This window comes from Thalassophryne amazonica, chromosome 10 (genome assembly GCF_902500255.1).
Source record: "Thalassophryne amazonica chromosome 10, fThaAma1.1, whole genome shotgun sequence".
Taxonomy (NCBI): domain Eukaryota; kingdom Metazoa; phylum Chordata; class Actinopteri; order Batrachoidiformes; family Batrachoididae; genus Thalassophryne; species Thalassophryne amazonica.
The window spans coordinates 73,360,798-73,649,155 of NC_047112.1; the positions used below are offsets into that span (position 1 = coordinate 73,360,798).

The 288,358-nt window shown below is 42.5% G+C and overlaps 3 protein-coding genes across 4 annotated transcripts; all 3 read right to left on the reverse strand.

The window, feature by feature from the left end:
* Nucleotides 1-7,529: 7,529 nt before the first annotated feature.
* On the reverse strand, nucleotides 7,530-169,547 carry hcn2b (hyperpolarization activated cyclic nucleotide-gated potassium channel 2b). The gene is made up of 8 exons (XM_034180268.1): nucleotides 168,784-169,547; nucleotides 149,659-150,082; nucleotides 126,132-126,293; nucleotides 65,248-65,466; nucleotides 32,141-32,287; nucleotides 30,872-31,112; nucleotides 18,071-18,235; nucleotides 7,530-8,575 (listed from the first exon to the last, which is right to left on the reverse strand). Exons 1-8 carry the CDS (start codon nucleotides 169,545-169,547, stop codon nucleotides 7,593-7,595), a joined length of 3,105 nt encoding a protein of 1,034 aa, XP_034036159.1. The 3' UTR covers nucleotides 7,530-7,592.
* A 14,820-nt stretch (nucleotides 169,548-184,367) lies between these two features.
* On the reverse strand, nucleotides 184,368-203,330 carry bsg (basigin; the record flags this gene model as incomplete). Its single annotated transcript, XM_034179193.1, is given in 9 exon segments — nucleotides 184,368-184,625; nucleotides 184,849-184,922; nucleotides 185,009-185,033; nucleotides 194,937-195,210; nucleotides 195,380-195,519; nucleotides 199,861-199,949; nucleotides 200,915-201,083; nucleotides 202,977-203,222; nucleotides 203,225-203,330. Coding segments are annotated over 8 exon segments (1,110 nt in total), but the record flags the coding sequence as incomplete, so codon positions are not given.
* Nucleotides 203,331-227,475: 24,145 nt separating this feature from the next.
* On the reverse strand, nucleotides 227,476-238,868 carry rnf126 (ring finger protein 126). Of its 2 annotated transcripts, none has more exons than XM_034180269.1 (9): nucleotides 238,735-238,868; nucleotides 236,792-236,850; nucleotides 234,375-234,435; nucleotides 232,737-232,972; nucleotides 232,520-232,588; nucleotides 232,356-232,425; nucleotides 232,116-232,209; nucleotides 228,698-228,813; nucleotides 227,476-228,580 (listed from the first exon to the last, which is right to left on the reverse strand). In XM_034180269.1, exons 1-9 carry the CDS (start codon nucleotides 238,807-238,809, stop codon nucleotides 228,404-228,406), a joined length of 957 nt encoding a protein of 318 aa, XP_034036160.1. In that variant the 5' UTR covers nucleotides 238,810-238,868; the 3' UTR covers nucleotides 227,476-228,403. The 2 variants fall into 2 exon arrangements, with proteins under 2 accessions (XP_034036160.1, XP_034036161.1); XM_034180270.1 differs by having other exon boundaries at nucleotides 234,375-234,430; nucleotides 238,735-238,805.
* Between the last annotated feature and the right edge of the window lie 49,490 nt (nucleotides 238,869-288,358).

Genomic DNA, 288,358 nt, shown 5'->3' on the forward strand with positions numbered 1-288,358 from the left:
CCAGGTCCCGAACTCCCAGGTGGCCACTGCCTACGCGTGTCGGACCTGGTACTGCTGGCGAGGAGCAAACACAGTTAGAAGTGGGTGCGTGTGCACCCAGCAACACGTATGGTAGGAAATCACCTCCACCTCTCGTCGAAAAAAGGAACAGAGTAAATGCTGTCCAAGTCACACAAGCAACAGTTATTCCAAAATACAGTCAGCTGAGAATTTACCTCTTCGTAGAGCGATATCTCGGCAATGAGGTGGAGATGCCGTCTTGCTGATATACCACTGAAGATCAGATGATTGATGACAGCTGTCGTCGGTGATAAGTGACAGCTGTCACCCCGGCTGCTCCTGTGAGGCGGCAGCGCCCTCTGGTGCCTGGAGCCCGCACTCCAGACAGGGCGCCCTCTGGTGGTGGTGGGCCAGCAGTACCTCCTCTTCAGCGGCCCACACAACAGGACCCCCCCCCTCAACGGGCGCCTCCTGGCTTGTCCGGGTGGCGGCGGTAGAAGTTGGCCAGGAGGGCCGGGTCCAGGATGAAGCCCTTCTTCACCCAGGAGCGTTCTTCGGGGCCGTACCCCTCCCAGTCCACCAAGTACTGGAAGCCCCGGCCCATCCGTTGGACATCCAAAAGCCGGCGCACTGTCCAAGCCGGCTCGCCATCGATGATCCGGGCAGGAGGTGGTGTCGGACCCGGAGTGCAGAGGGGTGAGGTGTGATGCGGTTTAATCCTTGACACGTGGAACGCGGGATGGATCCGCAGTGAGGCCGGGAGCTGAAGCCTCACTGCGGCGGGACTGATGACCTTGAGGATCTTGAATGGACCTATGTACCGTTCCTGTAATTTAGGGGAGGCCACTTGTAGTGGAATGTCCTTGGTTGACAACCACACTTCCTGCCCAGGACGATACGTAGGAGCCGGGGTCCGCCGCCGGTCTGCATGGGCCTTTGTCCTCATCCGGGCCCTCAGTAAAGCAGAACGGGCGGCACGCCACACCCGACGGCACTTCCGCAGGTGGGCCTGGACTGAGGGCACACCGACCTCTCCCTCAACCACCGGGAACAACGGGGGCTGATACCCCAGACACACCTCAAAAGGGGAGAGGCCGGTGGCGGACGACACTTGGCTGTTGTGGGCATACTCGATCCAGGCCACATGGGTACTCCAGGCCGCCGGGTGCGCGGCTGTCACGCAACGCAGGGTCTGCTCCATCTCTTGATTGGCCTGTTCTGCTTGCCCGTTGGTTTGGGGATGATACCCGGATGAGAGACTGACCGTGGCCCCCAGTTCCCGGCAGAAGCTCCTCCAGACGTGCGAGGAGAACTGGGGACCACGATCGGAGACAATGTCTTTTGGAATCCCATGCAGCCGGACGACGTGGTGGACCAGGAGGTCCGCTGTCTCCTGGGCTGTTGGGAGCTTCGGGAGGGCCACGAAGTGGGCCGCCTTGGAGAATCGGTCCACTATCGTGAGGATGGTGGTGTTGCCCTGGGACGGCGGGAGGCCCGTGACAAAATCCAGGCCGATGTGGGACCAGGGGCGATGAGGCACGGGCAGCGGCTGTAGCAATCACGAGGCCTTACGATGGTCGGCCTTGCCCCTGGCGCAGATGGTACAGGCCTGGATATAATCCCGGACGTCGGCCTCTAGGGACGCCCACCAGAAGAGCTGCCGGACAACTGCCACGGTTCTTCGCACCCCCGGATGACAGGAGAGCTTAGAACCGTGACAGAAGTCCAGGACTGCAGCCCTAGCTTCTGGTGGACGTAGAGTCTGTTCTTCGGCCCAGTTCCGGGGTCCGGGCTTCGTGCCAGGGCCTCCCGGACGGTTCTCTCTACGTCCCAGGTGAGGGTGGCCACGATAGTGGACTCCGGGATGATGGGTTCCGGTGGATCCGACAACTCCGTTTTGACTTCGTCTTCATGTACCCGGGACAAAGCATCCGATCTCTGGTTTTTGGTCCCGGGACGGTAGGTGATCCGGAAGTCAAAACGGCCGAAGAACAGTGACCAGCGGGCTTGCCTGGGATTCAGCCGCTTGGCGGTCCTGATATACTCCAGGTTCCGGTGGTCAGTGAAAACCGTAAATGGCACGGACGTTCCCTCCAACAGATGTCTCCACTCTTCAAGAGCCTCTTTCACCGCAAGGAGTTCTCGATTGCCGACGTCATAGTTCCGTTCGGCCGGGGTCAACCTGCGGGAAAAATAGGCACACGGGTGAAGGACCTTATCGGTCTTCCCGCTCTGGGACAGCACAGCTCCTATCCCTGAGTCCGAGGCGTCCACTTCAACCACTAACTGGCGGCTAGGATCGGGCTGCACCAGAACTGGTGCAGACGAGAAGCGCCGTTTCAACTCCTTGAATGCGGCATCGCAACGATCCGACCAGGTGAAGGGGACTTTTGGTGAGGTCAGGGCTGTCAGGGGGCTAACTACCTGACTGTAGCCCTTAATGAACCTCCTGTAGAAATTAGCAAAGCCGAGGAACTGTTGCAGCTTCCTACGGCTTGTGGGTTGGGGCCAGTCTCTCACCGCCGCAACCTTGGCCGGATCAGGAGCGACGGAGTTGGAGGAGATGATAAACCCCAGGAAGGACAAAGATGTGTGGTGGAACTCACACTTCTCGCCCTTCACAAACAGCCGGTTCTCCAACAACCGCTGCAGGACCTGACGTACATGCTTGACATGGGTCTAAGGATCCGGAGAAAAGATGAGTATATCGTCTAGATATATGAAGACGAATCAGTGCAGGAAATCCCACAAGACGTCATTAACCAAAGCTTGGAACATCGCAGGCGCGTTTGTAAGACCGAACGGCATGACCAGGTACTCAAAGTGGCCTAAAGGGGTGTTAAATGCCGTCTTCCACTCGTCTCCCTTCCGGATCTGAACCAGGTGATACGCATTTCTAAGATCGAGCTTGGTGAATATTCGGGCTCCATGCAGGGGCGTGAACACCGAATCCAACAGGGGCAACGGGTATCGATTACGAACTGTGATTTCGTTCAGTCCCCTGTAATCAATGCATGGACGAAGTCCGCCGTCTTTTTTACCCACAAAAAAGAAACCTGCACCCATCGGGGAGGTGGAATTCTGGATCAACCCGGCGGCTAAAGAGTCCCGGATGTAGGTCTCCATTGATTCGCGCTCAGGCCGTGAGAGGTTGTACAGCCTGCTGGATGGGAACTCACTGCCTGGAACCAAATCAATGGCACAATCGTATGGACGGTGGGGGGGAAGGGTGAGCGCCAGATCCTTGCTGAACACATCCACAAGGTCGTGATACTCCACCGGCACCGTCCCTAGATTGGGTGGGACTCTGACCTCCTCCTTAGCCTGGGAACCGGGAGGTACCGAGGAACCTAAACATACCCGATGGCAGGTCTCGCTCCACTGAACCACTACCCCGGACGGCCAGTCGATCCGGGGATTGTGTTTCAACATCCAGGGAAACCCCAAGATCACACGGGAGGTAGTTGGAGTCACAAAAAACTCGATCTCCTCCCGGTGATTTCCTGACACCACCAGAGTTACAGGGGGTGTCCTATGTGTGATTGGAGGGAGGAGGGAGCCATCTAATGCTCGTACCTGCACAGGCGAGGTAAGAGCCACCAGAGGGAGCCCTATCTCCCTGGCCCATCTGCTATCTAACAGATTCCCTTCAGAGCCCGTGTCCACCAGTGCTGGGGCCTTCAGGGTTAAATCCTCATACAGGATTGCAACTGGGAGTCGTGTCGCAATGTGGGTGTGTCCCACGTGAATGTCTCGGCCCACCCCTAGCCCAGTCTCTAGGGGCGGGCGTTGGTGTTTAACCGCTCGGGGCAGTCTCTCAATTGATGCTCTATCGAGCCACACACAAAACACGCCCCGCGGTCCGGCCTCCTCTGTCTACTTGGTGCTCTAAATGTGGCCCTGCTCGTGTCCATAGCTTCGTCAGCAGGGGGAGCTGTAACCACACGAGGCGCAGGGGCCGTGGAGCGTGGGGAGGGCGGAACGCGATCGGAACCGGAAGGGAGAGGGACGGCGCGTGCCCGGCCACGCCCTTCGTCTCGTTCCCGACGGCGTTCTTCCAACCGATTGTCTAATCGTATGACGAGATCGATAAGCCCATCTAAATCCCGCGGTTCATCCTTAGCCACCAGGTGCTCCTTTAGAACCAACAACAGTCCGTTTACAAAGGCGGCGCGGAGGGCAGTGCTATTCCAGCCTGACCTCGCAGCCGCGATGCGGAAGTCGACTGCATAGGCAGCTGCGCTCCGGCGCCCCTGTCTCATTGACAGTAGCACGGCCGAAGCGGTCTCTCCTCTATTTGGGTGATCGAACACTGTTCTGAACTCCCTCACAAACCCATCATATGTCTGAAGGAGCCGTGAATTTTGCTCCCAGAGCGCTGTAGCCCAAGCGCGTGCCTCACCACGAAGCAGATTTATCACATAAGCTACTTTGCTAGCATCAGTCGCGTACATAACGGGACGCTGTGCGAAGACGAGCGAACACTGCATAAGGAAATCCGCGCACGTCTCCACACAGCCTCTGTACGGCTCTGGGGGGCTTATGTATGCTTCCGGGGAAGGTGGGAGGGGTCGTTGAATGACCAGTGGAACGTCAGTGTTACGCACAGGGTCGACGAGAGGGAGAGCCGCAGCGGCGCCCGGGGGGCGCGCTTCCACCTGCGCGGCGAGAGCCTCCACCCTGCGGTTCAGGAGGACGTTCTGCTCGGTCATCAAATCCAACCGAGTCGTGAAAGCGGTGAGGATCCGCTGCAACTCACCGATCACCCCTCCTGCGGACGCCTGTGCGCCCTGTTCTTCCATTGGCCGTTCAACAGCCGGTTGACGCCCCTCGGGATCCATGACGATGGCCGAGATATCCTGTTGGGAAAGTGTAAGAGCACGGACCCACAACAGTGGGCGCAAATGAACGGACAATGGATAAAGCCAAATACAACACTTTACTGTTGTGAAATTGCACAACAACAACAGATTACAATATGTACTCCAATATACACAGTGTTATGTGGGCAGGCTCGAAGATAGGAGACGTCAGTCCAAGTCGAACCGGAACCACACGATTTCCACCGCCACCGAACCCCGGGAATACTGGAGCCGCCAAGTCCCGAACTCCCAGGTGGCCACTGCCTACGCGTGTCGGACCTGGTACTGCTGGCGAGGAGCAAACACAGTTAGAAGTGGGTGCGTGTGCACCCAGCAACACGTATGGTGGGAAATCACCTCTACCTCTCGTCAAAAAAAGGAACAGAGTAAATGCTGTCCAAGTCACACAAGCAACAGTTATTCCAAAATACAGTCAGCTGAGAATTTACCTCTTCGTAGAGCGATATCTCGGCAATGAGGTGGAGATGCCGTCTTGCTGATATACCACTGAAGATCAGATGATTGATGACAGCTGTCGTCGGTGATAAGTGACAGCTGTCACCCCGGCTGCTCCTGTGAGGCGGCAGCCCCCTCTGGTGCCTGGAGCCCGCACTCCAGACAGGGCGCCCTCTGGTGGTGGTGGGCCAGCAGTACCTCCTCTTCAGCGGCCCACACAACACTTTCTGGCTTTAAGAAACACTATAAGAAATCAAGAAAAAAAGATTGTGGCAGTCAGTAACGGTTACTTTTTTAGACCAAGCAGAGGAAAAAAATATGGAATCACTCAATTCTGAGGAAAAAATTATGGAATCACCCTGTAAATTTTCATCCCCAAAACTAACACCTGCATCATATCAGATCTGCTCGTTAGTCTGCATCTAAAAAGGAGTGATCACACCTTGGAGAGCTGTTGCACCAAGTGGACTGACATGAATCATGGCTCCAACACGAGAGATGTCAATTGAAACAAAGGAGAGGATTATCAAACTCTTAAAAGAGAGTAAATCATCACGCAATGTTGCAAAAGATGTTGGTTGTTCACACTCAGCTGTGTCTAAACTCTGGACCAAATACAAACAACATGGGAAGGTTGTTAAAGGCAAACATACTGGTAGACCAAGGAAGACATCAAAGCGTCAAGACAGAAAACTTAAAGCAATATGTCTCAAAAATCGAAAAAATGCACAACAAAACAAATGAGGAACGAATGGGAGGAAACTGGAGTCAACGTCTGTGACCGAACTGTAAGAAACCGCCTAAAGGAAATGGGATTTACATAAAGAAAAGCTAAACAAAAGCCATCATTAACACCTAAACAGAACAAAACAAGGTTACAATGGGCTAAGGAAAAGCAATCGTGGACTGTGGATGACTGGATGAAAGTCATATTCAGTGATGAATCTCGAATCTGCATTGGGCAAGGTGATGATGCTGGAACTTTTGTTTGGTGCCGTTCCAATGAGATTTATAAAGATGACTGCCTGAAGAGAACATGTAAATTTCCACAGTCATTGATGATATGGGGCTGCATGTCAGGTAAAGGCACTGGGGAGATGGCTGTCATTACATCATCAATAAATGCACAAGTTTACGTTGATATTTTGGACAATTGAAAGGATGTTCGGGGATGATGAAATCATTTTTCAAGATGATAATGCATCTTGCCATAGAGCAAAAACTGCAAAAACATTCCTTGCAAAAAGACACATAGGGTCAATGTCAACGAGCAGATCTGATTTGATGCAGGTGTTAGTTTGGGGGATGAAAATTTACAGGGTGATTCCATAATTTATTCCTCAGAATTAAGTGATTCCATATTTTTTTCCTCTGCTTGGTCTAAAAAAGTAACCGTTACTGACTGTCACAATCTTTTTTTCTTGATTTCTTACAGTGTTTCTTAAAGCCAGAAAGTTGCCATTTGAAATGACTTTAGTTTTGTGTCATGTCTGTGATCTGCTTTTTTTCTACAAAATTAAACAACTGAATGAACATCATCCGAGGCCAGTGATTCCATAATTTTTGCCAGGGGTTGTACTATTATTCTGAACACTACTGTATGTGGGATGTGCTGGACAAACAATTCTGATCCGTGGGGGCCCCACCTACCAATTTACAGGATTTAAAGGATCTGCTGATGATGGTGCCAGATTCCACAGCACACCTTCAGAGGCCAAGTGGAGTCCATGCCTCGGTGAGTTGAGACTGTTTTGGTGGCAAAAAGGGAACCTACACAATATTAGGCAGGTGGTCACAGTGTTATGTCTGATCTGTGTCATCCCAGTAACAAATTATTATATCTGATGTAAATCCCTGATTTAGTTTTCATCCCATTTACCTCATGTTTGCATTAATGATATGAATGAGAAGACCGTTATGCAAATGTGCCTGTGTGCTGATGACTATATAGTGAAGTACAGCAAGTAAAGGAGGCATAACTGGGGAGAAGCTACATCACTACTATAGTTCTGTGCATCTATTACATCTGGGAGTAGTAACGTCCCACTGCTGCAGATTTATGAGTGACCAAAAAGACGTCATTATAGTTGAATAGCCTCCACTCAAGTTCTCTCTACTGTCGTTCCATCAACAGTCATACATTCGCATGGTCAAACTGGAGTCTGTGGAGAGAATGGGAGGTGTAAGATGAAAGGAGAGAAACCCCCTCTATGTTCCTGCAGTCAAACAAATCCACCCTCTCTAACTCACTCACCTAGAAGGGTTTCATTAAGATCACAAGTTTGAGGATAGCCTGGATCTGACTCTGATGTGGTCTGTCTCAGGAAGGCTAACTATGGAGTCCTTCTTAGGTAGTCCTGCCTCCCCTAGAGCTGTTCCCACACCCCCTACCACCAGCCCTGCACCGGACACCTGTACGGAACTGGGCAGGGAAGCTGCAGGGAATGCTCCCACAGATATTTGGTGGGGCAGTACTACCCTGTGTTGTATAGCACTCCGGAGGCCTGCATGTCCAATTGAGGCATGAGGAGGTCCAATCGAAGTGGAGGACACTCGTGTAGACTGTGGAGGGCTTGGGGCTCCTGGTTGTGCTCCATCGTGAGGCAGTGAGGGCTGAGAGGCAGAGAGTGCCCTGGCATCTTGGGTTAAAGTTCCCATTTGTAAGGAATGGGTGCTTTTATGTGTGCTGGGCCGGTGTGTGGGGCTGACTATGTGCTGCTGGACTAGAGAAAGCTGGGAACCTGATGAAGTACCAGCCATGGCATTGGCTCCATATTGGAATGATCGTCCTCCGACAGCCAGAGGGCTCTGGACGGGTGGGCTGGACAGGACTGGAGCAAAGATACCAGAAGCAAGTAGCTGTGAGTGAATGGACTGTTGAGACTGCAGAGGAGTGGTCGAGACAGGGCTGGATACACTTTGCATCATCTGGAATCTCCTAACCGTCCTGGGAGACTGCAGGTTCCCTGTTCCCAGGGGATTCCCTGCTGCAGAGGAACAAAAATTCATAGCTACAGCCTGCTGAAGTGTGCCAACTGCAGAACTCTGAGGTTGTCCAGAAGAACCTGTCGGAGTGTAAACGCCACCATGCAGGGAAGGTGTCATGGACATGGCCCTCGGCCGTGGTGCTCCCACCTGTTGAACCATCTCCCGATCATATTTGACGATCTCCTGGATCATTTCATTCTCACGGTTGTTGAAAACACCTGAGTTGAGATCGTGCTGAACTTTGTGCATCAAGATTGAATTCTTCTTGCCTGCAATGACACAGAGAATGCAACAGTTGTTTAAATGTATGCTAATGGTGCGTAAACATTTTTAACGGAGCACTGTAGTTGAACAAATCTAGAAATCAAGTCCTGCATAAATAATTCTATGTCTAACCTATAATTCCCATCTTTCCAACCTATAATTCCCATCTTTCCACATCATTAAACAACAAGCAAACTTTTTGTCCGGTGTAACAGTACAGCTTCCCCCCTGGATAGCTCCCCTCCCACCCGTATAGCCCCCCTGGATAGCAAACCCCCACCCCCACCTCCCCACCACCCGGGGTATTAGGCAGGTGTATCTGAATCATTAAATGCACTCTGTGCTCAGTGGCCAGAGTGCAGCTTGTCCCCAGATTAAAGCAGTCTGCAAAGGCCCAGCCCATTTGAGCGGAGGATATTGAGGCACTGCATATCCACCCACTGATCCATTCCTGCTGCAGAGAAAGCCAAGGGAGGAACCAAACAGAAAAGGAGCCCAAGGAGAAAGGACAGACTGACTCTTCAACAAAAACACTGTAACTGCAGAAAGATGGAGACGTGACAGCAGTGAAGTCTGTGACAAGATCACCTGATAATTTCAGTTAAAGATCCAACTGCGTTAGATACCGGTGCAGTTAAATCATGTACATTGAATCTGCACGGTCCACATTTTTGATGCTGCCACAAAGAAGCATACATATACGAAGTAAAATATGACTGGAGTAAATTGCAGAAGAAAAGCAGAGACCCGCTGAACTCTCTGAGGTCACTGCTGCTGGAAAAGAGCTCCCGGGCCAGAGGCAAGATCTCAGCTGACTTAACTGCATCTGGATGACTCACCAACTTCAAGGCCAAAAAGGTGACCAGAAGAAAAAAAAAAAGACAAGTTCAGAAGTGTGTGTGCATGTACAACTTGAGACACGTTTCTCTGGCTGAAAGTGAAACCTTTGACACACAGAAAGAGATTGTCATCCTTGTCTGCACCTCCACAATATCACCAGCAGCAAATTTAGTTCTGATACAGCAGGAAACCAAAAATGAGCCAGACTGTGTGTCAGCACAGCAACCTCAGCAACATCCACAGCGGGGTCAAAGAGATCCCTTGTGGACTTTGTCCTTTCAAATATTAAACAGCACATCTCAGAACACAGCAAGAAAAAGTAGGCAGGAGACCTATTAACTGCAGCAACTGCCATTCCATCTTATGGTCAAGTTATATGTTCTGCATATGCACAGCCACGAGGCTACAACAGGGACTGCATGACAAAAATCTCTTCAGATGCGTCTGTAAGCATGAATCAGAACCAAGCATCACCCTCCGGTGTTAAAAAAATGAACCCAATGCAAAAATGCCAAAACTTGCAGTTCCTTGACTTGAGGCTTGAGGCTTGTCACAAAAGCCAATCACACTCCCATAGATGCCCATGTTAAAATGTAGAAGTTGAGAGCAGAAATAAACATGTTTACAGTCTGGTACATAAAAGGGTTTTGTTCTCTATAGCTAGTTTCCCTGTTCATGACAACTGTACAGGGGTGAATTTATATAACTCATCTACTTACACTCTTATAAGTAAAAAAAAAAATAAATAAAAAAAATTACCAGTAATTCAGTCCATAGTTGTTTTGAGTAGCAGGTAGTGTGCCAGCAGGTTCAGGAAGCCGACCCGTAGCTAAGGCAGCAAGCAGTAGCTGCTTGTTGCTGTGGACTTGACTGTGTTGGTCATTTTTGAGCATTTTATTACAAATATCTGAGATCATATACTGTGAGGTTAATTGTACTAATAGCCCATCTAAGAAGTCACTGCTCTGGTATTTTAACGTAATTTATTTTGTATGTTTGCACTCATTAGCATGTATAGCTTGGTGATGTTAGCTCCATGCCACTGTTGTAGATGTAATATATAGTTTTAAATAGTTGTATCCAATCCACCATCCAGTCTGCAAAAAACAGGCATTCATCAAACATCTGAGCCAAGATTTACCTGTTAGTCTTAGCGTGTTTGGTAACACTGAGATGGAGTAATGGGGGGAAGCTTCATTCTTTCCTCAAAAGTTTTGTCCACACTCCACCTTTTTACTCATTTATAAGTTGGCTGGCAGTTTTCTGCAGACACTGCCAAGATGGCAACATCTGGAACCACCCCATTGCAGCTACAAAGTGGTGTCACGGAGAGTTTGTCCACTATGTATATACAGTATATATATAGTCTGTAATTAGAACTGGTCCATGAATATGTTTACCTGTGCAGTCATTATAGACCAGGCACCAACACTCTCTGTGAAGCAGTTGGTGCCAATCTAGAATGTGTTTGCCCAAAGTGTACTGTGGACATGGATGCATGACATGCATGTCTCTAGATTAAAGCATGTTAGTGCAGGGATGTCCAAATCAATCACACTGAGGTCCATTTAGAGAACTGTCACCAGGTACGGTGGCAAAACTTCTCCTCTTCCTGAGGACATAAAACACAGATAGGGCACACATCCAATTCTGTGTAACAGAACTGATCAGAGTAGGAATCAGGCAACAAATAATTGTCACATTTATCATCCTTCTACACTTTTTGCTGCTGAGCCTTTGTGACAGGGTTCCTACAATTGCTATAAAAATGTTGTACTTGAATGCAACATCACCAAAATTTAATTGGCTGTCACTCTCTGGCATACTGCTTGTTATGAGAGTTTTACCAAGTTTGAGCATTACAGTTTAAAAATAGGCAAACATACTGATTTCTGCTGGGGTGCTATTATGTTCATGTGTTTGGATGGTGTTAGAAAATGATTATATTGCCCTACGAAAATAAGATTAAGTTGATATGCCAATGACATGGTACTGTATCCATTGAAACTGGAATTTTAAATCCAATTGGATGGTAGGTTCTGCAGGTCTTGTAGAACTCTGGATGCCTAGCATCTGGGTCTTTGAGCATTTCATCCTTTATAAACTTGCGGTGAAAAGCACTCTGACAGGGTTATCAGATTCTACAATAAACTGTTCAGTGGATGGTTTGAAATCAATGTTAACTCTGTTCTTTTTATTCACTTTGAAGAGAGTTTGAAGGTATCACCAAATCAACTCACTCAACATCCAGAGCTCTAAGTGAGAAGATAGGATTTCAACTAATTCAATGGGAATTCAATGACAATTACACTTTTTCATTTTTTTTTATATTCAATATAGTGCACATACACACTGTGTAATCTTTAAATATGACATTTAAAATTTGAAATTAATGCGCATTCTTGTTGCCAGTGGTCAGCAGGTGGCAGTACAGCAGGGCTGCCATGTTCTGAAACACGGGCGTTTCAAAGTATTTTAAATGTTTGACTGTATGACTGTGTAAATGTATGACTTTGCTGTGACTAATTTGCAGTACCAGTGAAAGGTTTGGTACATCCCCTTCAATCCATGTTTAAATATGTTTTTCTTTCTTGTTCTATGTGTGTTCCTGTATTGTCTAAGTTGTGTTTCTCCCTACAGTTGCTACCTTATCCTGTTAGCTCACATGAAGACAATGTTGCATCCAGCAGGTGGCAGACTCGTCTATGGGATATTACATAGGCTAAACAAACATACCGAGAGGTGGTGGTCTGGAGGTTAGATAGGCGGGCTGGTGACCAGAGCATTGTTGGTTCATTTACCCCCCTGAAATCAGAATTATGTCTTGAACATACCCTTTAGGGTAGCACAGTGGAATAGTGGTTTGCACTGATGTCTCATTGCAAGAAGGTCCCGGGTTGGATCTGGATTTTTCCTTCCGGTGTGGAGTTTGCATGTTATCCCTGTGTTTACATGGGTTGCCTCTGTGTACTTTGGCTTCCTCCCCACCTTCAAAGATAGGCAGGCTAGGTGAACTGGTGACTCTAAATTAACCGTAGGTGTGAATGTGTTTGTCTATATGTGCCGGCCCTGTGACAAACTGTCACTCTGTCCAAGGAAAACCCAAACTCTTGCCCAAAGGAGACTGAGATAGGCTCCAGGCCAAATAGGTCAACACTTATCACCACATTAGATTAGATTAGATAGAACTTTATTTGTTGTGTGTCGCCCTGGTTCCTGCTCCTCTGCGCTCTCTGTCTCTCTGTCTCTCTCTGTCTCTCTGTCTCTGTCTCTCTCTCTCTCTCTCTCTCTTCCAGGTTGGCATTCCTTGTGGAGCTGATGAGCACTCCTGTCTACAATCAACCTGCCTCCATAAAAACCCTAGTCCAACCCAGTCTAACCCAGGTGTTTGGGGATCAAATCCATAACAGAAGTTTCTGGCCAACATCATGGACTCCGCAGGGTCAGACAAACTACAACAGGCGCTTTCCACCCAGGGCGCCTTCCTGGGCCAGCAACAACAACAACTTGCTGCACTGTCGGATGATGTACAGGACCTCTCCCAACAGGTTACAAATACACACACCATATTGTCCTCTTTAACCTCTACCATTGAGAAGCTTACCTTGGTTCCACCTCCTGCTCCGGTTTCTGCTCCAGTTCAACTCATACAGGCCTCCGCATCCCCCAGTTTAGTCCCTGAACCATTTATTTGTCATCCAGAACAATATTCCGGTGATGTTGATACATGCTCTTCCTTCTTCATGCAGTGTTCCTTTGTTTTTTTTCCCAGCGTCCATCTCAGTATTCCACTGACTTCAGTAAGATCTATTACGTCATCAACTTGCTCCGGGGGGAGGCCCTCAAGTGGGCTACCACCCTCTGGAGCACAGAATCCCCTCTGCTGCACTCCTTTTCACTTTTTTCCAAGGAGTTTCGGTTAGTTTTCGATTACTCCCAACGTAGTCACTCTGTTTCCCACCAGTTATTTTCCCTGAGGCAGGAGCAGCAGAGCACTGTGGAATATGCAGTCGACTTCCGGGTTCTCGCTGTGGAGGCCAGCTGGGACTCCACGGCCCTGCAAAGCATATTCGTTAATGGTCTATCGGAGGCATTAAAGGACGAACTGGCGGTCCGTGATTCACCAGAATCACTGGACCAATTAATCTCATTAGCCATCCGTATTGATAACCGGCTGAGGGAGTGTCAGCGAGAGAAAAGCCGGAAGGCTGACCGGAGTGCTGCCGCTCAGATCCCTCAGCGGTCTGGACCGGGCCCTTCTTTCCTGAGATCCACTGTTGTGTCTATTCTCAGACCTCCAGCTCCCCCTGCTGACGAGCCTATGCAGCTCAGCAGGGCCAGATTATCACCACAGGAGCGTCAGCGGAGACTGGAGGCTGGGGAATGTTTATATTGTGCTGCCACTGACCACATCCGCAGTTCCTGTCCTGTGCGGCCAAAAACCAACGCTCATCCTTAGACTCCGGGCTAAGGATGAGCCAGATAACATTCACGGGTGTTCAATCCGGATGCACCCAAATCCCTGGCACGCTTTTGTTTAATGACGTTCTTTATCTATTCCTGCATTGATTGACACTGGGGCAGAAGGGAATTTTTTGGATCGCAAGGTTGTAATCAATTCTTGCAACCCTGGTGGTGGAATTGGACACGCCCCTTTCAGTGCATGCTTTAGACGGCACTCCCCTTCCTGCTATAACACATCAAACTGAACCGGTCACTCTAGTGGTATCTGGAACCACCGGGAGACAATCCAGTTCTTTGTGTTTTCTTCCATGTCCCCCCTGGTTTTAGGTCATCCTTGGGTTATCAAGCACAATCTCCAGATTGATTGGCCGACCGGGTCTGTCACACAATGGAGCGAGGCCTGCCACCATGAGTGTCTTTGATCATCCATTCTGCCCAGTGTTATGGTCAGGGAGGAGGTCACTTCACCTCCTGATCTATCTGTAGTCCCCATAGAGTATCACAATCTTGCTGAGGTGTTCAGCAAGGATCGTGCTCTGTCACTCCCCCCGCACCGTCCTTATTACTGCGCCATTGACTTACTTCCGGGCGCCAAGTAGCCAGTCAGTCGACTCTACAATCTGTCGCGCCCGGAACGTGAGGCAATGGAGACCTATATCTGGGACTCCTTGTCTGCTGGGCTGATATGTCACTCGTCGTCCCCTCTGGGGGCAGGCTTCTTCTTTGTCGGGAAGAAGGATGGTACTCTGCGCCCCTGCATTGACTTCCGGGGGCTGAATGCCATAACGGTCTGCAATTGGTACCCACTCCCCCTTTTAGATTCTGTGTTCAGTCCCCTGTAGGGGGCCTCAATTTTTTTCCAAACTAGACCTCAGAAATACCTATCACCTGGTCCGGGTCAGGGAGGGTGATGAGTGGAAGACAGTTGTTTGTGAAGGCCCAGAAATGTGAATTCCATCAGTCAACTATTTCCTTCCTTGGCTTCATTATTTCTCCCAACTCAGTTAAGCCAGATCCCAGTAAAGTCACAGCTGTAACTCAATGGCCAGTTCCGACATCCCGAAAACAGTTACAACAGTTTCTTGGTTTTGCTAATTTCTATCGCAGATTCATTCAAAACTCCAGTATTGTTGCCTCGCCTCTCCCAGCACTCACTTCTCCTAAGGTCCCATTTCAGTGGTCCACCTCAGCTGACAGAGCCTTCTGGGACCTTAAACACCAGTTCTCCACAGCACCTATCTTGCTCCAACCTGATCTGGACCGCCAGTTTGTTGTGGAGGTTGATGCCTCCGATTCCGGTATTGGTGCTGTCCTGTCTCAGCGGTCCGTCACAGACAACAAACTCCATCCTTGCGTGTTCTTCTCCCGCCGGCTGACCTCTGCATACAGGAACTATGATGTTGGGAACTGGGAACTTCTAGCGGTGAAGGAGGCTCTGGCAGAATGGAGACACTGGCTGGAGGGGGCCACAGTTCCATTCACTGTTTGGACAGACCACAAAACCTGGAATACATAAAAACAGCCAAACGTCTCAATTCCCGTCAGTCCAGGTGGTCCTTGTTTTTTGGACGCTTCAACTTCAACCTTACCTACCGACCCGCAACCAAGAATGGAAAACCAGATGCCTTATCCCGCCAGTTCGAACTCACAGATCCCCCCTCCACGTCGGACCCAATCCTGCCTCATTCCATGGTCGTGGGGGCCCTTACCTGGGATGTTGAGAGAGTCGTCCAGGAGGCTTTGGACAGACATCCGGATCCTGGAGGAGGACCTCCCGGGTGGCTTTTCGTTCCGCCAGAAGCTCGATCGGAAGTCCTCACCTTCTGCCATGTGTCTAAGCTCGCCTGCCATCCTGGGGTTTCTCGAACTGTAGACCTGGTACGTCATCACTTCTGGTGGCCCTCAGTCCAGGCAGACGTGCGTGCCTACGTTCAAGCTTGTACCATCTGCGCCAGGGGCAAGTATCTTCATCATCCACCTGCTGGGTTTCTTCAACCGCTTCCCACGCCAAGCCGCCCCTGGTCCCACGTCTGCCTGGACTATGTCACAGGACTACCTCCATCCCAGGGTAACACCGTGGTCCTCACGATCATGGATCGGTTTTCCAAGGCGGCACACTTTGTGGCTCTGCCGGTGATTCCAACGGCCCAGGAGACTGCTGACCTCCTAGTCCACCACATGGTGCAGTTGCATGGCATACCCTCGGATGTGGTGTCAGACCGAGGTCCCCAATTCACCTCTTAGGTCTGGAGGAGCTTCTGTGCGGCACTTGGGGCCTCTGTAAGCCTCTCCTCCGGTTACCATCCACAGAGCACTGGTCAGGCGGAACGGGCCAACCAGGACCTGGAATCCACCCTGAGGTGTGTCTCGTCCTCCCACCCGACTGAATGGAGCACCCACCTTCCTTGGATTGAATGCACTCACAATTCTCAGGTCTCCTTAGCTACTGAACTTATTCCTTTCAAAGTGTCACTTGGCTATCAACCTCCCCATTCCCTCTACAAGAAGCAGACATAGCGGTACCATCGGTTCAGGCCCACCTCCGGCGTTGCCGTCGGGTGTGGAGGACAGCCCGTTCCGCCCTTCTGCGGGCTAAGGAGGGGATGGAACGTCATGCCAACCGTACCGTCACCGCGCCCCGGCCCCCGTCTACCAGCCCGGGCAGGAGGTGTGGCTCTCTTCACGGGACATTCCTCTTCAGACAGAGTCCCCCAAGCTCACTCCTCGCTACATTGGTCCGTTTGTGGTTGATCGGGTGGTCAACCCTACCTCTGTACATCTCCATCTGCCTTGTTCCCTGCGGATCCACCCAGTCTTCCATGTGTCCCGACTCAAGCCTGTCTGCTCCAGTCCACTGTGTCCACCAGCTCCACCACCTCCTCCTGCCCGGACTGTCGACGGTCATCCGGCCTGGACGGTCAACAAGATCTTGGATGTTCATTGGCGCGGTCGGGGTTTCCAATATCTGGTGGACTGGGAGGGGTATAGGCCTGAAGAATGCTCCTGGGTCAAGCAGAGCCTCATCTTGGACCCTTCCCTCCTCCGGGACTTCTACCGAGAGCATCCTGATCGGCCTGGTAGGTCGCCTGGGGGCTCCCATTGGGGGGGGGGGGGGGGGGTACTGTTGTGTGTCGCCCTGGTTCCTGCTCCTCTGTTCTCTCTCTCTCTCTCTCTTCCAGGTGGCATTCCTTGTGGAGCTGATGAGCACACCTGTCTACAATCAACCTGCCTCCATAAAAACCCTGGTCCAACGGCTCATCGGCACCAGAAACTCAGTGTTCGCGACCTGGTACCTGGCCTATCTATTTCTGAATAGAATCAACTGTTTGAGTTCCGTCGCAGTTATTCCTGGACTCTCTGTTTGTCATCTACTGGTTTTTTGACACCTGTTCTATTTTGGTTCTGAGCAATTGTACACTGCCACCCTCATACAGTTTCTCCTTCTCTGTAGTGACACCGTCCTCCGTCAGCTCCACTGGGATCCACCTGGACCACGGACCACGCACAATTCCACACCTTGGAACTCCACCTGCACACTGCATCCACTTGGGCTGCGACCACCGGTTTCCACTGCAACGCGGGCCGGGCCTCCACTCTGCTAACCTCCAAAACTGTACTCACCATTCACACTGCACTTGTTCTTGTACAATCCTTGTACAATAAATCTGGTTTTCTTTATCCATTCAACCTCCCTGCATTGGAGTCTAACCCAGGTGTTTGGGGATCACATCCATAACATTATTGATCCCTTGAGAAGACTTCCACAGGGAAATTGAGGTTCCAGCAGCATTGTATAGCAGCACACAGGGTAAGAAGCACACAGAGCATCAAAAGTGAAAAGTGAAAATTAAAAAAAAAAACAGTTTGCAAATATCAATATAAATACACAAATATAAATACCAGACATACTGAATGCTACTGGTTTACTGGCTACTACTGTTCCTCTCCTTCCCGTCCTCTGTCTTCCTGTTACTCAAAAGTTACACGCAAATAACTTACTTCCTATTTTGGTTCATTGACGTATTTTCGCTCAATGACATTTTCACCACATTTAACCTAAATTGAGCCTTTTCCAGCCTGGTTATAGCTGGATGGCAGGTTCATCAATCATATTTAACTGTAAAATGTAAATTAAAAACACATTTTGCAAAATATGACCCCATTAAATAATCCTAATTCCTCGGTGGTGGCCTTACCTATTCTGTCCAATCGGTCAATGGCAACAGTCTCAAAGGCCCTCCTCATCATGGGGTACTCCTCCAGCACCTCATTGAAATTGTCCACAGACAGCGAATAGAGACGACAGTAGGTGTCTGCTCTCACGCTGGCTGTCCGTCTGCCGCGTGTCAACAGACAGATCTCTGGGGTGGATAAGAAACCAAAGGAGAGAGAGCCAAATTAACAAAACAACATCAGCACAGTGAGAGATTCTGGAGTGTCACACAGCAACAGAGAGAAGAAGACAAATACAGATTGGTTGCTCAGTCTGAAATTGTCGCCCACATATGACAGCAGTCAGTCAGTCATACGTCCTGACCACATTTGGATGCAGCCTGCTTTTCCGTGTCTGGGATGCACAAAACGGCACTTCATGAGCAACATATTGTGAGCAACAGTGCGAACAGAATGGAATTGGCTCCTGTGTGCGGTGGCTGTGTGTATTCAGTGACCCATTGCAGCAGCACGCAGTATTTCCCCAAGCAGTGGAACCGCACTGACAGCTCTGTGAAAGCAGCACACACTATATTTGGAGATGTGTAGCAAAGCTTAGGAACATTCACATCCCCCCCACCCTTCCCTTCCCTGCCTTCTTCGTAGCTTTCCTCTTTCTTCTCATATGGGCTAGGGCTGCTGTCTCGACAACCCTCCCCTTCCGTTCCCGAAAGGTCGACCTCCTCTGACTCTGAGGGAAGAGGAGCAAAAGTAACGAAAAGCTTGGAAACGGTGGAGAACATTCACAAAAACATTCCTGGGGTATGTGAATGGACTCATTCTACTTTTTTCCCCAGTCCACCATAAGGAAAGTCCAAGGTGCGCTCAGAGAGTGTGCACTGTTCACTAGCCCTGAGGAATCCCACAGTTTGATTATGATTCACAGTAACTAATAATACACTCAAAAAATGGCTCTTGGATGAACTCAATTCAATTACTGTATGTGCAGGATTTCCATCTAATAAATATATGTAGCCTCAACTCAAATAAAACACATCAATGCAAGATAATGTAATTTAATTTAGTTGGGACTACATATATTTTTTAGATGGAATCCAATCCGGTGAGTCAGTTTATTGAGTGTACCACTCAAACAAATAACTTACTGGATGAACTCAATTCAATTATGAGCAGGATTTCCATCTAATAAATATATGCAGCCCCAACTCAAATAAAGCACATCAATGCAAGATAATGTAATTTAATTTAGTTGGAACTATATATATTTATTACATGGAAATCCTGCCCATAATTGAATTGAGTTCATCCAATGCTTTTTGAGTGTAATTAATATTACAGGATGTCTTGCATATGGACTATGGAGGGTGAAGGTTATATGATGCCGGCTGTCTATCTATGGGTGTTACAGGTTGAGATGATATTTGCTGCTGATTCTGCACAGTACTACCATATTCATGGACAAAACTATATCAAGACATAAGTACACAGGAAAAAAATGACTGAGTAGTTTTTCCAGAGTTAAAAGTATTTTTCTCAAAAAGAGTTGTTTCTGCTCAACTTTGAGTTTGCAGAGTAATATTTTGAGTAAGAATGGGAGCAGATTTCCAGAGCATCCAATCCAGAGGGTGGGGCTTGGATAAAAGTTTAAAGAGGAACTATCTTAAAAATAATTCTTATTGTATTTGATGAAACATAGTGAGAACATACATTTCCCCCTCTTCTTATGAGTTTTTTTTTTAAATATATAATTAATAAATCAATAAAATAATTAAAAAAATATAAAGAACGCATCTGATTGGTCAGAAATTTTATGATTTATGCATGTGGTGACGAAACTCCTGCCTTAATGTATCCTTATTGAATTCTATGTGCAACAAAGGGAGAATGTCGATAAGTGACAAAAGTTTCACCAAGTTCAGGTGTGATCAGCCCGATTGCAGAGGTGGGACGAAGTCACCATCAAGTCACTCTCAAGTCATGAATCAGCAAGTCCCAAGTCAAGTCTCATGTCATAATGACCAGTTGTTTGCAAGCTGACTTGAGACTTGACTTGGGACTTGCAGATTGATGACTTGAGAATGACTTGACAGTGACTTTGTCCCACCTCTGCCCGATTGTCACAAACAGCCTGTTTGTGTGGGTACACTTAGACACTTGTCTAAAAATAAAGTCTGACTCACTCACTTATAGATGCAGACACTAATGTGATGGCGACTGACTTGCCCCACTTCTAGATTGGGTCATGTTTATAAAATAGGTACCTGACATTTTTCAAGTGTGGTAATACATTATATAAAGTTTCTATAATGATTTTAACTGAAAGTACAGGAAATTAAAATTAGAAAGTTTTGTGAATAATTGTATTTATTATTTGGCACATTTAGTTGATGTCATGTTTTACAACTGGTAAAGTTGAGATATTTCCATTGTTCAATCAATCAATCAATCAATCAATCAATCAATCAATCAATTTTTTTATATAGCGCCAAATCACAACAAACAGTTGCCCCAAGGCGCTTTATATTGTAAGGCAAGGCCATACAATAATTATGTAAAACCCCAACGGTCAAAACGACCCCCTGTGAGCAAGCACTTGGCTACAGTGGGAAGGAAAAACTCCCTTTTAACAGGAAGAAACCTCCAGCAGAACCAGGCTCAGGGAGGGGCAGTCTTCTGCTGGGACTGGTTGGGGCTGAGGGAGAGAACCAGGAAAAAGACATGCTGTGGAGGGGAGCAGAGATCGATCACTAATGATTAAATGCAGAGTGGTGCATACAGAGCAAAAAGAGAAAGAAACAGTGCATCATGGGAATCCCCCAGCAGTCTACGTCTATAGCAGCATAACTAAGGGATGGTTCAGGGTCACCTGATCCCGCCCTAACTATAAGCTTTAGCAAAAAGGAAAGTTTTAAGCCTAATCTTAAAAGTACAGAGGGTGTCTGTCTCCCTGATCTGAATTGGGAGCTGGTTCCACAGGAGAGGAGCCTGAAAGCTGAAGGCTCTGCCTCCCATTCTACTCTTACAAACCCTAGGAACTACAAGTAAGCCTGCAGTCTGAGAGCGAAGCGCTCTATTGGGGTGATATGGTACTACGAGGTCCCTAAGATAAGATGGGACCTGATTATTCAAAACCTTATAAGTAAGAAGAAGAATTTTAAATTCTATTCTAGAATTAACAGGAAGCCAATGAAGAGAGGCCAATATGGGTGAGATATGCTCTCTCCTTCTAGTCCTCGTCAGTACTCTAGCTGCAGCATTTTGAATTAACTGAAGGCTTTTTAGGGAACTTTTAGGACAACCTGATAATAATGAATTAGTTTTTCAGCATCACTCTGAGACAAGACCTTTCTGATTTTAGAGATATTGCGTAAATGCAAAAAAGCAGTCCTACATATTTGTTTAATATGCGCTTTGAATGACATATCCTGATCAAAAATGACTCCAAGATTTCTCACAGTATTACTAGAGGTCAGGGTAATGCCATCCAGAGTAAGGATCTGGTTAGACACCATGTTTCTAAGATTTGTGGGGCCAAGTACAATAACTTCAGTTTTATCTGAGTTTAAAAGTAGGAAATTAGAGGTCATCCATGTCTTTATGTCTGTAAGACAATCCTGCAGTTTAGCTAATTGGTGTGTGTCCTCTGGCTTCATGGATAGATAAAGCTGGGTATCATCTGCGTAACAATGAAAATTTAAGCAATACCGTCTAATAATACTGCCTAAGGGAAGCATGTATAAAGTGAATAAAATTGGTCCTAGCACAGAACCTTGTGGAACTCCATAATTAACTTTAGTCTGTGAAGAAGATTCCCCATTTACATGAACAAATTGTAATCTATTAGACAAATATGATTCAAACCACCGCAGCGCAGTGCCTTTAATACCTATGGCATGCTCTAATCTCTGTAATAAAATTTTATGGTTAACAGTATCAAAAGCAGCACTGAGGTCTAACAGAACAAGCACAGAGATGAGTCGACTGTCCGAGGCCATAAGAAGATCATTTGTAACCTTCACTAATGCTGTTTCTGTAATATGATGAATTCTAAAACCTGACTGAAACTCTTCAAATAGACCATTCCTCTGCAGATGATCAGTTAGCTGTTTTACAACTACCCTTTCAAGAATTTTTGAGAGAAAAGGAAGGTTGGAGATTGGCCTATAATTAGCTAAGATAGCTGGGTCAAGTGATGGCTTTTTAAGTAATGGTTTAATTACTGCCACCTTAAAAGCCTGTGGTACATAGCCAACTAACAAAGATAGATTGATCATATTTAAGATCGAAGCATTAAATAATGGTAGGGCTTCCTTGAGCAGCCTGGTAGGAATGGGGTCTAATAAACATGTTGATGGTTTGGATGAAGTAACTAATGAAAATAACTCAGACAGAACAATCGGAGAGAAAGAGTCTAACCAAATACCGGCATCACTGAAAGCAGCCAAAGATAACGATACGTCTTTGGGATGGTTATGAGTAATTTTTTCTCTAATAGTTAAAATTTTGTTAGCAAAGAAAGTCATGAAGTCATTACTAGTTAAAGTTAAAGGAATACTCAGCTCAATAGAGCTCTGACTCTTTGTCAGCCTGGCTACAGTGCTGAAAAGAAACCTGTTCAGAGCTTGTCTGGTTAACAGGGACTGATTAATGATAACATCAACATTTATATAACAGCTGAGTGGATCCTTGTCACTCGACTGGTGCTTTGTATGTCACGTGACATGGATTATTTGTCCCATTTAGCGTGCAAATTTGGTTACATACGTTTTGTACCATTGCACGCTGTGAACCTCGCCTATGCATACGTTGGGGGGGGGGTTAGCTCAACATGGCAGGGTTTGTTTTGCTGACGGACGACGATTTAAACAAGCTAATTGATGGTGCAAATTCTTCTAACACACACACACACACACACACACACACACACACACACACACACACACACACACACACACACACACACAAATTCATGATGCTGTAAGCAATCTGGAGGCATGAAGAGGATGAAGTTAGGATGAAAACTGGACAAATTTCTGCCGTGATTTTTCGCTGGACTGAGGAAGTACACGAAGTCAGTGCATGACATCATGGACTACATCGTCAGTATACCATAAAAATAAATAAATCGTCAGAATTATTTTCTGACGATTTATTTATTTTTATAGATTTATTTCTGGACTCCTATTTAAAGTTTGTGTTGGACTGTTGACGTCAAAGTACCAGTGGCACACACCAAAATATAAGTCCCTTTTCTGTTGTTTATAAATGAATAAAATATCAAATGACAAGGATCTATTTTAGCCATTATATAAAACAAATAATGAATGTTTTTACATTCTTTCAATGGAACGGATATTTAATTTAGTGATTGAATGTGGAACATTCCATCTTTCACCTCATGAAATATTTGTACCATTGAACTCATAAACAATCATTATTTGGATACCATTGTTCACTGTTGTTACCTAATATCCCTAATTTTTTCAAACCTATTAGCCCCATCAAATTTCTATTTTTGCGGCATTCATCCTTGACCCAAATTACATAAACATATCAAATGGCAAATATCTGTCAACTGTCCCCAGTTTCTCCGTGATCGACGCCATACACACACACACACACACACACACACACACACACACACACACACACACACACACACACACACACACACCACACACACCACCACACACACACCACACACACACACACACACACACACACAGGCCACTTCACTTTTAATATATAGATTCAGATTCAGACAACTTTATTGATCCCTAAAAGGGTAATTCATTTCACAGCCAATGACCTCAGACAAATATACAGCAATTAATTAGTTGAACATAATAATGGCCCACATGAGAATTAAAACAACTGCACATATACATTTGATTGTTTATGTATGCTAAATTTTGAAACAGTCCATCATCTGAATTGAGGCAATGTGAGTGTGGGGGGGCCGCAGCAACACATGGTCGCGCAGCCAGCTTGGGGGGAAACGGGGAGCTGCTGCAGCTAAAGCTGCGCTGCGTCCCTGAGGGGGAAGGGAGTCGCGTGAGCGGGGGCAGGGATGGAGTGGTGGGTGGGAGGACAGGAACACAAAGGAGGGGTAGGGAGTATCAGTCTCTGTCCATATGTGAGTGGCAGATGAGTTAAGTTTATGTCAGTTTCTGTCCATGTGTGCGTAAAGTCTGATGTTACTAGGCAACAGCAGGTTGGAAAGGGGGGTAAATAGATGATATTTAGTTTACTAAAATAGGCTGAAAAAAATTATTTTGTTAACTAAATTACTAAAACTAAATGACATTTTAGTCAAGACTGTGGCTAAAACTAAACAAAATGTGCTGTCTACTAAATTAACTCTACTGTCTGCTAGTTGCTAGTGCAGGCTACAAAGTTTGAGCACCCTCATTTTGGTGAAATGGGAGATCATACATATTGCTTATCTCAAGAAAAGGCAAGGGAGCATGAATCCCAGTCACCAAAGAAGTGAAAACATCAAGAGAAGCAAAATGCAATCTGCAATCTCACCACTAGATGACACTAAATCCTACACACTGTAGCTTTAACACACATACAGTTTGATGAAGTGAAACGTGCAGAATGGGAAAATGATGTATGTAAATGTGTGTCTGCAGCTGTAAGTGTAACAACAGTGTGCAAAGACTCGTGTGACTGCTGCTGTGGCTGTTTTCTGCAGATTATTGCATAAATCCTGGTGAAACACACTGTGCTGGAAGACATACTAAGTCCTTCAGACAGGACATAACATTGCTGAATATATATTTTTGTTGTCACTGTAAATCTGGTGCAGTCACATTAATGAAATGCTGTTTGACATTTAACGAGTGCTGAAGCCTCCGTTTTGTGACAGCTGCTCAAAATCTCTCATCAGGATCTGCAAAAACGCACCATCTGTTGTAAAACTCTTCTTAGTTTTACATACCATTTTTACATGCCATTTTGTTGTCACAGTAATTACCACCCTGTGCCGCGTGCTGTGAGAGGACGACAATCCTAATGAACCCAGTGGAGCCACATTAATAGAATAGAATAGAATTTATTCTTATCATTGTACATGACACCAGAAAAAAATACTGTGCATGACAATGAAATTAAAACGATGTTCAAACTGTTTGTGCTTTGTGGATAAGACTTATGTCACCTTTAATACGACAGAAAATACAGAGAAACAAAAAGTAAATTATTACTCAAACATACTTTTTCAGTGAGTGAACATTCCTGCAGCACTGTTGAGACCATTCATCATTTAGTCTGGGGCTGCAATGTTTATGTCTGATTCGTGGAAATTAGAATAAAACTGGTTTAGTGCAGTTCTATATAAATTTCCTCTTCTCATGACTCTCTTCTATATAGTGTAGAATTTTTCCAAATCACTTTATTTATAATAAAAGTCTTTGAAGCAACAGATCAATAACACTTTAAGAGTTTGATCACTGTGATGGTGCAACATAATCCAGATGTCATGACCCCTGGGCTTTCCTTGTTAATGTCTAGATCTCCCTTGCGGTCTTTTCCTCCCTCCTTTAGCGCACTGGCTGATTGGGAACACCTGTGGTGGCTGACACACCTGTTGCTCATCAGTCTGCAGTACATCAAGCCTGCCTTTCTCCTCCATCCTCACCAGATTATTCCTGTCAACAATTTGGGCCCAGAAACTATGGATTTTTGTTCTGTTGTGTTATTTTTGCTTTTCTTTTCCTCCTTCAGCAAACAGATCTTAGCCGCCATCCACTCTACTGCTGATCCCACCTGGCTTCCCGATAAACCTCCAGTGCTTCTCTTTCTGTGTCTCTGCTGCAATTCTGGCTTGGATTCTTCGGTTTTCACACCAGTATTTTTGCAAAAAAAAAAAAAAAAACCTGTTTAACTTTTGATGTGACAACCTTATGTGCTTGAATCCTCTCTTCTTGTTACAGATCCAGATTTTGTTGGTTCTATTTTTCCCCTTTCTTTTGTCCACATTCTGCTCCCGCTTTGTTTTATTGGTTTATTTTCTTCATGTGTTTATCCTAGGCTCTATTTTACTGTGCCACTTTGTTTCTTTGTCTCTTGTTTTACTTCAGCCATGGTTCAGTTCTGGTCTAGTTTGTTCTGCCAGTTTTAATTGGTTTTGCTCTGTCACCTTGTTTCTTTGTTACTGTATATTTTACCCATCTTTCTAGTTTTCTCCAGCCAGTTTGTGTTTGCATTATTGTTCAATAGTTTATCACTGGTTTATTTTCTCATTTGTATTATCACTTATGCGGTCATCTCGGATTTCGTTTTCTGTTATCATGTAGTCACTGTTTTTCTATTGTTTGTTTAACCACTTGTTTCCTAGTAAGTTCCGGTGTAGTTTTGCTTTAGTGTTTATTTCTCATTTATTCTGGTTAGTTCTCATGTCCATGCCTGATCCTAAGTTTCTGTTTTTAGTAGTATTATATTCTGTTTAGTTCAGTTCATAGTTTCTGTATTTCCTCACACCCATCTGATTATGTTTCTCACTTCACATCATTGCACCTGCCTCATGTCTTTGTCTCTCACCTTGTTCTGTCTGCTTTGTGTTTTGATTCACTCACCATCCCTGCATTAGTATCTTTGTTCCTTACATCACTCCCTTCCTCTATCATGCACTGTTTAATCTTTGTCCACTAGCCACGCCCCCTTTCTAGATTGCACCACACTTGCATCTTGTTAACACCACCTGTTCCTTGTTTCACACCCTGATTAGTCCACCAGCATTTAAACCCTCACAGTTCCCTGCCAGATTGTTGTCTTTTGACACTTTTTTCAGTCCTGATTTTTCCCTTGCCGTGTTCCGATTTCTGCTCTGTACTCCTTGACTATGCTCTTGCCTCTTCCCGGATGTCTGTGTTTGCTCGTGCCACTGAACCCTGCTTATCCATGGCTGCGTATCTGCCAGACCCTGTTTGTACTGCTGCTTTGCTGACTGATCACGTGTATCGTATCAAAGCCTGGAATAAAGGCTATGATTTCTCTCACATCTGCTTCGCGGGTCCAGCCCACCCTGATGCTGGGCCTCCGCCCAGCTGGACAGATTTCAAATAAACAGAATGGGAACTGGGAGAGTGCAACATCCATGTGACCAATAGAAAGTTGGTATATGCCTTCATCTTATTCTGTCATAATAACCACAGGAGGACCTGCAACCACTTATTCAAATTAGTCATTCTAAAAATTTTAATCTTTTAAAGTCACCCATGAACAAAGGTCATGCAACCAAGAGAAAGTCTGTATCTAACTTCATATGAGTGTTTAATACAACCTCGGATCAGAAAACGCTGGGACGATCTGGAAATGGTAATCATCAAAATGGTGATCCTTACATTTACTTTGACTTCTGTTTCATTGCAGACAATATTAACTCAAGATATTTCATGTTTTGTGGGGTCACCCTCATTTCATTTAATATACCCCCATTTTGGCTTTGAGGGCTTGCAAGGCTTAAGGATTGGAGGGAAAAAACATTTTGAGTGGGAAAAAAAATTATAATTTCCAAATGGAAAGTCTAAGTAAAAATTAAAAACAAGGGTTAAAGTCGTGTTTTTGTCCATCAGTGGCTACTTAGGCAGACTGAGGTGAGAAGTATCTCTTGTGGTGTGAGGGAGCATCTGCAATTAAGTTCTGTCCATGTAGAGTTTCTCTGTGCATGATCTAAGATGTAGGTGCCTTAGCACTGAGGAACCCAACTGCTGGAGAAAGTCAACAACATGCCCACATTTCACCTGGCTGCAGCAGATGAAGGGTTACCTCTGCGAGATGGGGATAGACTGGTTGTCAGATTGGGTAGCTGCTATCCAGGACCTAATGTTGTGTGTTGGGGGGGTTTGGCTGGACATTTTGGTGTTCTTTTCTTTTCTTTGCTCTCCAGGTGGTATGCAAACTGATTTATTGTCTGTGGAGAAGGTCCTTCACCCTCATCAACGTGATGTGCAGCACCTGTGGATGGTGCTCACATGCAACCTTAAAGACTTTCAGCTGAAGCAGATAATGAGATGGCGTTCTGCATTTAAGCCATGTGTGATTCAAGCAGAATTGCCGGGAACTCGACCTTGTGATGTTCGTTGTGAGACCGCTGAGGACCGCGCCTGGGTTTGACACATCGTGTCTGTGAAGGAGGACGGGTGAGGGACACATGCTGTCAGCACACATCAGAGGTGATTTGATTGTCTGAATAATTGTTAACAGTAACTTGGTATTTTGTTATGCAGTATATGTGAACATTGATGAGAATTGTGCAGCTCGCTTCTCACGGCCATGGCATGCGGACTGATGATCCTCCACCTGTTGTGAGAAGCTGCTCATTTATATAAAGCTTAAATTCAGACCTGAATGTGTTGCTGATAGTGTGTGCCTTTGAAGGATATTAGTTGTAGCTGCTGACTTACCTCACCTTTTCTATCCTTCGCAGAGTCGGTTTGTCGTGTCCACCTGGGGGGTGTTTGGCGGTGAACGTGGGTCCAGAAGCGCCGGGCTTCGATCCTTTTGGGCGCTGGAGAGCGCGCCATCCTTCACTCCGCCAGACTGACACAGTTTACGTTTGTACACTTTGTATTGCACAGAAGGGGGAAAAATAAAATTGTTTTGTTTTTGGAACCGCTTTCTGGTTGTTTTGGCGCTGGGTTCCGTCAGACGCAGGTCCGCTCCTCAACCCGCGTCGACACATAACACTCAAGATGGTTCAATGGTGTGGTGGATGCGGCAATGCGTGGCAAAATCAAATGGGATCTGATGTGACTTGACCTCTTGTGAGTAAATTGTTACCACATTTCTCTCTCCCTCTCAAAAATGGGGATTTATGCAAAAGTGTGTTAATTGCAGCTTGACGTGTGTTGCATTGTTCTGTCACACTGCAATTTTCACAGGTATAAACTGTATGAGCCAAAAGTTAAGCGTTATCCACATTCCTGATTAATTCAGAGGGTTTTTTTATTTTGTTTTTAATGGGTGATATGTACGCCCGCACGGTGTGAGCTGCGGCTCTCCAGCCAATATGGGCTCACTGCTGCTTTTCTGTCTGATGAGCAAACTCTGACTTCCTCCCCCGTGGCTTCAAACAGGCTGTGCCTGACATTACATATGGCTCTGTCATCGCTGCTCTCTGGCGCTAATTAACTGTTATTAATTGGATCTGTGGACGTGTGTGTCTGCACCCCAGGCAGCTGTCACAGCAGCAGCAGCGCTATCGCGGGACACAGGGACTTACAAACACATTCAGTACTCAGGAACATCCTCATGCAAACAGCTGAGAAAAAATAAAGTGGAGCTTAGTGTGCAGATACACTTGTCACTAGCCCTGCACGGGAATGCCCTCTGGGTTTTGTTTGGTGTCCTGTTTGTCTGTGTGAACAAAAATAACTCAGAGTTTTGATCGGATTTAGGCCAAACTTGGTGGGATTAATGAGGGTCAGTCAAAAACAAAGGAGTTTGATTTTGAGAGAAATCTGCTAAAAGGCAGCGTCACAGGCCAAGGTCAAACTCTGAGCCCAGGGCTAATGCATAGGAAATATTTAGAGTGGCAATTCAGAAGAATTGGTTAAAGATACACCCATGGTTAGAATGAAGCACAAATATGAAATAACATATCACCTTTCTATTGGCCACATGACCTTTGACCCTGAGTGACCCTAAAAGTCAAACTCAAGGTCATAACATTGAGTTTGAATGTACTATGGATGGTGGAAGGGTTGTATGTTAACCACACTTAAAGTGGTTCTATTAAGAAATTTACTGATCAAATGTTAAGGCCACACAGAAACATATATTGGTTTGATTGGAGTATACAGGCAGTTTCTGGAGGATAAAGGAATTGATACCACTGACTGGCCCCTAAGGTCGCCTGACCTAAATCCAACAGAACACCTCTGGGACATTATGTTTCAGTCCATCTGGCATTGCCACATTGCACCTCAGGCTGTCCAGCACCAAAGTGATGCCCTGATCCACATCTGGGACAAGAGCCACAGGACACCATCCATTCTCTCATGAGGAGCCCCAACATTGTCACACGTGGAAACAATCAAATGGGGGCCAAACAAACTACTGAGTAACATTTTGAGTTATTGCAATGAAATTTTGGCAAAATGGACAAGCCTGCCACATCATTTCTTTACGTTGATTTTCAGGGTGTCTTTGAATTCAATCCTCTGTAGGTTGATAGTTTTCATTTCCATCAAATGATGTGGCATTTTTTTGTTCCCTGGTCCATATCAGGAGAGAGATCCAGCATGTTTTGTTTGTTTGTTTTTTCCCATTGAGATCTGATGCATTTTCAAAGTGTTGCTTTAATTTTTTTGAGCAGCATATAATGGTTGAATATAAGTATATTTAATACATGTAAATATTTATTAAATAGATGTGCTTGTCCTTTTCACTTTTTCATGTGCAATACATGTAACAGCTAAATAAATAAATAAACAAATCTCTATTGCATTTTAATACCATTCTTAACTAAATTGTATGCTTAACGTGTGTTGATGCTGCTCTTGGTTCTACTGAGTAAAACGCATTTTGCTGAACAGAATAGAATGAGTTATAAAATGTGACACAACAGCAGATGATCACAAATGATGTGCAAGCACAAAAATATGCATGCACCAATTCACTGCACAGAAGTGGGTCTTTTTAACAGACCAGAGTTGAATACAAATACACTTGCTATTTAAACAATGTGAGTATTGGCTATGAAAATGGCAACTGCATTCATTGGAAGCTAGCATGGCATTGCAATGCGCTACAAGCTGCTTTGCACTGGTTAGGTTTTAAGTATGCTACCTCAAATTTCAAAAACAGCAACATACCCCCAAAGTAGGATCCATCCATCAGCTTCATGCTGATGTTTCCTTTGGTGAGGATGCTGACTACTCCGTGCTGGATGAAGTACATTTTCTTGCCGATGGTGCCCTCCCTGACGATGTAGTCTCCAGGTTGGAAGACTTCAAACCTCAGTTTGGTCAGCATAGCTGTCACAAAGTTGGGGTCAGCATTGGCAAACAGTGGCATTGAGGCCACCAGCTTTCGGCAGTTGAAGTTGACAATTTCCTAAAAAAAAATGACCAGGTTATAATTTGGCGCACACACTGATTAATGGCCATGCATATTTTCCAAAAGCTACAAGTAGTGGAAAAGGTGTTCATGTGTCACTAACCCCCCCCCCAACTCCCAGAAGCTGGTACATTAGACACAATAATTGACATTTCAGCTACTGAATGGGAAACATGTGAGATGAGCAAAGATCATTATAATTTCATTTTTAAATTAAAACTATGAATTCATGTTATTGCTTATTAAAATCTGACTTCAGAACAAACATTCTATAATTTAATCACTTACTCTTTAATTACTTTGAGGGACCCTGCACACTCACAGCAGCTCAAGGGCAAATTGCCTTACATTACCCTATATATCTGCTTTTATTTTCTTCAGTCTGACGTCAGGAAGTCCGATTATCTTTGGATGTACGGGGACACACAGCCTCTGTGAACAATGAGTTTAAATCCATTTGCATGTTTTTTTGTGAAAACTGGTAAACCCCAACAATTTTGCAATAAAATTACGATCCCCTTCAAAAGTAATAGAACAACAACTTAAAGATTGGGAATATTTAATGAGTTTCAGGAAAAATTATTCACTGGAAAAAACATGGGGTGATAGGGAGCCAAAATCTGTTTTGTAGCCTCAGTGTGGTTACTGAGGTCTGAGTTCCATTAGAGCCTATACAAACTTTGATCTTGCACGTAAAGAAACCCAAAATAAGTTTAAAATTGTCTGTCACATTCTTGAGGCCTCATTTTCTTTGACAAAAACTGTTTTACAGTCATTGTGCCCCAGAAAAATGAACAGTTCAAAGAAATCATTGAAAGCCCAATACTGCCATGACACTCGAACCCATGATGATTGAATGCCCACAACTGTCATTTCAGCCTGCAACAATACAGAAGCAAAGACTGGAAATTTCATTCATTTGCTGGATTCTATTTTTCTTTATTCATAAAACGAAAACAATAATGATTTTCATCCTGTCCCCTTCCTCGGTGTGGCGTGAGGGAGCTCATTCATTGTTCTCCTACCTCACGTAGTGGCTCATTAAGTTCTTCCAGGATGCTCTCCTCATCAAACATCTTGCCCTGGTATCTATGTTCGTAGTAGTCATGGATTTTCTGTCGGAAGTCAGCCGGTAGTTTGTGGAACGACATGTACTGCTCCACTTGTTTGTACTGGAAGAGAAATAGAGTGGAAACAGGGGGAGAGAAGAAACAGAAACATCAATCAGTGATGACAGAATTCAGCGTTCATCTGCTAACTGCAACAGAAAGAACTTTGAGAAGTTCGCTGAAGGTTTCATATATTAAGCTAAAAGTTTACACTGTCATTCCTGCAGTGTCATGGCAATCGAATGACAAAATCCACTCACACAGGGTGGAGAAAACGCTTGTGATGCCTTCAGTGTTAGCACACTTTAATTTTTTATGACAAATAAAAAAAAGAATTCAGGCTGCTTCATATTAACATTTCTACAATCATGTCCTACAAAGTCAAATCTCTACAACATGACATAAATTAAATAAAATTATCTGGAGAAATGCTGTCAGCAGTCCTCGCCATCATTGTGACTGTGCAAACTGAACCAGACAGAGAGATTCAGGGTATTTATGCTGCATGAATAGTGAGTTACTCAAACTCGAAATTAAATATTTTAATATTATGAGTGGACATTCGTGTGCTCCAGTTACTCTTTTGAGAGCTGGAAGTGTTTATTCAGTCATGTTGGAAAAGATAAAAATATAATTACAGAAGGAAAATCAATCTGAGGGAAATTATAAGGACTGCTTTCTTCCACCTGTGAAATAGTGAAGATTCATGTCATCCTGTCTATGACTGATGCAGAGACTCTGATTCATGCATTTGTCTCTTCTAGTCTGGACTACTGCCATGTCCTGTTCTCTGTCTTACCCCAGTCCACCATTAGGGGTCTCCAGTTGGTTCAGAATGCTGCTGACAGAGTTTTGACAAGAAGCAGAAAGTTTGACCACATTACACCAAATTTGGCCTCCCTTTACTGACTTCCTGTCTCTGTGAGGTCTGATGTTAAGGTTCTGTTATTAAATTATTCATGGATTAGCCCTCCGTACCAAGCTGTCCTAATTAAACCCTACGTACCGGCCTGTGCTCTGCATTCTCAGGGCGCAGGACTACTTTGTGTCCTTAAGGTTAAAAAAACGTCGACAGGCCACAGATCCTTCTGGTATTGTGCCCCTGGTTTGTGGAATGATCTCCCTGAAGAGATAAAACAGTCATTTTCCATACAGACGTTCAGGTCCAGACGAAAGACACTTCTGTTATCTCTCCTGTATGGCTAGCATACCAGTGTAGTATGGAATTATGGTTCATCTTCTTTTAATTCATATTATTGGCAATGGAACATGTCTGAGCCTAAATTCTGGGTCTGCTAGTGAAGCACAGAGCCGGTTGCCGGTCACCACCTCAGTAATCTCTTTGATTTGCACAGCTGTGATAGCTCTGGAAGCATAGTGGGAGGAGCCTTGTTGTCTCGCCAAGTTTGAAAAATTCTAAATTCAGGTGCGATGCTGGTGACACCCAATGAACGTCACTCGAAATCAAGCGATTTACCTCGCAACTGCCATTCGCAGGCTGTCGCAGTCCAGTGAGACTGGACCCTTACCACTGTCACCTGTGTGTTTACTCAGGGCAGGTGGGTTGGTAAGGTTAGACCCTACTTGTGTGAAGAGGCTTGAGGCAGCTTTGCTGTGATTTGACACTATATAAATAAAATACATTGAATTGAATTATGTAGCAGAAAAGACAAACACACACACATAATTGTGTGTGTGTGTGTGTGTGTGTGTGTGGGTGTAAAAAAAAAAACCCACAGATATTGATACATTTGTCCTGGAAACTTTGCAAGGGCCAAGTTGTAATACAATTTCCTAACCACATGGTGGCACTATATTAAATACACTGAGTTAATGTCATTCAATATTGAGATGAAGCCCTGAATTAACTCTCCAGGCTGAATATCAAGCCTTCTCAAGACTTATGACACAATTGTAATGTCCTGGTTCTGTCAAAAATTTGGATAAACAACCAACCCCTGAGTGTTACAACCACAGCCAGTGGCTCAGTGAAATACCAAGATTCTGCTTCAGCCATGTCATCTTTAACTCTGGTGCGATTGCAAATTGTCTAATGTAACGTGCCTTAAATCAACAAAAATCTTAATTTCTTTCCAGCACTAATTGGTGTTCTACTGTTGTGAACACTAACTGGTGTTCTAAGTCTACTGCTTGTGCACCTCTAATGTTACATTTTACACAGCATCTTCTGGAGCATCTCTGTTATCAGGCCTGTATTTCGTTAAACAGGTCATTCAGCTTCATTTTCTTTGTCACTTCTCAATTTGAAAATGTGAACAAAGTCAAATTAAAATTCACTGCAGTTGAAGCATAAGCAGGCTGAGCTTCCTGCCTGAAAGAGAGGAGACGTGGTGAAGCACAAATCAGACTCTCCTCAGAATCCTTTAGGGATAGAACTCATATCACCCCTGTAACATCTCATCAGGTTAAAAAATTCATAAGCGCCAGAATAAAATGAATGAATCATGTTTTCACAAGCACAAGAACCGGAGACAGTGATTCTGATACAGAGCAACAAATCCACATGATTTCACAGTTGGAGATGGTTGAAGGACTTGAACATGGTTTAGCACTGTCTCATATCTGTGTGTGTGTTTTATGGGTTTCACAATGCATGTATTTGTATTGAGCTATACGACACACACGGGATGGTTCTTGGAACAGAACTGCACGCAGAATACACAGTACAACTCTGCACAGTATGATTATACGTACGCATTTGTTTCCACAAGTCACCAACATTTCAGCAAACTGTGCTGCATATGTTCACAGACTGTGTCCTTCTACTCTCATGCGCAGTACAGGCGGCGTGGTCAGCCCCGTTAGTACTGGAGGCGTGGTCAGCCCTCTTAGTGCTGGAGGTGTGGTCAGCCCTCTTAGTACAGGCAGCATGGTCAGCCCTCTTAGTACTGGAGGTGTGGTCAGCCCCCTTAGTACAGGCAGAGTGGTCAGCCCCCTTAGTACACAGGCAGTGTGGTCAGCCCCCTTATTGCTGGAGGTGTGGTCAGCCCCCTTAGTACAGGCGGAGTGGTCAGCCCCCTTAGTACAGGCAGAGTGGTCAGCCCCCTTAGTACAGGCGGAGTGGTCAGCCCCCTTAGTACAGGCGGAGTGGTCAGCCCCCTTAGTACAGGCAGAGTGGTCAGCCCCCTTAGTACAGGCGGAGTGGTCAGCCCCCTTAGTACAGGCAGAGTGGTCAGCCCCCTTAGTACACAGGCAGTGTGGTCAGCCCCCTTATTGCTGGAGGTGTGGTCAGCCATCTTAGTACTGGAGGTGTGGTCAGCCCCCTTATTACTGGAGGTGTGGTCAGCCCCCTTATTACTGGAGGTGTGGTCAGCCCCCCTTAATACTGGAGGTGTGGTCAGCCTCTTAGTGCTGGAGGTGTGGTCAAACCCCTTAGTGCTGGAGGCGTGGTCAGCCCCCTTAGTATTGGAGGCGTGGTCAGCCCCCTTAGTGCTGGAGGTGTGGTCAGCCCCCTTATTACTGGAGGTGTGGTCAGCCCCCCTTATTACTGGAGGTGTGGTCAGCCCCCCTTATTACTGGAGGTGTGGTCAGCCCCCTTAGTACTGGAGGCGTGGTCAGCCCCCTTAGTATTGGAGGCATGGTCAGCCCCCTTAGTATTGGAGGCGTGGTCAGCCCCCTTAGTGCTGGAGGCGTGGTCAGCCCCCTTAGTGCTACCAGCAATAACTAAGTAGCATGTTGCCCGTTGGGATCCATGGGCTCTAGATTGGGTCGTGTTTATAAAATAGGTGGCTGACATTTTTCAAGGGTGGTAATAAATTATGCAAAGTTTCTATAATGAGTTGTCATGGCATGTGAGTCCAGAATGTTTTAAAACATTAGACCTCAACAGTCTTTAGAGGAAGAACTCAACCCTTTTATTTACTGTTAATTGTGTATTTTTTTATGTTAATTTACTGTCTTAATGTATTTATAAATTGTTTAGCTTATATCATATACACAGTATTATTATTATTATTATTATTACTACTTCTATTTTGTCATTTGATTTTTTAAATGGACCACAGTGGAATTAAGTGTTTTCAGTTTCTTGTGTCATCCATGTATTTTTAATGTATTATTTATATATTATATAGTTACATTGTTACATAGTTACATCTCAACTTACTAAATAAAATCTAACACACACGCAGTTTTAATATTTTATTTTATTTTATTTATTCAATGTTTTACCAGGTAAGTCAATTGAGAACACGTTCTCATTTACAATGACGACCTGGACAAGAGGCAACACAACAGCAGGAGAGAATAACAGATTCACAATCTCCACATACAACAGTGAAAAACATACAGTAAAACAACTGCAGAAACAACAACAATAAAACAGAAAATGTTAAGAATTAAGATATACAATATTAAAAACATGTGCAATGGTCCTGTAAAATGTTAGAAATTGAGTTTTTAAAAGTAGATAGAGGTAAAAAACAAACTAAGCTTTAGAGACTGTTGTAAGTTATTCCAGTCACTTGCTGCAGAAAACTGGAAAGAGGAGCGACCAAAGACTGTGCGAACTTTTGGGACCACCAGACTGATGTAAGTGCTGGAGCGGAGAGCGCGACTAGAAGTGTGGATGTTTAATAAAGAGCTCAAATAGGACGGAGCCAAGCCAATCAAACATTTGTAAATACACAATAGCCAATGGATTTGTCTACGTGTGTGGAGAGAGGGCCACTTCACCATTGAGTACAAGTCACAGTGGTGCATGGTGAAAGGTGCACCTGTAACAAAGCATATGGCAGCATGACATACAACATCAAGTTTGTGGAGCAGAGTCTTTGATGCCATTCTGTAAACTAAGTCTCCACCCACTGAAACTCTATCATCCTTTGCCAAACACGTCCTACTTTTGCAATTGCTCTTTCTGCTTCATTTCTCTCTTTGCTCAGCCCTCATCCCTCATTTGCACACCCTCCTCTTTTCCTTTGTAATGCTTTTCAGCTGCAAACGGCTCAGGATGCAGGTATAGTCGAGGAAGCCCATGCATCCCATAGCCAACTGCACCAGGAGCATTTTTGTCCAGTAACTGCTCACTATTACTCTCCATTAGGAGCTCCAGCAGGCGTGTGTGCTATGTGTCTCTTTACTCCTCGGGCCAAATCAGACTGAATCACTTCTATGGATGAACTGTGTAATGAAATTACATCTGCAAAAACTGCTTTTTTTTTTACATAGACCAGTGTCGATCTAAATCTCTTTCAGTGTTATGTAAGTCTTCTTGGGTCATGGTTTGTTGGGCGTTCAAAACCACTGTTTAAAAATAAATAAATAGTAAAGTGTCTTCTGCAACCCTGATATACATCTAGTATAGGCTCTGGGGGGGATTTCGTGTACATTTCTCTTTGAGAGCCAAAACTTGCATTTTCATCTTACATATGATGAGGACATTCAAAAAAGCTTGGTTAAGATTTTCATCCATGGTACGTTTTTTTCTGCAGCACGATTTATGCCATCACAGTCCATGGCTAATGGGTCGAAATTCAAGAATTCAGGTTTGACAGAATAACTAACAAGAAGACAGTATCACCAAAAAAAATCACCTTTATCTATCATGTTTAGACATAGCATACACATTTGCTACATGATTTAATGTCATTAACAGCATTTTGTATCCAAAAACATTATTTTTTCGTTTGATATGTGGAAGAAGTCCCTGGCTGGATGGAGGCAGATTTTGATGAGAACTATCCTTTTTCTGGTGGAAAACCTCTGCCCACATAGTTGAGAAATCCTTGGCGTCACTTCCTGGTCTGAACACTTTCACCAAGTACTGTTCTGCATCACTGATGATGGGTGCAGAAAGGTGTTGCAGCTGCCCAAATTGCTTCAGCAGCTCCTCAGGTGTAGCTTTTAAGGCAGCCTTCTTAGTACCAATTTTGCTCATGATGTCACATCCAGTAAGGGTGTGCACAGCCGGAAGGACTGTACAGAGGTTACTTCCAAGTTTGTCATACAGAGTATGAAGGGGCACATAGCGAGTAGTGTCTCCAACTCCTGCACGTACCCACAGCTCCAGAAGGTTTCTCCTTAGAAATACAGGCATTTGGTACAAAAGGGCAACAATCACATCAGTGTCGCTCGTAATCACAACACATACGAGGTCTATTAGAAAAGAAACCGACCTTTTTATTTTTTTCAAAACTATATGGATTTGAATCACGTGTGATTGCGTCAGACAAGCTTGAACCCTCGTGCGCATGCGTGAGTTTTTTCACGCCTGTCGGTTGCGTCATTCGCCTGTGGGCAGGCTTTGAGTGAGCACTGGTCCACCCCTCCCGTCGGAATTCCTTTGTCTGACTTCTTGCTGAGAGACTGGCGCTTTGCTTGATCAAAATTTTTTCAGAAACTGTAAGGCACATCCTTACCACCATTCGAGAAATTCAGACGGTTTTCGGTGAAAATTTTAACGGCTGATGAGAGATTAAGGAGTGTTACTATCGCTTTAAGGACAGCCCACGGTGCCAGACGGCGCGCCACGCCCCGAGCCGCCGTCGTCAGCCTGTTTCGAGCTGAAAACTTCCAAATTTAAGCCTCTGTTGACCCAGGACATTGTGAGAGAACAGAGAAGTTTCAGAAGAGGTCAGGATCAGCAGTTTATCCGGACATTCCACTGTTAAAGGAGATTTTGTAATGAAAGACGTGCGGACGGATTCGCGCGTCAGCACCCAGCCGCTCATGGCACGGCGCCACAGCAAAACACCTCCATATTGATAACCATTCGTAAGATTCAGGTGGTTTTCGATGGCTTTCAGTCGAGTGAGTATCTGAGAAATTGTTTAACAGCTGGGCATGTTCAAACTTGTCCGGTAATGCTTCCAACGGAGGTGTTTTGCTGTGGTGCAGCGCGATGAGTGGCTGGGTGGCGACGCGCGAATCCGTCCGCACGTCTTTCATTACAAAATCTCCTTTAACAGTGGAATGTCCGGATAAACTGCTGATCCCGACCTATTCTGAAACTTCTCTGTTCTCTCACAACGTCTTGTGTCAACAGAGGCTTAAATTTGGAAGTTTTCAGCTCGAAACAGGCTGACGACGGCGGCTCGGGGCGCGGCGCACCGTCCGGCGCCGTGGGCTGTCCTTAAAGCGATAGTAACACTCCTTAATCTCTCATCAGCCGTTAAAATTTTCACCGAAAACCGTCTGAATTTCTCGAATGATGTCCACTTGGATGTGCCTCACAGTTTCTGAAAAGTTTTGATCAAGCAAAGCGCCAGTCTCTCAGCAAGAAGTCAGACAAAGGAATTCTGATGGGAGGGGTGGACCAGTGCTCACTCAAAGCCTGCCCACAGGCGAATGACGCAACCGACAGGGGTGAAAAAACTCACGCTTGCGCACGAGGGTTCAAGCTTGTCTGACACAATCACATGTGATTCAAATCCATATGGTTTTTGAAAAAAATAATAAGGTCGGATACTTTTCTAATAGACCTTGTACTCTGTGTCCATTCTCAAGACAGTCAAGGACATGAATAGGGATGCGCAGGTCAGCTTCTTCAAAGTTGGACTGAAGATGTGGACTCACACTCAGTTTCCTACTGTATACCATTGGAATTTTAGTACAAAAGCTCAAAAAAAGAGGGCAGCACTAGTTGTTAGAGTCCCTTCTTGTTATGAAATCAAATAAAAGTACAATTCTTGATTTAGATGAGATCACCATGTCCATACACTAATGACATAAACATAATCTATTTCTGTTGTAGGCTACTAGTGAAATATGCTTGGGTTCGATAGGCCTACACACCAGACATCCAGGAAATCACTTCTTGGCCACTTAGGCCATTGTGAATCCTAAGAAGGCCTTTACAAATACATAAAGGTCAGAACAGACTGTGATGATGTAGATAAGATCATCTGTTATTACTTTGGAAACTTACCTATCAGCTCTACTTTGTAATAGCACATACAACAGCTTAGAGAAAGGTGACAAGGTCACTTCACTTTCAAAACAAAGAGAAGAAAATGGCTTCTTCCTAAAAAATAGAATGGCTTAAGGTTACAAGATGTGGGTCACTTTAAGAACAATAGATGGCAGCGTGGTCTTGGATATGCTTGGCTCTAGGGAAATGGATGGGGACCTTAGGCCTTACATGCATGTATTAGACATAGACTAACTTCATGTCTCCTGGGGCCATGTGGAGGACATTTTGGCAGCCATTTTGAAATAATGCAAATGAGCAAAATTGAAAGGGGTTAAAATGGTGTCAGTGAACTTCCAGATAACAACACCCTGTACCCTAATAGCAAAATCAAGTTTCAATATCAATTATTCCATGAATTAGAACTAATCAGCTGATTTGGTAAATACCGTTTTTTGGGGGGTAGGGGAAACTTTGGGTCACATTTACTCCCTCAATGACCCTGCAGTATACTGAAAATGGACCCCATAAGGATGGTTTTCACAAAAGCTAGCTTATTTTTGTATACAAATAGTATCTAGGGAGGCTTGCAATCTTTTAGTGGCTTTCAAACTGAAAGTGATTTTTCGGCAAAATTAGGGGGAAAAAATCTTTTTTTTTGTCAAAATATTCTCTAAATGACATCTAAACATGGTGCAAATGTATACGAGGTCTGTGATAAAAGTAACGGACCTTATTATTTTTTTCAAAAACCATATGGATTTGAATCACGTGTGATTACATCAGACATGCTTGAACCCTCGTGGGCATGCAAGAGTTTTTTCACGCCTGTCGGTTACGTCATTCGCCTGTGGGCAGTCTTTGAGTGAGGAGTGGCCCACCCTCTCGTCGTTTTTTCATTGTTTATGAATGGCTCAGAGACTGCTGCTTTGTTTGATCAAAATTTTTTCAAAACTGTAAGGCACAACTGACTGGACACCATTCGATAAATTCAGCTGGTTTTCAGTAAAAATTTTAACAGCTGATGAGAGATTTTGGTCTGGTAGTGTCGCCGTAAGGATGGCCCACGGCACCTGACGGCGATCTGTGCTTCGAGGTGGCAGCATCTCACCGTTTCAAGTTGAAAACTTCCACATTTCAGGCTCTGTTGACCCAGGAAGTCGTCAGAGAACAGAGAACTTGCAGAAGAAGTCGGCATGAGGAGTTTATTCGGACATTCCATTGTTAACGGACATTTTGTAATGAAAGAATGTTCGGGCAGAGTCGCATGTCGGGCCGGACCCGACCGCGGGGGGTCGCGACAGGAAAAACACCTCCGTTGGAAACCTTAACAGGCAAGTTGGAACATGCCCAAGCTGTTAAACAATTTCTCAGTTACTCACTTGTTGAAAGCCATCAAAAGCCGCCTGAATTCTACAAATGGTTTTCAATACGGAGGTGTTTTTCCTGTCGCGGCGCACACAGATTTGCCGAGTCGTCACGGAAATGACTCCGCGAATTTGCACGCACGTCTTTCATTACAAAATGTCCTTAAACAGTGGAATGTCCGCATAAAGTCCTCATGCCGGCCTCTTCTGAATCGTCTCTGTTCTCTCACGACGTCCTGGGTGAATTAAGCCTTAAATTAGAATGTTTTCAGGTCGAAACAGGCCAACGACGGCGCCTGGAAACACTGCGCAACGTCCCACTCCGTGGGAAGTCCTTACAGCGACAGAAACACCCCATAATCTCTCATCCGCCATTAAACTTTTCACCGAAAACCAGCTTAATTTCTCCAATAGTGTCCACTCGGATATCCCTCACAGGTCCAGAAAAAATGTTGATAAAGCAACGCGCGCCGTCCGCAGCGGCTATTCATACAAAGAGATTCCGACGGTCGGGGTGGAGCACTCCTCACTCAAGGCCTGCCCACAGGCGAATGATGTCACCGACACACGTGAAAAAACTCACGCATGCACACGAGGGTTCAAGCATGTCTGACGTAAAAACATATGAATCAAATCCATTTATTTTTTGAAAAAAATAAAAAGGACCGCTTTTTTTCATCACAGACCTCGTATGCTACATCTAAACATGACAGGTAAAGGTAATTTATTTACTATGACACTGTCGTCTTGTTAGCTATTCCATAAGATATGAATTCTAGAATTTTGGCCAAATAGCACTGAACCATAATTGAAAATTGGGCGCTGCAGAAAAAACGTACCACAGACAAAAATCTTAACCAAGCTTTTTTGAATGTCCCAATCTTGAAATGGTACATTTCCTCCAGGGCTTTCCTATCCAGTGAAGACACTCAGAGCTCTTGCATCTCGAGTGAATGATGCGTCACATTCACACGCAGTCATGTCAGCATGCTGCCATGCAAGGAGCTTAACTGTACACTAGGTATAGGCCGATAATCAGCCAGGGGCGATAATCGTTCAGCCGATTATCGGTCTATCCCTACAGAGCACCCAGAGGGATTATCAGTCAATGCAGATTATCGTCCCATCTGATTATTGGTCCATCCCTACTGGACACTAGGAGAAGGTCTGGGATTAAGGACCATATCCATGGGACCTGAGCAAATTTCCTGTCTAAAGGGGAATCAAACCAAGGATCCTCTGGTCATGAGTCCACTGTTCTAACCTCTAGAACATTATCTCCCCAAAGAACAGTCATCCTTCTGCTCATCACATAATAACCTACAATTCAACCTAGTTAAGGTAAAATGGGATTTCCACACATGAGCACAGCCCTGAAAAATCCATCTGCACTCAGTTTCAACCACGTGAGACATTTTGGAATGGAAATATGCTAAACACTGACGCACAACCTCCATTTTTGAATGTGTCCATCATATCTCATGAGGACATTCATGAATTATAATGATAACAAAGTCGGTCACACGTGCAAATGTGGCTGAAAGCGTTAAAACTCCCTGTTCAAACAAAAATAACTGCTTCAATTAAACTGGACAAATCCCTGTCAATTTGCAGTGTGTTGAAACAAAAAGGCAAGCACTGGGGCGGAAAGATACAAAGAAATCAGGCTTTTATCAATCTGAAAAGGTCTGTTTGACTTGGGCTTGGCGGCTCAGCCAGTCAAGCACACTGATAAACTCAGAGTCTCCTATTAAGTGTTTTCCTGCCTCAGGATTCTCTGTGTGACAGTTTCTATTAAACTCAAATGGCAGCTCTCTCTCTCTCTCTCTCTCTCTCTCTCTCGCTCTCTCTCTCTCTCTCTCTCTCTCTCTCTCTCTCTCTCTCTCTCTCTCTCTCTCTCTCGCTCTCTCTCTCTCTCTCTCTCTCTCTCTCTCTCTCTCTCGCTCCCTCTCCTCTCCTCTCCCTCTCTCTCTCTCTCTCTCTCTCTCTCTCTCTCGATCCACTCCTTTCCAACTTGTTTGTGGAAGGAGATGAGCTGCGACTTCATAATTTTGCCAGCATTAGTGACCGAATCACTGAACTCTCTGAGATATAAACAGGAGTTCCAGAGCTTCCTCAACAAATTCATGTCACGGTTCAGCAGAATTTGAAGAAAAATTTATAATACAATTATTGCATAACTGAATCAGAGTCATAGAGAAAAATACTCAGAAATTGTGATTTGGAAAAAAAAAATCATTATATGTCAAGTGACCAAATAGTAACAAATTTTTGATTGTTTTGGGGGAAAAAAATGGTGCGGTGATGCTCTGAGTCTTTCCTGCCTCTTTCAAAAGTTACAAAAATCCAACTATCCTCTAAAAATTATCACAGCACCAGTTTTCTGCTTTGCAAACATTTAGTTGTTATTTGAAGATCTGAATAAATTTTTCCAGCTAAATGTATTTTTTTTTCCTAAAATATCTGTTTATATCAAAGACGCACCAGTGTTAAAAGTTAGGATTTGCAGTAGTTTGTTTACCACTAATTTTGTCCAGTGCTCTTGCTCTTTATTAATAGCACATTACATAGAACAACATAATATATGTTGTGAGCCTCTCTGCTACGCTAGCCAAGATAGAACACAAATTTATCTACTATAAGCTGATCCTTCTCAGAAACAGATGGGGTGGGGGGGGGGGGGTCAGTCTTTTTTGAACAATGGACAACAAAAGTGGTTGCTGATTCTTCAGTGATTGTTCACAGTAGGAGAACCACTCATGGATAAATAATCCCTTTCAAAATGTAATAATAACACCAGCAGTATATCCATCCATTTTTTATACCCTGTTACTCCGGTTAAGGGTCATGGGAGGGGTTTGGAGCCGATCCCAGCAGTCATAGGGCATGATGCAGGGTCCACCCTAGACAGGACGCCAGTATCACAGGGCCAAATAAAGACAAACAAACTCACACCTAAGTTTCCACTTCACCTAACCTGCATGTCTTTGGATGTGGGAGGAAGCCGAAGTACCCGGACGGAACACACACAAACACAGGGAAAATATGCAAATTCCACACAGAAAGGCCACAGTTGGGAATCGATCCCACGACCTTCTCGCTGTGAGGCAACAGTCCTACCCACTAAGCCATCATGCTGCCCACCAACAGTATATGTTCTAAATATGCATAAAATGTAAGAACATTTTAACTTAAACTAAGATTTTTTTGTACAGGGTTGCCCCGGCAGATTTGGTACTAATCTGCATTTTAGTTTGACAAGTTTTACATCGGATGTCTTTGCTGATTCAACTTCAAATGTACATACAGAATGAGGTACAGGCAGCCTTGAACTGGGAACGTTCTATTTGGGAGGTAAATAGGCTAAAAATGCTACCTCAATGTGTTAATAACTAATTATAAGATTCAGAAAAATATGGTTTACATTCATTAAAAGCTTGTAGGTGGCCTGTTGATTAACATGCATTTAATTCATGTTAATCATTCAAACAATAATTCAATAATTCAAACAATCAAACTCACAGGGTTTGATCCACCACACGATGCAGCATAACAGCTTAACCAAGAGCTAATACTGTTACCTTAAGTATAATAAAATGTGAGGTGGAACGTCTGTACATCTTTGGCTACTTTTGATTGTCACGTATCACCTGTTGAAGTTATGTAGCGGTTTGGGTGTTTCCTGTCCCATGCGCCTTGTGGGCATGTCCGTTAGTGTTTCTTACAGAGCAAGCACACGAGTTCAAACAGGGAATTCCATAACATATGTGACAGACATCTGAAACGACCTGTTTCAGGACAAAATTATACTGATAATATCATCGTTTCTAAATGCACAGTAATAGAAGTGTGAGTTTTTAACATGAAACCACAACCATGTTTAACTGTAAAAGTGTGACAAAAAATGTTGGCCATTATGACCCCTTTAATTAAATTAAATTAAACAATCATCAATGTAAAATTTTGCATTGATATTTTATGAAGACTGTTATTGGCTTTCCAGAAATCCTCTGATGCTCATTATTTTTGTTTGCCTGGCACAGCTGAGGTCATTCTGCATTTTATTTAAAAGTCAACGTCCAGTACAGAAAATCTACCTCTGTGGTGAGAGATGCAGATCCAAACGGCATTAGATTTCCCTGCACCACTTGGACAGAAATGCCAAGTGCATTAGATTTCGGAAATCCAATCTATTGCTATGTGTCTGTGGACTTTCTTGAAAAAGCAGACAGGTAGGACAGAGATGTTTTCAGTGACCATAACACTCCCACTGTGTAGTTTGTGAGCACGGTGCACGGGTGTCACTGTAAGCAAGCACCGGCCTCTTCTGAATCTTCTCTGTTCTCTCACGACGTCCTGGGTTTATTAAGCCTTAAATTAGGATGTTTTCAGGTCGAAACAGGCCGACGACGGCGCCTGGAAGCGCTGCACGACGTCCCGCTGTGTGGGAAGTCCTTACACCGACAGAAACACCCCATAATCTCTCATCAGCCGTTAAACTTTTCACCAAAAACCAGCTTAATTTCTTGAATAGTGTCCACTCAGACATTCCTCACAGGTCCAGAAAAAATGTTGATAAAGCAACGCGCGCCGTCTCGAGCAGCGTGTGAAACAAAGGAATTCAGCCAAGAGGGCGGGACCACATCTCACTCAAGGCCTGCCCACAGGGAAATGATGTCACCGACACGCGTGAAAAAACTCACGCATGCGCACGAGGGTTCAAGCATGATTGGTGTAATCGCACGTCATTCAAATCCATATATTTAAAAAAAAAATAAAAGGGTCGGTTTATTATCTAATAGACCACGTAAAGCCATTGCTGCTACTCCACTTTTAATTATTTTTATGAATGCATGTAAAATATAGACTTAATGACAAAGAAGCCTGAAGTTGTATTTATGAATGCAGCTACTATTAAACCATGCTTTTGATGTGCATTGTGCATGGGCTACAAAATAAATGCACTGGATGTTAAACCATGCAATATTCCTATGACTTGAGGTGCTCCTTAATATTCTATAACTGTTTTGCATAGTGTTTTACTTCTGCATTAAATTACTTATCTAAAGCTACATCTTGCACTAAACGTGTAATTTGAGTCTTTGAGTAGGAAGATGGGATGACAATGGATTGTCATTACATATGGAAAGAAACCCTATATTTAAAAGATAACTTTATATGGGAGCTGATGAAAGTCCATATGGATTCCTTACATCATGATGTGATTAGATCAGCACAGGCAAAGCTGGCGGAAGACCACAAATCTACTTGCAATTTAAAGGAGGTGGACACAGGCATAAAAAACTACAACTGGATTGGATGGAAACTACAAATGACACTTGTGTTGTGCTGTGTGCTCCTAAATGTAAATACAAAAGCTGACACTTTATATTTTAAAATCCTTTTATGTAAAACCTAAATGTTGATCAGCCTTTATGATCCCGATCCCGGATAAAGCAGTTGAAGGGGAAAAAGCCACAAACTGTACAACACTGTCATAAAAAGCCACAAACCGTTGGTCGATGAAGCCTCAAACCAGACAACATTGTTGTAAAAAGCTACAAACTGATGATAGGTTCTGCAAAAAATGATGCAAATTATTGGTTGAAATAAAAGGATCAGTAAATGGAATAGTTTTGACTGTGCTGAATGCTTTGTCTCCAAAGTAAAAGTCAAAAAAGTCAACATCCACTGAATTCTATGACATGTGACATATGTTACCCTGTAACATGATAACTAAGCATGACAGATGGTGTAAACTATTCCTTTTTAGAACCCTATTAACCCAAACAACAATTTGCATAATTTTTTACTGAAATTGGAGCAACTTTAATATTTGACCCCTGTACAAACTGAAATTGACCTTTGTCACCATTTTTGCTGTTTTGACACCATAACTCCAGAACATTCCATCATAGATAGTCCAAACTATACCTTTTTGGAACCGTTATGATTAGACAAGTAATGTGATATAGTTTTCAACATGACTGGAGCATTTTTACATTTTGACCTCTGTGTAATTCTTCATTGACCCCTAGCTGACTACAGCTACCACCCTGGGATGGCTATCATATATTTTTGTGTAGGCCATAATACACTGAGGCTGGATTCTAAGTGTCGTTTTTTCTCCTTAAGTGGTACCGAAAACCTGCTTGGCCCATGGACTACAGAGGGTTAAGAGGGCTGTAATTCAGGGGATCTGGGGGTGTGGAGTTTTGCTTTAAGGGCATGACATTCATGAAAAGACAGGAGGTGGAGCTGGAGGTCACAGAGGAAAAGATGTGGTGATTTTCCTTGCTAGGAATGAAGATGGACTGGGTTAAGAATAAACAGATCATAGGGATAGTGCAGGTGTGGCAAAGTGCAAGAAGTGAGATTGAGATGGTTTGAGTATGTTCAAAGGAGATGTGCAGGGTATATCAGGAGAAAAATGCTGAGGATGGAGTTAGCAAGCAGGAGGAGAAAAAGAAGGTCAAAGAGTAGATTTATGGATGTGGTGAAGGAGGACAAGCTGGTGGTTGATGGGGGAAGAAGAAGAAGAAGAAGATGAAAATGAAGAGAAGGTGGTGGTGTTCATGATGATGATATAATCTCAAACCCAAATGTTTGTTGTACAGCAAAACCAAACAAATTAGCTCTTTCTCTACAATACCTTTTGGAAGGGAGTGTACAAAAAAAAGGCAAACTGGAAACTGTTAAAAAAAAAAATATCTCCGTCACTAAGCATCAGTGTCAGAAAAACAGGTGGGCCAGGACAGGCCTCTGGTGAGCGAGAAGTGAGCAGCTGACGTGTCGAGGTCCACTGGAGGCCCCTTGGCCACAGCCCTCTAATCACAGAACTAAGCAGACAAGCTCTCTGGCTCTTGAGGAAGACATGATGAAGCAAAAGGAGCAGGAGTGCAGTTATGTAAGCTCGAATGCCCTCCTTGTACTGTCCTTGTACGGCATCTTTTGGCAGCTGGTGTATCACCCAACAGTCAAGGGTGAATGGACAGATGAAGAAGGGGAGGGATGGAGAGATGGGAATAGTGGTGCGGAACAACACACAATGAAGGCACCAGTCACCTCAATGTAAATGAGGGAATGACAAGAGAACAGTACGCCATGGCCTAATTATTTTCACTGCATATATACAGAAAACACACACACTCACACATGCTCAACAACCCATTCATTTGTTTAGTTTTGCTTTTTATTTATTTTTTATTTTTTTTGCAGGCAGCATGGTGGATTAGTGGTTAGCACTGTCACCTCACAGCAAGGAGGTCATGGGTTTGATTCCCACCTGTGGCCTTTTTGTGTGGAGTTTGCATGTTCTCCCCGTGTGTGGGTTTCCTCCAAGTGCTCCGGCTTCCTCCCACATCTAAAGACAAGGTTAGGTGGACTGGAAACTTTAAATTGTCTGTAGGTGTGCGTGCGGGTGTGAATGTGTTTGTCTGTCTATATGTGGCCCTGCGACAGACTGGCGTTCTGTCCAGGGTGAACCCCACCTCGCACTCTGACTGCTGGGATAGGCTCCAGCCCCCCGCGACCCTGAATTGGAGTAAGCAGGTTGAAGATGAGTGAGTGAGTTTTTTTGTTGTTGTTGTTGCAAATTTAGGATCATGTACTGTTTATTACATAATTTATTCTGAGAAACTTATAATTAAAACACAATTAAGTCATAAAATGTAAGTTGTAACCAAAGGGTCATTTGTTTATTTATTTAATTGTTCTACTTTTTGGTTCTGACAATGAAACCAGTAAAACTGTAAGATCATTTCACCAGTGGTCGCATACGAGGTCTGTTAGAAAAGTATCCGACCTTTTTATTTTGTGCAAAAACCATATGGATCTGAATCACGTGTGATTGCATCAGCCAAGCTTGAACCTTCGTGCGTGTTTTTTCACGCCTGTCGGTTGCGTCATTCGCCTGTGAGCAGGCTTTGTGTGAGCAGTGGTCCACCCCTCTCGTCGGATTTTTATTGCGAATAAATGTCTGAACGATTTGGAGCTTTGCTGCATCAAATTTTTCCAGAAACTGGGAGAGACCTCCAGGTGTACACCATTCAGAAAATTCAGATGGCTTTCAGGGATGATTTTATGGGGATTACACAGATTAAGGAGTGCTCCAGCCGGTTTAAAGACCGCCCAAAGCGTCTGAGAGCGCGGCGCACTCCGAGAGCTGATCGACAGGTTGAAACAACCAGATCATTTCCAACGTGAAGGCTTTGTTGATCCGGGACGTCGTCTGACTTCCATAAAAATGGCAGAAGACGTGGACATCAAGACTTTTTCGGCACATTCCACTGTTACAGGAGTTTTTTCATGGAAAGAGAAGGGGAGGGATGCGCCACGGAGCCGCTCATGGCGCGGGACAAAAGCACCTCCGTGTTGGTCTCACAGGATGGCTTTCAGATGGCTTTCAGACGGCTTTCAGTGGCTTTTCAGTCGTGTGACTATCCGAGAAATTGTGCATGAGCTGGACATGCCAGAACATGTCCTGTGAGGTTTCATCATGGGGTTGCTTTGCGCCATGCGGCTCCAGGGTGCTGCCATGCAAGGCACTCAACTGCACACCAGGAACAACTGGGCGATTACGGACTTTGCCCAAGGACCCTTAGTGATTCTACAGTCTGGTGGGGATTTGAACTGAGGATCCTCTGATCTCAAGCCCACCCCATAACTACGAGACCATCTGTTGATATATCATGTCCCTAATTGACCCTGTGACCCAGTGAGTGTGGGTGTGGCTACACACCAGTGTGCAATCAATAAATGGCAACAGCTCATTCACAAAAATGATCGCGTGCAGGCCAAACTAAATCCATGTCTCTGCGTTATATTTGTCCTCTGTCTTTGTCCGACTTCACGAGCTCTTACTGTGATGCTGCGCCAACAGGTTATGGGCCCAGTAAAGAGTTTGGGAGCCGATGGAACCATTTATGTTTTGACGGAGATGAAAAGAATTATGAGCTGTGGGAAACCAAGTTTTTGGCACACTTGCGTCTGCTTGACCTCAAACGTACCATTCTGAGTGAACCCCCCACGGCAGATGATGAAGATGCCGATGAAGACGCCAGCAAGAATAAAGAGGCGTACGCAGTTCTGATTCAGGTGTTGGACGATAAAAGTTTGTCCCTTGTAATGAGAGACGCCACTGATGACGGCAGGAAGGCGCTGCAGATCCTCCGTGACCATTACACAGGGAAAGGAAAGCCGCGCGTAATAAGTCTGTACACGGAGCTCACATCTCTCCAAAAAGGTATGAATGAAAGTGTCACAGACTACATTATCCGTACAGAGACTGCTATCACAGCACTGCGTAATGCAGGAGAGACTTTTTGTGACGGTTTGTTAACGGCAATAGTATTAAAAGGCCTGCCTGATGCGTATAAACCATTCTCTATACACGTTACGCAGAGTGATGAGAAGATGACTTTTGCTGAGTTTAAAACCAAACTGAGGAGCTATGAGAGCACAGAGAAGTTTGGCGCTTCTGGCTCTGGAGAGGACAGTGTCATGAAAGTCAGAGGAAGAGACAATTGGAGCGTATAGCTTACCTGTTACACCTGCGGTAAGAAGGGCCATAAAGCTGCGGACTGTGCGTCAGCTGCTGGAGAGCGCAGAGAGACGAGGCAGTGGTGCAGCTTCTGCAAAAGCGCCATGCAAAAAAAGACGCGCACTGTTGGCGTAGAAAGCGGGATAAGGTGAAACGAGCGGTGGACGGAGAGGACCATATGTACGCATTCAAGGTCCAACTGGAGGATGCCCCGGTCGGAGGAGTCAAGGCGAAGGGTCTTATGGTCGACTCGGGAGCGACAAAGCACATCATCACTGACATCGGGAGATTTGAGCAGTTTGACCCAACTTTCAAGGCTCATAGCCATATTCTGGAGTTGGCTGATGGAGATCGTGCCACCGGCGTTGCGCAGAAGAAAGGCACTGCCAAAGTGTGCTTGAGAGACAGTAAAGGCCGCGTTGTGGATGTGTTCCTGATGGAGGCACTCTATGTACCATCATTTTCCCAGGACATCTTTTCTGTTAAAGCGGCTACAGCACAAGGAGCGACAGTCATCTTCAAGGAAGGACAGAATCGGCTCATCCATAAAAATGGTCCGAGTTTTGATATTCATATGCATGATAGACTGTTTTATTTGAGTACTGTTGAAAACGAGGCTGATAAATGTAATGTGTGTTATGACATCCAAACATGGCATGAAATTGTGGGACACTGTAATTATGACGACGTGTTAAAGCTGGAAAATGTGACAGAAGGAATGGAAATTAAAACTAAAAGTGAAAAGCCCAGTATGACATGTAAAGTGTGCATTAAAGGTAAATTTGCTCAGAGCAGAAACAGAGATGCAGATGAAAAAGCTAAGGACATTCTAGAGCTTGTGCACGCAGACCTGGCTGGTCCTATAAAACCAGCTGGAAAAGATGGTTTCAAATTTGCTATAGCGTTCACTGAAGATTATTCTGGGGCTGTGTTCACTTATTTCCTAAAAGCTAAAAGTGACACTGTTGCAGCTATAGAAAGATTCATTGCTGATGTAGCCCCTTATGGCAAAATTAAATGTATAAGGTCAGACAATGTAACTGAGTTTACCTCTAATGTGTTTCAGGCTTTGCTACGTCAAAATGCCATTAGACATGAAACTTCAGCTCCTTATTCACCCCATCAGAATGGGACTGTTGTGTAGGTCGCTGAAGAGGAGGTACTGCTGGCCCACCACCACCAGAGGGCGCCCTGCCTGAAGTGCGGGCTTCAGGCACGAGAGGGCGCTGCCGCCTTTCAGGAACAGCTGGGGTGACAGCTGTCACTCATCAACTATGACAGCTGTCACCAATCTCCTGGTCATCAACCACACACACAAAAGCCGGACGACATCTCCACCTCGTCGCCGAGATATCGTTTGCCTTTGGAGGTAAAACTCTCAGCCGTGTTCAGTAGGTGCTACTGGTATCATTATTGTGTTCCTGTTTTGGAGGTGGAGGTGTCTTACCCACCATTAAGGAACTGTCGCTGTTTGTATTTGCTGGGTATACACACACCCACACATAACTGTTTCTGCTTCCTGCCAGCAGTACCAGATCCGACAGCCGGAGACGGTGGCCACCTGGGGACTCGGAACTTGGCGGCTCCAGTATTCTCCGGGTTCGGTGGCAATGGAAATCGTGTGGGATCTGGCTCTTCTCTGACGTCTTCTATCCTCGAGCCTGCCCACACGTCACCTTTGTACATTTGACTCTGTCCAAATTCTGTATTTGTCTGTATTTCGTTGTGCATGCTTCACAACAGTAAAGTGTTGTATTTTTGGCTCATCTATTGTCCGTTCATTTACGCCCCCTGTTGTGGGTCCGTGTCATTACACAAACTCCATATTTTGTGTTAACTGGAAAGAAGCCTGACTTGTCCAAAATGAGAGTGTTTGGTTCAGAGTGTTATGCATATAAATATGATAAGAAAAAGTTGGACACACGCTGTGAAAAAGGCATATTTGTTGAATATGACAAAAACAGTCCAGCATATCTTATCTTCCATCCAGAAACAGGAAAAGTAACCAAAAATAGGCTGGTGAAGTTTGTTACAAAAAGTTCTACTGAACGTGACACTCAGACAGATGACGTATGAACATTTTGAGTCTAAAAAGAGGGTGGTGAAACCACAACCAAAACAGGATGAAACAAAACTAATTCCACTTGAAGTGAAAGTAGAGGTGTGTGATACAAACTTAAAATGTGACGGTGAGAGCAGCCAGAGTGCTCGTTATCCAAAGAGAGAGAGGAGAGCCCCTCAATATTATACAGACTATGACTATGAGGTAAAATGTGATGAGGCATTCACAAATATTGATTATTGTTACCGTGTGACTTGTGATGTCCCCCAGACCCCAAAAGAAGCTTTGAGCTCTTCTAAATCAGAGCAGTGGGCCAAAGCCATGAAAGAGGAAATGGACTCTCTAATAGAGAATGATACTTTTACATTGACAACCTTACATGAGGGTAAACATGCAGTGGGGGGTAGATGGGTTTATGCTATTAAAGGAAATCCATTGGAAACCATTTACAAAGCCAAATATGTAGCAAAAGGTTATAGTCAAGTGGCTGGATTAGACTACAATGAAACCTTTTCACCTACTGCTGATATGACCTCTGTTCGTGTTTTGATGCAGCTCGCAGTACAGTACAGTTTAGAGCTACATCAGATGGATGTTAAAACAGCATATCTCCATGCTCCTATAGACTGTGAGATTTACATGGAGTAGCCTGAAGGGTTCAAGGTTAAATCTAAAACAGGAGAGAAACTAGTGTGTAAGCTCAATAAGTCACTGTATGGTTTGAAACAGTCAGGACGAAACTGGAATAAGATGTTACATGATTTTCTTGTTGAAAACGGTTTTGTTCAAAATATTGCTGACTATTGTGTTTACTGTAAAAATGTTGGAAATGAAAGAATCGTGTTGATTATTTGGGTTGATGATCTTGTTGCAGCGAGTGATGTTGAAATGCTCAATGAAGTGAAGGAAATGTTGGGGAACAAATTCAAAATTAAAGATCTTGGGAAATTAAGACATTTCCTTGGCACTGATTTTGCCCAGACAAAAGAGGAAGTCAAAATGAATCAAAAGAGGTATATCACAAAAATTCTTGACAGATTTGACATGACTCACTGCAACCCAAGGTCAACACCATGTGAAACGAAAATTACATTTGACAATGATGGTCTACCTGCTGATCCTAAAAAATATTGTGAAGTGGTTGGAAGTTTGACTTATGTAATGACATCTATTCGACCAGATCTGAGTTTTGTTGTTAGTAAATTATCTCAATACTTGTCTGAACCTAAAGAACAACACTGGGTGGCAGCTAAACATGTTTTGATATATTTGAAAGGCACTGTGGACCAGGAGTTGTGCTATAAAAAGCAAAATGTAAACCTGAACCTTGTGGCCTATAGTGATGCAGACTGGGCAGCTGACCAGAATGACCGGCGCAGTGTTACTGGTTACTGCTTTAGTTTGTCTGAGGCTGGGCCTGTTGTTTCCTGGAAGTCTAAGAAACAGCCCACTGTCGTTTTGTCTACGTGTGAGGCCGAATATATGGCTCTAGCTGCTACAACTCAAGAGAGCTTATATCTTGTGAACCTACTGAAAGGAATGGACAATACTTTGAACTTTATACCTGTGACTATTTTTGAGGACAATCAGGGTGCTATTGCTCTATCCAAAAACCCTGTGTGTCGACAGCGATGCAAACATATTGACATCAGATACTATTTTGTTTGCTCTATTATTTCAGAAGGCAAAGTTCTTCTTCTTTATTGCCCTACAGATGATATGGTGGCTGATGTTTTTACTAAGCCTGTTGCAAAGGTCAGGATGGACAAATTTGTATGTTTCCTGTTTGGTATGTGAACTAGGAAAATATTTTTGGGAAATTGAAATGTACACTGTATACTGTATGTGTGTCAATTAAGGAACAAGTGGGGGTGTTGATAATATCATGTCCCTAACTGACCCTGTGACCCAGTGAGTGTGGGCGTGGCTACACACCGGTGTGCAATCAATAAATGGCAGCAGCTCATTCACAAAAATGATCGCGTGCAGGCCAAACTAAATCCATGTCTCTGCGTTATATTTGTCCTCTGTCTTTGTCCGACTTCACGAGCTCTTAGTGTGATGGCTGCGCCAACACCATCATCTCCCCCTCATAAACTGCATAACAGTCTGAAATTTCCTGCTGAACACATATTAGGAAAATATGTTATTTGCCTGATGGTGTTCAGTGTGTGTGAGACTTTGCATTGATCTTTGCTGTTGTTAGCATGGCCAAAGCAGTTGGCCACCCCTTTGAGTCTGGTCTGCTTGACGTTTCTTCCTCAAAAAATGCCCAAGGCTGCACATGTTGCACGTGTGCTTGCTCAGCAGGGTTGTTACAGTTAGATCTTACCCTGGTGAGGAGCCTTGGAGCAACCAAAGTTGTGATTTGGCACTACATATATATAAGCTGAAATGGATTCAGGCAGTGTCATGGTTTCTCTTTCACTTGTCACACATTTACACCCCCGTTGTTTATCCAGACTGCTTCGGACAGTGTAATAGTTCCTTTCTTGCTCATTATGCATTACATCCTCATTCCTTATTCAGTCTGCTGAAGACAATATGATACTTTCACTCTGTGAAGCATCTTCCAGGACTTAATTACTGGGCCATGAGCCACTGGTTTTCACTCCACTGATCTTTTTTTCTATTTATAAGCCATGCACTCTCACACCTCTTCACCACAACTTTTAATCTCAGCCCATCTTGCCTCCTTGTGTGAGTATCTCCTTTTGAGTATTTCGAGCAATAGTTATTTCTAGATTTGATCTCCGCTGACCTCTGCTGTTTAAATTACCACTGCCTGGTATTTGTTGAAGCTATTTTTGCAACTGTTTTTTGTGCCGAGCTATTTTTGCCTTGTGGACCAACCCTCCAGCTCATCTGTCAACTGAGTTTTTATGCCTTTGGCTGAGAGGAGATATTCTGACGTCAGAGTCATAGTGCCCTCTACTGCATATTTTTAATGTTCCTATGTTTGTGTTTAGAGGAGATTTTTAGACTTTGTGGACTTGTAGCATCCTCTACTACCAACTTCAAGACATTATTCGGACAAAAGCAGAATTCTTCAGTTGCCCACAGGGGCCTCTTACTACCTTTGCAAATATTGTTTGTGTTTCAATACACTGTATTTTTGCAAACCATCCTTGTGGCTCTCACTGCTCAGGGGTTCATTCATCACAATCTGATACACAGTAGGCAAAGGCTCTAAAACCTGCTGACTTCTTCTTAACCCTGGGGACACAGAAGAACTTCAGGTCCTGTGATGGCAAATCACAAGGAGGCACATAAGGTTTAACAAGCTCACCAAGAACGGTACATGCATGCCTCTATAGAGTGTTTTCACGTGATGTCACAAACCCAGAAGTCGGCCAGCTCGACGACACTCTGCTTTCCCTTCTATTTATACCAGCATCTATACTTATCATTCAAATGCAATCACGGTGATTTATTGTTGCTCTTGTCTGCTGCCACAGTCGGTCAGACAGAGAGACAGAACTGCATAACTATAGATTGCCGAAGGTAATAAGAGCTCAGGGCAAAGCTCGTGAAAAAAACTGTGAGAAAGAAAAAAAAAGATTTCACACAATATGACACCTTTAATAATTATCTTATTGGATCCAAGACTATTTCATTTTTAAATCTGCCCACTGAACATTAAAATCTGAATCAAACATTTTCAAACTGTTTGTAAACTTGTCCGAGGTATGTGAAGTTGTTAATGGTTAAAGCTGAACAGAGCGTGAACGTCTGTAAAAGCACAAACTCCCATATTTAATGGCCCCTTCACACATAACACGATTGAGGCTGAATGGCGCACGGAGGAGGATTTGAATGCAGCTTGTGAAAAATCGGAGCTGCCTCGAACGCCTCGTACAGCAGTCACCACATCAACTTGGGCACAGCACATGCGTTCTGCATTTGCGTGTCACTTGTGCTGGAAACCAATTCGATGGCGGTCAAGATGAGGTCGCACTGCCATCTGATCATGCCCGCAACATTTGCACGACATGTCAAATGCACGTCGGACATATCGTACCGTGGCTGAGGGGCTTGTACGAAATCATCAGCCATGTCAAATCCTGGCCGAAGGGCGTGAATGGCATGTGAGTGCCCATTCGACCCCTCTTGGCCGGAGTTGGCCAGAGTCCAGGTGGCATGAACATCCAATACTACTTGCGGGGCACTTAGAAAAGGTGGGGCCATTCGCACAGCCAGCACGAAAGTAGAGAGCAGCTGACCACTAGTTTTACCTGATTGTCCTTCCCCAATCATTTCATAATATCCCTTCACAAACTGCTCCATAATGTCCAGTAAGTTCAACATTAATTGAATCAAAATGGCAGAGACATCTGTTTATGTTTGCAAATCTGTCTTAATGTGTTTGAAAATGGTATCTTGAGAACAGGAACAGTGGGTCAGTATTTGTCCACCTGTGTTTCTCATTAAGCTGTCCTATTCTTACCTCACACATTGTATTCAAGTTCCTAAATGCACTGCCAAACAACTTACTGTTTACTCTGATAATGAGAAAATGAAAAGGTCCCAACGTTTCAGCACTGTGGCCTTCAGGTGATACAGTCCTGAATAAATTTTTCTACAGCAAGTTAGACGGAGTGCGGGACCTTTTCATTTTCACGTTTAGCTGGGCTTGTCCCTTATCTCCTACGCACCCGTTTGAGGAGTTTGATGTGTTAAGTTTTCTCTCTTACTCTGATAATGACCCATATGATTAGTCTAATTGATGAATTTGCAATAAACAGCTTAAATCCACATGTTTCTCTGGTTGCCGTGGTCTCTGGAGATGGATAAAATGCTTAGTGTCTGAGTTATTGCAACATTTCTGTCTCAACTCTGGACAGGATGCTGTTTGCTCTGCACTATGTCAATACAAGCGCATGGTGTTGGTAGCATTTAGACTATCTTATGCAAAGAATCTTTTATGTCTGCAAGGGTGGCACCAACCCACAGCTCTGTTTCCAATCAGTGCACTGTATCTATTACAAAACTGAAGTTCAGTTCACCACTTAATAAAAAACAAACACTCCTGGGCAGCTGGAGTTGTCTTCATCCAGACTACCGTCCAGACTACAGCGGTGCCGCCACTTTGTAATATTGTTTAGTATTATTTTTCTGCATCATGGAAGAGGCAGAGATTGAAAGCAGGAACTGATCCAGGCCTGAGTGTAGCTGCAGCTGAAGCAGAACAGGATAAACATACACGGCTGAAAATGAATATCTCTATGTGGCAATTTATTAAATTGTTCAACATGTAGTGTTGTCTGTCTGTATACAAAGAGATCACCAGGAGCTCACAGAAGGCATTGGGGTAGCAGGCTTAGTGAAATCATCAGAGAACAGCACTACACCAAGGCTGCATAGTCATATAAAGTTCATCTTTCAGCAGGACAGTGACCCTAAGCACACAGCCAAGATATCAAAGGAGTGGCTTCAGGACAACTCTGTGAATTTCCTTGAGTGGTCCAGCCAGAGCCCAGACCTGAACCTGATTGAACATCTCTGAAGAGATCTGAAAATGGCTGTGCTCCCAATCCAACCAGATGGAGCTTCAGAGGTGCTGCAAAGAGGACTGGACCAAACTGCCCAAAGATAGGAGCACCATGCTTTTGGCATCATATTCAAGAAGACTTGAGGTTGTAATTGCTGTCAAAGATGCATCAACAAAGTTTTGAGCAAAGTGAGTAAATACTTATGTACGTCATTTCTTAGTGTTTAATTTTTAATCAATTTAAAAAATTGCATTTTTTCATGTTATCATTATGGGGTGTTGTGAGTAGAATTTTGAGGGAAAAGACTAATTTACTCCATTTTGAAATGAGGCTGTAACGTAACAAAATGTAGAAAAGGGGAAGCACTGTGAATACTTTCTAGCACTCTATGTATTCATTCTCTAACTGTATTTTTCAAGGTACTTACCTTTGAGAAACCTTTGGAAACAAAGAAAGACAGGCAAGTCTAATAAGACAGCAAGATGATTAAACGTCTGTATATTAAGTAAGTACACAAAGTTTGGAAAATGCAATTCAGTAAAACATAAAGGCAAGAATGAAATAACAACAAATATCATAATTACAAAAAAATCTAGAACATATATATATAATAGATGCATTGATCAAAAGATAAATAACTTTAGAGAAAAAGAAATTGGATTAAAACAAAACGGTAGAGACAACACAAGGTTGAAAATTGCCAAAATGAAAAGGCAATACATAAAAGCAATCCTATTTTTGGAAGTGGGAGTTTTGGAATGCTGATACAACAATCGCTGTTCTGTTTGGTTCTGGACCGGAGAACAGCCCTGCATGAACATCTCAGATTAAAATGACATTTAATATGAAATTAAAATGCTAGAATTTTTTATGGTAAAAGGTGGTGTGATAATTACTGTATCCGTCACATAGTTCAGGTTTCTGTTTACTCATTGCGAGAATTTCTGCCGATAATGTTGATTCCTTGTTGTATGGACCTCATCACATACACAAAGGTAATTACACTGTAAAAACATTGTCCTGCCTTAGAAGTCTTAATAACTTCAACCCACATTGATGCTCACCCAGAAAAGGAAACGAGATGATTATCTCTCCACAATGATGCACCAGCACCCAAAACACACAAGTAATACCTCTGCTTGAAGCCAAACAACATATGACAGATCGTGAGACAAAAACCTGATCACCCTTTGTTCTAAACATTGGCCAGAAGCTTTAAAACAGACAACAAAGCCTGACTGATCGCTCTGCTGTGTGTGTGTGTGTGTGCAGACGCATGCACGTGTACACTCCTCATCACCCAGGATCTAAAGAAGATAACAAGATGCAGAGTACTGATGACACTGAGGAGGGCTGGGTTCTGCTCCCCAGTCTGCAGACACCACAAAGCTTTGATCTGATGTTGTGCGGAGATGACAGACAGACGGGCTCAACAAACTGCAACAATGAATATTGAACTAATAGAACAGATGCTCTTCCTATCAAAGTGCATCACAATCAAATGTGTAAATCCTCTGTGGTTGTATCAGAAGTGATATTATTATACATCTGACTGAAATCCTTTGTTCTGATTGGCTGATTCGCATGTAATAATTGCAATACTTTTCACAATAAATCATCCAAAGTAAACAATAGCCACATTATTGACTGATTCTGCACCATTTCGGGCAACATTATGAGGGACTGTGGACCGATTTCGTTATAACGGGGCAACAATGTTTCGCACATGCGCACGGGTGATGCATCGCAGACGACATCATGGCGGAGAGCAGAAGGTTTGCATCCGTGGATACTGATGGGATAAACGCTCTTCTGTCCAAGAAAGACAGTGGGCCTCATGTATCAACGTTGCGTAAGGTGATATTTGAGCGTATATGGGGTGTACGCCAAAATGGCTGCGCTACTTGGCATTTATCAATGTGGTCGTTGGCGTACGGTGCACTGAAAATATACACCAGGTCAAGAGGTGGTGTAAATTATACACCAAAATGAACCAGCACTGGAATCCACATAAAAATGAAACTGATCAACATGATAAACAGTGCCATTATACAAATCAATGCATATGTTACATAAATAACACTTTCTTGATTATACTACATAATAATCAATACAAATCCCGCTTTTGCGGGATTGCTGGTCTATCGAGCACGATCCGTGGCCACAGCGCTGACCACAAAGAAAGCTGAGCTTAACCTTATGTGGTGTGATCGTTTTAGACAATAGAATTGATAATTACAACTGTAGTGTTGTCATTCCCTTCGCCCGTACTGCAATCAGGTTGTGTCGTCTCCATTCGTTTGTTACAATAAAATAAATAAAGAAATACATTTTAAAAATAAAGAAATCTGAAAAATTAGGCGTGTCTTATTAACTGAGCTAGCAAATATCCACATGTCAAGAATTATTGACATGTGAAAAGAGAATACAGTGGTCCCTCGCTATAACGCGGTTCACCTTTCGCGGCCTCGCAGTTTCACGAATTTTTTTTTGTCCAATTTTGCATGCTTTTTTTTTTTTTTACAGTGCATTGTGGTCTGTGTGTTTGTTTATAAGAATCTTCTCACCCAGAAGAAAAAAGGGCACCAACAACGACCCCTAACTGTGTTCTTCACTCGGAAAAAGATACCTGCAGCCAGGTGTGACTCAGAGGAAAAAGGCGCGGCGTCAGGACGAAGAGGTGCGATCAGAGGAACTGTGAAATACTGGTCAGTCACTATTAATAATTTCTTATGTGTCCAACCTCGTAGGTTGATCGTTAAAATTAAATTCGTTAGTTCTAAAAGTCATCATAATTATTTATATGAAAATGTTCTATTTTTATTTCTCAAACAAATGTTTGGGCCTGAAAACAGGTTGGTCTTATTTCTCTACAAAGGTTTGAACTTTGAGAGTGTTTACACATGAGAGAAAAGTGAGAAAATGTTCATGCCTGATTGAGAAAAGTGTATAAAGTGGTTTTACAGGGTTTTTACAGCTTTAAAACGTCTATATTAATTGTAAAAAATAACGCTGACTACTTCGCGGACTTCGCTTATTGCGGGCTATTTTTAGAACGTAACTCCCGCGATAAACGAGGGACCACTGTAACACTTTTTTGATTATACTACAAAACAATTAATATGACGGCCGCTTTTGACGCTCTATTGGCACGCGTCGTGATTGGTGGAGTTCTTTTTCTTTGTCATCTTCCTGGCTTCCATGTCGTAAAATGAGGGTGTGTCTGAAGCGGAGTCTGAATATTTATGGGCGTGTTCATTATAATTACGATTGTTTTCACCCACCGCATTTATCAAGGTCACGTCGGGCGTACACCGGAAATGGGCAGGCGCGCACTGCTTGATACATGTCACGGCAACTTTGGTGTACTTCAAATTTACACCATAAATTTATGCCACAAGTGCACAACGTTGATACATGAGGCCCAGTGAGAGTACCGCGAAAAGTATCAAGAAAAGTTCCGCACTGAGTTTTTAGCGAAAGACGACGGGAAAGATTTGCATGGTGTTTCACCCAATGAGTTCGAGAAGCTTCCCACTGCCACACTCGACCGTGAACTGGGGAGCAGAAGGTTTGCGTCCGTGGATACTGATGGGATAAACGCTCTTCTACCCAAGAAAGACAGTGAGAGCACCATTCACTGACAGTGAGTGAGAGTACCTTGGGATCATTGTTGCCCGCAGCCTTCGGCCTTGGGCAACAATGATCCCTCAGGGTGACACCATTATGCTGCCCTCCAAACCAGTCACTATTTGTATAATGTCACCCACAATTCTGCAGAGGACAATCAGTGTCAATTAAATCTGCAGGGCCTCCTGACTGAGTTGTCAGACCACCTCCCATTCATTTTGCTCCAATTGCTGTGATAGGTGAACCCAATCAGAAGGAAAGGTTGTGTTTTTACCATCTTTTTCTTGATTGTTTTTTTTTTTTTTTAGCATCATGATATTTTACCATTTGTTCAACACCCGGTAAAAATGTGTAAAATATTTGACTGCATAAGTTGAGGAAAAAAAAATAAACAATAAAAGTCTTCTACTCCAGGGTCACTGACCATGCTCCTAGTATTCAACTAGCCAGCTTTTTTTTGTTTGTTTGTTTGTTTGTTTTGTTTTTCATGCATACCTGCTGCAACCACTGCATGTCTGGTGTTTCCTAGCTCTCTAGCACACCTGAATTAGTCAACTAGCAGTGCCCGGAGCAGTTAGAGCTGGAAAACATGCAGGGCAGGTGATCTCCAGGAGCAGGGTTGGTGACCTGGAATTAAAATATTTAAGGCTATAGCCCAAAACAATAAGACATATCAGTGCTACTTACAGCAACCTTTATCAGCAAGAAGATTCAGATTTTTTACTTAATATTTAATGTTTACTTGGTGATATGCAATAAGCAGATCAGTCCATTTCCCAGACGTTTTTATCAACATTGTCATATGACATTGATTACATGTTAATTCAACTTTCAACATATTGGTAAGTTCATAGTCTCAGGACATCTCTACAGTTTTGAATGTGGTTCCCATTGCAGACTAATGAAAATCATGTAATGCAGCAAATGAGTATGGATTGAACAGTTTGGATTGCCACATCTATGAAGGTTAGTTGGTTTCATTCTTCAAGCCTTCACACAAACTCTGTTTCCCAGGAGTCTTTGGGTTGGTGATCTTTACAGGAATCTCACAAACACTGAAACTTAAGATTCAAGCTAATTTGTGAGCTGTGTATAAAAATGGCTGTAATTCCTAAATCATTACTGCAATATTTTTTCTTACACTCATTGAATCAAACCTGAACATGAACTCCAATTAAGGGTCACGGAGGTGCTGGAGCCTATCCCAGCAGTCATACAGAGTACACCCTGGACAGGATGCCAGTCACGCCTGCATGCACACCTACGGTCAATTTAAAGATTCCAATTAAACCTAACCTGCATGTCTTTGGATGTGGGAGGAAGCCGGAGCACCTGGAGGGAACCCACCCAAACACGGAGAGAACTTGCAAACTCCACACAGAAAGGCCACAGGTGGGAATCAAACCCATGACCTTCTTTCCATGAAGCCACCGTACTACTCCCACCCAAGGAAACTCTCAATTGGTTTTAGAGAATGGAAATAAAGCTGCTAGAATGGCCCAGCCAGTCACCTGACTTGATCCAACAGAAAATCTATGGAAAGAACTAAAGATCAGAGTTCATAGAAGAGGTCAAGATTTGAAGACAGTTTGTGTGGAAGAATGGACCAAAATCACACCTGATGCAACTAGTTCCTCTATAGAGGAGATGTCTTGAAGGTGTCATTACCAAAAAAGGCTTTTCTACAAACCATTAGATAAATTTCAGTAAGCATGTTCAGTACGCTTTCCCTGTGTTTTTACTTTTTTTTTTTACACATAACGTAATTTCTGTACTTATTTGTTTTGGTTTCTTTACATGTGTGGATTACTTGGATTGGTGCCAACATCTAGAAAACATTTCTTGCCAATAGCACCTTTTGAAATATATTTACTGAGAAAAATGGTGACTTGGTCAATACTTATTTTACCCGCTATATGTTTGAGGACTGTGCGGTGAAGCATGCGACAGGGTTGACAGACAAGTTCTATGCTGAGGTAGGATTGCATCAAGAACTGGCTCTGAGCACTTTCTTGTTTGCAGTGGTGATGGACAGGTTAATAGACGAGATCAGACAGGAGTCTGTCTGGACTATAATGTTTGCAGATGACATTGTGATCTGTATTGAAAGGTGTGAGCAGACTGAGAAGCGTGTGGAGGACAGAAAGTGCACTCTGGAAGAGGGGAGTGAAAATCAGCTGGACCAAGACCGAGTACATGAGCATGAAGGAGAAAGAGCATGGCATGTGCAGGAGGAGACAGTGAAGGTGGATGGGTTTAAATACTTGGGATCAACTGTTCAATGTAATGTAATGAAGAGTGTAGTTGAGAGAAGAATAAAAGAATGCAGGCAGGGTGGAGTGAGTGGAGGAGAGTGGCAGGAATGATTTGTGAACTGAAGGTGTCAGAGTGGAAGATGCTTCCATTTCTGTTGGGGGTGATGAGGTTGGAAGGATCAGCTATGAGAATATCAGTGGGACAGCGCAGGTTTTATGGTTTAGAGACAAAATCAAAGCGATGAGAATGAGATGGTTTGGGCACATGCAGAAGATGCTGATGGCAGAGCTGCCAGGCAATTAACAATGAAAAATCTTTCCATTGGAACATCTTTTGTTTTCTGGAAACCATGATGTGTATTGTCCTCTAATTTTAGTTAAGAATGAATGCTAATTTCTCCAAAGTCAAACCATTATTTTGTATTTATTTTTACAGCACAACCTGAGATCCATCAATTCATTTTCTGTACCCACTTATTCCAATTAAGGGTCACAGGGTCAGTGGACATGCAAACTCCACACAGAAAGGACGGGAAGCAATCCTACGACCTTCTTGCTGTGAGGCACCAGTACTAATCACTAATCTACTGTGCCACCCCATAACCTCAGATTAAAAGACAAAATACAAACATAAAAAGTGACATAACATAACTAACCGTATTATTTCAAATGTGATTAAGTTTAATTAATTTGCTCAAATCCTCCCTAGACATTAACATGATTTTGATTTTCTAACGCTGAAAGAAATCAAATTAATTTAGTTTCAGCAGGTGCTGTGACAGTACGTAGACAGCATAGGGGCTTACCTTTTCTTGATACTGACGTCTGGATGAATCCAGGGACTGGATTAGTGCGGTCGCGTGTCCGATGAACATGGCATAGCAGGTGGCGCCAACAATCATACTGAGCATGGTCAGCCAGATGTCTGACATGCTCTCTGGGGCTTGTCGTCCATAACCAATGCACAGCATGTGGCTCATGGCCTTAAAGAGGGCGAAGGAATAGAGCTCACTCCACGAGTCGTTCTGCAGAGAGAGGGGAAATGTATGAACCCAAAAATACAGAAGAACATAAAGATGGGGAAAGATCTGAACAAGTAATCAGGGTTATTTTGAAAAAAAAAAGAAACTGAATCCACACAAGTTGGGTCCCTCCTTATGATCCATCTCAAGAGTCATAGTCCCACAAGCAACTGGACAAAAATAAAAATACATAAGAATCTTAAGAAAATAGACTTTACATCAGTGAGGGGAAGACAGAAGAATAAATTAACAACCAGGGATTAACACATTTTTTATCCCAAAGGTCCAAAGGAACCCAGAGATCATAATTTAGGACAACTTAGTATATGTATGAAGGTCAAACCCAGAATTGACCTGAAAGGTTTGCTTAGTAAGGGTCAGTGTAATTACTGTCACAGGTTAAAATTTTGGTTTTCACTCCAATGTCCGGCAAACTTGGCACACATATGTAGGTGGGGCCTGGAATTGCCCAGGTGACATGAAGTTTAATGAAGTCAGTCACTGGGCTGAGACCATTTGGGTCAAAGGTCAAAATTTCAACTTTTTAGCAATCCTGTGAATCACTAAACTAGTATTTAGTTGTATAACCACAGTTTTTCATGATTTCTTCACATCTGCAAGGCATTAATTTTGTTGGTTTGGAACCAAGATTTTGCTCGTTTACTAGTGTGCTTGGGGTCATTGTCTTGTTGAAACGCCCATTTCAAGGTCCTCTTCAGCATAAGGCAACATGACCTCTTCAAGTATTTTGACATATCCAAACTGATCCATGATACCTGGTATGCGATATATAGCCCCAACACCATAGTAGGAGAAACATGCCCATATCATGATGCTTGCACCACCATGCTTCACTGTCTTCACTGTGAACTGTGGCTTGAATTCAGAGTTTGGGGGGTCGTCTCACAAACTGTCTGAGGCCCTTGGACCCAAAAATAACAATTTTACTCTCATCAGTCCACAAAATATTCCTCCATTTCTCTTTAGGCCAGTTGATGTGTTCTTTGGCAAAATGTAACCTCTTCTGCACATGTCTTTTATTTAACAGAGGGACTTTGCAGGGGATTCTTGCAAATAAATTAGCTTCACACAGGCGTCTTCTAACTGTCACAGCACTTACAGATAACTCCAGACTGTCTTTGATCATCCTGGAGCTGATCAAAGGGTGAGCCTTTGCCATTCTGGTTATTCTTCTATCCATTTTGATGGTTGTTTTCCATTTTCTTCCATGCGTCTCTGGTTTTTTTTTTTTGGTCCATTTTAAAGCATTGGAGATCATTGTAGATGAACAGCCTATAATTTATTGCACCTGCTTATAAGTTTTCCCCTCTCCAAACAACTTTTTAATTAAACTACACTGTTCTTCTGAACAATGTCTTGAACATCCCATTTCCCTCAGGCTTTCAAAGAGAAAAGCATGTTCAACAGGTGCTGGCTTCATCCTTAAATAGGGGACGCCTGATTCACACCTGTTTGTTCCACAAAATTGATGAACTCACTGAGTGAATGCCACAATACTATTATTATGAACACCCCTTTTCTACTTTTTTTTAAACTAATAGCCCAATTTCATAGCCTTAAGAGTGTGCATATCATGAATGCTTGGTTTTGTTGGATTTGTGAGAATCTACTGAATCTACTGGTACCTTGTTTCCCATGTAACAATAAGAAATATACTCAAAACCTGGAGTAATCTTTTTAGTCACATAGCACTACTATTATTATGAACACTACTGTATATGAAATGCTTGTGTCAAAATGTGGTGATGTGGGTGTGAGACTGTGATGACACATGGTAATTCTTTTTTTTTTTTTGGCTTCTATTTTGCTCAGGGTTGTAAAGTGAATCTGATATGGATCCACATGTGGTTTACATCACATGCCCTTCTGAAAAAAATATCTAACGTGATCTTGGGCAACATGGTGTCTTAGTGGTTAGCACAGTGAGAAGGTCCCAAGTTCACTTCAGACTTGCTCCTTTCTGTGTGGCATTTGCAAGTTCTCCCCATGTTTGCTTGGATTCCCTCCAGGTGTTTCCTCCCACTTTCAAGCACATGCAGGTTAACTGAACTGGTGACCCTAAATTTACTGTGAATGTGTGTGTCTGCCTATATGTGGCCCTGAGATAGACTGACAGCCTGTCCAATGTGTACCCCACTTCTTGGCCAGTGACAGCTGGGAAAAGGTCCAGTCCCCCCAACCTTTACCTGGAAATGGTGGGTGTAGCGTATGAAAAACACTTTATTTCATCAAGAGAAAAAACAACCAAATTCCAGGTCTGGAAGGGTGGGGTGGTTCTCTTGTGGAATGTAACAAAAAGAATGGAGTTGCAAGTTAACTGTATAAGACAGAAGGGTGAACATGGTCCCAACGACAAAACATGATGGATACATTAAAGGGTAAAACAGATTTTGCACTTTGTCTCAAGAAAAAAAAAAATGTAATCAGAAACTCAGCTGCTATCAGACTGTGTGCAATATCACTTTAAATCCACCCTGGCTACCAGTTTCAGACCAGTATGGAGAAGTTAAATAAATTATTAGTTTGAAATCATTTGAGCAAAAACTGGACCTTCTAATTTTAGAGAAAAGGCAGCATGACCCATAAATACAGCCTGCAGCCTTTAACGCTGCAGCACCTTCATCATTTCTGCAGCTTTGTTCTTCCTGTGTCACCCAGCCTTGTTAAATCCCTGTAGCCCCAGCCCTTGTCTCACCATCATCTATAGCCCTTAAGCTCATTACAATGTTCAGATATCCCACAAACCCTGGCTGCTTGGTCAAACAGTCCCAACTTAACTTTAACCTCAGTCCTCTAGCCTGAGCTGGTGCTGACGCTGAGCCATCAGTATGCTGCTCACATGGCCAGTGCAAAAAGTGAGTTTCTCGAAGCAAGAGCCTGAGCACACAAATGAGTATCTTCAAAAGCACAGCTCCATTCTCTGAGAGACCATCACATATAAGACAGAGAAAGTGTTGAAGAACACCTCTGCATCACCGAGAGCTATTAGCAGTTCTTACAGCACAATGCAGTACAAAGAAACAAAAAACAGCAAATACTGGAGGGAACTCAGAAGGTCAACGTTTTCTGTTGTTCTGTCCCGAGCTTTCATTAAAGTATAAATAATGCAGAAATCAGTCACAATGCTGTGCTACCCACAGCAATGAGGCAGTAGCCATCTTACTGGATGTATATACCCTGAATGTGTACAATTAAAGCAATGGCTATAGAAAAAGTGCCTTTTCCAGTCATTCTCTCCTGACTGAAAACCTTTCGCAGTTTTTGATAAAATACACTGCTAAGATGCACAAAAAGCTGCCTGTTTTTCCCAGACAGCAAAAAAAAAAGAAAGGGCAGCCCATTTATGTGAACCAAAGAAATAAGCTTTTTGTAACTCTCACAGGCTTAGGAAATAAGCTGCTCTTCAAAAACTAGTGAACAGTGAACCAGAAAAGTTCTACACACTCTGGGGTTTACATCGTAATGTTGAAGACCTGAAACAAATGGCTCATGGCTTAGAGAAGACACACTTTGGTGGGAGATGAGTCAGTACTTCAGTGAGTAATGAGGAGATGCCTTGGGCTGTGGTTAGCTCCACAGCCAGCGAGGGCATGACTGAAGGTGTCTGCTTTGTGCTGCTAGTCAGATCATACTGTAATATAGTATACAAATAATGAATGTTTATGAGTTCAATGGTACAAACATTTCATGAGGTGAAAGCTGGAACATACCATTCAGTGAGGCGAAGCTGAGTTGAGTGGCATGTTCTAGCTTTCGCCAAAATAAATATTTGTTCCATTGAAAGAATGTAAAACATTAATTATTTGTTTTATTTAACGGTTAAAATAGATCCTTGTCATTTGATATTTTATTAATTTATAAAACAACAGAAAAGGGACTTACATTTTGGTGTTCCACTGCTGCTAAAGTCCAAATTGTGACCTGTAGTCCAGTGATGCTGTGCACTGACTTTGGACTTCCATAAAAAAAAAAGACTGTGTAGTTCCTCAGTCCAGCCAAAAATCACGTCAGTGTTTCATGTGAGCAGGTCTTCATGCATCCAGACAGCTTACAGCGGAGTGGATTTTGTGTGTTTGTTACAATTAGCAGTGTCAGTTAGCTCAATCAAATCATCGTGTCGTTGTCCCCCACGCACGCGCACACACGCAACCGGGTCAGTCGACTGTGTACGTCCTCAGTGCAGCGAAAAAAAAATCACATCAGAAATGAGTCCAACTTTTATTCTTTCTTCATACTAACAGCCTCCAGACAGCACAGTGGATTTGTTTTGTGTGTGTGTGTGTGTGTGTGTGTCTTACAAGCAGCGTCAGTTAGCTCAATCAAATTATGTCTTGGGAGAGTCATTATCCCCCGCGTGCACACACACACATGCAACCTGGTCAGTGCTTGTGCGTGCACTACCAAAAAAAGACTGTGTACGTCCTCAGTGCAGCGAAAAAAAAAAATCACATCAGAAATGAGTCCAGCTTTTATTCTTTCTTCATGCTAACAGCCTCCAGACAGCACAGTGGATTTGTTTTGTGTGTGTGTGTGTGTGTGTGTGTGTGTGTGTGTGTGTGTGTTGTGTGTGTGTGTGTGTGTGTGTGTGTGTGTGTGTCTTACAAGCAGCGTCAGTTAGCTCAATCAAATTATGTCTTGGGAGAATCATTGTCCCCCACGTGCGCACGCACGCACAAGCACTGACCAGGTTGCGTGTGTGCGTGCGCACGTGGGGGACAGCACAGTGAATTTGTTTTGTGTGTGCATATGCACGCATACCGCATGTGTTTGCGTGCGTTCGCGAGCACGTGTGCGCATGTGCACAAGTACATGCGCGCTTGTGTGCGTGTATGTGCAGAGTGCAATGGTACCAAACATGGAACCAAATTTGCACTCTAAATGGAACCAAGCTGCACTCTAAATGCAATGCAACACAAATGGGATGAATTAATCCATGTCATGTGCCATACAAAGCACCAATCAAATGACAAGGATCCACTCAGCTGTTATATAATACTTCTTAACTAGTGGACCAACGTGCAGACACAGACAGGGAAAAGTAACATGGAGATGATGGCTCTTGTATTAACAAGATTCAACTATGCTTAACTTCTGACATCAACTGTACAGACTGGTGAGACGATGGCATGGATTTTAGAGTAAGGGTGCATGGATGATGAGGGGAGCTGAAAAGCCAGAGGATGGAGTCAGGAACTGGAATCAGGAGCCGGAGATGGAGCAGAGAGAAATAAGCAAAGGTTATGCTCTGACAGGATGGTAGCAGCAGCACTGGGTATTTGTGGAGTACTTGTTTATGCTGATGAGATGCAGCTGGTGCAGCTCTGTTCTGAGTCCAGCACACCTGTTTTCACTCAGACAATCACAGACACAGAAAGGGTTGGGGGTGGGGGTGACCGGAGGATGCAACAGGTTAAGGAGGTGTAGATGAGATGCAGAGTGAATGTCAGAGGAGGTCACTGAAGCAGATGTGGCAGCTCCAAATATGTAGGAAAACACGCTATGGATAGCAGTTACTTTGTCAGTTTCCTGGAACTTTCTTTCAGTTAGAAGTAAAAATAACAATAGAAACTCTGACTGCAGTCTGCACATAATGTTCCATTTTCATAATGGCATCTATAACAAAGTGTATTGTATGCATTGTCATTTTGGTATCACGTCTGTCAGCAATTTAAATGTGCAAAACCACATTAATATTTGTTCCACATCTGATCAGCACCATGGACAGTTCACCGTATGAGGCTCTGGACAGTTTTTCCTGATGCTTTCCGAGAAAGTATTCAAAGTCTTAGATGTGCTCATTATCAGGACACTCAGTGCTGATCTCTTCTGAGTCGTGTGAAAATTTAAAATCTGTGATGTCATTTATTCATTTATTAAATAATCACAAATAAATTATGTATTGTAATTGTTATTATATTACAATAATAATTATTCATTCAATTTTATATGTCTATTTTTAAATATTATGAATATATTAATACAAATATTGGAATTTATTTTATTAATTATTTTGGAAAATATGACTTATTATTATTTGTTGCTGTTGTTGGACCACTTTCACAAGTTTAACCAGATTTTTGGTCTGACCTCTGTTGATGTGACTATAAGTGGTGTATAGGTCCCTCACTCAGTCACTCATTCACTCATCTTCAACCGCTTACTTATACTAAGGGTCACAGGGGGCTGGAGCCTATCCCACCAGTCATAGGACAAACAGGGTACACTCTGGGCAGGATGCCCGTCTGTCACAGAGCCACATATAGACAAACAAACACATTCACACCCACATGCACACCTGCGGACAATTTAAAGTTTCCAATCCACCTAACCTGCATATCTTTGGATGTGGGAGTTAGCCAGAGCACCCGGAGGGAACCCACGCAAACACAGAGCGAACTTGCAAACTCCGTGACCTCCTTGCTATGAGGCAACAGTGGTAACCACTAAGCCACCATGGTGGCCATGTATAAGTCCCTTTCAAACATAAACAGCCCAGAAAGACATCCCTCGATTCATTTTCTATACCGACCTACTCCAATTATGTGTCCCAGATAGACATAAACTAGAAATTTGATATAGCTATGGACTTTGTGTTTTTATTACACATTCAATGTATTCTGTTGGTATGTACAACCCCAATTCCAATGAAGTTGGGATGTTATGTAAAATGTAAATAAAAACAGAATACAATGATTTGAAAATCCTCTTCAATATATATTCAATTGAATACACCACAAAGATAAGATATTTAATGTTCAAACTAATAGACTTTGTTGTTTTTGTGCAAATATTTACTCATTTTGAAATGGATGCCTGCAACACATTTCAAGAGAGTTGGGACAGGGCAACAAAAGTCTGGGAAAGTTGATGAATGCTCAAAGAACACCTAATTGGAAACAGGTGAGTGTTATGATTGAGTATAAAAGGAGCATCCCCAAAAAGCTCAGCCATTCACAAGCAAAGATTGGGCGAGGATTACCACTTTGTGAACAACTGCATGAAAAAATAATTCAACAGTTTAAGAACAATGTTTCTCAATGTTCAATTGGAAGGAATTCCATCATCTACAGTCCATAATACGAGGAGATGTCTTGGGCCGTGGTTAGCTCCATGGCTGGCAAGAGCATGTTTTGATTTTACTGAAGATTCAAAGAATCTGGAGAACTTTCTACACGTAAGCGGCAAGGCCGAAAACCTACACTGAATGCCTGTGACCTTCGATCCCTCAGGCGGCACTGCATTAAAAATCAACAACATTGTGTAAAGGATCTTACTGTGTGGGCTCAGGAACACTTCAGAAAACCATTGTCAATTAACACAATTCATCGCTACATCTACTAGTGCAAGTTAAAACTCTACCATGCAAAGCGAAAGCCAGACATCAACAACATTCAGAAACGCCACCGCTTTCTCTGGGCTTGAGCTCATTTGAAATGGACAGACGTAAAGTGGAAAAGTGTGCTGTGGTCTGATGAGTCCACGTTTCAAATTGTTTTTGGAAATCATGGATGTCGTGTCCTCCACACAAAAGAGGAAAAAGACCATCCAGATTGTTACCAGCGCAAAGTTCAAAAACCAGCATCTGTGATGGTATGGGGGTGTGTTAGTGCCCATGGTATGAGCAACTTACACATCTGTGATGGCACCATCAATGTTGAAAGGTACATCCAGGTTTTCGAGCAACACATGCTGCCATCCAAGCAACGTCTTTTTCAGGGACGTCCCTGCTTATTTCAGCAAGACATTGCCAAGCCACATTCTGCATGTGTTACAACAGCGTGGCTTCGTAGTAAAAGAGTGCAGGTACTAGACTGGCCTGCCTGCAGTCCAGACCTGTCGCCCATTGAAAATGTGTGGCGCATTATGAAGAGTAAAATATGACAACGGAGACCCCGGACTGAACAACAACTTAAGTCGTACAATACCGTTTTTCTCAATCACTTTGGTGCATTTCTCACAACAGTATTAAACTTTGCACAACAGTTAGTGCAACCTCCACAACATTCAGTCATTTGAGCACAACCTAGTGGCAGTTTCATGTTCATTTCATCAAAGTGCACATTCGGACTTTTGGACATGTAGCAATTGAGTACATACAACTCTCTGCAGTTTGATCACTTTTACTTGTTTTTGTCATGTTCATCAAAATAAACTATTCTAGTAAAGGCTGAATAGTCATTCTCTCTACAACTAATAGTCCTCGTTTCATTGCTTGAGTCATTCCACTCAAAATTGTTGAACACGTCAAAATGTGTCAAGCACTTATGTTATACATATATACACACACACACACATATATATATATATATATATATATATATATATGAAAAAAGTAGATTTGACACATGAAAAGTGATTCAGTTTGTGTTATTCCATCAGTTGCCAGTGTTTTTTATGACACTGTGCTGTGACTGACTAAATGTTTCTGTTGGAAGACAACATGTGTCAGTGCTTTGGTAGATTTGGTGAACTGTGTTAGTGTATTGTATTTTGGAAGTGTGTGTCTGTGTTTATTCAAACTGTGTGAGTTTGAGCATGAAATTACCTGTTTGGGGAATTGTGTGTCTCAGGTGTGATGTGCGTTAACAGTTTTGAAAAAGTGTTTAAGGTTCTGACAAACGGGTCATAGCGGTTGTAAAAACTGTAATGAGAAGGGTGTGTGAAGCATTAGTTGCAACCAGTGATGAGACACTTTTTCACAGTCACTCCCAGTTGAATCCTATGAACCCCCACTTTACAAGCATGTATAAACCAAGAGGCATGATAGGCACAAGGTGCATACTGTATCTACAATATGGCAACACATGGAAGGTCAGCCTCGCAGAAGAAGGGTGAGGATGCATGGAGAAAGGGTACAGAACTGGGGAAGAAGAGGTCAACCACATACGCAGATTCCTGATGAAATCAGGGCAACAATTGCGGATCATGTTGTCAATCACGGCCTCACAATGGCTGAGGCTGGTTGAAGGGTGCAGCCAAATGTTGGGAGAACCACTGTCAATTCAGTCATACAAACATTTTGTCGGGAGAACAGATGAGAATATTATAATTGACAGTAATTCAGCACTAACCAATTTGCTCTGCACTACTATCATACATGAGGCTTGCATTGGGACATAACCATGTAACATTTTTACACTTACACTTAGACTTACAACTTTATTGAAGCATAGATTTGGTGTGGTATATTGTGTTGTAGTGTCATCATGTAGAACAGTGTTGCCGTACTATAGTACTGTAAAGATTTGTCATATTTACTATACTTTTATTCTGCACCACATAGGACTACAAGAGGTCCCCTTTTTACTCTGCAGCAAGAAGAAGGCATTTGTGCAAAGGTGGTTGTAAACAATGCCATAAGACTGAGAGAAATACAAAGTGCGGTGCTAGAAAATGACAACTTTTTTGGAAATATTCAATCCATATCAATTGCAATCATAGACCAAGTCCTCAGAAGGACTGAAATGTACATGAAACAATGTATAATGTACAATGTGCCCATACACATAAATTCCCAAAGGCACAATGCTGTGAACACATTACAGTAGAACTGCAAAGGGCATATACTGTAAAGTAAAATGTGAAAAATGCATATTCAGTGTCTTGTATAATTTTACTTTAGTTTTCAAAATGCCATAATGGTATAAATGCAGCCTTGAGCATTTTCAAGTAAAATTGCCAAAATGTAACTTTTTATTTCGCATTAGGAAACACTTCCAGAGTGAACTGTAACAATGAAAACATGTTCAAGCCATTTGACTTGATTGTTCAAAGGTGTTGGTGTCAGGACTTGACATTTTGACATCACTGACCCTTTCACTGAAATAAATACTTGCTTTTGAAGAATGAACTACCCATTTTGAGCAAGTGACTTGCTTTTGAGGGATGGACAACCTATTTTGATCAAGTGACTCACTTTTGCAGGTTATCTACTATGTTTTGAAGCTTGCACTAATTGTTTTGAGAAACCCCTTAGCAGTGCAAATGTAAACTGTGTAGTGAGAAATGCACCAAAGTGACTGCGAAAAACTGTAAGCAAGAATGGGAAAGAATTCCACCTACAAAGCTTCAACAATTAGTGTCCTCAGTTCCCAAACACTTATTGTGTGTTGTTAGAAGGAAAGGTGATGTGACACAGTGGTAAACATACTACTGTCCCAACTTTTTTGAAACGTGTTGCAGGCATCCATTTCAAAATGAGCAAATATTTGCACAAAAACAATAAAGTTTATCAGTTTATCACCACAAAGACAAGTTAAATATCTTGTCTTTGTGGTGTATTCAATAGAATATAGGTTGAAGAGGATTTGCAAATCATTGTATTCTGTTTTTATTTACATTTTGCACAACGTCCCAACTTCATTGGAATTGGGGTTGTATGTGTATGAGGTCTGTTAGAAAAGTATCAGACCTTTTTATTTTTTGCAAAAACCTGATGGATTTGAATCACGTGTGCTTGCATGAGCAAACCTTGAACCTTCATGCGCATGCATGAACTTTTTCACGCCTGTCAATTGCATCATTTCCTGGTAAGCAGCCTTTGTGTGAGGACATGTGCAGCGCGCTCGGCGGATTTTCATTTCAAGGAAAAAGAGGAAACGACTGGAGCAGCGCCACATGAAATTTTGCCAGAAACGGGGTGACATCCAGGTGGAAACCATTCGGTTGATTCAGACGGCTTTCGGTGACTTTTCAGTCGTGTGACTATCCGAGAAATTGTGGAAGAGGTGGGCATGTCATAGCATGTCCTGTGAGACTTCAACACGGAGGCGCTTTTGCTCCGCCGTCAGAAGCAGCATGAATTTCACAGCCACTCTTTTCATGGCCAAATCTTCTGTCTTCTACAGTGGAAATCTTCTACAGTGGAAGGTGCCAAAAAAGTGCTTATGTCCACCTCTTCCACAATTTCTCGGATAGTCACACGACGGTCCCGCATCACCACAGCATTCACTTTGGAAATGACCTGGTCATTTCAGCATGTTGATGGCCGACCAGAGCGTGGCTCACTCTCCACTGTTGTGCAGCCGTCTTTAAACCAGTTGTACCGCTCCTTAATCTGTGTGATGCCCATAGGATCGTCACCGAAATCCGTCTGAATCATCCGAATGGTTTCTACCTGGCTGTCACCCAGTTTCTGGCAAAATGTGATGCGGCGCTGCTCCAGTCATTCCGTTTTTTTCCTTGAAATGAAAATCCGCCGAGCGCACAACACACGTCCCACACAAAGGCTGCTTACCAGGAAATGATGCAATCGACAAGCATGAAAAAATTCACGCATGCGCACGAAGGTTCAAGGTTTGCTCATGCAAACACACGTGATTCAAATCCATCAGGTTTTTGAAAAAAATAAAAAGGTCCAATACTTTTCTAACAGACCTCAGATAGATAGATAGATAGATAGATAGATAGATAGATAGATAGATAGATAGATAGATAGATAGATAGATAGATAGATAGATCTCCCACATTTCTCAAAGTATCGCTGTGCAGCACTCTTTTAACCCATGATGCAAGAGATGAAATGATAAGCAGAAATCATATCTGCTGCAGTAAATATTGCATCACTGGTCAACATGGTTAAGATAATAGGTCATTACGTGCTAATGAGCACAGCTGTCACTCACTGTTAAAAACTACAACCTTCATAGTAACCCAATAAACTAACTGTGCAAGGCCGCTGCCTGTGTGAGGAAAAAAGAAGAGACAAACTCAATTAGCGCTCTTGTTCATTTTATTTGCCATTTTTCTTCACTGAGGGTGTGTGTGATAGCTAATTGTACATAATGCCGTTAGTAAGGAACACAAAGGGACCATGGGACATCTATGAATTATGCCGGCATGATTACAGAATCACGGGGAGACGTGCAAGCTGGCACGCTCACTGAGTGTGTGTGTGTGTGTGTTTTCACCTGGCTGACAGTCTACTATCCCTCTGACAGTCAAAAACCGACATTGATTTTGTTTGTTTGGAAGCACTGACATTTCGAGAACACTCGTGGAATTTTAATGTGTAAACTGCAGTAAAAAGGCTTGTTACAAATGTTATCATAAATTATTTAAAATGAACGGGTTGTGTCCATATGTATTATTTACAGCACACTGGGGTCCACAAGTTGCAAGATGGCTTTGTGCCGTGATCAGAATCTTCTCTTAAATGTATTACTGGATGGAGCAAAATCACTGAGAACTGGACAAAACATCAGGGCACCTCTTTGCAAGAATTTGTTTGAAATTTTGTAGCATGATTTTGTATCCAGCTACCTGTAGTTGAATTGAGGTTTTTTTTTTTTTACATTTGCTAGAATTGTCTTAATTTGGACATATTGCAGAAATGTCACTGATGATGCATCCCAGCACAACTGTGAGGTGTATCATCTTTTATCTGGTCTCTATCAGCCACCATACATCTCTGTATTTTTGCCAAACGACAATTGCTAGATATTTCTTCTGTTTTTTATGCATTGTATTGTTATAAAGCACAAACAGTATATTACGAATGCTAAAACAATTCATCAGTTTAAATGACAAAAATGTGCACTAAATTGGATAGCATTAGGTCCATATGTTATTGGACAATAACATCAATTTAAATTTTTGCTCTTTATGCCACAAAAATGAATTTCAAACAAGAAATCTGCTATAAAGAACATGTAATTGCTGTGAACATGGTGGAGTAGACGGACAGGTTTTGGGGTATGACATTTGGTACTCAATGACATTTTAATCCTCTCTAATTTCACTGAGAAAAAGCCCATCAGTGCCCTTTCAACAATATGGTTGTGAGATGAATTTATATTCTAAATTTTTGGGGATTTGTGATGGCGTGGTATCACACAGATGGCCAATTTTTACACAATGACTCACAAAATAGTAGGTCAAGGTCATCACCCTGTGGAGTCACATGAAAGGGTTATGAGATGAGCTTAATCTTGAAATATTTTGGGTGTGCAATGATTTGGTGTTATGCAATCATGTGACAACGGCCAAAAACACATGGACGGACACACACATACACACACACACACACGGAGTGTCTAGTTTTACACACTGACCCACATTTTACCCACAAAAAGTAGCGCAAGGTCATGCCGTGTGAGAGGGCTGTGAGATAAAGCCAGTATCCCAAATGTCTTGGGTTTGCAGTAATTTGGTGTCAAGTAATCAAGCAACAAATTCCATGAACACACACATGCACACACACACAGACGCAAACATGCACAGATGGCCTATTTTTACGTGTTGACCTGGATTTGACCAAGAAGCAGTTGGTCAAGGTCAATGCCCCCAATCTCATTTAAGAGGGCTGTGAGAATAAATTATATCTTGAATACCTCAGGTGTGTGATAATTTCATGTTGATTATCATGTGACAAGAAACCATGGCTGCGCATGCATCCACACAGACACACACCCACATATGGAAGGACACTATTTCTATTTCTAATATTACATTCAAGACATACGGTGCATCCAGAAAGTATTTACAGCGCTTCACGTTTTCCACATTTTGTTATGTTACAACCTTATTTCAAAATGGAGTAAATTATTTTTTCTCCTCAAAATTGTACTCGCAATGCCCCATAATGACAACATGAAAAAAGTTTAGAAATTTTTGAAAATTTCTTAAAAATAAAAAACTAAGAAATTACGTGTACCTAAGTATTCACCCCCTTTGCTCAATACTTTGTTGATGCACCTTTGGCAGCAATTACAGCCTCAAGTCTTCTTGAATATGATGCCACAAGCTTGGTGCACCTATCTTTGGGCAGTTTTGTCCATTCCTCTTTGCAGCACCTCTCAAGCTCCATCAGGTTGGATGGGGAGCGTCGGTGCACAGCCATTTTCAGATCTCTCCAGAGATGTTCAATCAGATTCAGGTCTGGGCTCTGGCTGGACCACTCAAGGACATTCACAGAGTTGTCCTGAAACCCCCCCTTTGATATATTGGCTGTGTGCTTAGGGTCATTGTCGTTCTGAAAGATGAACCATCGCCCCAGTCTGAGGTCAAGAGCACTCTGGAGCAGGTTTTCATCCAGGTTGTCTCTGTACATTGTACATTCATCTTTCCCTCAGTCCTGACTAGTCTCCCAGTTCCTGCTGCTGAAAAACATCCCCACAGCATGATGTTGCCACCACCATGCTTCACTGTGGTGATGGTGCCTGGTTTCCTCCAAACATGATGCCAAAGAGTTCAATCTTTGTCTTATCAGACCAGAGAATTTTGTTTCTCATGGTCTGAGAGTCCTTCAGGTGCATTTTGTCAAACTCTAGGTGGGCTGTCATGTGCCTTTTACTAAGGAGTGGCTTCCGTCTGGCCATTCTACCATACAGGCCTGATTGGTGGATTGCTGCAGAGATGGTTGTCCTTCTGGAAGGTTCTCCTCTCTCCACAGAGGAATGATGGAGCTCTGACAGAGTGACCATCGGGTTCTTGGTCACCTCCCTAACTAAGACCCTTGTCCCCAATCGCTCAGGTTAGATGGGCGGCCAGCTCTAGCAAGAGTCCTGGTGGATCTGAATCCTGTCTCAGAGGTCTACAGACAATTCCTTTGACTTCATGCTTGGTTCATGCTCTGAATGTCAATTGTGGGACCTTAGATGTAGACTGGTCTGTGTCTTTCTAAATCATGTCCAATCAACCGTATTTGATTTTTAATAAATTTGCACATTGTCATTATGAGGGAAAATTTTAATTTCATCCATTTTGGAATATGGCTGTATAACATTAAAAAATATGGAACACGTGAAGTGCTGTGAACACTTTCTGGATGCACTGTAGGTGAGCAAAGTTGTCCATGAACCAAAGGGACAGGAGGTCATCATCACTGCAGCTAGATTCTGGCTGAATGTTAATTCACTATAAGACTCAGACTCAGGCAAGTACATTAACATTATTTTCTGTTTGTTTGTTGCTTAAGATGGTGTTACAGTGGACAGGTATTTCTATTTCATTAACTTTTGAACTGTTTTTTGTCCATGATTATGCCTGGAAGAGTTGCAGCTGTCCAGCTGTCAGCTTGGCAGATGAAGACAGGCACATAGGGTGCAGAAAAAAGCTTGTTTCACTGCAGCACTCCAGGGAGGAACAGAAGAATTGTGGGAAGCACAAATTTGTTGTGTGGAAGTAACACATGCGTGGGACACGTCCATTCATCTGTCCGGGATCCATCAAAGACCGGGCGGTGTGTGTGAGGTGTACTTGAAGTCTGTTTGAGATCCAGAGCATGCCTGTGGCTTCAAGGACCACCATAAGGACTTGTATTTTGGGTGACAGTGAAAAACTGGGAATGACCGTTTTCATGACTCACCAATTGTAATGCACTTTCAATCTCAATTTATTTTCATTTATATAGCACCAAATCACAACAAAGTTGCCTCAAGGCGTTTCACACAAGTAAGATCTAACCTTACCAACCCACAGAGCAAGCACACAGGCGACAGTGGTAAGGGAAAACTCCCTCTGATGATCTAAGGAAGAAACCTCAAGCAGACCAGAGTCAAAGGGGTGACCCGCTGCTTGGGCCACTTTGCTGGGACACTACTCTTCACCACTTGGATGTCTTTTGAGCCATCGATCGTTGTGATAATGTTGCTTATTGTGCAAAGATTTACTGTCAGCTGTACTGCGTAAGTCTGCTTGCATTGTAACGCGCAGTGTTAAAATCCATCCAATAAGTGTAAACTCGACTGGACAAACTAAGTAGCCACGTAGAAAATCAACCTGCCATTCAATGCTGCTTTGGTTTTCACACAGCTTCATATGCTTCAATCTTTCAAAGTTGCCATGATATTCACACTTTTCCCAAATTGGTTAAACATATGGTGGTGAATACTTATGTACATGTGATTTCTTAGTTCTTTATTTTTAATACATTTGCAAAAACTTTTAAGAAAACCTTTTTCATGTTGTCATTATAGGGTGTTCTCAGTAGACTTTTGAGCAATAAAATGAATTTACTCCATTTTGTAACATAACAAAACATGGAAAAAATGAAGCACTGTGAATACTTTCCAGATGGACTGTATATCAATAGGATTAAATAGATTCTGCAGTTCATTACATTTTCAGAATGGTGACACAAGCCTTGTGTGCTTGCTTCCCAAACAGAATATCCCCCTTTCAAGGCTCTCTCTCCCTCATTCTCCTTTTATTCAGTTTCTGCAAATTACATTGGTTTCTTTAAAGGTGTTTACATATTTTACTGTATTTTTCACAGAATTATTTTGGCAACCACAGCTGATTTTACTTCCCTTAGGCCACATTAACTATGAATTTTCAGATTTTTTTTTACAGTGTGCCTGTGGAGCATATGTGGCAGGAGTAGTGACCAAGCAGTTAAGTACACTTTTTGCTAGTGTGGAAGGCTCCCGGTTCAAGACCACCCTTGTCCACTCTTCGTGTTCTGCCTTTCAGGCATCTTAGTTCAGTTTGTTAAAGGGAGTTTTATTTTGACAGGCATGCTTTTATTTTGACACTCCAAACTGCAATAGAGCAGGAAGTGCTGTGTACGTGCGTCTTGTGATATCCACGCACGCTGTTGCAGACAGAGATGAGAGCTTACAGTCTAAAATATGAAAAAGGCTAAACCTTTGGGTATTTCTTGGAGAAGCAACGCCTGTAAGTGTTATCTGTTTTTCATTGTAGAATCTGTGCCAAAAAATAAGTTTGTGAAGCTAGCTAGAGTCAATGGGAAATATTACCCACATTGTTTAAGCTAATTATTTCTACCACTAGTTGGAGCTGTTTCACTGCTCATTCTTGGAGACTCATGTTGAGTGATAATTCATTTGCTGTTTACCTGTTGATATATGCAGCCATTTGTGGGTAATGTGTTATTATTTTATGGTGATTTTTATATTAGCAACCACAAGCTTTAAGTTACAATTTACTATGAAGTTATATATTAATGAAAAGAGATAGGTAATTGCAGATTTTCTCTTTATTTTTTCCAGTTTCACTCTGTATTCAAAACGATTTGGAGACTGTGTAATAAATTCGCAAACTACAACAAGGACACATCCTTCATCGAGTCAGAGTTTAGCTCACTGTCTAGTCGAAGCTCCTACGCCTCAGCGAGGACAGTATACTTCGTATAATGTGGAGTTGCATCAGGAAGGGCATCCCATGTAAAACATGCACCAAATTAACATGCAGAGCCACCTCGGATCTGCTGTGGTGACGCCAACTGAAAACAAGGGAGACTTACTTACCTGTGGGGCATATGTAATGATGACATTACCACGCCTTCAATTTCAATTTATTTTCATTTATATAGCGCCAAATCACAACAAGGTTGCCTGAAGGTGCTTCACACAAGTAAGGTCTAACCTTACCAACCCCCAGAGCAACAGTGGTAAGGAAAAACTCCTCTGAGGAAGAAACCTGAAGCAGACCAGACTCAAAGCGGTGACCCTCTGCTTGGGCCATGCTACATACACAAATTACAAAACATTTCACAAAACTAACAGGAAATGTTGCCAGTGCACAGGACGGTTTCTGGAACAGATACCACACCTATCTCTGGATAAAGCTGCACCTCAAACAGAGAGGAAAGAAAAAAAAAAAAAGCAGAATCAGGCATCAGAAAGACAAATCCATTGTAATTTGTCAGCATTAAGCAACAAGAAAAACAGAAGAAATATTAAGGTGATCACTGGCCACTAGCCCTAAGCTTCACTAAAAGACCCAGAATTTAGATAAAGTTGAGGCTGCGGCCCGTTTCGTTTACTAATAAAATGAATTAAAAGAGTAAAAAGCATAGAAACATACTATGCCAGTATGCTAGCTATACAAAAGGGAAAATAAGTGGATCTTAAGTCTGGACTTGAAAGTTTCCACAGAATCTGACTTTTGTTTTTTGTTTTATTGACGCAGGGAGATCATTCCACAGAACAAGGGCACCTTCAGTTTCCAACTTCACACTCATCACCCTGTCAGACACTTGCTTAACCTTAAACACACTTTTAATATACTCTTTCTTTACAATGACCTCAACACCATTTCTCCTTCCATCTACACCACGATACAACCATTTAAAGCCACCTTTTAAAGAAAAATATACATGGAATTTTTTTTTTTCATAATCAAACTAATGCATTAGGTTGTCCTGCTTCTCCATCTCCTTGAGATAATGATTGCTCCCTTCACACATTGGGATGATTTTGCTTATTATTATTATTATTATTAATGTTATTATTAAGTCATTAGAACTAAATTTAGTGTGTACTAATTAGCAGCGTGAATATGTTTGTCTGTCTATATGCAGCCCTGCAATAGACTTGTGTCTACCCCAGGTGTACACCTTCTCTTGCCCTATGACTGCTGGGATAGGCTCCAAGCCCTCATTTTATTGAATTTAAATTAAAATAAAATTGCATTAAATCAATCCTGGGCTATTTCTGTTCTGTGTGTAAAAGTGTCCTTAAGCAAGATACTGAACCCCAGATGGCTCTTCGCTCCAAGTCTAAATAAAATCAGGGACAGTTAGCATCAGGAAGAGCATCCAGCTGGAAGAAATACACACACTAATACAAGGGAAAACGTGGTCCCATATGAAGAAAAGTAACAAGGATTATGTACATTATTGAGTCCAGTGATATAGAATGGAAGAGGTCATTTATACCATATGTGATTAGACCTGAAAGCTGACACTCGCACACACTCTCCCTGCCTGCATACACATATCTCACAAAGTATGTGCCCATTATTCTTCTGCAGCCAGACAGTTCAACAGCTTCAGTTACTGAATGAATAAAGATATTCTTAACTTTCATCACAGGAGTCATTTGTGAAGAGCTCCTACACCCCATCCCCATCTTTTTTTCCTCTACATCTTTGAGTGTGTGTACCATATGCATAGATAAAACAGCCACTTAAGCTGGGGTGCTGTTGCTGTAAACAGCAGTTTGTCTTCTGCAAGCATGTTGTCTAGCAACAAGATAATGCCTAAATATTACGCACTGATAGAAGAATTCAGAGTGAAGGAGGAGAGAGGCTCATAGAAAGATAGGGGCTTTATTCTAATGCAATTGATCTGAGAGACAGTCAGACTGAGGAAGATGGAAGAAAACCACAAAGCCACTGGCATAATGGTGTTCCGCCCTCATCATCTCTTTATCTGATGTACGTATAATAAATACCACTGTCTGCTGTGGGCATGTGTATTACAAGGCACACATATCCTTTTTACGTGTTTATTTATTTATTCATCCTTTATTCAACCCGGTCAGTCCCATTGAGGCCGAGATCTCTTTTAGAAGGGAGACCTGGACAATTATAAAGTTTCCAATTCACCTAACCTCTTGTCTTTAAATGTGGGAGGAAACCACAGCACCCAGAGGAAACTATATCATTTGGACTCAGCACCCACAAATTAAGCTAAATCAGTTCTCAAAGTCCATACAAGAAAACAAAAAAAACTTTGTTGACCAGTGTAATCTTCACTGAGAGATGATTGACAGGAGGAGAATGATTATTTTGAAGGGCGCGTGGTTTGTTCTGTGCAAACCACTTGTTTATTATAAGCAAGTATTCAATTATTCAGCCTCTTAAACCACATAGCAGACAGGGGTTTGGTATATATGCCACAACCAAGGGTTTACCAGCCAGACAAGTACATGATTAATTTTGGAGAAGGGTGAGACAGGGAAGTCGATTGATCACAGAAACTGGGGGACATTTCTGGAACAGTTTTTTTGTCTTGTCTTTTGTCTACTTTGTTTCCTCTATCAGTAAACTCTGGCGTGTTTCATAGTTTCTTTTTCCTACACTGTCCATCCCATTTCAGTGAACCTGCTCAAAATGATCAGAGAGTTACTGATGTTAGAAATTCGCAGGAGAGAGCTGAGAACATTCTGACAGCAGATCTTACATGAAAATTGCAAGAAGGTTGTCATGCATATGGAGAATGTGGAGCATTCTGAAGCAGGTCCAGCTAATTTCAGCAAACATTTACTAACCCAAGACAGAGACAAACGGACCACCATAATGTGGAAACACACGTCACCGCCTACTCCAAAGAAGGGTGTTCTGCTTCTGTCTGAAGGAAAGGTGATGACCTCAGTATTCTGGAATGTAAAGAGCATTGTGTTTGTGAACCACCATCCTAAGTGGCAAACCATAACTGGAGAGCACTATGCCAACTATCTGGGGCAACTCTGAGATTATCAAGACTAAATTCTTGCAAGACCAGATAACTGCGGTCTTGTTTTATCAGGATATTGCTGCGGCTCATATAACCATGGCTGCTGTGCATGGCTGTGGCTTCCAGCTACTACACAAATAATGATTGTTCATGAATGCAATGTAAGAATATTTGGAGAAAGTACCAATATTGTTTCCATTGCCGGAATGGAAAACTTTCATTAATTGTTTTATATGACACCTAACTAGATCTGTATCACTTTATATTTTACACAGTTTTTTTTTTGTTTGTTTTTTTTGTTTGGTTTTGTCATCATGCACCCGGGTCCGCTGACATGCACCTGATTTCAGCAGCACTCAGGAACGAAGCAGTGTGTGGGGGAACACGTCTGCTTTCTTCACTCCAGCGAAAAAACAACCAGTTCTTCTTCTGGCAGCATTTCAACAGCCCCTAAAGACGTCTCTGCAAACACTGCAGCTGCAGGATTTAGCTTGTATTATGGGAGCTTTTTTAATGAAAAGCTAATGGTGTGCTAATTGCAAAACATGGAAGAAAAAAAATACACTGAAAATAGTACAAAAATACACACTAGTAAAAAAGTCACTCATGAAATGGGACAAATAATATAAACCACCAATCAAATGACAGTGATCTATTTAGATGCCATATAATGGACAGTGGATCATATTGTACTGATTTCTATCTGTTTCCATACAAGAGAAAAAAAGAAATGGAAAAATAATCAAAGGGATGATGATGACTGCATATCATGTGCTGCTGAAGATCTTTCTTTTAATTATCAGGCTTAAAGCTTCTCTACCAAAGTGTTTCAAGAGCTGCAGTTCCAGTTTAAGAACCGCACAAGGCCAAAGTGGTCAGTCTATGAACTTTTTAGCCAAACCTCACATACCAATAACATTGTTCACATGAAAACATATACAATATGTGTTCTTGCAGTGATTTCAAATAGAACACAATATATGTATGAGACCAATATGTGAGACAGAGCAAACGTGTTTTCTTTTTTCTGTCTCTATCTCCACAGCCTAAGTGCATGGATATTGCACAGCAATGGTGAGGTCCAACACATATCTAGATGCTGGAAGAAGGAGCTTGAGGTCTAAACTCTAAGTAGTTAAGTTCATGAAATCTATGACAGTAAAAATGCAGTCATACCATGATAGAGTGAATTTAACACTATGTGGAGTGGAGCTACATGCAGGGCCAATTTAACTGCAAAATTAAATGAACGTGAGTATAGTTGCCAAGCAGACACAATCACATAGGCACTCACAAGCATTTTGAACTATTACTTGGAAAATGGCAAACAGGCACTCATCAGGCATCACGTTCAGTCAGACATTCATAAATGAGTTAACTGTGCTGTATTTAAGCACATTTCTGAGTCAGACTGACACCTCTAGGTATCTGGAGACACTGACTGACTTTTGGTTTTGTGTGCATAGTTTCTTTCTGGCAAATCAATTTTCATAAATAGCAAAAATGAATAAATTAATAAACAAAACAGAAGAAATCATAAGGTTTAGAAAAAAAGAAGATATTGTGAGAAAATCTAGGCCAATTGGCTGTGTTCAATGCTCAGTATTTGTGCGATCAGTGTCAGCAGCGTGTCTCAAAGATGTGCTGTTAAAAAAAAAAAAAACTTCAGAAAAAGTTGAATATTCTGCATACAGACTTCATCCAGAGTTTACTTTAACAGGAAGGATGTGTTGTGGGGTACCTGAGTCCATATCTGGGAAGAACTGTTGTGATAATGCATCTGGTTTTGTGTTCATGTACAGTATCTGGGTCTGTAAGTGATAGAAAAGTTGAAACGTCCAAAAAAAAAAAAAAAAAGAGTCCACCTGGCTTGACAGGCATTGAGTCTCTTAGCATTCTGGGTATAGGTAAGGTTCTTATAGTCAGTCCAGACAATGAAAGGCAGTCTGAACCCTTCCAACCAGTGCCTCCACTCCTCCAGGGCTTCTTTGATGGCTAGCAGTTCCCGGTTACCTACATCGTCGTTTACCTTAACTGGAGACAAACAGTGAGAAAAAAAAATGGACAGGGATGTGATCTATTATCTGACCCACTCTGCAAAAGGACAGCCCCAATTCCGCTACCCTGAACTGGTGGCTAAGGTCCAACTGAATGAGAATGGGCATGGAGATGAACAGGCCTTTGAGATGGGTATAGGCCTGGGCAGTTGCGAGTGTCCAGCTGAATTTGGTCTTAGATGAGGTAAGGGCTGCAAGTGGTAAAGAAACCTGACTGTCGTTATGGATGAATTTGTGATAGAAATTGGTGAGTGCGAGGAACCGTTGAAGCTGTTTTAGTGTAGTGGGAGTTGGCCATTCATGTATACTTCATAGATCTTTTCATGCAGATTCCCCCCGATCAGATGCTCAAAAATGTAATTCCCCACATAACGCCAAAAATCGGGGACCTGACCTTCCACAGAGCTGTTATCGACATCAACACCTCCCCCCAGAGCAAACTCGTCAGGTAAGATACTTTACGTTGATCAGTGCTGAACTTTGAGGGTCACTGATAAAAATCCATTTAACACTGCAGTAGAAATGACAAACAGGTGGAGAACCTGCATGAAAACGGTTCAAGATCGCAAACCAGAGAGTTGTGTGGGTGTAACTGGCATGCTCATGGTTACTACTTGTGGGGTGCTTGAGGCTTGGCAGGTACTGGGTGTAGGAAACACTTTGGCAAACTCTTCGGTGAGTGAGGTGAATTGCGTGCAGAGTTGTGATGCCTGAGCTGTGAGTAGCTGATTGGTGTCGTGGAATTCCATGATTTGTTGCTGGTGTTGACTGAGAAAGTTGTCCCAGGAGGAGAGCGCATGGTAGATCGAACCTGCCCCAGCTGAGTCCATGTTTCGCCAGATCTTCCTGTTGCAAGGGGACCAGGAACCAAAATGGACTCAAATGCAATGAGGCAGGAAATGATAAAGAACAGTTTATTGTAATGGTGCTGATGATATGATGTGGTGGAGAGCAGGAGGTGAAGACACTGGAGGACAGGTTGCAGGTGCTGGAAGCCAGGTGGGCCAATGGAACTGGTGATGACTGCGGACTGCGCAAAAGACAAAAAAAACCTACAAAATTTAGAATAACCAAATAAATCTGAACAGAGAAAAGAAGAATGTTGAACATGACTAAACTTGAGGCCAGTATTACAACTCCAAAAATGGTATGAACTAGCAGCATCCTCCTGTTCAGCTGAGGCTTATGTAGGACACTGGTGATTGACACAGGTGTGCCGTAACCACATGTGTAGATATTGATCAGCTTCACTGACAGAGAAAGCACAGGAAGGCGGGGGGGCAAAAAAGGAGCCAGACAGATTCTCCAGACCACAATGAGTCTTGCTAATTTTTTAAACTGGTGTGGCAACAATATACAGCTGTAGTAAGCGGCATGTGTTCTACACACCAGGTAAGAGGTAAAAGACTGAGGCTCATTTATGCTCTATTTACATACATAAATCTGTCTGTGCATTTCAAACAGTGTAATCATCACTGCCCTCATACTTCCATACGTCCTTTATATTCTCACAGAAATTAAGCCAAACATCCACTAGAGCCACTTCAGACAGTCTTGAAAGTTGATGACCACATTTAATATGGTGACTGCAGAAGAAGTTATAATAATGTTTTCACTGCAAGAGAAACAAAAGCAGAGGTGGCAGTGTCGAAGGAGGTGGTCGGTGATGCCCTTAAGTCCTTCATGACAAGATTTTACACCACACACGCATAACACTGTGAACACTGACAGACTAACAATGATTGTCTCACCACAATGATACCTGTATGTATGTGTATATATACACTCAACAAAAATATAAACGCAACACTTTTGGTTTTGCTCCCATTTTGTATGAGATGAACTCAAAGATCTAAAACTTTTTCCACATACACAATATCACCATTTCCCTCAAATATTGTTCACAAACCAGTCTAAATCTGTGATAGTGAGCACTTCTCCTTTGCTGAGATAATCCATCCCACCTCACAGGTGTGCCATATCAAGATGCTGATTAGACACCATGATTAGTGCACAGGTGTGCCTTAGACTGTCCACAATAAAAGGCCACTCTGAAAGGTTCAGTTTTGTTTTATTGGGGGGGGGGGGGGGGATACCAGTCAGTATCTGGTGTGACCACCATTTGCCTCATGCAGTGCAACACATCTCCTTCGCATAGAGTTGATCAGGTTGTCAATTGTGGCCTGTGGAATGTTGGTCCACTCCTCTTCAATGGCTGTGCGAAGTTGCTGGATATTGGCAGGAACTGGTACACGCTGTCGTATACGCCGGTCCAGAGCATCCCAAACATGCTCAATGGGTGACATGTCCGGTGAGTATGCCGGCCATGCAAGAACTGGGACATTTTCAGCTTCCAAGAATTGTGTACAGATCCTTGCAACATGGGGCTGTGCATTATCCTGCTGCAACGTGAGGTGATGTTGTTGGATGTATGGCACAACAATGGGCCTCAGGATCTTGTCACGGTATCTCTGTGCATTCAAAATGCCATCAATAAAATGCACCTGTGTTCTTCATCCATAATAGACGCCTGCCCATACCATAACCCCACCGCCACCATGGGCCACTCGATCCACAACATTGACATCAGAAAACCGCTCACCCACATGATGCCACACACGCTGTCTGCCATCTGCCCTGGACAGTGTGAACTGGGATTCATCCATGAAGAGAACACCTCTCCAACGTGCCAAACGCCAGCGTATGTGAGCATATGCCCACTCAAGTCGGTTACGACGACGAACTGGAGTCAGGTCGAGGCCCCGATGAGGATGACGAGCATGCAGATGAGCTTCCCTGAGACAGTTTCTGACAGTTTGTGCAGAAATTCTTTGGTTATGCAAACCGATCGTTTCAGCAGCTGTCCGAGTGGCTGGTCTCAGACAATCTTGGAGGTGAACATGCTGGATGTGGAGGTCCTGGGCTGGTGTGGTTACACGTGGTCTGCGGTTGTGAGGCTGGTTGGATGTACTGCCAAATTCTCTGAAATGCCTTTGGAGACGGCTTATGGCAGAGAAATGAACATTCAATACACGAGCAACAGCTCTGGTTGACATTCCTGCTGTCAGCATGCCAATTGCACGCTCCCTCAAATCTTGCGACATCTGTGGCATTGTGCTGTGTGATAAAACTGCACCTTTCAGAGTGGCCTTTTATTGTGGACAGTCTAAGGCACACCTGTGCACTAATCATGGTGTCTAATCAGCATCTTGATATGGCACACCTGTGAGGTGGGATGGATTATCTCAGCAAAGGAGAAGTGCTCACTATCACAGATTTAGACTGGTTTGTGAACAATATTTGAGGGAAATGGTGATATTGTGTATGTGGAAAAAGTTTTAGATCTTTGAGTTCATCTCATACAAAATGGGAGCAAAACCAAAAGTGTTGTGTTTATATTTTTGTTGAGTATATATATATATATATATATATATATATATATATATATATATATATATATATATATATATATATAGTAGTGTTCAGAATAATAGTAGTGCTATGTGACTAAAAGATTAATCCAGGTTTTGAGTATATTTCTTATTGTTACATGGGAAACAAGGTACCAGTAGATTCAGTAGATTCTCACAAATCCAACAAGACCAAGCATTCATGATATGCACACTCTTAAGGCTATGAAATTGGGCTATTAGTAAAAAAAAAAAGGTAGAAAAGGGGGTGTTCACAGTAATAGTAGCATCTGCTGTTGACGCTACAAACTCAAAACTATTATGTTCAAACTGCTTTTTTAGCAATCCTATGAATCACTAAACTAGTATTTAGTTGTATAACCACAGTTTTTCATGATTTCTTCACATCTGCGAGGCATTAATTTTGTTGGTTTGGAACCAAGATTTGCTCCTTTACTAGTGTGCTTGGAGTCACTGTCTTGTTGAAACACCCATTTCAAGGGCATGTCCTCTTCAGCATAAGGCAACATGACCTCTTCAAGTATTCTGACATATCCAAACTGATCCATGATACCTGGTATGCGATATATAGCCCCAACACCATAGTAGGAGAAACATGCCCATATCATGATGCTTGCACAACCATGCTTCACTGTCGTCACTGTGAACTGTGGCTTGAATTCAGAGTTTGGGGGTCGTCTCACAAACTCTGCGGCCCTTGGACCCAAAAAGAACAATTTTGCTCTCATCAGTCCATAAAATATTCCTCCATTTCTCTTTAGGCCAGTTGATGTGTTCTTTGGCAAATTGCAACCTCTTCGGCACGTCTTTTATTTAACAGAGGGACTTTGCAGGGGATTCTTGCAAATAAATTAGCTTCACACAGGCGCCTTCTAACTGTCACAGCAATTACAGGTAACTCCAGACTGTCTTTGATCATCCTGGAGCTGATCAATGGGTGAGCCTTTGCCATTCTGGTTATTCTTCTATCCATTTTGATGATTGTTTTCCGTTTTCTTCCACACGTCTCTGTTTTTTTTATGTACATTTTAAAGCATTGGAGATCATTGTAGATGAACAGCCTATAATTTTTTTTTTTTAAGTTTTCCTCTCTGCAATCAACTTTTTAATCAAACTACGCTGTTCTTCTGAACAATGTCTTGAACGTCCCATTTTCCTCAGGCTTTCAAAGAGAAAAGCATGTTCAACAGGTGCTGGCTTCATCCTTAAATAGGGGACACCTGATTCACACCTGTTTGTTCCACAAAACTGACAAAATCACTGGCTGAATGCCACACTACTATTATTGTGAACACCCCCTTTTCTACTTTTTTTTACTAATAGCCCAATTTCATATCCTTAAGAGTGTGCATATCATGAATGCTTGGTCTTGTTGGATTTGTGAGAATCTACTGAATCTATACTGGTACCTTGTTTCCCATGTAACAATAATAAATATACTCAAAACCTGGATTAATCTTTTTAGTCACATAGCACTATTATTATTCTGAACACTACTGTGTATATATATATATATATATATATATATATATATATATATACATACATACATACATATACATACATACATATACGAGGTCTGTGAGAAAAGTAACGGACCTTTTTATTTTTTTTCAAAAACTATGTGGATTTGATTCATATGTTTTTACTGAACCTTCATGCGCATGCATGAGTTTTTCCACGCCTGTCGGTTGCGTCATTCGCCTGTGAGCACGCCTTGTGGGAGGAGTGGTCCAGCCCCCTCGTTGGATTTTCATTGTCAGGAAATGGCGGAATGATTTGGGCTTTTTTTCCATCAGAAAAAAAGTTTAACACTCCGTTTCGGAGTGTTAAAGGACAAGTTGGGACATGTCTATCTTGGCTTTCAATGTTTACCAGCCCAGTGAGTATAAGAGAAATTGTGGAGAGCTGGGCTTGTCCTCTGGCAAGCCGAAACGGAGGTGTTCCTTTGTCTCGCTTGATCAGCGAATCGGTCCTGACGCTCGAAGCCTCCGCGCGGCCTTCCATGACAAAATCTCTTGTTAAAAATGAAATCTGCCGGAAAATGGCTGATGTCCAGCTCTTGTGATAACCAGAGAAATTGCACACGACGGTCCCAGCTCCACACAGCCATCCGTTTAGAAATGATGTGGTGGTTTCTGCCTCTCGATGGCGGCTCGGAGCGCGGCGCGCTGTGCGCCATTGTGGGGCGTCCTTAAAGCTGTAGTAACAGTCCTTATTCTCTGTGAAGCCCTTAAAAATTTTTACCGAAAGCCAGATAAATTTTTCGAATGGTTTCCAGCTGTTTGTCTCTAACAGTTTCTGAAAAAATTCTGATGGAAAAAAAAAGCCCAAATCATTCTGCCATTTCCTCGCAATGAACCGACGAGAGGGGTGGACCACTCCTCCCACAAGGCGTGCTCACAGGCGAATGACGCAACCGACAGGCGTGGAAAAACTCACGCATGCGCATGAAGGTTCAAGCTTGGCTGACGTAAAAACATATGAATCAAATCCATATAGTTTTTGAAAAAAATAAAAAGGTACGATACTTTTCTCACAGACCTCGTGTATGTATATATATGTATATATATAGTTGCCATTGCTCCTGCAATTACTGGTAGTACTGCACTGTTTTGTCCATATCTATAACATTTCAGAAAATAGAAACACACAAAATGTAAACAAAACTTCAACTGTATCTGTGTTTTATCTCAAGTATAAATGAGCTTTAATTCAGAGAATAATGACAACATAAGAATATATTATTTTTCTGAATTCACACTCTGATGGTGAACCTCAAGCACAATAAACTTCCTTTTGTGTGGGATTGCATAACCGCTACATCAACATAAACACAAGACACCACTTTGAAATGGAGTTAAATCTGGATAATCACCACATTCATATCTGCAACTGGAGGTTGAAAGCAACTTCTGCTGACAGGATAGAAGGCATGTTTAAACACTTTGTGGAGAAAACAAGTAGACTGCAAACAGCCAAATTACAGTCATTTTCTCAGTCAGACTGAGTCACGCTTTGTGCTAGGAGATATTGGTTGTTTTGGAGTCAAAATTGTCGATACACAGTGCTGGGATCAGGCTCAGACTAATCAGACGGATGTGGTTTGGCTTGTGGAGAGAGTTAGAGGGGAAAAGAAAGTGATGGCCAGAGATGAAGAGAGAATACAGGTGGAACAACAGCGCGGTGTCCCAGTGTCAATGACTGCGAAATCCATCTGTTCAAGGAGACCTCAGATAAACACACCAGTGTATCTCAATCCAGACCGGGGCGGTCCTCATCAAACTGTGCATACAAAAGGTTCTAAATGTTGTCATCACTGAGCATCACTGTGTGCAAGGCATCTGAATGATTATGACAAGATGTCACCTCTAATAACGTTACAGATGCATTATATAAAACTTATGAGAAGGAATGAAAATCCAACTGTTTTTTCAATTCATTACAATATACATATTATAAATAATTACCTTTGAGACAAGATTCAAAATGCGTTGTCCTCTGCACGACGTGCACGAGACAACCTGCAGCTGTAGATCATTTCTCTGTGATTCTGGCAGTGATGAAAGAATGGATTCATCCGCCAAAGTAGAGAAGCTTGAATCTTCGACTGGACTGGGTTGCTTGACGTGAGGACGTTTCGCTTCAAATCACAGAAGCTTCCTCAGCTAAAATTCTTGCTCTGGTAGTCTGACTTCTGTCTTGACTCTTGTAGAGAAGAATAAACCAGAAGCCAACAAAAGCTCTTGTGATCTTATTATGGGCCTCTTCCCCCACTAAGGTTTCTAAGGTTTCTCACAAAGTTCATAGTTAAAATTCAAATGGCTGAGCATTTAAAAAGTAAGGAGAGGCAAATCAGGAAGTTTCACAACCTTTTAGTGCAGAAAAGGTGTACTTTCAGTGGGAGTAGTTTTAAAGATACACCCAGACAAATTAGTGACAACAGGAAAAATTGGGTAAAGAATCTGTCCGACAGGGTTCTTACACAGACAGAAAAGGATGTGCTCGCTAAAGGACTAAATTTCTCAGTGACCCCTAAACATATACCGACAGTAGATTACATCACTGCAGTAGAGTCAGCCATTAAACACAACAGTTTGTCAGAGTCAGAAGCTGGGGACCTCCAACTAAGAGTCACAGCAGCGCTTAACAGTGCTAAGCCTCCTCCGTCCAACATCACAGGAGAAGAACAGAAAGCTTTGGCAGCACTGCAGAAGGACAAAAGCATCCTTATCCTGCCAGCAGATAAAGGCAGATGCACGGTAGTCCTGAACACATCGGACTACGAGGCCAAGATCAACAACTTGCTCAATGACTCCAGTACACACGAACATCTGAAGAGAGACCCCACGAGTGGTTATAAGAAGAAAATCATTAGCTGCCTCCAAAACCTGGAGAAAGAGGGACTCATCAACAGGCAGACATACTACAGACTGTACCCGGGGGACGCCACTCCATGCATCTATGGACTGCCCAAAATCCACAAACAGGATGTGCCACTCAGGCCTATTGTATGTAGCACAGATTCCATCACATACAATTTGGCCAAGCACCTCAAGTGGATTTTGGCTCCTCTAGTGGGTAACTCAGACCACCATGTGGAGAACACACAAGATTTTGTGAACAAAATCAAGGACCTGCAGCTGGAGGCAGATGAAACTATGGTGTCATTTGATGTGACTACGTTGTTCACCTGCATCCCCACCGCTGAGGCCATCTCAGCTGTGAGGCAGAGACTGCTGGAAGATGTGTCTCTACCTGAAAGGACCAAACTCACACCAGACCACATCTGCCAACTCTTGGAGATCTGTCTTAACACCACGCATTTCCTGTTTAGGGGGAATTACTACAGGCAGATCCACGGTTGTGCGATGGGGTCTCCAGTATCCCCCATTGTGGCCAATCTGTACATGGAGCGAGTGGAGAAGACAGAATTGACGTCATTCACGGGCATCTCTCCCAGTCACTGGTTCAGATATGTCGATGACACATGGGTTAAAATCAAGCAACAGGAGGTTGAGGACTTTACAGAACACATCAATTCGGTGGACTCCAATATCAAGTTCACACGTGAGGATGCCAGAAACAACCATTTAGCCTTCTTGGACTGTGATGTTACGATTGGAGAGAACAGGCAGCTCCAGACAGAGGTTTACAGAAAACCCACTCACACTGACCAATATCTGCTCTTTGGCTCAAACCACCCCCTTGAACACAAGCTCGGGGTGATCAGGACTCTTCAACACAGAGCCCTACAGGTGCCCACAACTGCAGAGGGAAGGGCTATAGAGCAACAACTTGTACGGAAAGCCCTCACAGTATGTGGGTACCCACGTTGGTCCCTGGACAAAGTGCAGAAGTCCCAGAAAACAAAGAGACCAGATAGACTGGAGACGGAGACAAGAAGAAGAGGAGTGTCTCTCCCTTATTTAGCAGGAGTAGGGGAAAAACTACAGAGGATCTTCAGACAGCACAAAATCCCAGTTTACTTTAAACCAGTCAACACCTTGAGACAGAAATTAGCTCACCCTAAGGACAGGATCCCTAGTTACAAACAGAGCAATGTAGTGTATCATATCAGATGTCAGGAAAACTGTAATGAACACTACATAGATGAGACAAAGCAACTTTTACACAAGAGGCTATACCAGCACCGCAGAGAGGTCGCCAGTGGACCTCAGTCTGCAGTTCATCTCCACCTGAAAGACACTAACCACACGTTTGAGGACAAGGAAGTTAAAATCTTAGCCAGAGAGAAGAAATGGTTTGAGAGAGGTGTCAAGGAAGCATTCTTTGTAAAACAGTTGAAACCCAGCCTTAACCGCAGAGTGGTTTCAGACACGCTTTGTCCCCTGTTTACAATGTGGTACTCAGGTCAAAGCAGTTTCAGTCTTTTGTTCATGGTAATGAGTCATTCATGTCATCAGGAGAGAGTCATCAAGGGAGCCATCAGGGGAGGCTTCCGTCCTGTCATTAGGAGAGTGCTAACTAGAGCACAATAGGTGCTAATTAGAGCTATTGTTTAGTCACTAGCCTATAGCAGTCAGCCTCTCGGTAGGTGGGGTCTGGTTAGGTTAAAAAACTCCAGCTTTTGTTGGCTTCTGGTTTATTCTTCTCTACAAGAGTCAAGACAGAAGTCAGACTACCAGAGCAAGAATTTTAGCTGAGGAAGCTTCTGTGATTTGAAGCGAAACGTCCTCACGTCAAGCAACCCAGTCCAGTCGAAGATTCAAGCTTCTCTACTATGGAAACCACCTGGACAACTGAGAGCCTACACAGAAACATTCATCCGCCAAGTTCTGAGAGCAAATGCATCATCAGCTACGAAATGATTATTTTATATAGCATGCCATCAAGTGGGACAAAGTGGGATGCATTGGCAAGACAAATTGTGCACCAGTGCGGGGATCAAATTTTTGCATGTGTCAAGGTGCCTTAAGGCCAAGCCCAAGTTGATAAATTCCATACTTTGCATATGAATGTTATACACATGGTTTAAGCACAAATCTGTACATAGAAGCACTTGATAAATGAGGCCACATGTCTGGATGTCACAAATCCAAGTGCCAAAATGTTGGACATTCTTTCTCACAACATGACAAAAAGATATTAGATTGTTGATTGGACACCGAGGGAATTATTCTGTTTAAACACAAATAATGCCTTGTTCAAACAATTTTTCAGTCTCATAAAAATGATTTCTTCCACGAAGGAAAAAGTAACATCAGACAGAACCAGTGACAGAAAGCAAATGCCAGTAAAACAGAAATGTCAATCAGGAGGAAACTAAATGTCACTGAAGCTGTAGGTTTTTAGTTGAGCTCCCATTAGGGTTAGGAAGACAGCTGTGTGTGTGTGTGTGTGTGTGTGTGTGCGCGCGCGCTTTACGGGTTTCACAATACATGTATTTGTATCAAACCATAGGGCACACACTTGACAGTTTGACAGATTCAGTGAGGAAAATAAGTATTTGAACACCCTGCAGTTTTGCAAGTTGTCCCACTTAGAAATCATGGAGGGGTCTGAAATTTTCATCTTAGGTGCACGTCCACTGTGAGAGACACAATCTAAAAAAAAAAAAAAATCCGGAAATCACAATGTATGATTTTTTTAATAATTTATTTGTATGTTACTGCTGCAAATAAGTATTTGAACACCTACCAACCAGCAAGAATTCGGGCTCACACAGACCTGTTAATTTTTCTTTAAGAAGCCCTCTTATTCTGCACTCTTTATCTGTATTAAATGCACCTGTTTGAACTTGTTACCTGTTTTAAAGACACCTGTTCACACACTCAATCAATCACACTCCAACCTGTCCACCATAGCCAAGAGCAAAGAGCTGTCTAAGGACACCAGGGGCAAAACTAGACCTGTACAAGGCTGGGACAGACTACAGGACAACAGGCAAGCAGCTTGGTAGAAGACAACAACTGTTACGATTATTTATTAGAAAGTGGAAGAAACACAAGATGACTGTCAATCTCCCTCAGTCTGGGATTCCATGTAAGATCTCACTTTGTGGGGTAAGGATGATTCTGAGAAAGCTCAGAACTACACAGGAGGACCTGGTCAATGACCTCAAGAGAGCTGGGACCACAGTCACAAAGATTACATTAGTAACACATGATGCTGTCATGGTGTAAAATCCTGCAGGGCAGCAAGGTCCGCCTGCTCAAGCCAGCACATGTCCAGGCCCATTTGAAGTTCACCAGTGACCATCTGGATGATCCAGAGGAGGCATGGGAGAAGGTCATGTGGTCAGATGAGACCAGAATAGAGCTTTTTGGAATCAACTCCACTTACCATGTTTAGAGGACGAGAACAACCCCAAGAAAACCATCCCAACCGTGAAGCATCAATCAATCAATCAATCAATTTTTTATATAGCACCAAATCACACATCAAGCATGGGAGTGGAAACGTCATACTCTGGGGGTGCTCTTCTGCAAAGGGGACAGGACGACTGCACCGTATTGAAGGGAGGATGGATGGGGTTATGTATTGCGAGATTTTGGCAAACAACCTCCTTCCCTCAGTAAGAGCATTGAAGATGGGTCATGGCTGGGTCTTCCAGCATGACAGTGACCCCAAAACACACAGCCAGGGCTCTGTAAGAAGCATTTCAAGGTCCTGGAGTGGCCTGGCCAGTCTCCAGACCTGAACTCAATAGAAAATCTTTGGAGGGAGCTGAAACTCCAAACCTGAAAGATCTAGAGAAGATCTGTATGGAGGAGTGGACCAAAATCCCTGCTGCAGTGTGTGCAAACCTGGTGAAAAACTACAGGAAACGTTTGAACTCTGTAATTGCAAACAAAGGCTGCTGTACCAAATATTAACATTGATTTTTACGGGTGTTCAAATACTTATTTGCAGCAGTAACATACAAATAAATTATTAAAAAATCATACTTTGTGATTTCTGGATTTTTTTTTTTTTTTTTTTAGATTATGTCTCTCACAGTGGACATGCACCTAAGATGAAAATTTCAGACCCCTCCATGATTTCTAAGTGGGAGAACTTGCAAAACTGCAGGGTGTTCAAATACTTATTTTCCTCACTGTATCTCAGGAGCTACCGTACTTGGCTGATTTCATTCACAAGGCACATGTGAACTGTTCATGGTAACATGTCGGCATGACATTAATAAGAAGGTCAAGGTCAACCATGGGAATTGAAAAGTCTGAAAGTCACATTTTTCGCAATAACGTCGTCACTAATAGAGCTCATAGAATGATCTCAAGTGTGTATCAATCAGCAAACACAATACCATCTGCTGATCTAAATGTGGTGCAATGATGACATCACCAAATGACATCAAATGATCAAAATATAATATTTATAATAACTTTGAATCACAGCAAGGTAGAAGGATAACCTCAAGTGCAACTGAAACAGAAAATATACCCCCAATTCCAATGAAGTGTAGAAGAATTTTTAGGTCCATATTTGAACTGTGATGAACTATCAAGTGTCCTGATCCGAACTGTATGTCCTCTGGTTGAACTAGCAGGTGTTCAACCCAAAAAAAGGGCTCTATTAGTCATTTAGTCTGTCAGGGGCTTTCCAAGGCCTTTTAGGTGCTTTCCCGCAGGCCACGTGCGGGGGCCTCAGGCCAGCTGCACGTGTGGCTGAGGCCACGTGCGGAGGGGGCCTCAGGCCAGCTGCACCTGTGGCTGAAGGTCTTTTAAAAAAAATCAGTTGTAAATCCTTCATGTTTTAATGGGAGCATTTGTCACATTGAAATAATGGCCTAACACCTGCTTAGGGTTCACTAGAGGACGCTTCCAATAGAAAACCATGTCTTGGGAATGAAATAAATAAAAAAGTCGAAGGAGGAGCGATGCCCGCGGGTCTCCAATAAATAGACGAGCGCGGTTGTCATATTCAGTCTCTCTAGAGGACTCAGTTTGTCTAAGCTTTGTGTCGAAGGCTTAAATAAACTTAAAAACTCTGTGCATTTTATCTTGCTTAAGGCTGAATTATTCTAAAGTGTTGTGTCCTCTTTCTAGCATATCACTTGCAATTAGTTTGTGTTATCTAAAAGACGACATCCTGAGAAAACCAAAAAGACGAGCCGCGACAGAACTTGGCGAGCCAGCTTCAGGAGGGTCCAGGGGCATTCCGGCAGCCTGGGGCAGTCCAGCTCATCCCTCCAGACCGTAAATAACAGTGATCACGACTAAAAGGTAAGCAGAAACCTTTTATAATTTCTGCACGATCTGGAGGAGTGAGTCGGGATTTCCGCCCAAGTTGACAGGTGATATTTTTTAATTGCCTCTTACCCAAAAGAACCTGGACTAAGAAAATTGATAAGAGACTAAAAAAAGATAAGATTGAAAATTATCAGGCCTTGTAGATAAAATGCTCAGAAGGTGTGTGTGTTCCCGGGAAAAAGAATGTCTATGTGAGTGAAAGGTCAGGAATGTTCATGAACTCTGGTGCGGAAAGAGTGCGTGGAGAACTAACCTGGATGCTTGGGGAATAATTGGTGTTGAAATTCGTTACTAACGTGCCGGCTGATAGCATGCGCTGTAGGGGTTAATTTAGGGGAGTATACTGACAAATAGATACAAGGTAATACAAGGTTATTTAAAGAGTTTAACAGAGACTGAAGTGAAATAAGTGAGAAAAAAGAGTTTAACAAGAGAATACGTGCAGAGAAAGCACAAGATAAGCGCCTGAGGGGGCGCAGTAGAAATACCGTACGTGATAAAGAGATTTAAAGAGAAAAGTGCAAAGAAGCACAGCTGACAGTAAGTAAAAGAGCTCAATAAAGGACGTCATTTTTTAAGAAAAGAGAAAAACTATAAAAAAATAATAAAATAAATAGAGAGTTAGTGCAGAATACATGAGAATTAATGAAGCAGAAAATAGTGCAGTAAGGCACCAAATACACGCTTGTGGGGCGTGGGAGAAGAATAAGTAATTAAGTACACAGTAATATGAGTTTTTTTATAAGAAAAGAAAAAGAGAATATTTTCAGTGCAAAGGCACATTAAGCTCACGAGGAGCTCAGTAAGTGAAAAAAAAAAAAGGCAGAAGAAAGTGCAGAAAGGCACAGGATACGCACGCGAGGCGCGGTAAGGCGTAGAAATAAATGAAATATTGTATGCTCAGAAAGGAGCTTGTGAAAATAATATATTAAGCACAGGATACGCACGCGAGGCGCGGTAAGGCGTAGAAGTAAATGAAATATTGTATGCTCAGAAAGGAGCTGGTGGAAAATAATATATTAAGCACAGGATACGCACGCGAGGCGCGGTAAGGCGTAGAAGTAAATGAAATATTGTACGCTCAAAGAGGGCTTGAAAAAAGTAATATATGAAGTTGCTGACAGCGCCGGAGAAGCTGTCTAACGTGAAGAAGAGATACATGCTTAAACAGAACACATTGGTGTTAAGTGAATAAAAAGGTTGTTTAAAGCCGCGGAGTGAAAAGTGGCAGAAGTCTAGATAGAGATATATAGAAAGTTGTTTTTAATAATTTTTGTGTATAAAGCTTTTGAAGATTGGTGTGTGGGAGAGTGGAGAGTAATCTGTGTAAAGCTGTGAGAACTTGCAGGCTGGCTGACATACAAGATTAATGTGAAAGAGTACGAGGGGGAGGTATTTAGACCCAACAGGAGGACTTGGGAGGTGCATGACAGGCAGAGAGGAAAGTGTGAAACAGACAGTGAAGAAAAAGACAGGAGAAGAGTGCTATGTAAATACAGAGAAGGTAGATATTATTTCAAAGAGAGAAAACTAATAAACAAACATAGCAGTTAAAAAAAAAAAAATTAAATTAGAAGGGAAATAGAAAGTCGGGAGCAAAGACATTAGGAGGTGTTAGGGTTGTAAGAGGATTAAATAAATAAAGTTGGTTATAAATCAAAAGAGATAAAGCTTAGATTATAGTGAAAAAGCTGACAGACTGATCAATGCTTGGGACAGTCATTGATGGGAGACTTAAGTGATGATGAAATAATACTCCCAGAACATTACTTGACTGACGGAGACATCGAAACCCAGGGAATCAGGACGCATTTTTGGCTGGAAAGGACCTATTTTGACAGGGTAGGAGCAGAACATTGGCAGGACGAACAAGAGATCAATCAGAAATTATGGCAGATTACTAAGGTAATCAATCTGAAGCAAAAGAAAGAACAATTCCCTCTAATTAATTGGGAGCTGCTGATAAGACGTCTGTGGCATCAGGGTTTAACCCCGTGGCTGGAGCTGCTTTGTGCTGACCCTAATAAAGAACTTAGCATACCATTAAATCATTTAGTAACACTACCAACCGATCCAGGTGAAGAACTGTTTCCTAGGTTGACTCTGACTGTGGTCCCAAGGAAGGTTCGGTGGGAAACAGGTAAATTTTCATATTTAGCTAAAGAAAAAGAAGACGGGCATAGCAGTTGGAAATTTAATCCTTTTAAGGGTTTAAAATACAAAACAGGTGTTACAGCCAGCAAGTTATTGGTCTGGATCAGGACAGCCCCTGAGGGACTACCAGAACACCATAGAAACACCTCACATAGCGTTTGTCAGGGTTACATGGGTAACTCTCAAGGTCAAGGTCGGGAAAGTACCCCGCTAGACTTAGTACTAAGAAAATATCCAGGAAAACGCACTAAGGCCAACCAATGTATGAGAAAGTGGCACAAAAGGTCACATGGGGGCAGGCAATGGCCTTTGGTGGGATCATTTGATCCGGTGATGTGTGAAGCAGTTGCGGTAGAAATACAGAAAAAAGAAATTAAAGATCAGCAGAAGAACGTAAAAAACAACAAAAAACGCACTGAAGAAAAAGAAGTTTTGGCCTTGTTCAAGCAGGAAGCACAGAGGCTACAGCAGAAAAGAGAAAAAATGACAGAGGAAAGATCCAAAGAGACTAAAGCCAGTGCACCGAGCTGGGAAGCAGAGCCACCCCCATATAAACGTCATGATATGGGGAAGACAGCTGGACAATTTGTATTAGGAACTCGTGAAGAGGACCAAGGCATGGATGTGGAGGGCAAATTCACACTGACACTAAAAGCTCGAGAGCCACAAGGAGACAGGTCCTCAGTCTGTCAAATGGATCATACAAGGTCTCCAAGTCCGAAAGTAAGTGGTCGCACACCACGACCAGCAGGGGGGGCCACAAATAACAGTGACACGGAGGCAGACGAGGATAAAGAGAGAGACCTGAAGGCTCCGCCTGCACATCGAGGTCCACTGAAAACCGTCCCCTCCCACCATAAGTCAGCCGACTGGACCTTCACAGGCTATAGAGGCTCCGAAGAGTGGCACAAGAGCTTCTGTGACACACTGGATCTGGCCAGAAGAGATAATGAAGAACTAGCTGAGCAACTTCGGCTAGCGAAGGAAAGAATACAAAGACATAGGGACGCCGAGGAAAGAAGAATATTACAACAATCGACGCCCAATCAAGGGAATCACATTATAGAGCCACCCACCCGAAAAATTTCTGGTGAGATCATCATTGAGACTGCAAAAGAGGCCCGACTCAGGCAAAGACAACAATGTGTAGCCAAAGACATAGCGGCTTTAGAACAGAATATCAATCAATCAATCAACTTTTTTCTTGTATAGCGCCAAATCACAACAAACAGTTGCCCCAAGGCGCTCCACATTGCAAGGCAAGGCCATACAATAATTATGAAACACAGTCTACGTCTAAAGCAACATAACCAAGGGATGGTCCAGGGTCACCCGATCCAGCCCTAACTATAAGCCTTAGCGAAAAGGAAAGTTTTAAGCCTAATCTTAAAAGTAGAGAGGGTATCTGTCTCCCTGATCTGAATTGGGAGCTGGTTCCACAGGAGAGGAGCCTGAAAGCTGAAGGCTCTGCCTCCCATTCTACTCTTACAAACCCTAGGAACTACAAGTAAGCCCGCAGTCTGAGAGCGAAGCGCTCTAATGGGGTAATATGGTACTACGAGGTCCCTAAGATAAGATGGGACCTGATTATTCAAAACCTTATAAGTAAGAAGAAGAATTTTAAATTCTATTCTAGCATTAACAGGAAGCCAATGAAGGGAGGCCAACACGGGTGAGATATGCTCTCTCCTGCTAGTCCCCGTCAGTACTCTAGCTGCAGCATTCTGAACCAACTGAAGGCTTTTTAGGGAACTTTTAGGACAACCTGATAATAATGAATTACAATAGTCCAGCCTAGAGGAAACAAATGCATGAATTAGTTTTTCAGCATCACTCTGAGACAAGACCTTTCTGATTTTAGAGATATTGCGTAAATGCAAAAAGGCAGTCCTACATATTTGTTTAATATAACCGACTGGATGGACTGCCTGGAACCAGTCAGTCGCACTCGATCTGGAAGACAGTATGGAGTCCGCACAGAAGAAGAGGAGGACGAAGACCTCATATGCCCATTGGTGGTTAGAAATGGTCATCATGTGTATACCTCATGGAGCTGGACAGACATGGTGGGGCTGGCCAACAGACTGCCAGACATCACCCAAGGAGCTGGGAGATGGATAACTGCCTTAGAAGAAGGCACTGCAGGGGTAACCTTGTCTTTAGGTGACATAAAAGCCTTGCTAATGCATGTCATGGGAAAACATGACACTGAAGAATTAGCAGGAAAGGTTGGACTAACACAAATGATGGGCACAAATCAACATGATGAAGTCCCCTTTAATCGCTATAGAAACTCCATGTGGGAAGGACTGAGAAGAAAGTACCCTGAGGTCTTGGATCCCTCTAAATTGGATGATGAGGAGTGGACACCTGAAGAGTGCCCAAAGAAGTTCCTGCACCGATTCCAGAAGAGATGGGCGGAGGAAACAGGAAATGCATGGAACCATTCTCCAGCAACTGAAATCCTGTTTAAAATAACTGTAAAAAAGGCTCTACCAGATGAGGTTCAGAAAGCCCTAGATGGAGTTGTGGGACTATCAAAAATGAATTGGGCTTTATACTCTGAGCATATTTGTCACCATCTTGAAATCTACAAGAAAGAAAAACAAAAAGAAGAAGATGCAGCAAAATCCCTGACGAAAAAATTGGTGCAGATGCAGTTGGGAGAGCTAACCAAAGTCAAGAAAGAAAAAACAAAGACCCAGGCACCAATGATGACCCCTGTTCCTTCTGAGTCGGCAAGCACAGGCCCTACGGCAAACACTGCTGCCACCTTACAGGCACCTGTGGTAACAGCCACACAGAGCCCCCAAGGAGCAGCAGGGAGCACTGCTGCAGGAGAAGTCTCAGCACCAGTGGAGCATCACTATCACTACCATAGCACTGGCACACCCGGAAATGGACCCACCTACAGTCATGGGTGGAGAGGAGAGTCACGGAACTTTCAAGGTCAAAGAGGAGGGTGGCGAAGAGGATCTCGCCAACCTTCATTTGGAAGCAGATTCCAAAACTCAGCTCCCAGGAACAGTCAAGCGGGACCGCCTATGGGACCAACACCCCCAATAGGGGATCAACCCTCTAATGAGTGTTGGAGCTGTGGACAACCTGGACATCGAATGAGAAATTGTCCGGCCCGACCTTGGGTTGGACCCTCTGCCTATTGGCAATACGGGGGCCTAGAGAAGACAGAGGGGGAAACGGTGGCATTGGCTATTTCGATGATACCTAAGGAAGAGCCTACCGTCACTGTTAATATACAAAACAGAGATTTCCCTTTCATGGTGGATACAGGGGCAACATACTCTTGCATAGGGAAAATGGGCGCTCATCTCCCCCTCTCTGGGTCTGTAATTAAGACCATCGGCTTCTCTGGGAAGACTCAAATAATACCTTTTACACGCCCACTTCCTGTAACGATTGCAGGAAAAACAATTGAAGCACCCCTGTTATACTCACAAAATACACCTGTGAATTTGCTGGGAAGAGACATTTTATGTAAGCTACAAACCCAGATAGTGTGTACCCACCAAGGACTGCAAATACACTTTCCTGACGAAGCACTCGCCAACATTATGGTGCTTATGGACATGGAAAACAAGGTCCGACCTGTGCAACCCATGGTATACTGGCTGAAGTTACAACCAGAAAATTCAAATCTTCAACTGCAATGGGAAAAATGGAAGCCCTGGGCCGAACAACACTATGAAGCAGTATATACACCTAGTTTACCTTTAGATGTCACCCTGATGTTCGATGCCAAACAAGAACAAACTGACTATGCATGCTGCTGGGATGTATTGATGAATCAACGGCTGTTTCACATAACCACCACAGAAATTTATTTAGGCCCCCAAGGGGCCGCAGCTTCTGTCAAGCTAACTTCAGCTGAACAACAATGGTATCAAGTGCCAAATGCCACGCCTCATGTGACCCTTTTAGTCTCAGAAAAGTACGAATCCCATGACCTAGGTCCAATGGTAAAGACAGCCTCAGAAGTTGAAGAATGGCAAAACATGGAAAGTCCACAAGTACATCTGTCAAAAGACCAGCAGTTTGTACAAATTAATTTAAAAGTAAATGATGAGGCTATAGCTCAAAAAGTGGAGCTCAATCCTAGACCAGAGGGACAGATGGTGTTATCGGCCCAACAAGAGAAATTGTTAGAGCAAATACCACCAGTGGTGTGGTCCAAAAGCAAAACGGATGTAGGACTAGTAAAAACAGCCTTACCAGTAAAAATAAAAGTAAAACCGGGAGCAAAACTGCCTCACCAAAGGCAGTATCCATTAAAACCTCAGGCTATTGAAGGCATAAAACCAGTAATTAAGGGACTAATGGCAGCTGGAGTTTTAATAAAAACTGCAAGCCCATGCAATACTCCTATCTACCCTATCCCTAAAAACAATACCAAAGAGTATCGGCTGGTACATGATCTGCGTCCTATCAATGCAATAATAGAAATGGATGCACCTACAGTACCTGATCCGCATACTATACTATCAAGCATCCCTGCTGGAGCAAAATGGTACACGGTAATCGATCTGTGTTCAGCCTATTTCAGTGTGCCTGTGCACCCAGACTCACAACATTTGTTTGCATTCACATTTCTGGGACAACAGCTAACGTATACACGGCTACCTCAGGGACTGAACCTGTCCCCAGCCATCTTTAACAAAGTCCTGGCTGAAGATTTACAACACCTTGATATACCCAGTACATTGGTGCAATATATGGATGATCTCCTTATTGCATCAGAGACTCAAGAACAGTGTGAAAAAGATTCATTAATTGTATTGCATGCATTGGCAGATGGAGGTCATAAAGTAAGTAAGGACAAATTGCAGTTCTGCAAACAACAAGTAGAATACTTGGGAAGACAGTTGTGTGGGACCACGCGATGTATAGCCCCAAGCCAAGTGGAGGCTATAATCAAGGCTCCCAAACCCCAAACAGTGGGACAGATGCTTTCATTCCTTGGGATGGCAGGGTACAGTCGGCCGTGGATTTGTGATCATGCTATAAAAACTGCACCTTTGCGTGCCATGATTAGAGCAGTGGGGCAAACAAGCAATGCAGCTCTCCTCGTCTGGACAGATCAGGCAACGGGAGCTTTTGAGGCCCTAAAAACAGACATGCAATCTGCTCCCGCGTTAGGTAACCCAGATTATGGGAAACCTTTCCATTTGTATGTTACTGAAAAAACTGGATATGCTTGTGCTGTACTAATGCAGGAAACAAATGAAGGAAAACAACCATTGGCCTATTATAGTACAAAGCTTGACAACATTGAAACAGGATTGCCACCATGCTATCAGGGTCTAGCAGCAGCTGCTTTTGCATTTCAAAAAGCATCATCCATAATCATGGGACATGCAGTAACGTTGTACACGTCGCATCAGTTACATGCCCTGCTAACCAGTCAACGTTTTGTCTTAACACAAGCTAGACGCACTGGATACGAAGTTGTGTTGTCCGCTCCAGAAATAACAATACAACGTTGTTACATGGTGAATCCCGCCACCAAATTGACCACACCGTTAGATGGTACTCCACATAACTGTGTGGCAGAGACAGAGAAATTTTTGAGAGCCAGAGAACATTTGTATAATCACGCCATAGATGCAGATCTAACCCTGTTCGTGGATGGCTCATGCTTTCGGGATGCCGCGGGATTGCATGCGGGTATGGGGATAGTTAAATTAAACACGGATGGCGAGACCTTTGAATTACTGGAGTCCCAAGGAATTGATCAGCCTTGTTCAGCCCAACTGGCAGAAATCAAAGCCTTAACTATGGCTTGCCAGATAGCTAAAGATCAACGTGTTAATATCTACACAGACTCAGCCTACGCTTATGGCGTATGTCATGTACATGCAAACATTTGGAAACAAAGGGGATTCCTGAGAGCAGATGGCACCCCTGTCACTCATGGAGAAGCGATTTCCCAACTGTTACAAGCTCTCCAATTACCGTCTGAGGTAGCCATCATTAAATGTGCAGGTCATCAAAAGAATAATAACATCATAGCTCAAGGTAACAATCTAGCAGATGACGCAGCTCGCAAAGGAGCACAAGGAGAAAATATGTTTCCCCTGCTAACCATCCAAGATTGTGCCCCACTGGTTTCACTTGATGCACTGATAGTGGCTCAAAGTAGGGCCAGTGGAGAAGAAAAACGAATGTGGGTTAAACGAGGCGCTATTGAGACACGCAGTCAGGGGCCAGCGGACAAGCTGTGGCGCAGTAGTCATGGACATTTTGTGTTACCCACCAATTTATTACGACATGCAATCATTTGGGCCCACGGACCCGATCATTGTTCGCGAGTCCAAATTATGAACAAACTAAAAGCTGTCTGGTGGTCACCATATATGACAGCAACAGTGGACCGTTTGTTGAATGAGTGTGAGGTATGTGCACAGTACAATGTCCGGAAATCATTCACAGCCCCTTTAGCCCACATTCCGGTCCCTGATGGGCCATTCAGACATCTTATGATGGATTTCATAGACATGGGAGCTGAAAACCAAGTTAAACGAATGAGATATGTTTTGGTAGTGATATGCAGATTCAGCCGATGGATTGAGGCAGTAGCCTCTGCAAATCAAGACCATAAAACGGTAGCCAAATTCTTGTGCCGAGACGTCTTTCCAAGATTTGGCATTCCAGATACTATCTCATCTGACAACGGTAGGGCTTTTGTAGCCAAGGTTACACAAGAAACATTCAAACAATTGGGTATCAAACAGAAGTTTGGGTGTGTTTATCACCCCCAATCAAATGGGGCGGTGGAACGGGCTAATGGCATTTTAAAGAACAAACTAGCAAAAATCATAGCAGACAGCAATGGCAAACTAACCTGGCTGGATGCGTTGCCGCTTGCTTTATTGTCAATGCGCTCACAAACTAACCGACTAACCCATTTGACACCATTTGAAGCTCTTACAGGTCGGCCGATGCCTATTCCATACCTGAGAGGACCCTACGAAGGACCATCGCTGGAGCAGCTACAAGACGAATGGCATAATTATCTGAGACAGTTAACCCAAATACACAAAACTATCTTTTTGCAGGTCAAAGGTGCTACAGAAGACAGAGAAGCAGAGATTCCACTTGAAAATCAGAGCATCCAGCCTGGTGATCTGGTTTACGTCAAGGTGTTCAAAAAGAAGTGGGACAGGCCCCGCCGAGAAGGTCCTTTCAAAGTTATTCTTGCCTCACGTACAGCAGTCAAAGTAGACGGTAAGGACACTTGGTTTCATTTAAACCACTGCTGTAGGGTTGGTGGCCCAGCGCCCCTGCGGCCTCGGCAAGCTCGTCTTGGCAGAGCCGCCGGGCCAAGGGGGGAAGCAGGAGAAGCCAGAGACCCTACAGCAGCACCGAGGGACGGCCACGCCTCCCTGCAGCCAGAAGAAGCACCGAGGGAAGGCCACGCCTCCCTGCAGCCAGGCGAACACTGGCCAAGGCGCTCACAGAGACTGATTGAACAAAGACGACGCACAGCTTCAGAGAGTAGTGGATCCCTGCCAGATAGAGCAGCGACAGACTCAGATGCAGACTCAGAAACAACTGGAGACGCAGGCCAACAGACAGACAGAAATACAGACCGACAGATAGACAGGCCACAGGAGACATCAGACTCGGACAGCAACTCAGTAGATTTACCGACAGAAGAACCGCAGGAAGTACAACCCAGACAAAGCACAGATACACCACACATCCCTAGTGACAGCTCATCTAGTGACGGCTCACTTAGTAGCACATCTAGTAGCACATCTCAACAGTCATCAGAGCAATGATTAAGGAATTATTCAAGGGATTGACAATACTACTGGTGGTCAGTATGGGAGAAAATAGACATCCAAAACATACAACAGACTGTGCCGTGGCCATGGCCGCAATAGCAGCTAAACAAGGCATTCTAAACACAGGAAAAACATATAATTTGGTATACATTAAATCAAAAGCCTACAAGAACATAGGAATACAGGGAAAGCTGGGGGATTACATATTAGGCGAAGCCATTAGCATCAAATGTGAAGAGGAGGGAACACTCAACATAGAGGTAATTTGTGATAAAAGAGGATGCAGGGAAACCAAGCAAGACGTAACTGTTACAGTACATGAAGCCACAAAATGGGTAAAAATCAAACCAAGGAAAAAGAGGACAATTAGAAGCCTAGAAACAAGCAGTCACTTAGGGAGATGGGATCCCAGTACAGACCTAGCCCGCACACAAGGGTTGAAGACCAATTTATTTTACCAATGGTTGAAATTTTCGGCTAGGCAGATCAGTGAAAAGCCTTGCATAGCCTGTCACCGGAAAGGTGTGATACCTCAGGCTAAACCCCTACCTGATATCAACAACTGTTATAGGAGTCCCCAACATAACTCAGACCAAGCAGAATGCTATACACAATGTGTTATGAAAATGGCAGTAGGTGATGAAAAATATGCTGTCAACAGTAAACTTTGTCCAGTGCCCCTAAGTACAGAAGGAACCGTTCCACCTATGATTAAAATAGAGAAAGGGATGATACACCCATTCTGTATAGCTAAAGGCTTAGTAGCACAATACATAAGCGATTGGCAGGTAGGGACGACCCAGCCAAAACACCACATACAGTGTATGCAAAAGCAGCAAGAATACAAACCGGCCAAAACAGCATGGAACATTACCGTCTGTCACACCCTGCCAGCAGCAGGCATACAGTGTGAACAAATAGTACCGGCCACAGGGGGGTCTGTAATTGGACTGAATCTCACCCATGCTTCATGGGTATCTACTCCAAATTTAGCTAAGGGAACGGTACCCTTAGCTGACATCTTTTGGATATGCGGACAAAAAAGGAAACTCCTGTCATCGCTGTCCCCGAATTGGAAAGGCCTTTGTAATAATAATAACAGTAATTGAAATGCCAAATTCAATACAACCCATGCCACAGAAACTTCGTAAGAAAAGAGGAATAATGACGTTTAAAACAGACTACAACATCACAGTAAGAAACGGGATACCAGAAGGGATACCCCGACAGTTAGAAGCCATAGACAGTAGCAGAGTTAAAGCAGATGAAGATGCGGATAAATGGGGATGGGCATTGGCTCTGTTTGGGGTTACTCCAAAAATCCGTTCTAGGTTCCAGGAGGTGCAGTGGATTAATTACTTGTGGTATAATCAGCAAAGATACCTGAACTGGACATTGGCAGCAGTAGGAGCCTTAACCGAACAACTGCACGCCACCTCGCTAATGACAATGCAAAATAGATTAGCTATCGAGATGATGATGGCTGATGAACAAGGAGTTTGTATTATGATCAAAGCCACCGAATGTTGCACAGCTATTCCCATGCGTACAGGGGAAGACGGAAATTTGACAGAGCTCTTAATCACACTTGAAGAGATGCAACAGGAACTGTTAAGTAACTCCATAGGAGGGAGAAATGAAACTGACGATTCTGGATACATTGTAGGGAATGGAATGAATATTGGCCCACTGTTTTCACTGTTTGGGACTCTAAGGAGAGGGTGGATATCATGGAAAGACTGGTTATACCAGATAGGTGTAATTTTGGCACTAACAGGGGTGGCGGTCTTGCTGGTAATATGTTGTGGTATTCCCTTGATAAAATTTCTGGTCAATAAATTGCTTTCATCCACAGTAGGACAGCTCCCACTGTTAGCCATCCGAGCCCTAGAAGACAGCACAAACGAAACAGACAGAGAACCAGAATATATGGAAATGGATGAAATACCAATTATCCTCCCCGACAGCCCCCAGCTCCCTAATATTGTGGCGTATACCCCAGATAGGGAGGACTGGGATGGACCGTGCTTGGTGATATTGTAGACGAGGAAGAAGACATGCACGCACATTTACATTCACACACATGCACCCACAAAAATGAGGGATAGGATAGACAATATCTGAAAGAATGACATGGAGCTGTAATAATGAACGTATATGTATATTACTAGGACACAGGAGTATGGCTGAGAGACCAGACTCCCCTGATCAGGGACCTATGCCTGATCTGCCTCTATCAAGTCTGATTGGACTCTCAGAACTGTTTGGAGAAGAGGATATACAGGAGGGATGGTCGAGACATGATTGGTCGCCACAGCCGCCTTCCATCCAGCAGCTAAACCAGTTGGCAACAGAAGGATCTTCATCGTTCCAGCACCTGGCGATGACGGCTTCACAGAATCTGCCTGCAGCAAGAGTCGGCCCGAGGACTCCACCATCACCTGAAGGACCCTTTGGACTCAGGAACACACCCCTTCCGCAGATGCCATGGAGACAGTCACATGTGCCAGTGGCAACGATACCCTCCAGGGGAGGCAGCCAAGGTCGGCCATATGCAGCAACCGCCCGAGTGCATCCTAGACCCAATTCACTGCTAGGACCTGTCCCCAGCTTTCCACCCCCAAGGCAGGAGAGATATTCTGATCAGCCCAGTACCTCTGGAGGAGGATCAGCAGGGGTAGACCTTAGCCGAACTCACCCACCAGGACAGAGGGGAGCTTTGTACAGGCTGCTAAATGCCCAGAGTGTCCCACCCACTTGCCTGTGCGACATCAACAATACTCCCCCCACACACGAAATGCCTTCCCCCTTGTACTTCCTGTCCCCTGGACTGCACAACCTTAATCTGGTCATGGTCACCCCACAGGACATGGCAAACTTGGTTCGAGAGCTTCGTCTTCCACAAGAGTCTGTTCCAAAAACCTTGGAGCAGCTCCTGCCCCTCACAAATCACATTCCCCATGAGCTATTTGAGGAAATCATGCCACAACTAAGTCAGACAGCTGCATACCTGTTCAGGATACACCGTGACAATGCCAACATCTCTTGTGCTCAGGAGGGCCTCCATACTCAATTGTGTGGTCTTCAGTCTAGTATGGACATGCTAGCCAGCATGATGGAGCATATGGAAAGGGAACAGCTAGGGCTGGCCACCACCACCCTGAATGTGGGCAAGAATTCTCTGGGGGCCCTGTACAACCTGGCCAAGCAGCACAAGGAGCTGGAAAGATCCATCAGAGAACTGCACGATTGTCTGAAAGCCAGAATTCCTGATCCTTCCCCCACTACCCCTGAAAGGCCAACCTCCCCATGTTCCCCAACTTCTCCCAAAACTTCAGATGCTGAGTAAATGCTGAGGAGCGCGGACTGACGTAATGGCACTGAACACGGACTATGATCTTGGTTCTTGAGTTTGAATTGCGGACTGGTTTCAGAAATCTGAGTGTAACTAAAAACAAAGAAGGATATATGTTAGTAACGAAAGTTGGGTAAATGTCTGTCCTTACCATCATCTGCGTAACACAGATAAAGCTAAATGCATACACATAGATATCACATTGCAAAGTTATAAAAAGGGGACCCTTACACGGCGTGTTTGTAGATTTAGTAGTAAAAATGCACCATAGGGACCCCTTTTTCTTAAATTATAGCATGCCTCAAGAGACATGCATCGCCTAAATTTGGCGTCTGGCCAAAAAGGGCATTAGAAAACAAGCTGAAAAAGAAGAAAAACAAAGTGGAGAATGTTGAGAAATGGCCTATAATGAAAACCATTATATGATTGACTAAGGCAAATGACTTAAGGACGGACATGAAGGGAAACCATTTATTGTGTTTATCATTTAACTAGACATAGCTGCGCTAACCTTAGAATAGTTTCTTGATTGGTTGACTAAATAGTGGTAACGTAGGGGTTATTTGATGCATTTAAATAATAAATGTGTGACGCTTTAACAAAATAATATGTAGAACCAAGTATAATGGGTTGGAGCCTCTGGTTGAGTGAGTCAATAGATGCCAGAAGATGATTGGTTGCACTGATGTCAATGTGAAGCCTTTACTTTGCCATGATTAAGAGGTTGATGTAACTTGTTTTATGTGGCCATTTTAAGTGCCTTGAATTACACCAAAACTCAATGTTTGAATGTCACCTTGTGTTGATATAATCCAGCTAATTGCTCACCTTGTGCCTTAGTATGTAGGTTCACCTGCACTGCAATATATTTACCGTGTGAAGTATCACTGATATTCATATCCGCACCAGAGTTATCAGTAACTCGAGTGATGTGTTTTTCTTTTTTATTGCAATGCACAAATGAGGATGTCTTGTCAGTAAACAACCCAAGAGTATAGTTGATGTAATGGGACTCTTTCGAGTCCCAGAGGAGGGACTGTAGAAGAATTTTTAGGTCCATATTTGAACTGTGATGAACTATCAAGTGTCCTGATCCGAACTGTATGTCCTCTGGTTGAACTAGCAGGTGTTCAACCCAAAAAAAGGGCTCTATTAGTCATTTAGTCTGTCAGGGGCTTTCCAAGGCCTTTTAGGTGCTTTCCCGCAGGCCACGTGCGGGGGCCTCAGGCCAGCTGCACGTGTGGCTGAGGCCACGTGCGGAGGGGGCCTCAGGCCAGCTGCACCTGTGGCTGAAGGTCTTTTAAAAAAATCAGTTGTAAATCCTTCATGTTTTAATGGGAGCATTTGTCACATTGAAATAATGGCCTAACACCTGCTTAGGGTTCACTAGAGGACGCTTCCAATAGAAAACCATGTCTTGGGAATGAAATAAATAAAAAAGTCGAAGGAGGAGCGATGCCCGCGGGTCTCCAATAAATAGACGAGCGCGGTTGTCATATTCAGTCTCTCTAGAGGACTCAGTTTGTCTAAGCTTTGCGTCGAAGGCTTAAATAAACTTAAAAACTTTGTGCATTTTATCTTGCTTAAGGCTGAATTATTCTAAAGTGTTGTGTCCTCTTTCTAGCATATCACTTGCAATTAGTTTGTGTTATCTAAAAGACGACATCCTGAGAAGACCAAAAAGACGAGCCGCGACAGAAGCCTGCAACACATTTAAAAAAAAGCTGGAACAGTGGTATGTTTACCACTGTGTTACATCACCTTTCCTTCTAACAACACTCAATAAGCGTTTGGGAACTGATGGTATTTATTGTGAGTGTCATGATTGGGTATAAAAGGGGCATCCCCAAAAGGCTCAGCCATTCAGAAGCAAAGATGGGGTGAGGATCAATACTTTGTGAACAAATGCGTGAAGAAAATAGTCCAACAGTTTAAGAACCATATTTCTCAATGTTCAATTGCAAGGAATTTAGGGATTCCATCATCTACAGTCCATAATATAATCAGAAGATTCAGAGAATCTGGAGAACTTTCTATACGTAAGCGGCAAGGCCGAAAACCAACATTGATTGCCCGTGACCTTTGATCCCTCAGGCGGCACTGCATTAAAAACCGACATCATTGTGTAAAAAGCTTTCGGCTTCGCCCCCCACAACTATAACCCTTTAAACCCCCTGCCACTTTAAGCATTTTTTTTTTTATGTAGATGTAAATTCATATTCAAACTTTTCAGGTAGTTGACAGTAGGTCTGTACAATATGGCCAAATTATCTTATCTCAATATTGAGGCCAAATATTATATCTCTATCAATATGATATATGATATGACTACGATTTCACACAAAGTGCAGCAACAGTGAAAATGTAAATTAAGCATTCTTAAACAAAACAGTAATAACACCACACTCATTTTGCACTCATCATAAGGTTAGGATACAGTGCCCTCCAAAAGTATTGGAACACTTGGTATTTCACACATTTAAATTTTTTATGCCATTTCAAATACAAGAAATATAATAATCTTGTTTATTCTTCTGTTTCCTGTCATGTATCTTGTTGTTCCTTTTTAATTAATTGCTACTGTTACAGTTAGACATTCTAGACCTGTGTTGTCAAGCATTACATAGAAGGAGTAGTATCCTGATCTCAACACTAGGGGGCGTAGCTACCCAGGTGAGCGCCGCTTCCACCTCTGTTGCAAATCCCAAAGAAGTACCTCAGGTGCGGGAGCTGGAAGCAGGGCAGAATGTGTCATCTGTCTTTTGCAGGTGAGCTTACAGGAAGTAAGTATAATAGGATTTGAGAAGAACAGTGAGAATGGGAGCTGTGGATAATGGTGGGAACGTCGGCCAGTTATCTCCATTATGTATGTGATGTGGTTAAAGGGGATGAATGTAGCAGCTAAGCAAAGCTAACTGTTGCGAGTTAATGAGGATAACCACGTGGTTTCCCTGTGTGTGAACGTATAAATCCATTGTGCCTAAGTTTAAGACAAACAGTAAAGTTAGACTAGAACTTCCATCTGATACTATGTAATTTAGATAAGTATGTTATAGTGGTTAAAACTAGTGTCCATGTACAGTATGTTATGTCATTTTTGGTCAGGTGTGTAGCATCACATTCTGCTGTGAAAGTGTAGTGACACGGACCCACAACAGGGGGCGGTAATGAACGGACAATGGATTAAGCCAAAAAGTAACAATTTAATGTTGTGAATTGCACAACGGAATACAGACAATTGCAGTTGAGGAGTACAGTCAATCATACACAAGGTGACGTGTGGGCAGGCTCGAGGATAGAAGACGTCTGTCCAGAGAAGAGCCGGATCCCACACGGCTTCCACCGCCTATGGATCTGAAGAACACCGGAGCCGCCAAGTCCTGGGTCCCAGGTGGCCACCGTCTCCAGCTGTCAGACCTGGTACTGCTGGCAGAAACAGAAACAGTTAATGGTGGGGATGTGGATACACACCCAGTAATCTCTCCGTACTCAGTTCCTCCGGGAGGGAGAACCTCCACCTCCAGAAACAGAATCACCCGTGCAGCTCCTGTCAGTCACTTCCCTGGAAGGAGTGAGAGGCGAAGACGTCGCGCTCACACTTTCCGCCAATCCAGCTTCAGACTGTAGCCACAGGAAAATGGCTGCACACAGAACAACGTTTAGTCACAGACAATTACCGCAGAGAAAGTTACCTGAGTGGTAGCTGTTTTCTCTGCGGGGAGGTGGAGTTGCAGTCTGGCCTTTATTGTGATGGTGATGTGTGATGAGTGACAGCTGGTGCTGATGACGAGTGACAGCTGTCACTCCCGGTTGCTATGACGCCCTCTCGTGCTTGAAGCCCGCACTTCAAGCAGGGCGCCATCTGGTGGTGGTGGGCCAGCAGTACCTCCTCTTCAGTGGCCCACACAACAGGACCCCCCCCTCAACGGGCGCCTCCTGGAGCCCGACCAGGCTTGTCCGGGTGACGCCGGTAGAAGTCGGCCAGGAGGACCGGGTCCAGGATGAAGCTCCTCTTCACCCAGGAGCGTTCTTCAGGTCCATACCCCTCCCAGTCCACCAAATACTGGAACCCCCAGCCCTTCCGACAGACGTCCAGGAGCCGGTGCACGGTCCAAGCCCGCTCCCCGTCGATGGTCCGGGCAGGAGGTGGCGCCGATCTGGGGGTACAGAGGGGTGAAACGTGATGAGGTTTGATGCATGACACATGGAAAACCGGGTGGATCCACAGCGAAGCTAGCAGCTTCAGCTTCACTGCGGCTGGACTGAGGACTTTGAGTATGGTGAAAGGTCCAATGTATCTGTCCTTCAACTTCTGGGATTCCACTTGCAGGGGAATGTCTTTTGTGGAAAGCCAAACCTCCTGCCCAGGCTGATACGTAGGGGCCGGGGCACGCCGGCGGTCTGCATGGTTCTTGGCCCTCGTCCGGCCTTTGAGCAGGGCAGAGCGGGCGGCACGCCACACCCGACGGCACCTACTCAGATGGGCCTGGACCGAGGGCACCCCGACCTCTCCCTCCACTAGCGGGAACAATGGGGGCTGGTACTCCAAACACACCTCAAACGGGGAGAGGCCGGTAGCCGATGATACTTGGCTGTTGTGAGCGTACTCGATCCAGGCCAAATGGTTGCTCCAGGCCGTCGGGTGCGCGGAGGTTACGCAGCGGAGGGCCTGCTCCAATTCCTGGTTCGCCCGCTCTGCCTGTCCGTCCGTCTGAGGATGGTACCCGGACGAGAGACTCACGGTGGCCCCCAGTTCCCTGCAGAAACTCCTCCAGACCTGAGAGGAGAACTGAGGACCACGGTCTGAGACGATATCCGATGGAATCCCATGCAGACGCACGACATGGTGGACCAGGAGGTCTGCAGTCTCCTGGGCCGTCGGGAGCTTCGGGAGGGCCACGAAGTGGGCTGCATTGGAGAACCGGTCCACTATCGTGAGGATGGTAGTCATGCCCTGGGACGGCGGGAGGCCCGTGACAAAGTCCAGGCCGATGTGAGACCAGGGGCGATGAGGCACGGGCAGAGGCTGGAGGAGGCCTTGGGCCTTGTGGTGGTCAGCTTTGCCCCTGGCACAGGTGGTGCAGGCCTGGTCATACTTCCGGACGTCGGCTTCCATAGACACCCACCAGAAGCGCTGCCGGACCACTGCCACGGTCCTTCGCACCCCTGGATGACAGGAGAGCTTGGAACCGTGACAGAAGTCTAGGACCGCAGCCCTGGCCTCTGGTGGGACGTACAACTTATCCTTCGGACCTGTCCCCGGGTCCGGGCTCCGTGTCAGGGCCTCCCGGACGGTCTTCTCCACGTCCCAGGTGAGGGTGGCCACAACAGTGGACTCGGGGATGATGGTTTCCGTAGGGTCTGACAGCTCGGTCTTGACCTCCTCTTCGTGCACCCGGGACAGGGCATCAGATCATTGGTTCTTCGTCCTGGGGCAGTAGGTGATCCGAAAGTCAAAATGCCCGAAGAACAGTGACCAGCGGGCTTGCCTGGGGTTCAGACGCCTGGCCGTCCAAATGTACTCCAGGTTCCGATGGTCCGTGAAAACCGTAAATGGTACCGATGCTCCCTCCAACAGGTGTCTCCACTCCTCCAGAGCCTCTTTCACCGCTAGAAGTTCCCGATTGCCGACGTCATAGTTCCTTTCAGCCGGGGTCAACCTGCGGGAAAAGTAGGCACATGGATGGAGAACCTTGTCGGACTCCCCGCTCTGGGATAGCACGGCTCCTATCCCTGAGTCCGAGGCGTCCACTTCGACTATAAACTGGCGATAGGGATCGGGCTGCACCAGAACAGTCGAGAACCCGCAAGTCCCGCAAGACGTCATTAACCAATGCTTGGAACGTCGCGGGCGCATTGGTGAGACCGAATGGCATGACCAGGTACTCAAAGTGACCTAACGGGGTGTTAAATGCCGTCTTCGACTCGTCTCCCTCCCGGATCCGAACCAGGTGATAAGCATTCCTGAGATCCAGTTTAGTGAAAATTTGGGCTCCATGCAAGGGCGTGAACACTGAATCCAACAGAGGTAACGGGTATCAGTTGCGAACCGTGATCTCGTTCAGCCCTCTGTAATCAATGCATGGACGGAGTCCGCCGTCCTTCTTGCCCACAAAAAAGAAACCAGCACCCATCGGGGAGGTGGAGTTCCGGATCAACCCGGCAGCTAACGAGTCCCGGATGTAGGTCTCCATTGACTCGTGTTCCGGACATGAGAGGTTGTACAGCCTGCTGGACGGGTACTCGGTGCCTGGGATCAAATCAATGGCACAATTGTACGGATGGTGCGGGGGCAGCGTGAGTGCCAGATCCTTAGCTGTCATACCGGGTGGAACCAAGGATCCTAAACACTCCCGGTGGCAGGTTTCGCTCCACTGAACCACAACCCCAGACAGCCAATCAATCCGGGGATTGTGTTTTAACACCCATGGAAAACCCAAAATCACTCGGGAGGTAGAAGGTGTTACATAAAACACAATCTCCTCCCTGTGATTTCCAGATGCAACCAATGTCACTGGCTGTGTCTGGTGTGTGATTAGTGGAAGAAGGGTGCCATCTAGTGCCCGCACCGACAATGGTGACGGTAAGGCCACTAGTGGGAGCCCAACCTCCTTTGCCCATCTGCTATCCAACAGATTCCCTTCTGACCCCATGTCCACCAGTGCTGGGGCGTGAAGGGTTAAATCCCCGCTCAGGATCGTGACTGGGATGCGTGCAGATTTTCGGGGTCTCCCCGTGTGGGTATTGTGACCCACCCTTAGCCCAGTCTCTAAGGACGAGTGCTGCTGTATTGACCGTTTGGGGCATTTTTTCTGTGTGCTCGGTTGAGCTGCAGAGAAAACACTCCCCACGGACCAGCCTCTTTTGTCTCTGATCTGATCGCCTTTTGGCCCTGCTCGTCTCTCTAACAACGGCAGCAGGGGGAGCTGTCGTCACGTGGAGTGCCCTGGCTGTGGAGCGTGGGGAAGACGGCTCCCTTTCGGACCCGGGAGGAAGAAGGATGGCTTGTGCCTGACCACGCCCTTCGTCTCGCTCCCGTCGGTGTTCTGTTAATCGGTTGTCTAACCGTATAACCAGGTCGATAAGCCCATCTAAATCCCGCGGCTCGTCCTTCGCCACCAGGTGCTCCTTAAGGACCAGAGACAGTCCGTTTATGAAGGCGGCGCGGAGCGCAACAGCATTCCAGCTGGCTCACGCTGCCGCGATGCAGAAGTCGACTGCATACTTCGCTGCGCTCCGACACCCCTGTCTTATCGACAGCAGCACGCTTGAAGCAGTCTCGCCTCTATGAGGGTGGTCGAACACCTGTCGGAACTCCCTCACTAACCCAGCATATGTCGTTAGGAGCCGTGAATTCTGCTCCCAGAGCGCCGTAGCCCAGGCGCGTGCCTCTCCACAAAGCAAATTTATAACGTAAGCCACCCAGCTAGCGTCTGACGCGTACATGACGGGACGCTGTGAAAAGACGAGCGAGCATTGCATCAAGAAGTCCGCGCACATCTCGACACAGCCTCCGTACGGCTCCGGAGGGCTTATGTATGCTTCAGGGGAAGGTGGGGGGATTCGTTGAACGACCAGTGGAATGTCTGTTTCTGGCATTCGGTCAGCAGGAGGAGGTGCTGCAGCAGCGCCCTGAGCATGCGCTTCCACCTGGGCGGTGAGAGCCTCCATCCTCCGATTGAGAATAATGCTCTGCTCGGTAACTAAGTCCAACCGAGCAGTAAAAGCGGTTAAGATTTGCTGCAGCTCACCTAACACGTCTCCTGCTGGCGCCTGTGCACCTCGCTCTTCCATTGGCTGTTGCGATGGTTGACACCCCTCGGGATCCATGACGCTGGCCGAGAAATCCTGTTCTGAAAGTGTAGTGACACGGACCCACAACAGGGGGCGGTAATGAACGGACAATGGATTAAGCCAAAAAGTAACAATTTAATGTTGTGAATTGCACAACGGAATACAGACAATTGCAGTTGAGGAGTACAGTCAATCATACACAAGGTGACGTGTGGGCAGGCTCGAGGATAGAAGACGTCTGTCCAGAGAAGAGCCGGATGTGAATTGCACAACGGAATACAGACAATTGCAGCGGCCCACACAACACATTCTGTCACAAGTGCCGAAGAAGTTCCTCGGGTGCAGGAATGGAAGCAAGACAGAACATGTCATCTTTGTAATATAAATGTCCATCTTTTGCAGAAGCCTCCAGTAAACAAACGTACCCACAACACACTGATGTCATTATTCATGTGTGTAACATAAGCAAGCACATTGCCAGCAGCGATAAGGAAAAAGTCTCTCAGGTATTTTTTTGATCACAGGAAGAAATCTCAAGTGGATCAGACTCAATTAAATCGACTTCACATCTCCAGAACATCGTGTCAAACTCTACTCATAAGAGTTTCCAAAATGTCAAACCTGTCAGGCCAAATGTAGAAACATGTCAAAATCAAGAAGGTGTACTCAGAGTTCACATACCAACACCAGAGTAATAAACAGTGTGTGTGTGTGTGTGTGTGTGTGTGTGTGTGTGTGTGTGTGTGTGTGTGTGTGTGTGTGTGTGTGTGTGTGTGTGTGTGTGTGTGTGTGTGTGTGTGTGTCAGCCCAGTATCGCACTTTTTTTTTGGTGCTCCCATCATGAAATGAGTCTCATTTTCGTGATGGTATCACAAACCATAGATGAATGTACTTTTCATGATGCCATCACGAAATGGCGTGAGACTGTGTTGGTGTGTGCACAGTGCTTTGAGATGACGTGTTATTACTTGGTGCTGTATAAGATGAACTGAATTGGGTTTAAAAACTTGAGTTTGTCGGTCTCTATGATGTCATTCAGAGACACTGATCAAAGAAAATAGGGGAAACCGGGGCACGGTGAATCACGGAGCACAGTGAATCAGTAGCTATATCTGCAAAACTACATATATATTTGCAGCACTTATGCCATATTTTTATGCATAAAGACATACCCCTTATAAATTAGTGTTTTGTTTTTGGATATATTAAGGGTAAAACTAAGTGGCAAGTGAAGTCAGTTTTTTTTTTTCCTATCAAAAGTAAATTTTGTGGTTGTCAGTGTCTTTGTATTTATTTCTCACAACAGAGGAAAGGTGGCCCAAAAAATTGCTATTAGTCAGAAGACTACCCCATCCAACTGATGAGCATGTGTTATGTCTTCTCCAGACTATCAGCTATTTGATAACTCGTGTGTCACATGCACCCGGGGCACAGTGAATCAGTCTAGACAGTGATTTACTAAGCCCCAGTATCAAGTGGATGACAAATATTACTTGTTGAAGCTTATACATTTATTTTTCCATGAATTATTTCTATAATTTGTGTATATAAATAACTGTTTTTACGTTTGAACAGAAATGATGACAGTTGTTTTATAATAGTTTCTAAAGGACTTATATCAGGACTTAAAGGACTTATATATACTTATATGACACTCACACATTACTTGGTTTGCTGGATTATAGTTTCTATATGCATCAGCATATATATTTAATAATTTTGAAGAAATCTTTATAATGATGTGTTTTTTTCATTGTATTCGATGTTGATTCGCTGTGCCCCATGAATTAGTGTCCGGGGCACAGTGAATCAAACATTTTAAAATCAATTTTAAACACCTGTAAATTACACTTGGGGGGACAAAATAACACAGCCTTATAAACAGTAACACAATAGAATGACCTAAACCTATGCATAATGTGTTTACGCTGCCACAAAACAACATTTCTGATCCACTGTGTCCTACTGATGCTTCCCCTACACTGAATGAGATCCAGATCTGCTTCAAAATTGAATCAATTTCCACATCAACATCTCTCCAGAACATTTCAACAATATCCATCCAAGCAAATAACCTCCAACACTGATTGGCGGGCGAAAAGTGCACAGTGTGTCCAACTGATATTGTGGTGCAGCCATAAATAATGTCAACCTTTCAATCATTATGAGTACCATAAAGCTTGTATAAAGTGTATTTTTACACAAAGTAGTGCTGCTCTCACCTTGCAAATCTTAAATGTAACAATTGTCCATTAACTATCTCGCTTGCATATTTTTTTTTAATGTAGTGCAAATGTTGCCTGCTTGCTTCTGCAAGGAGGTTTTTCTTCCCCTGTCATACCAGCAATTATTTAGCAGAAGAAAAAAAAAGCCCCTAATGATCTATCAGCAGATGGTCATTATGCTGCTGCCTGCCAGCTAGAAAAAGACATCTGAGAAGAAAAAAAAAGGGAGCTAAGGAAGAACGGCTGAGAAACAAACCAAATCAAGTGCTGTATGAACTGGATGAAAACACTTCTCTCATCACTGCCTGTCGTTCACTCAGTACGGCATAATCAGCAGCCGTTTACGCCATAAGTGGCAGGACTAGGCTGACCCATGTCAAGGAGTGCTCGTGAAGTGGCTGACGTGTGCAGCCTTCTTTCCCCTGAAAGTAGACCTGCATTGAAATAAATGTGGTCAGATTTCAGAAAGAAATAGCTGATATGTATTTATACGCCCCTTGTGAATGCAGTAAAGTAAATCTATAAGCCCAAATTTGTAATTCAGCGGAGAAATCTTCGTTTAAAAATGACAAATTTGCAGTTAAAATTTAGCCCTCTGTGAAAACAGTTTGTACAGCCATATCATTTCCGTGACGTCAGGGACAAGACGACGCGCTCCCGCCTTCAGTCCGATCCCGCATTGAAATTGATTTTATCTGTTAGTAATGTTACTTATACACGTCCTGGTTTCAACATCCAAAAGTAAGCTGCAATGAATGTGAGATACAGATCTGTGTGCTCAGATCAGCAACAACATCGACAGCGGACGCCATTCTTCCTCTCCCGCTCTCTGCCTCTGCTGCGCTTATTAAGTCTGCGGGCTTGTTAACGAGCTCGTTAACCGCCGACGCGGGCCACTCACACCGCCCGTGTCTGCTTTGCAGCTGGTGTTGTGCCAGATTCAGCGCACAACACCGGCATCACCTCTCTGTCTACTGAATGGAGCTGCAGCACACTTGGCACAAGTCCTGAGATTACGCTCGCTGTTTTAATGCGGGGCCCCAGAGCTCCATGGACGCTGAGAGAGGTTTATATATTTTTAATGACTGGGATTCTTTGTGGGTCTCGCCTCCATATCCCGCGATGGTACCGGAGGCAAAAGACAGTAGATTTTCATTGCGACACCACTCAATCAAACGGGCGTATGAAAAAGTCCCCCAAAATAATTTGCAAGCACAAATAAAAGAAATGTGTACTCACCAAACGTGCCGCAAGACAATATGAAGTTTTAAAAAAGTAGATCCTTCCGTATAAGACAAGAAAAAGGTGCAGATGCAAACTGACGTAAATCCACAAATTAAAATTGGCGCAATGCATGCTGGGAGAGGGTCTTGTCCGTGACGTCTCGGCAGCGTCCATGATGAGAGGGACAATTTGCGGAGGGCTAAATGTTAGCTGTAAATTTGTCATTTTCAAATGAAGATTTCTCCGTTGAATGACAGATCTGGGCTTCCAGATTTACTTTACTACATTCAGAAGGATCTCATGTGTAAATGTAAGTCATTTTTTGTTCAAAAAATCTGACTGCATTTTTTTCAATGCAGGTCTCCTTGAAAGTGAAGAATACAGAAGGCAAGTGTGTCCTTCATGGACGAAAACAAATTATGACATTTTTCCAGTGACCTTGACTTTTAACTGATTTTTCTCATCGTCAGAACACTTAGTCGTCCTCTGACCTTCAGCGATTGTACCAAAATCACATGAAAATCCTTTGAGTTACTTTGTTCACATGGACTGACAGACAGGACCAAAAAAAAACACCTCCACATGCACTACCACAGCACTCTGGTGTTTGAAAAAAAACAGACACTGTTCCACTTCACATCAGGATTCAGTGTTACCTCTGCAGACTGATGTTCATGTGATTGTGTGACTGAAGATGACCTTTAACCCTTTCTCTCACACAAACCCAAAGTGCCTTTTCTTACCACCATCTTGTTGAGTGAGACCCAGCAGTCGGATGGAAAGTCTTGCAGCATGGGGACCAGGAACTGGAGACAGCCATCCCAGTGACACAGCAGCAGCATCATACCAATCAGGTTAATTATACGCATGACAGCACTGGCCAGGTCGTAGGTCATGTGGAAGATCTGTAAAGAAAGGCGATGGGTTGAGTGCGACACATCAGCCACACTATACTTTCCCAGAAAACAAAACTTTGTCATCACAATCATTTGAAACATGTCACCAAGAATCATATGACAGTTCCATGTAGAGCAGCTTTATATTAGGACCAATCAGATTACTCCCCTGATGATGTGTTTTCACCTGTGACCATCTCACTGTAAGAAATAAAATGTTGAATTTAATTGATAAAGTTAAGGTAACTTTTTCCACATAACTTTGTCAATTAAGTGCAACACAATATTGGGATTTAAGTAATAATGTTTCATTTGATTTAATTAATGTCAATGACAATGTTGTTTTGCACTTAATTAAAAATGTTATATGGAAAAAGTTACCTTAACTTTATCAATTAAATTCAACATTTTAGGCCTAAGAGTGTATGTTTCATTTCTAAGAGTGTACAGGACTGCTCCAAAAACTAATGAAGGGATTTATCAGAAAATTACTCTGGAATAACTACCATCATTATCCATGACGTGCTCCGAAAATCCATCATGATTGTTATAATATTAGTCCCCACAAAAAGCCCATACATGTCCACCAGATGGCAGTATTCAGCAGGTGGCAGACAGGAATATTATATACTAAGCAAATCAAAGTAGTTCATTGGATTGATTATGTGCTTCAAACTTAATCAACAGCAAATCAGTTCATCATCAGTAGATGAAATTTGGTGAGTTACAGGATGATAGCAGAGTATGTGTCAAGGCCTTAATAAATTAAGTCATTTTCAAAACATTTCAGTGAAAGTTTGGGTCTGACTTGGAATAGACACCATTGTAATTTGAATGGCTAGAAAAGAAAAAAAAAAAAAAGAGTAACATCCAGGAACTAAATGGGCACTAGTAGAGTGTACACCTCTGCCAAGATGCAATAGGCCCTGCAAACCCCATTAACCTCATCCCACATTCCAACCAAATAAATAACCAAATAAATGATGATGATGATGATGATTTTTAAAATTGAAGTTCATGAAGAATTAATATGAAAAACATTTCTAAACCCACTTCTGGATCCACATACTCAAATTTATTCCGTTGTTTCCTTGTCCATCTGCCACCCAGCCACCAAGATATATGAAAATCAATTAGCAAATTTTCCAGTGATCCCGGCAAAAAAAAAAAAAAAAAAAAAAAAAAAAAAAAGCAAGAACTAATTTCCATATAGTCCCTGAGGCTCAGTGGTCCCAGTGTTTATCACCAGATTCCATAGTGTGAAGTGGGTGAGAGTCTTTGCGTCACCCTGGATAGACTGGCATACCAGGGTGACTCATAGACTCTCACCCGCTCACTCACTGCCCTCTCACCTGCTGCGTGTGCCTGACTCTTAGTTTCTTCCCCGACGGTGGTACCTATTTCCCGACTGGGGTAGTGTTAAGAATAAATGAAAATATATGCTATTTTACTCATAATTAGCTTTGCATGCTAACAATGCTAAAAGTTACCAAACTGAATAAAAGGTTTTGTGTTCATTATTTTCAAAAAGTAACACATGTTTAGAAGTATGTACACCATGCAGGTTTAAATGAACTAGATATTGTATTGAATGAATGAAGTTGAATAGAGTGTATTCTTGTGCCATAATGTGTTTAAGGGTTTTATCATGATGTCAAATGAATGAAAATGTGTATGACTATGCTTTGATAGGTGTTCAACTGATTTATGATGGTTTTGAAATGATACAATATTATACAGTTTGATTAATGATTGAAATATGTGCTTATGATGAATTGTACTGAACATGTTGAACTGCTGACAGGTGTGCTGACTCTCAAACCAGTAAAGTGTTTTGGTTTAAGGTTTTCATAAATAACATATGCTTAAGTCGGGTGTAACATGTTGGTTTAAAACATGTCAGACATTGACCATTTTAATAAAGTCATGACTAATGCCTGACATGATGTTTCATGATATGTTCAAAGGTCATGAGGTCAAGATGTGTACTGCAAATAATATTGTTGTTGCCTCTATTTATAATCAGATGGTTTGCACATTTATGTTTAAACTACGCTGATCAATAATGAACAGTTGAATGACTGTATTGTTCAAAATTAATTGCTGCTTCTATATTCTGTAAAATGTGAGTGATTTGATATTTTGACTGTGAAAGAACTTTGTTTCCACAGGGAAGAACAATGACTGGATTATGTGTTATCGGGGAGGCAACCTTGAAAGTGTCTGTAGAGATATTAACGCCACTGAACTGAACACATGGACCTGTCCTCATACGGAGCTGAAAACAAGAAAACAGTGATTCTTTAATTAATTAGTTACACTTTACCGCAAAAGTCAGAAACTGGGGGTGTATGTACTGGCAATCTCTGCACCCAGGGCACTTATCAAATCAGTTCCCATCACAACGTTGGGCATTAAGAATTAACAACAGTGCCTGCTTTATGGACTTCATGGAGATACATATTTACATGAGACTGAGGACTTGTGGGACTGGGCGCCCCGCCCGGACAGATTGATGTGCAGGACTGGGAGCCCCGCCTGGACAGATTTCTGAACTGCAAGCTTAAAAAACTCTGTTTTTGAAAGAAGAGTGTTCTTTTTGCTGCACATGCTGTGGGTATCGGTTTTTGTGGCATTAATGTGTATGCATTCTGAACCCATTTTTGCGCAAAGATGAATGATTTTTGACGACTGATCTGCTCTGCTGTTTTAATAAACCTGGTAGGAATAACTTGAATTTAAATTATTGTTGTCTGTGTATTCTATTTGCACTGCCCACAGACTCACAAGGGGAAACCTGAGACTTTCTATGTTTTGAGTAAAGGTTATTTTTGTAGGAAGGTGTTTTTTCCCCAAACAGTGCAGATTAAGTGTGATTAAGTGTTCACTGCACTAATATACAATGAATGTTTATGAGTTCATTGGTAGGAATATTTCATGAGGTGAAAGCTAGAATGTTGTCGTCCATTCAGTCCAACATAACTGATGCCATGCACTGACTTCTTTGTGTACTTCTGTTTTTCTCAGTCCAGTGAAAATTTGTTCAATGGTACAAATCATATGGAACCAAAATTGCACGCTAAATGGAACACAATGGCAAATGGGACAAATGATCGATATCACATGGCATACAAACCACCAATCAAATGACAAGGATCTATTCGGGTGTTATATGAAGATTCTTACTGCGAGCTGTCGGACTGAAATCAAATCAATTTTATTTATATAGCGCCAAATCACAACAAACAGTTGCCCCAAGGCGCTTTATATTGTAAGGCAAAGCCATACAATAATTACGGAAAAACCCCAATGGTCAAAACGACCCCCTGTGAGCAAGCACTTGGCGACAGTGGGAAGGAAAAACTCCCTTTTAACAGGAAGAAACCTCCAGCAGAACCAGGCTCAGGGAGGGGCAGTCTTCTGCTGGGACTAGTTGGGGCTGAGGGAGAGAACCAGGAAAAAGACATGCTGTGGAGGGGAGCAGAGATCAATCACTAATGATTAAATGCAGAGTGGTGCATACAGAGCAAAAAGAGAAAGAAACACTCAGTGCATCATGGGAACCCCCCAGCAGTCTGTCTATAGCAGCATAACTAAGGGATGGTTCAGGGTCACCTGATCCAGCCCTAACTATAAGCTTTAGCAAAAAGGAAAGTTTTAAGCCTAATCTCAGATGTGACATCAGTTTTGTGAGATTGAATGAACGTATTGGGGCTGTACAAGTATACTGCATGCTGGTGGAGAAAACAGACTTTGCAACCCATCAGGCTGTTTCTTAGCAGGGCTCCTGTTCTTTAAGTCAAGGTGGTGCCGTGGTCTCAGCTTCATAAACACCACCCTCTGTCTGTCCTGGCCACTCCCCAGCCCTTTTCACCATGTGAGTGTGTCTGCGTGTGTGGTCAGGTTTGGATCCAGGTATTTGCACTGGGGTGTAGAGACCATGTAGAATCTTTGTTTAATTCAGCCAGCTGGATGCTTCATTGGAATATTTCCCACCGGAGGCAAGAAAATTGTCATACAGTGGAAGAAGATTAGAAATACATATTTCCCCAAAGGGAGGTGAAGCTAACTGCTGTTCTCTGTTTTGTCCTCACCATAATTAAGAAAGTTGATGTGTGCGTCTGCCAGCTTGCTTCATCTCTGTTGTGTGCATCACACACTATTTTATTCATTTCCGACAGATTGTGCAGGTTGACAAGCAAGAAGGGATTTTGCATCATCGTGGTGGAGATATTGATTGGCAGATACCGTACTGGTCCCTGTCTTGCACCCAGTGCAAATCCTGATTCAGATTACACAAGTCGTCTGGACTTGGCCAGAACACATCACACCTAATAACGGGGGAGGTGATGGTCTCGTGGTTAAGGCATTGGGCTTGAGACCAGAATATCTTTGGTTCAAATCCCAGCCTGGCTGGAAAATCACTAAGGGCCCTTGGGCAAGGTCTTTAATCCCTTATTGCTCCCGGTGTGTAGTGAGCACCTTGCATGGCAGCACCCTCACATCGGGGTGAATGTGAGGCCTTATTTGTAAAGCACTTTCAGCGCCTGATGCAGATGGATAAGTGCTATATAAATGCAGTCCATTTACCTTTTACCTAATTAAGATGTGTAAAAACTCATCCCATCAGACATTTTATCACTATAAACTATAGTACATACCATACTAGTACTACAGTGGTACATGCAAGGTAAAGGGTGGAACAGTGTGTGTATTCATACCAAAGCGTATGGATGTTTTGGTTGGAGTAGGCAGTTATATAGTTCTTGCAGGACACCTCTGAGTCGCTCTCACTCACTGACATTTGTGTGGAAACTAACCATCTGTATAACTTACAGAGGACCTGCCTGCTTCTTTTAAATGAGCGCTATGGAAAAACTCTGGGTTCCCACTGAGCTATGAACGGTGGATCAGAGGACAACTCTGTTCTCTGATTATAAACTGTGTGAGCGCTCACTCTTCTTTTGTTGCCACAGTCCACACAGCAGTCTCCCTGCTGTGCTGCATGTCACTCATAAATCCCGCTGTCTTGTTCTCTTAATACGTATGTGCATTATCTCTTGAGAAATTCACAGAAATCATCATCATCATCAGCATCGTTCCCCCGTGGCATCAGTGACAGCCTTGGGGTTCTCCTGCTGGAATCGTATATTCAGTAGTCACAGGAAGTTGGTCTTCACCATCATCATTTTCCTTCTATTCCACACTTTCCTTGGAGCCATATGAGGTCTGTCCAGAAAGTATCGTACCTTTTTATTTTTTTCAAAAACTATATGGATTTGATTCATATGTTTTTACGTCAGCCAAGCTTGAACCTTCATGCGCATGTGTGAGTTTTTCCACGCCTGTCGATTGCGTCATTCGCCTGTGAGCACGCCTTGTGGGAGGAGTGGTCCAGCCCCCTCATCGGATTTTCATTGTCAGGAAATGGCGGAATGATTTGGGCTTTTTTTCCATCAGAATTTTTTCAGAAACTGTTAGAGACAAGCAGCTGGAAAACATTCAAAAAATGTATCTGGCTTTCGGCGAAAATTTTACAGGCTTCACAGAGAATAAGGTGTGTTACTACAGCTTTAAGGACGCCCCACAATGGCGCACGGCGCGCTGCGCTCCGAGCTGCCATCGAGAGGCAGAAAACACCACATCATTTCTAAACGGATTGCTGTGTGGAGCTGGGACCGTCGTGAGCAATTTCTCTGGTTATCACAAGAGCTGGACATAGAAACACACAAAATGTAAACAAAACTTCAACTGTATCTGTATTTTATCTCAAGTATAAATGAGCTTTAATTCAGAGAATAATGACAACATGAGAATATATTATTTTTCTGAATTCACACTCTGATGATGAACCTCAAGCACAATAAACTTCCTGTTGTGTGGGATTGCATAACCGCTACATCAACATAAACACAAGGCACCACTTTAAAATGCGAATGACGCAACCGACAGGCATGGAAAAACTCACGCATGCGTACGAAGGTTCAAGCTTGACTGACGTAAAAACATATGAATCAAATCCATATAGTTTTTGAAAAAAATAAAAAGGTACGATACTTTTTGGACAGACCTCGTAACATCAAATAGCACCTGTTTCTGAAGGTTGACACTATCCAGTCTGCACACATGTGCAAGGTATTTCATATGATATATCACACAAACATCACGGATGGAAGGAATGTTTGTTAGGGCACGTAATTTCTCATTTGATATTCTGAAGCTCCAGTCAACTTCCATTCCTTCACGTTCTGCCTGATCCGGCATTGTTTCATTTGTATCCACCCCGAGCCATTTTTCTTAAGAAGTTATGCCAGATGACTTCAGCCGTGTTCAGCTCATTCTCTGTTAATTCCCATGCTTGTACGCTGCATAAAAGCCTTGATCATATACAGGTGGTTAGGAATTTCACTCTAGTTGCAAGTTGTATCCTTCTGTCCGTCAGTACATGTTTTAGTTCATTCCATTGCTGGTATGCTGCACCGATTCTAGTATGTAAAGATTGCATGTTACATTCAGAGTTGGTAATGGTGTACCCCAAGTACTTAAAACTCCTGACGTTCTTTAGTTTGTTTGAGGCAATGCTAACCAGATTCAGTACCTCCATCAGATGTTCATCCACATTGAAGACCATTGTTTCAGTCTTTGTATATGAGATCTGCATCCCAAAGCATATGAAGGTGTTATCATAGATGGTGAGCATGTTCTGTAATTCTTCTTGTGAATCTGCAAATATGACCTGATCGTCAGCATACAGTAGCTCTGTGACTTGTAGATGTCCATATGTCCAAATTTTGGAAATGTTGAAAAGTGAGCCTGACAGACAACTGGGATTGTGTGTAATGTTCTGCTGATGCTGTTCCAGACCATCGTGGTGATGAAAGAGCTGAGCCAGAAGCTGAGACTTTCAGTTTGCGAGTCAATTTATGCTCCTGTCCTCAAGGGTTATGAACTTTGGGTAATGACCAAAAAAGAAGTTTGTGGACACAAGCGGTGGAAATGAGATTCCTCCATCAGATACCTGACCTTACACTTGGGGACAGAGTGAGAAGCTTGAATATCTGGGAGGGACTCAGAGTTGAGCTGCTGCTTCTTCACATTGAAAGGAGCCAGCTGAGACTGGTCACCACCCTGGGGTGGTCTTTCACATATGACCAACTAGGAGGATGCCCAGAGGAAAACCTAGGAATTATATTTCCCAGAAGAAGGTGAATTTATTGAATCAGAAACATTTCTTATATCTCGCAGTTAAGCACTTTCTGGTAAACACTTTTACCAGTTTGACTATTGAAAAAAACTGAATGAATAGAATCACTTTGATGGCACTTGGAGGTCAAAGCAAAGGAAAGTGTTTGCAATTTTTTATATCTCAAAACCAAGTACGTTCCTCAGTTGAGGAAAGAGAGTCATCCAACGTGTGAAGTTAGCCAGACAGTGTGCATAGCTGTGTGTTTGACAGCATGGAAGAGCAGCTTCTGTTGTGAGTTTACAGTCTGGAAGCTGTGAGGTCGAGACAGTGACTCATAACATCACCTCTGAGGCCCTACAAGTCAACTCACAGCTCACTGAATCTCAAACGCTTCACTTATAGAGAGAGAAGCCCATTCTGCAAATTCCAATATATAAGACAGTTAAACAGGTTCACATCTCTGTCCACTGGACGCCGCACACATACAGTACACGCCACGACATACAACACTGCACTCAGTAAGATGCAGGACTCTGTATGGAAAGAGAAAACACATTAATCGATCTGCATTAACGGATGAGTTGCACATGAGTGCATGCACAAATTCATGCACAGTTAAAATGTTTTAAGCAGGTGAAACATCAATATGTCTGACGTGACTCTTGATAAATTCCCAGATGGGATGATGGACACAGTGAAAATCGACATCCAGGGTCATTCCTGTGCATGGGGTCGTTCAATGTGAGAATGTTATTGCATGCCAACAAACACTTGGTCCTCGATAAATTCTTAGCCTATGTCGATGGCTGGGAAATGGGGAGGGTCCAGTGGTCCTAACCGCTTTATATTATTTGATGGTTTATATGACAACACCAAAAAGATTTTAAAGTTAACAAATAAATGTAATCATTTTAAATAGCTAACAAACCAGATCCAGCTTTGTTCAATTTACAAAAATAAAACATGTGATTCTGTTGAAATACACCATTAATCATCTTGAATTGTATTGTCTATAAATCTGTTGAATTGAAAATCAACAAATAATGGAAATTCACCATAATTAAATGTTTTTTGTCACACTTTTGTAACATTACTTAATCTACATTAGTGCAACATATAGCCTACCATATACAACCCCAATTCCAATGAAGGTGGGACGTTGTGTAAAATGTAAATAAAAACAGAATACAATCATTTGCAAATTCGCTTCAACCTACATTCAATTGAATACACCACAAAGACAAGATATTTAATGTTCAAACTGATAAACTTTGTTGTTTTTGTGTAAATATTTGCTCATTTAAAAATGGATGCCTGCAACACGTTTCAAAAAAGCTGGGACAGTGGTATGTTTACCACTGTGTTACATCACCTTTCCTTCTAACAACACTCAATAAACATTTGGGAACTGAGGACACTAACTGGGAGTGTCATGATTGGTTATAAAAGGAGCATCCCCAAAAGCCTCAGTCGTTCACAAGCAAAGACGGGGCAAGGATCACCACTTTGTGAACAACTGCATGAAAAAGTAGTCGAACAGTTTAAGAACTGCAAGGAATTTAGGAATTCCATCATCTACAGTCCATAATATAATCAGAAGATTCAGAGAATCTGGAGAACTTTCTACATGTAAGCGGCAAGGCCGAAAACCAACACTGAATGCCTGTGACCTTCGATCCCTCAGTGGAACTGCATTAAAAACAGACACTGTGTAAAGGATCTTACCGCATGGGCTCAAACATTTCACAAACCATTGTCATGTAACACAGTTTGTCACTACATCTACAAGTGCAAGTTAAAACTCTACCATATAAAGTGAAAGCCATACATCAACAACATCCAGAAACACCATCGGCTTCTCTGGGCCCGAGCTCATTTGAAATAGACAGGCACAAAATGGAAAAGTGTGCTGTGGTCTGATGAGTCCACATTTCAAACTGTTTTTAGAAATCATGGATGTCGTGTCCTCTGGACAAAAGAGGAAAAAGACCATCCAGATTGTTACCAGTGCAAAGTTCAAAACCCAGCATCTGTGATGGTATGGGGGTGTGTTAGTGTCCATGACATGTGCAACTTACACATCTGTGATGGCACCATCAATGCTGAAAGGTACATCCAGGTTTTGGAGCAACACATGCTGCCATCCAAGCAACGTCTTTTTCAGGGACATCCCTGCTTATTTCAGCAAGACAATGTCAAGCCACATTCTGCACGTGTTACAACAGTGTGGCTTCATAATAAAAGAGTGCAGGTACTAGACTGGCCTGCCTGCAGTCCAGACCTGTCGCCGATTGAAAATATGTGGTACATTATGAAGTGCAAAATAGGAGAACGGAGACCCCGGACTGTTGAACAACTAAAGTCGTACATCAAGCAAGAATGGGAAAGAATTCCACCTACAAAGCTTCAACAATTAGTGTCCTCAGTTCCCAAATGCTTACTGAGTGTTGTTAGAAGGAAAGGTGATGTAACACAGTGGTAAACATACCACTGCCCCAGCTTTTTTGAAACGTGTTGCAGGCATCCATTTTTAAATGAGCAAATATTTGCACAAAAACAATAAAGTTTATCAGTTTAAACTTTAAATATCTTGTCTTTGTGGTGTATTCAGTTGAATATAGGTTGAAGAGGATTTGCAAGTCATTGTATTCTGTTTTATTTACATTTTACACAATGTCCCAACTTCATTGGAATTGGGGTTGTATGTAAAAACAACTTCAACATGCTCTCCTTTATACTAGGACAAGGACTAGTGGACCCTAGGACTAATGAATAATAAACAAAAACCTTTTTTTTTGTCAGAAAGCATAAAGAATCTCTAGTTGGCCCTCTAACACATTTGATTAACCTATCCATTTCTAGGGCGAATGTTCCACAAAAATTAAAACAAGGTCTCATTAGTCCAATTTTTAAAGCTGGAGACCCAAACAAAATATGTAACTATAGACCAATTTCAGTCCTTCCAATTCTGTCAAAGGTGCTTGAAAAACAGTGGCGAACCAACTTATTGATTATCTGGAAAGTAGTAATATTTTACATCCAAAACAATTTGGATTTAGGCCTAGATGCTCAACAGAAATTGCTACATGCTACCTAACAGACATGATTAAAAAAAATCTGAATCAGGGAAATGTGGTTGGAGCAGTGTTTTTAGACCTCCGTAAGGCCTTCGACACTGTAAACCACCATGTTCTCCTGCACAAATTAAAGCAGTTAAATTTTTCTCACCAGTCTCTCAGCTGGTTTACATCTTATTTGGAGTCAAGAACACAGCGAGTAAAAATCAATGGCTCTATATCGCCATCTCAGGAGTATAAAATGGGGATACCACAAGGTTCCATCTTGGGCCCTATTTTATTTTGTCTCTATATTAATGACCTTCCGACCATTTGCACTGAGGCTGAATGCCAGCTGTATGCTGATGACACAGTAATCTATGTCTCAGCAAAAACTCCAGAGAAGGCTGCAGAGCTTCTTAATAGACAAATGACCCGGGTCTCTCAGTGGCTGGAGGATAATTTCTTGTTTCTAAATTGTTCTAAAACAGTGTCTATGTGTTTTTCAATAAGGCAAAAGCCCAAAGAAAATTTTAGGATACAAATAAATCAAAAGGAAATTCAAAGAGTAGATGAATTTAAATATTTGGGGGTCGTCTTGGACTCCCATCTTAAATTTGAGAGTCACATAAAGAAAATGACTAAGACAATTAGGACTAACTTGAATTGTTTTCGTCTCATAAGATCTTGCTTGTCAATTAGTGCAGCCACATTATTTTTTCATGCAATGATCTTGTCTCATTTTTTATATTGCATCACTGTTTGGGGCCAGGCGAACCAATCCTCTCTAAAAGGTTTGAATTCTCTTTACAAACAAGCCTTAAAAGTGCTTGACCAAAAGCCAATTAGGTGGCACTATTGTAAAATCACAGAAAAGTATAAACTCTTAAGCTTTGAAAATCTTTTGAAGTGTTCGTTTTTGAATTTAGTTTTCAATGTATTAATGGTCTTGTTCCTGATATTGTAAAAAGAATGATTCAAAAATGTCAAACTCGCGGTATCATTACAAGAGGAGCTGTGAGTGGAGACTGTAGAACAGTCCGATGTAAAACAACTTTTGGACAGAATGCGTTTGCAGTTAAAGGTCCACAGATCTGGAACACCATACCTGCCGAACTGAAATTTCTTACAGACCTGAATGATTTTAAGCATAAAATAAAACAATGGCTTAACTTAAATCAAATCTGTAGACATTAGCCATATTTTATAGTGTTTTATTGTATTATGATATTGCTACTATCATGTGTTGTTTATGATTGTGTAAGTGTCCTTTTTATGTTCTAGGGACCAGGTCTGTGAATTAGCTATTAGCTATATGACCTATGAACATGGCATCGGTTATTGTAGCAATGTTTTTTGTTCTGTCCCTATCAAATAAACAGAATGATGATGATGGGAAGTTCCCCTGGGAAATCCCAGACGATCAGGATCTGAGGACCTGCTGGAGTCTTCATTCCCTTTCACATTCATTGGGTTCAAAGCCATCATCTCCTCTGTGAGATCCACAGTTGAGGACTTGTTTCACCAGAACCCTGTTAGCCATTTCATGTTCAGGTTTCCTGTTGTGCCTTCATGGTTACTGTAGAGGCCACTGGACACACAAGAGCCCCAATGTATTTCACTCCAACCGGCAATCCCCTACTTGATCCGTTACCTAAGGTGTCACGACATGGACAAGGGGTTGGATTTTGACACCGTGATTGTTAGTATGGCCAGATCAGATGGTCACCCCTCTGAGTCTGGTCTGCTTGAGGTTTCTTCCTATAATCAAAAAAAAAAAAAAAAAAACACACCAGAGGGAGTTTTGTCTCACCACTCTCTGCTCTATGCGCTATATGCTTGCTCATGGGGGTGTGTAAGGTTAGGCTCTGGCTTTGTGAAGCACCTTGGGAAAACTTATATTGTGATTTTTCCACGATATAAGTACACTGAATTGATTTGTGATGTGCCCGAATACCTGATGCTATGTGAGAAGTTTTAAAAATAAGCTTAATAGTAACATGATTTTTTTTTTTATTTAAAAAAAAAAAAAAAAAAAAAAAAAAAAACTTCTGTGGAGAAGCTGTGGTTTTGCCCCATCTGCAGATATGTGGCAGGGGATGTGCAGCTGTGACACAGTGCCAGTTGTTCATGCATAATGAAAAAATATTTAAATATCTATGTTCTGTTTAGGTCCACAGGATTAGGGGAATTTTCAGCCACGCCAAGACATCGCTGACAGTCAGACACAAACAGATCCAAACCAGCAAAGGAGCCTATAACAGCCGGCTGAAGTTAGACTGAAGGGCAAGAGACAGAGAGCAGAAGGCCAGAGTGACAACTTATTTATGTCAGGGTATGTGGTTTGACTCATACTGGACAGTTTTTTCATGCTGTTACAGAAGCTACAGGCATGTTGATGTGGCATCTCCTATCACGTTAATTAAGGTTACAACTAACAATTACTCGATTAATAGAGGAAATAATTGATTCATTAATCGATTAGTTGTATGGGCTACGAACTGCCTCCTTTTCCTGAGTCATCTGACAGAACCGCTTTGTGGCTGACTCAAAGTCTCTCTCCATGGCCTCTCCAAACGTCTCCCACACCCAAATTTTCTTCTGCTATTTCTCTGCTGATCCCAGAGACCTCTGTGCCACCCAGACACAAATGGCCTCCTTCTTCAACCTGATGGCTTCCCTCACCATACACTGCATCCGGAAAGTATTAGTGCTTCACTTTTTCCACATTTTGTTACGTTACAGACATATTCCTAAATTGATGAAATTCAATTTTCTCACAATTGTACACACAATACCCCATAATGACAATGTGAAAAATGTTTTGTTTTGTTTTTTAGATTTTTGCCAACTGATTACAAAATAAAAAATAACATAATGATAAAATACCCTCGGCCATATGAGCATAAAACTAGGAAACAGAATGCGACCTTTTGCCCTCTTAAAAAAGGTCAAGGTTAAACATATCTGAACGTGTCAAAGGTCTGTGTTCCAAGAATGTTCCTTGTGAATTTGAAGACCCTGGCAATAATAGGACTAGACTTATGCTGATGGACATGAAGCCTTTGCCATTAAGCTCAAAAATTGAGCTCAGGTGCCTCTTGTTTCCACTGATCATCCTTGAGATGTTTCTACAGCTTAATTGGAGTCTACCTGGGGCAAATTCAGTTGATTGGAAATGATTTGGAAAGGCATACACCTGTCTACATATAAGTGCATATGGAAAAAGGTGGACAAATGTGCAAAACATGCTTGACAATGGGTCGCGGGGGCAACAGCTCCAGCAGAGGACCCCAAACTTCCCCTTCCTGGGACACATTAAGCACCTCTGACTGGGGGATAGTAAGGCATTCCCAGGCCAGCGTGGAGATATAACCTCTCCACCTGGCAGCACAGTGGATTAGTGTTTAGCACTGTTGCCTCACAGCAAGAAGGTCATCGATTCGAGTCCCACCTTTGGCCTTTCTGTCTGGATTTTGCATGTTCTCCCCGTGTTTGTGTGGGTTTCCTTCAGGTGCTCCAGCTTCCTCCCACATTTAAAAGACATGCAGGTTGGGTGAACTAGAAACTTTATAAGTGTCCAGGTCTCCCTTGCAAAAGAGGTCTCAATTTCAATGGGACTAACCTGGTTAAATAAAGGTTAAATTTAATTAAACTAGTCCTGGGTGCCTGGAACACCTCCCTAGGGAGGCACCCAGGGGGCATCCTTACCAGATATCTGAAACCTCAGCTGGCTCCTTTCAAACCAAAGGAGCAGCGGCTCTACTCCGAGCTCCCCACGGATGACCGAGCTTCTCACCTTATCTCAAAGGGAGACAACAGCCACCCTCCTGAGGAAACACATTTTGGCCGCTTGTACCCGCGATCTGCTTCTTTCTGTCATGACCCAATCCGCATGACCATAGGTGAGAGTAGGAACAAAGATGGACCAGTAGATCCAGAGCTTCGCCTTTTGGTTCACAACAGTACAGTAGAGCGAATGCAACACCCATTATTTAGCATTGATTATTTCATCTGGGAGAGGGGGTAATTGGGGGGGCATTTTTCAGCATTGAAAGTAGGCCACATAGAAAAAGCTCACGAACCTCTGTGCTAAATCTTCACCAGCTTCATTTACTTTCTTTTGACATGTCTAATGGCCAGAGGTCAGCTAACGTAGAGGAGAAGAACAGTGTGAGGCCCTGCCCTGTGATTAGGAAACGTCCTCATTGTGATTAATGAGGCTCCAGCACTAATGTTCCCCCTGACACGACAGCAGCACCTGACCATGTGTTACTGTCAGGCCACAATCTGGGCCATGGCACATTTCTACATCCAAATCTCAAAGACTGAAAAAGTCAGTAAGTAAAGTTTATTTGTATAGCACCTTTCAAGATGAAATCAGAAAGTGCTTTACAGTGAAAAAATAAAATAGAAACAGCTGTACCATAAAACTAGTTAAAAGCCTGTACAAGTGGGTATTGAGCTTCTCTTTAAAAGTTCCAACAGACTGTATGTCTATTGCATGCAGGTGATATGTTGGATGATGGCTAGTAATACCTAAAACATTGTCTCCATATAGGTCACTGTGTAATACTATATTCTCTTATTGCATTTGCAAGTCTTTGGTTCTGTACTTTAAATAAAGTCAGTTCAGGAGTTATCTTGCTTAGACTCGACTTTGTTTATTTATTATCAGAATTAGTCGACAACTAGTCAACTAGATGATCATGAATGGTACCCGACTAGTGAACTAATGATTTTCATTAGTCGTCCCAGGTTTGTCAGATCTAGAAGCAGGCTGGTAATCTGCTTGAAATAATGGTTGCAAGCCTGCCGTGGTGTTTCTATCGGTCAACCACAACTGAAGACTTTTCCAGATTTGTTGGTCCCAGAACCTACTACAAATTTACCAAGATTTCCCTTCCCATTAATTTGTATGCTTTAACACACACACACACACACATACATATATATATACATATATATATATATATATATACATATATATATATATATAATGTGTGTGTGTGTGTGTGTGTGTGTGTGTGTGTGTGTGTGTGTGTGTGTGTGTGTGTGTGTGTGTGTGTGTGTGTTTATTTATTTGTTTCACATCAATATAAGTTACTTTTAAGCATGAAAAAAATCTGTGAAACACCTGAATTTACATGAGTCAGGAACTTTGAAACTGTTTTTCTGAAAATTTTAAATTTGTGGGACAGGAGACTCTGGTTCTCAGCCACTCAGTGCAAACTAACAATCGCTGCTGTGCTGACGTGAAGATGGAGTGGAAGCGAAAGAAAATCTGAAGGAATATTTGGCACACCTCCAGTCTGTTCAAGTTAGTAAAGGTGTGCTGACCTTGATTTCTCACATGACACTCTGATCTTTGGTGCATCTGTGGTGCCTCTGACTGCAGAACCTGAGAAGCAGAGTGAGAAATCGATGTGCCTACACTTGTGATTCTCCTGGATCAAGACTAAGCTCCATATTTTTAATGACTTACTGAATGCAACCATTAGAAGTATATCTAGATGCGGGAAGTGTGTAAGCACATTCACTTGTCTCAGCAGTGCCGTTCATGTCTCTGGGTCCTCAGCTTTTGAGTTTGACAGATGCCTGGGAATATCTTATGGATAAGGTTGTTGAACAGATGTGTTTGTCAATGGTTATACATTTGCAGGAGAACTAAAGTACAACTTTTTGGGTCCTGGTGTTTCCTGTCTTAAGGTGCCTTGAGACGTGCATGAATTTGATTGCCAGACTGGCACGAAATCTTGTGTACCAGCGAGTAAACTCGCCATAAACTGTTGTAAACTGTACGTGAACTGTGCGCAAATGCTTGCCAGGGCACAAAGAAAATTTTTAAATGTTCAAAACACGCATTGATTTTGTGAACTAATCGTGAATGTTGCACAACCTATTCGAAAACACTGTGTCAATGCATTTCATTGCACGCAGCACATCTAAATGATTATGACGAGATGTTACATCAATAATAAACATAATTTTACAGATACATCATTTAACTCATAAGAAGGAATGAAAATGCAATCTATTACTATATATATATATATATATATATATATATATATATATATATATATAATTACCTTTGAGACAAGATTCCAGGTGCGTTCTCCACCACGCGACGACCACGAGACAACCTGCAGCTGTAGATAATTTCTCTGATTCTGGGAGCGATGAGACAATCATCAGCCAAATTTTGAGAACAAATGTGTCATTGGCTACAAAATTATTATTTTATATAGCATGGTGTCAAGCGGGACACACGAGACGCATTGGCATGATGAATTGCACGGCAGTATTGGGATGAAGTTTGTGCAAGTGTCAAGGTGACATTACTGTATGGTTGTGAGAGTTGGCAATGATCGGATACCTTTGGTACTCACTCTTTTTTGGGGAATCCTTGGGTACCACTAGAATGACCTTATCCAAAGAGCGATAACTTCAAGAGACTCAGATGAAGAGTATAAATTGCATTGTGGGGGAATGTCAGCTTTGACATGTTGGCCATCATCCAGCACATAGGTGCCTCAGTGCTGAGGACCCCAGTGGTTGGAGAAGCCCACGTTTCACCATCTCCTAGCTGAGGCAGATAGACACTTGAGAGGTGGGGATGGACCTGTTGTCTGGCTGGGCATTTGTCATCCAGGATGATTCTGTGGTGTGGATGTGGGGAAGCGCATCACCAGCTCATCCTCTAAGACTTTACGTGGCTCCGATTTGTTGTACAATATTTTCACGAAAATCATTACCATATTCACACATTATTATTTGTGTCTGCTTTTTTGGTTTCTTTTGTCTTTTTTTTTTTTAGATTTAATAATTTTCCTCCCAGCTGGTGTGCAGCTGAGCTGACCGGCTGTGAAATCACGTCAGCACAAAGATAATCTTTTGGAAAACCCCAGTCACAGCAGGCCAAGTTAAGCTGAGTCGAGCTGAGCTGTGCAGGTGGGAAAAAAAAACAAACATGTTTGAATTGAGCTGAGCGGAGCAGAGCCCAAATTAACTAAGCTGATCATGGTGGAGCTGAGTCCAAGCAAAGAAGAGTTCAGTTGTACGTGCTGGAATCACAACCCAAACTAGAGCAACACACACGTAGAGCGCAAACCTCCGCCAAGACTAGTTTCCAATTCCACAAAGTTTTATCATGGAAAAAATTTTAAGATCAAAGTCCTGTTAGAAGTGTCTTTTTATAAACTAAAATATAATACAAAATATTCGATCAAAAGGGCTTTTCAATGTTAAAATCAGCAACCCTTAATTGAAGTAAGCGGTTGAGATGTTAAAATCAAATATCCGCTAAATCCTCAATACAGAAGCAGATCAAACTTAGTCTGTTCCAATGAGGTGCCAGTTTGCACCTCACTGTCACAAATTAGAGTGATTGAGGCACTTTTCATTGAGATATCATGCAAAATGTACATCAAATGGGCTTTTCAATATTAAATTCAAATGTCCACACAATCCACAGTCTGGATCAGATCCGGATCAAACTTTGTCAGATGATAGTGAGTGCCAGTCTGCACCTCACTTTCAAATATGAGAGTGATTGGGGCACGTTTTGTTTTTATAATGTAAAATATACTTTAAATGGCATTTACAATGTTAAATTTAAGTGACCATAAAATCTGTAATCCGGATCAGATCTGGATCAAACTTTGTCAGTTGATAAAGGATGCCGTTCTACATAACACTGTCAAATATGAAAGAAATTTGATCTTTCTGACAGAACTATGAATTTTTGAAAATGTGGTAGGGATTTTTTCCAATTTTGCAAGATTTTCCTGACTTTGCCCTATGACCTGTGACTTTGAAAAATCAGTCCTTGCCTATCAGGATATGAATCTTCAGCAAAAATTTAATAATGATATATGAAAAATTACTAATTACTAACTACTAACTTCATTGGTGGAAGTAATAATTGCTCTGGAATGAAAAGAGCAGCGGAGTAACGTGTGTATTTAATTTTAGATCTATACAGGTTCAAATAAGGACAATTCCTTTATGCACAGTGCAGAGTGTAAACAGCTGTTTGAATTAGTCACTTGATCACCTTCAATTTGCAACAGCTTTAAGCCTTGATTGTTCAAAGTGTCAAATTAAAACAATTGCACGAATGGTTACGAGAGAACAAAATGAGACTGAGCGTTCTGTTCTCTGTGGTTGTGCTTGTTCTGCTTCTTGTGAAAATTCCCTTTTTGATCTATAGATAAGAAAATCAACTTTTCCTGAATTCTTAACTGAATCAGTAGGCTGAGCTATAATGAGATATCATAATCAAGTTTACTACAATAAAACACAATAATGTGCATTCATCATTCAGCCGGATGCAGTTATACAAAATGGGACTGTTAGGAGAGAAAAACAGGACTTCCGCTCGTGCCAACATGAATCAGTTACTAGACACTATTGTTACTGATAGCGACTTGAAATCAGATGATTCCTCATGATTTATTTTAAATGATTTATAGGGCATAAAAGTGGACCTTTAAGATTTATGCTCCATATTAACAACATTATATTCAATAAAGAGCTCTGATCAATTTTCAGCTGTGTCTGAAATAAAAAAGCCCAAAGAAAGGTGATATCAACAAAAGTGAACAATCGGTTTGCAATCTGTGCGTATTGGGGGGGAGGGGGTGTAATATGTGTCTGTTACTTTAATTTTACAGACAGGCTTGGTTTTTATTTTCATTACTGGAAATATAATACAAATAATGAATGTGAGTGCAATGGAAAGAATCTTTCATGAGGTGAAAGATGGAATGTTTCAGCCTCGTTGAATGGAACATTTCCATTCAACGAGGCTGAAACATTCCATCTTTCACCTTATGAAATATTCTTTCCATTGCAAGAATGAAAAAAATCATTCATTATTTGTTTTATATAACACCTAAAAAAAAGATCCCTGCCATTTGATATTTTATTAATTTATAAACAAAAGAAAAGGGACTTCATCTGACTTCTGGTCATCTGATGTCAAGAGGTTCCAAACAGTCCAACATGAACTTTAAGTAGCAGTCCAGTACAATCCAATCCAAAATTGTTCTTAGTCAACTTTCAAAGACAGTCAGATAGTTCAAAAACAATCCTGATGATGTAGTCCGTACCTGATGCCGTGCAAAAACAGACCCCGCCATGTTTGTTTTTAAGATAAGCACCATCGTCATGAGTGTGTGCGCGGTGTGTAATAGCACAAAATGTATAGAACCAAAATTGCACGGTAAATGGAACGCAATGGCAAATGGTACAAATGATCGTCAACACATGACATACAAATCACCAGTCAAATGACAAGGATCTATTTAGGCATTATATAAAAATGAATCATTTACCCTTGAGTACTGATTTGGCATCACTTTGATGCCAAGTTAAAATTTTAGGCTAGAATTAAAATACAATGCAGGTTTTTTTCTGTTTGGGGGCAGAGCGATTTCACTGACATGAGCAGGGAGCAAATTTGTACAGCACTGTGCGGGGGGCTTAGCATGACTTGACGAGATCCATGGTGATTCAGCGGGAAGCAGTGGCGGCTGGCCTATAGGGGGCGCTCGGGCGCTGCCCTCCTAGATGTGGAGGGGAAAAGTCATAATATAGTATATATATTTAAAAAGTATTATCAATGTCAGTTTTACTTAATAGTATGTGCCTACATGTAATATGAATGATTAAAACAACACTTCCTCCAACTGACTCTCATTCAACAGTGCATTTCCACCGACAGAAGCAGAGAACGTATCATTCCTCGTCTTGGGCGGTCACTCAAAGCGCCCTTGAAGTGCAGCGAAATAACCAATTGTATGTAGTTGCTAGGGAAAATTAATAAATATTTGGAAAATCAACATTGCCAAAATTAATGGCTTTGGGGTGCCGGAATTTTAGCCCTTGCTACAAAAATGCGGGAACGTTAGATTACAGTCAGTGATACACGTGATGCTGCTGTCAGTCAGTCAGGAAGAGATGATGGTGACGACGACGTTTGGGTTATATTTATTTATTTTTATTTTGTCTCCGTGTGTTTTGCTGGAGTAAGTTGAAGAACTCTTCGGAGGTTTAAAACAGGACAATACTAATCAAATCAATGACACCAAAGTTTGGCGGGGATCCTTTTGGAGGCGCATGGAGGTGCGCACATCAGATCTTTCTCGTGGTTTAATGACAATTGCACATCCCGGTTGGAGGAGAGTCGTTTGTCTGCCTAGTTATAAACCGTGTCAGGCTTCATTCACACTGTCAGCGTGCACACGTCACGGAGGCTGCTGATCTGCGCTCTTTACTGCGGGGTGGAAAGGAGCGCATCCACCTCTGCCAGCTGCAGACTGACTCCTCTGGATCCACTTCAGCTCAGGTGAGCTGACGAGCTGCTCGGATTTATGTTGCTCCTGGTGTGGAAACGAGGATGAAAATTTAAGATAAAACGAATGTGTGATGTTTTTTTGTTTGTTTTAGGGGGTCAAAGCTGTGATCTTTATTGGGACAGCAGACCAGTTATAATGGTAATAGGGGAGGCTGGGGCTGTTTGTAACAGTGTTCAAAGCTGCAGCCATGCTGGTATTTTGATTTCACTTTACAAGTTATGAGGATCAGTTCACAGAAGTGAAATATTCTTTGGAGTATTCCACACTCTAAAACAAATTATTTGCTCAGTTTAAAAACAAAACCCTAAAATAGCAATTTGCATGTTTTTTAAAGAAATTCTAACACTGAGTACACACAAGACACTTATAGTAAGACAAACCCAAGTTTAGCAATGCATTTAATTAAGTGGTTTTGTATACTTCATTTGCTTTGTCCTCTACACTGTTAATTTGAACCAATTTAATTTAAAGGTTTTGGTGTTATTAGTTAGTCAAGTTATTTAATTTAGGTTTTTCAAGCTTCTTTAGTTTGCCTCCATTCCACTCAGTAATGTTCATGTAAAATATTACCTTAATTTTCTCTCTCTCTCTCACACGCACACACACACACGCTCTCTCTCTCTCTCTCTCTCTCTCTCTCTCTCTCTCTCTCTCTCTCTCTCTCTCTCTCTCTCACACACACACACACATGCGCTCTCTCTCGCTCTCTCTCTCTCTCTCACACACACACATGCTCTCTCTCTCGCTCTCTCTCTCTCTCTCTCACACACACATGCGCTCTCTCTCGCTCTCTCTCTCTCTCTCTCACACACACACATGCGCTCTCTCTCTCACACACACACACATGCGCTCTCTCTCTCTCTCTCTCTCTCTCTCTCACACACACACATGCGCTCTCTCTCTCTCTCTCTCTCTCTCACACACAACACTGTCTCTCACTCTCATACGCTTCCTATCTCTCTCACACACACAATACTGTCTCTCACTTCATTACGCTCTCTCTTCTATCATTCTCACACCACACACACTCTGTCTCTCACTCTCATACGCTCTCTCTCTCTCTCTCTCTCACACACACACTGTCTCTCACTCTCATACGCTCTCTCTCTCTCTCACACACACTCTGTCTCTCACTCTCATACGCTCTCTCTCTCTCTCTCACACACACTCTGTCTCTCACTCTCATACGCTCTCTCTCTCTCTCTCTCTCACACACACACTCTGTCTCTCACTCTCATACGCTCTCTCTCTCTCTCTCTCCACACACTCTGTCTCTCACTCTCATCGCTCTCTCTCTCTCACACACACTCTGTCTCTCTCTCTCACACACACACTCTGTCTCTCTCTCTCACACACACACTCTGTCTCTCTCTCTCACACACACACTCTGTCTCTCGGAAGGTGATGTGCACATTGTAGTATGTACATAATGTTCTTTTGTCAAATGAAGAATTTTTCCATATTTTGAAAGAGTGTAAATTTGGTGATATTTTCTATTTTGTTAAGGGGGTGTCATTGTGAACCAAACAGTGTGTGTGTAATTGGTGTCAAATGGTGAAATGTTCCTCGCTCAAGAACTTGACTGTTGTATTTGATACTGTTCCTTTCCAAAGTAGAAATGGGGCCTAATATAGCTCTAAATGTTTAACTTTATCTGTAAAACTGCTGATTTTGAGAAGGACATGAAATGATTATTGTGGAATTGTAGTAATTTTCCGACTGTTCACTTGAATGCCTGTACTGGACAAGGCAAGGGAATCTATTGGCACAGCAGCCCCACCAAGACTGTTTTTCACCAGCCGCCACTGGCGGGAAGCATGACAGCTCAGCAGGATGCACACTGCCATGAGGTGCACAGCTTTGCTTATTGCTCTGGCAACAGCACCACATCAGCTGTATGCAAAATTTGTTGCATACCTTTACCTGACCACACACACCATGCATCTGTTTGATTTGTACATATGGCATTGTTACAGATGGCCTTGTTATTATGTCATCAAGGTCTCTTGAAATAAATATGCCCACTTGAATGTGGATTGGGGAGCTGAGTTATTTTGATAATGTCAGGCTACAAATGTAAACTAAAATTAAAATACAATGCAGATTGTGTTGTTTGTGAAGTGAGTGCAGTGGTCTGTGTGTGTGTGTGTGTGTGTGTGTGTGTGTGTGTGTGTGTGTGTGTGTGTGTGTGTGTGTGTGTGTGTGTGTGTGTGTGTGTGTGTGTGTGTGTGTGTGTGTGTGTGTGTGTGTGTGTGTGTGTATTTCAAAAACTCACTGCTTGCTGACCTCTTTAAACCTCCTCTGGAAATTCAATACAACGAAAAGCATGCCACACTCTTCAGAAGAAGACAGTTTTTTTCAGATGTCAACAGATTTGATCGTTGTCATGTGTTGATATAACCACAGACATTAGTGCATGTGCAGACAGCGCTGATGTAAACACATGGTGCTGCGTTCAATGCAGTTCTGAAGGCAAAACGGGTCCAACCCGGTACGAGCAAGTAGCACCTAATAAAGTGGCCAGTGAATGTATACTGCATATCCTAAAACAGGAGACCAGGGAAGCATATGATTTCATGCTCTTAGTGTACACATGCTGCTCATACGTAATTAATTAACATGGTTTAGGCCAATATACTCACTTTATACCTTGTGGAATTATCAACATTTATTTATCAGTAATATCGAGCTGACCTGTTACTTACTCCAGTGGTCAAAATTTGAACTGACATTCTTTTTCCAGTGATTGTTTAAGAACCATGACCTACCTCTTCCCACTGATGGATGTAACGAATGAGTCTGGACAGTCTCAGCAGGCGCAACAGACTGAGGATCTTCGTGAAACGGACAATTCGAAGTGCTCGGGCTGTCTTGTACATCTCAGAGTCCATTCCTTTCTCGACAATGAGGAATATATAATCTACAGGTATGGAAGACACAAAGTCCACCAAAAACCAGCTCTTCAGGTACTTCTTCTTAATCTTCTTCGGATCAAGGATGATCTCAGTGTTGTCCTCGAACACTATACCCGTCCTGAAGTTGAGAACCAGGTCAATGAGGAAGAAAGTGTCAGAGACCACATTGAAGATGATCCATGGTGTGGTGGTCTCATCTTTAAAGAAAGTGATGCCCACTGGGATGATGATCAAGTTGCCCACCATGAACATGAGCATGGTGAAGTCCCAGTAGAACCTGACAGGGACAGGAGACAGTTAGAGAAGAGGGTGGCCATTGAATCACAAACACTAACTTTACTGTGCATGCAGCAAACTGATCTCCATCCTTTCATCCACACAGTATGTTGGACTTCATCTGATGAAAAGTTTTTGTGACAAGGTTGGATAAATTCATTGAGAAACACCATATTTTAAATAATGCTCAGTATGGATTTAGAACTAAACATTCAACAGCTATGGCAATTATGGAATTAACAGAGAAAATATCAACAGCAATAGATAATAATGATTATATGGTGAGTGTTTTTATTGACTTGAAAAAAGCTTTTGATGTTATCGATCATTCAAGATTGCTTCACAAGTTACAACAATATGGAATAAGAGGGTGGGTAAATCAGTGGGTAAAAAGCTACTTAGAAAATAGAAAACAGTTTGTTCAGATAAATAATACTTAATCAGAATTGTGTAATATTATGTGTGGAGTACCACAAGGGTCGGTACTTGGACCCAAACTGTTTCTTCTGTATATCAATGATTTTGTGAATATATCTAATGTACTTGGTAGCATTTTATTTGCTGACGATACAACATTATTTTACTCTGGATCAGATATACAGGAAGTAGCACAAGTGATAAATACAGAGTTGGAAAAAGTGAAATATCGGTTTGATATAAACAGATTGTCACTTAATCTTAATAAAACAAATTTCATATTGTTTAATGACAGTTAAAAAAAAATGATGTGTCATTAAATATAGATGGAATGGACATTCAAAGGGTAAAAGAAACAAAATGAGTTATGATTGATGAAGATTTTACATGGAAGTCACACAAATTACATAAAAGGATAGATAGCGAAAGCCATTGCTGTTTTGCATAAAGTTAAATATTCATTAAATAGTTATGGATTATTAACATTGTACAATTCATTGATTGGTGCATATTTGACTTATTATGTAGAAATCTGGGGATCAACATGTACAACTTATACACAACCTTTATTTATTTTGCAGAAAAGAGCTTTAAAAGTGATTGGCAACAGTCAATTTAGAGATCCATCTAATCCATTATTCATTAAGTATAGGGTACTTAAATTTCATGATTTAGTTGATTTGAAATTACTACAAATAATGTACCAAGCGAATAACAATACCTTACCACTAAACATTCAAAATATGTTTGAAAAAAGAGTAAGTAGTTATAATTTGAAGGGCATAGAAGTCTTTAAAAAACCTAGATTCAGAACCAAGATAAAGGAACGGAGTATTGCAGTGAATGGTGTAAAATTATGGAACAACCTCAACAAAGAAATCAAAGAATCAAGGTTGCTTAAATTATTTAAAAAATGTATTCAACTTGATGTATTTCATAAGTATGAAACTATGAAATAAGTCAGTGGGCTGTGACAAAGCCAAAAATGTAATCTGTTAATAATGTTTAGAATGTTTGAAGTTTAAAATGTAATCTATTAGGGATGTAGTCTTTTAAATAATGGTTAAAATTAGGAAAGAAGTCGGTGGCATGTGACAAAGTCATAGAAATGCAATGATGTCGATTGATGATGCTTTGCAAGATTGTATTGTAAAAAAGGGGCAGAATATATAAGACTTGTTCTTCCAAACTGCTCCTTTTTGTTCAATGGTTTGTAATGTTTTGTTAATTTTGCTTTTCTGTTTTTCTTTTTAATGAATGAAATAAATCCTCAATAATAATAATAATAAAAAAACACAGCATAATAACAAAACATAAGACATCTTCAGACCTATGAAAGAAATGACTGATTAACATGAGGGAACGGTGGATTCACCGATATCATAGTGCTAATATTTTTTGTTGTGTGCCAGCAAAGACTGTGATTCAGCCTAATTGATAACAACAGGTTTCACTTCCTTTCTCTGTGTTATTAAGAGGTGCACCCTGAAGGGGTCACGCACAAAAACAGCATAACCCATAATCACAGCAACATCAAGTGGCTGGATGCATTTTATCTGCATGTTTTTGTCAACAAAGTACAATTGGCAGCCTTTATCATCCAACTCAGGATAATAACGGACAACAAACAAGCAATGAGACAATAAATTTATGTGAAAGATGTGACCAGACTTTACGGCAAATCAAAGAAAACACATGCAATAAGTACAAAAAATAGACACAAGATGTTTCAGAAATCACTGCAATGATTGCATTCCACACTATGTTAATCTAATGTCCATCCATCCATCCATTTTCTTCCGCTTTATCCGAAGTCGGGTCGCAGGGGCAGCAGCTCAAGCAAAGCCGCCCAGACCTCCTGATCCACACACACCTCCCCCAGCTCCTCCGGGGGAACCCCAAGGTGTTCCCAAGCCAGCCGAGAGATGTAGTCCCTCCAGTGTGTCCTGGGTCTTCCCCGGTGCCTCCTCCCAATGGGACATGCCCGGAACACCTCTCCAGCGAGGCGTCCAGGGGGCATCTGGAAGAGATGCCTGAGCCACCTCAACTGACTCCTTTCGATCCACCTCAACTGACTCCTTTCAATGTGGAGGAGCAGCGGCTCGACTCCGAGCTCCTCCCGAGTGACCGAGCTCCTCACCCTATCTCTAAGGGAGCGCCCAGCCACCCTGCGGAGGAAACTCATCTCGGCCGCTTGTACTTGCGATCTCGTTCTTTCGGTCATGAGATTTGGCTCATGACCGAAAGAACGAGATCGCATAGGTGAGGATCGGAACGTAGATCGATCGGTAAATCGAGAGCTTTGCCCCCTGACTCAGCTCTCTCTTCACCACGACGGTCCAATACAGCGACCGCATGACTGCAGACGCTGCACCGATCCGTCTATCGATCTCACGCTCCATCCGTCCCTCACTCGTGAACAAGACCCCGAGATACTTAAACTCCTCCACTTGAGGCAAGGACACTCCACCGTCCTGAAGAGGGCAAAGCACCTTTTTCCGGTCGAGAACCATGGCCTCGGATTTGGAGGTGCTGATCTTCATCCCGGACGCTTCACACTCGGCTGCAAACCACCCCAGTGCATGCTGAAGGTCCTGATTTGACGAAGCCAACAGAACCACATCATCCGCAAACAGCAGAGACGAGATTCTATGGTTCCCAAACCAGACCCCCTCTACACCCTGGCTGCGCCTAGAAATTCTGTCCATAAAAATAATGAATAGAACCGGTGACAAAGGGTAGCCCTGGCGGAGGCCAACGTGCACTGGAAACAGGTTTGACTTACTACCGGCAATGCGAACCAAGCTCCTGCTGCAGTCATACAGGGACCGGATAGCCCTTAGCAAAGGACCCCGGACCCCGTACTCCCGGAGCACCCCCGACAGGGTGCCCCGAGGGACAGGGTCGAACGCCTTCTCCAGATCCACAAAACACATGTGGACTGGTTGGGTGAACTCCCATGAACCCTCAAGCACCCGATGGAGCGTGTAGAGCTGGTCCAGTGTGCTGCGACCAGGACGAAAACCACACTGCTCCTCCTGAATCTGAGGTTCAACCATCGGTCGAATTCTCCTCTCCAGTGCTCTAGAATAGACCTTACTGGGGAGGCTGAGGAGTGTGATCCCCCTATAGTTGGAACACACCCTCCGGTCCCCCTTCTTAAACAGAGGGACCACCACCCCAGTCTGCCAATCCAGAGGCACTGTCCCCGATCGCCACGCGACGTTGCAGAGGCGTGTCAGCCAAGACAGTCCCACAACATCCAGAGACTTAAGGTACTCAGGACGGATTTCATCCACCCCAGGAGCCTTGCCACCGAGGAGCTTTCTAAACACCTCGGTGACGTCGGCCTGGGTAATGGATGAGTCCACCTCTGAGTCCCCAGTCTCTGCTTCCTCTTCGGAAGACGTGACGATGGGATTGAGGAGATCCTCGAAGTATTCCTTCCACTGCCCGACAACATCCCCAGTCAGGGTCAACAGCTCCCCACCCACACCGTAAACAGTGCTAGTGGAGAGCTGCTTCTGTCTCCTGAGACACCGGACGGTTTGCCAGAATCTCATCGAGGTCGACCGATAGTCCTCCTCCATGGCCTCCCCGAACTTCTCCCAGACCCGAGTTTTTGCCTCTGCGACCGCACGGGCTGTGGCACGCTTGGCCTGCTGGTACCTGTCAGCTGCCTCCGGGGTCCCACCTACCAACAAAGATAAGTAGGACTCCTTCTTCAGCTTGACGGCTTCCCTTACTTCCGGCGTCCACCACCGGGTTCGGGGGTTGCCGCCGCGACAGGCACCAGAGACCTTGTGACCACAGCTACGAGCAGCCGCATCAACAATGGAGGTGGAGAACATGGTCCACTCGGACTCCATGTCTCCAACCTCCCCTGGGATCTGAGAGAAGCTCTCCCGGAGGTGGGAGTTGAAGACCTTGCTGACAGAGGGTTCCGCCAGTCATTCTCAGTAGACCCTCACGATACGTTTGGGCCTGCCAGGTCTGACCGGCTTCCTCCACTCCCAGCGGATCCGCTGGGAGTTGGATCCGTTAATCTAACGTATTAACTCAATTTCAAATAACTTAATTAATTCAGGTGTTACCAGTTAGGACAACTCAGTTAAGTTGATTCAAGTATTTTTCTATTTTCAGTGCATTCAACCATATGGATCAATTATTTTTCGGCAGTAACTGCATACAATGTATCAGCACTCATTACAACTACAATGTTGCACGTTGTCAACCATATGTATTAGTTAGTTTTCAGCATCATGGGATATTTCAACAACCAACAGAATGCCCCCACAGTTGCTGTCTCTACAATTTAGCATTCCATCATACTATGTATGCATTCAGAAATTTTCAGCAGTAATTACTCATCTTCAACTGCATATCCGGGATCAGGTCGCAGGGCCAACAGCTCCTTCAGGTGACCCCAAACTTTCCTCTCCCGGTCCACATTGCCAATCTCTCATTGGTGGGTCCTGAGGTGATCCCAGGCCAGTGTGAAGATATAATATCTCCACCTAGTCCTGGGTCTTCCCTGGGGTCTCCTCCCAGCTGAACATGCCTGGAACACCTCAATAGGGAGGCATCCAGGGGGCATCCTTACCAGATCCCCTAACCATCTCAGTTGGCTCCTCTCAATATGAAGCAACAGCAGCTTAAATCCAAGCTCCTCGTGAATGACCATTGATACCCGATCGGTAGAACTCAACATCTTGGTCCCCTAACCAGCCCTCCGCTGCAGCAGTCATCTCATCATCATGCTCAAATCTCTGGCCCCAAAGGTTTTTTCAGCCTGGTAAAGAGGTGGAAGTCACTAGGGGCTAGGTCTGGAGAATAGTGTGGGTGAGGAAGAGGTTCATAGCCAAACTAGTACACAGCGGCCATGGCAACCCAGCTGGTGTGGACTGGTGCATTGCCCTGGTGAAGCAGAATGCCATGACTGACACTGGAGGGTGTGTCTCTTCCACACAGTGTTATGACTCAACAATTGAAGTGAGCAATATGATCCTACACGAAATAGGTAGCTAAGGCATTGATGTAGATCAGGTGTGATGCATTGTAATAGCCGACTGGGAAAAATGTGCGAGGCTCAAAACTTTTTGACATCCCCTCGTAATTGTGATTTAGTGGCTTCCCTCATGCAGTAGTGTTCAGAATAATAGTAGTGCTATGTGACAAAAAAGATTAATCCACGTTTTGAGTATATTTCTTATTGTTACATGGGAAACAAGGTACCAGTAGATTCTCACAAATCCAACAAGACCAAGCATTCATGATATGCGCAATCTTAAGGCTATGAAATTGGGCTATTCGTAAAAAAAAAAAAAAAAAAAAAAAAAAAACTAGAAAAGGGGGTGTTCACAATAATAGTAGCATCTGCTGTTGACGCTACAAACTCGAACTACTTTTTTAGCAATCCTGTGAATCACTAAACTTGTATTTAGTTGTATAACCACAGTTTTTCATGATTTCTTCACATCTGCGAGGCATTAATTTTGTTGGTTTGAAACAAGATTTTGCTGGTTTACTAGTGTGCTTGGGGTCATTGTCTTGTTGAAACACCCATTTCAAGGGCATGTCCTCTTCAGCATAAGGCAACATGACCTCTTCAAGTATTTTGACATATCCAAACTGATCCATGATACCTGGTATGCGATATATAGGCCCAACACCATAGTAGGAGAAACATGCCCATATCATGATGCTTGCACCACCATGCTTCACTGTCTTCACTGTGAACTGTGGCTTGAATTCAGAGTTTGGGGGGTCATCTCACAAACTGTCTGCGGCCCTTGGACCCAAAAAGAACAATTTTACTCTCGTCAGTCCACAAAATATTCTTCCATTTCTCTTTAGGCCAGTTGATGTGTTCTTTGCAAATTGTAACCTCTTCTGCACGTCTTTTACACTCAACAAAAATATAAATGCAACACTTCTGGTTTTGCTCCCATTTTGTATGAGATGAACTCAAAGATCTAAAACTTTTTCCACATACACAATATCACCATTTCCCTCAAATATTGTTCACAAACCAGTCTAAATCTGTGAGCACTTCTCCTTTGCTGAGATAATCCATCCCACCTCACAGGTGTGCCATATCAAGATGCTGATTAGACACCATGATTAGTGCACAGGTGTGCCTTAGACTGCCCACAATAAAAGGCCACTCTGAAAGGTGCAGTTTTATCACACAGCACAATGCCACAGATGTCGCAAGATTTGAGGGAGCGTGCAATTGGCATGCTGACAGCAAGAATGTCAACCAGAGCTGTTGCTCGTGTATTGAATGTTCATTTCTCTACCATAAGCCGTCTTCAAAGGCGTTTCAGAGAATTTGGCAGTACATCCAACCAGCCTCACAACCACAGACCACGTGTAACCACACCAGCCCAGGACCTCCACATCCAGCATGTTCACCTCCAAGATCGTCTGAGACCAGCCAGTCAGACAGCTGCTGAAACAATCGGTTTGCATAACCAAAGAATTTCTGCATCTCCATCTGCATGCTCGTCGTCCTCATCGGGGTCTCGACCTGACTCCAGTTCGTTACGACTTGAGTGGGCAAATGCTCACATTTGCTGGCGTTTTGCACGTTGGAGAGGTGTTCTCTTCACGGATGAATCCCGGTTCACACTGTCCAGGGCAGATGGCAGACAGCGTGTGTGGCGTCGTGTGGGTGAGCGGTTTTCTGATGTCAGTGTTGTGGATCGAGTGGCCCATGGTGCGGTGGGGTTATGGTATGGGCAGGCGTCTGTTATGGACGAAGAACACAGGTGCATTTTATTGATGGCATTTTGAATGCACAGAGATACCGTGACGAGATCCTGAGGCCCATTGTTGTGCCATACATCCAAGAACATCACCTCATGTTGCAGCAGGATAATGCACGGCCCCATGTTGCAAGGATCTGTACACAATTCTTGGAAGCTGAAAATGTCCCAGTTCTTGCATGGCCGGCATACTCACCGGACATGTCACCCACTGAGCATGTTTGGGATCCTCTGGACCAGCGTATACGACAGCGTGTACCAGTTCCTGCCAATATCCAGCAACTTCACACAGCCATTGAAGAGGTGTGGACCAACATTCCACAGGCCACAATTGACAATCTGATCAACTCTATGCGAAGGAGATGTGTTGCACTGCATGAGGCAAATGGTGGTCACACCAGAAACTGACTGGTATCCCCCCCCAATAAAACAAAACTGCACCTTTCAGAGTGGCCTTTTATTGTGGACAGTCTAAGGCACACCTGTGCACTAATCATGGTGTCTAATCAGCATCTTGGTATGGCACACCTGTGAGGTGGGATGAATTATCTCAGTGAAGGAGAAGTGCTCACTATCACAGATTTAGACTGGTTTGTGAACAATATTTGAGGGAAATGGTGATATTGTGTACGTGGAAAAAAGTTTTAGATCTTTGAGTTCATCTCATACAAAATGGGAGCAAAACCAAAAGTGTTGCGTTTATATTTTTGTTGAGTGTATTTAACAGAGGGACTTTGCGGGGGATTCTTGCAAATAAATTAGCTTCACACAGGCGTCTTCTAACTGTCACAGCACTTACAGGTAACTCCAGACTGTCTTTGATCATCCTGGAGCTGATCAATGGGTGAGCCTTTGCCATTCTGGTTATTCTTCTATCCATTTTGATGGGTGTTTTCCATTTTCTTCCATGCGTCTGTTTTTGTTTTTGTTTTTTTTTTGTCCATTTTAAAGCATTGGAGATCATTGTAGATGAACAGCCTATAATTTTTTGCACCTGCGTATAAGTTTTCCCCTCTCCAATCAACTTTTTAATCAAACTACGCTGTTCTTCAATTTCAATTTATTTTCATTTATATAGCGCCAAATCACAACAGAGTTGCCTCAAAGCGCTTCACACAGGTAAGGTCTAACCTTACCAACCCCCAGAGCAACAGTGGTAAGGAAAAACTCCCTCTGAGGAAGAAACCTCAAGCAGACCAGACTCAAAGGGGTGACCCTCTGCTTGGGCCATGCTATAAAACATAAATCACAGACCAATTCACAGAACAATTCACGGACGAATATACAAGAAATGGACAGGAGGATCGCCAACACGAACACAACTCCCATCTCTGGTTGGCGCTGCACCTTAAAAAGAGAGAAAAAACAGAATCAGGCATCAGAAAGACAAGAAATACTGTATAATTTGTCAGCATTAAACAACAAGAAAAACAGAGAATTACTAAGGTGATCGCCGGCCACTAGCCCTAAACTTCACTAAAAGACCCAGAATTTAGGTAAAGTTGAGGCCGCGGCCTGCTCCAATTACTTATAAAATGAATTAAAAGAGTAAAAAGCGTAAAACAAAACTGTACCAGTATGCTAGCCATATGAAAGGGAAAATAAGTGCGTCTTAAGTCTGGACTTGAAAGTCTCCACAGAATTTGACTGTTTTATTGACGCAGGGAGATCATTCCACAGAACAGGGGCACGATAAGAGAAAGCTCTGTGACCCGCAGACTTCTTATTCACCTTAGGGACACAAAGTAGTCCTGCACCCTGAGAACGTAAAGCCCGGGCCGGTACGTAAGGTTTAATTAGGTCAGCTAGGTAGGAGGGTGCTAGTCCATGAATAATTTTATAGGTTAGTAGCAGAACCTTAAAATCTATCTCACTGGGACAGGAAGCCAGTGAAGGGATGCCAAAATGGGTGTAATGTGGTTGAACTTTCTGCTTCGTGTCAAAAGTCTGGCTGCAGCATTTTGAACCAATTGGAGACCCCTAATGCTAGACTGCGGTAAACCAGAAAATAGGACATTGCAGTAGTCCAATCTAGAAGAGATAAATGCATGGATCAGGGTCTCAGCATCAGCCATAGACAGGATGGGATGAATCTTCGCTATATTTCGCAGGTGGAAGAAAGCAGTCCTAGTAATATTTCTAATGTGGAGGCCAAAGGACAACAAAGGATCAAAAATTACCCCAAGGTTCCTCACTTTGTCAGTGTGATGTATAACACACGAGCTGAGGCTGAGCGTTAACTGGTCAAATTGATGCCGAAGTCTCACTGGACCAAGAACCATCATTTCAGTCTTATCAGACTTTAAAAGTAGGAAGTTGCTAGACATCCAACTTCTCACTGCTGCAAGGCAATCTTCTAAGGATTTTATGTGAACGAGATTACCAGCAGTTATTGGCATGTATAACTGAGTATCATCTGCATAGCAGTGAAAGGTAATCCCAAAACGCCGCAATATGTGCCCAAGGGGTGCTATATAAAGGGAGAAAAGCAGGGGGCCTAAGAAAGACCCCTGTGGAACCTCAAATTTCATGTCACTGAAGTTAGAGGTAGTGTTACTGTACAAAACACAGTGAGAACGACTGGTCAAGTATGACGTCAGCCATGCTAGGGCACTCCCAGTAATCCCAAAATGATTTTCCAGCCTATCAAGTAGAATATGATGATCCACTGTATCAAATGCAGCACTGAGATCTAACAGCAACAGAACCGTAGTGGTGTCCGAATCCATTGTAAGCAGAAGATCATTCACCACTTTAGTGAGAGCCATCTCTGTGGAATGATATTTTCTAAAAGCAGACTGCAGTGGCTCAAAGAGATTAATCTCAGTAAGATAGTCTACGAGCTGCCGTGACACCACTTTTTCCAGAATTTTAGAGAAAAATGATATATTTGACATTAGCCGATAGTTTGTCAATACACTAGGGTCAAGATTAGGTTTCTTAAGTAATGGTTTAAGCACTGCAGATTTGAAACATTTAGGAACAGATCCAGAAGTTAAAGAAAGATTAATAATTTCCAGCACAGTCGGCCCAAGAGTGGGCCACAGGTCCTTAAACAGTTTTGTTGGTATAGGATCAAATAAACAGGTTGTGCTTTTTGTTGACATTAAGAGTTTTGTCAGCATGCCTAGTGAGATACTGTCAAATTTTGTAAATCCAGGTAATACCTCAGTAGTGGCGCCCACATCAATAGCAGGGTGTAGTGGCTGGATTAAGGCATGCCAGGATATGTTTAACCTGATGTCTTCTATTTTCTTCCCAAAGTAATCCAGGAAATCTTGTGCTGTAAAAGGAGAGCGAACTACAGGTGGTTGTCCATGCAAAAGTGTTGCCACCGTGTCAAACAAGAACTTTAAGTTATGCTTGTTTTTGTTGATCAAATCAGAGTAGTAAGTTCGCTTTGTAGCCAATAGTGCATGCTTATAGTCTAAGATAGCATCACGCCACGCAAGGTGAAATACTTCTAATTTTGAACGACGCCATTTCCGTTCTAGACCTCTTGCTTTATGCTTGAGGTCATGCAGATAATCATTAAACCAAGGTGACTGTGATTTGGGGGAGCGCGGTTTTAACACAGGTGGTGCAATCATGTCGAGTGTAGTTTTGAGCACTGAGTTTAAACTATCCACAAGTCTGTTTACTGACTGGGTATTTGTCAAATGTGAAGCTAAGACATCAGGCAGTCTAGCTTCGAGTTCATTCTTAGGTGAGGAGTTGATGCATCGCCGTAAAGATATATAAGGTTGTTGTTCCACTAAACACGGCAGCGAAACTGTAAACTTAATAAGTGAGTGATCAAACACCACTGATGTAAGAAGCATGATGTCAGTATTCATGATAGCAATACCACGTGCGAGAACCAGATCCAGGGTATTTCCACTAATGTGCGTCGAATCCCGAATGCACTGCCGAAATCCTAATGCATCCACAATTTCCATAAATGATTTGCAGAGGGGATCAGAAGGCTTATTTATACGAGGTCTGTTAGAAAAGTATCCGACCTTTTTATTTTTTTCAAAAACCATATGGATTTGAATCACGTGTGATTGCATCAGTCAAGCTTGAACCTTCGTGCGCATGCGTGAGTTTTTTCACGCCTGTCGGTTGCGTCATTCGCCTGTGAGCAGGCTTTGTGTGAGCAGTGGTCCACCCCTCTCGTCGGATTTTTATTGCAAATAAAATGTCTGAATGATTTGGAGCTTTGCTGCATCAAATTTTTCCAGAAACTGTGAGAGACCTCTAGGTGGACACCGTTCGGAAAATTCAGATGGCTTTCAGGGACGATTTTATGGGGATCACACAGATTAAGGAGTGCTCCAGCCGGTTTAAAGACCGCCCACAGCATCTGAGAGCACGGCGCACTCCGAGCGCTGATCGACAGACTGAAACAACCAGATCATTTCCAACGTGAAGGCTTTGTTGATCCGGGACGTTGTCTGACTTACACAACAATGGCAGAAGACATGGACATCAGTACTTTTTTGGCACATTCCACTGTTACAGGAGTTTTTTTTCATGGAAAGAGGAGCGGAGGGATGCGCCACCGTGCTGCTTATGGCGCGGCACAAAACCACCTCCGTGTTGGTCTCACAGGACGGCTTTCAGACGGCTTTTCAGTCGTGTGACTATCCGAGAAATTGTGCATGAGCTGGACATGCCCCAACATGTCCTGTGAGGCTTCATCATGGCGTTGCTTTGTGCCATGCGGCTCCACTGCGACGCGCTAAAAGCTCCAAGCTAAAATTCTTGCTCTGGTCAAGAATTTTAGCTGAGGAAGCTTCTGCGATTTGAAGCGAAACGTCCTCGCATCAAGCAACCCAGTCCAGTCGAAGATTCAAGCTTCTCTACTATGGAAACCACCTGGACAACTGAGAGCCTACACAGAAGCATGTTGTGATATGGCACTATATCAAAGTTAAAGTGTCTTTGTCTCCCTAAGGAGAAGTTTGCCTTGGAGAAAGAGGTATGCTATACAACAACACATCCGACACATACCACCCATGCATCAAAAACAACTACATAATAGTTTAAAATTAAAATACAAATACATAATCACTAAAAAAAACATATTAACATCTTAGTGCAAATTCTGCAACACATGACCCTATACTATGTTCCCAGAGCTGTCTCCTCATTTATGAGCTTCACTGACAATGGAATAAATTAATGTTTATATCGGTTAGACAGTATTTACAAAGAGGAACTGTGTACCTCCTTCCCTAGTTAAGTAAAACATATTCAAAGTGCAGTACATTCTCTGCAAGTCTGACAATTGCCTGTTCAAACAACTCGTGGGGAGTTACAGGTGCCACCATACCAATGATTTTGCCAGCTATTTTTGTCAGATATAAATAAACTGAATTGAATTGGAATTGAATCGAGGATCCTTGGGTACCACCAGTACCCAAGGATCTGCCTACTCCAGATGGATTTACCATGCAGTACCACATTGTTTGTTTCATTGTAAATGAACATTGTAAATGAAGTCCAAGACATATTCAGGGAGTGCTCATGTACCTGTCCACTGACTTGTCTAAAGAACACTGGTTGTAAATGTCATGATTTAGATTAACAATGATACTTGTATTTAATTGTAATATAATTTCACTGTTGTAGTGCAGGTAGCTCAGGACTGACCTGCCAATATGAGACCTGGGGTTGAATCCCACTCCCACATACGTCTTGTATTTAGAATGTCCAATTATTTATTGCCCCTGAAAATGGAGTAATTATGTACGAGGTCTGTCAATAAAGCAACGGTCCTTTTTATTTTTTTCAAAAACTATATGGATTTCATTCATATGTTTTTACATCAGACATGCTTGAACCCTCGTGCGCATGCGTGAGTTTTTCCACGTCTGTCGGTGACGTCATTCGCCTGTGAGCACTCCTTGTGGGAGGAGTCATCCAGCCCCTCGTCGGAATTCCTTTGTCTGAGAAGTTGCTGAGAGACTGGCGCGTTGTTTGATCAAAATTTTTTCTAAACCTGTAAGACACATCGACCAGAACATGGTTCGAAAAATTAAGCTGGTTTTCAGTGAAAATTTTAACGGCTGATGAGAGATTTTGAGGTGATACTGTCACTTTAAGGACTTCCCACGGAGCGAGACGTCGCTCAGCGCTCTCAGCCGCCGTCGTCAGCCTGTTCAAGCTGAAAACCTCCACATTTCAGGCTCTATTGATCCAGGACGTCGTGAGAGAACAGAGAAGTTTCAGAAGAAGTCGGTTTCAGCATTTTATCCGGATATTCCACTGTTAAAGGATATTTTTTTAATGAAAGACGTGCGGACGGGTCCGTGCGTCGGGACGCAGCCGACGCGGTGCGGCGGCACAGGAAAAACACCTCCGTGTTGATAACCATTTGTAAAATCCAGGCGGCTTTTGATGGCTGTCAGTGGAGTGAGTATATGAGAAATTGTTTAACAGCAGGACATGTTCCAACTTGTCCTTAAGGCTTTCAACAGAGGTGTTTTTCCTGTGGCGGAGCGCGGACCCGTCCGCACGTCTTTCATTAAAAAAATATCCTTTAACAGTGGAATATCCGGATAAAATGCTGAAATCGACTTCTTCTGAAACTTCTCTGTTCTCTCACGACGTCCTGGATCAATAGAGCCTGAAATGTGGAGGTTTTCAGCTTGAACAGGCTGACGACGGCGGCTGAGAGCGCTGAGCGACGTCTCGCTCCGTGGGAAGTCCTTAAAGCGACAGAATCACCTCAAAATCTCTCATCAGCCGTTAAAATTTTCACTGAAAACCAGCTTAATTTTTCGAACCGTGTCCACTTCGATGTGTCTCACAGGTTTAGAAAAAATTTTGATCAAACAAAGCACCAGTCTCTCAGCAACTTCTCAGACAAAGGAATTCCGACGAGGGGCTGGACGACTCCTCCCACAAGGAGTGCTCACAGGCGAATGACGTCACCGACAGGCGTGGAAAAACTCACGCATGCGCACGAGGGTTCAAGCATGTCTGACGTAAAAACATATGAATGAAATCCATATAGTTTTTGAAAAAAATAAAAAGGACCGTTACTTTATTGACAGCCCTCGTATATCAATGCCTGTAATTCTTAAATGGTTAATGTAATCATTTTTATTTAACTCCTTGAATAAAGGATGAGCATCTGCAAAACAAGTACATCTTGATAGTTTCATGTCAGCTTGCAGTGGTGTACAGAGGCAAAACTGGGGCAATTGTGTCACTGTCCAAGTTACTAAACCTCACTGTATAGTCAGTCCCTTCGGCTGCTCCCTTGTTGCACGATGAATTGGCACACGTTTTACCTTCCTGACGCAACTCCACATTACATGAAGAAATGTTCCAGGGGTGGGATTTGAACCGGGAGCCTTACGCACCTAAACCAAGTGCACTAATCACTTGGCCACCACTGTATACATTAATTTATTCACTTTCTACACTTGGCAACTCCTATTAAGGGGCATGGGGATGGGGGGTGGCTACAGCCTATCCCAGCAGTCATAGGGTGTGACACAGGGTGCACCTAGGAGAGGACGCCAGTCTATCGCAAGGCTAAAAATAGACACATAAACAGCCACACTCGCACACACACTTATGTACAATTTAGAGTCATCTAAACTGCATGTCTCAGGAAGTGACAGAGAACCCAGCGGGAAGCCATGCAAATGTGGGTAGAACATGCAAACTCCCCACAGAAAGGACCAGCAGGGATGTGCTCTCACAACCTTCATGTTGTGAGGCAACAGTGAGGCAACCTCTCACTGTATACAATACTGTGCAAAGTGTTTGAGGCACATGACAGTTGATAATACAATGACTATTTAAACACAGTTAACTACAGCCCATTTTTTTAAGTGCAGGCCATCTAAAATAAATGATGTAGTTTTTGCATTAAATTAAAATTACCTACTGATATACTTTTTTCTCAAAATGGTCATGTACCTTCCTAACTTCCTGAAGTGGTTAAGCCTTATGTGCCTTCTCGTGCTCTGTGGTCTCAGGATTGTGTGTCGGTAGAATGGCCCAAGCAGAGGGTCACCCCTTTGAGTCTGGTCTGCTTGAGGTTTCTTCCTCAAATCATCAGAGGGAGTTTTTCCTTACCACTGTCACCTGTGTGCTTGCTCTGGGGGTTGGTAAGGTTAGACCTTACTTGTGTGAAGTGCCTTGAGGCACCTTTGTTGCTATTTGGCACTATAAAAATGAAAATAAAGTGAAAATGTGCCCCCAGGGTTAAAAAAAAAAAAGTCAGCACGCTTTAGAGCCTTTTCCTACGACAGCACATCTGAACTTAAGTTAATACTTTGATGCCAAGTTAAAATTAAAATACAGTGCAGGTTGTTTTCTGTGTTTGGGGCAGAGCGATTTCACTGACCTGAGCAGGGAGCATGTGTTAATCTAACGTATTCATTTAATTTCAAAGAACTTCATTCATTCATTTACCCCTGACATCGGGGTGAATGTGAGGCATTATTGTAAAGCAATGTGAGCACCTGATGCAGTTGGAAAAGCACTATATACGAGGTCTGTTAGAAAAGTATCCTACCTTTTTATTTTTTTCAAAAACCATATGGATTTGAATCACGTGTGATTGCATCAGCCAAGCTTGAACCTTTGTGCGCATGTGTGAGTTTTTTCACGCCTGTCAGTTGCGTCATTCGCCTGTGAGCAGGCTTTGTGTGAGCAGTGGTCCACCCTGTCATTGTTTTTTTTATTGCGAATAAATGTCTGAACGATTTGGAGCTTTGCTGCATCAATTCTTTTCCAGAAACTGTGAGAGACCTCCAGGTGGACACCATTCGGAAAATTAATATGGCTTTCAGGGACGATTTTGTGGGGATTACACAGATTAAGGAGTGTTACTGCCGCTTTAAGGATGGCCCACAGCATCTGAGAGCACGCCGCGCTCCGAGTGCCGATCGACAGGCTCACACCCCGCTGAAACAACCAGATCATTTCCAACATCAAGGCTTTGTTGATCCGGGACGTCGTCTGACTTTCACAAAAAGGCAGGAGATGTGGACATCAGCACTTTTTCGGCACATTCCACTGTTACAGGAGTTTTTTTCATGGAAAGAAAAGCGGAGGATTGCGCCACCATGCCATGAATGGCACGGGACAAAACCACCTCCGTGTTGGTCTCACAGGACGGCTTTGAGATGGCTTTCAGATGGCTGTCGGTGGGTTTTCAGTCGTGTGATTATCCGAGAAATTGAGCATGAGCTGGATATGCCAGAACATGTCCTGTGAGGCTTCATCATAGTGTTGCTTTGCGCCATGCGGCTCACAGCGACACGCGGAACTCCTCCACTTTTCTTTCCATGAAAAAAACTCCTGTAACAGTGGAATGTGCCGTTCATTTCTAAACTGGACACTGTCTTGATCTAGTATGTCGTCTGACTAGCACAGGAATTGCGGAAGACGTGGACTTCAGCACTTTTTCAGCACACTGAGACAGACGTGCGGAGGAGTTCCGCTCGTCGCGGTGGAGCCGCATGGTGCAAAGCAACGCCGTGATGAAGCCTCACAGGACATGTTCTGGCAGCTCATCCACAATTTCTCGGTTAGTCACACGACTGAAAACCCACCGACAGCCGTCTGAAAGCCATCTCAAAGCCACCCTGTGAGACCAACACGGAGGTGGTTTTGTCCCGCGCCATGAACGGCATGGGGGCGCAATCGTCCGCTTTTCTTTCCATGAAAAAAACTCCTGTAACAGTGGAATGTGCTGAAAAAGTGCTGATGTCCACGTCTCCTGCCTTTTTGTGAAAGTCAGACGACGTCCCGGATCAACAAAGCCTTCACGTTGGAAATGATCTGGTTGTTTCAGCGGGGTGTGAGCCTGTCGATCGGCGCTCGGAGCGCGGCGCGCTCTCAGACGCTGTGGGCCGTCCTTAAAGCGGCAGTAACACTCCTTAATCTGTGTAATCCCCACAAAATTGTCCCTGAAAGCCATATTAATTTTCTGAACGGTGTCCACCTGGAGGTCTCTCACAGTTTCTGGAAAAAAATTGATGCAGCAAAGCTCCAAATCATTCAGACATTTATTCGCAATAAAAAAAACAACAAGAGGGGTGGACCACTGCTCACACAAAGCCTGCTCACAGGTGAATGACGCAACCTGACAGGCATGAAAAAACTCACGCATGCGCATGAAGGTTCAAGCTTGGCTGATGCAATCACGTGATTCAAATCCATATAGTTTTTGAAAAAAATAAAAAGGTCGGATACCTTTCTAACAGACCTCGTAAATGCAGTACATTTACCATTCAGGTGTTACCAAGTGACATAATTCAATTAAGTTGGTTCAATTTTCTTTTTTTTTTTTGCACATTTCATTGAGAATGGGCAGGGGTGGTCTTGAAACAGGAAACATCTGCTCTGAAAACAAGCTCACTAACCACTTGCCCATTATTATTATTATTATTATCGTCCTGGAGGAAGTGATGTTTTTTTAATAAAAGCGAATCTGCACTTTAAGCCTAAAGCGACCAAGTGGGGTCATTTATGACCCCGGGCATATATTTTTGTGCACCATTTTTTAAATTTGAATATGAAAAAAGGTTTCCTATATGAATCTATTTGTCCTGCATTTGTTCATATAATTTTGCAAGGATCAGCCAATCCATGTGGCAACTATAATCCAAACCCCTCATAAGTAACCCCTTGTGCGGGGGTCACTTATGACCCCCTGAGAAGATCTATGAGATTTTTGACATAACTTCAGATGGTATTGTTATTTGCCAACTCTAATAATTATATTTTACTCTTTTGAAGGAAAGCAAAGCCAACAGACAACATTTCCAGCTTCACAAGCATTGAGACTGACTCTTGATGTCCAGAGTGAGGATGAAAAGGATGGCGGACAAATAGTGAAATAGAGTGAAATAAATATGAAGAACCCTAAAACAATCATTTATATAGAAGTGGGTTAAATAATAATAATAATTTTAAAAAATGACAAACCATTTCAACCCTGTGTAATGGTTTCAGAACTCGTGCACGTTGAGCTTGCTGATCCGTTTTAAGGGAACCCAAAAAGGAAAAGTGGGAGTGTTCGGCACATTTGCTGAGTCATGACTTGACTCCTCACACGGCAGGTTTGATTTCAAACTGCCACGCCTTGATATTAAACATGCAAATATATGAAAAATGAGGCGTAAAGCAGTTAGAAGGTGCAACATGTCGCGCTGCAGTCGGATGACTGTGAGCTGTCCTTGGTGCTGAAAGTTTATCAGAGGCAGAAATCACCCACATTAATTTAAAAAAAGTGTTTAATCTGAAATAAAGATAAGTGCAAAAAATGTATTTTGCCATTATACTGTGTTCACATGCAAAATAAGTTAGATAAAAGTTTCTCCTCGGTTATTTTGCAGACATTATGTTCACTTTCTCTAATTCCTGCAGAAGACGAGTTTAAAGTGGCACAAATAAATGACTACGTAGGGGCTTCAGTGGTCATTTAAGGCTGTGTGATCGACATTTGCTGACTTATTGGTTGTGGTGTTGGGTTGTCTGTCAGGACTGAACAGTCACAAACCTGAAGTCGCTGTATGGGTGAATAATCCAGTTCCCCGCTGATTTGACGCGCTCTTGTTCTTTCTCCACGGCTTTCTGACTACCAAACATTCGCAGAGAGAACTTGTTAACTCCGGGCTGAAGCATTGAACTGAACTGGCGCTGCATGTAGGTCTGGTTGCCCCTGGAGTCTCCATCATCAGGGACTATCTGAGAAGCGTCCTCGGCTTTGGTGAATGTGACTGAACTTCGGGACTGCTGGCCGGGAGTCTGCGCTTTGCTCGGAGCGTTAGAGAAGGACACTCTGGAGTCCTTTTTCTCCGTGTTTGCCGCGGTCTTGACCCCGGGAGCTTCAGCTCCTGACCCTTGCATCATCAGGGGTGCCGCGGAGGTGACCGAGCCGTCCGCGCTCGCACCCTGCTCCTCACCTGTCACTGCTCCATCCGCCTGTTTCTCATGCCTGGAGATGAGGGAGGAGAGACTTCCAGAACTGGTCGGGTCCCTTCTGCAGTCTCCGTTCTTGTTGCATATCATATCGACGGGCTCCTCGCGCGCCTCAGTACCAGCTCCACTTTTGCGCTGCGCTTCTGATGCGCCTCGGACACTACTCCTCCCTCCTCCTCCTCCTTCATCAGCAGCAGGAGGAGGAGCAGCAGCATCCCTCTGGCGTAGTGCAGTGGAAGTGACAGGTGCGCAATGATCGTCTTTCACGCGCCACACCTCGTTGTTGTTGGAGTTTTTGCGCGTAACTGCAGCGGCTCCGCCTCCTGCCGTAAGTTTCTTCATCCTGGTCCTATGAGCCGATCACAGTGGATCTTTGAGCCGAGTACTGGCTGTTTGAATGTGGGGGGCTCCTCGTCGCCTATCAACAAACGCGCACGCAGTCACTCCTTCACCTCCAGCACCTGCAGGGAGGCGCAGGAAAGACTTCAAACTCTTCTCCGTACGGCGCAACGGACGTGTTGCTATGGTTGCAAACGGGCTGTTGCTATTGTGTGTTGGAGGGAGGGATGGAAGGGGGGGCGGGGGTGGTGGTGCTGTTGTTACTGAGCTGCGATGCGCCAGACAATTCATCACACCAGGCAGTGACGTCAGAATAAAGTAAACGAGTATTACTAAACATCAACAAAACTAATACACACACGGACACAAGACACACTCATCATCAAGTCCCGCTTTTGTTTCTGCTTGCAGCTGAAATCAAACTCTATAACTGGACGTGCAGTTCATCAGTAGGTCTCCAGAAATCTGGCCCGTCTGATCTGTGATCCTGTCGGCTAAATGACTCCATCTTGTGGCACATTTAGGTGTGCACACACTCCATCTTACCTCTCTCTCTCTCTCTCTCTATATATATATAAAAGTGATGTTAATCAGTGGAGTCACCTGAGCATGGACAGCCCGCTTAAAATCACACCACAGAGTCTGGGGACTGAGATGGCCATTCCAGAACGTTGTAGTACTTGTTACTCTGCATGAATACCTTAGTTGATTTTGAGCAGTGTTTAGGGTCGGTGTCTTGTTAAAAGATTCAGCCCAGGCGCAACTTCAGCTTTGTCACTGATTCATGAACATTGTTCTCAAGAATCTGCTGATATTGACTGGAATCCATGTGACCCTCAATTTTAACAAGATTCCCAGAACCCGCCACACAGCCCCACAGCATGATGGAACCACCTCCAAATTTTACTGTAGGTAGCAAGTGTTTTTCTTGAAATGCTGTGTTCTTTTTCAGCCATGCATACCACCCCTTATGTCCAAATAACTATATTTTAGTTTCATCAGTCCACAGCACCTTATTCCAAAATGAAGCTGGCTTGTCCAAATGTGCTTTAGCATACCTCAAGCGACTCTGTTTGTGGCGCGTATGCAGAAAAGGCTTCCTCTGTATTATAGCATCATACAGCATCTCGTTGTGCAAAGTGCACTGTATAGTTGAACGATGCACAGAGACACTATCTGCAGAGAAATGTTGTAGGTCTTTGGAGCAGGTCTGTGGGTTGACTATGACTGTTCTCACCATCCTTCGCTTCAGCTTATCTGAGATTTTTCTTGGCCTGCCACTTCTGGCCTTAACTAGTACTGTGCCTGCGGTCTTCCATTTCCCCACTATGCTCCCCACAGTGGAAACTGACAGCTGATATCTCTGAGATAGCTTTTTATATCCTTCCCCTAAACCATGATGTTGAACAATCTTTGTTTTCAGGTCATTTGAGAGTTGTTTAGAGGCTCCCATGTTACCACTTATTAGAAGAGATGCAAAGAGGGAAAACATTTGCAAATGGCCACCTTAAATACCCTTTCTCATGATTGGATTTACCTGTGTATGGAGCTCAAGGGTCAATGAGCTTACCAAACCAATTTTGTGCTAAATGAATTCAAATCAATAAAATGACAAGGGTGCCCAAATCTATGCACCTGCCTAATTTTGTTTCAGTAATTAGTGCACACTTTTTGTAAATACTAGAAACTTCATTTCACTTCTCAAATATCAGTGTGTTCATCTGGTATATTATATATTTAACTGAAATTTCTGATCCAGACAACCAATGAAAATCATGAAAATTGTCAGGGGTGCCCAAACCTTTGCATACAACTGTATATTGGGGGGGGGGGTCTGAAATGATTGTGTGCCCACACAGCATTTCTGTACAATTCATTTCTGTTGTTTAATTTGTGAGATAAATAATTTTGGCAGTGCTTCCTCTCTGAACAAACAAAATCTGTTCTAGGTTAAATGTATTTCTGTACCCATTATTATCTACATAAACAATATCACCGAGGGTGTTATTTTCTGTTTCAAGTCTTGCCTGGCAAATTGATTTCTCTGTCATTCAAGCTCTGTATTGGCCAGTTGGTACAGCATGCAAAGTACTGTGCAGCTCTTGGTCGCCCTTCATTTCACCTGGCATCAGCAGAGTTCATTATTTTAGGATGGACTGGTTTTCTGGCTGCATGGTTGCCACCCAGTGCAAATTCTCATATTTGACTGTCTTTGAATAATTATAAAGGTAAAACTAAAGCATTTTGTGGGTGTAGGGGAATTTCTGTTACGTCACACCTAAATCATGTTTAGAGCTGAAATTCTACATTAATAACAATAATAATAAAAAATCCTTGGGCTGAGGACCATTGTGTCCATTTCTGAGCAAATTAGCAAAATTGTGCTTTAATAAATTAACATTTGGATTCACTGTCAGACTGTGGTATTAGATTGCATTAATTCTATCTAGTTGTGCGCAGTAGAACAGCCTTTTATAGTCATCATACACATATACAACAAAATTTGTTCTCTGCATTTGACCCATCCTAATTAGTTAGACACATTTCAACCACTAGGAGCAGTGAGCAGCCATAATCCAACATCCGGGGACCAACTCCAACTGTAGAGACGCTGCCTTGGTCAGTAAACTCTAAATAAGCATGTTAATGATAGTTGGAGGAAACCCCCCCCCCCCCCCCACACACACACACGGAAAGCAAACTCAACCTTCTTGCTCTGAGGCAGTAGTGCTAACCTATGAAGTGATGCCAAGTTTCTTGTGTTGGCCAGGATTTGAACCTAGTCCTCCTGCATGGCAAGTGAGAATTCTACCACTGAATCACCAATGCCAGTAAATTGGAAAGTTTTAATGAATTGCAGTCATTTCAGCTTCCATAGTTGAGTGGTTAGTTATCACCGTGTCCACGCCACTGTCAGTGTTTGCATGGAATTGTCAAGAAGGTACCAGGGTTTTGCTGTTGGAGCAATCACTCAAGCATTTGCAGTGGTGATGGAAAAAGATCAACTTAAATTGGCACTTTTAAGATTTGATTATGATAAACGCCAGTTACTGCAGATTATATCTAGCTAAGAAGACCTCACAAAAGTCCGAGATTGGCTTAAGGGCCCCTTCACACATAGTGCAAAGTTTGGACAAAGTGCACGCTTAGTGCACGTGACGCAGGAATGCTGTGTAAACCGTGTAATATCGTCCCTGCCTCCAACACCTCATACACCTGTTGCTACAACTATCTGCGCACACAAGTGCCTGAAAGACAAAGTGTGTGCTGTGCGAACCCATTGTACCATCGCAGCAGTTGCCGGCCAAATTCCAGGTGACATGCACGAACACCGCTCGCATGGCACTTAGAAAACGTGTGGCCAGTTGCACTCTTGGCACGACAGCAGACTGAAGACAATCACTTTCGTACTCGTAGAGAAATTTGTCTAAGTCCCACACGAGTGTGGCTTTGTTGAGTGCACTGAGATGACACTGAAGTGGCTGTGGAAATCTGTGGATCTGGACATTTCAGCTGGACACCACGTACTGTGTTTGGACAGACATGGACAAACTGCCCACTGTGACATGTCTGTCTGCTGTTATCAAGTAGACATAAAAACATATCACTGTGGCAATGTGCTGCAGCGAGCGAGCTCATGGCACACAAATGGACAGGCTGCTCCCAGGTTGAAAAGAACCATCATCTCAGAACACGCAGCAGGCGATCTCACCGTCACGTTATCCACATAAGCTCCATTTCACATGACGCGGTGTCCTGTGGCACGTCGTCCACAAGACATGCACGCGGCCAGCTGGAGACACAGCAGTAGATGTGGACATAAATGAGACAAGTGAACTGCTTCTCATTCATGTCATTTCATGACTGTGTGACCATGGGTCATTTACAGAGGAACAGATGGATCATATTTGTATTGCTCACTTGATAAATGGGTGATTCTTAAACTACGGGCACTAATTATGTCCTTTGATCATATTGTATGAAAAACAGAAAAAAGGGGAAATTTCACACTTTTATAGTTATCTTTACAATGAAAGTGTTAAGAAATTTGTTCTAGTAGTCTATGATGACTTTCACCTTTTTTCAGCATCATTATATGCAAATATTGCCGTTTTGTGCTTGTCCCACACCCAGACTTTTGATCTTCAATGATAAAAACAAATGGTAAAGAAACGTTTTTTCTAATGTTTTAAAATATCTCGAAATATCAGTAAAATAAAACATAATTGGGGTATTCAGTGTCATACAACTGTTGTGATTTTTTTTTTAAACAAAATGTAGTTGTCCCACACTATTGCCGTAATTTCCACAACACTGTAAAGTCCCTTTAAACAGTTTGTATGAAAGATTGTTTGGGTAGTTTCTATGGAGATAAACAGACATCAGAGCACATGTATATAGCGCCAAATCACAACAAACAGTTGCCCCAAGGCGCTTTATATTGTAAGGCAATGGTGTGGTGGAAATTACATTTACAAGGCCAATAGTGCCAGTAGTTAAAGAATCACCCAAATGCGGTGTTTTTATGCATTTTATTTTTTGTAATACTACCATGTCCTTCCTGATGAGGCAGATTCCCGCAGATTTCAAAAAACAGCTCTGTAGCTTAGTGGTGAAGTCTGACTGGCAATCAGAGCTTATGGACAGTGCGGGTATGCGGCCAGTCGGTCTTTTTTTTGTTTTTCCACATAAGCAGTGCGATATGGAAAAAACAACAGGTACCTGTGGGCCCACAGGTACGGGCTGTTTTTTTTTTTTTATTTCCTCCACATAAGAGGTGCTGGGATGGCAAAGATGTTGAGACAGAAACTTGGCACCTGAACATTCTTTGGTGCAAATGCGGAAACTGCAGGTTGATGCAGACGGTGTGTAATGCGTAAAAAACACACCCTGAATTCAAGCTTCACTCATTAATTGGCCACAAACACCCCGCGTCATGCTGTGTTTTGCAGCACAGCCATGGAGACTTCAATTAATGTGCAGAATTAACGCTCGTTTGACATGGGCCATGTACAAAATTGTATTTCCAACAGTGGACATCAGCGAGTATGTACAGTCTTTCGTCAATGACATCAGCGCCGAGCGGGAAATACCCAAATGTTCTACAAAGATGGTGGCCCGGGGGCACTTGGGAGACCGTGAAGTTCAAAAGGTAGAGTAGTGTTCAGAATAATAGTAGTGCTATGTGACTAAAGATTAATCCAGGTGTTGAGTATATTTCTTATTGTTACAGGGGAAACAAGGTACCAGTAGATTCAATAGATTCTCACAAATCCAACAAGACCAAGCATTCATGATATGCACACTTTTAAGGCTATGAAACTGGGCCATTAGTTAAAAAAAAAAAAAAAAAAAAAAAAAAAAAAAAAAAAAAAAGCAGAAAAGGGGGTGTTCACAATAATAGTGTGGCATTCAGTCAGTGAGTTCGTCAATTTTGTGGAACAGGTGTGAATCAGGTGCCCCCTATGCAAGGATGAAGCCAGCACCTGTTGAACATGCTTTTCTCTTTGAAAGCCTGTGGAAAATGGGACGTTCAAGACATTGTTCAGAAGAACAGTGTAGTTTGATTAAAAAGTTGATTGGAGAGGGGAAAACTTATACACCGGTACAAAAAAATTATAGGCTGTTCCTCTACAATGATCTCCAATACTTTAAAATGGACAAAAAAAAAAAAAAAAAAAGACGCGTGGAAGAAAATGGAAAACCACCATCAAAATGGATAGAGGAATAACCAGAATGGCAAAGGCTCACCCATTGATCAGCTCCAGGATGATCAAAGACAGTCTGGAGTTACCTGTAAGTGCTGTGACAGTTAGAAGACGCCTGTGTGAAGCTAATGTATTTGCAAGAATCCCCCGCAAAGTCCCTCTGTTAAATAAAAGATGTGCAGAAGAGGTTACAATTTGCCAAAGAACACATCAACTGGCCTAAAGAGAAATGGAGGGGGACTTCCTGGAAGATGGCGACGGAGTAAGATGTGTAGTTGCGAGCCCCTGAAGTCGGTTAACTAAAACTCCACATAGCTAGAAACAAATCCAAAATAAAAAAGATAGATGAGTGGAGGTGGCAAACGTAAAGGCTGAAAAATAAGGAAGGACAATTCTGATATGTCCACTGCTGAACAAGACGAGAGCGATTATGAAGCCGTCGAGGATGCGGCTAGCGAAGCAAAGCTAAGTGAAGAGCGAAGCCAAACCGCATCAAAGCTAATGCTAGAAGGCCTAGCGAAGCTTAATAATGACATTCAAGATCTTGGCATGAAGCTCCGAGCAGAATTCACTGCGGCGAAAGACGAACTAAAGCAAGAAATAACATCTCTTAGACAAGATATGGATCAAAAACTTCAAGAAAACAAAAAGGCATTGGAAGATCAGAAAGCGGGTTTGACCGAGGCACAAACACGCATCGCAGCGCTGGAGGAACGGAATACAGACGCGGACTTGCTGCATAAACTACAGAAACAAATTGGATTGATGCAGGAAAAGATAACAGATCTTGAGGCCAGATCAAGAAGGTGCAATATTCAAATCTTTAACCTGCCAGAGAACAGTGAGGGGGATTCCGTTGCTGCGTATTTGACCCAATTAATCAAAAGAGAACTGGAAATACCCGAAGGAGTGGAACTTCAGATACAACACACTCAGAGAACCCCCCCCCATTCAAGCCGAAGCCAGGTGAGCGACCCAGACATATAGTGGTCAATTTTCTGAAGTTTGAAACTAAAGAAATGCTGTTGAAAAAGGCCTAGCAAGTTGTTTTATGTTGGACATTGCTAGACCTTTTATTCCAGCCCCAGGATGTGCTCGTGAGTCTAGGAGCAGGCCCCCACCTTTTGTGGGGACTCCCTGCCCACCCACCAACAGGGACAATGGGAGAGGTTTGGAATATACCTCACTGTGGAAGTCGCACATTCCTTGTTCAGGTTGTTTGGTTTGTTTTTGTTGTTTTACACTGTCTGGGGACACACAAATTGAAGCAAATCTACAAATACGAATATGCTAAAGTTTATATCTTTGAATGTAAATGGTCTAACAACTCCAATGAAAAGGGGGAAGGTTTTACAAAAATTGAAGGAAAAAAATTCAGTTTGCTCTCCTGCAAGAGACTCATTTAAACGATAAAGAACACGAAAAACTTAAAAAATTAGGATTCAGAAATTCATACTACAGCTCATTTAAACTAGGTTGTAAACGTGGAGTTGCAATTTTGATATCTAACTCTACAAAGTTTGAACTAAAAAAGGAGATAAAGGGAAAAGAAGGTCGCTACATTATAGTCAAAGGGAGGCTGGATGACACGATGATTACAGTAGTTAATATCTATGCACCTCCAGAAAGTGATAAACAGTTCTTCAAGTCTGTTTAACGCTATTGCAGTTGAAGCAGAAGGAATTTTGGTTTGTGCGGGTGACTTGAACATAGTTTTGAATCATAGGCTCGACACAACTAGCACCAAAGTAAGTAAAATGACTAACTAGATTTGTTAAAATATCCTTAGAAGAATTATGATTGACTGATACAACCCCTGGCAAAAATTATGGAAACACCGGCCTCGGAGGATGTTCATTCAGTTGTTTAATTTTGTAGAAAAAAAGCAGATCACAGACATGACACAAAACTAAAGTCATTTCAAATGGCAACTTTCTGGCTTTAAGAAACACTATAAGAAATCAAGAAAAAAGATTGTGGCAGTCAGTAACGGTTACTTTTTTAGACCAAGCAGAGGAAAAAAATATGGAATCACTCAATTCTGAGGAAAAAATTATGGAATCACCCTGTAAATTTTCATCCCCAAAACTAACACCTGCATCATATCAGATCTGCTCGTTAGTCTGCATCTAAAAAGGAGTGAACACACCTTGGAGAGCTGTTGCACCAAGTGGACTGACATGAATCGTGGCTCCAACACAAGATATGTCAATTGAAACAAAGGAGAGGATTATCAAACTCTTAAAAGAGAGTAAATCATCATGCAATGCTGCAAAAGATGTTGGTTGTTCACAGTCAGCTGTGTCCAAACGCTGGACCAAATAAAAAACAACATGAGAAGGTTGTTAAAGGCAAACACACTGGTAGACCAAGGAAGACATCAAAGCGTCAAGACAGAAAACTTAAAGCAATATGTCTCAAAAATCGAAAAATGCACAACAAAACAAGTGAGGAACGAATGGGAGGAAACTGGAGTCGACGTCTGTGACTGAAATGTAAGAAACCGCCTAATGGAAACGGGATTTACATACAGAAAAGCTAAACGAAAGCCATCATTAACACCTAAACAGAAAAAAAACAAGGTTACAATGGGCTAAGGAAAAGCAATCGTGGACTGTGGATGACTGGATGAAAGTCATATTCAGTGATGAATCTCAAATCTGCATTGGGCAAGGTGATGATGCTGGAACTTTTGTTTGGTGCCGTTCCAATGAGATTTATAAAGATGACTGCCTGAAGAGAACATGTAAATTTCCACAATCATTGATGATATGGGGCTGCATGTCAGGTAAAGGCACTGGGGAGATGGCTGTCATTACATCATCAATAAATGCACAAGTTTACGTTGATATTTTGGACAATTGAAAGGATGTTTGGGGATGATGAAATCATTTTTCAAGATGATAATGCATCTTGCCATAGAGCAAAAACGTTCCTTGCAAGAAGACACGTAGGGTCAATGTCATGGCACAGGGTCAATGTCATGGCACAGGGTCAATGTCAACGAGCAGATCTGATTTGATGCAGGTGTTAGTTTTGAGGATGAAAATTTACAGGGTGATTCCATAATTTTTTCCTCTGCTTGGTCTAAAAAAGTAACCGTTACTGACTGCCACAATCTTTTTTTCTTGATTTCTTATAGTGTTTCTTAAAGCCAGAAAGTTGCCATTTGAAATGACTTTAGTTTTGTGTCATGTCTGTGATCTGCTTTTTTCTACAAAATTAAACAACTGAATGAACATCCTCTGAGGCCGGTGATTCCATAATTTTTGCCAGGGGTTGTATATGGAGGACTATGAACCCCTTTGAGAAAGATTTTACGCATTACTCTGCTCGACATAAGACACTCTCGGATAGATTTTTTTTTGTCTTTACCAACAAATCAGACATATACAAGATTGAGGAATGTAAGATTGGAAGTGCAGACCTATCTGATCATAATGCTCTATATATGAAAATTAATATATCTAACAGGAAAAAACAGACATTGTGGAAGATGAATTTGGGCATTTTAAACAATGAAACAATAGTAGAAGACATAAAAGGAGATATAAAACAATACATTGAGGAGAACAATAATGGAGAGGTAGACCCAACAGTGTTGTGGGATGCTCTTAAAGTAGTAATCCGGGGAAAACCTATAGCCAAAACTGCATGGTTAAAGAAAAATAAAATTAAAATTTATGAAGAATGTTCTGACTCAAAGAACTCGAGCTAAAATTTGTGACAACAAAAACGACAGAAATTGCTCAGCAAATTCAAGAAAAAAAAAAACATTCATAATATACTAATTGAAGAAATTGAGAAAAAGCATGTCTTTTTTAAGCAAAGTTACTATGAAATTGGCCCTAGAGCTACAAAGTTATTAGCTAAAAGAATAAGAAAACAACAAAAATACAATTAACAAAATCATGGATCTAGATAAATTAGTTTATAAGCCAGAGGATATTGAAAGAATATTTACAAACTACTATAGCCAACTATATTCACAACCTCCTTCAGGAAGTGAAGAAGAAAAGAGAAACTTTCTTCAACAATTTGATTTTCCATCTATAGGTTTGAACCAGAATAAAGTGCTCACAGCAAAGATTACAAAGGAGGAAATACTGACAGCCATAAGCGCCCTGAAAAACCATAAAACACCAGGAAGTGACGGATTTCCCTCAGAATGGTATAAAGTGTTTAAAAATGACCTAATAGATATCCTACATAACTCCTTGAATTGGACTTTAAAATAAAATGCCAGCTTCTTGGTCTGAAGCAATAATATCAATTATCCCAAAACCAGGCAAGAACAAACAAGACTGTGCAAGCTATAGGCCCATCTCAGTATTAAACAGACTATAACATTTACAATAATATCCAAAAGACTAAATACATTTTTATCAGACTTGATCGACAAAGACCAGACAGGATTTGTACAAGGACGTCAGACACATGATAACATTAGGAGGACATTACATGTAACAGAGAAAGCGCAAAGGGAAAAAAATAAGTACAGTATTGATGCTGAAAAAGCATTTGACTCCGTAAACTGGAATTTTTTATATTTGGCGCTGGAGAGAATGGGATTCAACTCTAAATCTATAAAAATCATTAAAACACTTTATTCGCAACCAACAGCCAGAATTAAAATAAATGGAAATTTAACTGGGGAAATTAAATTGGAAAGATCAACCAGACAGGGATGCAGTCTCTCCCTATCCCCGTTTGCTCTTTTTAATCGAGCCCTTGGCACAAGCGGTAAGACAAAATACCAAAATAAAGGGAGCCATGTTAAATGGGGCTGAACATAAAATCTGACTTTTTGCGGACAACGTGACTACGTATCTCGAACAACCAGAGAAGTCCCTCCCTGATCTAATGGCACTGTTAAAACAATTTGAGCACCTGTCTGGTTATAAAATAAATATTTCTAAAACAAGTTTTAAAATTCAATTTTACTCCAAGCAGATACATTAAAAAAAACATTTAAATTTAAATGGGGAATGCAATCTATTAAATATTTAGGGGTTGAAATAACGTCAGATTTTTCAGATATCAATACAAAAAACTTTTCACAGGTACAGGAGAGAATACAGAATGATATTGAAAGGTGGTCTACATTACCTCTGGATTTCAGCTCTAGAATTGGAATTGTAAAAATGAACATTTTGCCCAGGTTTTTATTTTTATTTCAAGCATTGCCAGTAGGGCTCACCAACACACAATTTGTGACATGGGATAGAATGATTTCAAGGTTTATTTGGGATAATAAGAGACCTAGAGTGAGATTTGGAATTCTCCAGCTGCCCAAAGAAAAAGGGGGAATGTCGCTACCCAAGTTAAAAGAATATTATTACGCATGCCAGTTGAGATATCTATACTGCTGGCGTAATCCCTATTATAATGCAAAATGGAAAGAAATTGAGTGGTACTTTAGAGGAACCCATACAAAATTTGATTGGAGATTAAGATGAATATGAAAACTTAAAATCAAATTTGGACCCTATACTAAATCATACCTTGACACTATGGTTTTAAATACTCAAAATGTACAAGACTGGAAAAAGTGAATTAAAGCTGAAATGGGTGGCATATGACAGTAATTTTAAGACAGCAAAAAATGACCAAAATTATAACTACTGGACAATTAGAGGGATGACAGCTTGGTGTGTACTGGAGGAAAATGGGCAGCTGAGGAGTTTTGAAAAATTAAAGGAACAATATCACCTTGGAAAGCATGACTTCTTCCGCTATCTACAAATGAGGGATTATTACAAAAGTGAAATACAGGGGAACTCTTCCACAGGAGAGAGTGGTATAATTCAAACAATAACTAAAGCCTATAAAGACAGTAACATCAAAATAATCTATAAAGCTCTAATTGAGCATGATAAAAACACAACTGAAAAGATTAAAGGTAATTTGGAGAAAGAGCTCCACATAAAAATTGATGATCAAGACTGGATAAATATGCGGAGGCATCGTCACACTACTACCAGCTCTCGAACGTGGGAGGGAGTTCATATGGAAGAACTTGATCCATTTTTTATTACACCCAAACTTAAAAGTAAACGGTTAAAAATACAACAAACATGTTGGCGGGAATAAATGTAGACCATGCTCATATTTTCTGGAAATGTCCAACTATTGTTATGTTTTGGGAAATGGTTTGCAATGTACTTTGCGAAGTGTTGGGATATACAGTTCCCTTAACACCTGAACTGATTTATCTGTATAATTTTTCAGAAGACACCATTTCACATAATGATGTACATTTGTTTAAAATCATGTCATTAGCAGCCAAAAAATGTATAACCAGGACATGGGGCACAACATCTGTGCCAACAAAAGACCAATGGACATCAACGATAAAAGAAATTTATCTAATGGAAAAGATAACAGATTGAGACAAGACGTGAAAGTGGAAAAAATGGACAATATATAATGCAAAACTGAAGATAGTGTCACCCAGGTATGTGTGTAACCATTTTGAAGATAGTGTCACCCAGGTATGTGTGTAACCATTTGTTTTGTTTGTTGTGTTTTCTTTTCCTTTTTTGCACTGTTAAAAACCAATAAAGTTAAAAAAAAAAAGGGGAATATTTTGTGGACTGATGAGAGTAAAATTGTTCTTTTTGGGTCCAAGGGCTGCAGACTGTAAGACGACCCCCAAACTAATTCAAGCCACAGTTCACAGTGAAGACAGTGAAGCATGGTGGTGCAAGCATCATGATATGGGCATGTTTCTCCTACTATGGTGTTGGGCCTATATATCACATACCAGGTACCATGGATCAGTTTGGCTATGTCAAAATACTTGAAGAGGTCATGTTGCCTTATGCTGAAGAGGACATGCCCTTGAAATGGGTGTTTCAACAAATGACCCCAAGCACACTAGTAACCGAGCAAAATCTTGGTTCCAAACCAACAAAATTAATGCCTCGCAGATGTGAAGAAATCATGAAAAACTGTGGTGATACAACTAAATACTAGTTTAGTGATTCACAGGATTGCTAAAAAAAAGCAGTTTGAACATAATAGTTTGTAGCGACAACAGCAGATGCTACTATTATTGTGAACACCCCCCTTTTCTTTTTTTACTAATAGCCCAATTTCATAGCCTTAAGAGTGTGCATATCATGAATGCTTGGTCTTGTTGGATTTGAGAATCTACTGATACCTTGTAACAATAAGAAATATACTCAAAACCTGGATTAATCTTTTTAGTCACATAGCACTACTATTATTCTGAACACTACTGTATGTACTTGTGGACTAGTGTAAAAAGTGTGGAATATCAGCTCTTCAGTATGTTTCTTATAGGAAAGTATTGCATTTCCTCACTGTGTAATGTTCCCCTTTAAACAATGATGCAGCCAATTCATGAATTTTTACAAGCTGTCTCGATGCTGTCCACTGATCAGCTGAAAGCTGCGGTCCTCATGCAGTGTAAATTCACACACAAAGTAAATATAAAGTCTTACCTGTTTGTTTTAGTGGATTCATCATCACGTCCTGCAGAAAAATCATCCACATAAAGCCGCCTGATTTTGGAAAACGATGTCTGAAAACACTAATTCCTTGTCGTGGCTTAAGAAAAGTCCTTCTCGGGCACTTTGCACCACAGTTGCGTCGTTAGATAATTCAGCGGGGCCACTACCCCCACCGGCTCTGTCTTTGCACAAGTTGGAAAAAGGCACAGCGCCTCAGTAACAGCTCATTTACCAGACACCACGCGACCCTGGCTGCACGCGATGAAATGATCTTATGACCAATAAAGTTTCTCAGTTCTCCATGTGGAGCTGAGACGCCGCGTAACACTGTGCACATGCTGGTCAATATTTACATGCAATAGCTTCGGTGGGGGCATTTACCGTACACATTTAATTAAGTTTTTAAAAAAAAAAAAAATCTAACATCTTTCTGTGTAAACATCTCATGTTACAACGTGGAGACCTGCGGCTTATTTATGTACAATTTCTTTTTTTAAATTGGTGGGTGTGGCTTATATTACGGTGCACTCTATAGTCCGTAAATTATGGTACAGTGTGCACTTCTCAGTCTGTTGATAAATGAGCAGTTATAATGCCCCCCCCACACAAAAAACTTTCTGACCCTTAAATCATTTGCAAGCTGCTAAATTTAATCTCCCATTTGCACAAGATTATGATCAGTGAACATTTTTTAAAGTCACGTGCTATGAAATGACTTATTCATAAAGGGGCATGTAATAGCAAATATTCAGCCCCGACTCTTCTAAAATGGTTTGTTTAAAGTATGCAGGCAAGTAAAACCAAAAGCCTTTATTCAGTTTGTGTCAGAAGTACAGCTGATAGTATTCTTCGCTCTTGTAAGGTACAAGAACTTACACAATTCTGACAAGGTCTTTTGCTATCTGTGACTCTGAAACAGTACACATCCAATCACAACACTAATCAGAATAAATGGAATAATATGGCTTCTTGATCATCTACACAGTGAACATACTTGTGTCCCCCCCCCCCCACCCCCCAAAAAAAGAAGAAAAAAGAAAAAATCGCACAATGTTCTTTTTATATTTAGAGCATATTCAGATGTTTCTTCTTCACTTGGTCCTAAACACATCCCGACTGTGACTTCACTGTGTCAGTGCCTTAAATTACTATTTAAAATATTTCAATACATACATGAAATACAACCATAGCAAAGTATTACTTCCTTCTTTTACAATGCCAAATCGCAATATCAGTGGCCCCCCGAGTTCTCACTAACCACGTAAACTAAACTTTGAAATTTAGTCATTGCTGTATTCAACTGAATTATCACATTTAAACAGTGTAACAGGTACTATTTCTTTTTAATGTGCTTGTTAAGGCAAAGAAAAAGACTGTTAAAGGAATTTTGTGATTCAATACAGGAACAAGTCACATCTAAAAAAACAAAAAAACATTTCAATCATTTTTAAAAGAATTGCAGTGATGCACTAGGACTAAAACCAATTCAGATCACGGGAATAAAACGCTGGCTGCTTTAAATCAACTTCAAATTTTCAAGTAAAAAAAACAAAAAAAAAAAAACCCTGTCAGATCAGTTTAAGAAGCTTCAGCATAAAACAAAAGTCACTAAAAGCATTTCCAATGTGCAGGCCTGAATGATTTTACTATGAAAACACTTTGCTAGATTAGAATTTAATCTCATGCAATATTTGCCCCATGGCCTCAAGATGAAATAATTTCACACGATATTCCCAGGCTGTATAATATGGTGAACGCAGGATTACAAGAGGAAATCAGTCAATTTTCCTACAACATTAACATTCAAGCACAGTAGTTTTCTTTAAATTGCAAGATGCACAATAATGTGCCATGTGTGCGCTGAATCCTTTAATTGTTGCCACATGGAAGTCAATCTACAGAAGGACAGAAAACGACAACATGAATAACACTTTCTATGATGGATGCTGCAGAAAGTTAGGTATTATTTAAAACGCAGCTAGGCTTCAAGTATTGACAGAAAATTTAATTTCTTCTTCTACATGGGCACGAGTTGGGCAATGAAATGGTTGACTGGACGTAGAACTACAGAACCTCTAACATGCAGTTTGAAGTTGTAAATATTTTTGTCATACACACCTTTTACCACCTTTTAGTTAGAATTCCTTTGCCTCACATTTTTGTCCTTGTGGTTTGCATTAGAATTGCTCTTCCTGAAACAACAAGCAGACAAGCTCTTTAAGACAACCAAAAAAAGGGGGGGAATCTTGGGCAACAATTAAAAACAGGTTGTACTTACAGTGGAGCAGATCCTGAATCATCATCTTGATGACGGTAAGCAGCAAGATAAGAAATAAGTGTTAGCTGATTAAATAGGCAATGTGTCTGCGTTGGTTTGTCAAGATTTAGTGTAAAACAAAAATACATGCCTCCACCCCAACACGTTATAACATCCTCTACAACATGACAGCAATGAGGTCATACAAAATGAATTGAAGCATGACTGCCCGCTGTATTCCAACAAGTACGTCGAGCATAAAGTTTAAAAAGTATTAAAGAAACCTTTTGTAATGGGACTAAATAAAGGCTATGTTCCCCTATTAAAGCTGTGCAACTCCTGAATGGTTTAAACATTATTGCATAATGTCCAAAATAATCTATTACCACAAGGGCTCATGCAAACCAAGCACCCAAGGCGCAAGAGAGGAGAGAAACACTGCGATGGCCTGTCGAATAAAAAAAACGTGACAAAACTAATATACAACTCCAATTCCAATGAAGTTGGGACGTTATGTGAAATGTAAATAAAAACATAATACAATGATTTGCAAATCCTCTTCAACCTATATTCAATTAAATACACCACAAAGACGTAAATCCCTTCGGCTGCTCCCTTGTTTGCACTCGGGGTCACCACAGCAAATCCAAGGTGGATCTGTGTTGTGTGCTGGGGTGTTTGGCTGGCTTGGTTTCTGTTTTTCCCACCAGGTGGTATGCATTCAGGACTGAGTGGCTGAGTATTAGGACCTCACCCTGAACACCTGAGGCTTGTTTTCACGTGCAGGTCATCAGGACTCACGGCTGTGGTGTATTCTGTCTTGATCAGAGATTGCTGCATTTAAACCTTGAATGCACAGTGTGTGATTGCCAGAGACTCGACCTTGTGAGCAGACGTGTGAGATCGACGTCAGGAGAACAATCTCACCATTGCGGACGCAGAGACCGCTCCAGGTTTGACGCCACAGTCTGTGAAGGAGGATTGGGTGAGGTCTCACGCTCTTCAGCACACTTCCTGAGGTAATTTGGTTTTGGTGACTTTTATGAAGTAATGACAGTGGATTTGGTGTCCCTCACACCTTGTGTTAGTGAGCTGTCACATTATGCTAATTGTCTAATCAGCTTCTGCTGCAGTGGAGATTTGAACTGAGTTGTTCCATGCCTGCAGGGTGAGAAGCTGATATATATACAACCGCTGGCAAAAATTATGGAATCACTGGCCTCAGAGGATGTTCATTCAGTTGTTTAATTTTGTAGAAAAAAAGCAGATCACAGACATGACACAAAACTAAAGTCATTTCAAATGGCAACTTTCTGGCTTTAAGAAACACTATAAGAAATCAAGAAAAAAAGATTGTGGCAGTCAGTAACGGTTACTTTTTTAGACCAAGCAGAGAAAAAAATTATGGAATCACCCTGTAAATTTTCATCCCCCAAATTAACACCTGCAACAAATCAGATCTGCTCATTGACATTGACCCTATGCCATGACATTGACCCTGTCTTTTTGCAAGGAATGTTTTTGCTCTACCTCACCTTGCCAAATGCAGATTCATCACTGAATATGACTTTCATCCAGTCATCCACAGTCCACGATTGCTTTTCCTTAGCCCATTGTAACCTTGTTTTTTTTCTGTTTAGGTGTTAATGATGGCTTTCGTTTAGCTTTTCTGTATGTAAATCCCATTTCCATTAGGCGGTTTCTTACAGTTCGGTCACAGACGTTGACTCCAGTTTCCTCCCATTCGTTCCTCATTTGTTTTGTTGTGCATTTTTCGATTTTTGAGACATATTGCTTTAAGTTTTCTGTCTTGACGCTTTGATGTCTTCCTTGGTCTACCAGTATGTTGACTGTGAACAACCAACATCTTTTGCAACATTGCGTGATGATTTACTCTCTTTTAAGAGTTTGATAATCCTCTCCTTTGTTTCAATTGACATCTCTCGTGTTGGAGCCATGATTCATGTCAGTCCACTTGGTGCAACAGCTCTCCAAGGTGTGTTCACTCCTTTTTAGATGCAGACTAACGAGCAGATCTGATATGATGCAGGTGTTAGTTTTGTGGATGAAAATTTACGGGGTGATTCCATAATTTTTTCCTCAGAATTGAGTGATTCCATATTTTTTTCCTCTGCTTGGTCTAAAAAAGTAACCGTTACTGACTGCCACAATCTTTTTTTCTTGATTTCTACAAAATTAAACAACTGAATGAACATCCTCCGAGGCCGGTGATTGCATAATTTTTGCCAGGGGTTGTATTTAAGCCAGGAAGTGTTTGCTGATTGTGTGCACCCTTTTGAGCTGTGTCTCTCTGGGTGGAGAGTGTTGGACTCACCTCATGTTTTCTTTCTTCACAGACTCGGTTTGTCGCGGCCACCTGGGGGGTGTCGGCGGGGTCCCTGGGTCCAAACTGCTGTGGCTCCGGACCGTTTGCACTGCTGAGAGCGCGCCGTGTTTTCACCTCACCAGACCGGACATTTTTGGTTGTTTATCACTGCACTTATGATTATTAAATTCTGTTATCTTTTGAACCGTGCTCTGCTTATTTCGTGCTGGGTCCTGTCAAACGCTGGGTCGGTGCTCCGACCGCATCCGACACATAACAGATCTGCATGTTGAACTGGCACAAGTTTTACACCGGATGCCCTTCCTGACGCAACTCCACATTACATGGAGAAATGTGGCAGGGGTGGGATTTGAACCCAGAACCTTCTGTAATGAAACCAAGCGCATTAGCCACCACCCCTGCCCAAATACACCACAAAGACGATATTTAATGTTTAAACTGAAACTTTGTTTTTGTGCAAATATTTGCTCTTGTTGAAATGGATGCCTGCTACTCGTTTCAAAAAAGCTGGGACAGTGGCAACAAAAGACAGAAAGTTGATGAATGCTCAAAGAACACCTGTTAGGAACATTCCACAGGTGAACAGGTTCACTGGAAACAGGCAAGTGTCATGATTGGATATAAAAGGAGGATCCTCAAAAGGCTCAGCCATTCAAAAGCAAAGATGGGCCAAGGATCACCACTTTGTGAACAACTGCGTGAAAAAAAAGTCCCAACAGTTTAAGAACAACGTTTCTCAATGTTCAATTGCAAGGAATTTAGGGTTTCCATCATTTACCGTCCATAATACGTATAATCAGAAGATTCAAAGAATCTGGAAAACATTCTACACGTAAGGGCAATGCCGAAAACCAACAATGAATGCCCGTCACCTTCGATCCCTCAGCAGAACTGCCATTAAAAAAAAGACATTCTGTAAAGGGTCTTACTGCGTGGGCTCAGGAACACTTCAGAAAACCATTGTCAGTAAACCCAGTTTGTCGCTACATCTATGAGTACAAGTTAAAACATTACCATGCAAAGCGAAAGCCATACATCAACAACATCCAGAAACACCGCCGCCTTCTCTGGGCATGAGCTCATTTAAAATGGACAGACACAAATAGAAAAGTGTGCTGTGGTCTGATGAACATTTTAAATTGTTTTTGGAAATCATGGACGTCATGTCCTCCGGACAAAAGAGGAAAAACACCATCCACATTGTTAACAGCACAAAGTTCAAAAGCCAGCATCTGTGATGGTATGGCATGGGTTAAAGCAATAAATTTTCATCTGACTGAAATTTTTTCCTGGCAAAAATCAATGCCAGCAATTCCCTAAAATGTGGCGTAGTGGAGGCATGCACACTTTTTTCCTCAATAAATACAATAAACATTATACAGTATACAAATCTATTTTAAATAGCCTCTAAGGAGAGAGAGACAAAGCATAAAAAGAATGCAAAACTTGAACATAAAGGTACATAAAAGGGTAGTGGGGGTGGGGTGTAGTCTTGATTCTGGGGGTGCCCCCCAGAACATTTTTTTAAAGACCAAGTCAAACTTTATGTATTCTGGTGAATCTTAACAGGTATGAAGCCCTCTGAAACAAATAAAACTCACTTCAATCTGTTAAGTAAAAACACAGTATTGATTATGGGGGGTCTGGGGGATCTCCTCCAGAATTCTTTTTAAAAGAGCAAGTCAAATTTTGTATATTCTGGTGAATTTGAATGGGTATGAAGCCCTCTGAAACAAATAAATCACTTCAAAGTGTGAAGAAAACACACTATTCATTATGGGGGGTCTGGGGGTGTTCCCCAGAATTTTTTTTAAAAGTGCAAGTCAAATTTTGTCTATGCTAGTGAATTTTAATGGGTATGAACATATTACAGCAAGAGTCCACAAAAGTATTTTAAAGGCCTGACTAAAGTGTAATATGTTATATTTAATAAGATATTTTCATGAAAAAAAGACAAATGTGCAATTTACTGCATTTAATTTTTTCTTGTGTAAAAACACAGCTTAGATGTGGTTTGACCGAAACAAATTGTCATTAAACTTAAATAAAACGGATGAAGGGGAGGTGTAAGATTCACTAGGAGTTCACAGGACAGTTATTTATTTCTATATTTATTCATTTATGTTCATTATTAGTTGGTTTTACCTTTTCTGTTGTGTCTGTTTCTCAAAAATTGTATTGTAATATTATTATTATTTCTGTTGTTGCTATTATTATTAATATACAAATAAAAAAATTACAATTCGTAATACATTTGACTCTTACGACAACGCTAAGCCATTAATTATTTATTATACAGAAAGAAAATGCACACAGACTGTGCTGAAATGCAAACAGCTTAATGCTAACTTTAACAATAAAAACGCCATAGACATGCTAACGCGTTAGCATGGGTCCTGTTTAAGTTATAAAATACACCTATCAACCGTTTTAGAAGACCATAACAGGTCGGTTTAATATAAAAATAAAAAAAAGACATATGCTCTTTAGGGTTTTTTGGCGGAGGAAATTAAGATAAAGCGAAACCATCGAAACAGTGAGTCGGATCAATGTTTCATTGGTTCAAAGCAAAGCCACACCCCGCTCTACTTGGGGAAGGTCTGCCAATGTTCCCACATAGACAAGGAGGAGAAGGACCGTGGCTCATGGCAAGCAGTAAACAGAGCAGAGAGGAGTGAAAATTCACACAGTCCCTTCCTCCACAGTCCACGCTGACATTGCTGCTGCTTTGATCAGCGCAGAGGGGGATGTTGCTTTGACAGTGAGACTATCACATTTCGGCCCCAAAACACGCATGACACCACGTGCGCACGCATATGTGTGGTTACATTTTCCAAATGACAGAAATCCATCGTGGTGACGGAGAACTTTAACCCATGTGGCATGGGGGTGTGTTAGTGCCCATGGCATGGACAACTTGCACATCTGTGATGGTGTTAAGGATTTTGTATATATGTTATCACTGTTAAACATTTGTACATTTGTCTTCTTTCTCATGAGAACGGTGTTGTGCTGTTTTGCACTTCACCCTGAGAATGTACGTGTTATTCAACCTTGTTTTAGCTTTGTCTTCTTTCTCATGAGAACGGTGTTGTGCTGTTTTGCACCTGTCTTAATGCAATCCTGAGAATTCAATTTTGTTTTAGCACTCTGGGGTCAATCTGAGCTGGGAATGAAGGGCTGGATGTACTTATTATTATAATATAACTTTGTTTTCGCAGCCTCTAACGACTGGGAGTAAGAGAACGTTTTGACTATTGTGATGTGGTGTTTAGTGTGAAGGAGTGTGAAAGACAGGACACTTCAGGCAGATGCAGAACAGCTGATACCTGCAACAGACGAACGAGATGTGCTGACCTGAAAGTGTTCTTCCTTACAGCTGCACTTATTGACGTATGCGTTTATGTTATTGGAAGAAACTTGTCTTGCGTCATCACCCCCACCCTTAGGACAAGTTTTTTGTTTATGTGATGAGGGCGTCTCTTAATAAAAAGAGCGGAAAAGCAGGCCAGACTTGAGTGTAGCCTTGGTGTACAGCCTGGCCGCACTCCGCGCGTAATATTTGACTTTCTGTCTCACTGGTGTTTCTTGACTCTGTCTTGTTAAAGGTTTTAAAAATGTTTGGAGGAGAAAATACCCAACAGATGGCACCATCAATGCTGAAAGGTACATCCAGGTTTTGGAGCAACACATGCTGCCATCCAAGCAACGTCTTTTTCAAGGACGTCCCTGCGTATTTCGGCAAGACAATGCCAAGCCACATTCTGCATGTGTTACAACAACGTGGTTTCATAGTAAAAGAGTGCGGGTACTAGACTGGCCTGCCTGCAGTCCAGACCTCTTGCCCATTGAAAATGTGTGGCGCATTATGAAACGCAAAATACGACAACGGAGAACCCGGACTGTTGAACAACTGAAGTCGTACATCATGCAAGAATGGGAAAGAATTCCACCTACAAAGCTTCAACAATTAGTGTCCTCAGTTCTCAAACACCTGTTGAGTGTTGTTAGAAGGAAAGGTGATGTAACACAGTGGTAAACATACCACTGTCCCAGCTTTTTTGAAACGTGTTGCAGGCATCCATTTCAAAATGAGCAAATATTTGCACAAAAGCAATAAAGTTCATCAGTTTGAACATTAAATATCTTGTCTTTGTGGTGTATTCAATTGAATATAGGTTGAAGAGGATTTGCAAATCGTATTCTGTGTTTATTAACATTTTATACAACATCCCAACTTCATTGGAATTGGGGTTGTAAATCCTGCCAGATATAGTGGTAGTACTCACACCAGAGCATGTACAATGGACTATAAAACATACTCAACCCCCTGGGCTTCTATTGTGTACATTTAAAAAAAACAAAAATAAAGAAAAATAAAAATCAAAGTGCCCTCCAAGGGTTTGCAAGAAAACAGCAGGTGGCAGAACGATTTTCTAATCTTATGGAAGTCTACTGGTTGAAATTAAAATGCGCATCACTAGTAAATAAAATCTCAAATAAGCTGACTATTCTAAATAAAATGTTAAAATACTGATATATTGTGTCTTATTTTTGGTGCCATGTACCCAGAGAAATTAAGTGCAGAAGGTTCCAGATTCCAACCCTACCCCTGCCACCTTTCTCCGTGTAATATGGAGTTGCATTAGGAAGGGCAGCCGGTGTAAAATATGTGCCAAATCAACACACAGAATGAAAACAAGGGAGCAGCTGAAGATGCTCTCAGAAATTCATAAACTTGTGAAATTTATCCTGATTTCACCTGCAGCTATTAAACACTCAAACATGAAGCGGTGAGGAATGTGGACTTTGATGACATCATGTAGGGTATTGCCCCTGAAGGCCCTCTACTGAAATTAATGGGAAAAAAGTTTTTTTACAGTGTGAAATCAGTGTTTTTTTGTGGACTTTGATAGTAAATACATCAAAAAGTTTAAAATGTGTGTTTTAGGAGGATGTAGTCACATGACTAGTGATGTTTCTTAGGTGGAGACTTTCCAAAGATAATATTTTGAGGAATAAAGTGGGAGGCTTTTTGTTTTTATTTGAGTGCCTCTGGGACAGCCTGCAGACGTGAAGCACAGTACAGCATGAAAAGGGTCTTCAAAACATGGCTCTAACCACAGATTCAATTCTTTCCATTGGTGGACAGGTGGAGTGACTTTCAGATTCAGTAATATAGTCAGTGCCTGACATCACATCATGATTATGGATCAAAATGGCTATCAATCTGTTGTGCATTTTTCAGACGGACTGGCTTTTTTTTTTTTTTTTAAACCTTTTATCAAGTTCATCAGCACTCGCACAAGTTAAAGAGTTGGAAGTAATGATTTATAATCTAGTACATTTTTTTTCCCTCAAAAGAAAGTGTTGACTGGAGTGAGATATGCCCTTTAAAGTTGTTGAGTACAGTTGAGGCAATTAAGCCGTTTGGCTGCCTACACCTACTAAGGGTTAATTTGGCTCAGTCATCACAGCAGACTTGCTCCAATGACACATTTGGCAAAAATCGTTACGATGGAAACCCTCCTTAAAGCAACTCCAGGGGTACAGTTGGCCTTGAACTAGGGACTTTTTTTTGGGGGGGAGGACTGTTGTCACAGATCGAACGGTCCCCCCTAAAAATCATTATCACATAAATTCACTGCATCTGTTCACTGCATCTCCATCATTTCAAAGGGTCACATTATCACCTTGTTTCTGCTTAAAATGGCCTCATTTTTGCTTAAAACAGACTTCAGAATGATTTAAGAGGTTTTAACTTGTGATGGTTAATAATCCCATTAATCCCTTTGATCGATTTGGTTGAAGAGAATCCATCTCAGACCACCTGCTGTGGTCCCAAATGATACATGCGCAGTGAAGGCAGTGTGGACCAATTTATAGGGGGGACTGTTTGATCTATGACATGGGCTATGCCACTGTTCTGCCTGCAATGTTATAGCTCAGTCTTTAGGTATTTTATTTGTTTATATAACTACTGTGTTTTAATGTTTATGTATTGTTTTTCCTCAAAGTTCTGTTGTGAAGTATATACAACATAACACATCGTAAATAACATAGCTGTAAGTACTATTAAAAGTGCTGTAAAAAATATTACTGCTAAAAGGAAGTGGTGTACAGCGTGTTCTCAAATAGGCTGTAAGCGATAATACCCAACTGGTTTAAAAAAAGTTTGTTGTAATGTTGTGCATGTAGCACCCTGTGTGTCCGACTGCACTATCATGAAAAATTGTACACTTGTGCTGCAGCTGGCATTATGGTGACAAAATAAAAGCCCGCGTGGTTGTGAGTGCATTTTATAGGCACTGCACTCAAGATAAGGCAAAGAGTCAGCCAGCTTTGTGGCAATGAATGAGACACATGGTTGATGACACTGGCTGTGACAAAAAGGTTTACATGTCATTACCATGCACAAGTACAAGATGCACACAGCATGCATTCAGAATAGACGCTTAACAAAATGTTAAACTACCCAATTCAACTCCAGTTAGAGTGCGTCATTTTACTCTTTCATTGGCTCAAGCAAACACATGACCAATAAATTAAGTAAAACATTCAAAGATTGGATTACAATATGATTTGTGGGGGCCAGTGAAAGAGTGACCAACATTTTTGAGTACATTCCTTTTTAAAGTGGTGACTATGAAATTAGTTCATTCAGGCTGCTGCTTGCGGTAATATCAGCGCAACCACTTCAGTCTGACATGCAGTTTTTGTTCCACTTACCAAAATGCAAAATCAGCAGCAAACAGAGAAATAAAAATATAAATAATAAAAATAATAGTTTATCAAAAACTGCACAGCGGTGGAAGCATATACCACAAATAAGTCCTGATGTTTATAAAAAAAAAGTCATAATAAAATAAATAGGGAGGGATAAATAAATCAAAGACAGGAAGGGTACACATTTAAAAAATGCATGCAACTACACACTTGGAATCTCCATAGGCTTTGCCTTAGTTTACAGCTTATTATTTGGGGATGCTAACATTTCACAGCTATGCTGGATGTGTGATGGGACAGTGCACCGCTCTAACCGCAGATTGGGAAATGGCCATTTCAGAGACGTTTGCATACATTTATGCCTCTGTCAAATCTATTCAGTTTACAATTACAGTGACAAAGTTTGGGCTCCTCTGAGCTTTTACACAGATAACTATTACATCAAATTTAGAATGAAAGGAGAAAAGTAGTAAGGCTTCCTTATATTAAAATTTGTAAAACTCTTCCCTTTAAAGTCACTTAATTGTACAGAGACTCAGTTTCTATGAAGAGCCTACTCATTTATTACATCATTCATTAATAAATTTTGTAAAGTAACGCAAGACACTCAATTATACATAAATACTGATGCATCGAGCCACTGATTTGCCTCAAACAAAACAACTTTAAAACACGGAAGCCAATTTCTTTTTATAGTTATTGAAACAAACCAATTATGTCATAAAAAACTATATGTGTACAAGTCCCAGAGTGATCAAACTTTTTTTCTTGTTCATAAAACTAAAGTGTATGGAGAAAAGTGGACAGATTTCACCAACTGCCAGACAGTTCTGCCCAGGCTAGAGCCAACACAGAGGGTAAACATGGCACACATACCGTCATTGATCTCATCTGGCTTTCTCCTCTTCTCATAAATGAAGATGATAGTAACCAGGATGATCACTTCAGCCACAATGCCAAGAAATGGCCAGAGAGCAGCCAAGCGACTACGGACGCGCAGCTGGATCTCAGCAGATTCGGTGCCAATGTCACTGGTGCCAGAGCAGATGTACAGTCCTATGTCTTTTTCAATGCTCAGCTCCGTAATGGTCAGAGTGGATTTCTCAGGGGTGTTCTTTATCTCATATCGATCAGTTCCATTGGCTATAGCCTGTAGATTTTCATATGAAAACCCATTAAAAAAAAAAAAAACTCCAAGACTAAATTAAGTGAAGAATCATGTCATTTTGCAAGTCTGTCAGAATGTGAAGTCAGTGAAATATTTGATGGAAATGATACAAATTAAGAGCATTAATGTAACAACGCTGAGCGATACATACTACTTTGTTGTCCTCTCCCTCCTGTCTGAACCAGTTCCAGTCGGTGGGCAGTGGGTATCCATGGCTCACACAAATCAGCACAGCTTTGTCATTTTCATTGCCATGTTCAGAGTGCTTGTAGGCAGCAACATGGGGAGTTACTACACCAACAAAGAGAACATATTAGCTTTTTGAAGTGTTCAGACTGCACTCACAAAATGAGCGACTGCGCACACAGGCGACTCATGAATAGGGATGGGTATTGATAAAATTTTTTCGATAGATGCCATTATCGATTCTGCTTATCGATCCGATTCCTTATTGTTTCCCTTATCGATACCTTGTAAATTTTGTACTAAAAGTAAGCTTTACAGGTTTTCTATGCATTTCATTGAGTCTTAAAGTAAATAAATATGAAATTGGTCACTGTATCCTTGATCTCTGGACATACACAACAAAAATATAAACGCAACACTTTTGGTTTTGCTCCCATTTTGTATGAGATGAACTCAAAGATCTAAAACTTTTTCCACATACACAATATCACCATTTCCCTCAAATATTGTTCACAAACCAGTCTAAATCTGTGATAGTGAGCACTTCTTTGCTGAGATAATCCATCCCACCTCACAGGTGTGCCATACCAAGATGCTGATTAGACACCATGATTAGTGCACAGGTGTGCCTTAGACTGTCCACAATAAAGGCCACTCTGAAAGGTGCAGTTTTGTTTTATTGGGGGGGGGATACCAGTCAGTATCTGGTGTGACCACCATTTGCCTCATGCAGTGCAACACATCTCCTTTGCATAGAGTTGATCAGGTTGTCAATTGTGGCCTGTGGAATGTTGGTCCACTCTTCAATGGCTGTGCGAAGTTGCTGGATATTGGCAGGAACTGGTACACGCTGTCGTATACGCCGGTCCAGAGCGTCCCAAACATGCTCAATGGGTGACATGTCCGGTGAGTATGCCGGCCATGCAAGAACTGGGACATTTTCAGCTTCCAAGAATTGTGTACAGATCCTTGCAACATGGGGCCGTGCATTATCCTGCTGCAACATGAGGTGATGTTCTTGGATGTATGGCACAACAATGGGCCTCAGGATCTCGTCACGGTATCTCTGTGCATTCAAAATGCCATCAATAAAATGCACCTGTGTTCTTCGCCCATAACAGACGCCTGCCCATACCATAACCCCACCGCCACCATGGGCCACTTGATCCACAACATTGACAGAAAACTGCTCACCCACACAACGCCACACACGCTGTCTGCCATCTGCCCTGGACAGTGTGAACCGGGATTCATCCGTGAAGAGAACACCTCTCCAACGTGCCGAACGCCAGCAAATGTGAGCATTTGCCCACTCAAGTCGGTTACGACGACGAACTAGAGTCAGGTCGAGACCCCGATGAGGACGACGAGCATGCAGATGAGCTTCCCTGAGACGGTTTCTGACAGTTTGTGCAAAAATTCTTTGGTTATGCAAACCGACTGTTTCAGCAGCTGTCCGAGTGGCTGGTCTCAGATGATCTTGGAGGTGAACATGCTGGATGTGGAGGTCCTGGGCTGGTGTGGTTACACGTGGTCTGCGGTTGTGAGGCTGGTTGGATGTACTGCCGAATTCTCTGAAACGCCTTTGGAGACGGCTTATGGTAGAGAAATGAACATTCAATACACGAGCAACAGCTCTGGTTGACAGTCCTGTCAGCATGCCAACTGCACGCTCCCTCAAATCTTGCGACATCTGTGGCATTGTGCTGTGTGATAAAACTGCACCTTTCAGAGTGGCCTTTTATTGTGGGCAGTCTAAGGCACACCTGTGCACTAATCATGGTGTCTAATCAGCATCTTGATATGGCACACCTGTGAGGTGGGATGGATTACCTCAGCAAAGGAGAAGTACTCACTAACACAGATTTAGACTGGTTTGTGAATAATATTTGAGGGAAATGGTGATATTGTGTATGCGGAAAGTTTTAGATCTTTGAGTTCATCTCATACAAAATGGAAGCAAAACCAAAAGTGTTGTGTTTTGTTGAGTGTAAATAAAAATAAACAAAAAACGGTGTTTCGCTTTGAAGTTATTAATTCTGACTGCACTCTATCGTTCTAACTTGACTCGGCAGAGAGCCGCGCAGCGTTTGGAGCTGTGTAATCAGAACGGAGGCCGATTCTCGTTTCCTTCTCGCAACAAGACAGGAGTCCCAGTTAGTAACTTTAATCCGCACAAAAGTGACTCACGATTGACATATTCAGGGATGAAAGTGAAGGAAAAAAAAAAAAAAAAAAAAGCTGAAACCCAAAGTTACCCCCCAACACCACGTGCACGAAAATGTTTGAATTCTAGAAGCTCTGAAATGCAATCTGGGACTATTCCAGACGATAAACTGGAGTGAGTGCAGCATCCACTTAGGTGAGAATATTCTGCTCTTACTAGGATGCAGCAGTTTTCTAGTTTGGCAGATAGTTCTGGAGGAAATCACTTAAATTAACACATTGAAAATATGGTTTGACCGAAACAAACTGCCATTAAACTTAAATAAGACAGGAATGAAATGGAGGTGTAAGAGTCACTAGGTGTTCACAAGAAACACTTGTTTATTTCTGTATATATGTATGTATTTTTTTATGTATGTTCATTGTTAGTTGGTTTTATATTTTCTGTTGTGTTTCTATTCAGGTTCTTTGTCTCTTTCTCTAAAATTGTATATAATAAGTATATATTGTATATAATTAGATTATTAATATATAAACAAAAATAAATTTAAAAAATATTACAATTTGAAAACAAATGTACTCGAACGTGATGAAAGCTGCAACTGCTTGATGCTAACTTTTAACATTGAAAATGCCATAGACATGCTAATGCATTAGCATCGCTCCCATTTTTAAGTTATAAAATACATCTATCAACTGTTTCAGAAGACCATAACAGGTCGGTTTAACATAAAAAAAGGTAAATAATACTCAAAGACGTATGCTCTTTAGGGTTTTAGCGGGGGAAAATTAAGCGAAAGAAAGAATAAACGAAGCAATAGATCGAAGCACTGCTTCAATCTACGAACCACTGCTTCGATTGGTTCAAGGTTCAAAGCAAAGCCACGCTGCAGAAAAGTTGATTACGGACCCGCTGCAGGGTCTGTAATCAATGTAGCGAAATTATAATTTTCCTGACAAACACCCCCCAAAATAAGGGCCACTCTGAAGGACCGATAACAGAATCGTTATGCAAAAAGCTTATTGATGTCGGTGGATCGAATAATTTCTTAACGATACTCGAAAGGAACCGGTTCTCAATACCCATCCCTACTCATGAAGCAAGTAAACGAGCACCATTGAACGTTCTGGCACACAGACAGATCAGGTCAAGTCATAAGCAAAGCAACAGCATTGTTCAACCCAGAAATTTTGGAAGAATAGATGGAATTTGTTAACTTATCCTTTTCTTCCACAATATAAGAATAAGAAAGAACTTTATTAATCCCAAAAGGAAATTATTTTTGCCACAGTGCCGAAACAGTGACGATTGGTTTAAAAAAAAGAAAAAAAAAGAAAGAAAACTGAGTACAACATGTTTATGCAAGATGACTGAAAGACACGTGCACAAGGTGTTTGACAGCACTGCACATAGTGCTCAGTAACTGAAAACTTATGTATTCATCCTGCAGAAGGGGGAGGAGTCAAACAGTCTGATTGCCACAGGTAGGAAGGACCTCGTGTGGCGTTCTGTGGTGAACCTCGTAACCAATATTAACCTAAAAGCCAAAGTGTACCAATCTAGAGTTGTGTTGTATCACTGTCTCTGTATGAGTTCAGTCATACAACTCATGCGAGTTCAGGAAAGTAACAGAACTACAGAAGTTGACGTTTTATGAACGTATACAATTTCAAAGATGTGACAGTCGCTGAATAGAGATGCTATCAAGAATTTTAAGTCTGTACAGAGTGAGATTCTGTGATTTGTGCAAAAATCAAATAAACTTAAAATTGCTACTGCTATATGTAAGGTTTAAACACAGGAACAAATGCTATGTTTATGAATGTTTTTAACCTTTTAAACATTATTTATGACCATTGCATAACATCAAGTGACATGAAATGTTAAAGATAATTTCCTTAACTTAAACTGACAAGTTGTGGCTCTTAATAGATTAAAAAGCATGATAAAGTTTGAATTCTTTATTTTATTCCACTTTGCATGGACCCACTGATTAGCTCAGGCAATGAGGGGCCATTAGCTGGAAATATTAATCACAAATTTCTATTTTTTTTCCTACATTTCAATTCCAATGTTGCAATGAGTCATTGCTCTTTGAAAGAATGTACTCTCATATTTAAGCAATATTATATCAATGATGGTTAAAAAAAAGTCTTTAAAAAATGACATTTTGATCTCATTTATCACAATATTTTCTGGCAATATAGTGACCAGCAGAATTTGTTATTGTGAAAGAAAAGTCTTTGCTAAGCCTAACAATGACATCAAAATGAACTTACTTTTGACTTCGATTGTGTGTTGCACTTGCGGCTCAGTCAGGAAGACACATTCATATTTTCCACTAGAATGGTAGTTGATATTATCCAATCTATGGAAAGAAAAACAATTGCACAAACAATTGCGAAAAACAATTGCACAAAGTATTTTAGAATTCTCTGTGACAAGCATTATACTGTTTGTACACACAAGAAAACCAAGACATCACATTCATTACAATAATGTAATGTGATGAAGTCACATTATGTGCAGAGATGTGATGTGATCTGAACCAAACTGAAAATCAACAGCATCTTGTTACTGTTCAATGTTTTGGGAAAAAAATAAAGCTACTCATCTATGCGGAAAATATTATAAAGTTTTCCCTGCTAACAATTGTACTTCTCACTGGGCCCACTTGCCACACAGTACTGCCTGCTTGCTCTCTAAAGGGAAATTAAGGTCAGAACAAATGTGGGGGTTGCTCACGACTGTTTATCCTGCCAATGCTCCAGGCATGATTGCATGTTGGCAGAGCTAGTCCCTCTGCTAATCAAAAGCAGCAAATGCCTGAAAGATACCCCTAGCTTTGCTGCTAATGGTTTGCGAGGACAGGAATAACAAAGGCACGCAAGGGGCAACGTGGAAGGTACAGAACAAATGCCACTTACAGACTGCAATATGTACATCAATGCCCAGTATGTTGCCATCTTTACGTGGTCAACACGCACAGTGCTGCTCAAAACATTTCAGCACATGAAGCTATGTCCAGCTTTTAGAAATAGTGGGTCTACCATATATTGTTACCATACAATAAACATCCAACAAACTGACCAGCTCAGACAGTACTCATATACTGACCAGTGGGTATTTACACCATCTACAACATATATTGCTATTGGATTATTGTGTGCACAATGTGTCCACACAGACACACATACAAACATGCAGTGCAATCTATGTTCATACAGCCAAGAAACAAAATCAAGTCAAAGTGAAGGACAAGACTTGTGAGAAAGTGAATAATGCTCTGCACGTAAAACAGACTAAAGCTAAACAGTTGATGAAGCTACTCACTTGAGGACAGTGACATGACTGTCAGCTGTGGACTTTGAACTCTCAAGGATTTTACCATTATGGAGCCACTGGGAGCCTTTGACTGGAAGGCTGGTATCTGTCAGGTTGCAGCTGAGCACAGCAGAGGTCTGGTTGATGACCTCAGCAGGTTCTGCAATGATGTTTGGCACTTAAGGTAAACACAGGGGGGGTAGAAAAAATTACAAATGATTCCTAAAAGCTTCTACATGAAAACATTTCTACTTTTGTAAATATCTTTGAAATCCATAACACCCTCAATCTATCAGTGAGATTCTATTACCATATGAACCTATCTAAAATGAGAATTGCTTTACAGTGAACAATAAGTGATCCACGAGTAGACAACACTTTTGGAGGGGGATATTTGGCCCCTTCAGGCCACTAAATGCCATATTTCACCAGCAGAGAAAGTGATTGGTGAGGTTTTCCAATAAAACCACCAACTGGAAAACCTTCATGTTTTGAGGTTAACATTTTCACTGGATCTCTTAGTCAGGGAGAGAGAAATTATTTTGTTGAAACAGTTTACACTTTTTTCCTTTTATTCCAACTGAAGTGAGCGACTTTCAGAAAATGCAAGGTCTTAGTCGAGCAAAGTTTCTTTGAAGCCAGTTTTAAATTCAACTGGCATACCTTTGCATGAAATCCACACTAAGAAGGTTAGTAATTTGGACAGTTCGCGTTTCCCCATCCCTGCTGACACAAGCCAGTAAATCCCCCAAAAAATACAAACCCCCTTGACCAATGGCCAAAAGTACTTTGTCTACTCCTCCATTTGTAATCTTTTACTGCTGAAGCTTGATTTTTATTATTTATTTTTAGTGGAAAAAAAAAAACTCAACAGCTGTCTCAAATGAAATTAAATTTGATGCAAAAAAGCAGAAACATTGCTTTCATGTTTAAATTGAACAAACAACACTATAGTATCGTAATGCAGTGTTTTTACATTGGCAATATTTACTACATCCACTAAAACTCAGAAGTGCAAAGCTTGAAATGTAAAAATGTTTTATAATTTACACAACCCATGACTATAGTAATATAATTCGATAGTGTTAGAACAGTTAGATTTTAAGCTTAATCTTGTTCCAGTCACAAATATGGGCTGGGATACAGTTTTTATGCCAAGACAACTGTTGAGCATGTTCAATTACGACGCAATTCAATCTCCATCTTAAATAGAAATTAAATAGCCTCCACCCATTTTTAAGCCAAAACCAGTCCATCCAAAGTGTGCATATTCAAATAACCTTCAAGGAAAGGTAGAAAGACCTCATCCAAATGGGGAGATCTGTCCCACCAGAGGAAAAAAAGGGGACTGGAGTCAAAGTGGAAAACAAGTGGACTTGTAGTCTAAATAAGGTAGAGGGAAAAGACATTTCAAACATGCAGAAGAAGCAACAAGAGAATTTAAAAGATAAATACGTACCAGCTAATCAAAAAGATAATGATGAAATGTGAACTTTGTTTTTGCCTTTAGGTGCAGAAATTATTCAGTGAGATTATAATAAAAATACTTAACTACATGGCAAAAAGATGCCTCATGCCTGAGAATCCATCTTTAAAAATAAGTTGCCATCTTCCGCACCTACAAGCTAGTAGACTATTAGCAAAAGGAGTGATTTAAAGACACGCGGAAAAGGGTATGCTTGATGTTAGTATTGATTAAGGGAAATGTCACCAAACATTGAGTGAGAAATATCAGTTTACCTGACCCGATTTTTTCAAATAAAATAATTCAATCTATTATTCACAAGTTTTGCCATACATGTGAGAACTACTGGGGTAGTTCTCACAATAAATAAAAGTTATCTTACAAATGACATGATTAGACATGGGGGAACTGTCAGGTACTACAAGTTTAGGAAGCAGCCCAAGGAGGATTGTGGTCTGATGCACAAGATTTTAAAAAGGACAGAGGGTCAGCATAGAATGGGTGAAGCAAGCTGGAGAAGGCATTGGACCAGGAACTGAGTCTAAAAGGAGCTGAATGGCCAAGAACTAACGCAGAGGTAGCCCTCATCCTTCCTCTGCCACTCACTTTCAATCACAATAACATTTGCCTGTGAGCGTATCCACTTGATTTTGGGCATCTTCTTCAGCTCATTGCGGTCAGGGTCGTTGGAAGCACGGCACTCATATGTGCCCGAGTCGCTGAAGTCGAGGTCACTGAGGTGAATGGTGCTAGTGGCGTGTATGGTATATGTGGCATTTATTTCTACACGGTCATCCCGTGCCCCATCAAAGAGTTGGGTGAAGGTCTCATTGGGTTCCTCACCCTCTACAACCACCACTGCACCTCAGGGATGGGGTTCCCTATCACTTCACAATGCAGCTCTGCGCGGTCATTGATGAGCTTCATCTGAGATAAGGGAGACTTGATGAAGCCCGCTGAGCATCATTTACAGTCAACACAGCAAGTAGAGAGTAAGAGGTTTTTGACCATGGTAATGTAGAGCAAGCCGGATGATGTCATGGGATTGGTGGTAAAATGCAGTGATGGAAGAGAGAGATAAGCAAGTAGGAAAAAGAAAGAATAAAAACAGTTAATAAAACAGATGAAAGCAATCACATGGGTCAGAGCAACATTTTGACAAAACTATATTGAATGGCATGCCAACCCATGAAGACCGAAATGAAACTACGACAATAATGAATGTCCCAGAATGATATGACCGCAATGTCACAGGTGAATATCACATACATAACTAATCAGTCTGGGCTACATTTGTTGAATTGCTGACCTATAAGCATCGTTAGCACACACATCTGCAAAAACAACATTCTATACGCCACTGAAGAGTGCGATTAAAAAAAAAAATAAAAAAGATAGTCTGCAAAATCATTTTACACATTAAAATTAAAGCAGCAGCTCTCGAGTCGCACATCATCTCCAATAACAATGCTTTTGTTGGCTCAAACGTCTGCATTATAAAAACCGGTGCCTCATGTGATCATGGAAGACACAGCATTCATGCCAGCTTTTGTGTATGAATGCTCTCATTTCACAGCAGCCAGAGTTGCTTTGTGACCGTTTTAGTCAGGGCTCTTCTGTCACATAAAACAGTGATGTGAATACAGCCTGGGCCAGGAGAAGAATAACATTCTCTCAAAACGAGCCAAAGCACAGCACACTTACTCCCTGTAGATTCATTCAATCCCCTTTCAGAAACAATGTTAAACTAACAGAACACACACAACCTGAGCTGGACCCAAAGTATCAAGTAAATGTGAAAGAACCTTAGCATCGAAGTAGAACAGTCTACTGAGTATACAATTATGTGACAGAACAACACAAAAACTCACAACTTGGGGGGGGGGGGGGGGCGCTCAAATTTTGTGAGCACAGTTTCTGTTAGCAATTTTATTCATCAGCATTGAGAATTGAGATCAGAAATATGGAGACTAGCTCAAGATATCCCAAAGTCACTTTTGACACAGCAACAAAGTACACAGAAATTTACATATTAAACAGGAACATTGCAATTCAAGTGTCTTTCCAACAGAAGAGGGAGTAGTCTGATGCTAAAGCCACCTTGACACTTGCACAAATTTGATGCCCATACTGACACGCAAGATTGCCTGTCAATCAGTAAACTCACTGTAAACTGTGCGAGGCTTTATGCCAATGCACAAATAAAATTTTGAAATGTTCACAATTTCTGGCATGCATAAATTTCATGCCACTTGCACAAATATTCACAAACACTGCATGTCAATACGTGTCTGTGCACAGAGCCTCGCAGAGTTTACAACCAGTTCACTCACTCCCACAAAGAATTGCGTGCCAGTGCAGGGATCAAATTTGTTCCAAGTGTCAAGGTGACTCAACATAGTATAACTACAGAACCACATGTAAATGAGACTATTTAGCATTTTTTTTTTTTTTTTTGGTTCCTTTACTACAGTCATTTTGGAGGGGCCATAGACCCATCATGGCTTAAAATATCTGATAATTAAGCCATTTTAAATAGTCTGATTTTGAAAATATCTTTGCCTTATTTTATGTAAACAAACACCTATGCAGTGTATAGACCAATGTACCTTTTCATCTCTAGTGCACAATAATTTATTTTTTACTACAGCCAAGATGAGCATTCAGCGTCATTTAGTGCTGGATAAATGTGCTTACTCTGGGTTTTTAATCACAAAACGGTCCTAATTTCAGTGAGAGCAGGTTAAGCTGCTGGGGTCCTAAAACTGTTGTGAATAAATGAGTGCACATCAGAACCATTTACCAAATTACTGAGACCAAGTATCAAATAGAGCTAAAATGATTGGTCCAAATTAAGAATCACTGAATCAGTTATCAAGTGAAAATTGCTACAAACAAGCCCTGTACCAATTGTCATCATTAAACATGAAATTCATCATTTGTTATGCACATTCATAAACCTTCTTCTTTTAATATGGACATTCTCATACAGTTGGGTTCAAAATAAGTGAAGCTAAAAATCCTTAGATTTTATTTGTGCATTGGGATGCATTTGTGTGCAATGTTCCCAATGCACACAACTGCACTGGGAACACTGCACATTCTATTCCAAATCAAAGCATAAAAAAAAAACATCAAAATGTTATTACTTTACAGAAAGTTACGGAAAAAGGAATATTAGGCTGTTGGAGAAAGAAAAGAAAAGGTGGGCTGCCATGTGCCTTTTACCAAGGAGTGGCTTCCATCTGGCCACTCTACCATACAGGCCTGAATGGTGAATTGCTGCAGAGATGGTTGTCCTTCTGGAAGGTTCTCCTCTCTCCAGAGGAATGCTGGAGCTCTGATAGAGTGACCATCGGTTTTTGGTCACATCCCGACTAAGGCCCTTCTCCCCCGATCACTTAGACGGTCGGCCACCTCTAGGAAGGTCCTCCAGGTGGATCTGAAATGCGTCCATTTAAAGCCCCATCTGACCTTGACGATTAAAACGCTGGCATAAGTCCAATAAGTTATGGGTACGTATTGAAACACGTCCTAATAAGCTGAGCTCCTCAAAAAATTTGGGCATGCTGAAAATTTCAATGCATGCCAGCGTGTGACTCATACATCCCACACATGTGGGACATAAGTTGCAGGTAAGTTATGTGATTGTTGCCACACATTTTGAAATTTATTCATAAGTGCTGGCCACTGATTGGCTGAAAGCTGCAGTCTTCATCCGGGCACACTGTTTCAATCACCACGGAGTAAATCTGACCTGTTCATTTCAGTCCAATTCACATCACAGATGGACATGAATCCACAAAGCTCCAGATTTTTGAAAATGACTTCTGAAAATACAATTTGTGGCTGGAAACGCAGCATTTAAAGCAAGTCCCTCTTGTGGTTTTTCTGCAGCAGGTGCATTTCTCATGCCAGTGTTGCACACTCTGAACACAAAGAAGCACTGTGACGATTTAAACTTTTAAAGCGTCGCCGCTGTGGTGTGATCATCAGACGACCTGATCGATCAGGTGTAATCACGCTTGATTAGCGCCGTTTACACATTTAAAGCACTGTCACTGTCACCACACGACCTGATCATGTTCAACTGCTGCTTTAAAAGTTTAAATCATCACAGCGTTTCATTATTCAGGTCTGTAATGACCTGATCAGCAGACCTGAAAACAGCTGCTCAACGCTTTAACAAGTTTAAAAGAGTCACGGCACTCCAATCATTCATGGCAGCGTTTAGCACAGCCAGTCCACTCATCAGCATTCTGTACACAATAAAAATGGTCCACCAAGATAAAAAATTTAAATTAAAAAATAAATAATGTTAAATTACTCTGTTTCTGAGCAGCATCACACCATGCAGTACCGACCCAAACCACTGGGTGGAAATTCGGCTGTCAGCATACACTGGTTAATCATCAAGGTGTGACAGCTGCCTTAATTATTAGACGTATGACAGCGTTTTAATGCGGTCGACATACGCAGGCTAAATCATCAAGATGTGACAGGGCCTTTACAGATGGAGGCCACTGTGCTCTTTGTGATTTTCAACGCAGCAGAAAAGTTTCTTAACCTTCCCAGATTTGTACCTCAAGACAATCCTGTCTCAGAGATCTATAAACAATTCATTTGACTTCATGCTTGGTTTGTGCTCTGACATGCACAGTCAACTGTGGGACCTTATATGTAGACAGGTGTGTGCCTTTCCAAATCATGTCCAATCATCTAATTACTCCAGGTGGACTCCAATTAAGCTGTAGAAACATCTCAAAAGATGATCAGCGGAAACAGGAGGCACCTGAGCTCAATTCTGAGATTCATGGCAAAGGATGTGAATACTTATGTATGGGATGGGTACTGATAAGGTTTTATCGATATCGATGCCATTATCGATTCTGCTTATTGATCCGATTCCTTATCGATTCCCTTATTGATACCTCGTGACTTTGTACTAAAAGTAGGCTTTACAGGTTTTCTATGTATTTCACTGAGTCTTAAAGTAAATAAATATAAAATTGGTCACTGTATCCTTGATCTCTGGACATAAATAAAAACAAACAACTGTGTTTCGCTTTGAAGTTATTAATTCAGACTGGATTCTATCGTTCTATCTTGACTTGTCAGAGAGCCGCGCAACGTTTGGAGCTGTGTGAACAGAACGGAGGATGATTCTCGTTTCTTTCTCGCACAAGACAGGAGTCCCAGTTGCTAACTTTAATCCGCACAAAAGTGAATCACAACTCATATTCAGGGATGAAAGTGGTGAAAAACAAAAAAAGCTGAAACCCAAAATTACCCCAACACCACCTTGCACCAAAATGTTTGAATTCTAGAAGCTGTGAAATGCAATCTGGGACTATTCCAGACAAATTGGAGTGAGTGCTGAATCCATTTAGGTGAGAAAAAAAAAATACAACTTTCCTTATTCAATTCATTCCAGTAGTATTCTGCTCTTACTAGGATGCAGCAGTTTTCTAGTTTGGCGATAGTTCTGGAGGAAATCACTGAAGAAATTAAACTGAAAATATGGTTTGACCGAAACAAACTGTCATTAAACTTAAATAAGACAGGGATGAAATGGAGGTGTGAGAGTCACTAGGTGTTCACAGGAACACTTATTTCTATATGTCTGCATTTATTTATTTAGTTATGTTAGTTGCTATTATATATTTTCTGTTGTGTTCTAGTCAGGTTCTTTTGTCTCTTTCTCTAAATTGTATATAATAATCATTAGATTATTAATATATAAGCAAATTTAAATTTAAGGAAGCTAGTGTCATATTGCACAGTCAAAACAACAATCACTATATTATTGTCGACAAGGTTTTTTTTCCTTTAGATCATGTAAACATTAGATGTAATACTGGCCTCAAACCATGTTTCATAAAAGACCAACAAGCTGCAGGTGTTCATTGAACCAATTTCCCCAATAAGCATCATTTTACATAGAGTGAGGAGTTGAAGGCAACCAGCTGGTGCACCTTCATATTTTATATTATACAACCCCTGGCAAAAATTATGGAATCACCGGTCTCGGAGGATGTTCATTCAGTTGTTTAATTTTGTAGAAAAAAAAAAAGCAGATCACAGACATGACACAAAACTAAAGTAATTTCAAATGGCAACTTTCTGGCTTTAAGAACACTATAAGAAATCAAGAAAAAAAATTGTGGCAGTCAGTAACGGTTACTTTTTTAGACCAAGCAGAGGAAAAAAATATGGACTCACTCAATTCTAAGGAATAAATTATGGAATCACCCTGTAATTTTCATCCCCAAACTAACACCTGCATCAAATCACATCTGCTTGTTAGTCTGCATCTAAAAAGGAGTGATCACACCTTGGAGAGCTGTTGCACCAAGTGGACTGACATGCCTTGGGGCAACTGTTTGTTGTGATTTGGCGCTATATAAGAAAAACGTTGATTGATTGATTGAATCATGGCTCCAACACAAGAGATGTCAATTGAAACAATGGAGAGGATTATCAAACTCTTAAAAGAGGGTAAATCATCACACAATGTTGCAAAAGATGTTGGTTGTTCACAGTCAGCTGTGTCTAAACTCTGGACCAAATACAAACAACATGAGAAGGTTGTTAAGGCAAACATACTGGTAGACAAGGAAGACATCAAAGCGTCAAGACAGAAAACTTAAAGCAATATGTCTCAAAAATCGAAAATGCACAACAAACAAATGAGGAACGAATGGGAGGAAACTGGAGTCAACGTCTGTGACCGAACTGTAAGAAACCGCCTAAAGGAAATGGGATTTACATACAGAAAAGCTAAACGAAAGCCATCATTAACACCTAAACAGAAAAAAAACAAGGTTACAATGGGCTAAAGAAAAGCAATCGTGGACTGTGGATGACTGGATGAAAGTCATATTCAGTGATGAATCTCAAATCTGCATTGGGCAAGGTGATGATGCTGGAACTTTGTTTGGTGCCGTTCCAATGAGATTTATAAAGATAACTGCCTGAAGAGAACATGTAAATTTCCACAGTCATTGATGATATGGGGCTGCATGTCAGGTAAAGGCACTGGGGAGATGGCTGTCATTACATCATCAATAAATGCACAAGTTTACGTTGATATTTTGGACACTTTTCTGATGTTTGAGGATGATGAAATCATTTTTCAAGAAGATAATGCATCTTGCCATAGAGCAAAAACTGTGAAACATTCCTTGCAAAAAGACACATAGGGTCAATTCATGACATAGGGTCAATGTCAACGCAGCGATGTGATTGATGCAGGTGTTAGTTTTGGGGATGGAAATTTACAGGGTGATTCCATAATTTATTCCTCAGAACTGAGTGAGTCCACATTTTTTTTCCTCTGCTTGGTCTAAAAAGTAACCGTTACTGGACTGCCACAATCTTTTTTTCTTGATTTCTTATAGTGTTTCTTAAAGCCAGAAAGTTGCCATTTGAAATGACTTTAGTTTGTCATGTCTGTGATCTGCTTTTTTTCTACAAAATTAAACAACTGAATGAACATCCTCCGAGGCCGGTGATTCCATAATTTTTGCCAGGGGTTGTGTGTGTGTGTATATATATATATATATTATATATATATAAATAAATAAAATAACAGTTCTTCCCTTCAACAATTTAATTAACTAAAGGATTAATATGCATACGATTTACTAATGTATAAATACCAAGTTGGGCCTTCATAATTTGTTACTCAAAGCAGCAAGTTTCCTTCCAGTAGGCCGAGTTTACAGCAACCCAATTAAGAGCTTGAGAAGAAGTTTAAACTCCAGGGAAACCTAATTTTACTCATGACCTCCTCCACAGCTAACATAATTTAAGTACTAAAGGCAAAGCAGCATGTCAGCACAAACTAACTGCCAAATCTTACCTGTATGGTCACTGATTGACCTCTATTTGAATGTTCTTTAAGGCCAAACAGCCAGAGATCAATGTCAGAAAAAGTAAGCAGTCCTGATGTAACAGAGTTGCTACTTCAAAAATAAATAAATAAAATCGCATTTGTCACATGCAGACAAAAAAAAGAAAAAAACAATTTAAAATGTGAGAAGTAGTGAGTCACAAGGCAGCCTTGTGGATAATTTCCTACAGGCTATTCACATGGCAATGCACCACAGTTGTAAACAACCAAACAGTCAATGATCTGTACACACTAGGGATGTGAATCTCACTGACAACGATTGATATGCATCTCGATACACTACCACTGACAGGATACATCTTGCGATACATGACTATACGTGATGATACGACGCGATACGATTCACCCTGTTCCCGAATCGATGCGATTTGATGGGGATTCAATTCCTCACAATGCGATTCAACATGATGCAAAGAAATTATACCAAAAATTAAATAGAAATTAAGAAGCTGGAATTCAGTATGGTACTATGGTACTCATTGGAGGACCCAGGGGGCTATTCAAATGGGCCAACTAGTAACATATCATTCCTGAAATGATCTTTGGCTTTTCACCTGAGTTGAATCTGCCCTACGACTGGATTTTGGAAACCATGCGACAGTGAACCAATTCGATTGGACACTCACAATGGCACGTCATCACACAGCTTCTATGAGTACAAAGACGGCGATGGCTGGCTTCAAAGTCCACGGAGATAACTTTTCAGCAAAAAAAAAAGAGTACGTTTCTATCTCATATCATTAAAAAGTATTTATAATTAGTAAAGCTTGGTCTTAGCCGTCGCATATGATGGCGTCTGGTCCCAGAGGGTTAACTTTATTTTTATTTTTTTAATCACGCAGCTAACTGTAGTTCTCAATTTTGCCACAGGGCGTTGCCGATAGGACGTTAGCAGAAGTGGTAACAGCCAATTCGCCCTATTGACGTTTCAAATCCTGCAAAACTTCAAAGAGTTCGCCGCGCTGCGAGATCTCAGTAACACTGAGAACTGCCTGAGACGCTCTGATCGGGCTGCACTTAACTGCTGCACACAGACAACACCATTAACATGGCAACATAAAACTATTTTTACATTGTGCCTAAACACTCTCACGAATATATTCTCTGGGTTTATAGACGTCGTTATTGCGTTTATTTTATGTAAACATGCGGGAATCACAGGCTGTCAATCTCAGTGGGAGTTGCTGTGAGTTACACTCGCTTCCTGATCACGTCGTTCTGGGGGAAAGTGAAGTTTGCCCTTTAACGTCGATTTATTGTCTTTACAACACTGTTTGTCCTCTTTGTTCCAGACTAATGTATATGTTTGAAATCAGTTAGTACAGCGGCTAAGATCAAACTTTCACCAGAATCATGCATTTTTGGAAGAAAGCATGAAATGAGTATGGAGGTTATTTTGGGTCTATAGATCAAGAAAAAAAAAAGATACAAGCGTTACCGCCCCCTGGAGGCCGCCATATTGGCATCCAAGATGGCCGCAATTTGTAATCATGTTTTTGCTCATAACTGCTTAATTAAGGCAACCTAGAAGAACCATTCTTAGACCTATCCCTATGTTTTCAGGTTAGGGAAACCAATGGAATCATTTCCAATCACGCACCATGTCTGCCATATTGGATTCAAGATGGCGGCCATTCCGTTTCCCCATGGAGACTGAAATTTCAAGGAATGGTCAACTGCATGTCCTAAGCAATTTAGTTCTGTCAGTGACCCAAGCACTGCATGGGCTTTTCTTTTGTTGGGATGCCCAGAGCATCATAGTTTAATAGCTAGAAAATAGGGGGCAGTAGATTAGATCTTTCTTACTCATTTATGTAATACTAGAAGCACATGGATCCTTAGGGAGAAGAAACTGGCTTTATCTGCAATTTAATGACAAAATTCAGGAGCTCGGACAGCATAAGAGTCACGTAAGTGCCAATTTCTATCTACAAAACATCTGGAGAATCTTTAGAAGGGTCCCACATTTTGTTTTAACTGGTCTTCAGACATGCTAGATATAGTGTCCTTCAGTCCTGTGCTTACATTGTGGGTATAATGTATGTGCATGTACATACAGGTAAATGTATGCCATTGGTAGCCCATGCCCTACTATTACTTATGGTTGGAGCTCACACTGCTTCTGGCTAAGGATAATCTTACTTGCAGGACCTGCTCTCTTATCAATTTCTGACACTATGTCCCTAATCTTTTCAGGTTTCCCTACCAATCAACAATGTGAAGAAGATGACTGATGGCTAAGCAGTTCCAATTCATCAAAACCTGATGAAGTGGTCAACACAACACGATCACCAATAGACTGGGCCCTGTGTGTTATTTGTCAAAAGGACAGTTCCAAGTCTCTTTCAGAGCCATGCATGGACGAGGAAAAACAATCTACTGGTGAAAGTTAATCTTTCCTTCCAAAGGAATTTACTACAGTTCAAGGAACTCAGTGACGTCCCTTTCAATGTATGTCCAGACGAGCTTGATGATGGTTCTGGTATTGCTAGCATGCTGCAAAAAAATCATGCAGTTTGGCACCAAACATGCAGGAACAGATTCAGTGACTTGCAAGTGGAACGGGAGAGGAAATGTTTTTGGCATCATTGTCTAGTGAGTCTCCAATCAGTCTGAAAAAAAAAATTTAGGCGCTCAGGTGTTCCCAAGGTTCAAGATGAAGCCATTTGCTTCTTTTGTGATGAAGAGGCAGGCCATGAAGGCTTGCATTCTGTTGCATTTTGGTCTATGGACAAAACTGTTAGAATGTATGCAACTAAACTTCGAGACACAGAATTAATAGCCAACTGTCCCCCTGCTGATGCCTATTGCCTTGGAAATGGAAACCTAGGAAGGACAGTGTCCGACACAACAAGATCATGACGTTCCTATTCCAGTCTATGTGGGACTAAAAATTCACGCTAAGACGCAAAGCGAGGGCTCATCGATCGCCTCTTTAGTCTTGGGTTGTCTATTTCGTATGACAGAATCCTACAAATATCATCTTCAGTTGCTCGGAGTATAATAGACCGTTCGAAAGTGACGGTGTTGTTTGTCCCACCTCAACTGAAGACTGGCCTCTTCACAACCCTAGTTCCATAACTTTAATCGACTCGTTCCATGGTACAGCGCATTCTCTCTGTCAACACCCACTGGTAACAACAGAGGACCGGAACATGATCCTATTGTGATAGATGACAAGAACTCAGAAAAGCAAGTTACCTCCCTCCCAGTGGCATACTAGAATGTGTTGCCATCACAACGAATGCCAAATGAAATAAAGGCACCCGTGTTGCAGGCCCAATGAAACCAGAATTCCTTCGGAGAGCAGATGACTGGAAGGATGAGTACAAGTGGCTGAAGAAGGTTAGGGATGTGGTTGAAGAAGGAAAGTTAGAAGATGGTGCCATGCTGTCTTGGGCTGCATACCATGCCTCTGTGTCAACACTTGGAAAACCACAGACACCAAGAGCCTAGATGCCTCTCTTCAGAGATACAGTCTCATTCATTTGCAATGATCCTCCAGTGCTTCAAACCCAACAAGCAAGCCACGAGTTTCTCAACGGAGGAGAAACGCTGGTGTTGACTATGGATCAACCACTTTATGCTATTGGGAAACAGATCCATGTCTCTACCAAACTTATATGGAGAGAACAAGTATGTGATAATGCTTGGACCTCTTCATATTGAAATGGCAGCCCTGAAAACAATAGGGGATCTGCTTGAGGGAAGCGGCTGGTGCAATGCAATCACACGGGCTGATGTTGCAACTGAAGTAACAGCCGATAGTTTCCTCAAAGCATCACATCGCCAAGACGAGGAGAGCTCAGATCACCGCAGCGTCGCTCTACATACTTCAGAGTCGGGCATTTATCCAGGATATGGAATCTGCCAATGATGGTTCAACAGATGGAGCTTTGTTCACCGATTGGTCTGCGAAAATGTGTCAATCACATCCAATGTTCAACTACTGGAGCATGGTTCTTGACTTTGAACTATCTTTGCTGTCGTTTGTACGAGCACTTCTTTCTTCTGATTTCCAACTGTATGTGGAATCCCTCACTGCCCTTATTCCATGGTTTTTCACGATGGATCATGTACACTATGCTAGGTGGCTATCAGTTCACATCAGAGACATGACCAATCTAAGTCAGATGTGTCCAGATGTTTGAGCATTTCAAGCGAGGGTATTTCACATTCAACACAACAGGCAATCCCTTCTCTTCTATGGACTTGACCAAGCTCATGAGGCATCTAAACGCCCGTGTAAAGTGATGGAGCCACTGGTCTTACAGAAAATCCATGCGCACTTTGACGGTGGGATGGTAGGCAGGCCCACGATTTCTGCAATCATTGCTGAATTTGAAGAGTTGTTGGACCCATATGATGATATGGAGAAATGACACTGATGGGCAAGCACCACAAGCAGACTGCTAGTTGGCAGAAGAGTTTCTTGAAGGACGTGGGCAATCTTGTCAGCAAAATGGAAGACACTCAGAAACCCCATTCTTGAGCGTAGCGAAGGCTTTACTAACTCTAGATACTCAGGAGATTATGCCTGAAAATGTCATGGAGAGCATTTCTCAACTCCTTACAAAAGGTCTAGAACAGTACAGGACATTTATTGAAAATCGACTTGAGAAAGATGACATTACCATAAGTGCAACAATACCGCAAAATTCTTTTCCACTGTTCAGTAAAACAAAGATGGAGGGACAATCCAAAGACAAACAGAAAATCTCAGAACTCAAGAGCAATTGTTCATTGTTCAAGGTTGTACATTGCGAGCCAGTCTAGGGAGGGGAACCTAGAAGAGTTCTTCAAACATGAGAACTTGAGTTACCCACCTTCATCATCAATAGCAGGGAAACTGCGCCAGGCAAAAAAGTCTGATCTTTTGAGTTGCTTTGAATCTGGTTCAGCAAGGCCAGCTACAACAGGTGCCCCACCCACTGACATCAAAGTCATTGATGGTGCCGCAGCTGTGCACTTCCTTTCGGTAGAGAAGCTAGAACTTTTGGGGAGTACTCAAAAGAAATATTCATTCCCTACATCAGAACTGAGCTTGAGAAATCCAAAAGAATCGATATTGTGTGGGATGTATATCTCAAGGATAGTCTCAAAATCACAGCCCGTGAAAAGCGGGACAGGAGCACGTAGAAGAGTGTCTTCAAGTGTCAAAGTCCCAGGCAGCTAGAAAAACTTGAGAAATGACGCTAATAAGGATGAACTCTTCCAGTTCTTGGCTGCAGAAACTGGTTTCAGAGGACACTGGGGATAAGGTAATCATATCAACTGTACTTGACACCGTAGTAACATCAATGTGAACCAGAAAATTGATGGACTACAGCCATGCTCACAGGAAGAGGCCGATACAAGATCTTAGTGGCATCTAATGGATGCTGTGAGATCTGGACACAAGCAACTCATGGTCAGAACTGTTGATACGGACATAGTTGTACTTAGTGTGCAAACTTTCATAACGTCACAGATATTCGAACACCTTTGGATTGCCTTCGGAACTGGAAAAGACTTTCGATACATTCCAATTCACGAGCTTGTAGAGGCTATAGGTCCTCATATGGCAAAAGGTCTACCATTTTTTCACTCATTCACTATTGGCTGTGACACCACTTCATACTTCGCCAAGTATGGGAAAAAACAACTTGGAAAACATGGTTAGCTTGGCCCAAGATCACGGACACATTTGTTCAATTGTCACCTCCAGTTCCCTGCGGTCCTCCTGAAAGTACCATTAAAAAAACTCGAACGATTTGTAGTGATTATGTACTGCCGCACAAGTGACAATGAGGACGTGAACTCGGCAAGGATGACACTTTTCACAAGAAATTCACGCAGCATTGACAACATTCCCCCAACGAAAGCTGCTCTTGAAGAAATATCAAGAGAGCAACATATCAAGCAGGACACATCTGGGACCAGTCGCTTCAAACTGCAGCCCCAGTTACCATGTCCAACTGAGTGGGGCTGGGAAAAAATCCGGGAAAGATTTCAGACCAACGTGGACAACTCTGCCGATTGCTTGAAAGGCCTGTCTCGAACTGATTTCTTGCAATTGTGCAAAGGCTTGCAAAGGAAATTGCAAATGTTTGAAGAGGAACCCAACCGCGAAGCCAATTTGCACTCATCTATGTAAATGTGGGGTACCTGTTATGAAACCTAATGTACATGTACTATTGCAAAGTACTTCTACTAATCGCTAAGACTTTTAAAAGTTCCAAGTATATTCATGCAATCTACTGACTCGGGAATTTAAAAGATTTTAAGGTCCTTTAAGGTAAAGTACATTTGTACTTTACAGGTCCTTTTTGGCTTGTGACAGGGAAGGTTATAGTAAGTTAAGTCTTCTTTGACAAAGTTTATGATGTTAAAGGTGGTGTGGTGTCAGTGTTATGACTTTCAAATCAAACAGACATCGGTTATTAGTATCTTTTCACATGACATTCCCCCAGTATTCCATTTACCAAAAGCCTCATGGAAACATTTAACACTAACACAAACACCATCTTTAATGTTACATGTCTTAATACTAGCAAAAAATGGTGTCCATCTTGGATTCCAATATGACCGATATGTAAATTGAAAGTAACTGAAAGTGATGGGGCATTAGATTCCCTTCTTCTGTGTGGTTTACTGAAGGAATTCTCAGATAAAACCGATTTCAAATGGTGGCCATCTAGGATTCCAATATGGCTGATATCTCAGATAATTGGAAATGATTCCATTAGGTTCCCTGGCCCTGAAAACACAGGGAATGGTAAAAAAAAAAACAAAAAAAACAAAAAGGTTCTTCTAGGTGCTTTAGTTAAGGAGTTATGAGCAGAAAATTACAAATGGCAGCCATCTTGGATTCCAATATGACAGCCTCCAGGTGGGCGATATGTGTATATTTTTTTTCATGATCTACAGACCCATTTTCGTGCTTTCTTCCAAAAATGCATGATTTTGGTGCTTTGCTGCTGTACTAAGTGTGCGTTTATTAAATTCCACACAGATTAAACGTAGCAGACACGGATTGTTTTAATTGTTTTAGCAAGTTTTCAGGGTATCATGCATGCAGTCTCTTATTAACGTGATGAAAAGCATAAAAAAAAATACATTTTTGTAGTATAATACACATTTACAATCATGTGGATTCTCTATGTTGTTTGACTGCAGCAACTCTCTGGCACGCAAGGGATTATGGATACGTCAATAGGGCGAATAAGAAAAAAAATCGAGCTGGCTGATTAAACTAACCGAATAAAGATAAACTTGGAAGAACATTAAATGGCAAGCCGTTTACACCGGTTTGTGTAGTACAACAACAGAGATGGCTGACAACGATTTAACCTTAACAAGGTGTATTTTCGGACTAGAGATGATCCGTGTCTACAACACCCCTCCTCCCCAAAGCCACAACAATGACTTTAACCTTGTTGACATTTTGAGAGAACGTGGTCTTTCTTCCTCCTCTGGCCCACAGTCATTCTTATGCAACTTGTGTGTTTGCGTCACAATGGCCGAAAAGCTGGAAAAAATGCTAATGAGAAAATGGTTTAAAAGGAGAGCCTTACATTTCCTACAAGGCTAAAGAGCAGCATTTGTAACACCAAATCAGTCGAGAAAACTCGACAAGTCTGCCTTTTGTAGCTGGTAAACGATTTACACGCTCTGAAAACGCAGTCCAAGTTAGCCTGCGCGAACCTACAGCTAACGCTAACGAAGCGAAGGTCGTCGTTTTTGCACTCAGTTAACAAAACATAATTTACATTCGGACGCGCTGTCTGCTGTAAAGAAAGAAAGAAAAAGAAAACATCCTGATATCAACAGACTGTGTGGTTACCAGACGAACCGAAATTTTTATTATTAGCAGCCAACATGGCTAACTGAATTCTTACCTGTCGAGGCGCTGGCTCCCCAAAAACACAACAGAAGAGCACCGAAACCCCACAAAAGCTCATCACGGACGGTTTTTTTCCCCACCAGGAGTTCACACTTAGAATTATCCCTCTACCTGTTAGTCGAATAACATCTAAGTTATATTCGACAAACCGCAGCTCTCACCACTGAAGCCGGCGCGATCCAACTTGCTCCTCCTGTAGCTGCACCACACGCACGCACACGCCCAATTCAGCACGTACGCGTGACGTCATTCTTAAAGGCGTGGCTTAGCCGACTTCTTTTTGCATAAAGTCCAAGCAATACATCAAGAACTGGAAAAGGCTACATATAGCTATATACAGTCAAATGGCAGTACAGTGGATTAGTGGTTAGCACTGTTTTCTCACAGCAAGAAGGTCATGGGTTCGATTGCCAACCTGTGGCTTTTCTGTGTGGAGTTTGCGTGAGTTTCCTCCGGGTGCTCTGTTTCCTTCCACATTTAAAGACATGCAGGTTAAGTGAATTGGAAACGTTAAAATGGTCCAGGTCTCCCTTGCAAAAGAGGTCTTGATCTCAATGGGACTAACCTGATTAAATAAAGGTTTGCAGTCACACAGATGTTTCTGGAATTTGTATGGAAAGGGACAGGTCCAAAACAACAACTGCAGCAGAGCCATCACAGCATAAACAGTAATGAATTGGCTTTTACTGAAAACTAAAAGGGCTTTGGTATGGACCCAGATCAAGTGAGAAAGGATGTTCCAGGTCCCCTCCCTCCCCCAAAACCCGCATGAGTCTTCTTAAGTTTGGGCCCAAACGTTGCCATGAAGTGGATGACCACTCATGTGGTGTGCTTCTCTGGAGCTGATTCAGTACCTGGGTGCTGAGGGCCACACGAACTAGAAAAAGCCAAAGCCACACCCTCTGTTCCATCTGGCTGTGACAGATAAATGGCTGCTTCAGGAAATGGGGATGGATCAGTTGTCTGCCTGTGTGGTTGACACCCAGGCCAGTTTTATAGTGCGTGGATTCAGAGACACACAACACCAGTGTATGCTTCCAGTCCTGACCAGATCAACAAGTATATCTTGTTTTTAATTGTGATTGCGCCATTGCTCTTTGCTCTCTGGTCACAATTTATTTGATCTTGCAATGCTTGGAAATGCTGCTTAGTTCAGCGATCAGGATCCAAGTCAGGACCTGCCCCCTTGATCCTAATTCCAGGAACAAAACATGAAAGCAAACATCAGCTCCTTGGCAAGGTTCAAAGATGAAAAATACCAATCAGGATCAAAGATGATTTTGAAGATCACCATTAAAGAAGAGTGATAAGGGTCAAAGGTCACCACTCAGGATCAAAAAAATGCTCAGAAGAAATTAAAGGTAAATGTAAACAGAGACGTAAACACCTTGGTGAGGGTGTGTGATCTGCATGCCCTTCCACGATAAAGGGCCATTATGCCTTAAACCTGTTGTGATGTACTGTAGGTGTAAATTAGACTGTCAATCTGAGCATGACTGTTTAATCAACAGGAAAATGCAACATATTTATGTGAATCATTCCTGTGAAAGTAACCTGGTTACAGAATGGATATATTACAGACAATGATATATTACATCCCTTAATTAAACTTTTGAAAGGGCCACCAAACATTAGGGTGCCAGCTGAAGCTGATTGGAGATGGAGGCATCAAATAGAAATGTGACATTGTCCACCTTAACAGAGCATTCCCACCATGATCTGAAAGGCTGTCAACCAATCGGAGCCCATTAATATAAAACTGACACAAAAAAGATATAAGTTATAGTTGATCACCATTTGTAGGTCAAATTTTGGGTCGTTGTACTTTTTATTTTTGGGGGGGATGAACATATAGTGGAATGTGTCACTGTAAAGCAGAGTGGAAAATACAGGAGTTTCAAATTTTCGAATACAAACATGAAAAACATGTCACGAATATCATTTCCAAACTCAGGGTCCACATTTCAACGATGGACAGACATTTGAATGTACAACCCCAATTCCAATGAAGTTGGGACGCTGTGTTAAATGTAACTCAAAACAGAATACAATGATTTGCAAATCCTTCTCAACCTATATTCAACTGAATACACCACAAAGACAGATGATAAACTTTATTGTTTTTGTGCAATATTTGCTCATTTTGAAATGGATGCCTGCAACACATTTAAAAAAAGCTGGGACACTGGTATGTTTATCACTGTGTTACATCAACTTCCTACACCAACACTCAATAAGTGTTTGGGAACTGAGGACACTAACTGTTGAAGCTTTGTAGGTGGAATTCTTTCCCATTCTTGATTGATGTACAACTTCAGTTTCTCAACAGTCCAGGGTCTCCATTGTCGTATTTTGCACTTCATAATATGCCACAACATTTTCAATGGATGACAGGTCTGGACTGCAGTCAGGCCAGTCCTAGTACCTGCACTCTTTTACTACGAAGCCACACTTGTAACACGTGCAGAATGTGGCTTGGCATTGTCTTGCTGAAATAAGCAGGGGACGTCCCTGAAAAGACGTTGCTTGGATGGCAGCATGTGTTGCTCCAAAACCTGGATGTACCTTGCAGAATTGTTGGTGCCATCACAGATGTGTAAGTTGTCCATGCCATGGGCACTAATACACCCCCATACCATCACAGATGCTGGCTTGTTGAACTTTGCACTGGTAACAATCTGGGTGGTGTTTTTCCTTTTTTGTCCGGAGGACACGATGTCCATGATTTCCAAAAGCAATTTTGAAATGTGTGACTCATCAGACCACAGCACACTCGCTTTGCATGTTAGTTTAACTTGCACTTGTAGATGTAGCAACGAACTGTGATACTGACAATGATTTTCTGAAGTGTTTCTGAGCCCACGCGGTAAGATCCTTTACACAATGATGTCAGTTTTTAATGTAGTGCCGCCTGAGGGATCGAAGGTCACGGGCAATCAATGTTGGTTTTCAGCCTTGCCACTTACATGTAGAAAGTTCTCCAGATTCTCTCAATCTTCTGATTATATTATGGACTGTAGATGATGGAATCCCTAAATTCTTTGCAATTGAACGTTGAGAAACACTGTTCTTAAACTGTTGGACTATTTTTTTCATGCAGTTGTTCACAAAAGTGGTGATCCTCGCCCCATCTTTGCTTGTGAATGGCTGAGACTTTTGGGGATGCTCCTTTTATACCCAGTCATGAGTGGTCCTCAGTTCCCAAACACTTATTGAGTGTTGTTAGAAGGAAAGGTGATGTAACACAGTGGTAACATACCACTGTCCCAGCTTTTTGTGTTGCAGGCATCCATTTCAAAATGAGCAAATATTTGCACAAAAACAACAAAGTTTATCAGTTTGAACATTAAATATCTTGTCTTTGTGGTGTATTGAATTGAATATAGGTTGAAGAGGATTGCAGATTGTTGTATTCTTACACAATGTCCCAACCTCATTGAAATTGGGGTTGCACAACGCTAATACAACCCCTGGCAAAAATTATGGAATCACCGGCCTTGGAGGATGTTCATTCAGTTGTTTAATTTGTAGAAAAAAGCAGATCACAGACATGACACAAAACTAAAGTAATTTCAAATGGCAACTTTCTGGCTTTAAGAAACACTATAAGAAATCAAGAAAAAAAGATTGTGGCAGTCAGTAACGGTTAATTTTTTAGACCAAGCAGAGGAAAAAAAATATGGAGTCACTCAATTCTGAGGAATAAATTATGGAATCACTCTGTAAATTTTCATCCCCAAAACTAACACCTGCATAAAATCACATCTGCTTGTTAGTCTACATCTAAAAAGGAGTGATCACACCTTGGAGAGCTGTTGCACCAAGTGGACTGACATGAATCATGGCTCCAACACGAGAGATGTCAATTGAAACAAAGGAGAGGATTATCAAACTCTTAAAAGAGGGTAAATCATCACGCAATGTTGCAAAAGATGTTGGTTGTTCACAGTCAGCTGTGTCTAAACTCTGGACCAAATACAAACACATGGGAAGGTTGTTAAAGGCAAACATACTGGTAGACCAAGGAAGACATCAAAGCGTCAAGACAGAAAACTTAAAGCAATATGTCTCAAAAATCGAAAATGCACTACAAAACAAATGAGGAACGAATGGGAGGAAACTGGAGTCAACGTCTGTGACCGAACTGTAAGAACCGCCTAATGGAAATGGGATTTACATACAGAAAAGCTAACGAAAGCCATCATTAACACCTAAACAGAAAAAAACAAGGTTACAATGGGCTAAAGAAAGCAATCCTGGACTGTGGATGACTGGATGAAAGTCATATTCAGTGATGAATCTCAAATCTGCATTGGGCAAGGTGATGATGCTGGAACTTTTGTTTGGTGCCGTTCCAATGAGATTTATAAAGATGGCTGCCTGAAGAGAACATGTAAATTTCCACAGTCATTGATGATATGGGGCTGCATGTCAGGTAAAGGCACTGGGGAGATGGCTGTCATTACATCATCAATAAATGCACAAGTTTACGTTGATATTTTGGACACTTTTCTGATGTTTGAGGATGATGAAATCATTTTTCAAGAAGATAATGCATCTTGCCATAGAGCAAAAACTGTGAAAACATTCCTTGCAAAAAGACACATAGGGTCAATTTCATGACATAGGGTCAATGTCAACGAGCAGATGTGATTTGATGCAGGTGTTAGTTTTGGGGATGGAAATTTACAGGGTGATTCCATAATTTATTCCTCAGAATTGAGTGAGTCCATATTTTTTTCCTCTGCTTGGTCTAAAAAAGTAACCGTTACTGACTGCCACAATCTTTTTTTCTTGATTTCTTATAGTGTTTCTTAAAGCCAGAAAGTTGCCATTTGAAATGACTTTAGTTTTGTGTCATGTCTGTGATCTGCTTTTTTTCTACAAAATTAAATAACTGAATGAACATCCTCCGAGGCCGGTGATTCCATAATTTTTGCCAGGGGTTGTATTATGAAAGGATTATCACACTTTGCAGGTTGGAGCCTTGTCATGGACCATTTTCTTCAACTTCCACCAAAGATTTTCAATTGGATTAAGATCTGGACTATTTGCAGGCCATGACATTGACCCTATGTGTCTTTTTGCAAGGAATGTTTTCACAGTTTTTGCTCTATGGCAAGATGCATTCCCTTACCAAAAGTAGTATATGCAAGTATGTTTGAAGTATACTTCTAGTTTACTTTTTATATACTTATCAGTACTATTTTTTGGTAAGGGTTATCATCTTGAAAAATGATTTCATCATCCCCAAACATCCTTTCAATTGATGGGATAAGAAAAGTGTCCAAAATATCAACGTAAACTTGTGCATTTATTGATGATGTAATGACAGCCATCTCCCCAGTGCCTTTACCTGACATGCAGCCCCATATCATCAATGACTGTGGAAATTTACATGTTCTCTTCAGGCAGTCATCTTTATAAATCTCATTGGAACGGCACCAAACAAAAGTTCCAGCATCATCACCTTGCCCAATGCAGATTCGAGATTCATCACTGAATATGACTTTCATCCAGTCATCCAGTCCACGATTGCTTTTCCTTAGCCCATTGTAACCTTGTTTTTTTTCTGTTTAGGTGTTAATGATGGCTTTCATTTAGCTTTTCTGTATGTAAATCCCATTTCCTTTAGGCAGTTTCTTACAGTTCGGTCACAGATGTTGACTCCAGTTTCCTCCCATTCGTTCCTCATTTGTTTTGTTGTGCATTTTCGATTTTTGAGACATATTACTTTAAGTTTTCTGTCTTGACGCTTTGATGTCTCCCTTGGTCTACCAGTATGTTTGCCTTTAACAACCTTCCCATGTTGTTTGTATTTGGTCCAGAGTTTAGACACAGCTGACTGTGAACAACCAACATCTTTTGCAACATTGCGTGATGATTTACCCTCTTTGTTTCAATTGACATCTCTCATGTTGGAGCCATGATTCATGTCAATCCACTTGGTGCAACAGCTCTCCAAGGTGTGATCACTCCTGTTTAGATGCAGACTAACAAGCAGATCTGATATGATGCAGGTGTTAGTTTTGGGGATGAAAATTTACAGGGTGATTCCATAATTTATTCCTCAGAATTGAATGAGTCCATATTTTTTTTCCCTCTGCTTGGTCTAAAAAAGTAACCATTACTGACTGCCACAATTTTTTTTTCTTGATTTCTTATAGTGTTTCTTAAAGCCAGAAAGTTGCCATTTGAAATGACTTTAGTTTTGTGTCATGTCTGTGATCTGCTTTTTTTCTACAAAATTAAACAACTGAATGAACATCCTCCGAGGCCGGTGATTCCATAATTTTTGCCAGGGGTTGTACAACCCACTGCAAAACACCTAGATGAGAGCGTCGATACAGACAGTTTATTTTATGTTAGTATTCTATTGAGAGGTATATTTATTCTATTCATTTATTAATGATTATTATGACCGCGGAAACCTGGGTACACAACTTTAATTTTGTTCAGGGTTTTTCCTTGGGTGTAATGACAAAGAAATTTTAATCCATTCCAGGCAAAAATATTTTATTGTTGATGGTTTCAAGTGTTCAGCAGAGACAGGCACACTGGACATTTAAACTAGACCAAAACTGCTGCACCAACTCAGAAAGTAAATCAAAGGTTGAAAACAATTCAGACCAGGTGTATTTGGCAAGTACTCACACAAAGTGACAGCGGACTGGATTTAAACTCATGTGTCAAAGGCTTTGTGTAACATATGTTAATAACAGTATTTTTCAGGATAAAGATGCAAAGTACTGACTCGGCGATATGGTTGAAGTGTCCATGCCTTCAACTTGTACGTGTGGGGTCTTGCTGCTTTTGAAAAACTCATCAAGCTAAGGTGGATTATATCTCCCAGTTCGAAACTTTTATCTAAATAGTTTTCCTGACTAAAGCAAACTACATCTTTTCATAAATTTCATTCCACGTGTATTGAAGTCCTAGCTAGGTCATCATCTAACATACATTAAGGACCCCATCTTCCATGAGTTACAGAAACACAAATTGTAACTATCCAATGCATCAGACATCTGACAGATGTAATGTGATGACATAAAGCAAAGTCAAAAAATTAGGTTGTGGCAGTAAGGCACTGCAGTAGTTGTCCCCAGTTATACAGCTTCATGATGAAGTGGTATAGATGATTTTCTTTCACCAAAACATCAAATCTAGGCTTGCATCTCAGATGTACCTTCTGGAAAATTGTAGCTGAACTTTCAGGTCTTTAAATAAAAAAAAAAAAATCCTCCTCTATATCACTTCATCATGAAGCTGTATAACTGGTGATAGAAAATGCAAAACATGCAGTATGCACAATTTCTTCAATCACAGCCAGAGAAGCCTAGAATTTCTGGGTGTTTTTCCTCACTCTTCTTGCACAATCGTTTTTGAGAACTGTCTACTTCATACAGATTTACCATAGAGTGCCACACTGTTTGCATTTCTTCATAACTGATGTGAATAAAGTCCAAGACACATTCAGTGACTTAGAAATGTTTATGTATCCATCCCCGACATGTTTGAAGAAAACTGGCAATAAAACTTATTTACAGGTATTATGCCAAAGCATTTCATTACTTGTGCAACCCATCTTTTTGGCTTTTATATTTTTAAATAATTTATATCAAGCTGTAGAGATTTGCTTTGAGTTTGAGTTCAAGGAAGACAATTTTAGAAATTATTATATTTAGAGGCCTTATTTACTTTTTGTATTTGAAAAGGCATAAATTAAAATGTGTGAAATACCAAGGGGCCAAATACGTTTGGAGGGCACTGTATCAAAGCAGTTAAAAGCTGAACTATTGGTAGACTATTAAATCTACAAACTTGTTTTCAGTCTACTGTAGGCCAGTTTGTTGTCCACAAGAACAATCCCATTGAAATGAAAGGATTTGAAGCAAAAGCCTGGGGGGGAAAAATCTGTACAATGTGAAGGAAGCATTCCCACATTGCTAAACAATAAAAGGAAATACAGTTTATTGGTTTATTAACAATATTCAGAAGGATTTATTATGTACTGTGGTTCAACATTAGAATGCCTTTGAACAAGCTTTTATGAAATACACAAAACACTCTTAAAACCTCATTATGTATTGAAATTAGCTGCAGTACTGTTTCAGAGGCATGTTATTGTTCCCTAGTTGATTTGTTATTTTCTTTTTCCCCTACAAGTCTGCATGACGTCCATGTGTAGAGTTGAAAAAACAGAAAGTGCTTATGACGTTCTTTTGCACTGGAATGCTTCCATAGTATTTTTGAAGTTGTAAAATGAGAAGACACGCGCTAACTATTAATCAGCGTATTTGTTGTAATAATTATGAAATGTGCCAGATTTTTGCATTTGCTTTGTGCAGTCTAACTGTGGCGACATTCCGTATTTGGGGGGGGGGATCAAATCAAAAACTCTTAACTCAATGAGTAGTACCATCTCACTAGAATAACTAACATTAAGGTGGTGGTGAGGGACAAACTTTACAACATTAAGATAACATTTAGGCCCTGAAAAGGAATGCATGTGTATTAATGAGGCATCAGTAGCAGAGCTTTAAATTAATAAAAGCACTTTTCTGAACCTTAAATTACTTGTGAAGGTGTGTCGTTCCAATAAGAAGGCCCCAGGTTCAAGTCCACCCGTGCCCATTCTTCATCTGTATATCTGCAGTTGTATCCTGTGTAAACTGTTATCCAGCTCTGGAAATGTGGGCACCTTCTTGGCTTTTTCCAGTTACTGGGTGTCTTCAACACTGAGGCAGGTGAGCATTCGATCAAGCCTAGAAAAACAGTGTGCTAAATGCTGTAGTGCATTCCTTGACAATGCACACGGTCAACCTCATCTGTCTCCTTAACCCATTTTGCACCATTGGTAACACTGTTGCCGAAGTGTATCACCGTCATTTCTACTCACAAAAAACAAAACAAAACAAAAAAAAAACTCAAAGGTACTAAAGCAACTTTTTCCACTTATTTAAAAAAAAAAAAATCTGGCATGAACTGGTTAAGGAAGTTTGTGTTTGACAGTCATCTCTTATGGTATCTGACACTCTTTCAAGAGAGCTAGTAACAAACCTATCCAGTCATCTCAAAGCAACAGTTAGTGTCCCAAGTCTCACAATCACACCAGTAAACGAGAAGGAAGCAAAAAAGACACTCAAGACTTGGTCCTTCATTCTCCTGCAGAACAGGATAGATATTAAAATCACACTGACAGGCAGTCCTTTCAGGAGCAAGCACTGAATCAACCAAAGAATATTTTTATATTAATTTCTTAATCACTGTTAAGATCTGACCTTAAAATATACACACACAATGAGAAATTGAGTGGTAGCACCCAAACATTTTTATTTTAATATCAGTTCATTTTTGCATGAGCATACTGCAGATCAGTAGTTTTCAAACTGGCAACTTGGAAAATATTTTCTCTTCAGTTAAAATCCACTAAATGTAAAGTGTATAATAATAATAATAATAATAATGTGAAGCACTGATGGTAATTCCAGGATTGCACATAGAACAAAATCTTTTGTGTAAAATTTAGTATGGCTACATGACCAACAGCACAAAAAAAAAAAAAAAAAAAACTCATTTGTTATATTTCAGGTGCAAACTCTACTTGTGTCATGTAAGGTAATCTGAAAAATGGCGAGGGACCTTCACAATAAATACTGGATTATGTTAAAAAAAAAAACTGTCACTTGTGGCACAAAATAAAATAAACCATATATTAAGGTGGATCCAAACCATGGAGGAAAGTTATGTACACTTAAACTGTGCACAGGAGTGCACTGGGCAATTTTATTCTGTGAGAAATTAAAGTACCTATAAAAACAATAAACTGTACACATCTTTCTGCTTTCTTTGCCAAAGTGTCACAACATACAAGTCAGGAGATTAAAAAAGAGAAGCGTTCCAAATCCTCTACCTTTGGATTCCTTTTTCTGGTGTGAAGAGGTGAATCAGGCAGACCAAGCTTATCAATGGTTCCGTGCTTTTCCACTTCCTCCCTCGAAGCAGCAGCACTCCATTTCCTTGCCCTTCCACTGCTGAGATTCCTGATCAAGGTGGGAGCAACAGGACGAGCAGAAACACATAGATCTTAACTCCTGAATGTGAATTGAGCGCTTGTGGTCAGACGCACTCGGCACTCTACCCGGTGGCAGGGAGTGCTCACCACTTTTGATATACAGCAGCCTAGGAGCTATTAAAAACAAAAGTACATAGTGTGAGATGGACGTCATTTTCCTAGGAGTTATCTGTGAAGTTCTCATTGCTGGCTGAACTTGAAGATTGGGGGGTGGAAGATGATGAAGAGGTTGAGGAGGAAGAAGGGGAGGCAAAGTTCATCCCTGATAGTTCTGGAGGGTTTGTTGCTGTGTTCTGTCCACTCAAGCTTTTCCTGCACACAGGGCACGTGTCATGCTAGGGTTTAAAAACAAAAAAAAGTGAGATTGTATTATTGTAAACACTGACATTCTCCTAACTTTGCCATGAGTGAACATGCAAGAGGGAGAAAGTGTTGTGGCTGATGTTCAATACCTGTTCCAGCCACGGAACTATGCAATCATTGTGGAACATGTGATTGCATGGAAGCTGCCTCACACTTTCTCCAACACTGTAATCTTCTTTACACACTGGGCATTCCAGTCCTGAGGCTGAAAGACAGAACAGGGGGAAAAGATATTTATTAACATTGCCCAGTCATGTTATTTTCAAAATCCCCAACCCTATTTTTTGGCATTTTACATGAATACAACTTTCAGTTCAGTATGCGTCTACCTGTACTGTGAACACAAAACTCTACAGATGGACAGTAAGTGTCTTACTGGAGAAAAAGTTGTGTTTTATATATTAACCCATTTCAAATTTAATATTCGCAAATGATTTAATGGCACCAATACAAATAAGGGAAAAGGTCTTTAAAAAAAAAAAAAAACATGTCTTCATTAATATCATTAAACTATATCTAAAGTTCTCAGGCAGCACAGCATTGCCACACATACTTTTCAAAGCAGAAGGCATATAGACAAAATGTTTTAACAGCTTTAACAGTCACTTTCATAAAATTAGCCATTTATAATGTACTAGTATTGGGCTGGAAATGTGACCTGGATCTTTGACTGATCCTAAAAAATAATAATAATAATAATAATAATAAAAAATCATGTGATGCCTTCTTCCACAGGACCAATGTACCTGCCACAATTGATCAAATTGTTTGGATTTTTTTCAGTTATTTTGCAAAAATACATGGTAACAGTTGGTAGGCCATCACAAGAGAATATGCCTCTGGCTTACTGCTTAGGACAGAATTACTTTGTAACTCCTAGACCATCAACCATATCCTGTCCAAGATCAATGGTGATCTCAAGCATTAACAGGAGAAGCCAAAAGAAACTAAGTTAAACAAGAGCAATCGGAGATTGCTGCCATCCGCCAACGGCTGACGAGAACTCAAAATAAAAGATATGTGATTCACCTGGATCCGGATTCCACAACACAATACAATAATTGTATACTGATCCAAAATGGTCCGACTGATCAAGATGTTGCAATCTGATATTTAATTCACAAAATGAAACAAAACAGTGTCTTCCTGATCTTGATTTTACACTGTGATGTCGTATCCGTAAAGTAGTTTTGATGTAATCCTTGAACGTCCACAAAGTGAAATCCGGATCCAAATCACTTCCAAAAGTTAATGGAGTCTTCCATGGCCTAATATCTATCTGTGGTGAAAATGCCGTCAAAATCCATGCAGTAGTTTTGACGTAATCCTGCTAACAGACAGACAAATAAATATGCTGATGATTTTATCATGTCCTTGGCAGATGTAACAAGTTTGTGGCCTAAAGACAGAGGCTTTGGAAATGAAAGAAACCAACAAGCTCATTTGATGCTGTTGTCTAGAGCTGCAATATGGTTAAAATTGAACCAAGTATCAGTTCAGTATCACAACATTATGCCTGTTTATATGTTGAAAAATGATCCTGGTCAGTAATCTTCAGCCACATCATAATTAACAGTTGCATAGAAACACAAATAAAATTGTTTGTTTTTTTTGTTGTTTTTTAGTAAACTGTGGGTCTGGATCAGTATCAGAAGACAAAAATTTGGGTGACTGCATCTCTTCAAAATAAATAAATACTCTAAGCACGGAACCCACCTGACTGACAAACAGCTACAAATCTAATTTGGAGCATTAACATGATATACTGCAAACAGTCACACTGACTGTGGGCTTACTCATGATTTAAATAAAACAGTTTTCTTCTGTTCCTGTTGAATATTCTTCCAGTGAAAGATCTACGGCGCAGTTCAGTTTTTGTGTGAGACATCTGTTTCATATTTGCATGTCAGTTTCCAAGGATGAGTTTTGTTTTCTTCAGTTTGCCCCAATGATGACAAGCTGATAGGATTTAAGATGTCAAAGATTTATGCCACCACCTAAATATATTGAAGTAAATAAAGTTGTATCTGTGATACACAACACTTCCAGAAACTTCACAGCTCTTAGCTACACTAGTTAATTCCGCAAACATCTTTTAACCAAAACAGCTTTCTACCAAAGTAGTCATCCCTGCCTGTAGTCATTATTTAAGTAATTTAAGAGGCTTAGAATTAGACATTGATTTAGTTTCCATGCTGTTAAATACTGATTAAGTGGTCGTACAAATGTACAAACTGCATGAAGTCCAGATCCTCCCCCATTATTTCAGACAGTTCCCCATTGACCAGCTTTCAAGTTAACTTCATGACCAGTGATGTCATGCTACTGGTCTGAAGTCATGTAGGTCCATGGGAGGGGCGCCTCCAGTCAGCGGGAAACAATGGACTTCTTCAAACATCATTGGAACCCTTTGCTGCTCTAAGGACATCCAAAATATCTCACACAACACCCCACAGAGCTATTCTGCACAATACCTACGCAGTCTTCCTGAGATATGATCTGGTCCTGGACTGTTATTTGTCTTAATTTCTGAAGTACTGCCTTGACATCCTGAACATCAAGCATTTACTTTTACATTAAAGAGCTCCATTTGTGTTTTGATGCTAAAATGATTTGGGAAACAACAGTTATCAGCAGTCGCAGTATGTGCACAGTATGGTGGCACAGAGTTTAACACACTTGCCTCCAATTAAAAGGGTTGCAGTCCAAAATGCACATACACACTAATATATATATATTTTCTGCTGGACTTGCATCCAGAAGGTCATCTGGTGTAAAAATTGAGGTGAATCAACATGCAGACCATAATAAATTTGCTGTGGCAGCCCCAAAGTAACAGGAGAAGCCAAAATAAATTAGTTTTGCAGTAACATTATACATTCTGCTAAAAGCTTGTGCATCCCTGTCGTCATTTTTCCTGTTGAAAGTGTACCTTCTAAAAATTTTCAAGTCTGGTACTACCTTAATTTGGCTTTATCTTACACTTAGTGTGTTCTAACAGATGAATGACTTAAAAATGGGCATTAACAGTGTGGCCAGTGGGTCACTCCGCTGCTTGCAGAACTATGTAAAGGAGAAAGCAAACAAGTGGTTTACATGACTGCTGGATGTAAAAGACATTTGGGTGAATTCAACACATCAACGTGTGCGGGGATTTGGCCCAAGAGCATGTACAGAGGCATTCTGTGGTAAGAAAAACATGGTAAAATTCAATGACAACCCTCTACAGCGGAGCTCTTCAACTCATTCCAGAAAGGGCCGAAAGGGTGATGGTTCTCTTTGCAACCACCCTCTCCACCAGGTGATTTCAATGATTAACATCACTTTGAACAGATGGAATTAGTCAATCAGCAAAATCACCTGCTGGAGCGGGTAGTTGCAAAGAGAACCTGCACCCCTCGGCCCTTTCTGGAATGAGTTGAAGAGCTCTGCTCGACAGATTAGGTGACACTGACTTGCGTCAACAACAATACAAAAAAACCCCCATATTCTTATTTTGCTACTTACCAACATGTTCATCGATAATTTGTACTGTAGGAAGACTTTTTATTTTATCCCTGTCAGCAGGTGGGGGTCCTGTGTTCTCAAACTGGTTTAGTAACTGTAATTGAAGTGAGCAAATGTTACTTTTAAGGAAAGAAAGCTATCTACAAGTGTATACATGCTTATTCAGACAATATACAAAATACATAAATTCAAAAGTTAAAACTAGGGAAAGAAAAAACAAAAAAAACAATTAAGGGTTACCTGTGTTATAATTGCATCTAGTCCATTAGCACCCCAGGCGTAATCCATAGGATTTGAGTGAAGAACACCCCTTAAAAAAATAAATATATCAGAACAAACTGAAAAACAAACAGATTGCTGTATTTTGTGGTCTGGTTGATTAAAGTTCTGTTCCACAGACTCACCAGTGTCCAACACCAATGTTTGGCATCGCGGTAGGTGCAATTATTCCATTCACAAGTTGTTGAATAATTCTAACGCGAAACACACACACAAAAAAAAAAAAACAAACAAAAAGAAACCACAGCTTTGACCCAAGCATACTGTGAACAACAAATTAAAGTTAATGTGTCATCACCAAAGAAATTTCTGACAGAAGTCAACAACTGAAGAACTTCTTACCCTTCTAAAGTGGGAACTCCATCATGTCTGCCTGGTTGTCGTCTCGAGCCGTGACGACTTCTAGGTTGCCTGGAACCATATCTTTGCTGTGATGCAGTTTCCCTTTCCCGGCGATTTTCAGCATCGCGATTGTCCTCTGTTCCCAGACCAGCCCCAAATTCAAAGCCGTCATCAAAGACACCCAGGGCAAACTGACCATAGCCCGAAGGGAAGGTAAATAAGTGCTGGTCTGCATTCTGCAAAGAGGAAAGAAGTGTCACAAACGAGGACAAGTGTTGTAATCGTGACAAAGCTATTAACCCTCTGGGGTCCGAGGGCTTTTTTTGGACAGTTCACTCGCCTGGCATAAATATTTTATTATTGCTGTTAACAGCTCTCCCTGCATCCCACAATCAAGTTTTATGTCTCTTTTTTTCAGGACAACCTGTACTTTCAAAATATATATGCTATAGTTGTGTTTTATAAGTATAATAAAGGTTTACAATCAGAAATAAGAAAGGAAAAAGTAAAGTGGAAAATAAATTTCCACACACATTTATTCAAAACATACAGCAAACTATAATAAACAACTGTTTTGACACTTTATAAAGGTAATTTGGGCTCTTGTGTGAAAGACTGTACAACAAAAAGGTTCGAACAATAAACACAAATGCACATTTTGAACAATATACAAAATGGTCTATGCATTTTGTTTGTCTTCATCTCAAAGCAATTTCTGTCTGCTATTACACATAGGCCCCATCAAATGTCTACTATAAAGCTGAATGTGTGTTTGTTCTCTCCTGCTCTGAAAGCAACATTCACACTTCGAGGCTCATTCAGTTTGAGGAGTGGCCCCTCCCCCCTCGCTCCATTGATATGGTAAACAGTGCTTTACGCCGGAGCGAGAGAGCTTGCCACAGGCTTATCCAGTAACATTCACAGGAAAACTAGTCGAGCAATCCTGATACACACTGTTTGAGCACATGAGATTGTATGAGAGGCTCTCCGTCTGCTCACTTTCACTGTGCGTAATGGCGCATTGGAGCAGCCAGGGGGCTATTCAAACAGGCCAACTAGTAACACATCACTCCTAAAAACAATCTTTGGTGTGTCACATGAGGTGAATCTGCCCTACGATTGGATTTTGGAAAACCATGTGACAGTGAACCAATTCCGATTGGACTCACATTGCTCATGTCATCCCACAGCTTCTATGAGGAGTACAAAGATGGTGGATGGTGGCTCGAATGTCCGGAGTTAACTTTTCAGCCAAAAAAAAAAAAGTTTCTATTTCATATCATTAAAAAGGTATTTATAATTTAGTAAAGCTTGGTCTCAGCATCGTATATGACAGCGTTGGCCCCACAGGGTTAAAGTCAGTCTCAAGTATATGTAGTCTATAAAACAACATTGTTTCGTTTACGAGTCAAATTTCACTGCACTTTAAATATGAATGCATATAGACTTATTTCTTTCTTAACTCAGAAAGCAAAAGTGGAAAACTCCAGATGATTTCCAGGATATTACATTTATCCAGCTTAACCTTAGTGTCACTGGCAAACAATTTTAGGAAACTCTGGCAATATTGTGCAACAGTACAGGAGTACAGACAGAAGTGTGTGGTGGAGACAGCTGAATAAAGATGAAGTTAGTAACCTCAAGTTGTTGCTGGTTCTGGTGTCCAATGGAGATGGTAGACATGGAGCCATTATCTGCACTGAACAGGGGACAAATATTTTACAAGTTATATCTAAACATACTGTTTTCATGAAGTCATTCATTTTAATATAATTAAATGTACTACTTGTAGAAAGAGAGGACAGAACTGTTCACAGCATCTCAACTGACTCATTTATGTCCTTGATCCTCGGGCCTATTTTTAGGTTCATCTGTTCACTCTGAACAAAAACAATTTTAATCAGTGTGGTATTTATTTTGAACATTAAAACCGTTACAGGCTAAACAGCTATACAATGTGGGCACACAGGGCAAGCTAAAACATCACAATAAAACACTTCTTCGCGCCACTCAGGCTAAAATGTCAGGAAGCATGGAGCACATCTACAGAGGGACACATGCACTTATTTATTATATATAACTGTTATATACCTCAGCATTCTTAAGTCCTTACAAGTCTAACGTTGATGAGCAGCACATTCTTGTTGGTTACAAAGTGAGCGGTGAAGTGTTCTTACAAATTCATGGGTGAATAGTTACATCATCTTGATTGTACAGATGAGACATATGTAATGATGTCTGTCCATATTTATTTGAACTGTAAATTACTGACCCACTTCCCCTCAAGGCGCATTTTTTTGACAGGTGCAACTTAAATACTCCTGAAAATACAGTATATATGGAATCCTTCCCCCTGGATGTTATAAAACCTAAATATTAAGATGCACATTATGCAATAGAATTAAATGCTACACCCATGCAAAGGAAAGTGACAATTATTCAGAAAAAATGTAATATATTTTTCCACATTTCATTGCCCATATTTAGGGGCAGTCGGTCTGTTCTGTGTCAGCCTGATCCCATCAGATCTCAGAAGCTAAGCAGTGTAGGATCTGGTTAGTACTTGGATGGGAGTCCTCTTCAGAACACCAGCCACTGTGTGTGTTTCTCCAGGTAAACCTGGAATTACGCCAGGAAGGGCATCCGGTGTAAAACTTGTGCCAAATACCAATGCGGATCTGGCTGTATCCGTTGTGGTGACCCCGATCAAAAACAGGAGCGATCAAAAACAGGAGCAGCCAAAAGGTCAACGACAACAACATTGCCCGTACTTAGGGGTGCACATTACATTCCACTGCATATTGTATACCAGCAAATACATGAACCATCACAGGATTTATAATCGTCATCAACATTCAACTTGTATGGAACTTAGAGGAAAGCCACGGTGGGAACAGGAAGGAACCCTGAAATAAGTAGCTGCCTTTCTACAGAGCCTGCCTAGGGACCTGGTGGTTAATTTTTTTTGGCCCAGATTATTGCGTTCCCCCACAATACATTTGCATTCCCACACAACAGTTTTACATTTTTTATTTTAAATTTTCTTTACATTTATGTTGCGTTTACATGTTGGTGGTAGGAAAAAGGAAAAAAAAAAAAAAAAGGGGGGGGGGGGGAAACTTAATACCGGTTGTGTCAGCAGAATTTCTGTTGTCTGCAGCAACAGACTGCAGGTGACATCCAGGACAACTATTCAACAAAGTTTTACAGTTTTGCACAGAGTTCTATTAAAACAGGAGGCACTGGATCTGAAGGCAGTTTAAAAATTACCTTTGTGAGGTTACAGATTAATTCCTCTTGAAGTGTGGCAAATCCCAGTGCAGTGTACCGTTTCATACGGAGGGACCGTACAATGACCTCTCATAAAACGAAATAGCTGTACTTTGTACAAAATGCAATGGAAAAATGATATTTGTAAGAAAACAAAACTAAGATTGAGGCTTATCTGAAGTTAAATTTGTCTCGGAAACAGTGGTCCCTTTGTGCTCAGATTAGATCTGGTAGTCTTCCTCTGGCAGTGGAAGTGAGCAAGTAAGGGTCTCTCTGAACCGGAGAGAGTTTGTATTTTTTTGTGACCTTGATGTTGTGGAAGATGAGTATCATTTTGTTCTTTACTGTCCTTTGTATTCTGATTTAAGACTGTTTATTTCAGTGTGTGCAAAAAAATAATGTAGATGTGTTTTGGTTTTCTGAGGAGAAAATCTTGAGTTGGATTTTTGAAAAAGAAACATTTGCTTTTGCTGTTTTTGTTTGTATTGTAAAGCCTGGGAAATGAGGCAACAGGTGTTGTACCCAGTTGTATCTTGAAATTGTGCAACTTGTGACATGTATGTGGTTTTGTATATGGAGTGTCTTATAAGTCCATGCGGGCTGGGCACCAGTGGTGCATGACACTTTAAAAAAAATAAAAAATTAAACAAAAATCAATCACTCAATGTACTCATTAACAAATACTTTACCAATGGGATATACCACAGAAATAAAAAAGGTACTTTATAAGATGTAGATTTCAACATGATGTCACATTTTGTAGAAAATCAGATGAGTATGCACACCTTCTTTCTTCTAATAGTTCCTCAATAAACCCAGATTCACATCTTGGACATGTATAGTCCTGTAAAAAACAGAAGAGAAGAGAAAAATCAAAAAGACATGTTGAACTACTTTTGAAACGTCAACTTTGAAAGGAAAAAGACAACTTGATTATACACAGATTACATTTTAATCTTAAGTATTTGAAGTGCAAAGCATGTTAGACATTAGTGACTGCACACATCTTGTGTGATACAGACGCACAGGCCTAAGTCAACACAATTGTATTTTATGTTTATTTGTACAGACAGAAAAAGGCACAAGGACAGAGACAACCCATAAAGAATGTCAACCCTGATAAAGTGCCTTTGATCTGCATAAACACAGGCTTGCACACCTGCAACATCCAGAAATGAAGTCACCGGAAGTGTCGCTACAGCCATCCAAGAACATCCTGTATCCTAATTGTGTGGACGAAACCCAAGCAAACACTGAGAACAGGCAAAACCCCACACACAACTGGATTTTGGTGGGGAAAAGAAAAGAAAAAAAACCACTTCCTTTCTGTGATAGTTTGCAAATTCTAAATCAGCAGGGGGGAACATCTTGAATGTCCTTCTTCTCACATTTGTTGGAAGTTGAATTTTGTTCATAGTAAGATATAAAGAAGAAATCACTCCTTACAGTTCCTTCTGTCAGTGAATTAAAACAAAAACATGTGCGCCAAGATAGTTCCCCAGCCAGTAATGTGCACCTTGCCATTCAAGTGTGGGTTGATCACTCTGGGAAATAAATTACAAGATATTCAGTGAAGCATGTATTTTTACACCAGACTGTAGTGGTTCTTAACCCAGTCCTCAAGTAGCACCTAACCTACACATTTTCCATCTCTCCCTGCTCTGCCACAAGCCAATTACATTTAAATTGATTACCTTTAACCCCTTCTAAGCCTGTATATCCCATCGATGGGAAATGTCACTTATTTGTGAGATACTGACAAGCCAAAATGAGGTGGGTGGTAGGGGGGTTAAATTGATTGTAGGTGAGTGGGTGTGTGAATGTGTTCAAAAATATAAAAGCCAAGATGATGGGTTGCGTAAGTAATGGGCCCCTTTGGTATACCTGTAAATAATCAGTTTTATTGCCAGTTTACTTCACACAAGTCAGGGGTTGGATACATGAACATTACCCAGTCACGGAATGTGTCTTGGACTTTATTTACAGTAGTTATGAAGAAATACAAACAGTAAGGCAATCTGTGGTAAATCTGTATGGAGTAGACAGTTCTCAAAAACGAGTGACTGTGAAAGAAGGAGAAGAGTGAGGAAAGCCACCAAGACAACCCAGAAGAAGTTTTTTATGTGGCGGTGATTGGAGAAGTTGTGCACAGTGCAAGCTTTGCATTTTTATCCCCAGTTATACAGCTTCATGATGAAGTGGTGTAGAGGATTTTCATTAAAAAAGAGCTGGCAGTTTAGCTACAAACTGCCAGAAAGTACATCTGAGATGCAAGCCTAGATTTGATCCATTTTGGTGAAAGACAATCGTTCTTCGCTCTACTCCATTATGAAGCTAAGAGTGGTGATTCTAATCAATTTTCAGGTTGTTTCCAATACAAAAAAAAAAAAAACTACTTCCATGGTGTGTGGGAACCCTACACCCTACACACGTATAATAACCCTGGGTTATTATACGTTATTGGTGTTTTAACTAACAGCTTGCGAGACTAATCAGCCTCAATGACACAGTACAGACTGTTAGAACTGATTTTTTTTCCCCCCAATTAAACAGCTGTATTGTCTTTGTTATAGAAACACGGTTAACGCTTTGAGTGTTAACGGGTGACACAGGGTAGCTAAAACTGTTAGCAAGCTAACTGGTGGACGCACTATTAAAACAGCGACACTGCTGTTGTTCTTCATTTTCCCGTCTAACAATCGTTCCATTGTTCTTTCCTGGCACTTACGGGTAACTGCGGGCGAATCTCAGCCGAACATCTGTGGCAGAAGAACCGGCTGGTCCATGGAGGAGCTTCCGCCATGTTTAACTATTAAACAGGCAGAACAGAGGCGCAGGAGTTACGAGTCGTCCAGAGGGACAAAATTCATCCCCAGAAGCACTCGACGACCACGCGCTTAAATAGACACAACATAACAAAATGCAAAATTACTTTATATCATATATATAGAGTGGGGCACATATTGTAAAATAAGAGGTGTAACATGTAACTGTTTGTAGAACAATATTCTAACATTCAATATAAATGTAAATGTAAAAGTAAATATTAAGCATTAATGATAAACAATCAATCAATCAATTTATTTATATAGCGCCAAATCACAACAACAGTTGCCCCAAGGCGTTTTATATTGCAAGGCAAAAGCCATACAATAATTACAGAAAAACCCCAACGGTCAAAAGACCCCCTGTGAGCAAGCACTTGGCAACAGTGAGAAGGAAAAACTCCCTTTTAACAGGAAGAAACCTCCAGCAGAACCAGGCTTAGGGAGGGGCAGTCTTCTGCTGGGACTGGTTGGGGCTGAGGGAGAGAACCAGGAAAAAGACATGCTGTGGAAGACAGCAGAGATCAATCACTAATGATTAAATGCAGAGTGGTGCATACAGAGCAAAAAGAGAAAGAAACACTCAGTGCATCATGGGAACCCCCCAGCAGTCTAAGTCTATAGCAGCATAACTAAGGGATGGTTCAGGGTCACCTGATCCAGACCTAACTATAAGCTTTAGCAAAAAGGAAAGTTTTAAGCCTAATCTTAAAAGCAGAGAGGGTGTCTGTCTCCCTGATCTGAATTGGGAGCTGGTTCCACAGGAGAGGAGCCTGAAAGCTGAAGGCTCTGCCTCCCATTCTACTCTTACAAACCCTAGGAACTACAAGTAAGCCTGCAGTCTGAGAGCGAAGCGCTCTATTGGGGTGATATGGTACTAAGAGGTCCCTAAGATAAGATGGGACCTGATTATTCAAAACCTTATAAGTAAGAAGAAGAATTTTGAATTCTGTTCTAGAATTAACAGGAAGCCAATAAAGAGAAGCCAATATGGGTGAGATATGCTCTCTCCTTCTAGTCCCCGTCAGTACTCTAGCTGCAGCATTTTGAATTAACTGAAGGCTTTTCAGGGAACTTTTAGGACAACCTGATAATAATGAATTACAATAGTCCAGCCTAGAGGAAATAAATGCATGAATTAGTTTTTCAGCATCACTCTGAGACAAGACCTTTCTAATTTTAGAGATATTGCGGAAATGTAAAAAAGCAGTCCTACATATTTGCTTAATATGCGCATTGAAGGCCATATCCTGATCAAAAATGACTCCAAGATTTCTCACAGTATTACTAGAGGTCAGGGTAATGCCATCCAGAGTAAGGATCTGGTTAGACACCATGTTTCTAAGATTTGTGGGGCCAAGTACAATAACTTCAGTTTAATCTGAATTTAAAAGCAGGAAATTAGAAGTCATCCATGTCTTTATGTCTGTAAGACATTCCTGCAGTTTAACTAATTGGTGTGTGTCCTCTGGCTTCATGGATAGATAAAGCTGGGTATCATCTGCATAACAATGAAAATTTAAGCAATGCTGTCTAATAATACTGCCTAAGGGAAGCATGTATAAAGTGAATAAAATTGGTCCTAGCACAGAACCTTGTGGAACTCCATAATTAACCTTAGTCTGTGAAGAAGATTCCCCATTTACATGAACAAATTGTAATCTATTAGATAAATATGATTCAAACCACTGCAGCGCAGTGCCTTTAATACCTATGGCATGCTCTAATCTCTGTAATAAAATTTTATGGTCAACAGTATCAAAAGCAGCACTGAGGTCTAACAGAACAAGCACAGAGATGAGTCCACTGTCTGAGGCCATAAGAAGATCATTTGTAACCTTCACTAATGCTGTTTCTGTACTATGATGAATTCTAAAACCTGACTGAAACTCTTCAAATAGACCATTCCTCTGCAGATGATCAGTTAGCTGTTTTACAACTACCCTTTCAAGAATTTTTGAGAGAAAAGGAAGGTTGGAGACACAATATAAAATATTTATTAAATATAAATGTTAGGTATAGTTATTTTAAATTAACACTAGTCTCAAATTTATGTCTACTTATGTCTGTCTATATATATTTTTTATTTTTAAACCAATCATTTTAAAATTACTCAAGTGAACAGATGTGTGAGCTGCATCACACAGAAAAGAAGATTCATCTCAATTTCAATTCAGTTTCAATTTATTTAGTTTATAGCGCCAAATCACAAGAAAGCTGCCTCAAGGTGCTTCACACAAGTAAGATCTAACCTTACCAACCCTTAGAGCAAGCACACAAGGGACAGTGGTAAGGAAAAACTCCCTCTGATGATGTTGAGGAAGAAACCTCAAGCAGGCCAGACTCAAATGGGTGACCCACTGCTTAGGCCATTCTACAAAAAGGTTTACAATACATAACACAACAACTGGCGAGAGTCCATGCAGACGTCCAGTCCACTGTCAGGGTGGAATGGACTACAAAGCCATACAGACGTCTTTTAGGCAGAGGAGTGTCACTCTGTAAATATGTGTATGTGTCAATACAAGTCGTGACACTCCAGTAGGAGATGTGTCAGGATAGGAAACAGAATTGAATAGTCTACTTGTATATGATGCCACAAGCTTAGTACACCTATCTTTGGGCAGTTTGGCCAATTCCTCTTTGCAGCACCTCTCAAGCTCTATCAGGTTGGATGGGGAGCATTGGCGACAGCAGTTTTCAGATCTCTTCAGAGGTGTTCAATCAGATTCAGGTCTGGGCTCTGGCTGGGCCACTCAAGGACATTCACAGAGTTGTCCTGAAGCCACTCCTTTGATATCTTAGTCCACTGGCCAAGCAGGTTTTCAGTTTTCAATCAAGTTTTACTGAAATTGGAGCAACTTTAACTTTTGACCCCTGTACAAACTGAAAGTGACCTTTGTCACCATTTTTGCTGTTTTTACCCCATATCTCCAAAACATTCCATCGTAGATGGTCCAAACTATACCTTTTTGGAATTGTTATGATCAGATAAATAATGTGATGTAGTTTTCAACATGATTGGAGCATTTTTACATTTTGACCTCTGTGTAATTCTTCATTGACCCCTAGCTGGCTACATCGACCACCCTGTGATGGTTATCATACATTTTTGTGTAGGTCATGGTACACTGAGTCTGGATTCTAAGTGTCATTTGGTCATCTTCAGTGGTACCAATCAGCTCAAAATTGATGACTGGCTCCTGGACTATCTTGGCTGTGTGTTTAGGGTTATTTCCCTGCTGAAAGATGAAACGTCACCCCAGTCTAAGTTCAAGAGCACTGCTGGGCAGTTGTACAGGTGTAGGAAAAGTCTTGGTGGATCTGAACTTCTTTATGGTTGATGGAAGCCACTGTGCTCATTGGGACCTTCAAAGCAGCAGAAATGTTTCTGTATCCTTCCCCAGATTTGTGCCTCCAGACAATCTTGCCTCAGAGGTCTACAGACAATTCCTATGACCTCATGCTTGGTTTGTGCTCTGACATGCAGTGTCAGCTGTGGGACCTTATATGTAGACAGGTGTGTGTCATGTCAAATCAACTGAATTTACCACAGATGGACTCCAATTAAGCTGCAGAAACATCTCAAGGATTAGGGGAAGGAGTAGGGTTAGGTTATGGTTAAGGTTAGGATTGGGAGTAGTAGGGTTAGTAATTTTGAGTTTAAAAAAAGTCACAAAATGATTCAAATTTTCGTAACGGGAGCACGAAAAAAAAAAGCATCAGACTGGGCTGCTTATGTATATATAATTTCTTTTTTTTTTTTTATTTGCAAAAATCTAAACAAAACAAAACAAAACAAAAAACTATACACAAAACTCCACATTGTCATTGTGGGGTATTGTGTATAGAATTTTGAGGAAAAAAAAAAAATAATCAGTGGTGGGCACAGCTAACCAAAAAAAAATTAGCTTTGATAACAGATAATCAGCTAACTGAAAAGTTATCTTTTATAAAGCTAAACCGACAAAAATTTATCAGAAGCTACAGATAACCAATAACTTCAAGTATTGTCTCCGGTACACTTGCAACTACTAACAAGATGATTTTGAGTTTAAACACCACGATAGGTTGCATCAAACGCGACTACAGACCCAATCAATGATTCAGCACTTCTGTCTTTGTGCACCCTGCTGGAAGCTTCTATTTATTACATAGCTTCTAGCAGAGAAGCAGTTGAGAGGAGCAGCAAAGCTCAACTCTCTACTCAATAACGGCATTGCCATGAGGTGGAAGTCTTGGAAAATAAACTAGTGCTAGAATGGTTTGGTTTATGAATAAAATTAATACTGATAGAATTGTTGGGAAAGTGTAGGAGCACGGACCCACAACAGGGGGCGCAAATGAACGGACAATGGATAAAGCCAAATACAACACTTTACTGTTGTGAAAATGCACAACAACAACAGATTACAATAGTGACTGAAGTCAAATACAAGATGTCATGTGGGCAGGCCCGAAGATAGGAGACATCAGTCCGAAGTCGAACCGGAACCACACGATTTCCTCCGCCACCGAACCCCGGGAATACTGGAGCCGCCAAGTCCCGAACTCCCAGGTGGCCACTGCCTTCGCGTGTCGGATCTGGTACTGCTGGCGAGGAGCAAACACAGTTAGAAGTGGGTGCGTGTGCACCCAGCAACACGTATGGTGGGAAACCACCTCCACCTCTCGTCGAAAAAAGGAACAGAATGAATACTGTCCAACTCACACAAGTAACAGATATTCCTGTCAACAAACACAGTCAGCTGAGAATATTACCTCCTTAGTAGAGCGATATCTCGGCAATCAGGTGGAGATGCCGTCTTGCTGATATACCTCTGTAGATCTGGTGATTGATGACAGCTGTCGTCGGTGATAAGTGACAGCTGTCATCCCGGCTGCTCCTGTGAGGCGGCAGCGCCCTCTGGTGTCTGGAGCCCGCACTCCAGGCAGGGCGCCCTCTGGTGGTGGTGGGCCAGCAGTACCTCCTCTTCAGCGGCCCACACAACAGGACCCCCCCCTCAACGGGCGCCTCCTGGCGCCCGACCGGGCTTGTCCGGGTGGCGGCGGTAGAAGTCAGCCAGGAGGGCCGGGTCCAGGATGAAGCTCCTCTTCACCCAGGAGCGTTCTTCGGGGCCGTACCCCTCCCAGTCCACCAAATACTGGAAGCCCCGGCCCATCCGTCGGACATCCAAAAGCCGGCGCACTGTCCAAGCCGGCTCGCCATCGATGATCCGGGCAGGAGGTGGTGTCGGACCCGGAGTGCAGAGGGGTGAGGTGTGATGCGGTTTAATCCTTGACACGTGGAACACGGGATGGATCCGCAGTGAGGCCGGAAGCTGAAGCCTCACTGCAGCGGGACTGATGACCTTGAGAATCTTAAATGGTCCTATGTACTGTTCCTGTAATTTCGGGGAGGCCACTTGCAGTGGAATGTCCTTGGTTGACAACCACACTTCCTGCCCAGGATGATACGTAGGAGCCGGGGTCCGCCGCCGGTCTGCATGGGCCTTTGTCCTCATCCGGGCCCTCAGCAAAGCAGAACGGGCGGCACGCCACACCCGACGGCACTTCCGCAGGTGGGCCTGGACCGAGGGCACACCGACCTCTCCCTTAACCACCGGGAACAACGGGGGCTGATACCCCAGACACACCTCAAAAAGGGAGAGGCCGGTGGCGGACGACACTTGGCTGTTGTGGGCATACTCGATCCAGGCCAGATGGGTACTCCAGGCCGCCGGGTGCGCGGCTGTCACGCAACGCAGGGTCTGCTCCATCTCTTGATTGGCCTGTTCTGCTTGCCCGTTGGTTTGGGGATGATACCCGGATGAGAGACTGACCGTGGCCCCCAGTTCCCGGCAGAAGCTCCTCCAGACGTGCGAGGAGAACTGGGGACCGCGATCGGAGACAATGTCTGTTGGAATCCCATGCAGCCGGACGACGTGGTGGACCAGGAGGTCCGCTGTCTCCTGGGCTGTTGGGAGCTTCGGGAGGGCCACGAAGTGGGCCACCTTGGAGAATCGGTCCACTATCGTGAGAATGGTGGTGTTGCCCTGGGACGGCGGGAGGCCCGTGACAAAATCCAGGCTGATGTGGGACCAGGGGCGATGAGGCACGGGCAGCGGCTGTAACAATCCCGAAGCCTTGCGATGGTCGGCCTTGCCCCTGCCGCAGGTGGTACAGGCCTGGATATACTCCCGGACGTCGGCCTCTAGGGACGCCCACCAGAAGCGCTGCCGGACAACTGCCACGGTTCTGCGCACCCCTGGATGACAGGAGAGCTTAGAGCCGTGACAGAAGTCCAGGACTGCAGCCCTAGCTTCTGGTGGGACGTAAAGTCTATTCTTCGGTCCAGTTCTGGGGTCCGGGCTTCGCGCCAGGGCCTCCCGGACGGTTCTCTCTACGTCCCAGGTGAGGGTGGCCACGATAGTGGACTCCGGGATGATGGGTTCCGGTGGATCCGACAACTCCGTTTTGACTTCGTCTTCATGTACCCGGGACAAAGCATCCGATCTCTGGTTTTTGGTCCCGGGATGGTAGGTGATCCGGAAGTCAAAACGGCCGAAGAACAGTGACCAGCGGGCTTGCCTGGGATTCAGCCGCTTGGCGGTCCTGATATACTCCAGGTTCCGGTGGTCAGTGAAAACCGTGAATGGCACGGACGTTCCCTCCAACAGATGTCTCCACTCTTCTAGAGCCTCTTTCACCGCAAGGAGTTCTCGATTGCCGACGTCATAGTTCCGTTCGGCCGGGGTCAACCTGCGGGAAAAATAGGCACACGGGTGAAGGACCTTATCGGTCTTCCCGCTCTGGGACAGCACAGCTCCTATCCCTGAGTCCGAGGCATCCACTTCAACCACTAACTGGCGGCTAGGATTGGGCTGCACCAGAACAGGTGCAGACGACAAGCGCCGTTTCAACTCCTTGAACGCGGCATCGCAACGATCCGACCAGGTGAAGGGGACTTTTGGTGAGGTCAGGGCTGTCAGGGGGCTAACTACCTGACTGTAGCCCTTAATGAACCTCCTGTAGAAATTAGCAAAGCCGAGGAACTGTTGCAGCTTCCTACGGCTTGTGGGTTGGGGCCAGTCTCTCACCGCCGCAACCTTGGCCGGATCAGGAGCGACGGAGTTGGAGGAGATGATAAACCCCAGGAAGGACAAAGATGTGCGGTGGAACTCACACTTCTCGCCCTTCACAAACAGCCGGTTCTCCAACAACCGCTGCAGGACTTGACGTACATGTCGGACATGGGTCTCAGGATCCGGAGAAAAGATGAGTATATCGTCTAGATACACGAAGACGAATCAGTGCAGGAAATCCCGCAAGACATCATTAACCAAAGCTTGGAACGTCGCGGGGGCGTTAGTAAGACCGAACGGCATGACCAGGTACTCAAAGTGACCTAAGGGGGTGTTAAATGCCGTCTTACACTCGTCTCCCTTCCGGATCCGAACCAGGTGATACGCATTTCTGAGATCTAGTTTGGTGAATATTCGGGCTCCATGCAGGGGCGTGAACACCGAATCCAACAGGGGCAACGGGTATCGATTGCGAACCGTGATTTCGTTCAGTCCCCTGTAATCAATGCATGGACGAAGTCCGCCATCTTTTTTACCCACAAAAAAGAAACCTGCACCCATCGGGGAGGTGGAATTCCGGATCAACCCGGCGGCTAAAGAGTCCCGGATGTAGGTCTCCATTGATTCGCGCTCAGGCCGTGAGAGGTTGTACAGCCTGCTGGACGGGAACTCAGCGCCTGGAACCAAGTCAATGGCACAATCGTACGGACGGTGGGGGGGAAGGGTGAGCGCCAGATCCTTGCTGAACACATCCACAAGATCGTGGTACTCCACCGGCACCGTCCCTAGATTGGGTGGGACTCTGACCTCCTCCTTAGCCTGGGAACCGGGAGGTACCGAGGAACCTAAACATACCCGTTGGCAGGTTTCGCTCCACTGAACCACTACCCCGGACGGCCAATCGATCCGGGGATTGTGTTTTAACATCCAAGGGAACCCTAAAATCACACGGGAGGTAGTTGGAGTTACAAAAAACTAAATCTCCTCCCGGTGATTTCCTGACACCACCAGAGTTACTGGTGGTGTCCTGTGTGTGATTGGAGGGAGGAGGGAGCCATCTAGTGCCCGTACCTGCACAGGTGAGGTATGAGCCACCAGAGGGAGCCCTATCTCCCTGGCCCATCTGCTGTCTAACAGATTCCCTTCAGAGCCCGTGTCCACCAGTGCTGGGGCCTTCAGGGTTAAATCCTCATAAAGGATTGTAACTGGGAGTCGTGTGGCAATGTGGGTGTGTCCCACGTGAATGTCTCGGCCCACCCCTAGCCCAGTTTCTAGGGGCGGGCGTTGGCGTTTAATCGCTTGGGGCAGTCTCTTACCTGATGCTCTATCGAGCCACAAACAAAACACGCTCCGCGGGCCAGCCTCCTCTGTCTATCTGGTGCCCTAAATGTGGCCCTGCTCATGTCCATAGCTTCGTCAGCAGGGGGAGCTGTCACCACACGGAGCGCAGGGGCCGTGGAGCGTGGGGAGGGCGGAACGTGGTCGGAACCGGAAGGGAGAGGGACGACGCGTGCCCGGTCACGCCCTTCGTCTCGTTCCTGACGGCGTTCTTCTAACCGATTGTCTAAACGTATGACGAGATCGATAAGCCCATCTAAATCCCGCGGTTCGTCCTTAGCCACCAAGTGCTCCTTTAGAACCAGTGACAGTCCGTTTACAAAGGCGGCGCGGAGGGCAGTGCTATTCCAGCCGGACCTTGCAGCCGCGATACGGAAGTCGACTGCATAGGCAGCTGCACTCCGGCGCCCCTGTCTTATTGACAGCAGCACGGCTGAAGCGGTCTCACCTCTATTTGGGTGATCGAACACTGTTCTGAACTCCCTCACAAACCCATCATACACCTGAAGGAGCCGTGAATTCTGCTCCCAGAGCGCTGTAGCCCAAGCGCGTGCCTCACCATGAAGCAAATTTATGACATAAGCTACTTTACTGGCATCAGTCGCGTACATAACGGGACGTTGTGCGAAGATGAGCGAACACTGCATAAGGAAATCAGCGCACGTCTCCACACAACCGTCGTACGGCTCTGGCGGGCTTATGTATGCTTCCGGGGATGGTGGGAGGGGTCGTTGAACGACCTGTGGAATGTCATTGTTTCGCACAGGGTCGGCAGGAGGGAGAGCCGCAGCATCGCCCTGAGGGCGATCTTCCACCTGCGCGGCGAGAGCCTCCACCCTGCGGTTAAGGAGGACGTTCTGCTCGGTCATTAAATCCATCCGAGCCGTGAAAGCGGTGAGGATTCGCTGCAACTCACCGATCATTCCTCCTGCGGACGCCTGTGCACCCTGTTCTTCCATTGGCCTTGGTGACCTTTGTCACCATTTTTGCTGTTTTTACCCCATATCTCCAAAACATTCCATCGTAGATGGTCCAAACTATACCTTTTGGAATTGTTATGATCAGATAAATAATGTGATGTAGTTTTCAACATGATTGGAGCATTTTTACATTTTGACCTCTGTGTAATTCTTCATTGACCCCTAGCTGGCTACATCGACCACCCTGTGATGGTTATCATACATTTTTGTGTAGGTCATGGTACACTGAGTCTGGATTCTAAGTGTCATTTGGTCATCTTCAGTGGTACCAATCAGCTCAAAATTGATGACTGGCTCCTGGACTATCTTGGCTGTGTGTTTAGGGTTATTTCCCTGCTGAAAGATGAAACGTCACCCCAGTCTAAGTTCAAGAGCACTGCTGGGCAGTTGTACAGGTGTAGGAAAAGTCTTGGTGGATCTGAACTTCTTTATGGTTGATGGAAGCCACTGTGCTCATTGGGACCTTCAAAGCAGCAGAAATGTTTCTGTATCCTTCCCCAGATTTGTGCCTCCAGACAATCTTGCCTCAGAGGTCTACAGACAATTCCTATGACCTCATGCTTGGTTTGTGCTCTGACATGCAGTGTCAGCTGTGGGACCTTATATGTAGACAGGTGTGTGTCATGTCAAATCAACTGAATTTACCACAGATGGACTCCAATTAAGCTGCAGAAACATCTCAAGGATTAGGGGAAGGAGTAGGGTTAGGTTATGGTTAAGGTTAGGATTGGGAGTAGTAGGGTTAGTAATTTTGAGTTTAAAAAAAGTCACAAAATGATTCAAATTTTCGTAACGGGAGCACGAAAAAAAAAAGCATCAGACTGGGCTGCTTATGTATATAATTTCTTTTTTTTTTTTTATTTGCAAAAATCTAAACAAAACAAAACAAAACAAAAAACTATACACAAAACTCCACATTGTCATTGTGGGGTATTGTGTATAGAATTTTGAGGAAAAAAAAAAAATAATCAGTGGTGGGCACAGCTAACCAAAAAAAATTAGCTTTGATAACAGATAATCAGCTAACTGAAAAGTTATCTTTTATAAAGCTAAACCGACAAAAATTTATCAGAAGCTACAGATAACCAATAACTTCAAGTATTGTCTCCGGTACACTTGCAACTACTAACAAGATGATTTGAGTTTAAACACCACGATAGGTTGCATCAAACGCGACTACAGACCCAATCAATGATTCAGCACTTCTGTCTTTGTGCACCCTGCTGGAAGCTTCTATTTATTACATAGCTTCTAGCAGAGAAGCAGTTGAGAGGAGCAGCAAAGCTCAACTCTCTACTCAATAACGGCATTGCCATGAGGTGGAAGTCTTGGAAAATAAACTAGTGCTAGAATGGTTTGGTTTATGAATAAAATTAATACTGATAGAATTGTTGGGAAAGTGTAGGAGCACGGACCCACAACAGGGGGCGCAAATGAACGGACAATGGATAAAGCCAAATACAACACTTTACTGTTGTGAAAATGCACAACAACAACAGATTACAATAGTGACTGAAGTCAAATACAAGATGTCATGTGGGCAGGCCCGAAGATAGGAGACATCAGTCCGAAGTCGAACCGGAACCACACGATTTCCTCCGCCACCGAACCCCGGGAATACTGGAGCCGCCAAGTCCCGAACTCCCAGGTGGCCACTGCCTTCGCGTGTCGGATCTGGTACTGCTGGCGAGGAGCAAACACAGTTAGAAGTGGGTGCGTGTGCACCCAGCAACACGTATGGTGGGAAACCACCTCCACCTCTCGTCGAAAAAAGGAACAGAATGAATACTGTCCAACTCACACAAGTAACAGATATTCCTGTCAACAAACACAGTCAGCTGAGAATATTACCTCCTTAGTAGAGCGATATCTCGGCAATCAGGTGGAGATGCCGTCTTGCTGATATACCTCTGTAGATCTGGTGATTGATGACAGCTGTCGTCGGTGATAAGTGACAGCTGTCATCCCGGCTGCTCCTGTGAGGCGGCAGCGCCCTCTGGTGTCTGGAGCCCGCACTCCAGGCAGGGCGCCCTCTGGTGGTGGTGGGCCAGCAGTACCTCCTCTTCAGCGGCCCACACAACAGGACCCCCCCCTCAACGGGCGCCTCCTGGCGCCCGACCGGGCTTGTCCGGGTGGCGGCGGTAGAAGTCAGCCAGGAGGGCCGGGTCCAGGATGAAGCTCCTCTTCACCCAGGAGCGTTCTTCGGGGCCGTACCCCTCCCAGTCCACCAAATACTGGAAGCCCCGGCCCATCCGTCGGACATCCAAAAGCCGGCGCACTGTCCAAGCCGGCTCGCCATCGATGATCCGGGCAGGAGGTGGTGTCGGACCCGGAGTGCAGAGGGGTGAGGTGTGATGCGGTTTAATCCTTGACACGTGGAACACGGGATGGATCCGCAGTGAGGCCGGAAGCTGAAGCCTCACTGCAGCGGGACTGATGACCTTGAGAATCTTAAATGGTCCTATGTACTGTTCCTGTAATTTCGGGGAGGCCACTTGCAGTGGAATGTCCTTGGTTGACAACCACACTTCCTGCCCAGGATGATACGTAGGAGCCGGGGTCCGCCGCCGGTCTGCATGGGCCTTTGTCCTCATCCGGGCCCTCAGCAAAGCAGAACGGGCGGCACGCCACACCCGACGGCACTTCCGCAGGTGGGCCTGGACCGAGGGCACACCGACCTCTCCCTTAACCACCGGGAACAACGGGGGCTGATACCCCAGACACACCTCAAAAAGGGAGAGGCCGGTGGCGGACGACACTTGGCTGTTGTGGGCATACTCGATCCAGGCCAGATGGGTACTCCAGGCCGCCGGGTGCGCGGCTGTCACGCAACGCAGGGTCTGCTCCATCTCTTGATTGGCCTGTTCTGCTTGCCCGTTGGTTTGGGGATGATACCCGGATGAGAGACTGACCGTGGCCCCCAGTTCCCGGCAGAAGCTCCTCCAGACGTGCGAGGAGAACTGGGGACCGCGATCGGAGACAATGTCTGTTGGAATCCCATGCAGCCGGACGACGTGGTGGACCAGGAGGTCCGCTGTCTCCTGGGCTGTTGGGAGCTTCGGGAGGGCCACGAAGTGGGCCACCTTGGAGAATCGGTCCACTATCGTGAGAATGGTGGTGTTGCCCTGGGACGGCGGGAGGCCCGTGACAAAATCCAGGCTGATGTGGGACCAGGGGCGATGAGGCACGGGCAGCGGCTGTAACAATCCCGAAGCCTTGCGATGGTCGGCCTTGCCCCTGCCGCAGGTGGTACAGGCCTGGATATACTCCCGGACGTCGGCCTCTAGGGACGCCCACCAGAAGCGCTGCCGGACAACTGCCACGGTTCTGCGCACCCCTGGATGACAGGAGAGCTTAGAGCCGTGACAGAAGTCCAGGACTGCAGCCCTAGCTTCTGGTGGGACGTAAAGTCTATTCTTCGGTCCAGTTCTGGGGTCCGGGCTTCGCGCCAGGGCCTCCCGGACGGTTCTCTCTACGTCCCAGGTGAGGGTGGCCACGATAGTGGACTCCGGGATGATGGGTTCCGGTGGATCCGACAACTCCGTTTTGACTTCGTCTTCATGTACCCGGGACAAAGCATCCGATCTCTGGTTTTTGGTCCCGGGATGGTAGGTGATCCGGAAGTCAAAACGGCCGAAGAACAGTGACCAGCGGGCTTGCCTGGGATTCAGCCGCTTGGCGGTCCTGATATACTCCAGGTTCCGGTGGTCAGTGAAAACCGTGAATGGCACGGACGTTCCCTCCAACAGATGTCTCCACTCTTCTAGAGCCTCTTTCACCGCAAGGAGTTCTCGATTGCCGACGTCATAGTTCCGTTCGGCCGGGGTCAACCTGCGGGAAAAATAGGCACACGGGTGAAGGACCTTATCGGTCTTCCCGCTCTGGGACAGCACAGCTCCTATCCCTGAGTCCGAGGCATCCACTTCAACCACTAACTGGCGGCTAGGATTGGGCTGCACCAGAACAGGTGCAGACGACAAGCGCCGTTTCAACTCCTTGAACGCGGCATCGCAACGATCCGACCAGGTGAAGGGGACTTTTGGTGAGGTCAGGGCTGTCAGGGGGCTAACTACCTGACTGTAGCCCTTAATGAACCTCCTGTAGAAATTAGCAAAGCCGAGGAACTGTTGCAGCTTCCTACGGCTTGTGGGTTGGGGCCAGTCTCTCACCGCCGCAACCTTGGCCGGATCAGGAGCGACGGAGTTGGAGGAGATGATAAACCCCAGGAAGGACAAAGATGTGCGGTGGAACTCACACTTCTCGCCCTTCACAAACAGCCGGTTCTCCAACAACCGCTGCAGGACTTGACGTACATGTCGGACATGGGTCTCAGGATCCGGAGAAAAGATGAGTATATCGTCTAGATACACGAAGACGAATCAGTGCAGGAAATCCCGCAAGACATCATTAACCAAAGCTTGGAACGTCGCGGGGGCGTTAGTAAGACCGAACGGCATGACCAGGTACTCAAAGTGACCTAAGGGGGTGTTAAATGCCGTCTTACACTCGTCTCCCTTCCGGATCCGAACCAGGTGATACGCATTTCTGAGATCTAGTTTGGTGAATATTCGGGCTCCATGCAGGGGCGTGAACACCGAATCCAACAGGGGCAACGGGTATCGATTGCGAACCGTGATTTCGTTCAGTCCCCTGTAATCAATGCATGGACGAAGTCCGCCATCTTTTTTACCCACAAAAAAGAAACCTGCACCCATCGGGGAGGTGGAATTCCGGATCAACCCGGCGGCTAAAGAGTCCCGGATGTAGGTCTCCATTGATTCGCGCTCAGGCCGTGAGAGGTTGTACAGCCTGCTGGACGGGAACTCAGCGCCTGGAACCAAGTCAATGGCACAATCGTACGGACGGTGGGGGGGAAGGGTGAGCGCCAGATCCTTGCTGAACACATCCACAAGATCGTGGTACTCCACCGGCACCGTCCCTAGATTGGGTGGGACTCTGACCTCCTCCTTAGCCTGGGAACCGGGAGGTACCGAGGAACCTAAACATACCCGTTGGCAGGTTTCGCTCCACTGAACCACTACCCCGGACGGCCAATCGATCCGGGGATTGTGTTTTAACATCCAAGGGAACCCTAAAATCACACGGGAGGTAGTTGGAGTTACAAAAAACTAAATCTCCTCCCGGTGATTTCCTGACACCACCAGAGTTACTGGTGGTGTCCTGTGTGTGATTGGAGGGAGGAGGGAGCCATCTAGTGCCCGTACCTGCACAGGTGAGGTATGAGCCACCAGAGGGAGCCCTATCTCCCTGGCCCATCTGCTGTCTAACAGATTCCCTTCAGAGCCCGTGTCCACCAGTGCTGGGGCCTTCAGGGTTAAATCCTCATAAAGGATTGTAACTGGGAGTCGTGTGGCAATGTGGGTGTGTCCCACGTGAATGTCTCGGCCCACCCCTAGCCCAGTTTCTAGGGGCGGGCGTTGGCGTTTAATCGCTTGGGGCAGTCTCTTACCTGATGCTCTATCGAGCCACAAACAAAACACGCTCCGCGGGCCAGCCTCCTCTGTCTATCTGGTGCCCTAAATGTGGCCCTGCTCATGTCCATAGCTTCGTCAGCAGGGGGAGCTGTCACCACACGGAGCGCAGGGGCCGTGGAGCGTGGGGAGGGCGGAACGTGGTCGGAACCGGAAGGGAGAGGGACGACGCGTGCCCGGTCACGCCCTTCGTCTCGTTCCTGACGGCGTTCTTCTAACCGATTGTCTAAACGTATGACGAGATCGATAAGCCCATCTAAATCCCGCGGTTCGTCCTTAGCCACCAAGTGCTCCTTTAGAACCAGTGACAGTCCGTTTACAAAGGCGGCGCGGAGGGCAGTGCTATTCCAGCCGGACCTTGCAGCCGCGATACGGAAGTCGACTGCATAGGCAGCTGCACTCCGGCGCCCCTGTCTTATTGACAGCAGCACGGCTGAAGCGGTCTCACCTCTATTTGGGTGATCGAACACTGTTCTGAACTCCCTCACAAACCCATCATACACCTGAAGGAGCCGTGAATTCTGCTCCCAGAGCGCTGTAGCCCAAGCGCGTGCCTCACCATGAAGCAAATTTATGACATAAGCTACTTTACTGGCATCAGTCGCGTACATAACGGGACGTTGTGCGAAGATGAGCGAACACTGCATAAGGAAATCAGCGCACGTCTCCACACAACCGTCGTACGGCTCTGGCGGGCTTATGTATGCTTCCGGGGATGGTGGGAGGGGTCGTTGAACGACCTGTGGAATGTCATTGTTTCGCACAGGGTCGGCAGGAGGGAGAGCCGCAGCATCGCCCTGAGGGCGATCTTCCACCTGCGCGGCGAGAGCCTCCACCCTGCGGTTAAGGAGGACGTTCTGCTCGGTCATTAAATCCATCCGAGCCGTGAAAGCGGTGAGGATTCGCTGCAACTCACCGATCATTCCTCCTGCGGACGCCTGTGCACCCTGTTCTTCCATTGGCCATTCAACAGCCGGTTGACGCCCCTCGGGATCCATGACGTTGGCCGAGATATCCTGTTGGGAAAGTGTAGGAGCACGGACCCACAACAGGGGGCGCAAATGAACGGACAATGGATAAAGCCAAATACAACACTTTACTGTTGTGAAAATGCACAACAACAACAGATTACAATAGTGAATGAAGTCAAATACAAGATGTCATGTGGGCAGGCCCGAAGATAGGAGACATCAGTCCGAAGTCAAACCGGAACCACACGATTTCCTCCGCCACCGAACCCCGGGAATACTGGAGCCGCCAAGTCCCGAACTCCCAGGTGGCCACTGCCTTCGCGTGTCAGATCTGGTACTGCTGGCGAGGAGCAAACACAGTTAGAAGTGGGTGCGTGTGCACCCAGCAACACGTATGGTGGGAAACCACCTCCACCTCTCGTCGAAAAAAGGAACAGAATGAATACTGTCCAACTCACACAAGTAACAGATATTCCTGTCAACAAACACAGTCAGCTGAGAATATTACCTCCTTAGTAGAGCGATATCTCGGCAATCAGGTGGAGATGCCATCTTGCTGATATACCTCTGTAGATCTGGTGATTGATGACAGCTGTCGTCGGTGATAAGTGACAGCTGTCATCCCGGCTGCTCCTGTGAGGCGGCAGCGCCCTCTGGTGCCTGGAGCCCGCACTCCAGGCAGGGCGCCCTCTGGTGGTGGTGGGCCAGCAGTACCTCCTCTTCAGCGGCCCACACAACAAGAATAACTCCATTAATGTCAATTCTGTCATTTGTACAAAGTTAAAACATAACATATATCTTTAAATGTTGAATAATGCACTAATTCTGAGGTTTTTTAACAAACACAGACAAATGCCAAAGGGATTATGGGTAAAATGTGCCTCCGCTAACACTAACTGGTTGACTCATTCAAACTATGTAAACCAACACGTTAATGTGAGGTGTGCTGTGTGTTGGTGTTTACAGATAAATGTGCATTTGTAAAATATGCCATTTTTTTATTTGTAAAAAAAGGCATTTAAAAAAAAAAGCCAAGTTGTAATTAGATAACCGTCTGATATAACCGGTGTCAAAATAAATAGAACACTGCCATGATCTACTGTTGCCCAGACGCTCAGTACTTAAGCTGGGCTTACACTGTGTGAGTTTTGGCCTTTTTTCAGCCAATTTTTCACTCGTGCGAGAATTTTTTGGATCGCGCCGAGTTTCAGCTTAATCGCGTGTCTTGCATCGTGTAGTACACATGGAGTAATGAGGTGCGTTTAACATCTCACGACCACCTCCTGATCGGCGATTGTATGGTTGGGTTAAAATCAAACCTGTTTGATATTCTGGTCGGCCGTCGTGAGGGTATCCTGCTGCTGAAGCGCTACAAGTGTCCAACCTCTCGCACTGTGCATGTGCAAACACCGATGTGGAATTGGAGAGAACATAAACAGTGATCATCTCTTTGGGAGAGCAGCTTCTGTTTCTTCCCCCCCTTTCTTCAACTCATGTAAAGTCTTGCATTGTTTTTTTTTTTTTTTAACTTTAATGTCTCCCATCAAGAGTTTTTGTAAAAATAAGAAATGTAAATAAAGTTTGAAAAAAAAGCTTCTGTTTACATTTTGCTTCTGGAAACACGAGTCCAACGTGTGATTTTTGAACGTACAATGTGAGCAGTCAGATTGCATCAGAGTATCTGGCCGTGTGAGAACATACATCGTGCGCTCTGAACTTTTACACTGTGCGGTTTTGTCGTACAGTTTAATTCATTTTGGAATAAGGCCTTAACATAGCAAAATCTGTAAAAAGTGAATCCCTGTGAATCATTTCCAGATGCATTGTGTATATATGTGACCGCAGGACCTTTGTGGTCGGGACGGCGGTGGGATCAAACCCGGACGGCTCGCACTAAAGACCATTCCTCTACCAGGTCAGCCAAAGGGGAATTCCTCCTTAGCCAAGCTAATGGGAATGTCTTTTCAATCATGACCCAGGACCTTCATCCCGCTACATATCTCCCCACCATTTTTGACTTCGTTCCGAAGTCACAGGTGCATTTAAGCATGTTCTGTGACTACCCACATCCTGTTCGTGACACCAGATTGTGACCGCAGGACCTTTGTGGTCGGGACGGCAGTGGGATCGAACCCGGATGGCTCAAACTAAAGACCATTCCTCTACGCCAAGCCAGCGGGAACGTCTTTTCAATCAGGACCCAGGACCTTCATCCTGCTACATATCTCCCCACCATTTTTGACTTTGTCCCGAAGTCACAGGTGCATTTAAGCATGTTCTGTGAATACCCACATCCTGTTCGTGATGCCAAATTGTGACCGCAGGACCTTTGTGGTTGGGACAGCGGTGGGATCGAACTCGGACGGCTCGCACTAAAGACCATTCCTCTACCAGGTTAGCCAAAGGGGAATTCCCCCTTAGCCAAGCTAGCGGGAAGTCTTTTCAATCAGGACCCGGGACCTTCATCCCGCTACACACACACACACACACACACACACACACACACACACACACACACACACACACACACACACACACACACACACACACACACACATATATATATATATATATATATATATATATACACACAGTGAGGAAAATAAGTATTTGAACACCCTGCGGTTTTGCAAGTTCTACCACTTAGAAATCATAGAGGGGTCTGAAATTTTGTGAGAGACATAATCTAAAAAAAAAAATAAAAAAATAAAAAAATCCAGAAATCACAAAGTATGATTTTTTTATAATTTATTTGTATGTTACTGCTGCAAATAAGTATTTGAACACCTGTGAAAATCAGTGTTACTATTTGGTACAGTAGCCTTTGTTTGCAATTACAGAGGTCAAATGTTTCCTGTAGTTCTTGACCAAGTTTTCACACACTACAGCAGGGATTTTGGTCCACTCCTCCATACAGATCTTCTCTAGATCTTTCAGGTTTGGAGTTTCAGCTCCCTCCAAAGATTTTCTATTGATTTCAGGTCTGGAGACTGGCCAGGCCACTCCAGGACCTTGAAATGCTTCTTACGGGGCCCCTCCTTAGTTGCCCTGGCTGTGTGTTTGGAGTCATTGTCATGCTGGAAGACCCAGCCATGACCCATCTTCAATGATCTTACTGAGGGAAGGAGGTTGTTTGGCAAAATCTTGCAATACATGACCCCATCCATCCTCCCTTCAATATGGCGCAGTCGTCCTGTCCCCTTTGCAGAAGAGCACACGCAGAGTATGATGTATCCACCCCCATGCTTCACGGTTGGGATGGTTTTCTTGGGGTTGTTCTCATCCTCTAAACATGGTAAGTGGAGCTGATTCCAAAAAGCTCTATTCTGGTATCATCTGACCACATGACCTTTTCCCATGCCTCCTCTGGATCATCCAGATGGTCACTGGTGAACTTCAAATGGGCCTGAACATGTGCTGGCTTGAGCAGGGGGACCTTGCTGCCCTGCAGGATTTTAAACCATGACAGCATCATGTATTACTAATGTAATCTTTGTGTCTGTGGTCCCAGCTCTCTTCAGGTCATTGACCAGGTCCTCCTGTGTAGTTCTGAGCTTTCTCAGAATCATCTTTACCCCACAAAGTGAGATCTTGCATGGAATCCCACACCGAGGGAGATTGACAGTCATCTTGTGTTTCTTCCACTTTCTAATAAATAATCATAACAGTTGTTGTCTTCTACCAAGCTGCTTGCCTGTTATCCTGTAGTTCATCCCAGCCTTGTGCAGATCTACAGTTTTGTCCCTGGTGTCCTTAGACAGCTTTTTGGTCTTGGCTATGGTGGACAGGTTGGAGTGTGATTGATTGAGTGTGTGAACAGGTGTCTTTTATACAGGTATCAAGTTCAAACAGGTGCAAAAAAGAAAAATTAACAGGTCTGTGTGAGCCAGAATTCTTGCTGGTTGCTAGGTGATCAAATACTTATTTGCGGCAGTAACATACAAATAAATTATTAAAAAAATCATACATTGTGATTTCCGTTTTTTTTTTTTTTTTTTTTTTTTTAGATTATGTTTCTCACAGTGGATGTGCACCTAAGATGTAAATTTCACACCCCTCCATGATTTCTAAGTGGGAGAACTTGCAAAACTGCAATAAAGTATAGGTCCTTTTTATTTTTTTCAAAAACTATATGGATTTCATTCATATGTTTTTACGTCAGACATGCTTGAACCCTCGTGCGCATGCGTGAGTTTTTCCACACCTGTCGATGACGTCATTCGCCTGTGAGCACTCCTTGTGGGAGGAGTCGTCCAGCCCCTCGTCGGAATTCCTTTGTCTGAGAAGTTGCTGAGAGACTGGCGCTTTGTTTGATTAAAATTTTTTCTAAACCTGTGAGACACATCGAAGTGGACACGGTTTGAAAAATTAAGCTGGTTTTCGGTGAAAATTTTAACAGCTGATGAGAGATTTTGAGGTGATACTGTCGCTTTAAGGACTTCCCACGGTGCGAGACGTCGCGCTCTTAGGCGCCGTCGTCAGCCTGTTTCAAGCTGAAAACCTCCACATTTCAGGCTCTATTGATCCAGGACGTCGTGAGACAACAGAGAAGTTTCAGAAGAAGTCGGTTTCAGCATTTTATCCGGATATTCCACTGTTAAAGGAGATTTTTTTAATGAAAGACGTGCGGACGGGTCCGCGCGTCGGGACGCAGCCGGCGCGGTGCGGCGGCACAGGAAAAACACCTCCGTGTTGATAACCATTTGTAAAATCCAGGCAGCTTTTGATGGCTTTCAGTGGAGTGAGTATATGAGAAATTGTTTAACAGCTGGACATGTTCCAACTTGTCCTTAAGGCTTTCAACAGAGGTGTTTTTCCTGTGGCGGAGCGTCGCGGCGGCTGCGAGCCAACGCTGCAATCCGCTCGCACGTCTTTCATTAAAAAAATCTCCTTTAACAGTGGAATATCCGGATAAAATGCTGAAACCGACTTCTTCTGAAACTTCTCTGTTCTCTCACGACGTCCTGGATCAATAGAGCCTGAAATGTGGAGGTTTTCAGCTTGAAACAGGCTGACGACGGCGCCTAAGAGTGCTGCGCGACGTCTCGCTCTGTGGGAAGTCCTTAAAGCGACAGTATCACCTCAAAATCTCTCATCAGCCGTTAAAATTTTCACCGAAAACCAGCTTAATTTTTCGAACCGTGTCCACTTCGATGTGCCTCACAGGTTTAGAAAAAATTTTGATCAAACAAAGCGCCAGTCTCTCAGCCACTTCTCAGACAAAGGAATTCCGACGAGGGGCTGGACGACTCCTCCCACAAGGAGTGCTCACAGGCGAATGACGTCACCGACAGGCGTGGAAAAACTCACGCATGCACACGAGGGTTCAAGCATGTCTGACGTAAAAACATATGAATGAAATCCATATAGTTTTTGAAAAAAATTAAAAGGACCTATACTTTATTGACAGACCTCGTATATATATATATATATATATATATATATATATATATATATATATATATATATATATATATATATATATATATATATATATATATATATATATACAGAATTTTACAGAATTATATACAGAGCCCTCTAATGGGAGAACGGGGTATATTAAATATAAATCAAACATTAAACATAAATCAAACATTTGCCCATTGCTGTGCCATACTTTCAGGTTTCAGTTTGTGACGTTAAAATGACAAAATGATCATCGATTGAATCTTTGTGACGATGAACACCAGTACTTAACACGTTTGTGCGCTTACTGCACTCTCACCTTGACCATCTCCCTCACAGACCCATGTAATCAAAGCCAATAGGTGATGACACACGTGGTTAAATGTACGTAGTCTTACATCCACCAGCAAAGCCCCACATATAACACCCTTTAGGTGGGAGGCACGCACGAACATGACCCCTGACCTGACCAACAATGAGCAACATGACCAGTGTGTTTGTATTGCACGTAGCTACTGATGTTAATTGTACTTTGCCAAATGTAGCAGTTCCTTAGGATTTCATCCCACAGACATTTCTGATGGATGAGTGCACGCTTTGGGCTACAGATCACGGAAACTTGTGTTATTATTTGTATTCAGTATCTTTAAAAATGCTTTTTCTATATAGGCATTGGTAAATGACAGCTCTACTCACAAAGTCCAAGGTGTACAACTAAGTCATTAAATCCTATTTGCATCTGCCTGTGTGTTAAAGTACCCTTTTGCAAGGCACTGCTTCAGCCTGGGAATGCCGTCTAATTTGCAGTTTGTGGTGGAACGATCATTGCAGCCAATATGTAAACATTCACCCGTCTTATGACAGTGACAACAGCTGTAGGCCTAAAGGCTCGTTTCACTACTCTGTGCTCCATGTTGATGTTCTCTTGAACAACATGCACATCTGCTCCCCTTCATAGTTACTATTGGAGGGCAGCATCCCATATAGTACAGGACAGCAGGTGCTTAGATGTATAACCTGCTGGTATTGTGGAGCATCTTATGCACGCTGAAACTAATCTGTTTTCATTATCTGAAGTAAAGATTAAACTTATCAATTTTCTCCATGAGCTTGTCTCTGTTCATGCCCATCATGCATCAGAGTCCACGAGCACTTATTTGTTGGAAATGACTGATGGCCAAAAAGCCTCTGTGCAACAGATGAGTGCAGCATGCACCGCATACAGTGCTACTCAAGCTGAGAAAACCTCAAAGCTGCCCAAAGACCTGCTCTGCTTTTGATAGTGCAGGTCATCTTCTACTGCTTAATCCAGTTATGGGTCGCGGGGGGCTGAAGCCTATCCCAGCAGTCATAGGGCGTGAGGTGGGGTACACCCAGGACAGGACGCCAGTCTGTCGGAGGGCCACAAACAGACAAACAAACACAGACCCACCCACACACACACACGAATGGACAATTTAAAGAGTCCAATCCACCTAACCCGCATGTCTTTGGATGTGGGAGGCAACCGGAGCACCCGGAGGAAACCCACACAAACACGGGGAGAACATGCAAACTCCACACAGAAAGGCCACGGGAACTGAACCCACAACCTTCTCACTGTGAGGCAACAGTGCTAACCACTAAGTCACCGTGCTGCCCATAGTGCAGGTCATGATAGCTAATACGAGGTCTCTTAGATAATAAACCGACCCTTTTTTTTTTTTTTTTAACTATATGGATTTGAATGACATGCGATTACACCAATCATGCTTGAACCCTCGTGCGCATGCATGAGTTTTTTCACGCGTGTCGGTGACGTCATTTCCCTGTGGGCAGGCCTTGAGTGAGATGTGGTCCCGCCCTCTCGGCTGAATTCCTTTGTTTCACACGCTGCTCGAGACGGCACGCGTTGCTTTATCAAAATTTTTTCTGGACCTGTGAGGAATATCCGAGTGGACACTATTCGAGAAATTAAGCTGGTTTTCTGTGAAAAGTTTAACGGCTGATGAGAGATTATGGGGTGTTTCTGTCGGTGTAAGGACTTCCCACGGAGCGGGACGTCCTGCAGCGCTTCCAGGCGCTGTCGTCGGCCTGTTTCGAGCTGAAAACATCCTAATTTAAGGCTTAATTCACCCAGGACATCGTGAGAGAACAGAGAAGATTCAGAAGAGGCCGGCATGAGGAATTTATGCGGACATTCCACTGTTTAAGGACATTTTTTTAATGAAAGACGTACGTGCAAATTCGCCGAGTCGTTTCCGTGACGACTCGGCAAATCTGTGTGCGCCGCGACAGGAAAAACACCTCCGTGTTGAAAACCATTTGTAGAATTCAGGCGGCTTTTAATGGCTTTCAACAAGTGAGTAACTGAGAAATTATTTAACAGCTTGGGCATGTTCCAACTTGCCCGTTAAGATTTCCAACGGAGGTGTTTTTCCTGCCGCGACCCCCCGCGGTCGGGTCCAGCCCGACATGCGACTCTGCCCGCACGTTCTTTCATTACAAAATGACCGTTAACAATGGAATGTCCGAATAAACTCCTCATGCCGACTTCTTCTGAAAGTTCTCTGTTCTCTGACGACTTACTGCATCAACAGAGCCTGAAATGTGGAAGTTTTCAACTTGAAACGGCGAGACGCTGCCGCCTCGAAGCGCAGATCGCCGTCAGGCGCTGTGGACCGTCCTTAAAGCGACACTACCAGACCAAAATCTCTCATCAGCCGTTAAAATTTTTACCGAAAACCAGCTGAATTTATTGAATGGTGTCCACTCAGTTGTGCCTTACAGTTTTGAAAAAAATTTTATCAAACAAAGCAACAGTCTCTGAGCCATTCCTAAACAATGAAAAAAATCGACGAGCGGGTGGACGACTCCTCACTCAAAGACTGCCCACAGGCGAATGACGTAACCGACAGGCGTGAAAAAACTCTCGCATGCCCACGAGGGTTCAAGCATGTCTGATGTAATCACACGTGATTCAAATCCATATGGTTTTTGAAAAAAATAATAAGGTCGGATACTTTTCTAATAGACCTCGTATCTGGGAAATGACATAGATGACAGATATATGTCACAGAAGTCTAAAAGAGCTCTTTCATTCATAAACACTGGTGATAGCAGACGTATTTCAGTATGTCCCGACAGAATTGTGAGACTTTGGTAAAGTTTAACATTAAATTCCAACCACATTTAACTGTAAAAAGAAAGACAAAAAAAAAAAAAAACAAATTTTGCACAATGTTATCCCTTTAAAAGTTGGCAAAATAAACTGTTCTTAAATGGAGCACAAATTCAAAAATGGGCATAAAAACATTTTTTTTAAAACATTATTAACCATGACCTGATTAATAATCAGTTGTTTCAGCAGTGCAGTAATTCACACACACACACACACACACACACACACACACACACACACACACACACACACACACACACACACACACACACACACACACACACACACACACACACACACACACACACACACACACACACTCCTATTGCTCCATCTGGTGGTGATGTTTGACACTTCATTACATATCTGTAGGTTTTTCATAACTGAGGATGATGTGTGGATGTGATGTCAGAAGAATATTAAAGAACACGATGATCTCAAAGAAAACTCAAGCGAAAAGGGATGTTAAAATAAGGCAGCTGATACTCACCAAAAAAAGATAGTTACTGGTGGGAAAATAAATTACAAACATCAATTAATACCCCCAACTCAGCAAATTCTTCAGCGTGATTCATCACTTGATTCAAACAAAATTTAAGAATGATTTTCCAAAAATAAACGCACGAAACTGACAAGAGATGTTCATTGTAGAAATGTTCTTGGGCAGTAAAGTCAGTAAAGTCCTTCAGTCCTATTTTTAAAAATCACAAATAAAGGAGTCAGTGAGTAAATAAAATTAAGTCCCTTCGGCTTTGTGGTACAATCCTGAATAAATATTGATTCCAAATATTAAATTCACCCCCCCCCCCCAAAAAAAACAAAAACCCACAGTGCATTGCAGTACCATATCAATGCCAGTCGAAAGGCAACAATTGGTAAAAGTAATTGCCCTTATTTGTGATTAAATTTGCTGTGTATAAAATATGACAATTTTATTAAGAAATTTCTAATTGGGAGAAATATGCAAAGTGATGTTAAAACGGGCATTAAAACCAATAATGTTTACAATCACTTTACAAGACAAAAACAAATAAGCAAAACCACACAGGCATAAAGTCAAAATTTCAAAAAAGAACTTATTTTTCTTTTTAAGATTGATGAATACAAGTAGGTTATTTTTCAGTCTCAGTATTACGTGTGTGAGACAGTTGACAGCCATGACAGCAGTGTCTTTGTTTCTTCTGGTAGAAAACCCCAGCTGTTCTGCTGCCCGGCTCACACCTCCACCTGATCCCTGGCCCTCACCTCTGCTGTCCTCCCAGGACCTGGGTTTATCACCTATGAGCGACACCAGTTCTCCAGATTCTGGGTCATTTCACAGTAACTGACTATGTTGTGTCCTGCCTGATGGAACCCCGAAAAGATAAGGTTATTTTTTTTTCTTCAGGTCTGTAATCAATGTAAACATGACATGGAAGGCATATTCTTAAGAATGAACCCAAATAAAGACCCCTCTCCATGATTAATAAATTGAACACGATGAAATGAAATCAAAGTTGAATGAAAAATAGTGGCGTCCTCAACCTTTGTCTGAAAATTAAATCGAATTCTATTCAGGGATTTCTTACATTTTGTAAACATACTACCATTTTTGAGTTGAATAATGATGTTAATTCACACTCCACCGAATTAAGTATGCAATTCTCCCTGTTAAGTATTATTTTTCCATTGTTACCTAAAGCTGCTTGCCGTGGATGAACAAGATATAAAATGTCTCATATGAGTGTATTTGTATTTGTAATCTTGATTCAGTGGCAGTAGCAGTTGTTGTTGACATTTTCACTAACTTCACTAACTAGAAAAATTCCAGCCAAATTATTTTGTCTTAGTTTGCAAGGAGTAATTTACGATTAAATGACATATCATGAATGCAGCATAATAACATACGGTAACAGCTGTCACCTCTCAGTGAATGAACACCCATTGATTTCAGGTTAAGAAAAAAGTGGTTCCTCACCACGTCACAATCAACAAGTAAGTGTAAGTGAATTCACCCTCTCTTTATAGGGAGCCAAGGCAAATAAATAAATAAATAAATTAATTAAAATAAAATAAAATAAGGAGGGGCTTGGTTAGTGGAACTCCAGGTGGCTCAAAGTTAAATAAATAAATAAATAAATAAATAAGCAGTTATAAAACAAATAATCATTCAAATAAATACACCAATAAAAGTATTCAATAATTCAACGTATGCATTTAATTAATTTTACCTGGTGGCCAAGTGGTTAATGCTCTTGGTTTCAGTGCAGAAGGTCTGGGTTCAAATCCCACCTCTGCCACATTTCTCCATGTACTGTGGAGTTGCCTCAGGAAGGGCATCTGGCATAAAACCTGTGCCAATTCAACATGCAGATCCACCTTGGATTTGCTGTGGCAGCCGAAGGGACTTACTTACTTACCGGCAACCTTAAGCAGAATAATAAAAATGAATAAATAAATGAATGAATAATTTAATAATGCATGGTGGATTATCTGAGTCCTTTCAGTGCTAATTTTGCCTTCATCTGAGTCTGAGTCTTATGAATTGTTGTGCTCCATTGCAATATTCTCACTCAAAAACAGTGAATTGTTGGCTGATTAAAAACAAAAGCTATGTCACTGTTCACCACACTGTGTCGCCACTGAGCCCATATTGTCTCCATGCATGTCCAAAGGTCCTGTGCTCATGGAAAACGGCTGTTTTTGCAGTCTGACTTTTAGCTGTATTTCTCTTATCACATGTTGCTTTTCATTGGAAAACCACCTCTCCAGCACAACAAACACCATTTTTCATTTTTATTTGCAAGAAATACATTGTTGCTTTAACATCTGTTTTGCGGGAACACTTGTAAAGTGTGAATTTGTGTTCTACCCTTCAACATTTTACAGTAGTAGTTTCAATCATAACTGCTCACAAGGGAAAGACATTATCTTGATTTATATGAACACATCTTGAGTTTTTCATTGGCAACAATCTCAAGATGAACTCAAGACTGGAAGAAATGTTTAGGGGAGAAACGATTTATTGTTGAGTTAAATGTTGTCTGTATTTTATTTTATTTTTTTTAAATAAAAAAATCACTTATTTTCAATATTATATAAAAATATGTGCAGCACGATCTCTGCTTAAGCAGTTTTCAGTACTTGGCACACTATGGGGGTGCAAAAGTATCATTGCTAGTTTACACCCATACAGCTGTAATTTTTACACATAGAATAGAATAGTCTTATATATATATATATATATATATATATATATGAATATGAATAATTATATATATGAATAAAGTGCAGTTTAATAAGTGGCAGGGGAAGGTATGTTCGGTTGTTTGTTGTCTGGAGGAGGGTGTTTATGGGAGTAGGTCTGTGGGTGAGTGTGTGTGTGTGTCCGTCCATGGGTGTTTACAGTATGTATGGCACAGGGGATGAAGCTGTTTGGCACCCTGCTGGTGTGGGACTTTGTTGACCTGTAGCGTCTCCCGGAGGGCAACAGGTCAAACAGGGGGTGGGCAGGGTGTGTGGGGTCTGCTGTGATGGCCTTAGTTTTCCTCAGGCAGCAGGATGTGGCAGTGGTTTCCAGGCTGTAATTATTCTTTGTTCTTTGTCATCCCACTATTGTAAACACACATAAACACCTTAATTTCTGTTTTGGAAAGGTTTCTTTTCCTGTTCTTCTTCTTAGTTGACATAGCAACTTTGTCCTCTAAAAATGAAGTGTGTTCGGACACAAAGCTGGTGAGTTGATATCATCTATGATCAGAAAGTCTTAGACCATCAGAAACCTACAGCCTCATTTATGAGACATTGTTCAGGATTCAAACTCAAAGTATACTTACCAGCAAAAAGGCAAAAATGGTAAAAAAAAAAAACAACCCCCCCCCCCCCAAAAAAAACCCCAAACTAAAACAAAACAAAACATCAGACTTATAAAACTGTTCTATGCACACCTGCATGCAAAGTTCTTTTTAGAAATCATACCTGGAATTGTATGCAGGTCGATCTTCCTCATATCCTGCCGTCTACACACCTCGACAACAGATGTTAAATGCAAAACACCTCATGATGATTCAAACATACACATGAAGCCTGAAATGTGTTCTTATCATGTCAAATTTGTTGCCACTAGCAACTAGGTGGCAATGATGAGTCCATAAGTAGTTTCTAAAGTAAATGAATTTTAAAAGTTTCTGTCAGCCAATGAAGAGATGTCAAAACTGGAATGATGTGAGCTCTTCTGTTTGTGCCAGTTAAAAGTCTCACAGCAGCATTCTGCAGCCGGAGGCCGTTCCAAAGCTAAAACAAGTAAAAAGCCCATTATAATAATCCAAAGGAGAAGAGACAAAAGCATGGATAATCATCTCCAGTTCAGCCTTTGACACTAAAAGTCTGAGTTTTGAAATATTCCTTAAATGATAAAAGCAGTTTCATACCAGCTGTTTTGAATGATGCTCAAGAGACAATGAACTGTCATAAACAACACCCAAATTTCTAACCGTAACCTTTTAAGATGATGGTGATATTCTTGACCTGATGGCTGCGACTTTGCTCACAAAAAAGTGCAGAAAGTCAAGGAACAACAATAACAGGTGAAACAATATTATTAGTTGTCTTAAACAAGGCTTTGTTTTTTTTTTTTTTGTATATTTGAAGCTATAACATTAGTGAAATAGGCAGTTCTGGCATTTTCTCTTTAAATCATGTCATTTAGTGACGTAATTAATTCTTTACAATGCAACCTATGAACTTCAAGCTTGGTAGCTTTCTATGTAAGTCCCTTCGGGTGGTCCCTTGTTTGCACTCAGGGTTGCCGAGATGAATCTGCATGTTGAATTGGCACAAGTTTTACGCTGGATGCCCTCCCCGATGCAACTTCACAACACATGGAGAAATGTGGCAGGGTTGGGGTTTGAACCGAGAACCTTCTGCATTGAAACCAAGTGCACTAACCACTTGGCCACCACCCCTTCTAGCCTTCTACAGCCTTCAATATTACAGCAATTTCATCTAAAATTGTAAATATTTTAATTTGTCTACGAACAAAAATTGATACAAGGGACAAAGCTGTCAGGATTGGGACTCAAGGAGGTGGACTCAAATGCTATGAGGCAGCATAGATGACAAAAATGTATAGTGATACGATGGTAGGTGGTGGATCACAGGATCAGGTGCAGAGGCAGAGAAGATTTGTCTTGAGGCATTGATTTTGAGCAGCAATAATGAGTCCTTCTGTTTCTGACTTTAGGCGAGCTGTTTTTAGCCATTTGTGGGTTTGGGTCTATGTCGTAATCATTTGTTCTTTTTGGGTATTGTCCAGGCAAAGGCTTTTCTTCCCGCTTGTTCTTGAGTTGTTCTAAACCTTAGTGTTTGGCCTTCATTTTTATTCTCTGAGCATATAGGTGGTGTTTGACTTGCTTTCCATGATTTCAATCTCTGATTGGTTGAGTTCTTTACAGAATGTTATGGCTTCATGGTGTACTGACAGCATTGTATTTTATTTTTTGCTTCGATTGTGGTCTCTGGCTATTTTGAGGAGATGAACATCTTTATTCTAGACCTATGTGTAGATTTTCATGATAATCCTTCTATGTGCTGCTCTTGGAAGATAGAGCCTGTCCATGTCATCTTTTGGGTGGTGCATTTTTTTTCCCATAATCAGGAGTGCACTTGTATTTCTTTCTAATTCCTTACGTTCTTCCAGTTTATGATGTTCAAACTGTGGGCGATGACTAGAATTGTAATTGATTGCATATATTCTATTGGTGACTTGCAGTTCAGACTTGAGCAGCCGCCGTATTCTTCTGTAATTATTGTGTGTGTGTGTCCACTTGCCCTGTCTGTGCCTTTTGTTTTTGGATTTGTGTTCAGTCCTGTCCTTGTCTGTATATGGCTTATGGTTTGTCTGTTGCCCTCGCCCCCTTTTGGTTTTTACTGTGTGTGTATATGTCCTCCTCATCTGTCAATCATGTGGGTCCCGGTTGTGTGTGTGTGTGTGTGTGTGTGTGTGTGTGTATGTGTGCACCCGTGGTTCATGTCTGAGTCTTGTGTGTGTGTGTATCTTCCGTCGTCTGTCATTTGTGTGGGTACCAGTTACGTGTGTATCTCCCACTATCTGTCATCCATGTGATCAGTCTGTTATCTGTGTGTCCTTATGTCCACTGGGTCCGAGTTCATCTCGTCTTTGTGTCTTTGCTCTTGTCGTGTCATTATTTCCCCGTTCACAGTTCACCATGTGGTTTTTGTTCATCAGTTTCTTTGTGTTCTTAGTTCCTTGTGTTGGTTCTCTTTGACTTTTCACCCTGCATGCACTCTTGAGTTCTATATTCATGTGTGCATTTGTCTCTTGGTTTGTTATTTGATCATTGTTTGAGTTGTTTATCTTTTATTGTGTTTTCGTTTAGCTGCATGGTTGTTTTTGCATTTTGTGTTCTTGATGTTTTATGTCTCAGGTTTTGTTTCTTGATCAGGTTTTGTTTTCTTCAAACCTTTTGATGTCTGTTTAGTCACCTTGTGTTCCTTTGGATATCATGTGTCTCTGTTGTTCCCTCCGCCTTGATTTTTGTGCCTGTTGTTCATTAGCTCTTTTTGCTTTTAAGCCGCACCTGTTTGTCTGTTTGTTTGCCGGTTGATTAATGTTGCCGTTCATGTTTCCGTGTGATATGTTTTTGTGGCCTCTCCTGTGTTCTCTAAGTTTAGTAAGTATACCCTGTTGCTTATCACACACCTTGTTTTCAGCTGTCATTATTTTGGTCCTCTCCTTTGCACCTCCCATTTCTTCTCCACTCTGTGTTTAGTATTGGACTGCGTTTTGTATTTACATCCCTGTACTTGCTTTGTTTGGATTTTGATATAGTCACCCGGATTATTAAAGCACCATGGTCTTTATACTCACACCTCTATGTCCTGACTGCCTGCTTGTTGGGGTTCTATTTGACTCTGATTCCATCCAAAATGTAACAGTAATAGTCATTCCGGATTTTGTCTTTCATCATTGCATGCTGGTTCCCATTTCTTTCACACACACCAAGGTACTTGTACAACCCCAATTCCAATGAAGTTGGGACGTTGTGTGAAATAAAAACAGAATACAATGATTTGCAAATCCTCTTCAACCTATATTCAATTGAATACACCACAAAGACAAGATATTTAATGTTCAAACTGATAAACTTTATTGTTTTTGTGCAAATATTTGCTCATTTTGAAATGGATGCCTGCAATGCATTTCAAAAAAGCTGGGACAGTGGTATGTTTACCACTGTGTTACATCACCTTTCCTTCAAACAACACTCAATAAGCATTTGGGAACTGAGGACACTAATTTTGAGTGTCATGATTGGGTATAAAAGGAGCATCCCCAAAAGGCTCAGCTGTTCATAAGCAAAGATGGGGCGAGGATCACCATTTTGTGAACAACTGTGTTAAAAAATAGTCCAACAGCTTAACCCTCTGGGGTCCAAGGGCATTTTTTGGACAGTTCACACGCCTGGCATAAATGTTTTATTACTGCTGTTAAAGCTCACCCTGCATCCCACAATCAAGTGGTATGTCTCTTTTTTCAGGACAACCTGTACCTTCAGAATATATATACTATAATGGTGTTTTATAAGTGTAATAAAGGTTTAGAATCAGAAATAAGAAAGGAAAAAAATAAAGCGGAAAATCATTTTCACACACATTTATTCAAAACACACAGCAAACAATAATAAACAACTATTTTGACACTTTATAAATGTAGTTTGGGCTCTTGTACAAAAGTAAATGTTCTAACAATAAACACAAATGCACATTTTGAACAATATATATAAAATGGTCTTTGTGTTTTGTTGGGCTTCATCTCAAAGCAATTTCTGTCTGCTATTATACAAACATCACAAACTTCTACTTCTATGAAGCTGACTGTGTTTTTGGAGTGCCTGCACTGAAAACAAGCTTTCACACTTACAGAGGGCCATTCACACTTTGGGGCGGGCCCCTCCCCCTTGTCCCATTGATATGCATAAACGAGCTTTACGCTGGAGGGAAAGAGCTTGTCACAGGCTTATTCAATAACATTCACAGGCAAAGTAGTGAAGCATCCCCGATACTCATACACACTTTGTTTGAGCACATGAGATTGTATGAGGACCTCTTTACTTTGATCACTTCCACTGATCACTATGCGTAATGGCACACGGCGCATTGGAGCCAGCAGCCAGAGGGCTATTCAAATGGGCCAACTAGTAAGACATTGCTGCTAATAACAATCTTTGGTTTACCACGTGAGGTAAATCTGCCCTACGATTGGATATTGGAAAACCATGTGACAGTGAACCAATTCTGATTGGACACTCACATTGTGCACATTATCACACAGCTTCTATGAGGAGTGCAAACAAGGTGGACGGCTGGCTCGAAACTCTGTGGAATTAACTTTTCAGCAAAAAAGTATCTATCTCATATCATTAAAAAGTTATTTATAGTTTAATAAAACTTGTACTCAGCCATCGTATACGACAGTGTCAGCTCCAGAGGGTTAAGAACAGTGTTTCTCAACATTCAATTTCAAGGAATTTAGGGATTCCATCATCTACAGTCCATAATATAATCAGAAAATTCAGAGAACCGGGAGAACTTTCTACATGGAAGCGGCAAGGCCGAAAACCAACATTGAATGCTGTGACCTTCAATCCCTCAGGCAGAACTGCATTAAAAACCGACATCATTGTGTAAAGGATCTTACTGCGTGGGCTCAGGAACACATCAGAAAACCATTGTCAATTAACACAGTTCGTCGCTACATCTACAAATGCAAGTTAAAACTCTATCATGCAAAGCGAAAGCCATACATCAATAACATCCAGAAATGCTGCCACCTTCTCTGGGCCAGAGCACATTTGAAATGGACAGACGCAAAGAGGAAAAGTGTGCTGTGGTCCACATTTCAAATTGTTTTTGGAAATCATGGACATCGTGTCCTCCTGACAAAAGAGGAAACAGACCATCCAGATTGTTACTGTTGTTTCAACTTAACTGGAATCTTCCAGTTAAGTTGAAAGCACACATTCATTCCCTCATAAAAACAGCAGGTAAGATCATGGGCCACACTCCTCCCAGTTTTCAAGAACTCTGTGGTCGAGCAACCATTACACAAGCAAAAAAACATCTTAATGGATAGCTCACATGTTCTGCACTCAGAGTATATCTTGTTAAACTCAGGGAAGAGATATTGTGTTCCTTTGTGCAAATGTAACCAGTACAAATATTAATTTGTTCCATTGTCTATTAAGCTTATAAATGAACAAGCTTAAATTGCACTTTGTCATAGGATAGATCTTGCACATTTTCCAGTGGAATGGCGAGTTTTTAATGGCTGTGTGGTTTTAGTAGTTGATAGTGGGTTGGTTACAGTGATTTTATGTCTTTTCACTGGTATTAAGGTTATTTATGCTATTTTATTTTTGGTTGTATTTATTATGTGGGTATCACTGTTGTAATGTTGGTACTGTTTATTGTTTGTGCAGTTGAGCCCCCTCATGCACCAAGCTAAATTTCTCCGAAAGGAGACGATTAATAAAGAACTTTGAACTTTGAACCAGCGTTAAGTTCAAAAGCCAGCATCTGTGATGGTATGGGGGTGTATTAGTGCCCATGGCATGGGCAACTTACACATCTGTGATGGCACCATCAATGCTGAAAGGTACATCCAGGTTTTGGAGCAACACATGCCGCCATCCAAGCAACGTCTTTTTCAGGGACGTCCCTGTTTATTTCAGCAAGACAATGCCAAGCCACATTCTGCACGTGTTACAACGGCGTAGCGTCGTAGTAAAAGAGTGCGGGTACTAGACTGGCCTGCCTGCAGTCCAGACTTGTCGCCCATTAAAAATGTGTGACGCATTATGAAGTGCAAAATATGACAACGGAGACCCTGGACTGTTGAACAACTGAAGTCGTACATCAAGCAAGAATGGGAAAGAATTCCACCTACAAAGCTTCAACAATTAGTGTCCTCAGTTCCCAAACACTTATTGAGTGTTGTTAGTAGGAAAGGTGATGTAACACAGTGGTAAACATACCACTGTCCCAGCTTTTTTTAAATGTGCTGCAGGCATCCATTTCAAAATGAGCAAATATTTGCACAAAAACAATAAAGTTTATCAGTTTGAACGTTAAATATCATGTCTTTGTGGTGTATTCAGTTGAATATAGGTTGAAGAGGATTTGTAAATCATTGTATTCTGTTTTTATTTACATCTTACACAACGTCCCAACTTCATAGGAATTGGGGTTGTACATGCTCACTTGTTCTACAAAGTGAACAATGGTGTCCTTGTCAGGTTTGATGTTTTCAGTACTAGGAAGCTTATTATAACCAGACATACCCCATTGGTTAAAATACATAATGCAAAAGAAATAAAATGCAAATGCACTGACCAAAGCATATTTTTGTCAGAGATGTGGGAAAACAATGGGTCTTGTTATCATCTCTGAATGTACCGCTGCTACATTCCTGAAGTAAGTTGTTGAAATGAAAGCATCTTCGTCCACAATACATGTTGTGTCAAAGTCAGTGATGTAATTTAAATATCTATTTATTCTTTTCATCATCATCATCACCATCATGTTCACTCTCACATTTACTAAAGCCCAGTTCTCCTAATACATTTGGGGCATGGCTGTTTTGATTGACAGCTTGGATACTGATGCTTTTTGTCTTTTCTTGCTGGTGTGTTGTGGCTGTGGTTGATCAGATCTGCTTGGGCTGCTGGCTGAGCATCTCAGGCCTGTATTTGTGTTGAGTGATATTATCATGTGATGCAATTGTGGATGCTAACAGTGTTAGTATTTGTAGCAGCTACTGGCAGCTTTGTGATGTTCAGTGCAGTTAATCTAAGATCACTGAGAGGATCGGAATGCCCATGGTAGATAATATCTGTGCTAATTCTTTATTTATGTTAGCTATTAAGTATTTGTGTTATTTGTTGGAAGTTCTGAGGAATATGTTAAGTTTTACTCTATCACGTGTCCAAGTTCCACTCACAGGGAGATCTCCCCCTGTTGGTAAGAGCCAGTAACATTGGAAATGTGAGACTAAACCACACACATGTTAACACCCACAAGGTATAAAAAGTGTTGTATGACTCATTTTAGGGGCCTTTCACAAGATGGACACTGTCTGTGAGGGTCCCAGGCCTGGGTTCTAACATGACCTTTAATAAACTCAAAATGAGGAATACAGTGGTTTGGTTTTTGGTAAGGGGCAGAATTTTACATAAAAGAACCAGGTAGAAATAACACCCACATCAAAACAAAACCATTTTTGAGAACTACTGCTCATGCATCCCCCGAAAAAACAAACAAACAAAAAAAAAAACACCTGAACTAAGGCTTTCCTGTTAGCTGAGCTTGTCAGTAAGATGCGAATGGCCTCAGTATTTGTAGCAGGTATCGCTATCTTGAAGATGTTATCTTGAGTAAATCCACAATTACTGATGAAATAAGTGGCTGATAATTATTCATGTCCACAGCAAAGCATTGCTCAGCTCCCAAAAACATTATTTAACTAGAAGCACTCGGAGAGCGCAAACCTCTGCCAAGGCCATAGGGTCACTAACGTCACATGGAACACTGTTTGACAAAGAGACTTATTCCACGTCATGTTTCACATTCAGTGGTTAACCCTTTGGGGTCTGAGGGCATTGGACAGTTCACTCACCTGGCATAAATGTTTTATTATTGCTGTTAACAGCTCTCCCTGAATCTCACAATAAAGTTTTATGTCTCTTTTATTTTTCAGGACAACCTGTACTTTCAAAATATATATGCTGTAGTTGTGTTTTATAAGTGTAATAAGGTTTAAAATCAGAAATAAGAAAAGAAAAAGTAAAGCGGAAATAATTTTCCACACACATTTATTCAAAACACACAGCAAACTATAATAAACTAGTATAAACTATAATAAACATCACTCCTAAAAACAATCTTTGGTGTGTCACGTAAGATGAATCTGCCCTATGATTGGATTTTCGAAAACCATGTGCCGGTGAACCAATTCCGATTGGACACTCACATTGCTCACGTCATCACACAGCTTCTATGAGGAGTACAAAGATGGTGGACGGCGGCTTCAAAGTCTGTGGAGTTAACTTTTCAGCAAAAAAAAAAAAAAAGTAAGTTTGTATCTCATATCATTAAAAGTTATTTATAATGTAGTAAAAATTGGTTTCAGCTGTCCTATACGACGGCGTCGGCCCCAGAGGGTTAATCCCTTAGATTTTCAAGAAATGTATTTATAAAGAGAAACTGCATGAACTACACAAGTTTTTTATTTTCTAATAACAAGTTTATTCAATGAGGAGAAACAAATACTAAATTATTGTTGTGTCGTAACTTAATTTTTTGTTCAGCCTTTGTGACCCGTCTTCATGAAGTTAGATGCAAAAATGTTGTTGCAATGTTGCAATGTTGCAATGATAAAGAATCATTAAAAAAATTACTGGATCTGGATTGTGTTCCGGATCATTACAAAAATTTAATGACTTCTAAGTTAGGCCAAGATACACCCATGGTAAAAATTTCATTGAATCCATTGAGGATTTTTTGAGTAATCCTGCTAACCAACCAACCAACCAACAACCAACCAACCAACCAACCAACCAACCAACCAACCAACCAACCAACCAACCAACCAACCAACCAACCAACCAACCAACAAACCAACGGATGCGACCGAAAACATAACCTCCTTGGCGGAGGTAATAAACACTCAAACCAAAGTTACCCTGTTCGGGTTTCACTGTCATCCTGCCCTACGGCACACACACACACACACACACACACCACACACACACACACACACACACACACACACCACACACACACACACACAACACACACACACACACACACACACACACTTTACATATTGGATTATTGCTATTATTACTATCAATAACAAATGCTTGGCTTTTATATAAGTGATAGGTGGTAAGAATATAAGTTGCAGGACCTCACAAACCAGTAATAAAACTGTGACATTCTCCAGAAAGTACTTGTTAAACTGAGTGTAGTAACATAGAATTGATGCAATTAAGTGCTAGCTACAGCGATGCCAATGATTAAAAAACAAAACAAACAGGAAACAAATTTTCATGAACACTCATAATAGTATGCTGAGTAAAAAAAAGTCACAGTGGAGTCACAAATTGGAACCTAATATCTTCTGGCCCACTGTAGTGTCTGATCCAGCCCCGTGGGAGTAGGAAGGACATGGCGGTTCCCAAGGGCTGAGATATGGTGAGTCTGATAGCACTGAAGTAGACTGTTGTCTGCATGACCAAGGAGGACTATTGTTTGTCTGTTCCCAGAGCGTCACCGTCATTCAAACCTATGCTCATTGCTACAATCCAGCCTGTGGGTCAGACATGTCATGTGAGCAGCAGAGAAAAGAAAAAAAAATCCACCCAGTTAAAGGTCCTTATATATCATCTAGTCTTATGTTACCACACTGCAAAAGCACAGCAATTACACTACATCATATATTGTTTGTAGTCACATCTGTGTGCTCTGCTCTCCCTTGATCTTTGCTCAGTATGATAGAAATCACTTTTTCCTTTATACGAATGAGACACATTTTTCTGTGTACGTATGAGAGGTGCACCGTCACCTTAACCCACAAACAGGAAGTGTAGAGTTGGATCCAAGGCCCAGAGCCAAGAACACTGAAATTAAAAAACAAGGCCCTTTATAACAAACACATGGAGTTACCTTGTCCAGATTAGGGATACCGGGGCCTCCTTATGTACCATTAATGTAGAACTAGTTACCAAGGTAGCTTGCTGGTGATGTCTCTTTGCTCTTTTTTAATCATTCTGTGGAGTTTTAAACACACTGGCTTGGAACCCACTGAGTCTCATTCATTCCTGCCTTTTTAATTATGCAATAATGTGATTTTGGAGGTCTATGGTTGATTATTGGCCCTCCATCTATGATGAGCAGCCACTGGCTTGCTGAGGGCCAGAATAAATCATGTTATTATCGCTATTATCACACATACACACATTATTATCGCTATTATCACACATACACACAAACACATACAAACCATATCCACTATCACTCATCAAACAAAGAACATCCAGTGATGCAATGCTGCGAATGTCAGTTCGAGTGAATGCAGTGTGGATACTCACATTCCTCTTTACATGGGTAACATGTACCTAGGTGTTTGATTCAATTCAGCTGCTAGTCCTAAGCTTCACTAACAGACCCAGAATTTAGATAAAGTTGAGGCTGAGGCCCGTTCCATTGCTATTAAGATGATTTAAAGGGATACGAAGCATAGTAACATACTATGCCAGTATGCTAGCCATATGAGAAGGGGGAATAAATGTGTTTTAAGTCTGGACTTTAAAGTCATTTCACAGAACAGGAGCATGATAAGAGAAAGCTCTGTGACCCACAGACTTTTATTCACCTTAGGGACACAAAGTAGTCCTGCAACCTAGCCCGGGCCGGCACATAGGGTTTAATTAGGTCAGCTAAGTAGGGAGGTGCTAATCTGTGAATAATTTTATAGGCTAGTAGCAGAATCCAGTGAAGAGATGCCAAAATGGGTGTAATGTGGTCGAACGTTGTGCTCTTGTCAAAGTCTGGCAGCAGCATTTTGAACCAATTGTAAACCCCTAATGCTAGACTGCCTTAAACCAGAAAATAGAATATTGCAGTAGTCCAATCTAGAAGCGACAAAGCATGAATCAGGGTCTCAGCATCAGCCATAGACAGGGTGGGACGAATCTTCACTATATTTCGCAGGTGGAAGAAAGCAGTCCAAGTAATATCTCTAATGTGGAGGTCAAAAGAACAACGTAGGATAAGGTGTTAATATTTCCCCCAGGCGTCAGAGCTCTGTAACCTCAGTTACACCCCGCTCCTCAGAAAATAGGTGACTATAAACGGTGGACCAACTCTCACTCACAGACATCAGAAGATTGCTGCAGTTAAACTGAAGACCTGACCCCAGATTAACTACCTGTATCTCCATGATCCTCACCACTCCTACAGATAAATAGTTCAAACACTCAGTTTCATTAAAAACACAATTTTACTGAAGAAACAAAAAACCTTAGAATTTCACTTTCAAGACTGCAGAATAAAAAAAATTCACATGGCGGGCTTGAGACACCACGTTTCCATCAAGGATCCACAAAATAATCACAATTACCCCCTGGCTAGAATGGGAACAAAATCAGTGTAAGAACATCTCAATTGCAGACCTCCCTTTTCTCCACAGTCGATCATAAATCTAACATCTGTAAACTTAAAACTATCTCCACAACTCTGATAGCCTGATGGAAACAAATCAAATCACTAAAGCATCAATCGCACAGAATAAGTTCATCTCCATCACTTGATCACTAACTCTCCAAATTCTCTGCTGATCATTGTTTCTCCACCCAAAACACATCCGTTCTTGCAATTCCACACACATACACACAGATACACAGCATATCTGCTAAACCCAAACATAATTACTAAATGACTGTTCAGCCCACAGGATTGTAACAATGTATCTTCACTCGTGCCTGATCATGTTTGTTCAACTGTCCTGTCAGTCTCGTTTTGTCTTCACTCTCTTACTATTCATATATCACCCTGCAGAGTCCTCTTGTCTGTCTCTCACTAGTTCTGTGTTATTCATCTCACATTTTGTTACTTTTTCATATCTGAGGGTTGTCGTGTGTGTGTGTGTGTGTGTGTTGTGTGTGTGGTGTGTGTGGAGGGGGGGGGGGGGGGGGCAGGAAAACAAAGTGAAAATTGGGACCATAGAGACTTCACCATCACTGAGACTGGAGTTCATAATAATTATTGCCCAGGAATTAAGTTTTTGACCTGAAAGTCCAACAGAACCTCAGGTGCAAAATTAAGGAACAGATGGAGTAAGAGGCATGAGATAGACGTCTGACATCAACCACCTCAAAGTCAAAGTCAAAGTGTCTTTGTTATTCTCCTAAGGCGAAATTTGCCTTGGACAGAGGGGTCCTAAATGGTAAATGGACTGCATTTATATACCGCTTTTCCATCTGCATCAGACGCTCAAAGCACTTTACAATAATGCCTCACATTCACCCCAATGTCAGGGTGCTGCTATACAAGGTGCTCACTACACACCGGGAGCAAAAGGGGATTAAAGGCTTTGCCAAAGGGCCCTTAGTGATTTTCCAGTCAGGCAGGGATTTGAACCCATGATCTATGGGACTCAAGCCCAACACCTTAACCACTAGACCATCACCTCCCCTAGCACTCCATCACCATGACCTCAAAGACTGATTACAAAGGAAACCACTAATCCAACACTGATAATTAAATAAGGCTCAGCCTTTGTCCTGTGATCAAATGTAAACTTTGTTAAGCTTTTTAATGATAATAATATGATTTTGGAGGTCGCTATTGGTTGATTATTGGGCCTCCATCTATGATGAGCAGCCAGAGGCTTCCTGGGGGCCGGAATAAATCATGTTATCATAGTTATTATCTCTATACACAAAAACACGTATACAAACCATATCTACCATCACTCATCAAACAAAGAGCGTCCAGCGATGCGACGCTGCGACTGTCAATCCGTGTGAACGCAGCGTGACTGCAGGGTTGACGTACGTTGATTGGTTGCTTGGAAAAAAAACTCCAAGATAGTGGAATAAGCTATACACTCCCAGACAGCTGTATTTCTGGATAAATCTAAAATGCTTAGCATTTTACTCTTAGATCTTGTAATCATATGCAATAAATAAAAACTTAAACCTAAAAACCCTATTTTTGTAACCAGAATATGTCTGAGGTGATTTACAAGACATCTGGCCAATATGTTGGTAAGGATAGACCTTACTTGTGTGAAGCACCTTGAGGCAGCTTTTGTTGTGGTTTGGTGCTGTAAAATGAAATAATGAATTCATATGTTAGCAAGCGAAGTAACAATACAGGAGCATGACTATGACGCATGCTTTACTGTAACAAATCAATCGAACTTCCGTCAAGCGGCCTGTTGGGTAGAGCCACATTATGTACGATGCTAGAATAATGCAACAATACCACAGCATTAAAAACGAAACATCAACAACATAAAAACCCTCCATTCCAGAGTCATTGATAGATAATGACATTAGCAGCCCGCCTTTCTTGATTGACCTGCCTTTGGCAATCTGTTATAGAGTATTAGCATCCATACAAAGTAAAACTAACCTCGGTGTGACTGAAACATATACCTTGGTATTTATAAAGCAATTTACTATATATTGTTCATTTCGACGACATTTTTGTGGAGCCCCAGCCCCTCCTCAGCCCCCCCAACAAAAATTTCCTGGTGCCACCACTGTAATAGTGTAGTGCAATACAAATAAAAATAAACTGCACATCTAAAACATATCAAACAGATTGATTGTACAGTAACATGAGTTTGGAGGGCCCTATGGCTGATTATTCCTAGAGTGCCTTGATTGGAGAGCGGCGTCAGCTCAGAACATGGTGCCATTTTGGGTTCAACTGCACTGAACTACTGAATGACCTTTAATATTTTCAACATTTTAAAAAAATCATTTAATCACATACAAACACATCCAGGTACAGGTGCTATCAAAATAAATATAAAAATAGTTAAGCTATCAAATTTACATAAATTTACAATTTGTGATGATTTATTTAATTAATTTAAAGTCTGATTTATGCAGCTGCAGCTCTGTAACTCCGTGTCATGCAATGACATGCGTGACAGCTTTAAAGTTCTTCGTCTCTGGATTATGATTTATTCTGGACTAATTTGACCCTCAACAAGTTTTTCTTTCTACAATCATCATGTCCAAATTAAAGGTAAGCTGAACATTTTACTCTTTTACCGACTTTGTGCTGTAAATATGTGGACTTTTCTGGTCCATTTATCAGCGTGCACACTGTAAAAACTGTTATAATATGATGGCAGACGAAGGATTAAAAGCAGAAAAGTGTCAAATCACAGCCTTTTGTGTCTGATTTAACAGCTGCACATCAGTCTTCAGGTCCCAGTCTGAACACGGTTTGAAAAACTAAACGGTCAGACATTTAATCACAGAAATGACTCCGATCTCACTTTCCTCAAATCGGCGAGTGTCAGAGCTGAACTTTAATTTGAACCTCTGCACGTCCAGACTGCTCAGAGTTTTTAATGGAAATACATTGTGATCAGAGGCACTGAAAATCTACGGGAATCCTGCATCGGGACGTGCACCTCATTAATGACCAGGTCCAAATTTCCACTGAATTTTTTTTCCTGCCAAATGTATTTGATCCATTATCAAAATGTTATATTTTTTAAATATGATGAGATCTGAAGGATTGAAAGCAGCAAAGTGTGAAATCACAGCCTTTTGCTGTGTCTGAGGATTTAACAGGTACATGTCAGGCACCTGTTAAATCCTGTTAATCTGAGCCTGAGCATGGTGTGACTTTAAATCACGTAAATGACTCCGGTCCCACATGCGAGGGGTTTAATGCAAATACATTGCGATCGGACGGGACATTTTATCGATGTGAGCGAAAAATCTGCTGTACAAAATCAATTATATACGATGTTTATTACATGGAAAACAATACAAAAATTTTGGGACTTTTTTGTTCAGTGACTGCGAATATCCGGTTTATACGATGACAGTTTAGGTGAGTTTTACTGTACAATAAATTTACCTCTCAAAACTTTGACGATGAAATTGCTTTCAACCCACACGGCTGACTTTATTTTCCCAAATTTTTCTTCTGTTTGGATCTGAAAGGAATCTATACATCTTGAAGCTCTTCTTGTGTCTATTTGTGCATCCAAATGCACAACAACCCGGCATTTTCAGCGAATAAATAAATAAATACAATCGCTGGATTTACATGCAGACACATTAACAGCAAACGCTATTTTGAACCCAAGATGGCACCATGAGTCACGTGACCGATTTTTTTCGACTCGTCATGTCGCCACTCTCTCTAATCAAGGCACTCTAATTACCCCCCCTCCCCATTTATGGCAATGAGCCCACCATTTCATTACCAGCTTGAGGCTTGCTGAGGATGTTGTTGTGTGGGCTGCTGAAGAGGAGGTACTGCTGGCCCACCACCACCAGAGGGCGCCCTGCCTGGAGTGCGGGCTCCAGGCACCAGAGGGCGCCGCCGCCTCACGTGAGCAGCTACGGTGACAGCTGTCACCCATCACCTGAGACAGCTGACGGCAATCATCTGTGGGGTATATCAGCAGGACGGCACCTCCACCTCATTGCCGAGATATCGTTTCTACCAGAGAGGTAACGTATCGAAGCTACGGAGTGTATCTTTTTGGATGTGCTAGTTTGTGGATTACTGTTCCAACGAGAGGTGGAGGTAACTTCCCTGCTGTTCGGAGTCCTGGGTGCAAACGTGCCCCCATCTAACTGTCCTTTGTTCCTCGCCAGCAGTACCAGGTCCGACACGCGGAGGCAGTGGCCACCTGGGAGTTCGGGACTTGGCGGCTCCAGTATTCCCGGGGTCCTGTGGCGGAGGAAGCCGTGTGGTTCCGGTCTTACCTTGGAGAGGCGTCTCCTATCTTCGAGCCTGCCCACACGACACTTTTGTGAATTGACTGTTGTCCATTGCTGTGATTGGTTGTATTCGTTGTGCACATTCACAACAGTAAAGCTTTGTTATTTTGACTTACTCCATTGTCCGTTCATTTGGCCCCCTGTTGTGGGTCCGTGTTCCTACACTTTCCCAACAGATGTTCTAAAACTGATGTAACATGTCACAAGCTCACACAATCCTGCAGAAAGGGTTTTGTCTGACTGTAGCTGAAGGAGACGCTTCATTTTTTTCTCTCTGACTCTCAGCATGCGCCTGGTTTTTGAAGTTATATGTAGCTTGAAATGAGCTTGTTTGTCACTTTCTTTGATTTGCAAAACTTATAGCTCTGGTGGCTACCAACACCACCACTGTTTGTTCATATATTAGATTGTTTACGACTTCTTAACTGAGCTTTCTCAGAATCATCTTTACCCCACAAAGTGAGATCTTGCATGGAATCCCACACCGAGGGAGATTGACAGTCATCTTGTGTTTCTTCCACTTTCTAATAAATAATCATAACAGTTGTTGTCTTCTACCAAGCTGCTTGCCTGTTATCCTGTAGTTCATCCCAGCCTTGTGCAGATCTACAGTTTTGTCCCTGGTGTCCTTAGACAGCTTTTTGGTCTTGGCTATGGTGGACAGGTTGGAGTGTGATTGATTGAGTGTGTGAACAGGTGTCTTTTATACAGGTATCAAGTTCAAACAGGTGCAAAAAAGAAAAATTAACAGGTCTGTGTGAGCCAGAATTCTTGCTGGTTGCTAGTGATCAAATACTTATTGCGGCAGTAACCATACAAATAAATTATTAAAAAAAATCATACATTGTGATTTTCCGTTTTTTTTTTTTTTTTTTTTTTTTTAGATTATGTTTCTCACAGTGGATGTGCACCTAAGATGTAAATTTCAGACCCCTCCATGATTTCTAAGTGGGAGAACTTGCAAAACTGCAATAAAGTATAGGTCCTTTTTATTTTTTTTCAAAAACTATATGGATTTCATTCATATGTTTTTACGTCAGACATGCTTGAAACCCTCGTGCGCATGCGTGAGTTTTCCACACCTGTCGATGACGTCATTCGCCTGTGAGCACTCCTTGTGGGAGGAGTCGTCCAGCCCCTCGTCGAATTCCTTTGTCTGAGAAGTTGCTGAGAGACTGGCGCTTTGTTGATTAAAATTTTTTCTAAACCTGTGAGACACATCGAAGTGGACACGGTTTGAAAAATTAAGCTGGTTTTCGGTGAAAATTTTAACAGCTGATGAGAGATTTTGAGGTGATACTGTCGCTTTAAGGACTTCCCACGGTGCGAGACGTCGCGCTCTTAGGCGCCGTCGTCAGCCTGTTTCAAGCTGAAAACCACATTTCAGGCTCTATTGATCCAGGACGTCGTGAGACAACAGAGAAGTTTCAGAAGAAGTCGGTTTCAGCATTTTATCCGGATATTCCACTGTTAAAGGAGATTTTTTTAATGAAAGACGTGCGGACGGGTCCGCGCGTCGGGACGCAGCCGGCGCGGTGCGGCGGCACAGGAAAAACACCTCCGTGTTGATAACCATTTGTAAAATCCAGGCAGCTTTTGATGGCTTTCAGTGGAGTGAGTATATGAGAAATTGTTTAACAGCTGGACATGTTCCAACTTGTCCTTAAGGCTTTCAACAGAGGTGTTTTTCCTGTGGCGGAGCGTCGCGGCGGCTGCGAGCCAACGCTGCAATCCGCTCGCATGTCTTTCATTAAAAAAATCTCCTTTAACAGTGGAATATCCGGATAAAATGCTGAAACCGACTTCTTCTGAAACTTCTCTGTTCTCTCACGACGTCCTGGATCAATAGAGCCTGAAATGTGGAGGTTTTCAGCTTGAAACAGGCTGACGACGGCGCCTAAGAGTGCTGCGCGACGTCTCGCTCTGTGGGAAGTCCTTAAAGCGACAGTATCACCTCAAATCTCTCATCAGCCGTTAAAATTTTCACCGAAAACCAGCTTAATTTTTCGAACCGTGTCCACTTCGATGTGCCTCACAGGTTTAGAAAAAATTTTGATCAAACAAAGCGCCAGTCTCTCAGCCACTTCTCAGACAAAGGAATTCCGACGAGGGGCTGGACGACTCCTCCCACAAGGAGTGCTCACAGGCGAATGACGTCACCGACAGGCGTGGAAAAACTCACGCATGCACACGAGGGTTCAAGCATGTCTGACGTAAAAACATATGAATGAAATCCATATAGTTTTTGAAAAAAATTAAAAGGACTATACTTTATTGACAGACCTCGTATATATATATATATATATATATATATATAATATATATATATATATATATATATATATATATATATATATATATATACAGAATTTTACAGAATTATATACAGAGCCCTCTAATGGGAGAACGGGGTATATTAAATATAAATCAAACATTAAACATAAATCAAACATTTGCCCATTGCTGTGCCATACTTTCAGGTTTCAGTTTGTGACGTTAAAATGACAAAATGATCATCGATCGAATCTTTGTGACGATGAACACCAGTACTTAACACGTTTGTGCGCTTACTGCACTCTCACCTTGACCATCTCCCTCACAGACCCATGTAATCAAAGCCAATAGGTGATGACACACGTGGTTAAATGTACGTAGTCTTACATCCACCAGCAAAGCCCCACATATAACACCCTTTAGGTGGGAGGCACGCACGAACATGACCCCTGACCTGACCAACAATGAGCAACATGACCAGTGTGTTTGTATTGCACGTAGCTACTGATGTTAATTGTACTTTGCCAAATGTAGCAGTTCCTTAGGATTTCATCCCACAGACATTTCTGATGGATGAGTGCACGCTTTGGGCTACAGATCACGGAAACTTGTGTTATTATTTGTATTCAGTATCTTTAAAAATGCTTTTTCTATATAGGCAGCTCACAAAGTCCAAGGTGTACAACTAGGTCATTAAATCCTATTTGCATCTGCCTGTGTGTTAAAGTACCCTTTTGCAAGGCACTGCTTCAGCCTGGGAATGCCGTCTAATTTGCAGTTTGTGGTGGAACGATCATTGCAGCCAATATGTAAACATTCACCCGTCTTATGACAGTGACAACAGCTGTAGGCCTAAAGGCTCGTTTCACTACTCTGTGCTCCATGTTGATGTTCTCTTGAACAACATGCACATCTGCTCCCCTTCATAGTTACTATTGGAGGGCAGCATCCCATATAGTACAGGACAGCAGGTGCTTAGATGTATAACCTGCTGGTATTGTGGAGCATCTTATGCACGCTGAAACTAATCTGTTTTCATTATCTGAAGTAAAGATTAAACTTATCAATTTTCTCCATGAGCTTGTCTCTGTTCATGCCCCATGCATAGAGTCCACGAGCATTATTTGTTGGAAATGACTGATGGCCAAAAGCCTCTGTGCAACAGATGAGTGCAGCATGCACCGCATACAGTGCTACTCAAGCTGAGAAAACCTCAAAGCTGCCCAAAGACCTGCTCTGCTTTTGATAGTGCAGGTCATCTTCTACTGCTTAATCCAGTTATGGGCGGGGGGCTGAAGCCTATCCCAGCAGTCATAGGGCGTGAGGTGGGGTACACCCAGGACAGGACGCCAGTCTGTCGGAGGGCCACAAACAGACAAACAAACACAGACCCACCCACACACACACACGAATGGACAATTTAAAGAGTCCAATCCACCTAACCCGCATGTCTTTGGATGTGGGAGGCAACCGGAGCACCCGGAGGAAACCCACACAAACACGGGGAGAACATGCAAACTCCACACAGAAAGGCCACGGGAACTGAACCCACAACCTTCTCACTGTGAGGCAACAGTGCTAACCACTAAGTCACCGTGCTGCCCATAGTGCAGGTCATGATAGCTAATACGAGGTCTCTTAGATAATAAACCGACCCTTTTATTTTTTTTTTAACTATATGGATTTGAATGACATGCGATTACACCAATCATGCTTGAACCCTCGTGCGCATGCATGAGTTTTTTCACGCGTGTCGGTGACGTCATTTCCCTGTGGGCAGGCCTTGAGTGAGATGTGGTCCCGCCCTCTCGGCTGAATTCCTTTGTTTCACACGCTGCTCGAGACGGCACACGTTGCTTTATCAAAATTTTTTTCTGGACCTGTGAGGAATATCCGAGTGGACACTATTCGAGAAATTAAGCTGGTTTTCTGTGAAAAGTTTAACGGCTGATGAGAGATTATGGGGTGTTTCTGTCGGTGTAAGGACTTCCCACGGAGCGGGACGTCCTGCAGCGCTTCCAGGCGCTGTCGTCGGCCTGTTTCGAGCTGAAAACATCCTAATTTAAGGCTTAATTCACCCAGGACATCGTGAGAGAACAGAGAAGATTCAGAAGAGGCCGGCATGAGGAATTTATGCGGACATTCCACTGTTTAAGGACATTTTTTAATGAAAGACGTACGTGCAAATTCGCCGAGTCGTTTCCGTGACGACTCGGCAAATCTGTGTGCGCCGCGACAGGAAAAACACCTCCGTGTTGAAAACCATTTGTAGAATTCAGGCGGCTTTTAATGGCTTTCAACAAGTGAGTAACTGAGAAATTACTTAACAGCTTGGGCATGTTCCAACTTGCCCGTTAAGATTTCCAACGGAGGTGTTTTTCCTGCCGCGACCCCCCGCGGTCGGGTCCAGCCCGACATGCGACTCTGCCCGCACGTTCTTTCATTACAAAATGACCGTTAACAATGGAATGTCCGAATAAACTCCTCATGCCGACTTCTTCTGAAAGTTCTCTGTTCTCTGACGACTTACTGCGTCAACAGAGCCTGAAATGTGGAAGTTTTCAACTTGAAACGGCGAGACGCTGCCGCCTCGAAGCGCAGATCGCCGTCAGGCGCTGTGGACCGTCCTTAAAGCGACACTACCAGACCAAAATCTATCATCAGCCGTTAAAATTTTTACCGAAAACCAGCTGAATTTATTGAATGGTGTCCACTCAGTTGTGCCTTACAGTTTTGAAAAAATTTTTATCAAACAAAGCAACAGTCTCTGAGCCATTCCTAAACAATGAAAAAAATCGACGAGCGGGTGGACGACTCCTCACTCAAAGACTGCCCACAGGCGAATGACGTAACCGACAGGCGTGAAAAAACTCTCGCATGCCCACGAGGGTTCAAGCATGTCTGATGTAATCACACGTGATTCAAATCCATATGGTTTTTGAAAAAAATAATAAGGACGGATACTTTTCTAATAGACCTCGTAGCTGGGAAATGACATAGATGACAGATATATGTCACAGAAGTCTAAAAGAGCTCTTTCATTCATAAACACTGGTGATAGCAGACGTATTTCAGTATGTCCCGACAGAATTGTGAGACTTTGGTAAAGTTTAACATTAAATTCCAACCACATTTAACTGTAAAAAGAAAGACAAAAAAAACAAAAACAAATTTTGCACAATGTTATCCCTTTAAAAGTTGGCAAAATAAACTGTTCTTAAATGGAGCACAAATTCAAAAATGGGCATAAAAACATTTTTTTTAAAACATTATTAACCATGACCTGATTAAT

Excerpts from the sequence above, each read along its gene's own strand:
- hcn2b (XM_034180268.1), bottom strand. The coding sequence starts at position 169,547 with ATGAAGAAACTTACGGCAGGAGGCGGAGCCGCTGCAGTTACGCGCAAA. Across the intron at positions 150,083-168,783 it reads CACCCATACAGCGACTTCAG|GTTCTACTGGGACTTCACCA; the intron begins GTTTGTGACTGT and ends TGTCCCTGTCAG. Across the intron at positions 65,467-126,131 it reads TCTCACTCAACAAGATGGTG|AACGACTCGTGGAGTGAGCT; the intron begins GTAAGAAAAGGC and ends CTCTCTCTGCAG.
- rnf126 (XM_034180269.1), bottom strand. The coding sequence starts at position 238,809 with ATGGCGGAAGCTCCTCCATGGACCAGCCGGTTCTTCTGCCACAGATGT. Across the intron at positions 232,589-232,736 it reads GGAGTTCCCACTTTAGAAGG|AATTATTCAACAACTTGTGA; the intron begins GTAAGAAGTTCT and ends GTTTCGCGTTAG. Across the intron at positions 232,426-232,519 it reads AACATTGGTGTTGGACACTG|GGGTGTTCTTCACTCAAATC; the intron begins GTGAGTCTGTGG and ends TATTTTTTTAAG.